Genomic DNA, 271,711 nt, shown 5'->3' on the forward strand with positions numbered 1-271,711 from the left:
AAAGAGCGATAGCTCCAACAGCAAGCTCCAGGATCAGCACGAGAGGACACTGCATGGCCTCAGTATCCTATACCCAAGTAGTAATTTTAGTCAAGAGCTCATAATTGTATCTAGAAATAAGGACTATTTTTATCATGTGTCTTGCCTTGCATTTATCCAGTTCTCTATTTCACGTCTGCAGATTCTGGCTTTGCAGATATTTATCTATATTTAGATGCATGCAAATACAGCTTTAGCAGTAGAACCATAAAATACAGCCATCCATAAACTAACTGGGATATATGACTCTCCCTACTTATTGGCACTGCACTTTTGGGTATGTACATTAAATATGTGTCTATTTTACTACCTGGAGAACACAAAATGAGTGAAATCCAGCTATTTGCCTATTACTCTTTGACTGAAAAATCGTGTATGTTTATAGTTGAGATAGATACACGGTTCCTGCTGGGCTGTGGTGGAGTCAAGGTGTAATTGATGACTGTGGGATGAGGGCAATGCTCATAAGGAGGGGGGCCCTGCGTGACTTATGGGGCTCAGCCCAGACTAATGCCAATAAATCGTTCGTGTCATGCCACATCTCGGTGTATTTTGGGTGTGCTGCATATTTTACAGGCAAACTATTTCAGAAAGATGTTAGAGACTTCAATAAATGATTTGTACCATTTTTCATAGACTTCTCCATGTGAAGGCAGACTGGCAGTTACCAGTACCAAGTTGTACAAATAAGATTTCAGAAACCTTTACTTATAGAAAGTATGATCTTTATATATATAATAATGGGAAGATTTTAAGATCAAACATATCTCCGACTTCCTAGGTGTAAAGCACTTTCCTCATTTGATAAAATATCAACAACTTTATTCTGTTCTTAGTGAGCTGCAATAGTATTGGTGGCCAATATCTTGTCACCAGTGCCTGGATGCTGTTGTGTGCCTCACCTCAAACTGGGCTTTGCAGATGAAATTTCAGCAGAAGTTAGGGATGTTTGAAGGGAAAGGGATGGAGGAGGGTGAGGGTGCAAAGAGTGCTGTGTCCACACACGAGCACCTGCACCCAGCCCCTCTGATGGCAGCCCAGGGCACTCAGGACTTGATACGAGGCATGGAAAGCATCCTGATACATGTCAGCTAGCAGGAGTTGATGAGAGGAAAGCCTGCATTTCTGAGGCACTGACGTTCCTTTTTGGCTGCTTGTAGCCACGCTGGTGGCCTCGTGCTGTGGGTCCTTCTCAGCTCCCCCAGAGCCAGCCTGGCGTGGCACGGGACAGGGAGCTGATTCAGCTGGCATTTAGAAATGAAGGCATTCCCAACAAATCAGGTGGTGCTGTGAGACAGGAATGCCAGTACAGGCCCAGGAGCCTCATTGCAGTGCTTGCTGAGGGCTTGGAGGGGGCTGAGGCACCAGGGCAGATTGCTGGGAGCCCTGTGCTGCCCCAGGCCGGGTTAATCCCTGCTGGGCCCCATGGCCATGGGATCAGCTCCAGAGCCTGCAGAGGGACTCTGGCCCCTCGGAGTGCCCGTGTCCAGCCCAGCTGGGACATCAGCAGCCCAGCATTTGCGGCATAATAATAATTCTGCAGATCAAAGCAGCTCTTCTTCAGACAATTACAGTAAAATTGAAGCTCTCCTCCAAGAGGAATGTGTGCCCTTGTTGTGGTTTCCCTTTTTTGCCCTCCTTTTCTTTCTTTCTGTCCCCCCCCCTTCCCTTTTTTTTTTTTTTTTTATCCTTTATGAGCAAATTGCTTTTTCAGGGCTATAGAAAGAACCGATTGGAAGCTGAAATCCTCCCTCTCTGCCCAGGGGTGGGATTCCCAGGGTTAGACATGTAACATCTGAAGGGTGATTTTTTTTTTAAATTGATATCTGAGAATAAAAGAGAGAATAGTAGGAGAAGCTGATCAGGAATGAATAAAGTCTCCTTTTAAGCTGAAATAACCTTCCCCCCCCCCTCCCCAATTTTTCCTCCAGAAAAGCCAGACTGTAATTGCTTGCAATCACTCGGCACAAATTGTCTGTGCGTATTTGCTTTTTAATTTTGTATAATCTGGTCCATTTCGCTCTCTCTGCCTTTGAGCTTAACCTCTCTCTTTCTCTCCCTCCTTTTCTCCCTTGCATGCCTTCCCTTTCTCTCTTGCTTTAATTCTTCGATGCTGCTAAAAAAAATTTTTACTAATTCACAGTGATCTTTGATGGCTTTTACTAAGGAAAAGGCACTCAGGAAAAAAAAAAAGAAACTGAGTGGACATGTGCTGCAACTGGTGAGATTTCCGTGTTATCTTTGAAGTGTTTGTTAATTTGTGTATTTATTTCATTTCTGTTTCCTTAAGACTCAGCAAGCTGCTTTAATCCCTCCGTGGGACGCCGTCCCCGCTCTCCGGGCAGGCCGGGGTGCAGCCCGGCTGTGGCACTGCTGCTCCTCTGGCAGGGAGCCCCAGGCCCTGCCAGCATCAGTGTCTGCCCCAGCTCAGCCTGGGCCCTCGTAAATAATGCTTCTGAGACGTCAGTTGTGACTTCCGAGGTGCTTAGAATTTAAGGTTCTCGTTCAGATTTTGCACTAAAATATTCTTCAAGCAGATGCCTGGGAGCCGCTCTCTCAAGGTTTGGCCCAGTGTTGGAGGAGAAGCCTAGTTGAAGTTCCAAAATGAATTTTGTGTACTGGAAGATGATACCAGAGGTCCTGGTAATGAGAAAATGCAGAGATACCATCTGTCAGAGTAGCTTCTCATCATTAATGCTTTAAACATTTAAAGATGAGTCCACATAGCTTGGTGGTCTGTCAGCACCAGGGAGAGGATCGAAAGGCTGAAGACTTTGACCTCATTGCAGTTTTTTTATTTTATTGTTTAAGCAACCCCTGGCTTTAGCAGCTCCCTGTCCAGCCCTGGGGCAGCTGGGCTGTCCTGCTGTGCCCTGGGAGCCCTCAGCCATCGGCTCCTCTTCCTCTTCCTCTTCCTCCCCGGCTGTGGCTCCCCAAAGCACAGCGCCCTGTCCTGGCTCCGTGCTCGTGGTCCTGCTGCCTGGCAGTGCCTGAGAACTCCTGCAGTCTCTCTGACATTTCTGTGGATGATCTGCTGCAATATCGTATTATGTCTTTTATTTGGAAAGCGTTGGTTCAGTATTCGGCCGCTGCATTTTGGGGCTTTTCCCTGCCCTGTTGTTCAGGATTTATTTGGTTTGGCTTTTTTCACATTCTGACAGTAAAAAATGTTTTAAAAACAAAAACCCAATGAAAATTAATGTAGTAATACGTATTTTCTTGTAACTTGGGATTTTTCCTTGCCATTTCCAGAAGCAGCGCTTTCATCCCTCTCAGATTCTGCTGGTAGTTTGTTTGTTACAAATGCTCTGAATTGTTTACTTCAAAGGAAGCATTAAGGCTTTATTTTCTTTTTAAAGAACTTCTAATGAGTAGTTCTAATCATGAGCAGAGGTATGTGTATGAACAGACCCCAGATCTCCCAGAACAATTTTGGAAAGAACCCGACATGCTTCCCCCATGTCACAGGAGGGTGGGGGCTCCAGACCTTTCTGAAATCCTGTTGCTGTTCCACTGGGTCCTGCTTTCTGCAGCTGAGAATTTAACTTCCTGTTTGGAGTCATTTTGGAGTCATTCTGTGCTGGGATGCTGCTCAGTATCTGGTTTCTCTTGAGATTTCTCCCACAGGTAATTTTTTTTTTTTTTTTTTTAACTCATAATACCTTGAAAGAGAAAAGAGAGCAAACCCATGGCTGTATAGAGAAAGCTGAAAGGGTCTGGATTCCATTCTTCAAGCTCTGGAGGGATCAAGGGGCTACCTGGCACTGGCCTTCAATCTAAACAAAAAAAGAAAATTAAAAAGAAAGAAAAATAAGAAAAGGCAGCTTTACCCTCAAAACAAATAGTTGCTAATTCCCAGCAAACAAACCTGTAGGAAAAACCTGAGCAGTTTCAGAAGGAAAATTCCATGTATATTTCTCTTGATGCGTTTTAGGTTTGTTTGTAACAGATTTATAATCCTGTATTATTCAGCTTTTCATTTGAAATTCCAATGAGCTGTTTGAATGGTCTGGTGCAGGCTAGGAAGTAAAGAGCATAAAATAGTCCCATTGACTTATGATTTTCTGCTGACTTTTTCATTGTCATCCCATATCTTCATTCTCTGTCATCAGAGCGTTCCGGGAATGTCCTCTGCTGCCTGTCTGATAGCGCTTTGGAATATAGGAAATGGGATGAATTGCAGATGACTCAATAATTTATTCAGATGTGGTCTGTCATCTCTGGGCAGGCTTCAAGCGCACGTGGAGAGTGGGTGGGAGATTTTAGACAAGTTTCCTTCCGACTTCCTTCCCATTTTTCCTGTGACTTGTGGTGTCTTCCTTAACAGCAGAGCCTCGTCCTGGAGGTTTCGGAAGGGGCTGAAAAGATGGGAATGGCTGATAAAGCAGCACCTTGTCTGTGTTACATCTCAGCAGCGAATGCCACAGCTCCTGGTGCAACATAGGAAGCAGTTTCTGCCCGTTGAATTATTTTTCTGGATTGACCTTATGCTTTTCAATAAGATCTTGGTGGGAAGAGCAGGACCTCTGTGCTGGACCACAGGGTTGGAGAGTGGAGAGCCCCCGTTTTGGCTGGCTGAGGGTGAAGGTGGTGTGTTCAGCTGGAGCTGACTCCCACCCAGCCCCCGTGTGAGATTTCTGATAACTGTGTGTTTGGACCTTTTTGTTCCCCTGAGCTGTCTCTTCACAAAAGATATTTCAGGGTCTTTCAACCAGTTAGGAAAGTTCATTATATTTTTAATACAATGTGGAAAAAAAATTAAAATAATGATTCGATATACAGGCATTGATGAAAGATGTATTTTTAAAGTAGTAAATTAAAATCTCATTAATATTTCAGTGAGAATATTTTGTGCTTATCTGTTTCATCTCTATTTTTGACCTATGGCTTGGAGTTCACAGCATGAAGGAGATGGTGAAATCTGTTCACCATAAAATGTTAATTATAAGTAAATTACAGCACAAACGTTCAATCAGCCACATTAATTCTACATAAAGTGAATTATTGTAGCAGAAAATTTTAAAATGTGACTGAATTTTATAATCTGCATCCTCCATTTTCTACCTTTGCTCTTAGTGCTGTGCTGTTCCTCCCCAGCATGGCTGAACTCTGTGTGCTGATAAGAAGTGCTTTCTCCTTAGACGATGTTAAAAAATGGAAGAGCACAATTTGATCGAGTTGTTTGCAGCTGCTAAGTGCCTCTTAGATACAGCAAATTCTCTTTGCCCAGTGAGGAGGTGCAATAGCAGCTGCAGGGTTGGGAAGGCAGGAGCTGTGGGCTGGCTGTGGCAGCCCGAGCACTCTGATCTGAGCTGGGTTATCTCAGCCCCACGAGTGTTTGCAGGACCCTGCGCTTGGGTTTAATCCTGTATTTGTTTTGACAACCAAAAGGCACGTGAATCCCCATGTAGTTTTGAAAATGTAGCTGGAGGTCTTGCTGGCTCCCTGACCCTGAGGGGAAAGTCTTCCTTTGAATCCCAGGCTGGGCTGTAAGTGTCACTGCCTTTGTCAATCCAAATGTAGTTGTGGCATTATGAAAGAATTTCTGCTGAGATTCAGGAACTCCCTTGGAGGGAAGGGAGCAGAGGACATTCCCCATTTGCTCATGGGAGGTGTGTGGATGCAGCAGCTGGGATCCTGCAGCCCAGTGAGGTGAGACGGGTTACAGCTCTGATCCCGTGGGCTGGAGAGCAGGGGACCAGGGCAGGCTGAATCCACAGCCATGGCAAGCTGGGGATCACAGAGTTGGTACCTGGTGCTGTCATGTGTCCTGTCAGTTCCTGAGTTCTTGCAGATGCCATTCAGTGTCTCTGAGCTGTTGGGCCTCCACACCTGAATAATTTCCTGCTGGTGTGAGATGTGGGCTTCAGAAGATGTGTGAGTCACTGAGAGCTGAGCTGTGAAGTGCTCAGAGGTCCTGGAGACAATCTCACCATTTATTGGGAAATGGAGGTCTCTTTTGTGGCAAGTGTGACAGGAAAGTGAAATGAAACTCAAACACCTAAACAAAGTAATTTGTGAAAAGATAATTATTAGGAAATGGATTATTTGCATGTATGTACAGAATGTGTAAAACATTCACTGTGGTATGTGTGTGTCAGAGCCATGGGACCGAGGGCTGTGACAGCCGGGGACCAGCCCCTGCCAGGCACAGGCTGTGCCCAGCCAGCTCTGCTGGGACCTTCTGCATCCTCTGCCCTGAGCTTCCAACATCCTGGGTGCCCTGATGCACTCCCACACCCATTGCCACAGGCTGCCTGGATGAGAAACCCTCCGCCTGCTCCAGCCTCAGTGTGATCTGATCCCACAGCTCTTGGGGAGAGGTCAGCATCCCTGTGGGCTCTGCTTTGCTGTGCTGGGTGAGCAGCACCTCAGCACAGCCCTGGTGGTGCACAGCTCTCCCCAAAGGAGCAGAGCTCCAGCTGGAATGGGTACGTGTGAGGGGATGGTGCTCGAGGGACACAAAGTGGAACTGTTGGAACAGGAGTGGCTGAAGACAGGGTGGGAAAATATGAATTATCACAGGGACCTGAGGGGTCACCAGTGCACTGGAACTGGACCAGGCAGATGTTTCTGAAGTACCTGAGATGTTCTCAATGTTCAGGCATCAAGAGGCACAGTGTTATGAGCAGACCAAGTTCACACACAAAGGCTTCTCCTGGCTGCATTCCCCTTTCACGGTTCCTACCAGGCCACCACATAGTGAAATGATTTTAATTTCATTATTTTCATTTGAAATTAAGGGTTTTGTTAGGTTTCAATCAAATGCCTTCATCAGCTAATAGTAAACACTTATTTGTCTCTTCTTTTCTACTCTCCCATCCCACACAGTGAGTTGCTGCTGGGTTAATTGTGCCCCATGTATAGAGGAGGATCTCAGTACAGCCCAAAGGTACCTGGGCAAGGTGTGATCTTAAGGGTGTTGAAAGAACGAGCTGTGATGGGTTGAGGCCCTCGAAAGGCACAAGCACAGAGGGGAAGTGGGGCAGGCTGGGAGCTCCAAGCCCTCGTTTTCCAGTAAGCAGCGTGATTGGCAGCAGGAATAAACACGAGCGGGAAGCTTGTGTATCAATCTAATTGTATAATTGCGGGTTGCTTTCTGCCTGGTTTGATGTGCAGATTGTAGTAATATGGAGTGTCTCTTTGGAAATTTGCTATTAAATGCAACACTAGGAAGTAGTTCAGTGGTTTCCTGGAAGGATACCTGGTGTTTGTGATCTTTACCTGCTGGAGCAGCGCCCGTGCCTGCCTTTTCCTTTTTCTCTTGTTTTTGATTATATAGTGGCCAAAGTTTTTTCAGAAAGTTGCCAAGGTGAGTTAGACATAAAGGTCAAAATGTGATAACTCATTACCCAGTGTTGTAAAAGTCACTGCCAAGAGCTGAGAGCAATGTTTAATTATTCCCTCTGAACTTGTACAAAGTATTATTTTATATATGTTGTAATCAGTACACTGGGAACTCTGCCAGCCCAAACCTCGGTGCTGGCTCTGCTCAGAGCTCCCAGTCAGTCACTGGGCAGGAGGGGAAGGTGGTGTTCAGTCATACCCATGCAGGAAAAAATCCTTAGCAAGGGAAAAATGTCAAATAGTGTCTTCGATGATGAATGTAGAACAAAGCCACAAAGGGAGCAAGCTGCTCCTTGCTGGGAGAACAGGAGAAGGCTCCAGCCCTGCCAGGTCCCATGTCCATCTGGCCCATTCCCCTTACCTTGATTACAATGAATCAGCTGCTTTTCCAGTGCAAATGCCCCTTTCCTATTCCTCAGAGATGAATTGATTTCTGGCTGATTCCACACCAGAAGTTCATAGCTTTATCTCAGAGCACTGAGAGCTGTTACAGAGTGACAAAGATATACCTGTCTGAATTCTTGAAGGATCTTCCAACTGTTCTGCTTCTTACCCACCACTGGATTTTTGTATGCTGGTGGTTACATCCTTTTCTGGCTTTGTCATGGTTGGAAAACTGCTTAATAATAATAATAATAATAATAATAATAATAATAATAATAATAAGTAGAGCTAAAGCCATTGTGGCTTGCAGAGACACGGTTTTTAATAGATTCTACTAAAGACATTTTCAGTTGAAAGGTAATTCCAAGTGGATACTGCCAGGTCAGGAGGTTTTCCAGTCAGGTGAGTGTCCCTCTGTGCATTATTTATGCCCCATGTCCTGATGACAGGATTGTTTTCTGGTATGTTGTGTTGCAGATTCATAGTGTACCAACAGGTAACCAGAATGCTGATTAAAAATCTACAGTATTTCCCTGAATAAAGAGAGTTGGCATCCATTGACCTTTGGCCTTGCTGGAGTTGTCAGAGGCTTTGTGAGGCACTGGTGAGACATCCTGCTCTTGGTGTGACATCTGGGAGCTGGTGGGCAGATAAATAACAGACACCTGTAGGAGTCGAGGTTTCTTCTCTCCCAGCAGTGTTTTGCCATGACCTTGGTGCAGCTCCATCCTGCCTGGCTCAGACACTGCTTGCATCCCCAAAAGTTAACCTCTGAACTCCCCGGGGCTATGCTCGAGCCAAAGATCACCGAGCTTTTAGAGATCAAGAGGATGTCAGTGAGGAGGGACGGTGCGATGAACCTCAGACACTCATTAGTCCTCGCTGAACGCCTGAAAATAACGAATTTCAGCTTAGTCAACAGCAGTGAAAGACACTTATTGTGTTCAGATTGCCTTGGGATGGCTTCTGCTTGTTGGGGCTGGCAAATGGCATTATCCGAAGGGAAAAGCCCTCTGTGTGGTGTTCCCACGAGGGCGGCTGTGTCCTCACTCCTGCAAATACAAAGCGTTCTTGGCAAGCAGGGTTTAATTAGGAGCCTCCCTGAGACCAGCCAGGCCGGGCCTGAGTAGCCGAGAGGGGCCCTGGCACCTGTGGTAGGGAACATGCTGGGGAAAAGGCTGGATCTCTGGCAAATGTCATCGCCGCTGCCTCACTTTGTGCGTCCTCACGCGCGTTTTTAATATGGCTGCGCTTTGTCTACCTGGAATATGCAAATAGTATTCAAATTAGAGCTCAGCTTTGTGGCTGTCAGCACATACCCCCCAGCTTCCCTCCAGCAAGTGACTAATGGGAACATGTGTTCTTTCTATTTTTGTAAAGCAGGGGGAAGGAGGGCCAGGGCTGAGCACCGCCTGCTTGTCCCCAGAGGGAGCAGAGCCTGCAGCACAGGGTGGGGACAGTGGGATGGGGCCTGGGGCTGCTCTGCAGACCCCTGCCCGGGGCAGTGGTGGTGCAGGGCTGTGAGAGGCCCCCAGCCCACTCCCCACACTGCGCCTGCCCAGGTCTCTGCAGCTCCCAGCACTCAGATGAGCAGCACAGAGTCCAAACTTTGTCCTTGCATAGGCCATTTTCTTCCTTACCCCATCCCTTTTATTCACAATTATACCCATCCCTGTATTTGTTAGTGTTCCTATGGCAACAGCTCTAACTGCTTGCACAGAATTGTAATGTCAGGAAACTCTTTAATGTTTCTGTGGATGACTTAATATGATTTAGGAGAAATCCACCTCATCCAGTGCTGGGCACTGGCTCTGGGCCCTGGGGGCTTCCCACCACTTAAGGTCTCTGAACCTGCCTCCCATGTGGAACAGGACTTTTGCCTTCTGTTGATTCTGAAAGTTGGTCAGCAACAAAAACTAAAATACCAGCACACACTCAGCACACGTTTGCTGTTCCCAGAGGATGGTAAACCAAAGGCCAAAGGGTCAGACACTGCTGAAGCTCCTGGTGGCTTCAGGCTTTTCCAGTCACATATAACGAGTACTTGAGGTAGGGACATGTCATGTCTTGCAGCAACTGTGGCTCACTGTGAAGTAGGAGCCATGGTGGGTGTCACAGTCTGCTCTCCAGATCTGCTGGAGCCATGGCCATGCTGCTGCTGGAGTCAACATGATGGGACACCAGCAGGACACCCCGGGCTGTCTGTGCAGCCAGCAGGTCTAGGGGAGGGTCACTCCAGGAGATAGGAAGTCTCTGAATGCAGCTGCAGTAAGGATCTGATACTGAGAGACTCAGAATTGGTACTTTGCAAATACTGGTGGCTCCATAAAGCTGTCCTCCCAGGCTGCTCAGGATCTGTGTTCTGGTGGAGAGGCACATCCCCACTCTGCCAACAGGGCTGTGTTGTAGTATGCTCGTTCTGCCTGTCCTGCTTTCAGGTAGGAGATGTTTCCAAAGCAGGATGCTGTCCCCACCTCTCCCTGAGGGACAGATCTCCCAGTCCCAGGGCATGTGTCATTTCTCTCTCTCTCCCCTCCTGCCCCGTGCAGCCTCACTGTCCCCACAGAAGGACAGAGCTGGTTGGTCCCGTTTGCCAGCTCCAAGTGTGACTGAGGTGTTGCCTTCTGTTTTTAGCAAGACTGTCAGCACTGCTTTCTGCTCTGGATGAGGAGAGGAGGGTGATTTAAGCAGCCAGGATAGGAAAGTCACTCTTCTTAATTAGCACTAATGCAGTGAAGGTTGTTTTCTGGCCCTGGCAGGGGAAATGGTAATTAATATGGCAGGGAGACAGCAGAGAGATAGACAGAGAGTTCAAGGCCGGCATGTGAGCCTCCGACCCCAGGGCAGTGCTGGCAGGGGCAGTGGGACACAAAGCCTGTCCCTGTGCGATGCATGGAGCACTGGCCATGTCCCCTGGACCCCTGCCCAGCTCTGCAGCACCACACATGGGGTCCTTCGCCTGCTGTAGCCTGAGCAGCCTTTCCCACCCGCAGTTTAACTGCTTTTGTGTTCTAATGAACAACTTCCTTTGCAGGAAGTGCAGCCTTGGGGTTGACTCTTGCTGCTGTCAGTCTGGGTTACCTGCACCCTTGGGCACATCAGCAGAGCCAAGACCAGAGGAGAGCAGGGCTCCCATGTTCCCACCAGCAAGATCAGTGTCTCTGCAGGGCACCGTGCAGAAATGACAGGGGGACCAAGGGCAAGGAAACCCAAAACATCTGTGTGGTCACAGTGACCTCTGCCATGGATCCGTGTGTGGTTGTAGGTTTTTGGACACTATGTTCAGCTGTAGGTCAATGTTCAGGCAGAATTAAGGGTATCTGAGGTAAGGGAGAACCTATTATTGTGGGTGGAGTTGTGGTGGACTGGAAGTGAGTACCCAAGGGTCTCTGGTAGTTGCATTTGAGTCCCCCTTGGTGCTGCTCCAATTGCCTTGTGCATCACAGTTGAGGAGTTTGTCTGCTCAGGATTGTGGTGCTGAGCTGGAAGGTGCTGTGCTAATTTCTGTCCTGGTGAATTAACGTGTTTTCTTCAGAATATGTATTCCTCAACAGGTTTTTTGGCATGCTATGTACCCACAAGCTTCTAGCATGTTTGTTTGGCACCTAACATTATGCCCAGGAACAATGGAGCAGGTTTCCTTAATTTGATGTTCCCAGTTCTGTTGGGAAGTGAAACCAGGATGCTGCCTGGTGAAAGGGTCCCAGAGTTAGTAGTGCAGTTTGTAAAGTCATTGAGACTTGTAATTTTAGTTGGGAGAGAAGTCAACCAAATCTCTGAGATTTTCCTGAGCCCCTGGAAGCTTGAAAAACCAGAAAAACACATGTGCTTACAGGATGTACCCCTTAAATGTCCTAATAGAAATTGTTTAGCTGAGGACTTGACTTCATTAAGGGGCCTTGGGATCACCTTTTGAAAAGGCAGGCAATGTTCAAGTAGTGAAGAAAAAGCAGTGAGTGGGATGGCCAAGGTGTTCATGTAGCTGTAAAGAAGCTTGGGAAACTCCTGCAGGGCAGCATGAGCTGATCAGTGCAGTCTATGTCCAATGGCTGCAGGAGACTCTCACAACAAAACCAGTGCCCAGGGCTGGAGGGGGTTTTCTACCTCAGAAGTGTCACCAAGGAGGCCACACTGCTCATGTTCCTCTGCTGAGGCTCAGAGCTGCTCTCTCTGCTTCTCCTCTTCCTTGTGGTGATAACACAGACTGAAAAAAGCAAATAATTGCATTTTGGATGAGAGTAACCTGTGTGATGTTCACCATGGCTGGGAGCACTGAAGCAAGCAGCAAATGCTTCTTTCCCACAGGAAAACATCAGCCTTAGCTCTTATGTGACCCCTCCTGCTCAGGCATTTGGTGGCTGTTTTTTTGGGGGGAAATTCAGTTTTTCTTCATTGTGGATTTAGGGGTTTCTCCTTCTGTATTCCAGGGGATTTGTTGGCATATTTTCTGTGCCTGTTTTGGGAGCCAAAGTCTTTCAGCCTAGGAGAGAGAATGAAGGCAGGTGTTTGCTGTGGGGGGCTGGGGCTGGCAGGAGGCAGCTGCCCCCTGCCCGGGCAGCCCCTGCCTGCAGCCCTGCAGAAAGGCCCCGGTGTCCTGTGTGCCACGCTCCACCAAGGACTGCGGGGACACCGGGAGACTCGTGTCACCTCAGACTGAAGCTGAAGGGAGGTCACAAAGGTGAAACAGCAGTATTTTATCCAATAAGAAACCCAAGGATTTGGATTTATGCCAGAGCAGCAAGTGCTAAATCATCATATCCCAACCAGGGGATTTATGGCAGTTACAAAGATGATAATTTATTTAAGCACTTGTGCTAAGAATTTTTTTTCCCCTGTTGATTCTTATTAGCATGGAATGTTTTACACTTTTTAAAGGGTATCATAGTGAAAGAGGGAACATTTGCAGGGAAATGTTATCCAGAATACATACATTGTTTAAATGAGCTGCTCTCCAGCTTCCAGACACGCAAACGTTTAAAGCGAGAGGCAGCACCTGATGTTTTATTAATCGTACACGCATCTGCAAACTTTCAATATCTCATGTTTGTAAATACAAGTGGCAGTTTAGAATCTCTTTTAAGATAAAGCATAGAAAAATATGGATTTTCTCTACAAAGCTGATTTCAGGAGCAGATTGTGGTGTGCCAGAGGGATGCTTCCCACAGGGACGTTTCCCAGTGCCAACCATACTCTGCCCCTGCATGCTGGGTGGGATCTGCTCCATGCCCCATTCTGTCTTGCACTGGTACCACAGGTACATTTTGTATCGAAAAATGTTTGCATTGCTGTTTCTTCAGCTCAGTTAGTGGGGGGAGGCGTGCTGGCTGGCTCTCAAGGCTTTGCTGTGCAGTGTGTGTTGGGATGATGCTCACAGGCAGATGGGCAACGAGGAAGGATGGTGGAGCTGTGCAAAAGGCTGCACTCAGATGAGCAATGACAGAATCCCAGAGAGGTTTGTGTTGGGAGGCACCTTAAAGCTCACCTAATTCCAACCCTCAGCCACAGAACACCTTGCACCAGACACCTCTGTGAGTTATACTCTGGCCTCGGTCCATTCAAACAGATGTCGATGTGGAGGTTGTGTGCTGACCTGAGACAATGGCTTATGTTTGTGAAATGCAGAAGCCAAAACTTAAAATGTACATATCCTGGAGTTTAGCAAATTCCTTCAGCTGAGGCAGGCTGCAGTGAGATGCCAACTGCTTCAGGTAGGAGATAGATCCTTGGAGATGGCAGCCAGGGCTGTTGTTGAGGATTGCCAGCAGCACTTCCTGGTGCTTCCAAGGAGTGATGATCCAGCACAATAATGGCAGTGGAGGAGATTTCCCATTTAGACTGAGTCTACCCAATAGATTGATGTGTTGAGTATGAACTTGTACCAGTGAAGCTTCAGGGTTTGTGTACAGATTTAATCCAGTGGCTAAACATTCCTCCTGGCAGCAAACAACTCATCAGTTGTTACCAAGAGCCAGTGCTGTGGGTTTAGTTGTTTCAAGCTGAATCAGCATGTAGGTAGTACTTCAGTCCTACTGTGCAAGCATCTGATTTTGAGTAAATTATTACAGATTTAATCTTTATTCAGGTCTTTGTATGTGAGTCAGTGACATATTAAGATTGAAAGGTGGCAGGAAAATGGTGGTTGATTCCTCATCAGTTTGTATGTCTTTCTCTGCCTATTACAGATTCTTCATTGTCTGCCATCAAAAATCACAGGAGTAAGAGCATCAGCAGTCTAAAGTGGGCAGTCCTGAAATCAATCTTAATTTCATTTACAGCAGCTAGATTTTGTTTGATTGTAAAAGAACTTCACCTGAAACTGGTCTGGTGCTTGTGACTCTGCCCTGGGGTCTCTGGGCTGGGGTCCCTGGCCCCTTCTCTGGGAGTGGCTGTGTTGTCATTGTTGGGACCGTGGGTCCTCCCTGGCCTTCAGGGTCCTGCTATGAACCCTGAGAACCTCAGGTTTCCATGGCTGAAGCCATTGCTTGTTCAGGGTCCTCTCCCTGCGAGATTGTTGTTCAGGATCATTTTCTCTCTGCCTGTGTTTTTGATGGTATCTCCAACAATAGACTCGCGTTCCTCCTCTGTCGGTTCCAGCCTGACACAGTTCAGTGCTGCGGCGCCTACGGGGGCTTGAAAAGAGCAGCTCCCCCCTTTCTCCCCCCTTCTTTATTTTTTGGCTGAGGCCAAATTCCTTCACCCAGGCAGAAAGATGGGCCGCTCTTACCGGCTTTTACTTTTCGAGAGCATTTTCCACCCGGCCGTGGCTTCCCTGCGGAGCGCGGCTCCCGCTCCATTCGGGGGAGAAGGGTGCACTTTGCGCATCTGCCTTTTGTTTGGCCAGAGCCTCTGGGACTTGGAGAGGGGGAGGAATTGATAAAAGCAAAGCATTTTGCCATAAAAAGAACCGAAGAGGGCAATGGAAGGCCATTTGTGTAATTCCCCAGGCTGTGTCTCTCTGAAAGCGAAGGTCTGGCGCAGTCTGCATAACCCGCTGACTTTGGATCTGCCTTTATCCTTTGCCACGTCCAATCCCTTCTTGTACCGGAATTAGAGATTAAAGGCAACTTAACCTGTGCTTTTCTTTTTGTTTTTCTGCAGTTTTCTTTGGCAGTGAAATGGTGGAGCTGCATTTCAGATCAGACAAGGGGGTGGGTGTGAGCAGGGAAAACCCCCGGCAGTTCCCACCTGGCAGCCCAGAGCTGCTGTTTGACTGTGTGTCCTGGGGAAAGGCCTTGCAGGGCTAAGGGAATTACTGGGGTGTGCTCAGGGCTCCCTCTCTGATGGCCCCAACACTGCTTTGTGGTGCTCAGGGGTTTGCATGTGGGGCGTGGGTGTCCTGCAGGGCTGGGCAGCTCTGGCTCCATCACAGGACAGCTCAGGGACTCTTTGCACCTGAATACATCAAACTGTCAGGTCTCGCATTAAAAAATCACTGTTTTGGAGGGGCTGCCCATATTCTGCCACTTCCACTGCTGAGAAATGAAAGCAGAGACACCTTCTTGGGGTGTGGTGAGAAATACCTCATGTGTACCGTGGTGACAAAGCAACCAAGTCGGTGTGTTTGGAGAAAATTGCTCCCAGTGCAAGAAGGTGTTCTGGAAGCTTCTCTGCTGGTGGGGGTCCCTGTGCAAGGAGAATCTGTTGGGGCACCGAGGCTGAGAGCTATTGGCAAGGCACGAGGAGATTAGAGAAGAGCAACAAAAAGGATTAAGGGGCTGAGGGACTGATCTCCGAGGGAAGATTAAAGGAGCTGACTATGTGTAGCCTGGCAGAGAGAGAAGTACAAGGCAGCTGGATAACGGTGTACAGATGTTTGAAGATCTAAATGTGAAGGGGTTGATCCTATACACCTCACTTCCATAATGCCCCTGCAGAATCAGTGGGCATTGGGTGTTCTTTTTGCCTGAACCCCAGTACCAACCCAAACTTGGTTATGAAAATAAACCTACTTATGTAGGGATGCTGGTGAAGCAGTGTGAATAGCAACAAGAAATTTGCAGGACCGATATGCTGAAATTTTAGATTTCTCCCAAAATGGAAGGTGCCAAATCCTTCAGCCTGGACATTCAATCTGCAGAGGTCACTTGGCAGTGAGGGAAGAGTGATCCTGGCAGTGGAGGGTCTGCGTGGGCTCCTCCACTGGGTTCTGCTTTCTTTACTGCTCCGAGTCTGCACACAGGAGCTCAGGGTCTGCAGGGAGCAGAACTGTGCTGCCAGGCTTCCCCTGATGGTGTCTGTGGGGAGTGAGGGGGGCAAGGGATGCTTTGGTTTTGGGTTTGTTTATTTTTAATACATGGCAAGAGTGGCTTTATGGTGGTAATGAAACACTGGATGAAACCCCAAGTTTCTGCCAGGGATTATTTGATGTTGGTACTTGGAGATGTGACTTCTGTTTGCAGGAGCAGAAAATGAATGTGACACCTCTCAATCAGGTAGTAAAATGTCATGTTTCTCCTATTCTTTTTTTCCCCCAAGATTGTATTTACCTGGCAAAATTCCCAACCGTCACTCTAAAATTAATATTCCCAACTGGGGAAGCTTCCAAGCTACTGCTCACCCTCCTCTGAGCTGGCAGAAAGAATTATATCCCTTCCATGTGCTCAACAAGTCCAGCTATTTCCCTTCATTTCCAAAAGACTCCAACTAAACATAAATCTGTCTGTAGTCCTGACAGCCCCCAGTCATCTGTTTACCAAAATAAACTTTAAGCATATATTGAAAAATAATTTCTATTGAAATATGCATCCCTATGGCATTCAAGCTCAGTATTTAATGCCTTTTTTATGGTTAATAATGCATCAAAAGCATTTTGAGTCTCAAGCTGTCATTACATCACATACATGATGTGCCGGATGCGTTTAATTGACTAAAAAACTTGGAGTCAGTTTTTATTTTAAAAAATACCAATATATGATTACCAAGTCCTGCTTCTCCTGATCTGTGTGTTGCAGTGCATTGTCAGCTGGTGATGGTGCTCAGGGAGCTCAGAGACGGAGGCAGGTCACAGGAACAGGCAAAGCTGTTTGCTCTGAGCCTTTTCCTGCAGCACGGTTTGCTGGGATTGCATTTCTGCCATGGAAAAGCAAGTTAATGCAGTACAATAATATTAGACCTGGCACACGCTTTAATTGGAGGACTCTTGTCTGGGAGCAGAGTAGATGCTCTGCCCGAGGGAGTGTTTGTCTCCCAGTGCCCAGGTGTTTGTGGCCAGGCCTGCGGTGTTTGCAGCCACACCTGAGCACTGGGGTCATTGTCACCTGTCCTAGCTCCAGGCTGGGCAGCCTCAGGCCTTTCCTCTATGGCCTTGTGGACAAATCTAATGCATGGGAAGGTTTTCTTTGTTTTTTGGGGGGTTTCATCACTCAAAGAACACGTGGAAGACCCTGCTGCAGTCCAAATCCCCCCATATGACTGTGATGTTGTTAGCAAACAGATAAGTGCTCTTGGAGAAGGAGACATTTCCTTCATGCCATGTTTGGACTTTATTTTAGTTCATTTTTTAATGTGGTTGATTCTATTCTGCTTTATAACAAGAAAGGCATTGTCTCCTTTCTCTCTTAGGTGAGTTGTTTTGGCTTATTTTTGCTTTTTCTTTTAAAGTTTCTGTTAAGCCTTTTAAAATAATTTTTGATTGATTGGTAGGGCTTAAAATCCTGTGATTATATTCCAGTGGAGGCACAGGAAGGAGCAGAGAAGACTCCTGTGTTAGGTCTGAGGTGGCCACATTTGTGAGAGTGGCATGAACATGATTTTGGAGCGGTGACTTGGTCATAAGTGGGAATTATTCTGTTAGTGCAGGTTAAACTGAGGGCTCTGGGGACATCTTTGTCCTCTTCTCAAGTGTGATGTGACAGGGGTTTGTGGCAGGTCTGTTGGATCCCCTGATGCTCAGCTCCCACTCTCACTTGTCCCAGTGGCCAGTGCAAGTGCTGGTCTCTGCTGCTTGGGCCCTCGGTGCAGACTGGAACAGGTTTCTTTGGGATTGCTCTGTTAGATGGGTGATGTGAAACCTTTCAGCTCTATTTCTAAACTCCATATTCCATGTTTTTTAAATCCTCAAATTGTAAATGACAAATGCGATAATTCCCTAAGCTTTCTTTTGGTTTTCCTATTCCTCCACTAGCTGCCCATCTTGATCCCTGCAGCTGCCTCGTTTCCTGGTAGGTGTTTGTCATCCCTGAAAGCAGGTGCTGTTCTGTCCTCCCTGCTGTGCACTGCCCTCCCTGGTGCCGTGTCGCAGTTCCACAGCGCTCTCTGGGTGCCAGGACGGCTCCCCCAGCAGCAGCAGGGTCGGGTTTGCCAGCCCAGAGCTGGGTGCAGTGCCCAGGCACAGTGTGTGTGCTGTGCACTGCCCTCCCCTGCCCTGTGCTCTGAGTCTGGCCTCATGTTAATGTTTCCAGGTCAGCTCTGGCAGGGCACTGTGAAGGGCCAGTCACTTAATGAACCCCTCGGGGACCTCCCTCAGTTGCTCATGATTCCTCTCCCCCTCGGCAGGCAGGGAAGCACAGCCCATGCTGTTTCACTCCATCACTTTTTTCTGCTGCCTTTTCCGCCTGCTTGCTCCACACAAACAAACCAATTATCAATGAAGACACAAACTGGGGCCTTTTCCCTTGAAAGCTCCTCCAGCTTTGCCCTTACCCACATTTCACAGGTACACATCAACTTGCGTTTCTTTCTGCCCCTTCTCCCTCTGTGTCTGCCTTGCAGGTGCTGAATTGCCTGTTCCCAGCTGCCCATGGTTTGTACCTCAGATCCAGACCTGCTATTGATCTGTGCAAAGCCAGTCGGTGTCCACATGCATGTGCTCGTGTGCATGGGCTCTCACATGAGCCCAGGAAAGAGACCTGGGGTCATTCATTCACTGGAGAATTTCATTGTTTCCTTTGGATGGAAGTGACCTTACCTGCGTGTATTTGAGACAAAAATACCCCCAAAATCATCTGTTCATCCCCAGTTTACATCAGTGAGGCTTTCATGTACCATAAAATGGGCATAATACCACTGGACATAGCTGGTTTGTGTGTGCTGCACGCAGGCAAGTTTTGTTTTCTGAGGCTGCAGATGTGTCTCTGTCTTCTTGTAACACTAAATATTTCACATGGAGTGTGAGGTGACAGCTGGGACCATCTGGAGTCTTTGTCCAATTCTGGAGCCATGCCCTGGTGTTGGATCTATACTTTGTGGGTGGAAATATGACATGATGCATATTTAATATAAGGAAGTAAAATTGATCAAATCTTCCCAAAGTGTAGCTGAGCTTCCCTTTACCTCACACTGGCCACCTCTGGCATTGCAGCTCCTCTGCACACCTCAGCTGATCGACCCCTGGCACCCTTGTGAGGCTGTGCAATCACCTTGGACAGCTTTAGGTGGCGGAGGTGGGAGGTGACCTGCAGGGAACCAGTGACGTCCTTGGAACAAAAAGCCAAAAGAAAGGGCTCTGAGCTGTGTACGGCTCTGTCAAGGAATCACATGTTTGAGGGAAATGGGCTCCAAGTGCTTCTGTGCCACCAGCGTGTCTCACGCCCTCGTGCCCTGTGTGAAACAATTTATTCCTGCACTCGGGCAAACCGTGTTCCCCAGGCCAGGGCCTCTCCTTTGAGGGAGGGCTCCTTGGGCTGCCCTGCTGCCCCATCCCTCGCTCCCAGGCTGACCTGGGCTGTCTCTGACCCTGAGCTGTCTCTGCAAGGGCTTTCCTGGCCCACCCACAGCTCCCTGGTGGGGAAGGCTGAGCTGGTGCTGCTGAAGGGGCTCTTGGCGGGGAGTTGGTCCCTGTTGCAGTGAGCCCAGCCCGTGCCTGCTGCTGGCTCCTCGCCTCGGTGCAGATGTGGGCACTGTGCAGGGCTGGCGGGCACCAGCCCCATCTCCAGGAGCCACAGGCTCCAGAAACCTCCTTCAGAACGGGCTGCTTAGATAAGAGTCATTCTATCAGTAGTGAAATTCCTATTTTAATGTAATTTTACAGACCCTGATTCACTGTCCCTTAACTGCAGCTTGTTATTTCTGGCATTAGAGGGTAAAAAAAAAATAGCTTCTGGGCATGTGACACTATTCACAGGCCTTTAATGTCAGAAATAATGATCATGTTAAATTGGAGCTCATTACGACGAAATGAGACCTCATTGAGCCCTCTTTTTGGGGGGTTGTTTAATGATTTTCCTTTTTCTCTCCTTTTTTTCCTTCTAAGTAGTCCTGAATTGGTACACTGGGGGAGAAGCTGGGAGGTTTGGTGGTAAATTTAAATCGCAAGAACTGTATACCTTTAAAATCTATTAAAAAAAAAAAAAAAGAATCCTGATTTTTCTACTGTTCTCCCCAAGTACTCTGGTCCTTTGTTATATTTTTAGTTATAGAAATTTCTCGCACCTCTTAAGGCCACTAATAATGGTGATATCTAAGGCAACTACAAAACATATTTGGGACTTTATTTCAAGCACTACTTTTCTCATAATGAACATGAGGATCCCATTTTGCCGTCTGTTCTCTGATCGCATTCAGAGGGCGGAAGCTCCTCCTGTGAGAGCTGCGCTGCAGCAGCTCAGCAGTGAGGATGGAGCTGTGTGAGGCCAGGCAGGTGCCACAGCCCACCCTTGCCAGGCCCCCTGGGCACCAGCAGTGCCAGCTCTGGAGCCGTTCTGGGCATTGGCACAGCTCTGTGTCCTGCCCGCCCCGTGTCCTGCTGGTGCCTCTCCAGCCCTTGTGGATTTGCTGCTTCTCAGCCCAGATGTGCTGCAGGAGAAAGAGGCTGTGGTTCAGAGGGCAAGTAGTTTCAATGCATTTGTTGGGATAAAACCAATCTCTGCCTAAGGGGTTTTCTTGTAAACCTAAGGGTTTTTCTTGTCTGAGATGAGTGACAAGTGTTACTGAAATCAAGAGGTGACACAAAAACTGTGGGGATATGGGGTGGTGTGATCAGCACTGGGCTCCAGACAGACTTGGCCTAACTGCAGCCAGCACAGAAAATGAGAGCTTTAGTAAACAATTCAAAAATAGTGGGTTTGTTTTATGGGTCTTAGAGAAGGCCCAGTTAAAAGAGCAGCACAGGAGAGAGCATGAATTGTGATGGAGGCTGATGGAAAGAAAAGTACAAGGATGGAATTAGGTGCTGGATACTGAAGAAGTGGTAAAGAATGGATCATAAGGGACCATAAAGGAGGTAGATAATATATGCACTGAAAAGGAAGCACCTGTAGATGGTTGCAATGCCACTGTGCTAAACTTGGAAGATTTTTTTTGCCCTGGCTTGTGGAGGAATAAGAAGCTGTAAGAGTGGAGAAAGGATGTTTGCATTCTTTGTGTGACAAGCAGTGGGTGTCCAGGCAAGTATTTAAGCAATAAAGATGTTAAGTAGAAGATTTTTAGGGGTGTTAGGGAGAAAGAAAGTCAACAGGAGACAAAAATCTGAGAATGATGGCAGAGAAAAGCTGAAATGAAAGCTGATGGCTGAGATACCTTAACATTGAAGCTGGGAGTGAAAAAGGCTCTGCAGGGCAGATTAGGACCTCTGCTCCTGCTGAATGGGATGCTTGATGTGATGGACAAGATTTTGAATTATACCTTCAGATAAAGGGATAGACCTCTGAAACCTCACCGAAAGGCAGCTGCATCTGTGCTTGTGTTGAGAACATCCCTCCCCTCCTGTTCCATAACACACGCATGTGGGTGTATATGCACAGCTATATGGGATGTGCTCTGGGTTTGCATGCAAGGAATTTTAGGTCATATAGGACAGAAAACTGACTGCTGTTATGTTTGGTCACTGGGAGAGGGGAGGAGAAGCTGAACTCCTGAGAGGTGCCAAGGCTCTGGGGAGCCAAGGGGCAGCTCCTTGTGGGACCTGGGCAGAGAATCCCTTGTGTTTGGGGATCCTGCACACTGACAGCCTGAAGCTGTAAGGAACCTTCTGTCTCTGTGCACATGTGCTGAAGTGACCCAGAAATGGGCATGGTTAGTAAAATAACTCCCTGCTCCTGCTCCACTTTGCCTCGGCATTGCTGGTGACACCATGACTGTTATTTACCTCAGAGAAAACAACTTGAATTGTGTTTAGCACCTTCCAGTGTAAAGAAAAATCCTGAAGATAATTATTTGTATCCAAATTATTTTCCATTCTTTAGCAGATGTTTTCAGACTTCAAATATGTTGTTTTCTGCAAGTGCTGCATAATAAATTAATTGTTTAATTAGTAATAGATGTGTCACTCCTGGGAGCAAATCCCTTACTTTGAACAAGTAAACCAGACACCCCTTTCATGTTTAATATGTTGGGTTTAAGACTTTTACCTCTTTTAAAATACATGCACTTCCATAGATCAGATAATACCTTAAACTATTGTCAGTGATTATGTGAGATCTCATACCACAGAATGGAGCAAAGTACAGACATTTCTTCACTTTAATCAGCAATAAAAGCAGGAAAAAATTAGAATTTGCTTCCCATCAGTGAATCTCCTGCACATGTGCCACCTACTCTAAGGGGTCCTCATTATCATAGATGTGAAAATCTCAGCTCTGAAAATCTTTGTAACATAATCCAGCATGAAAACATCACCTTGTTGTGGAAGGAAATTGAGGCACAGAGAGTCTCATAGAACTGGAAAACTTTTGACCCAAGACTGGCCTTCTTGCTGGGGAAACACTGACCCAAGGTATTGGCTTTCCTGGTAGGAAACTTTCTTCTTGAGCCCAGAAACAGAAGGAGCCATGATCACCACTTCAGCTCCATTGTATAGGAGCTTTTTTATGAGGAAGGTTTTGTTTCAAAACTATTTTTATATTTATATGTTTTGTGATTTAACTCTTTATAACTACAAAATCCTGAGTATGTGTATCTAGTGATTCTAGAGAACCAATTCAGACAGTATTGACCTTACTGTGAATGGATGCCTTGCTTCCACCTTGCCAACAGGAATTGCTGCTTTCATCAGAACAGTTTTCCTCATCCATGGGGTGTGGTCCTGGAGAGAAGAGGCCTTCAGAAGAGCTAGGTTAGTTTGAGGGATTGCCTCCTCCTGGACAGGAGGTCCAGCAGCATTGCAGCAATACCCAAGCGTGCTCTGGTCTGGTGACTGGGTGTGGGTGGGGCACAGGTTGGACTCTGCTCTGGGAGGGCTTCTCCAGCCACAGTGACTCTGGGATTCTGGTACAGGTGTAGAGGAACACGAGAGACAATCTGGGGCTGCTGTTGCATGTGTCTGCCTGTGCTGGGGAATGTGTGGCTGTGTCCATAGCACCACTCAGGCATATTTGAGACTTGAAACGTGCTTCAGCTTTGGGCAGCAGTGGCCTCAAGGGAAGGCTGTGGTGAGAGTGTGCAGGTGGTAGCTCACAGCATAAAGGTTGAGCCTGGCAATGTCCTGGTTGAAGGACAGTGTTTTTGACACGGCAAGTTTTAATAGTTAAATGTGGTAGTAAAAAGAGGAGGAGAGAGAATCAGGAAAATTTTGACATTTTAAGGAGCGATTCAGAATTTAGTAAGTGTGAAGGAATCCAGAGAATCCTGAGTCCCTCCTGTGCTGTCAGCTTTGCACTGCTGTCCCTAGTTCTCAGTGACCCAGCCTAGGACAACCTTGCCTCTTTGCCCAGCTCCACAGGGACAGCTGGCTGTGCTGGGGCTTGCAGGCTGTGCAGGCTTGCTACCTGCTGCAAGGAGGTAGGAGATGTAAAAGTGATTGAACCAAAGCTGAGTTCTCATGAAACATCCTCTTGATTGGTGTTATCCTGGGCTGGGTGTTTGTAGGTGACTGGGGTGTGGCAGGCCTTTATCCAGCGCTCTCCCCTGGCTCACCCCTCTCCCTGAGCTTTGTTATCTATCCAAATTGTTAGCAGGAAAGATAGATGTATGCAAAGCGCTTTCACTGAGTCCAGGCTGGAACAGCTGTCAGAGATGCAATCCCGCTTAGTTGGTCTTCATAAAATGCGTGCGGCATTTTTAAGAGTCTGGATAAAGGGTAAAGGCAAACTGCGCCCATTTAGCAGGAGGCAGCATGTGACAGCTGACAAAGTGACAGTGGGCCCCTGAACAGCCCATGTCACTCTTCAGCAGGAGGCCCTGAAATGCCCATTTTAATTTAAATGTTATTTTCAAATAAAATTGCCACTTTGGGATAATTGCTTCATACTGTGTAACTTTGAGAACACCGTACCGAGCAAAGTGGGTGCAGCTTTCCTTATTGTTGTTCTTATTTGTTATTGTATGGCACCATATGGGGCTGCAGCCCCGTGCTCTAGGTGGTCCCCAGCTCTGCCTGCTGCACAAATCAGCCTTTTGTTCTGGGAGCCATTGTTTTAAAAAACAGAACAACACACAGCCCCCCACGCAAGGTAAGGGCCGGGAATTGGGGTGACCTCAGCCACGAGCATTGTTTGGGGGTTGCTGGCGCAGTTTGCTGGTGACCACATCCGCATCGACAAGCACGACACAAACGCTTGTTTTCCTTTGTGCAGAGTGACTTGGGAGTCTTTTCATCTGAAAGCTCCACTAACTATTCACTTTCCCTTTTCTTTCTGGCCTCTAGAGCCTCCTGGTATGGCACAAAAAAGCAAAGCGTTCTGCAAATGAAATCAGTGTGTTTACAAATTCTGGTTATTGAAATCTTCCCCTCATTTGGAGAGGCAAGCGTCACCGATGGTTGCAATGGACGTGTAGGGTTCTTTTCCTTGTGTTTTGGTTTTTGATATCCCAGGGCTCGGGATGTCCTGGTAATGGAGTGGAGAGGTCAGGAGAGCGGCTCTGAGAGCCTCCATCTAATTCACACCTTGGCACCAGCACGCTGGGGCTGACACGTCCAATTTGCGGTGGCACTGTGTGACAGGTGTGACAGGCACACAGGAGCGTGCGGCAGCGGAGTGGGGAGAGAGGGATGATTGAACATTCTGCAAATGAGACACCCAGGGAAAGGAAAACACCGGCGCACCCGCACACCCGCACACCACAATTCCGCAGGAAATCTGCGCTAATTAACGCCTGCTGTTGCCTGATGCGTGGCACGGCCCCTCAAGGACTCCTTGCCATTCGAGACTTGAAAACATGTCAGGAGGCTCTTCTTTTCTCTTGCATGAAGAATATGATGACATTTTGGTGCTAAAAAAAGTTATGATAACTTTCTAAGTTTTCAGAGCAACTTGTGAAACTTCTTAAAGTTCAGCATTACCAGCTGCATTCTTTCCCTTCCCATCTTGTGTCTTAACCAGGTCACCTGGCCAGACACACCTGAAATCTGACCTTCTCCTGGATCCATGCCTGCGTCCTGTGCTTCCCTGTTGGCCTGCAGAACAGGGTCTTTGCCTTCCAATGGCACAAATGGTCCTTTCAAATTTGCAGTTGGTACCATTGGCTGTGGAAGCATCACTGACTTTTGGGACTGGCTTCCCCAGATGACCAGGAGCCAAATGCCATAGGTGTTACCCTCTCCAGCCAGGGAGACAAAGGCTGCAGAAATGTGGGGCACTGTCTGTGCCTGGTGCTGGATTCAACCCTCGTTGGTGCATCTGGGAATGTGTGCTGGGAGCAGCACCATTTGCAGCTGAGAAGAATTTGCTGGAGAAGAGCAGGGATGTTTCCATGGTTCTCCTAAAATTCTGGTGGTGGTGGGGAAGAAGCAATTCCCAGATATGTGTTGATAGAGCTCAGCCCTGGCCTGGCTGCCCAGGGCTCTGGAGAGGCTTGGGTTGCATCTGGTGTGGCTGTGGCTGTGAGGGGCACAGCCCGTGCCAGCCACCCCTAATGAACTTTGCATTAGTGTCAGAGAGGAAGATTCCCAGACCTTAAAATTTCCTGGAACGTGAGAAATGCAGCTTGATCCTAACCCTCCATCCTATGACTTTCCCATCACAGCATCTGTCGTGGTGCAGCTCTGTGGCTTTGTGCTTCCCCTGGGACTGAATTCTAGAATGGGTTAGCAGTGGGGGACTGTGATACTTGAAATTTGTCTGAAGTGGGAGGATCCCATCATTTGGGGAAACAGCTCTGTACAATGCTGCAAATCAACGGGACACAGGCTTGTCCTGCTGAGAAAGTCAGTAGAGCCAAAACTGAATTTAAAGGAAGCCTTTATTATTGTTATTATTATTATTATTATTATTATTCATGTCGGGCCTCCGTTGGGAAAATCTTTATCTGCATTAAAACGTACATAAGAAGAGGAAAGAAGAAAAGGCCAAGAAGAGGGTGTACTACAAAGCATCCCTTTGAGCTCAGCTCCACGCCTCCGTAAAGTTCATTGCCAGACTCCTTGCAGGGAGAGATTTTGGGTTCAAGGTTGAGCTGGAGACATTTCCTGGCAGAATGTATATCCCCTGATCACACCTTTAGGAGATTATCCCATCATTAAATATTTGTAGGATAACAGGAGAAGCCTAATTTAGTTTTTGTTTCTTTTTCTCTGTGGTTTAATCACAGATGAAAGAGACTAATAGCACTACAGAGCTTTCTGGTGATCAAAGGCCAATCAATCCTCTTTGTGGAGTAATTAACTATTTGCTAAACTTGCAGAATTGATTTCCATTTAGGGCTAAGAGAGAGGGTTTTAAATGAAGACCGATTTACCAGGCATGAGGAGGGAATCTCAGCACTGATGCCAGGAGATACTCAGAGTGATGAATTGGAGCCTGCTAATTGGAGGATGAAAAATACAGCTGGAATCTGGCCCCGTTTGCTCCTACTTTGGTGGAAGACAGGAAAAGGGAAATCAGGCTGAGAACCTGACAGATGGCTTTGTGCAGCAGCAGCAGGAGAGCGCAGTGTGCCTGGAGCAGCGTCCGACTGGCTGAGGAGCGTGGATGGAGCCAGCACAGGACTGGCTTGCAGTGAATCCATCATCCAGGTAGATGTTCTTTCAAGGAGTGGTTCTGGCTGCTCAGGCACAGCTTTGGCCTGGTTGTAACTGCTCTACTTTCATCAATACAAAATGAGTCAGGCAGCTTTGCATGGCTGCAGCTTCAGTTTGCCTGGAAATTTTTAGCATCATGGATTGAATCTGGCTTTTTGAAAAGCTGAGGGATAGAACATCCTTTGGTACTCCAGAGTGTAGATACAGGGACTGCTCTGTGTTCAGAAGTGCTGGAGCCTCAGAAGGATGATCAGGATGCTGGGCCTTAGCTGGGAGTGTCCAGGTGGGCACCTCACTTATCAAGCAGTCAGACTGTTCATGGATATGAGGCATCTCCTACCAGCAGAGGAGCTAAAAAGTTTGGAATTCATAATCCGTGATAGTAAATGGGATGAAGAAATGCAGTAGCAGCTTGTAAACTGTGAGTGGCACAGGAAACATGGTTGAGGAACAATTAGAAGAAGTGAGGTATTCACCAAACAGAAAAAGTTAAACCAAAGACAAATTGGTCCCTTTTCTTAGAGCACAGAATTAACTCATGGAATTTATTGCACATGATATTGTGGAGGACAGAGGAATAAATGAGTTCAAGATAGATGGAATTTTTGGGGAGGAGGTTCATTGGTGGGTACTGAACACAGGAGCTGGATGAAACACCAGCTGGGGAGTCCCTGAGCATGTGCCCATGTGCCCAAGGTCTCTGGCCGTGGCTGGAGACAGGACCTGGCTTTCAGCTGGACCCAGCCTGGTTGTTCTCAGTCCCCAGCCTGGGGTGTTTGGAGCCCTGCATTGCCAGGGCACGGGACAGCAGCCCTGGGAAGTCCCAGGCAGGTACCTTCTGGGCTTTGGGGCTTTTTGTACAGCTCTGAGAACCCCAACCCTTCCAGGGTCACCTCCTGGATCTCAGAGTAAGTCCAAAGGTTCCCTGAGAAAAAAACAAATTAGAGGAAACACTGTAAATCTGATCCTCGCTCCATCCAGTTGGTGCACAGATCTGATGTTACTGTAGCAAGGAGAAATTTGGCTCTCCTGTGTCAGAAGATCTGTAGGAACCATGTGCAGCAGCAGCTGGGCGGGCATTGTTGCAGTGCTGGTGTTGAGATGATTGTATTTGCTTGTCATAAATTGAATTCTCCTATTAGAGAGCTAAGACTTGATTTTTTTCATTAATACACAAAGCTGGAAGGGAAAGTTTCTTCTGAGGTCCCTCCAGACCTCTTTAAGCAGGGGTATAATTATTCTCTGTTGAGAAAGAGCAAAAGGAATTCCAGAGCTGTTTAAACAATTAGGAGAGAGCTGTGCCTCGTGGCACTGCCCGGCCGGGCGGCCTCGCTGCAGGGTAATTGCGTTAGGGACCCTGCTCTGCCTGCAAATCAATTCAGTTGGGCCAGCAGCGTGTTTGTTGGGAATGCACTCAGGCAATGCAGGAGTCCATTAGGCTGCGGGCCCCGTGCCTGACCTCGCCAGGATTGGGGTTGACACTTGAACGAAGGCGTTTGTCCAGTAAAGGACAGTGCTACCAGCAGACTCTTATCTGCCCTAAATTGGATTACTCAGATCTGCTTGTTCTCTTTAAAGATAGCGCTTCAGGTTTTTTACCCCTCTCTTCCCATCTGTCTGAGGCAGTGACTGCTGTTAGCATCCCCTCCCCACTGCTGCCAGGCTGTTACTGTGCCATGGTGCCCTTGGGCTGGCCTGCATCAGGGACTCTGTTCTTCCAGCCCTTCTCCAGCAGCAGCCTTGTCACAGAATCCCACTCTGCCCTGCCTTTGAAGGGACCTGGAAGCTCACCCATGGGCAGGGACACCTCACACCATCCCTGGGTGCTCCGAGCCCTGTCCAGCCTGGCCTTGGGCACTGCCAGGGATCCAGGGCCCTGTGCCAGGGCCTCAGCACTCTGTGAGTAAACAAAATAATGGGTGATAACACAAGACTTACCTTGAAGTACTCAGCCCATAATGTATACAGAAAATCCCAGCAATCTTGAACAGTTTTGAATGGGTAAACTTCCACTTTGTGTTTTTAACTCCAGGAACAGCTGTTAGTGGACTCTTACAGTGATTAAACTGAAACATCTCTGGCTGAGCAGGTTATCATCTTATTCTGTCTTCTAGTGCAGAAAAGATACTGTATGAGGACATGAAACAGAAATGTTTTCTTGCTTTTCTCCAAAAGTATGGAGGGAGAAATGGAAAATGAGGCTGAGGAAGAAATAACTAGTTTGAATGAGAATTTTTGTGTGCATTTTTTAAGTTATGTCTGAGAAAAGAAAGGAATGAGGAGAGGGGCAGGAAAGGGGTTGGGGTGAGTGGTGTGTTATACATTTTGTCAGTAAGTAAAGATCCTTAAGAGTGGTCTTCCATGGGCAGGAACCAGCAGGATGGGTGTATGGACACTGCATAACTGGAGAGAACACCATAAACAATGGGAAAACCTGTTTGAACAAGCATGTGGAGGAGTTGAGATGAGAATGCACTGGACATCATGATCATGAACTTTTTTGGTGCTTCCAAATCAGTTTGATGATATCTCTGTTTGGGAAAGATACACGGAGATAGGAAAAAAAATATCCAAGTCCTCTCTGTGTATGCAGAATCTCTGTTGCAGCTCCCATGGGAGCCAAAGTTCTTGCTTAGCATACAAAGGCTTAGGAGTTTATAGCGTTCAGACTCTTAATCTACAGAGCGTAATTTAATCCTCTTTTATCTGGCTGCACCACAAAGCCCCAGTTGTAAATAAATCCTATGGTGATGCGGATGCAGCTGCTGCTTCCTCACCTGCACCCGGTAAATATTTCTGCAGAACAGATGAAATTAGGTGGCAAACCTGAAGCACAACGAGTGAGGTGTGCAGAGGGGAAGGCTGGAGGCAGCAGAGCTTAAACACAAGTGATGGCTCTGAGTGGCTGCTCAGCTGCCTGCCGATAGCAATGATTTTCTGCTTTCCTGAGACCTGCTGCTTTGCCCTCCGCTCCTCAGGGCTCTGCAAGATTGGGAAGGCACAGGAGTCCTCCAGACTGGCTGTACAAATGTTACCAGCTGGGAGATGGGGTCAAATGGGAGGTGAATTAATTTGTGCTGTGTAAAGCACGGCCCTTGTGTAGCGCCCGTCCCACCGTGTCCATGTTGGATGCCAGACCCCTGAGTTGTCACCTCCAGGTCCCACAGTGGTGCTGACCTCTGTGGGAAAGCTTTATTTGCATATTGAAATGATCAACCTGCTTGACTAGGGAATACTTTTTTCATCCTTTTTTTGGCACTATTGTCATGGCAGTGGCAGTTTTCCATAGTGCTGAGATACATGCAATTAGGATAACTCCATGGTTCCTAAAAGAACTCTTCCCAGCTATAGAAAAGAAACTTCCATTCAACAGGTAGTAAATTGGCTTTCTTGGATGAGGGTCATGGCTGAAGTGGACTGGAAATCAGAGTCCAGACTGGAGCCAGCATTTAGGAGTGAACTGGACGTGCTGGCCTGGAGCTGCATTATGTAAGTGGAAGTTTTCATGCCAGGAAACTGCTCCCAGATCTCTGCTACTGTACCTGGGCAGGTTTCTACTGAGCTTAGTAGAGCCCTGGAAACTGCTGAGGTGGTATATATTGCCTGGTGGGCTGGAGCTGGGCTTTGGGAGAGACTAGGTCTGATTATGTGTGAGATCACACACGTCATCTTTGTTCCCTCCAAGTGCAAAGCCAGCTCACGTAACTTTGGATTCACATCTCATCAAAGCTTCAGAAGGCAAATGTTAAAGAAAAAATAAGACAGAAAAATGGCATTTTCTGTCAAAAGTGTTCCAAAGAGGTTGTATCCATCACTGGGGAAGAAAGGGAACTTGGGGCAGGCAGAGGGAGAGTCAAACAGCAGTGCTGATGCATGAATATTTTGATGAGCACTTGATCTGCAGAAGCTTCTGTTGTGGGTGCATTAGATCATGTCTTTGTCTGCTGTCCCTGGTTTACCTCGGTGTCCTTGCCTGGTTCTCCAGGCGTGGCCCACGGTGACCCTGGCGGGGAGGAGCTGCTCCTCCCCAGACAGCGATCCCCTCTGCCCGCGTGCCCTGCAGCCCCTCTAATGACACCTTCAGCACCAGCCAAAGCTGAATAATAAAAACTGCTGCCATTGGTCCCAGAAGGGCCTTGCGAGGAGGTTTGTTTCAGAATAATGAGTATGGAAATTCTGCATCCATAATGAACTGCAAGCAGTCTTCCAACTCACTCGTGCCGAAAATTCACACTTGCCTTTCCCATAACTTGTCACTTTTCTTTTATTATTATTGTTCAATATGTAAACAAGGCCAAGAAACTCTTTGTTCCTTTGTGCCTCCTTACATTTGTCCATTAATCCCAGTCTCCCTCCCCTCCCCCCAACACAGGCAGGATTACACAAAGCAAAAGTCATTAATTTTTATCTCTGACTATCTGTGGGCTTTTTAATGTGGCCTGGCTTGCTTATGCACCAGCAATTACATGTCATAAGTGCTTGTAGATGCTGAAGCAGTATCGCGGGCTGATGAATCACTGCCTTCCCCTCTGATTAGTATGCGAGGGGCTGTGCTCTTCTTTGAGCAGCTGGCATGCCAATGAGGATCTGGCTCTGCTGGTCAAGGCATCTGGACATGAATTCAATATGGATTGCTTTAATTAAATGGCTAAGCACACAAGGAGCTGAGGAACAACTCCATCATTGAGTGAAACTTGAAAATAAAGTCGACGTGAGAGAGTAGGTAGTAGGAATTGTTTAAACACCTGTTGGCTCTCTGGTGAACCTGTGGGCTCCTGTTTCCTTAATGAAGTTCCTGCAAGTGGCTGAAAATTCTTCCTGATTTGGTCCTCAGATAAATCTCATTTCTAAAATTAGGTTTATCCTCAAAAGTTTAGGAGAGGTGAACTTGGTTCCATTTCTCTGCTCTTTATAGGAATTGTTATTCCTTTTTTAAAAGTAAGATTATTGCAATTTGTAGAGCAGCTGTTTTAAGGAGGGATTGGGCAGCTGTGTGTGGTGCCAATGGGATGTGGAAAGCAGCAAAACATTTCTGAATATGCCAGGGTGGAGCAGTAAGAGATGAGAGAGAAAAGCACTGCAAAAGACTTCCTGTGCCCACTTGGAAAGTCTGAATTAGAGCAACTGAAATAAATGCTGAGGGTATATTTCCTCCAGCTCGGTATCAGTCTTTACAAAATGGAACTGTGAAGCCTGTTTGTTGCTTTTAGATTTTTCTGGTCAGTTGTAGCCTTGATTTCTGCTCTACAACTTCCTGTACTGGACATTGAAGCATTGAGTCACACTGAAAGATTCCAAGTTCATTTAAACTGTTGAGTTTATCGACTAAAGTCTTATCAATAAAAATGAGGCCTTCCAATATATGAAGTTAGATTCCCAGACTGCTTCCAGACCAGCCCTTACCTATGTGCTTCTGCCAGCACTGTCATATTGACTTATGCAAAATATAATATTTACCTTAGATCACCAGAATCCCTTTGTTGTTTGAAAAGCTCCTACAAACCGAACGTGGAGCTGTGGCTGTGCAGATGTACAGCTGCACCCCAAAGGCCTTTTGTGCCCACATGTCCTTGCCAGCTGCTGCCATCCTCTCTCCTGATAGGGAGCCTCTGGGTGGGAAGGGTGTAGCATTCTCTGGGCTTCTCAAGCACAGACAGACTTTACAGGTACAGGTGTGTGCAGAGAAAAAGGAAACAGCAAGTGAATGATGAGGGATTGGTCTTTGATGCCTTGTGGTTGGGAAATTGTGAGGTTTGGCCCAAGCCACCTCTGGCATTTTCATCTGCCTAATGATTTCAGGCACTTTGTAGCTGTTTTGGTTCTCAGGAGGGAAGGTGAATGTGGCTGTTGTGGTGGTTTGATGGACAGCAGAAGGTTGCTTTTCTTCCCTTCCATATGCAGTTTACCATCCTTAAGATGTCATTATTGCTCACTGTGTTTTGGGGAGTGGGACAATGCTGTTGTTTCATCACTGACAGAGATTAAATGAATCCTCCTCTGCTCCCACATCTGCTAAAATCTGGGGCCTCACATGGGTGACTCCAAAGCCACCTCCTCACCCATGGTGAGCCTCACTGCATCCTCATTCTGCAAATTAAATTAAAACAGAATCTGGATTAGGGTATTTCCCCCCATGTTTTATATTTTAAGAGACTTTCTCGTGTGTGTTGTATGATGCACATGCTTCATAAACCAAAGAGATTCATCCTGTCCTTCATGTAAACGAGGGACAAGTGGATGATGAGCTCCCCAGCGGTATCACAATTTTCTGTGCTATCAGGAAGAGGTGTAAATCTGTTAAAATTAAAAGAAAAACACACCAATAACATGGCAACAGGGATATCTTCTTGATAATCTTGGGTATTCATTGTGACTAAATAGATGTTGCACAATTTCCCACTTGCTAGTTGTTGGGGATTTTAATGTAAATTACAAACTACATGATTGCAGTTCACTGCTGCAGCAGCTATTTCTTAAGCTTTATCTTTACCACAATTGGTTTTGTGTTGATGGGGTCTCCAGTGATTCCCTTCTTTTCCCAATTCCTTTTTTTGCCATGGCTCCTTGAGGTCACATCCTACAGAAGTTCAGTGCCCTCTGGATGATGCCACTCACGTACAGAAAACATCCTTTGGCTTCTAAAGGCAGGTTTTGTGCCCAAGCAAAATGTAGTTTATCATCTCAGTAGCAGTTGCTCATCTCTGATACACATGTGGAAGTGAGTTTGTCCCCCTCGTTTCCGCCTGCCCCAGAAGTGCCCTCTCCACCTTTGTTGTGGGTCCCTCCTCCCGCGCTGGCGCCCGTCGCGGCTCGCGCCGAGGCTGCTCCAGCGCTCAGGATGCTGCGCCTCGTGCAGCCCAGTTTGCTCTCATCATTTTAATAGTGGACCGAAGGTATGTTGCCATGTGAACAAGTCATCATGTCACCATGGCAACCGGCTGGATTGCAGCACCGCTCGCAGGACTGCACTTTTTTTCCCTTCCCCCCCCCCCCTTTTTTTTTTTTCCTACTCGGTGCTTTTCCTATTGTTAAGTCTGCTGAAGGGCTCACAATGGGAGGATTCAGGCTGCTTTGGGAAGCAGCTTTTCATTTAAACCTGGAAGTTGTTGTATAAACAGCAAGGCCAGCGTGCCACGGGATTCGCTTTCAAGGCAGACTTGAGGAGGGCTTTGAAGCAGGACCCCGGTGTGTTCTGCAGCTTGATCAGGACTGAGACAATTACACGTCTTGGCACCTTTCAGACTCCTCTCCACACTCCCCTCTGCTGCCCACAGTGGGGTCCCAGACGCTCAGCTGTGGATTGGGTGACCCCCGGACAGCCCTTTGCTGCTGCTGTGAGCCTTTTTTGCTTTTGGAGATAGCAGTAGGCCAGAATTAGACACACTGAGAGGTTTCATTTTATTTAGGGGTTTTTTCCACCTTCTCCATCCCACGTCACATAGGCAGCTTCCAACACCAAGCAGTGGGGGCAGAGGAGCAACATGAAAAGATAAATGATTCAGGCACTCAGACATGAGAGCAGCGAGAGCCTGGCGTGCGCATCCCTACGCGCAGGATGCTGACGGAATACAGTGCAGGACTCTGCAGAAGGCCGAGGGAAAAACATGCAAATAAAATACAGCTATTCAGCCTATTGTTTTATACATTAAATTCCAGTAATTCAACTTTTTTTTCTCCCCTGGAACTACATGAGAACTTAGAGACTGGGATGGTGGGGATCATTCCCAGCCCCTTCCCAGGTATGGATTGTTCTATCCACAGTCCTGGTGTGGCATAAAGAGCTCTTAGGAAAAGGGCGTCTCCTGTAGAATTTCCGGAGCTCAAGTAGCAGCGTGTGGGATGGCAGCAGGTTCTGATCCTCTGCAAGTACAACTGGGTAACCTCAAGGGACCCCTCAGCCTGCCTGGATCCAGTTCTAGCACGGCCCTCCTGTGTGATTCTCTCCTGTGGCAGCAGATTAGTAAGATCAGGAATGAAGCAGGAGAAAGAACAACCCCCAATAGGTTGAAGAGTCCTTGGGCCAGGAACTGCTGCTGGTGGCTGGTCTTCACCAAATCATAAAGGTTGGAAGGGAAAAATATTTTGTTACTGTCCAATCTGTCTTGATGCACTGATGCAAACTGGAGATCAGATCTGAACACACAGGGCAGTTTTGCTCATGGTGAAGAACAGGAACAGGCAGGTGGAGGTGCTGTTTGGATGGTGCTTGGGATAGTGGATAAATGCAGTAATGTGCAGCTTTGGGCACGGGACAGGTGTGCTCATCCCTAGTGCTGGCCTGGAGCACATCAGCACCAGCAGCAGGAGGATCATGGTGCCATCCTACTGTGTCTGTGTGTCATCAAATCCCAGAGTGGTGGGCTGGGAAGGGACCTTAGACTTCATCCTATTCCACCCCGTGCCGTGGGCAGGGACACCTTCCACAATGCCAGGGTGCTCCAAGCCTTGTCCAGCCTGGCCTTGGGCACTGCCAGGGATCCAGGAGCAGCCTCTGGGCACCTGTGCCAGGGCATCACCGTTCTCACAGGGAGGAATGTCCTCCCATTACCCCGTCCTGCCCGTGGGGCTCCAGCGCTGGTGGCGCTGGCGGCCAGGCCAGCCGTTTGCACACAGAGCCCGCCGCGCTGGCGCGGGCAGCAGCCCCTGCCCCTCAGCACTCACACTCATTTAGGCAGGCAGTCGGTGAGGTGAATCGCCCTCCGTCGGCAGCAGGGATCATCTCTTCTTTGTGCATAAAATTACAGCAAACAAGCCTCAAATAACACAGGACACTTTCATAATTGATTTATGCGAGGACTCTGAAAGTTCTATTACCTTTTGTTTAGCTCAGGGGGCCTGACTCTGTGCAATCCATTGCTGAAACTAATTACAAGATATAATTAAACTGTGACACGAAGATATTATACCGTTAGTTTACTAATGACACCGCGAAGCTGTACCACCAGCACAGGACAGTGATTATGCTTCATTCATTATTTATCCCTTTGCTAAATGAGACGCTGACATTTTCAAAAATTACTTTGAGGTTTCTTAATTGTCAGCAGCAGGATGGACTAGAAGGAGCTCTCCTTCCTCTTAGTTACTTATCTGAACCTCAGATGTATTATTAGCAAAAAAAAAAAAATAAAGCAATAGTTCCCCTCCCCCTCTGGGACTCTGTGGGCATTGCTGGGCTGATCTGGGGCCGTGGCTGCTGGCAGGTGAGGGACTGGGTCTGCAGGGGAAGGGTCTCCTCTGGCACTTCCTGCACAGCCTGGCTAACCTGGGCTGCTTTTTAGGGTAATGGTGAGTCTTAAGTGGTTCTGTGCCAGCTGGAGGAGTCTGTCCCTCTGCTTCCTCTGAGCATCTTCTTGCACTGTTGTTGCTGTAATAACTTTTTGGACTTTATCGATCAGTAAAGGCATTTTCCATTAGTACTACTAAAATAGAATTATTTACCTTAAAAAAACCTTGTTAGAAGTGCTGTAATTGGCATAAAGCAGAACAGGCACTGCCATATTCTCAGAAAAAGAGATGCATTTACTGACTTCCTCATGAAAAGTTCTGGTTTTTGTCCATAAAGGTTTCTCTCCTTCTCCCTCTGTGCCTCCCCACCCTCTGTATTTCTTGAGTCTGGAGGACCTAAAAGTACATCTGGCACTAACCTCTGGGTCACCTTCCCACCACGCAGCCTGTTTTCCTCAGGGCACCACTGGACAGCTTAAGATGGGGTTTCATTTCTTCTGAGTGTAATGGCATCCAGCATCTATAATTACACTGTTTTCTGTGCTGTGCTGATTAAATACGGTTTACCTAGAGAACCAAATGATGAATACTTGAGCAGAGTGTGTAGAACCAATAGCTGGTTAAATAGTCATAATAAATAAATTTGAAAGAGGAGAAGGAAGAGGGGCTCATGAGTTATGGGACAGTAGCAGGTGTGAGAAAAAAGAAAGTGAAATTAACACTAAAGGCAGAAGACTCTTTCTAGTGCTTCACCTAAAGAGAAGGACAAAAGGCCCAGCTTTAATGGCTGCCCACTGCCAGAGGGCAGGGCTGGGTGGGATCTTGGGAATCAGGAATTGTTCCCTGGCAGGGTGGGCAGGCCCTGGCACAGGGTGCCCTGATCCCTGGCAGTGCCCAAGGCTGGGCTGGACACTGGGGCTGGAGCAGCCTGGGACAGTGGGAGGTGTCCCTGCCATGGCAGGGGTGGGATGTGGTGAACTTTAAGGTTCCTTCTGATCCAAACCAGTCTGGGACTCTGTGAAGTCACAGGTTTGGCTTTCTTTCACTGTCTTCCAGAAAAGAAGGAATATTTTCCTTCTTTTTGCTCCCTCTGAATTCGATTAGGAGCTGCTCTGATTTGTTCAGGTCTGAGGGTGATTAACTCCCATTTGTTGCACGTTTTAACCTCAGAAAGTGCAACAGGCCATGAGAGGTGAGGGCTGTGTGTTCTCCAGACATCCACCCAGGCTGGGCTCCCAGCTCTCCTCAAACCAGGAGTGGCTGTGGCTCTGCACCCCCTGGCACTGGCAGGAAGGAAGGGTGTGCAGTGTCGGCAGCATTCTGTAGTGTTTGTAGATTCTACACCTGTCCTTGGTCTCTGTTAGTAGAAAGTGTAGGAGTGAGGTGCTGGTGGGGTCACAGTTCAGCTCTTGGCTTTTTCCAACCTGGAATCAAACAGCAACTCAGAAATGGGTGAGTTGGAAGGAAACGGTTTCTGGAGGCTTATTTATCCAGTAAGTACTAAATGTTTAATGACCTCAAAGTGTGCTCCAGAGAAACCAAGTGATTGCATTTGCTTAGACACTGGTAGTAAAGGGATTTAGAAGACATTAGATAGTACCTGGTGCTTGGTGAGCTCCAGAAACCCCAGAAGGTGTCAAGCTGATCTTTTCCTAAAGTGGCATTTCAAGCAGAATGTTTCCATCCTGGGTCCAGGGGAGCAGTAAGTGCCAGCTTGCTCTAGGAACACTCAGACAGAGCTGTAGGAACTGCTGGCAGCCTGCTCCTCCTGTTAGTGACCTCGTCAGGTGGGATTTAGGCTGTTCTGGTGGGCACCAAGGGCTGGGACAGGGACACCAGGACTGCCAGCTGCAGTTGGGGAGCCCTTGGCACCATCTGGGCTTTGTCCCTCTGCAGAAGTTACTCCCAGGAGTAACCAAGAGGGGCTGAGAGAGTTTGTTTAAATCCAGAGTGTGGAGCCCCTCACAGAGCCAGAACCTTCCCTAGGAGGTCATTTCCATTCAGTGCCTCTGAATTTCTCCTGGGTGTTGTGCCATTGTAGGAATAAGGTGCTTTAGCATTTTTCCTTGCTCTCTCCTCCCCCTCTATCCCCCCAGTGGACTGCAAGGCTCTAAATATAGGTCACCCCAGGCAATTAGGGAAGAGCTGCTGGTTTTGAAAGACTGAACAGGCAGGAAGCCCCGTTTCCAAATGAGTTATCAGGTGAGATGATGTTTGGCCTCAGCCAGAGTGATTGACAGGGGGTCTGCATGTTCACAGATACATTATTTAAACATGGGAGATATAAGAGATCTTCTGCACTAATTACTTCAAAGGCTGTATTAATCACAAGACACTTTAATACTCAATCAATACTTGCATTTGTCAATGACCTTGTAAATCTCCTCACTTCTCTGCTGTATGGCAAAAGTGTCATTTGACATCTTCAGGGGCCTCGTTTTGTGCAGCTCTTGCTCAGTAAAATATATGTTTGCAAAGTCTTAGTTCCAGTGTTTAAAGTTCAGTTTCAGAAGTGGAAATAGGAAGAGGATAGATGTTAAAGCAGCTGTGTAGCTGTGTTTCAACAACTGGGCCATCATTTTTGATGTGAACTGGGCTCACACCTGAGGGGGACATTTCATGGGACATGCATGGATTCTAGCTTCACCTGAAGACTGGGCCATGGTGACTTGGTGGCAGAACAATGAGATCTTTGCCATACTATGTATTGTAACTGGAGGTGTGTATTAATGGGGAGGGTACTGGAGTGTTGACCCAATATCTTTTAGATGTCAGGGACATGAAATTTGGTAATTTCATCAGAGTAAAGGAAGGAAGTAAAATAATGTTTTCAAATTCAGACAAGATTGCATTGCAGCCCAGATATTCAAAGTGGAAAAGAGCCATGATGTTGGTTTCCTACAAGGCATTGAACTGGAAGAGGGAAACTGAGAGCAAAAAAGCCCTGTGCACTATTAACTCCTGGCTAGTTGGAGCTGTTTACCTTTTCTGGAGTTTTTCCAGCTGTTATCCTGTTGTTTGAGCAGATATCTCTCATAGTCCCAAAGGAATTGTACAACTAATAATATTCTACCTGCCTGCGTTTGGGATTTTTTAAGCAAGTCCTGTGGGTGGTGTGCTCAGTTGGTTAAATGTGGCAGCCAGAAAGCAGAGCCTGGTCCTGGGCTCGTGAGGCTGGAAGGCGCCTCTGGCTGCTGCCCTGTCCAGCCTGAACGCCCGTGTCTGTCAGAGCTGGGCCAGTCCCCATGCCCCTGGCAGCATTCTCCTGCCTGTTCCATGCATTTTTTTCCTGGTATTCTTGTTGGTAATTGTTACAGCATTCCTGCTTTGCACTCTGGCCTTGGTATCAGATCTCTAGATCAAGGTTTGCAAATATTTAGAGCATTTTGTTAGTCATTGCATGTGACCCTTTTCTTTATAATGAAAAAGGTTTTATCTTTAAAAATCCCTTTGTTGGGTCAGTACTTCATTTCCCCATCCCTGGCACGGCAGTTTGGGCCAGCACACAAACCCATTTTCCCGTGTTCTCCACTGTTGCATACATTATATTCTTCAGAGAAATTTCATCTCTGCGCTCCTTTCTGTGGAATCCTCCTGCAGAAACCTCATTGGCAGCATGCAAAAATTGCCTTTTCCCATTCCAACTGCCCCTGCCTTAGTCACTGCTGTCAGATCTGAAGCTGCTCAGCTGCAGAGGGAGGGGAGTTTAGTGCTTTCCCTCTGCTCTCAGGCCATTTTTCCTATGCTTCTTTTTTATTCTTTTATTTTATTTGTGGTCCCTGTCATTCTGTCGGGGCAAAGGGGTAAAGAGATTTGACACTAAGTGCGGGGAAATGCTGTATCTGGAATCTATCTTCCAGACGGCAAAAGAATAAAAATTCATGGCAGGACAGCGGCTGCTGCCACATTCCCTAAGACATATTGCAGGTAGCGTTATTTATTGTGGCACGGAGTTCATGGAAGTGCTACCTCAAAGCACCCGCAGAGATCCTAAAAAGCCCATCTCCCATCAGGTGCAGCAGATTTACGGCGCTGAGCGCGGCGGGGTCAGAGCGCGGTGCGGGAGCCGGGGCTGCTCCGGCCGGGGAGAGCGGTGCCCGAGCCCTGCGGGGACACTAAGGGGACACTGCCCGGGGACACTGTGCGGGGACATGGTCCGAGCCCTGCGGGGACACTGCCCGGGGACACTGTGCGGGGACATGGTCCGAGCCCTGCGGGGACACTGCCCGGGGACACTGTGCGGGGACACTGCCCAGGAGCCGGAGCTGCGAGATGGCGTGGCAGGGCTCAGGGGGCACATCGGGCTCGGGGGCACTGCTGGGCAGCCCCAGACAGCGCAGCTTCCACCACAGATTCTGGGGAAATGAGAGGGTTCCTGGATTCTGGAGCAGTGAGAAGGTTCCTGGATTCTGGGGAAATGAGAAGGTTCCTGGATTCTGGAGCAATGAGAAGGTTCCTGGCCGTGTAGGCTCCAGGAGGGAGGTGCTGAGCCTTTATTCACTGGGGGTTCTCAGAAACCTGCAGGGCGGTAAACCAGAAATGTTGGAAACCTCAGAGGTCATTAAAGACCTCTCAAACTATACAAATATAGTAGCAAAACCTCATTAATTCTTGCAGGCCTTCTGGACATTGGTTCCCCCTTCCTCTCCTCTGGAGTCCCTGTTTTCTCACAACTTTTGACAGTTAGAGAAAAACTCACATCTTTCAGCTTTCGGAATTCCAACACAGTGACCACAGTAAATGTGAGAGCAGTTGGGAGCAACACATATTCAGTTCATAGACCCACATAAAATTAGATGATGTCAGCTAAGCTAATAGCAACTCTGTTCTCTGAGTGGTTGTCCTAACCCTGCCTCTGCTTCTTGCAGAACTCCCAAAGATTCAGATTTCTGAAGACAGAGGAACTTGTTAGCAGTGACACAGGATCCTCTATCTTGTTATTAGAGGCTTGTGGGGCCTCCTTTGGTGATGGTACAAGCCAAGCAGTTTTCCATGTTTTTTCAGCAGTTTCCCAGGATTCATCTCATTGCCTTCACCTGTGCCACTGCCTTGCCTGCCATTTGCCGCTGTTGGGTTGGGATCATGGACTCATGCAATGGTTTGGGTTGGAAGGGACCTTAGAGCTCATTCCGTTCCACCCCTGCCCTTCCCCTATCCCAGGTTGTTCCAGGCCCTGCCCAACCTGGCCTTGCACCCTTCCAGGAAGGGGGAGGCCACAGCCTTTCTGGGTTGTTCCCTTTCAAGCTCCAGAGCCAAAATTCATCACCCAGCTGCAGTGGAGGTGTGGGAAGCACCTCTGGGGCCACTGCTGCCCTGCCCGCTGCCAAGGGCAGCTGCTCCTGCTGCTGCTGCTGGAGCAGGGATGTCGAGGGTGCTCGTTCCCACAGCTGGCTTTGCTGCTGCTGCTGCTGGAGCAGGGATGTCGAGGTGCTCATTCCCACAGCTGGCTTTGCTGCTGCTGGAGCAGGGATATCGAGGTGCTCGTTCCCATAGCTGGCTTTGCTGCTGCTGCACCAGGGATATTGAGGTGCTTATTTCCACAGCTGGCTTTTCCTCTGGCCAGCTGGAGGTTATCAGGCCAGAGCTGCTCCCCAGCCTCATAAACCTCGTGCACTATTCGGAGTCATGACTCTCCCCCTGAGCCGCCGGCGCTGTTCCCTGGGACAGCTAATCCCTCAGCGTGCCTGCTGGAAGCTGCCCTATTGATTTCTGCCTCTCTCTAAACCTCAGTTGTGTTCAGTGCTTGTTAGATATCTGAAGGAATATCCAGTGGGCTCCAGGGGCAGCCAGGGAGTGGGGCACAGGCAGCGGGGCCAGGGATGTTTGCTTCAGGTTGGAGATGTGCCAGCAGGAAGGTGGCAGTGGGACCCCTGAGCCCCAGTAAAGCTCTTGGACAAGATTTAAACTAGCTCGACACTGCTGGCTCACTCTGTAATCATTGATAAGTAGCTTTTCATGTGTTGGGCTCAGGGGATTTGATGGTCCTCGGAGGCAGGTTTAGGGCAATGGATGCCCTTTGCAAGCTGTGCCCAGATGCACATACAAGGGAGCCACTGCTGGGGACTTTTCTTCATTTACTCCCTGTAAGTCACAAGAAACCTCTGAATTTCAGGCCCCCGTCGGCAGGACGTGCAGGCTCCCTGGATGCACATTTGGGCTGGATCTGTTGGATTTCCAGTCTTTGGGATGTGTCATGGTGCCCAGTGTCACCCTCTGCCTCATACCCTGTTCCCAGACTGACACAGCTGCAAAGAGCTCCTTTATGTGGAGGGAGCAGTGGATGATTAGGGAGGCTATATGGACACTGGAATTGAAGCTTAGAGCCAGGATGAGAGGGCTGAAAGAGGCAAAAGGAAGGATTTAGCATATTTTTAATTAAAATAACAAGCTGGGACCTGTCACTACATAGATTCCTTTGTATCCAGAGTTCCTTTCCCTCTTTTCATCTTTGACTTTTCAGATTAGGCACTCTCAGAGCAGGGATCACACTTTCCTCTGATCTGGAAAATGCCTGGCATGCTTTGAGGGCTGGCATTGTCTATGCAATAATGAAATAACCACAGTTTTGGTCTCATTGCTGTCTAACTCCTATCTGCCATCGTCATGAGATAGGGCTTGAAATAATTGCACCTACACTTACATTATACTTTTGGTTGTTCACAAATTAATTCTCGTACCACTCTGAGATCAGAACTGGTACAGCTACTCTGTGAACTTGGGATGAACACACAGAGATGGAGCTTTTTCTCCCCAAAAGTGGTGGTGCCTGCTGTGTCGTGGTGAGCTGCATAAACACAAAACTCATCCCTGTCTGAGCATTTTATAGTAAGTGGGGCATTAGGAAAAGTGACTGATCTGTCATGTTCTTTATTTATGTTAAATTAAAAATTACTAGATTAAGCCAGATTTTGCTCTATTAAACACAGATAGGCTGGTTCAAAGCGACCCTATCAATCAAAAAGGTGATTGTGTCACATGATTTAAAATTTGTTCCAACAGTGGCACAACCCGGAAAAGATCACAACCCAGATCTAAACAAAGCTTGACCCTCCATCCATGTAATTTAGCATAAAACCCTGAAAAGAAGCTAAGCAAACTGAAGTAATTGCAAAATACAAATTTTAATAGACCTAATCCCCGGGAGGATCTCTGCCAGGGGAGTTGAATTTGGATTTGTTTGTACAGATGAGTCTGAATGGCACCAGAGTGCTGGTATAGAGCTGCTCCCAGGCTGTGCTGGGAGAGGTGGTCCTGGTGCAAACCAGGAACAGGAGCTGTGCTGGAATAACCTTCTGCTCCCTGCTTTCCCCTCTCTCACAGTCCCCACTCGCACGCTGTGTGTGCTGCTGGCTTTGCTCAGTGGTCACTCACTGCTTTGGCCACAGCTGCTGTCCTTGACCTCCTCCTGCTCCTGCGGCTTCCAGCCTCAGCAGGCCATGGGAGGGAGGAAACCGGTCCGTCACTCAGACCTCTGACATTAGTTTAGATTTTCCACTGTTTGTTACATATCTACATGAGGTAAATCCTGAGTTGTCCTGGATATTGCATTCTCTGTTGGAGGAGGCACTTTCCTGCCTTGCTTCCATCTTTCTGGAGCACCACCCTGGGGCCCCATCAGGCCTCATGTTTCCTCCTTGTGTTTTCAATTTGCCAAATCCAGCTTTGTGTGTTGGTGCCACTCTACAAAATGTGCTTTGTCTGTTTATAGCCTCATCTTGGCCTTAGGATTTTACCTTTTCACAAATTCACCAAGGTGGGAATCCAAACACCTTCCCTGTCTCTGGCTGGTGGATGATCAGCTAAGCAAGATTCAGCAAACATAACTTTGGTTTTCATATCATATTTCTTTCCTTAAACTACTTGCAACTGCTTACAAATTTATTAATCAATTTTCACGTTCTCTGGGCACAATTCACAGGGACGTTGCCGCCCAGGTGTGCACCCTGTATCTGTGTGAGACCACCAATATTTGATTCTGATCACACCTCTCTTCTGCATCATGTTCCATTGCAGACTACTTGGTCAGACTGTCCTGCCTTTTCTTTTCTGAAGCTTTCAGACATGACTAGTTTTGCCACTTAAGTATTTTCATCCCTCTGATTGGAGGTTTTGTTCTGTTTTAATATTTGTCAAGCACTAATGGTCACTGGGTGTTGCTTTTAATTGTAACATCTGCTCCAGCTGTAGAGGAGTAGAAATAGTCTCAACCATGTGCATAGGTCAAAGACTTGGCCACTTTTTCTCTAAACTGAGTCCAGGCAACTTATTTCTCCAAAGCTGCTGGTGTAAGCCAGCACTTTTATTGCAGAGATGAAAGGTGAGTGCCAGGCTGTGGGGCTGCCGAGCCTCTCCATCTCCTTTCCCCATTAGCAACTGGGAGCGGAGCGGGCAGGTGGAGCAGGCTGAGCGTGCCTTTGCAACACCACCTAAAATCACGTTTGATTTGCTCCTTTGATGGCATGTTCACAGTTATCTTGCCACGACTCTGATCTTCTCCAGCTGCATGGCCCTTTAAATCCCCCATTTCAAATAGGAAGGAGAAAGCGATTTGGTGGAGCCCTTGCCATCCTTCGGATCCGCGCTCTTATTAAGGCTCATATCTATTACTTTCTTCCTTTCTGAAGGAGTCAGCTTGATTCAGTACTTTTGGGACTTGGTGACATTAATGTATCTGTTTTATGTAACACGGAGTCATTATTAACAGAATCCTAGATCATACAAAAAGGGCTAACGAGAGACAAGGAGGGTTTTTCCCCTTGAAGCTCGTAGCAGCGGTGCCACGGAGAGGCCGGGGTCAGGGAGCCGCCGCCTGATTGGGCGCACGGCCGCCGCAGTGGCATTTCTGCAGTTTCATCAGAAAGCCTAAATAATCCATGTGAAAGCCCAGGGTTATTTACAGGAGACAGAGCCGTGCTGCCAGAGCAGTGAGGCAGCGGAGCATCGCCTTGGCCCTGGTGCTTGTGCGGGACACAGCTCCTGCTGGGCCTCGCTGCTGGGCAGGAGCTGCAGCCACGCACACACGAGTCACAGAGTTAAAAACAGACCAAGAAATGACTCGAGGAGGGGAAAGGGCCAGGGACCCATGGGCTGCTTAGTGCTGCTCCGGGAAGGAGTGAGGGTGGGAGCTTACCACTGATGTGGGCAGGGCAGGGCTGCTGCTCCCCTCTGGCACCCCAACGCTCTCCCAACATGGAGCTGTTCCCTGACAAGAACTCGTAATTTTCTGTGTGTGAGCACAGGCTGCCCCTAAGCCAGCAGAAGCAATTGGAGCTGAGCTTGTGGGTCTCAGAGGGCTCTGAGCATGCCATGACCCAGACTTAGAGTCAAACTGGTGAAATCCTGAGGTACCCCATCTTGGAAGTCTGCAGACTCTGAGAGCCACTCAGGTGAGGTGCTGAGCTGGTTTCTAGGTTAGGAACTCCAAACTGAGGTCCATCCTGCTCTCTTGATTTGGAATGAATTTTATTATTAATTTTAAATATTAAGTAAAACAGACCTCTCAGATACTTCTTACGTTACATGTCAGTTCCACTGAAGGCTTGACAGATAAACTCTTGACTATTGTTCTCTTCTGCACATGTAAGAATTCCCTTTTATATCTGTTTTCTTCATTCTGTTCCTGAAAGGAGAACAGTCATGAGCACGAGCTCCCCCCTCATCTGGGGAAACTGGAATCAGGACACATGTTGTCAGGAAAGCACCTCTCTTGCTGGTTCATGACATTTTGCATCTGGCTGAGATCTTAGAGCAGTGCCTGGGCTTCCTCTCTTCCCTCTCAGCAGTTCTCCTTGCGAGGGCTGGTGTAAGGAATTAATCTGCTGTAATTCTGCTCTTTGCAGAAACCAGATTTATGACAAAGGAAGGACAAGCCTGCAGCTGAGCTTGCCACGGTGTTGGGTTCGGTGTTTGGGTTTGGAGCTCCGTGGCCAGGCTGGGATGTGAGCCCAGGGCCCTGAGGTGCCACCATGAGAGCTGGGTGTGGGTCCATGCAGGGTTAGAGGGGATGGGAAATAAAACCCCTGTCACGGCTATGAGCTGGGCTCCCAAAAGTGCAGGTTTGACACAAATATGTATAGCGTATTGAAACTGATGTAGTTCTTATCTTCCTTGGAATTCTGATTTCTGAAACTTGGTGTTTTCCACCACAACCACAAACATTGGGAAGGATTTTTAACAGAAGGCTGGGCTGTGAACAGGAGCTTCAAGTTGGATTAATAAAACCTTCCCAACAAAATCTTGGGTCAGCAGCTCTAGACAGGGGAAAACCCTGTCTGGAGCCCAAACCCAGCGCTTGGCTGAGCTTGCAAATGGCTGCATTGCTTCTCTGGGCAAAGCACATCCAGAGCTGCTGGATGTGTTCAGTGTGAGCCCTTCGTTCAATTTGCTTTGGGATTAGACTTGGCCACAAGGTCACAGCCTAGGGGGAAATTTTGGAACAATTTTCAAAGCAGTTAATTTGGACATTTTTCAAGTATTTAAATGCAAATACAAATGAATAAATAATTTATGCTTGCTTTAACTGAAAAATATTTTATTTTAAGAATACACAAATTGTCCCACATTTAGTATGGGCTGTCTGTGGAGCAGCTGGAAGCTGGGAAAAGCAAGTTCTAAACCTGGGAAAGGGGCCATGCAGTGCTCAGTACCTTCCCAGTTGTGTTTACCTTTGTATCTGTTGCTTTGACTGGGCTGTTAGGGAGTGAAGGAAACCGTGGCAGTACAATAATGTGCACTTGAAAAAAAATTATAGAACCTATTACAACGTTGTTTAAAAATCATTATTATATTGTAATGGAGTTAAATGCTGTGTTTATGTAAGGCTTTAATTCCTGAGGAATTCCAGACTGTGGGGCCAGGCTAATGTGACAAAATACTGAACTCAGAGACATGTGTGTGTTCATTGCAGAGCAAAGGCTCCTGCGGGGACCCAGACATAGAGGGAAATAATTTATTTTCAAAAAAACAGTTTTTAAAAGTTTGCAAATCTATGCTAAATGGAAGATATTGAATAAAAGTGAAGATATTTTAGCAAAATTAGAAGAAAACAAAATCACTGCATTTTGTTAGCAAGGTTTCCTTTTGAAATGGAACTTTTTTAAAAACCCCACAGTCCAAATGAAAAGTTTTGCCTGTCTCAAGCTAAATATTCTTATAAAATTAAAGGACAGGCGTGACAGGACAAGGGAAAACGGCTTCCCACTATCAAAGAGCAGGGACAGATGGGATATTAAGAAGGAATCCTTCCCAGGGAGGGTGGTGAGGCCCTGGCACAGGGTCCACCTGGGAAGCATCCAAGGCCAGGCTGGACAGGGCTTGGAGGGCCCTGGGACGGTGGAAGGTGTCTCGGCCGTGACAGGGGGTGGCATGACATGGGCTGTAAGGTCCCTTCCCACCCAAAAAGCTGTGTGTTTTCATGGTTGGTTGCACATGTCAGGAAACCCCAGTGATTTTGGTGACACGGTGTGAGTTTGGGAGCACATTTCCTTATGCTGGTCCTGAGGAGCCAAGCAGAGGGACACCAGAGCTGTGTGAGGAGACTGGCTCCTCCTGCCACAGCCTTCCCATAACTGGGGGGAGAATCAGTCTCCCTCCTGGCTCCTGCCCCTCCGTGTAAGCCAGGGTGTCAGGTGCCAGAGGTGCCATCCCTTGTGTGCTGAGTGTGGCAGGGCAAAGGCTCTGCTGCCCATCAGCTCAGACTGGAACACAGGTGCCATCCCTTGTGTCCCGTGTGTGGCAGGGCAGGGGCTCTGCTGCCCATCAGCTCAGGCTGGAACACAGCACTGGCTCCTCAGCAGGGTCCTGGGGAACCCAGCGACTCTCAGGCTTGGCATGAAAAACAAAGACTGACATTTAAAATAGCAGTGCCAGAATCCTAACAAGATCGTTTAACTTTTCAGCGGGGGGGGGGGGGGGGGGCGGGAAGAACATTTTTTCATGCATTTTTATTGATTTACAGTATGGTACAGAAGCCAGCCATGTGCAGCAGTAACACAGGCAAAGATACAATCATTGAAAAGCAATTACAGCTCCAGCAGCCAGCTCTGCGCTGTGGCTGCTCACCCAGCCCCTCGTCCTGCTCAGGCCCCTCAGGTGCACACTCAGGGTAAAAACCTTACAACCAGGATTTCAAATGTACCAGTTCCACGTCCGGCTGCACTGCTCTCGGGGGGATTTCCTCCTGGAGACCCTGGGGATGTCGCTCTCCCCTCCAGCCTCAGTGGCTGTTGGTCCATCCTCTCCCAAGCCAGGAGCCCAAGCAGGACCTGACCCAGAGAGGGCCCCAGTCAGCCCCAGCAACCAGAGCAGCTGCTTGTTGTGCAATCCCACAATGGTTTGGGCTGGAAGGGACCTCAGAGCTGATCCTGTCCCACCCCCTGCCATGGGCAGGGACCTTCCACTGTCCCAGGGTGCTCCAAGTCCTGTCCAGCCTGGCGTTGCGGAGTTGCAGGGCTGGGGCAATACCTGCCCAAATCCCAGTGTGCCTCAGCCTCTCCATCTCTCCATGGAGGATCTGTGTCCCCTCCTCAGTCCCCCACAGAGCAGCCCCAGTGCTCAATAAATGGCTTCATTTGCTGCGTGGAGCAGGGCTGTGCTCTGCAGTCAATGGTGGGTCTGTGCTGGGGGGACATGGGGACACAGGCCCAGCCACGTGTGTGCCAGCCCTCGTGAGCAATGGAGTGTAAAAACCAAATAACCCAAAACCTCTCTAGCATTGTGAAAGTTTTATGGTCATTTTTCCAATTACATAATAGAGTTCATAATCTGTTATGAATTAGCATAAATCAGAATCAGCCCACAATTAAGAAAATAAGTTAAATTGCATTTTGTGAAGCATTGTTCTGTCTGAACAGTTTGCTCTCATGCTGCTAACCTGACAAATTCGGTAATTCACAGCATCCTCCTTGAAATCAGTTGGAATTACCAAGGTTTTACAACAGCGTGTACATACAGGTTACAACAGCCTTGGGTGCTGCAGATGGGCTGGTTTCAGAAAAGCAGAGTGTCCTTCAAAAGCCAAACTGCTGGGTCTGTGTAAGGTTGGGTACTGGGAGAAATTCCTTCCTGGAAAGGGCTGTCCAGCCCTGGCACAGTCCCCATCTCTGGGGGGATTTAAAGACCGTGTGGATGGGGTACCTGGGCACATGGGGCAGTGCTGGCTGTGGCACTGCGGGGAATGGCTGGACTCGATGAGCTATGGGACTTTTCCAGCCCGAAGGATTCTGTGATGCTTCTGAAGGGAATCACCACCCAGAGATGTCAGGAACATCACCAGCTTAGCAAGCAGGATTTATGGATGTTTTGGCCATCATCATGGTACCCCCAGATGCTGTCAGGAGTGATGTTCAAATGACAACAGGAGACAAGAAGCAGCAAAGAACACGTCTTCATCACCCTGGGGCTGGGGCTGGCCCTGGTTGCTGGAGAGCTGTCCCTGCTGGCTCTGGGAGCTGCCCAGGTCTGGCTGTGGCTGCTGGACAGCGGAGGGGCTGGCACAGGGCATCAGGGCATCAGGGGCTGGCACAGGGCATCAGGGAATCAGGGCATCAGGACTAGCACAGGGCATCAGGGCTGGAACAGGGCAGCAGGGCTGGCACAGGGCATCAGGGGCTGGCACAGAGCATTGGGGCTGGCACAGGGCATCAGGGCATCGGGGCTGGCACAGGGCATCAGGGAATCAGGGCATCAGGGCTGTCCCCACTCTCATCTCAGCCATCCCCAATGTGGTTCCTGTGCCCAGGGAGGACGCAGCTGTGTCCTTGCTGCTGGCTCTGGGCAGTGGCTGCGAGGGAGGGATGTGCTCTGTGCTGCGTTCCACAGCTCCACAGCAGCGATGCAGCCTTGGGCTGTCAGCCCCTGGACCCAGCGGGTTTCTGTACATTTGTGGGTTCCTGTGATGGAGCAGGGAGTGTGGCAGAGCCCCTCGCCCGGCTCATTCACTCACACTCGGCATCCTCGGGGCCAGCCCTGCGGCTCCTGCCTCCTCCAGCGCCTCCACGGGTATTTCTGACAAAGGAAGAGTCCCCAAGCCCTTGCTCCTGAAACAAAGGCCTAATGAAAGGGTCGGGCTGCCCCGGCTGGCAGTGGCTGTAATTCTTGGCAGGGTGTGACATGCCCATCCTCTCGAATTAGCGCGGGGCACGAGGAATTTGGCACGGTGCTAATTGCAATCAGACGGGAACAAGTGGCCTCAGTATGTGGGCACGTGGTGGGACAAAGGGACCCCTGGCCCGCCAGGGGCAGGTGCTGCTGGCCGGGGCAGGCCTGGAACCCCCCCTTGTCTCCGTGCTGCCGAGCAGGACTCGGCTTTGATTTAGTGTGGGCTTTGTTGGATGCTCGTTCTGTGCCGTACAGGAACTCAGCTGGGGCACAGTCAAGGCAGCTGCTGCCGGGGAAGCTCCTGCCATGGAGGGAAAGTTCCCTGCCATGCTTGGAAAGTTCCCTGCCATGCTGGGAATGCTCCTGCCATACAGGGAAAGCTCCTGCCATGCTGGGGAAGCTCCTGCCATGCCAGGAAAGCTCCTGCCATGCTGGGGAAGCTCCTGCCATGGAGGGAAAGCTCCCTGCTAACTTCAGCCAGACAGGAGGGATTCCCATGTCATTCTGGAGTCCAGGAGAGGAGCTGGCAGGGCCAGGCAGAGCTTCCTTCCAGCACAGTACCCTTTCCAGAAAGCAGTCCTTTTGTGACAGCTTCAGAGCCATTTCTCTCCATCCGCCCCACGCAGGGGACATGGCCTGTGCCCCAAGGTGGCACTGGGACAGGGCAGTGAGCCATCTGCAGGCACATTCCTGGGCATTCAAGAGCAGCTTCAGCAGCCCTTGCCCACTGCACCCATCCCACAACAATGAAAGGGATTTCATCCCGCTTGCAGTTGGATTTGGAGGATGATCCTCTGAGGTGGGAGGTGTTTGCAGGGAGATTTCTCACAGCCATGGCAAAGCTTTCCTTCCCTCATCAGTCAGTCAGGGGATGGAGTCAGGTATTCACCAGGAACCAGCCTGGTAGTAGCCAGAGGATGGCTGTCCAATCTGCAGTGCCACCTCAGAGGCTGGGGGAATCCAGCTCACAACACCTCCCAAAGTCCAAGTCATGGATCCCATTAAATGCCCCATCCCACAGATGGGCACTGGCACCGGGGCTCCAGTCTGAGCTCTGGGGGTTTGGCAGGAACTCTTCTCTCTTAAACTTGACTTTCCTGAAAAACTCTGCATGTGACCCTCATTACCTGTGTGTCACTTTGCTTTCTCCTCTTGCAAGTTATTAATGACTAAGCTGAAGTAGTGCAGAATTTCTGCTCCATCCCTTGCTAATGTTGTATTTGTGCCCTTTTTTCCTGTGTTTTTATCAGGAATTCACGGGAAGATTAATCCCTCTTACTCCATGACAGTTTAGTTTCTTTAAGAACCTTTAGTGAGGGATGTTCTAGAAAAGCTTTTAGAAAATCAGATTGCACTGTATCAGCCCAAATCTCCTGTATTAGCAGGGCTGGTTCCTCATCAGATGGCTCGGATCTGTACATATAAACTCTGCTCTTGTCTTTCAGGCTCTGCCCCAGACGTGTTTATTCATTGCTGCTAATTCTGATCAGTCCTACAGTTTTCTACTCTTTTGCCTGTTCTGGAAATCAGACTTTGTGCCCTGTCATTCCCAGGGTCACTCCCAAAGCCTTTTGTAAAAATTTGTCACCTTCCAATCCTCAGATGCAAAGGAAGAAAGTTCAGCAATTTCATATTTGGGCTCCTTGAGGAAGCACTGTGGGCCTCTGGTGATTTGTTGCTCTGGCATATGAACCCTGCTGACCCCTGCATAGTGAACGGCAGTGCAAGGAATTAATTTAATTTTGCTGCTGTGCCCTTATCTTTCTTAATTCCCCCCTTTACTCCTTGCCCATCTATCAGCAGCTCTGGGTGACAGACAGGCTTCCTGCTTTTGTGTTGGAGAAGCTTTTATTAGCTCTACGAACTCTGATGATTGTTCTCCAGACCCTGTTTTGCCTTGCCTTATTGTGGGTTTGCACTTAAGTGTGCTGGGTTTTTATCCTTTTCTGTTTTTATTGTTTGGAAACAACTTCCATTTTCCTGAAAGTACCTTTTTTTATTTCAGATAACTTCCTTTTTCCGTTGGTTTAAACCAAGCTTTGCATGTGTGGTGGTTTGGCCTTTCCCCTGGTGTGTCTCACACATGCTTGTGTCCCACGGTGTTCATGGAATCCAGAAGCCACCTCCAGGCAGCTGATAGAGTGGTTCCCTATGGAGCCAGGAGGCTGGGAGGTGCAGCTTTGCACTAGCAGGCAGAGTATCCGTGTCACAAAGGTGCTGCAGGTCAGCCCTCAGGGACAGAGGAGATGGAAGGGCTGGGAATGTTGGTTGAGTTTGGACTGAACACAAAAAATATCAATGGCTCCATGCTGTACCCAAACTTCTGCTTCTTTTGGTGCATTATTCCAAATCCTTCTAAATATTTTCTGTTCTTCCCATTCTTTTGTTGGCAGGCTCTGACCTGGAGAGTTTGTGCTGACTTTTTCTGGTCTGAATAGGAAGCATTCCCCTGCTCCACTCATCAGCACCAGATCCTGCGACATCTCCACGTTCCCACAGTGAGGTAGGAAGACCTAATTTTCATAAGCCTTGTAGAAGTGATTTTTGTGTTGGTCGCCCTCCTGGGATGTGTAATGTAAATCACCTGGATTAGGAGAGATGTGATTACATGTAACAGAGCTGTTCTCAGGCAGAGTTGAGGGTTCTTTGTGCTCCCTGAGCTGCAGAGTTTGCTCTCTCCTGCTCCTCATGGTGTTTAATGCCACCTGCCTGAGGTGTTTCTGGGCACCTCACTCGCTGGCCAGTAGCGTTGGCTCCTCTTACTTTCAATGAAAATGTTTTTTTGAGCAAGACCATCCATAGACTGTATTTTTCCTACATGTCTACAAAGCCTTGCCAGGCTGCAGCTCTGTCTGGGCTGATGAAGAACCATCAGGGCTCTATTATTTAATTATTTATGTTGTCCTTAACTGTTAGTTTGTGTCATTAAAGAACAGGCCAAGTGATTAGTGCCCTTGGCTTAATCTTCTTAGCAGGAAAACTGTCCCTTGAAGGTCTGTCCTAATCAAACAGCCATAAGGGGGGATGAGGAAAGGGCGAGACTCCTGATCTGGTTCATTTTCTATGTGAATTGGTGAAAGTAAATCATAGTTGGATGGTCTGTTGCAATTAGTAAACATGAGTTTCCCAAAATGATGGTAAATGTTGTGCTGGCAGAAAACACACCTTCCTGAACATGGGACAAATATCCCTTTCTTTCCTCCCACTATCCCCACCGCGAGATTTGCCACTGGAAAAATACCTGTGGTCCAAGAGTAGTAATTTCATTATTAAAAATTATTTTATATGTAAATGGACTTCAGTGAGTCACTGTGAAATACCTGCTTTTAATATATTTGTATTTACTTAGTCATTATAAGGTCATTCATAATCTCTGGAATACTTGGTATTACCAAACTAACCTTGCGTGATACTGGTAGCAATGGAAAGATTAATGGCAGGTTTCAAAAAATACTCATCAGAGTTCTCTATCTTTATGGAAAACAGAGAAATGCAAAATTTGGAGTTGGATTTTTTCCATGTATTTAGTTTTTGGAGGGGTTTTATCCTTTAAAGAAGGTTTCTTTCCTCTTTTCTTCCTACATTTTTATTTGAAGTATTTTGTTTACAACACGAGTGCACACTTCAAGGTCTTGAGAATCATCAGACTTATAAATTTAATGGAAACCTTGGGAAATCGTGTGATAGGCAAACTCTCATTTGCTTTGTGCTCTCAACATCTCAGAGGATCCTGTGGAAAGCTTCTCCTTTTTCAATTTAGTTAGGAAATGTTCCAGGACTTGGTGTTCTTTGAGGGGATGAATAGTGTTCTTTGGGTGTCATAAACTGAATCCAGAGATTCTGTGGAGGAATGGCAATGCTGAAATCCCACCTTCCCTGGGGTCAGTGCTCTTGATTTTGATATGAGAATGCGAGGGGGTAGCAATGGATGGAGCACAGAAAGGACAGAAAAGCACTGAGGGAAAAGCACGGTGGGACAGGAGCGAGTGGAAGGGGATTGCATGGGGACACTTGGAGAGACAGCACTTGTGGCCAGTTGTGACTTTCTCACACTATTATGTCCTCACTGATTTTGTTGTATTGGAGATTGCAAGTTTTCTTTAAAAATGTGCAGCACCTGTAAAAAAACTCCATTTGGGACCAATCTGAGTGCTGTTTCCATTAATGACAGTGGGATTATGCTGTGGGATTCCAGCCCACCCTCAGAGCTTCATCAGACTGAGTGGGACAATGGGGCTGGGAGGTGACACAAACTCCATAAAAACCTGGTACTGGGGTGACAGAGAAGAGATGGGTGGTGAATGCCTCGGGGAGCTCTGGGGTGATTGGTTTGAGCATCTCAGTAAATTAAAACTGCAGGATGAATTGTGTTGAAGGGACATGTACAGGTGATGAAAAGCAAGTGTGAGGTGTGTATGGAAGGATACCTCACACAAGTGGAAAGAAGACAAGGAGAAAGGGTCCAGAGGAGAATTACTCTTCTAATGTCCATGGGAAAATTGGCTTTTGCTTAGCAGAATTGTAACTTTTAAATCTGCACAGCTGGTACAAGTAGGTACAATTCTATTTTGCCAAAGGGCAGGATATGGTGAGGATCATGTGCTTTCAGAAGAGACTCCAGGCCTTAACCAGCTGAGGGAGAAAAATCAGCAATTTTGGTTCTGTGTCAGTAGAACACACTCTGTTCGCTTCCCCTGTAAAATCAACCTTCTTCTCTGTGCTGGTCAGAATGGTTCTTTTGGACCTAGAATAGGCTTGGTCATTAAATGAAGGCTTTGATTTCAACCTGGTGAGGAAAAGGCTCATACTCTGTGATAGTTTCATAGATGTAATTATGGGGTATTATTTTAATTACCTGTTTAGTGGCTAATTGCTCTTCCATAAGTGCAGAGGAAGGGGAGAACATGGGACCAAGGCTGTATTTCAGGGTGCAAGAATGTAACATGTTTTTAGTAACTTTCCTCTATTTTATTTCAATACCAAGAAAAATGCCTGGGAATGTGTCTGCAGCCCATCACCTGGGTAATATGCTGGCATATGAGAGACAGTTCTCATGTGATTTTCCAAAATACTTTTTAACTAGCACAAGGCTCTTTCAGAAGCTGCTGTGAAAATGTGGTTTTATTTCTGTGGCTCGAAAACCCATTGGCACCACATCAACAGTGCAGCCATGGTCAGCAGGAACCTGAGCCCACAGCAAACATTTGGCACAGGTGCCCAGAGCAGCTGGGGCTGCCCCTGGATCCCAGGCTGGACCCTGGGGCTTGGAGCACCCTGGGACAGTGGGAGGTGCCCCTGCCCACAGGACATGGCGTGGCACTGGGTGAGCTTTGAGGTCCCTTCCAACCCAACCATTCTATAATTCTGTGATTTCACCATTATTTGCTGTGTTTACAATTAGAACTTTAATGATAAGGACTGGTGGTAGTTTAGGATAAATTTTGAAAGTTCTGAGGGGATTTAGTTTGTGGAAATAGATTAAAGTCCATTAGAGTAAGATTATCCAGCATGTCTTTACCAGGTACAAATTAGAGAGGTTTCCTCAGACAAGAGTTTGTTGTCATTGTTTTCCTCACTGAAAAATGTGGATGTGTGGCAGGTGTTGAGAGATTTTCTTCAATTCCTGCAACAGATAAAATCGTTGTGTTGTCTGTCTTCGATTCTTAGCTGATGAAATCAGCTGGAATTAGTGGGATACCTCACTGGACACAGACAGAGCCCTGGAGCCTTTGCCCATGGACCCAGCTGGGTACAGAGTGACAAAGGGGCTGAAGCCTATTTCCCTTTTCCCTGCTAACATTTTTGCTTCCCAGAGGTACAAGTTACAGACTCTTGGAGCTCAGAGAACTGTGCCAGTGACACATTTTTGGGGATGCCATGGCAGGGGCAGGGAAGGGTGTCCCCAGCTGCACATCTGACCCCACAGATGGGCACACTCAGCCTGGGCACGGAGCTCTGGGGAAGAGGACATTGAGATTTGCCTAAAAGTCCTTTTGACAAATGCATAAGTTGTGCCTCTGTGATATTTAAAGCCCCCCCCCCCCCCACCATTTACAAATAGAAATCATACAACATAGATTATTTCAGTTTTTCTCTTTTTGATCAATTCCGATAGAAAGGCCATGCTTGGATAAAATCTTTTTATTCTCACAACCATGTGATACTTTAGGGGACAGTAACATTGGTGAAATAATCTGTATAAGAAATGACACAGGAGAGGAAGGCACCTGGAGAGCCTGGTGGCAGGTACAGCACCCTGGGCCAGGTCGGGGACAGTGGCAGTGCCCAGTCCATGCCATCCCCTGTGGCCACCACACCTTCCCATCAGGGCTGCTGGCTGCAGGACACTGCTGGGCCACAGCACAGCACCCGGCAGAACGAACTCGGGTGACTGTAAAAGTCAAGTGATTTTAAATCGTTACGGGCATTGCGAGTTGCTTCTAATTAAAGCCCATCGAGTACCAGAGAGGAATTCCGGCACTACCGGCAGCCGGAGCAGGGACAATGAGCACCGACCTCTCCTTCTGACCAGCCGCTGGTATTTGTTGGAGGCTCTGTAAAGACAATGCTACAACATCTTTACACACAGCACCGGCTTTGTAGGAACTGTCTCCTTGGAGCCTTGGCACGGGGAAGGACACGCATGTCCAGGCATTTTCCAGGTGGCAGGATTTCCTTCTCCTCTGCTCCCGGCGCCACGAACCCCCTCCTTTCAGCCCCAGCGCCGTTTAAATAGATCATTTGTTTTCATTATAGGTTTTTGCATCCCCGTCTTTCATTGCTGTTAATGAATTTCTAGGGTCTGATTGGGAAACAAAAGGCAAAGAGCAACATGAAAAGGGCTGTGACAAAGGAGCCGGGTGAGCTGTGACAGGCTGTGCCCCGCATGGCCGCGGCTGCGGGGCTGCCACCGCCGGGGCAGCGCTGGTTAATATGCTAATCTGCTGCTGGCCGCTTAACATTCCGCTCAGCTCTGAGCGGGCTCGGCAGCCGGCAGGGAAGGGGAAGGAAGGGAAGGAAGGAAGGGTGTCTGCTGGCACATGCCGGCCGCTCCGCGCCCCGGCCCCTCCGCCCCGCTGCCCTCCTGGGCACACCGTGCCGTACCTGCCATCCGCACCGTCCGGAGCGCTTCCCGCACAGCTGCCGAACGCGGAATGTGCAGCAGCCGCGTATGATTGGCTCGTTCCTCTGCCTCCGCGTCCCCAAAGATTCCCACTTAAATAGACCATGTGTTTCTGCTGCTAGAGAAGCCCAGAGTGTAACGTGCCAAAATCCAGCAACAATGAAGTCAGACGGAGTTTAGCATCCAAAACAAAGGGACGGCATTTCTGTAGCTCACTGACAACACAGCAGTCACAGGATGGTTTAAATTTCCCTTTATTCTCTCTCCCCACCCAACCTCAGCCCAAGAGAAAGCCAACATTTATTAAAATCCACGCGTTCAGGACAGCAGCCAGATGCCCAGGTTGGAAGGAAAGCTTGCTCCTGGTATTCCCAATGACCACCACCTTTCCTGTGTGCTTGTGAGCTGCAATCCCCAGCTGGAGCAAGGGGTTTCTGATTTCCAGAATTAAGGAAGGAATCCATTCCAGAGACAGTTTCCATGGTCATGTCCATCAGGTCCTGCAGCCACAGGAGAACTTAATTCCTCTAGCTCCCTTTCCTTTGTTTTCATAACGTCACAGTAGTTCTGGAGAATCCTCAGCTCCGGCTTCAGCCAGGGGATTTCAGAAGTTGCGTTTTCAGGGCAGGTCAGATGTGGACAAAATCAAGTCTCCACCTGACACATAAGCAGACAAAGCTGTTTACCCTCTGAATTATAGCAGAGCTCCATAGTTCTCTCTTCTGTGGTCTCATGCTCCAAGCAAACTGCTCCTTGCAGTTCTCTCTCCTGGTGCCAAGCACGTATTCCAGCTGCAGCTCGGCAGCATGGGGAAATTCCTTCCAAGTCCCTGGCAGAACAGTCGGCGCTTTCTCCGGAGCTGCAGGCTTGATTGTCCTTGATTATTTTATTTCTCTGGCTCTGATCCAAGATGTTCCCTGTCATCATTTCAGTGTCTTTTCTCATAATCCCTTTTCTAAACATCATCAACAATTAACTGATTCTCTCATATCTACAAACACATGCACACACACGCAGGCGCGCGCGCACACTCCACCGAGCCTCATCAGGGTCTTTTTTGCCTTTAAGTATAAGAAATTACAGCATCTCATTAGCTGAAGAGCATGTTTTGAAAGGCTTTGTGTTTACTCACTTTGCAAGTGATGCTGGCGCTTTTAATTATTCTCCTTTTGCATATCATAAGCGAGCAGCGAGCTGCTCCAGCCAGCCCGGGCGACGCGTATTCCCAGGAAGGCAGGAGGAAGGGATCGCGTTTTACCTCAATGCTGCTGCTTTCTTCCCTTTCTGTCAGCCAGCCAAGGAATCCCCCCAAAGCTCTTACGTAGCAGATACCAAAACCGTGAGTCACTTTTCACTCCCAAAGCAATAAGTCCATCGCATCCCTGTGCAGAAGGGTGAGCACAAGGTTGGAATCTCTCCAGGCTGCCGGTGTGCCCCGGCACCAGTTCTCCAGCGGTGACTTTGTTTTTCCTGCTCTCGCTTTTTCTCCACGGCTCTCTGTCTCTTCATTCCTTTTCATGCCATTCCCATTTTCTTCCTTCCTTCCTCTCCATCTGTCTCCATTGCTGGCAGCAGCAAACCCAGCCAGATCTGGGTCTCTCTCGCCTTCTGTGGGGCTTTTTTCTCCTTTTTTTCCCCCTCTGTATCTGCTGCAGCCTTTGGCTGCTCACTCTGCCAGGTTGGATCACCAAAGACACACGACTCGCTCACAATGAATAATCAATACAGATATTGATCTGCGGAAAATGTTTGTAAATTCCTGAAAGGGGAATCGGGAACAGCGGGACAGGGAGGCTTGTGGGGGACGACAGGGTGCTCCAGGCTGCAGGCAGCGCCTGGCCAGAGCCCCATCCTGCCGCCTCCGAGGTGACGGGTGCTGGAATGCGCACGGGCGGCGGCGGGTGTGTGCGGGGGCTTCTGTATTTTCATTTCTCTACAGCTGCTTCCCCCGAAGAATCGGGAGGCGAGCAGCTGAGAGGCCCCGTCGGTGCCATGCCTTGGCTGCGCTCCAGCACTGTTTTGTTTCCATCATCACACGCCACTTTGAAATTTGCATAAATACAAGGGTTATTTTCCCTCGTGCCTCCAAAAAGGTTTAAGAAGGTGGGAAAGTGTTTCCATAAGGAGAGATGGCTGGGTTTAGTCATCATTTTCAGGATTTACTTTCTAATCCATGTGTTTGTAAGAAAGGGAGCCAGAGATGAAAATAAAGGGCAAGAAGAAGGACATGGAGAAGACAGAAAAGCTATTTGAATGTAGAAGAGCCTTGGATTGCAAAAAAACCCCCCATTGTCCAGTGGGGACCTGCGTGTGTTTGGTTTATGTGGGTGGAGAGCCATATCAAACCTCTCCATCCAGGACTCTTCCCATCTCCCTGTGGACAGGTCTGCCCTGGTCAGGAACTAGGGATGATCATGGTGCTTTAAGACTCTGTGAAGGTTGGAGTCAGACCATCTTAAGAGCATCCTGAGCCTGCCCATCCTTCATCTGATGGCCTGTGTGGTGTGTGGAGCACATGTGTAGCCAGTGAGATTCGCCCAGTTTGCTCTTGGCATGGTCAACCTCACTTGTTGTGGCTGTCCTTCCACCTCATCTCTCTGGTTTTCTGTCTTTCTGGGGAAAGGCACGTACTGAAGGTGTCAATAGACACGGTATTGGGATCATTGAGTATTCAGCTCCTTTCTAATACTTGAGGTCCGCAACGGAGACCCCAAGGACTGCTGAGGGGGGCCATGGGGTGTCTGCAACACCAGCCAGACCAGGCGGCCATGCAATGCCATGGTCGCACCCCGGCCCTGGGCTGCCCGAGGTGCTGCTGGCCAGAGCAGCCAGCGCGGGGTCCGTGGACAGCTCCTGGCCACGTGCAGCCCCTGTGCCCCTGGCGCCACCCACACAGCCCCACGGGTGTGGGCACAGCCCCGTACCCAGCCCCGTGGGTGTGAGCACAGCCCCGTACCCAGCCCCGTGGGTGTGAGCACAGCCCCATACACAGCCCCGTGGGCAGCCACCCTCCCTGCTGTGCTGCACGGCCACCCCACACCAGTGGCCCTGGGCACCCCGATAGCCGTCTTGGGCCAGGATGCAATTCCCACAGATGCAATTCCCGTGGCTGCCAGCTTTATCAGCCCATGCCAGCAGCGAGGAGGCTGAGCGCCTTCATTCTCTCTCCAGCTCCTGATTAGCTCCTGCAATCCAATTAGCAGAGGCATTTATATCACAAGGGGCTGAGGTGCCCCTGCTCATCACGGCAGCTCAGAGCCAGTCATAAATTCTTCCGACACTACATCTTTCCTGTGACATGGATTAATTACAGCTCTGGGCCTCCAAGAGCAGGTTTGCAAATGAAGGTGCCCATGCAATAGGAGTTAGGGAAGACAAAGCAGGAGTTTCCTGTCCGTGAGGGCCGAAGGGGCATGCACAGGGTGGCCCAGGGCGGGGGCACCTGTGGGCGAGGGGCTGGGGGCAGGTGGGCTGAGCAGGAGCTTTGTTAACTGAGGCTGGCTGGGAGATGTTATGACTCTGCGCCTGTGGCCATAATGAGAAATTCCTCATAACCTCCCTTTGTATGCTCTGCTGCAGTGCAGATGCTGAGAGTGAAGCTCCAGGAGCCTTAATAAAATTACATTTTCCCACTTGAGATGTTGCAGGCGCTGGCTAGTGGCGCAGCTTGGAGAGGCAAGTGCGGGCTGGGCCCTTGGGAGAATTTGGCATTGCGGGGATTGGTGCTGCTCCCAGGGGCACGGCCACCTTCTCTCTCCTCTGCATACAATCTGCCTTTCTCTGATTCTTCTGCTCCCGAAATAGCCATTTCCTGGCTCCCCTGTGTCAGCCCTGCTGCCCCCAGGCCCTCTGGCTGTGGTGTCAGCCCCGCAGAGGTGGGATTTGCTGCAGCAGTGGGAGCACGTTGGAAACAGGCTGTGGGAGAACACCCAGGAGGGTGACTGGGCTGGGGACAGTTGTGTCCTCACAGCTGTGTGCCAGTGCCTGGCTCTGCAGCTCTGTTTCTCCTCCACGCTGGTGCCCATCCAGCAGCTGACTCTGCCTTTGGGTACCCAGTGGGCACTTGCCCCTTGCCATGTCTGCGTGGCTGTCCTGTGTCTGTCACAGCCTGCTGAGCTGGGCCTGCATGAGCCTTGCATCTGTTTACCCAATCATGTGCCAATTTAACAATTCATCTAAGTTCTCCATCCATCAATCAGGTTTTAATTTATGTAGCAGTCAGTGGTTTTGTTAAGTTTCCAGGCGTTTCTCTCTTGCTTGTTATTGAAATATAATTACTTAAGAAATCCACAGACTTACCTTTGAAATGTGTGGGGAGATGGGAATTTTAAAGACACGAGGATGTGTATTAAATTTAGTAGCATGTCAGCTCCATTTGATCTATTTACTCTGGGCTGCTGACAGATCTTCTGTGTAAGCAAATGTGGTTCCTGCTGATAAAAGGGGTTGGGTTGGGGTTTGTTTGTTTGTTTTTAACAGTGTCCAAAATACAGCCCTGACTGTGGAACGGTCATTCTCCCATCGAAGGGAAATATTGGCTGATCTTTCAAAACAAGAAATCTTTTTGCTTCTGTATAATAACAAATCCTGCGTTTCCTGACCACCACAATCATTGTATGTGGTCACACAAAAGAACTCATTCCCCAGCTGATCTCTGCCACAATCTGCAGCTGGACAACTCCAGACTTGAGGTGGGTTGGCGTGGGAAGAGACAGCTCATGAGCCACTCACCTATCTCACAGATCCCTGCTCAGCTGAGTTTGTATATTAGTATTTATCATACAATCCCACAATGGTTTGGGATATATATATATGTATTTTAAAAGCCGTAACAACAGCTTCATGTCTGAATTTGGGGATGGGATCACCAGGCTGTGAGATCCCAGTGCTCTCTCTGATCAGTCAAGTCAGTGGATCTCAGACAGAGCTGAGGTTTTGATCCTGTCTGAGATTTCCTTTGCTTTGCTCATTTTTGCATCCCACACCTGATGTGTCATTGCTTTGGTGAGACTTGTTGTTGCTACATGTTTGTTTTCCTGAGTACAGCCGGGAGTTTTCATTTACTACTCTGTAGTTTGACTTCTACAAAGACTTTCTTCCACATTCTAGTGGGCCATAAAATGCCACTGAAATTGTTTGCTTTTAACAAAAGTCTGACATGGGCTTCTCTCCTGGTCTGAGTGAAATGACAAAACAGTCTTCTTGCAACATTATATTTTTGTAGTTATTTTCTTGATTAAAACTGCTTGAAAATGTTTTGTCAAATTTCCCTTCTGACCCTCACAAAAATGTCATTTAAACAAAACTGATAAAACACTTCCCTACAAACATTCTTGGCATTTTTTCCCAGAGCTACTCAGAGCTAGTCAAGGTGTTTTGTTTCTTTATGTTGTCTGGTTTAAGATTTTTCTTTCAAGTTTACTTTTTTTCCCAAGTTTTCATAAGATTTGTCACATTGCCCTGTGTGTTACCTGATGGAGCTGTTTAACTTCTGATGATGAGATCAGTGAAGCACTTTCTAACAAAAAAGCACTTTGATGCTTTTTTAATGGAAAGAGAATTTTGAAAACAGTATCCAAGTGATGTCAAAGAAGAATTTGTGGAAATTCTGCTTTAAAGAAGTAAATTAAGTTTGGTTTAGCGGGTTTGGGATCAGAGGAAGTCATGGGGGGGTGTGCAGTCACCTCTGGGATCCTGCAGCACCTTCACTGGAGTCCCATTTCAGTGCTTCCCTTGGGAAACCTCGTCCTCATCCTCAGCAGGTGAAACCGGGCTCATTCCTGCCCCCTCCAAGGTCCCTCCTGCAGGGCTCCCCTGCCTCTGTGGGTGCAGTGGAGCTGCCAGCCCTGGCTGTGTGCAGGGGGACTCCACGGGAAGGTGTGCTGCACCTGCAGCTCCATTCACCCTCTTAGCCAGTACAAGTGTTCTCTTCCTGATGGGTGACTCTATTCTTTAATAAAATTGTCCTGCTCCAATTCTTCCTGAAAAATACAGTTTAGAGGGAGTATTGTCAAAAATTCTGTCTCTCTCTCTACTTTATTATCCCCTCATTTTTTTTGTCATTTAACTCCAATTATGGGATGCTAAGTGCTTTTGGAAATTTCATTGTTAATATCTTCTTACAGTGCTATTAACGTAAATCAACGTTAATAGTGTCCCAGCAAGTATAAAAGCAATCAAAAATTCAGTACTCACGAATCATTCTGTAATTTCAGCATAAAATGTTAATAGAAATAAAATCCAATACCATAAAATATCAGCAAATTCAACTTTAAATACATGTGATGAATGACTTTACCATTCTACAGCATCTCGTGGACTTTGCAGGGGAAGCCTCTTCTCAGCAAAGGTCTTGCCCCATCCCTCCCTCCTCCATTGCCTTCCCAGCACAAGGTGTGCCCAGGATTTTACGTTTCCAGAAATTAAAAATCCATCCTCACTTAGGATGTGGCATCTGTATGCAGGTGTTTGGTGGTAATAGCAAGGATTACCTGGAATCTGTTAACTTACTCGAGCTAATAGAAACTCCCTGCTCTTTTATTGCCATCAGCCTGGCTCGGAGAGCTCCGGCTGCACTTACCTTTTATTGAGATTGGGATTTTCTTACTGACAAATCTTTTAAATTGGAATTTAGTTGGTGAAGATCCATCAGTTATTTCAAGGAAACTGCTAGGAGAATGGTATAGATTTCTCAAGAAATACAACTGTTGGCCTAAAAATTCAGCTTAAAATTACCATGAAAAGGAAAACTGAATTCCCCAAGCGATACCTGAACAAGTGTTGGGTATTTAACCTCTGATTCCTCACCCTGCCAGGCTAGAATCTTTTGATGTTATTTTTTTTTAATTCCTTTGTTTTAATGGACTTGGGCTATTTGTGCTGGAGCCTTTAAAAACAGGTTGGAGACCCTTTTGCTGGCAAAGGTGGGTACAACACCTGCAGGCAGTGCAGGGGTGGGTCTCGTTTCTCTCCCTCACCAGACAAGAAGCACCAAACAAGTCTGGGATTTCTGTGATCACAGAAGATGAAAGTGACAGTGTGATGCCTATAAAGAGAGTTTATTTGAGCAAGGATCATCTGGTCATTACATGGATTCCTTTTCAGTTCTTATTCCCTTTTCCCCCATTATCTTGGTGTAATGTCTGTGTTTCTACCCTCTGGATTGGGCCTTTTCTACTCTCTCGGTGCTCTTTCTCCTTTCTCCCTCAATTCACGTGGGATTCCTCACCTGTAGATCTCTGTAGAGCTTTACAGATCCTTTGAAGACAGAGAGGAATTTTTGTGACATTTAGAAAATATTTACAAGATATTAGGAGAGTTTCTGGAATCTCTCAATATCTCATAAAGGGTATCAGCAGCTAAAGTGTTCTATCATCACTGCCTCTGTGTTTGTCCCAAGAAGCAGACAAACCAGAGACACTGTTAGCTTTTGGTTGATCCATTTTGGGTACGTGTTGCCCTGGAAAGTTAATGTAAATGATTAAGAACTCATTTGGATCTTTATATGTTACTAATTCATCTAGAACTTCTAAAAGAAATTTACATTATAATAAAGCAAACCTACCCATTTTTCTGGTGACACACAGAATTACCAAAATCCTTCTTTAGATGGAGTTGTATGGTCACTGTAAACAAGTGGCCAGTGGCAGCCAGCTCAGGACCCTGACAAGCCTGTCCGACCAGCTGGCCAGGCTGTGCAGCTGGACCTCGGGGCAGTCACTCACCCCACCTCAGGACAGCTATTTCCAGCACCTGAACCAATGTGTCATCCAGTCTCTAAACATTATTGTTATTTATTGCTGGTTTAATATGGAATATTTTTCTTTGCTAAATCAGTCTGAAATCAAAGGCTTTGTCCTCTGGCAGCACCATTTCTCTTGAATTCAACCAAAGTTGAGTCAGCCCGAAAGCAGGGATGCTTGAAACCTGCAGCAGCACTATTGTTAGGGTTTCAGCTGAAAATCTTCCTGATTAAGGTTTTTAAGATACTGTTCAAAATCTTACAACATTTCCTTTAATTCCTCTTCCCCTATTTCCTGTCTTCTGCTGAAATGGGAACTTTGCAGGTTCTGGTCTCTAGCTCACCTGTTGAAGATCATGATATCATAAGGATAGTAAGAGAAAAACTACATTTCTCAACTACCTTTTTCAGAATTAGTGTGACTTCAGCAAAGATCCAGTGGGGAGGGATCAATGGCTCTTTGCCATTAATTTACAGGAGCTTCACTCCAGAGCAGAGGAAGCTGAGGGACTGCAGGGCGCTGGCATCCAGGATGCTAAATCCTGCTCTCTCCTACTCAGGAATCTCAAGTGCTGCCTTTCTCTTGAGTATAACTGAGAGCAGAGCCTTGCCAGCATTGCACATTTGGCTTCATAAGAGGAGTGTTTGAGGGAATCCTGCCATAATCGTATTCACAATGTTGGTTGGAAGAAAAATTCCCCATATTCAATGAAGTAATGTTAATTAAACATCAGGACAAGAAAATACAGTTGAAGAATATGGGTTTGATGGTATTTCAGCCATAAGGCACTCTGTCTGAGACCCCTCAAATCCCAGTTTGCGTGGGCCTTTTGCAGATGGTGCTTCAGAAGCCCCAGACCCAATGAGGGGACCTGCATCAGGAGTCGTTGCTTTGGGGCCTCATCCTCCTCTGCCAGAGCTGCCGTGACGGCTCTGAGGAGCCCTGGGAGCTTCAAATCACTGCTAATTGTTCAGATTTCTTGTACTTAATGGGTGTTTGTGAGGAACTGAGCTCTTGCAGTCAAAACACAGATCTATGAACTTTTTTGAGTAGGATGTAGGGAAAAATGGTATTTTTCCAGATGTTTCAATCCTTTCAATCTGCCCTCTGGCCCTGTTGATAACTGAAGACTTTCAGTGTTGTTTAAGTTTTACTTTAAAAGTTTGTTGATTCCTCTTCCGCATGGGAGAGCGCTGAGGTGCCTGTGGCAAGAGTGGCTGACTGGAGAGGGTGAATGGATGCGTGGGTGCCGAGGTGCCAGGACAGGCAGGGCAGCGGCGCTGGAGCCTCCGGGGCTGCGGCCTCCTCCCCGCGGGACAGGGCGCGCTCGGAGCTCTAAGTGCAATAGATCTCCATATTAGAAGGAAGCAAAAGAAACAATCTCTAATCCTTTCAAAGCCCAATAATATTATGTATATTGACTGAAGCCCTATGGAGTGGGCCTGGCAGGGTTTTTCATTACTGTGCACGCTGTAGCCTAGCTACCTTTGAAAAGTAACCAATATCGAGAGCCACTTGACATTTGCAAAGGATTATGGGTGTCCTCTCCATCTCTTCTCAAGTTCCCAAATTTACAATGGTCTTAATTTAAAAGTTAAGCCGGGGGATCAGTTGCTTAGTCTGCTGCTGGGCTGCCCTTTAAGAAAGAGAAGAGAAAGGAGAGTGCGTGTGCGTGCCTGCACAGAGGGGGAGACGGCAGCGGCCCTGGTGCGTCACCCGCCCTCAGTGCTGGGCCCGGCCCGCACACCCGTGGGACAGGCCCTGCAGCAGGACGGGGCTGGGAGAGCGGGATTCATTCCTGCAGGTGCTGCTGAAGTGCAGGGAGCAGCAGCAGCTGGTAATGAGTTGGTGAAAATGAAAAAGGGACATAAGTAGCTTCTTTAGCAAATCCCCTGGAAATGACATGGAGCCTCTGGGATCGATAGGATCGATCCCTCCAAAGGCTGCGGGCTCCTCTCATCCGACTGCCAGCGCAGGGAAAGCCGTAATGTTATTATCAGCAAAACTCAGGGAAAAGCTGCTGGGAAAGCAGTGCTGTGGGTGCCCTGCTCCCATTGCCACAGGGAAGGAGCCGGGAGCGGCCCCGGCCCTGGGCCCTGTGTGCCCTTCCCTGGGCTCAGGGCTGGGCTGCGCTGCAGCTCTGGGCTTGCTGCGAGGTGGGAGCAGGATCCATCCTGCAGAGCCAGCACAGGGAACGGGGCTGAGGGAGGTGGGGCTGCTCTGACAGAGGTTCTGACAGTGTTCATCTTCCTCCATCACATTCGTGCTGTCATCGGCCGGTGTTGCTGATTTGCTCTCTAGCCCTTTCTGAGGTTCCTGTCCATAATTTCATATCTGTCTGCAGCATGGTCTGAGCTTTCTGAGCCCATGCTCCTGGGCAGCCCCCAAGCTTCCTACTGGCGTGGGGGATGCTGGCAGGGGACCCCAGTCCTGCAGCTGTAGGTGTCTCAAAGAGCAACAGTCTTCAAACCCAAACTGCTGTACTTCCTCCAGAACTCAGCAGAAATAGGATAAGGAAAGTTGTACTCTGAGCCTTACTTTGAGAAGAGTGGTCTTAAATCTCCCAGTCACATCCGTGAGTTCAAGGGGCCTTTCCTTGAAGAACTCAACATTTCTTTGTTTATGTTTCTACAATCCTGTTGGGGGAAAGCGGCAATAAATTAGTTTTATTGCATCTGTTCTGAGAAGTGTACAGGCCAAGCTCAGAAATCCCATAGCAGGTGTGTCCAGTGCTCTGCGGGATCATGTAAGGGCTTGGCCTGGGATGGGGGAGGCTAGGGGCACTCCAGGGACCCTGTGCTTGCAGATGGGCTTGTTTGGGTGCTTGTAGGTGCAGCAGGGGTCACCCCAGCTCCTTTAACCCTCCTGCCGGAATCTTCAGACTTTGGTGCAGCTGCACCCAAGAAAGGGAACGGCTGGGACGTGTTACTGGCGTTTGTTTGGGCTTGTGCTCCACAAACTGTGATCCTTTGGCTCTTTCGGACACACTATTTAATCTAAAGTGCATCATTAGAGAGGTGTGTTGATATAGCTGCATGCTGTGCATATACGCTCTATCACATGGATATGAGGATATTTATTTTACCCACTGAAAGTCTGCCAGTTTGTGGAAAGCCCTAATTCTCAGGAGTTACAGGCATCGCTGCTTCCACAGAATCAATTAAACCAACATCAGATTAGTGTTTCGGAATCACAGATCTTAGAGGACTTAGACGTGGCCATATGTGACCTTAGGTGCAAGACTGTAAATTTTGAAATATGATCGTTCAGGAGTATGAAATAAAACTGTGAAATGAGCTGAAGCTAGAACAGTGTTAAGGAAATATGTGGAACAGTTGTTGTCTGAACGGTTTATGATAGTAAAAATAGGGAGAGATCAGCCACTTCAAATTCATAAACTATTAAAATAAACACACAGTACTTCTAAAAATTTTACTGTCTGAAATATTTCATCAGTTTTGGATGCATTTGTCTTTCCCTTCATAATGAACTAAACTGATGGGCTCTCTCAATATCAGTACCTGAGATGTGAGTTGTCCATACAGGGTGTTAGGGGTGGGAACTGCTGAGACACTGCAGGAATGTGCAAGGGTGCAGAAGTGTCTGTCAAAAAACTGCTGGCGCTCCTCACAAGATGGGTTTAAACCAACACATCCCCATGAAACATTTCATGGCTGACAAATCTCATGAGAAAATGCAGCGCTGGAAAATCTCTGGGGGACTGCACGGCCATGCTCAGCCCAGCTTGGGCCCGTGCACATCGCGCTGCCGAGAGGGAAAGGCAAGAGAAGGCCAAGATCACTTCATGGCAATAGAAGTGAGGACAGCACATGAGCATTATAAACTTTCTGAATGCATGAAAATTCCATTTTGTACTTTCTAAACCACTTGATTTCTAAGTCCCAACCAGGCAGGAGCACCAAGCTGTGCTCTGACTGCTGCCCTTGTTGAGTAGCCCAATTAATCCAGGTCTGCAGTGGGAAATAACATGGAATATGCTATGGAAGAGCTAACAGAGCTTCACTGATAATTCGTTCCTCTAATTTTACTGACCATCTTGTTTCTGGTTGTCCTGTGGTCAGTTCACTGGCCACAAAAACTTGGCCTTGTGGGAGCACCTGTCTTTTGTCTTACTTTTGGAAGAAAAGACCCTCTCAAGATAATTTCTTGATTTGGAAAACAGTGACAGCAGAAGTATTTTCTTTTAAATCTGAACACATGCAGAGGATACAGCCTAAAAGTCTGTGTTGTTTCAGTCTCTGCTCAGGTTTGCCTGTTTGGGGCTGGTCTCCCACCAGTCTGCTGCTGGCCGTCCCCAGGGAAGCTCAAGGGAGAGAGTGCCCCTTTACTGAGGGGTAAAGGGATTTCACCACACAAGTAGAGGTGTAGCAGAAATCTGTAACCATAGGATAGCCAGATTCTCATAGCAAGTGATCTAAATTTGTATTTTGACTCTGCAAACAGTATTTTGAGAAACTCAAAGCAGGATTAGAGCTCATTTCACTGGGCACTGGCCCTTTTCTGCAGAAGCATCCCTGTGTGGGAGCTCCAGGGAGCTGGACAAACCTTAGGATGTGACATCGTGTCAGGGACATCAGGCTGCTCTGGTCAGGGTGAACACAGAGCTGCCACCTGCGACTGCTCTGAGCTGCTCAGAATGGCAGAGCTGTGGAGGAGGCCTTGAGGAAGCTGCATTTACTCACCTCAGTGCAAGAGGAGCTCTTTGTAGTTCCCTGTCCTTGCTCACCATGAGGCTGCCTTCTCTTACCACCTGCCAGCCTGCAGACCAGTGGTTATCTCCAGTTACAACCAAAATAGCATTAGTTCAGCTGCCCTTTGTGGCACATGCATTATTAATTTCTTGGGGTTTGGCCATACACTTCACAATCCCTTATTAGCTGTATGTGAGACTAATTTTGGGGGTACAAATTTGCTCTAATTCAATTTGGCTAAGAAAAACATCTTGATATGGTACGCCTGCAGCTGCTCAAATTTCCTCCTTGACTATCAAGTTTGTCGATTTGTCATCTTTTCTGACGAACTTGTTGCCTATCTTTGGTATCTCAAGTGAGCTCCATGATCTCACCCTGAGGTGTTAGGAATCGCTGAGGGCTATCAGAACTTGTGTAAATTACAGCGATGCAGACAGCACGTTGAAAAATCAATAAGTAATGAAATAGTACTGCAGTGAAGTAGCCAAGAGAGCAGTGGGTGAAAAAATCCCAAGGACTCAGTTTCATTTTGTCAAAGTATAAAAGATAATGTTCTGCTGTGATGCTATAAAATCATCCCCACTGGCCAGAGAAAATTGAAATACAAAAGAGCAGTGCGGAGGTGCGGGTGCTTCCTCCCGATCCCGCGTCCCCTCCCCGTGCTGCAGGGATCTGGGCAGGCACTCGCTCCTCCAGGGAAGCTGCACGTGGCTCCTCTGCCTCCGTGGCCTAGGCACTCATGTCAGCTCGTGCCAAGTGTTCTTTAAGCCTCTTTCTAATTCCCAGTAATCCTCACATCTACCCATCCAGTTATCTTGTATGGGCAAGCTGGGAAACACCAGCAGAGCGTTTTCCCTGGAAAACCAGCACTCTGTGGTGCCTCCCCAGGGTGCTCAAGGGGACTCAGCACGGGTTTATGTCAGCCTGGAATTTTATTTAGGGAAGTCCTTCTTAGCTGGAGACAGCACATTTCTGATATACAATTTCCTACAGTAATATGAATTGCTCTGTAGGCAAGTGAATCCACAAGGTTTGGTTTTCCCTGAGGGCCATGCCCTCCATTCCATGGCAATATCCCCCAGCTCCTTCCATCCCTCTGGAATGTTGGGACCTGTGTTGGGGCTGGTGCAGCCAAGAGCTGTGCTGGGCAAGGGGCTGTGGCACGGCTGGGCTCTCCCCAAGCAGCCGGCATTCCTCAATGGGGTCACTGCGCCCACTCTGCTTCCTCCACGCAACAACGTCCACAGGCACACAGAACATCTCTAAGGCTTGTCCTCTTCTTTCATTTTGGCTGGAATTAGCCAAGTTGGGCATGAGGTAGGAATTGCCACGCAGGCAATCTTGCTTCCTGGCTAAGTCCTTAGATAATCAGGTTCAAAAAGAGTAGTTGGCCCCAAAAGGAGAAGAAAAATATTGAACTGAAATAATTTTCCCAGGCTGGATGTTGCCACGAGAGTCTTTTGCTGGAATCCATAAACTATGAACTTTTCTCAAATGAATTCTTAAAGTTGATGAGTTTTTTTCCCACTTGGGTCTGTAAGGTAGTTAAAATGTATTTAAACAAAATGAATGACTGAAATACCACTAAATTAAATATATCTTCTAAAAGATAAACCAGCATTTTGTGTGAAGGGAAAGTCCCCCCCACTTCAGCCTTTCTGGCTAATCCGCCTGTTATCCTCTCTGTAGATCTGTGAAAGGAATCAGGTTTAAGAGACACCAAGCTGCTCTTTGATCCCAGGGGACCAGAAGCCAGGTTGGATAATGGTCCTGCACAGATTTTCTCTGGATATTTTTGTCTATGTTTTCTGCCTGCTTCCTGGAAAAGTGGGTTCTGGAGGAGCCTCTGCCAGAGGCAGCCAGAGAAATACAGTCCTTGGGAAAGGAGGAGAGAAAATGGTTCCCTTAATGTGCACAAATGATCTCCCTGATAAGGATTAATGCTCGCCAGGTAAGCAGGCACGGGGTTGAAAAATCCTGCAGGGAGTCCGGGCGTGCCGCCGGCTGCGCTGGGCAGTGTGGATGGCTGGGAGGGTGCTGGTTCCAAGTCATTGGTTCCAATCACCTCCACAGACCATCTGTGCCTTTCTTTAACCTTCCATGATTCTGTTTCATTAGGGGGTAGTGGGAAATGAACAGTGGCTCTCGCTGCAGCCAGAGCTGTCTGAGTGAGATGGCAGCAGCTCCCGGTTCAGATATTCAGCAGGCCCAGGTTGGGTTGGAGTGAAAAGAGCCCATTAACTCCAGTGACTTTGGAGAGGGCCCTTTGTTCTTTTCAAAGTTGTTACGGGTTACAGAACTCAAAAGCCTCTTTTCTTGTCCATTATTAACACAGTGCAATGAATCTCTGTGTTTAGCATGGACACTTGGGAGCATTCCAGATACTGCAGAACTGTTTACAAGGAGGGAGCATGTAAATACTAAGAAGATATCAAGGAATTTAATAGAGCAGAATAGGTAGATCTTGGAAGCAGAAGCATTTCTTTACACATGAGCGTCCTACTGGTGTAAATCTAGAATGTTCCACAGTGCATTCACCACAAAAACTCAGAGGAAAGGTTTATATGCCAGGGAGGGGTGCAGCTCTTCAGCCTTCCCGTGCTGTCAGACACATCCCCATGTTTCCAGGACACTCCCTGAGGAACCTCTCCTGCCCTGGGGCTGGGGATTTCAGCTGGGATACAGAGCTTACCTGCCTTTCCCCATCATCCTTACAAGCCATCTGCTGCCACTGTGAACTCCAGTGAAGTCTGAGCAGTGTTCCTGTCCTGGCAACAGAACCTGAGACCTTCAGGGCCGGCATTCCACAGCACCAACACCTGGCAATTACACTTCCCATTCTGAAATGCTGCTTACCTTTGTCTGGCATAAACCACTTCAACTTGAAATTCTCCATGTCTGCTGAAAGTGCCTTTATGATGGTCTGTGTCTTTTTTTTTTTTCCCACCAATCAAATTTTTGATTCCTTTAAAGAAAAAAAAAAAAAAAAAAGAAAGAAAAAGCAAGAGAGTTAGAGATACAATCGTTTGTTTACATTAAGGAATTCTACCAAATTTTTTCCCAGAAATCTCCAGATTTCAAATGTGATCTTTGGCAGAGGATGGATTTTGCATTAGGGATTAATCTTTGGTTTACCCACAGTGTAACTTTTAAAGAATGATCCAAATCCCTCATTTCTCAGGTGTGCAGGAGGGTGGGATTAGATCAAACAGCTGTCCAGGAGACTCCATTCACGGTGGGCACACTTCAGCCAGATGTTGAGGCTGTCCCTGGGTTTCAGGTCAGAGCTGGTGCCTGCTGTACCTCACTGAGGTGCTTGTGGAAGGGTGTGCAGTGCTCCTGTGGGTTAGGTGGTTCCTGTGGGTTAGGTGGTTCCTGTTTGGTATCTTTGCTCCATAATGGAAGCTACAGAGCAGCACTGGCTTTGGCACTTCTCTGTGGGGAGGAAGAGCCTCCAGTGTCCACATAACCCGGGCTCCGTGGCAGCGCTGGGGTCTATTCTGGTCTGGCACTTTGCTGGGGAGGGCACGAGGTGAGATCAGCCGTGTCTGACTGCGCATGCAAAGAGCTGGACCGTGTGGTAGCAGTGCCTGTCCCCAGGATCAGGGCTGGCGGGAGCAGAAGGAGCCCCACCGGACCATCTGCCTCCAGGGCAGGAGCAGCAGGAGGAGGAGGAGGAGGATGAGGCTGGTGCTGCCCCAGCCAGGCTCCGTGCTGGCCAGGCACGTGCTGGGCACCACGGTGACGGGGCACCTGCAGGGACAGGCGCAACAGCCGGTGCTGGTGGCACTGCTGGTGGCACTCCATGGCGCTGCCAGCGCGGTCCCCCGGATGCCACCCTCGCCACGGTGGTGCTGGGCAGTCCGTGGTTCCTGGGCTCTGAGTGACCCCTGCTGGGGCCAGCACGAGGGAGGAGGAGGAGGAAGGACCAGGGCTGGAGGTGCAGGACGTTGCTGGCTGCAGGACCCTTCTTTTGTCTGCTTCGCAATTTGGAAGTAGCAAATCAGCCTAAGAAAAGGAGAAGAAAGGATTATTTAATGGTTAAGATGATTGAATGCTGCCTTGGAAAACTGATTGTTTTCCCTTCCTTTGCCACCTTTTCTCCTTTGTGACGCTGGTTAATTCACTTCAACCTAACTTTTCACAGACTGTTACTAATTGGGTATTCTTCAGTTTCTTCATGGTTCATTTGAGATGCAGGGCTCTGAATTTGTACTCAACTGCTGCTGAAGACCATTTTGGACACATAAGGAGTGATCTGAGAAAACAGTTTGTAGACCTCTCTTAATTAGACATCCACAGTTAGAAGATACATTTCCTTTAATCACTATAGATCTCAGCTCTGCAGTCAGTGCAATAGAGGTAATAATAGCACCTTGGATCACAAGGGATTTGAGGAAAAGCTTACAAGGAATTTAATAACTTGGACATCAGAGCAGCATTTGAATTGTATAAAGTAAATAAAGGGAGCCATGCATTGAGCAATTGGGGGAAAATGTGTGTCTGCTTTATATAATGCAACTGTGAAAATGTGGGGGAAAAAATAATGTGGCCCCCAATTTATAACCTATATCATGAGGAAGAGGGTGTCTACATTTCTAATCCAGTTCTTTTTGTATGTCTTTCTCTGATCTGGCATTAACAGCCCATTTGAGGTGTCTCAGTCTCCTCACACTTCTCCAGCTAGAGTCCTTTTTCCAAGAAACTCTTAAAACTTAATTCCTTCATGCACATTTTAAAAGGAATAAACCAAAAGGATAAAAAACATTCTTTGCTAAGGTGATTCACAAGGAAATATTCACCACCTTTTTGCATTACAGTGTAACTGCTCATGTCTTCCTGAGCTTCCCTTTCCATGAGCACCTCTGTTCTATTTATACACATCTACCATTACTAATATTCTTACCCACACACAAATATAAAATTCAGACTGGGCGGTCTTCTATAACAATTTAGAGACTTGTTTTCTGTGAGTGTTTCTTCTAGTAAAATCTAGTAATAATAATAAAACTTGGTGGAAAGTTAAATGCAGAGAATTGTACCTTGCAAAGCACTTTTGCTGCTCAATTTGAGAGCATCCCCAAAATTTCATATTCACGAGTCTGTTAGAGCAATAGATCAGCTAGACAAAAATAGAGGGAGCATTTCTATTTTCAAACCAAATGATATGACAAAATTATCAGCTTAGGGAGCATGCTGCTGCTCCTGCTCCAGGCAGATGGTTTGTGGGTGCTGAAGCCAACGGCGGCTCCAGAGGTGCTGCTTCCAGTGCTGAGTGTCCAGTGGTGCTGGCTGGGCACGGTGGGCTGGTTCTGGGGAGGCTGAGGGCTGCAGGAGCAGCTCTGGGCACGGGGAGAACCATTCCCTGGAGATGGCCCTGGGTCTCCCCGAGCCCTGCCACCCACCTCTCGGGTGAGCTGGAGGGGCCTGCTGAGACATGAGAACTACATTTTCATCAGAAACAGGCCCTTTATGGTTTTGAGGACAGAAAATAAAGAAACCAAAGGAAAATGGCATTTAAAAGCTTTCTATAGTGCTTTCTGCTTGAAGCCCTAAAATCGTGACGTGATGCCGTCAGAGCTCCTCTGAATGACTTGATGAAGGTTTTTTTTTGTTTAGGTTGCTGCACTCTTGGGACTCATTGGAGTGGCAGGATTAAAATTAATTAGAGGCTGTTTGGAGGGGGCTTTGGAAGATGGCCTGGGGCTATACTTCAGTCTGGTTGTTAGAAGCAATATCATCACCGCCTCCTCTTCCAGTGAACAGACCTGCGCTGGGGCGGCTGCGGGGAGCCACAGAACATCCAACGCAGACATCAGAGCAAAGACTTCCTCCCAAAGAGATTACTTACCACAAAACCAGTGGATCTACCTGCTGACAACCCTAGAAATATGTCTTGTTTCATTTTATGGTTCCTTAAAGAGGCTGCTTTATGAAGCTCTCCAGAATCTTGATGAAATATCCATGCGAGGATGCTCATTTTCCTTCCTTCTTACCATGAATTATGTTGATTAGTGTGGCTGGGAAGAGATGAGAGGGAAAGCTCTGTTCCAGCAGCTGGAGTTTGGTTTCATTTGCTCTGTTTTGCAAAGCCACCAGTGACAAAAGTGGACAAATAATCATTTCAAACCACTTGTGAGCTTAACTTTGAGTTTTCCTCATTGTGGAGGGTCAGTTGCAGAACAGATAAAATGCTGTATCTCAAAATTTGTGTCAAGTTTTCTGATGGTTTGTGCATTTGTAGACTCATAGATAATTATAGTCAATCCCTCTGTACAGGAAGTTGATGCTTACCTGATCTGGATTCCTACACAGGCAGAGTTAGTAGAAGCAAGAATTTAAAGTTTTATGATTAATTTTAACTTGTAGTCAAGTCCTGTTGACTTTGTAAGAGCTGCCATGTCATACCCAGTTGCAGACTCTGTGTGAACGTGGCTCAGAATAAGGTGAGATGATGCCTGGCTTCCTGTGGTGCAAATTAGTAGAAGTAGCTAAAAGTTGTCTCTATTGATACTTAATAGTGGTCATAATTTTTAAAAACCAGTGAAGTAATCCTTCTAGAAGTACAGCCAAAAGTAATTTGGTTTCTCCAACTTTCTCTTTTATTTTTTATTTCCTTTTCCTTTCCAGTAGTGCCTACTCATCAAAAGGGCTTAAATATGCAGGAAGAGCTAGTGCCTTTAGTGTGATTTTTTCCTACTCAATAGCCTGTGTGCTTTGGAAGAAAGTAGACAAATTCACACAAGGTGACATCATTTGGTGCCACTATTGGCTCTTCTTAATGAGACATTCCACAACAGGCATTATTTTTCTCAAGAAGAGCTGTATCTTCACAGCATTCTCAGAATTTAAACACTGATTTAGAAATATTATTTTTTTCATACTTCACAAGCAGTAATTGTGTTGTTTTCTCTCAGCATCTTATATAACTCCAGTACAGGTGAATAGTTAGTGTTAAAATACAAAGTAACGAACAAGATAAGCTTCCAGAAGCAGGCTCATTATCCTCAGGTTGTGATTAATGAGTCCTTCATCGAAAGCTTAGTAAAAATATCAATGTACAGTATAAGGACAAGAAGCAAATGCTATTTAAAAATTACAAGCCTTGTGACTTCCATTAGGATTTACAGGTTTTCTGTCTCAACCTGCTAAAGCTGTGGATGGCAGTGTTCAAAGTCGAGTGTTCCTGATATCACAATGGCAAAATTTAATCCATTCCCACTTTAGACTCTAACAGAGTTTGGTGTGAGTGATACTGGGGCAGCAGCATCTGTGGAGATAAACCACTCTTGGAATTATAAGTATTGTCTCCTGAAATTTCCCAAACCAACAAGTAATTGTTCAAAAGTGTGAACCACATCATTCTGAGCTGCAGCACCTTAGACTTGATGCTAGAAACAGAGAAGACTTTGGAGTCTTGGCTGATGAGTGATTCCCATCTTCCCTGGTTGTGCCCATGAGCATTAAAGGCACAAGGGGAAACCAGTGGTTATTTGTGTGGTTGTTTTCCTTAGCCAGGTGTCAGGCATGAGGAGATTTGAGCTGGCCTGGAGCCCCAGCAGAGCCCTTCCAGCCAGAGCCCTTCCTCCTCCCTATCTGCCCTGTTCCTCTTGCACACTCCGAGCAAACAGAATTCATTATCTCATCTCAGCATTGCAGCTTTCTAAGTTCAATGTCAATAGTGAGTTAGGAAAGGGCAGGCAGGTCAGGGATTAGGACTCGGAACTGTCCTTGACGTTTCTCTGTAGGATGATCTGCTGTTTGCATCAGCCAACTGAAAAAAATTCTGTCTCCTCTATCCTGGGAATGATCAGGATGGGAAAATGTCACTTTAGGGGCTGACAGAGCTCTGATAAGAACGAGATAGAAATGCAGGGAGTGAAGAAACAGAGAGGGGCAGAGGTACAAATACTGTCATTCTAAGTTTAAAATTTCATTTTTAAGTATATTTGTGAGTACACATTCTGTTTTCTTCCAGCATTTCAGCCCATGGGCTTCTTTTTTGAGCAGTTTCATTTTAAGGAAGTCTGAATCTATTTTTATTTGATTGGATTTTACAAGTTCTGGAAAGGTCATCCTGCCTGGCCTGGAAGCTGCAAATACATTCGCTCCCACAGAATTACTTATATGCACGAAAATAGTTTCCACTTTCAAAAGTATCCATACGTTCTTGGAGCTACCAGCCTGGTCCCAATTCTCAGGCTCAGAACAGGGGGAACAAAGCATTTAGATGAAAATGTTTTTGAAGTGTGATGACCTCTGAACGGAAATAAAAAATCACTGTGCTAGGAATGATATGGGTTTATTCACGTTTCCATGCCCTTATTATAAACTTGATAAATTTGAAGAAAAAACCCTATCATATTATTCACAGTGGGTTCAGTGTGTGGTCCAAGAAACGCCATCCAAGAGGGCAGTGAGAGTGTGCAGCCCCAGCTCTGCAGGGACTCACATCCCCTGAGCACGAGCCATTTCAGACTGGTCTGAGCTGCTGAGGGAGCATGTGCTGTGCAGGCAGAAAATAAAACCCAGGGAATCATAGAATAATTTAGGCTAGAAGAGCCCTCCGGGGATCGTCTGGGCCAGGCCCCTGCTCAAGGCAATTACAAATAGATCGAGTTGCTCAAGGACTTGTCCAGTTGAGTTTCTGCTCGGTGCAAACAGATTTAACACAAACCCCCTCCTGTCTTTCTCTGCTTCTCTGCTGTCTGAGATGGACAATAGTAAGAAACTTTTTCTGCTGATGGCAAGCACCAAGTAAAACATCTTTACTGTCACCTCGAGTCTGCCTCAGGGAAGCTAATTAAACAGAGAAAAATACTCATAAGATACATTAAATATTACCAACCCCCCACCCCCCCCCCCCCCATTAATTACAGAAATAACTGCATGTGACTGTAAAATGAACCTTAAAACTGCAAGTGAAAAGAAATTATCTTTTTTGGATGGTCCCAGCTCTGTGGAGAAGTCCAAAGAAACCTAGAAGTCCTTGTGCATCCATCTACACTTCCTGAGGTGGCTGGAATTCTGTGTAACCCCTTCTCAAAGCAGAGTAAAACCAGAAATTAACTGTAATTAAAGCCACACACTTTCTCTTGGTATCCTTAGTCCACATTCCTGGTTCTGCTCAGATGTGTTCTACCTGGAGTCTATCATTTTAATCAAGCTGTATCTTTTTTGAGGTATTGTCTTGCACTGACATCATGGTAATCCGGGCACTTGAAAGCAGTCAGGAGTTCTCTGGTTTGTGCCTCCTTCCCTGGCTGGTTCCTGGCTGGTTTTCCCAGCCAGGGTCACCCTCTGGCTCTTGGTGGCCCTTTGGGCAAGCGGGGTGACAGGTCAGTGACAGGTCCCTCCCAAGGGCAAGGGACTGCATCTCTACAGCTGAGGGACAAAAGACATTTGCACTGACCTCCCACCCAGGAGCCAGTAGCCAGCAGCTCAGGAACAGCTGGATCTCTGAGGAAGCTTTTCCAGATCACAGGGGCCATCAAGTCATGTCTGGATGCCCACAGTTGTACGAGGACACATCTTCCCAATGATCTTGGGTATCACAACTATAGTGTGTATTGCCTTTAGGCCCCTAGAACATTGCATGTAATTATAAATGAGTGATTTCTTCTGGGCCACGATGACTGGGAGTGACCAGGGTCTGTGCTGGTGAAGGTGGTTGGGCACTGTGAATTGAAGCACCCTGGGTTATCAATTTTGGTTTAAACCTTGCGTTTCATCTTGGATCATCTTGTGTTACAAGTCAAGACCATGTAAAAAGCAGAGGTGTTTGAAAGGTGACAGCCAGCATGGCTTCCTCTCATTTGTTATAAAAAAATAATAAATTTACCAGCAAATCTTTTTAATGGCGTATTAAAAATTAAAGATATCAAATGTACAGAGTATGTTAATATGGAAAATTCTTCAGCATTCTGCTGCAGGCGTGTTTCAGAGCAGAGATGGGCAGGAAGGACTCTGTAAGGATTGTTGCTGTTGTTGCTGCTCCAGAAACAGGCAGGGAGGAATATTATTTCCAAGCATTTTAACTTAGTGCCTGAGAGAAAACAGGTGTCAGTGGCTGTATGCTACAGTGCCAGCCCTTCCTCAAAGTTGGGGAGATGAAGTGCTTGGAAATGACAGGTCTGTCACAGCCCAGACTGGAGCAAGAGTTAGTGCCATCCCCAGCCTGGGCCTGTCCTCAGCACTGCTCACCCATCTTGGTCTCTGCCTGCACCGAGTCCCTGCACAACCTTTGCTTCATCTCCCTTTTCCTTTCAGATTTCATCTTGGACCTCACCTGCTTCCCTCAGTGACTGTGCCAGGACTGCCTGGCTCCCAGAGCAGGATTTAGTGCATGGAAAGCAATTAAAGACACTAGAATTAAATTATTTCTTGCAAACTTTTAGGCATAAAAGATGCCATTGTGCAGTGGAGACTCAACCCCATCGTGTCCACCCATGATCCTGCATCTCCTGTCAGGGCAAGGGTCATCCATGAGGAATGGCATTTGGCTTTTGGTGGATGAATTTCTCCTTGCATCCTTGCCTTCCTTTCCACTCTGTACACAGTTCCAAGCCCCAAAGCAAATGAACCTCCTGTACATTTCCATCCCAAGGCCCCCTAAGGTTTTACAAGGTGCTCAGCCCAGCATGGTGCTGCTAGGGCAGAGGGGCCCGTCGGGGCCAGTCTGCTGGAACAGGAGTCAAACAGAAGTCTCTTGGGATAGTCTGTAAGATTCCTATTAGGATCTTCTCTATCTGGGAATATTTCAGCCTACAGAGGGAAGCAGCAATGCTCCTTGAGACACCCTCTGGTGTAAGCTCCGTCAAAGGGAAAATAGACATAATGATGCTGGGACAGGGAACGGGAACTTCAAACTCTTCCTTAAATGTCAGTGAGGAACATATCATCTGGGTGTAGCCTGTGTGGAAAAATGAAATAATCTGCAAACAGCCTGGATAAAGGGAAAAAAAGTTAAAAATACACTTTAGATAAAATAAAATAAGAGTGGGTGCTGCAAGCCATGGCATGCTTTGGCTTTCAGGAAGCACAGCCCTGAAGAAGTACAAAAGGCCTTTAGTTTTTGGTAATGATGTGCATCTAATTATATTTAAGAAAGAACATCAAGAACTGCTTAAGAATACACTGCCCACCCTTTTCTTTTCACCAAGGCTAGGCAGAATCCCAATCCTAAGACACCGTTATTTTATAGACGGTGAGGATTTCAGAGAACATCACAGAAAACAAGGTTATTTTCCCATAACTGTGGGAAAAAAAGTGGCACAGTATTTCTTGTCTGTTCTCTTCTTCCTCTCAATAACTCCCATTAGGGAAGGGAAAGAAAAAAACACAACAAAAAACAAGCAGGCCAAAATAAGCCTGGCCGTCATGAGAAATGAAGGCTGTCAGAGTGACATCTGACACCGGCGGGCCACAGCTGAAGAACAAGGGAAAAGTTTTCGGACGACTGTCACTGACCCATAGTCCCTCGCTCCTAACCTTGCTCTCCAACATATGTTTCTCATTTCCTTGCTTATAGCTGGCCCAAGCTAATGATATGTGTTTTGGCAGTCCTCCCGTGCTTGGCATAGTGCCTGCCTTGTTCTCATTGTCTCCGCTACTTACAGAAACCCCTTTCTCCATCTTTCTCTCTCTCTCAGAAAATCAGCTTTGTACAACTCCAAGTATGCAAAGCAGTTCTTGCTGCCCGAGCTACCATCTCCCAGCTCCTCCTGGCCCCGCACCACTGGCCAGACACGCCGGTAGAAACACAGGGAGGTTGCCACGGACAGGACTGGAGCTGGGTGGAAACAGTGGAAAATCAAACATATTGGCCCATTTGAGCCTTGCTAAAAATAAGGGAGCAGAGCTATTCTGAGGGACGATGGCATGGGAAAGCTCTGCCTGGAATCCTGGGTCCCTCCGAGCAGACAGGGCTGTCAGGCAGACGTGGGAAGGGGAACTCAGTGCAGCCCAGGGGCAGAGGGCACCGCGCTTGGCAGGAGCCGGGCCGGCACTGAGCGGGCTGGGCGCTGCCAGGACGGCTGTGTGCTGTCTGCAATCAATAACGGTGCAGGACGCGCACAGAACACACCTTCGCAGGGCCCGGGGCAGCCCCTGGCCTCTGTGCCATGGGGAGCACACGTGGCAGCGAGTTTGGGTCGTGCCTGGGTCCCGTGCCTGGATCCCGTGCCTCGGAGCGCTGCTGGTCCGGCAGCGAGGGACGGGCTGGGGGTCAGGGCTGCCCTCGCTTCACAGCGCTCAGGCTCTGCTGCATCCCAGCTCTTGGGTATTTGATTGGTGTTGGCATGAGGGACTCTGTCCTCTGCATCCAAACAAAAGTCCACTACTTCTTCATGAGGTGCAAACCACCGAGAATGCCACAGCAAACAGAACAAGTGGCAGCAGTGAGCAGCAGCTCCAGGCTACCGAGCAGCTCTGCCTCAAAGGCGTTTGATGAATTTCACTAATTTCTTCTCATAAGCTTCCCCATATTAGAAAATACAATTTATATATTAGTCCGGGCAGTGTTTTGGCCACCCTGACTAAAAGCACAGGTTTTTAGAAACTGCAGTTTCTTCAACATGCCCTTTTTTTTGACATAGGAATATATGATTGTATTATATACATATACTTACCAAAGGCTCCATCACCTGTTTGTCCTCTGTATATGTATCTTCTACATGTAAATATTCTCGGTCAGTGTGCAAACTAACTTTATTTTGTGCTAGCAGAGGCAGGGTAGTGGTGGTGATGTAAAAGCCAGTGTGTCACGTTCAGTTACATCAGTGTACAGCAGGCATTCTGTAGGATTTTGCATGCAATGTGATGATTTTTAGGCTATTACCACTGTTTTTATATCCAGGGCAGGGTGAAGGACCCACACTGATAAATCATCAAGAATTAATCTCTGGCAAGAAGAAGGCCATGCCATCATTTTAAGGACACCAAGTCAGTTCATTCCAGCCACTCCTCTGAGTTTGGTGCAAAATATTTATGTTCATTTTTGAAAGAGGGAACGGCAGAATTTCAGCAGTGAACTCATCCTCAGCATGATGAAAGTGAAACTTAAATTTTCCTTCTTTCCTCCTCTCTTTTCTGACACTGTCGTCCACTTTAGTGCCTGCTCTTTTAGAGCCTGGTGCTGTGTCACCAAAGTTAATGGGAGATTTTCCATGCGCATTGTCTGGGAGCAGGAGCAGCCCATTACCAGGGCTCGTCACCCCCGCACCACATTCAGCTGTTTCCTCTTTGTTCCTGCTCCTTGTAGCAAGGTCACTGCTGAACACTTTTCATTCTTCCCCTGCTCTCTCCACAGACACCGCTCCTCACACGGGAACTTTACTCGCGCTCTGTGATCTCGGGCGCTGACTGCAGTGACCCCCTCTTTCTGTCCTTCCTGCTTATTGGGGTGTAATTTGAGTGAGAGGGGACCTTTGCAGGTCACCTTGTCCAAACCCCGCTGAAAGCAAGGCCAGCAGAAATCAAGCTGCTGAGGACCCTCTCCAGCTGGGCATTAAAACCTCAGCAGCCTCTCTGGGCCCCTGTGGCACTTTTTGACTGATTTCATTCAAGATTTGTTTGTGTGTCACCCCTGAGTGCACACCCCAGCAGGACCTGCCTCCGTGCCCTTGTGCCACTGCTGCCCAGCGTGTTTCCCAGGCAGTCTGTGATGCCCTGTGCTCCTGAAGTGTGCTCTGAGTCTCTGTGGGCTCCATCTCCCAGCGCCCTGGGCCGTGGAGTCAGCTGGAGCCAGCAGACACCTTGTCCTGTGCCCCACGGGTCCCCCTGAGCAGCATTCCCGAGGCTTAGAGTGTCACACAGCCCAAGGGCCAGGAGTTCTCTGGCTCTGTCTCAGAGTGCTCCCTGGCCACCTTTCCTGATTCCCCTGTGGGACCTGCAGCACCTCTGCATTCTGTCCTTTTTATTCTGTCCTTATCTCCCCAGTAAATCTCTGAATGAGCATAAATCCAGAACCACTAGCCAGGTTTTAGGGCTGCTTCCTTAGAGGTCCTGGAGGATACAGAGAGAGAAAATTTGCATATTGGAGACCTGTGAATTCTACAAAGTGGCATGAAAATGAGAAAGAAGCACCCAGATCTTTTTAATGCACATAATGAGAGAAAAGGGCAGGAAGACGGGCGGGAAAATTGTCAGTCAGAGCAACACATGGGTTATTAGGGGCTGGTGAGTTTGCTGGGCAAGGCTGGGCCAGTTGTGTGTGCAGGGCCCTTCTCGGCTGTGGGGCAGCTGGGCAGGTGCCACAGGGGCACCAGGAGCTCCGGGGCAGGGCAGGAGAGCTGGTGTTTAAATGGTTAAACTATCACCACATTTGGCTGTCTTGGGTTTCTCATAAACATTCAGCAAAGCACTTTCATTCAATCACACATATTAACTACTTAAGTTCCCCTCTCCAAGGATGTGGATTGTTATTTTATGCCAAATGTGCTGTAATTAAGTTTGACATAAGCACATGGATTAAATATGTGGTTTGGTGGGCAAATGGGAGATGGCTTTTCCTTCTGGCCATATGGAGGGTGCAGCCACGTGATGTGAGGCAGAGGGAAAGGATTCTTTACTCTTTATTTCATTTGGTGGTGTTTCTTTTATTAAAATTGCTCCGATTAATCAGCCGGTACCAAGAACATCAGCGTTGGTTTAACCTCTTTGGAAGAAGGGAACACCAAGCATTGCCCTGACTTTCTCCATGCGCTCCCTGTGAAACGCAAGGATATGTACATGTCTGCATACAGAGATGTGTTAGGGATATACTGGATTATAATAATAGATTGCTTGTGATTGTCAGTGATGTTTTTCCTGGGACTGACCACACGATTGGTTTTAATTGTCCAACCTCAGGATGAACACTGTGCTTTGCAGTGGTGTAACATTGGTGTGCACTTGCAAGTTATGGTTTGCAATGACAGAGACCTCACTTCAGGGCCTCAACATCAGCATCATTATTATTATTATGATTACTACTACTACATCCTACTTTAATGTCAATAGCATCTACACCAGCACATGGTTGTCATGGTGCTTGCCACTAGGCTCATGAGAAAATTTGACATTTATTCCATAAATAAAACTGTCTAGTTTAAGGCCAAATAAAACTGATGATAGAAAAACCCAGACATAAGGAGATGGACGAAGAGGAAGATCACATTCTCATGATCAGTGTGCACAGCAAAGGATCATTTCAAATAATACTGCATTGCAATGCCATAGGAAAACAAACTTCCCATGTTCCTTTACATGTCCCTCCTCTCCTATGAAAGGTGGCTGTACAGTCGGTTGTTATTTGCATATGAATTTATTGAATACTTTTCTCTTTTCCCAATTCTCTGTATGTCAGCAGCTTTGCTGTCATTTCAGTTCCTGAATTCTGCCATCTGATAAAGCATCTTGTACTTCTTTGTTTAGAAACTGATCTTTTGGTCAGCAGACCAAAGCGATTCACAATTTTGTGTGTCCAGCATTGAATGCTGCGAAGGGACCTGATTTTCAGGCAGTTGGTGTTACTTGGTGGCTCAAAGTGCTGTGCCTCAGACCCAGGTGGACACTGGCACCTGCAGGGGAGCTCTGCGGTCCTTCATTTGTGAGAGACAACGAGGCTCTTGGCCGTGCACCAAAGGGCATCACCGAGTGGGCGAGCCCCTTGCAAGGCTCCTGGCAGGGCTGCAGCCCTCAGTGGTCAGATCCGAGTGTCACTCTGCTTTGCCTGGACATTTTCTGCCAGACCTCCACTTGCCTCACATATCGCAGGCAAAGACCATCCCATGAAGTTCTGAATGGAGGGCTGGAAGCTTTTCTCATAGCTTTCCTTCGGGAAATTGGGGCTTGTCACACGGTTACGACATTGCCATAAGTGATCTTTGGGGATCTGAGAGCCCACAATGAGAGCTGCTGAGAAAATGAAAACCAGCAGTTACTCCCAGTGCAGCACCATCCCGTGAAGCGTGTCTCCATCCTTCATCTCTTTGCTGGCACGTGGCCAGCGTGACCTTCCATTGTGCACGCAGGTTAGTCCTGAGTACTAAAAGACTTCTAAAAGACCTGCAACCAAAGTTCCTCCCAAGCTTTGCAGAGACTTTCCCATTTCTCAAAGACATATTTAGGATTAGCCAGAAGCTTTTGAAGAGTTTCCAAACGATTCTTTTAAAATTATTAGATACAAGTGTTCAGAGTTGGTGATTTAAAAATCTTTATATTTAACAGATGCTACTTAACCTACACCTTTACTGTTACATGACCTTAATTATATATTTACATCAACCACTTTGATTACAAATGTGCGCCAGGAATGTTCTACTCCACAGTTATTGACATTTTTCCCTTCTGTGTTTAGTAATGGTTAATTATTGCACACAATAATCAATTATTTGAATTTATCGTATCAAAGGTGAACTTCAGAACTCTCAGGTTTATTGTTTGTGAGGGTTCTGTGGGTAGTGCTTGACACAGCTGGCTCTTCTTATAAGTTGTTCACACCCATCAGCTTTGGCTCATACTGATCGTCACAGATGTTTCCTTGTTTAATTTGTTGTACTTTGATTCCTGGTTTTTATAGCTGCTTTCATATCCTCTTTTAGAAGAGATGTATAAACTTCCTTGTGAAGAGAAATTTGCAGCTTTTGGGGCACCAAATGAATCGTCCTTAGATCTTGGCTGGTTTTCACAGGGAGTTTTCAGGTTATTTGCTCTGTTCCACACAGGTGTCTTTAGGGTTGGGAGATTTACTCCCTTCAAGCACATGGGAATAGCACTATGTGGGTTTTTTAAGGAATATAACCAGTTGTGTCTCTTTGTGCATTTAATCCACTCAGGGTTTGCTCGGTAGGATGAGGGGCCAAAGCTGCATGGCCCCATTATGGCAGTGGACACAGCACAAGTCACATCATTCCTCACTGACCTTCCACCCTGTCCCTTTGGGACTATTTTTGCCTTTTTCTTCTACTGGAAATGGCTGAAAGCAAACCCCAAACATTTAAACATGACAGTTTAAGGCCAGCTGCTGTGCTCTATGAATACCCAGTGGTTTCTGGACATTGACATGGGAATCCTGGTCAAACCTCCAGAAACATTTCCCTGCAGCTGGCAGAGGTGGGCTGGGGAAGCGTTCCTGAGCCTCTGGGGAGGATTTGCTGGTGGCAGCTGGACCCGAGGCTGGTGGCCAGGCTGGACAGGGCAGGGGGTGGCACGTGCCTGGCTCAGAGCAGCAGGGCCAGGGCCCAGGTCCCACTGCTCTGGCAGGTGTTTTGTTGGAGCTGGGCAAGGAGGGAGTTGGTTTGGTGCTCCAGCACAGCCCCGTGCCTGTGGCTGTTGGCTGAAGTGCTGATGCCAGCCCAAAGAAGGGATTTTGGCTGCACAGATGGGTGGTGCAGGGTGGAACTGGAGGTCTCAGCATTACACCTGGTACCATGTGCCCCCACTGATGGGCAGCCTGAGCCCTGTGAGCCCAGCCCAGGGCTTGTCCTACCATGGGGCCGTGGTGCTGCAGCTGCTGGACTGCATCCTTTGGGTTTGGTCCACCTGAACCAACCTGAAGGTCCCCTGGAGCTTGTGGGTGGCTCGTGGCTGTTCCTGGGAGAGCAGAACCCATGGGTGGCACCGTGCTCTGATTTCCTGTGTGATGTCAGTGTCATCTCTGTGAGAGCTGGAGCAATCTGACGTATCTCAGGACTTCTTACACTTGTGCACCTCATCTTTATCTCCTCAGACCTGTGCTGAAGTTCCCTTAATGAAAAGGCGGACTTGGGGTTTATTTTCTATTTTTGAAGTTTCCAATGGCACTGAGAGGAATGTGCTGACTCCTGCAGGGACCTGCCAGGGGTATCACCAGGATCTTTTCAGGTCTCTCACAGGACACAGCCCTACAGGGCTGTTCTTGTACAGACCAGAGACACAGACTCACTCTTACAGGAGGTGTTGTTTCAGAACCCCAACCACTAACATCAGCTCCAGCACTACTGACTGCTGACACTTAGCTTTGTGTGATATAAAACAGGGTCATTTCCAGCTCTTAAATATTGAAAAATTATTGAAAACCTCCTCTGTTTGCTTAGTGGTCAATGTTTAATCATAGGTAAATATTCCACATAAAAACAACAGGTTATCATTAAAGTCTAGCAAACTAGCTGCTTTAGGCAAAGAGCTGGGACTGTGTTCAGATTTGTGACATACATGTACGGGCAAAGGGACCCAAGATGGCAGAAGAGGCACGTGTGCTGTGGGACTGGAGTTGTGTTGGATTTATTGCCGTTGGCACAGGTGCTGGTGACGAGCTGTGGCACAGGGCAGCTCATCTGAGCCCCAGAGCTGCTGGGAGCACTGGGGAAGTGCTGAAAGAGGAACAGGAAACAGATGGGAGATGAGATTTCTTAGAATGCTGCAGATTTCTGAGAGTTTCCAGCCCAGTCCCACACCTGGGAGAGGCAGGGCAGCCCTGAGCTGCTGTCCTTACGCGGGGCTGCAGAACAGAGCAGACAGTAGATTCTGGGTAACAAAGTGAACACAACAAGCATTTTTCTACTCTTCTGGGGTTTTCAAAACAAATGTAAATATTTTAATCCTCTTCTTTTGTATCAGAGAGTGAGGGGTTCATCAGCCTTGGCTCCGTGTGGCGTGGGGAGGAGGAGAGGGTGGGACGAGACGGTCTGAGATGGCAGGGCAAAGCCTGGGACACGGCTGGGACATGGATGGGACACGGCTGGGACACGGCTGGGACATGGGTGGGGATATGGATGGGACATGGCTGGGACACGGCTGGGACACACTGGGACATGGATGGGGACATGGCTGGGACATGGCTGGGACATGGACGGGACACGGCTGGGACATGGATGGGACATAGCTGGGACATGGACAGGACACGGCTGGGACATGGCTGGGACATGGCTGGGACATGGCTGGACACGGCTGGGACATGGCTGGGACACCCTGGCCTCAGGGAAGCTGCTCCCCAGCCCCGACGCGCTGCCACACGTTTCTCTCGGGCGATTGTGTTGGCAGTTTTATTTATATTTTCCTTCAGAGTGGAGCTGAGCTCTTTAACCACGAAGGGAAATTTAATCTTTTTTCTGATAAGACGCTAAAATACTGCAATCCGGCTGACCTCCTGAAACCAGATCCAAAGAGCCGGGCTGTCCAAAACTCCGAGACACCCCTCCCCCTGGTGTCCCGCACTCATTTATTTATTTCTGCCCCGTGACCCCGGCAGGCCCCTGCGAGCCCCCGCTCTGATCGCCCGGCTCGGGCCGGGGCTGCCGCTCCTCCGGCTCCGCCAGCTCCGAGGCAAAGCTCCTGCCTCCCCCGCCGGCCCCCTTTCATTTTCCTACAGCGTATTAAACCTCAAGACGTAGTTAACACTAATCCTGATTTATTTAGGATTTATCTGCATTATTAATTCCAGTCATGTTGTGAAAAAGTACTGAGGGTTCCAGTTTGTATGTAAACTTGCGCCGTTTTGCAGAGAGGTTTATTTCAATCTTCTCCTTGAAGTGATATTTTAGCCGAAATTTCAGACTTCCCCCTTTTTAAAACACTTCAGATGGAAGCTAGCCATAATAATTTGGTTTATTGTTATTTTTTCCCCCCAGTAAATACCCTCTTGGACTATTTTATGCAGTAATCTGGATTTGATGTGGATTTAAACATTTACAATGCAAAATAATTTGGGTTAAAAATAATCCCCCTTGATAAAGCTAAAAACCCCCCCCAACTGTCACCATCTCTGACAGCCAGACATGGGCAATCTTTGAACATGCAAATGAAGGTGAGGAGAGGCCCGAGAGCCGGAGCACTGTGGCTGCTTTGAAGGTCCGGTCAGCCAAACATCCCGACCCAGGAAGGTTCTGGAAGGTTCTGGAGCCCCCGCGGCTCCAAGGCCGGCTCAGGCCCTGCTGCAGATCCCCCTGCCCAGGCTGTGTCTGCCCTGCCCCAGGCTGGGACTCTGCAGGAGGAGAATATTCCCGCGGGATGTGTGCTGTGTGCTGGGCAGCACCCACCCTCATCTCTCATCTCTAATTCGGGCCTTTCACCAGCAGCAGTGCCAGAATTCATTTTGCCCGTTCTCCTCTCTGGGGCTGTGCTGCTGCTGCTCCTCACTTGCCTCTTCAGATATTGCCAACCAGACTGCCAGACCTAGAGGGAACAATATTCCAGGACATTTATTTGTTTCCTGAGTGGACACTTGGGACACTGGCATCTCTTGATGGTCTCGGTGTGCAGGGGCAACTGAACAGCTTCCTGGGAGAAAAATCCACTGAGGACTGCTGAAAAGTGGGACATCCTTGTGGTTCAGAAAGTCCTTTAATCTGAAGTTGTTGGTGATAGCAGCACTGTGTGCTCACTAATTCCGTACTCCTGCCTGCAGGACTGTTACTGGTCCCTGTTGATGAGAGGACATTGGCTAGATGGACCTATAATTTAATTCTTCTTCTTATAATCGCTTAACTAATGTGGGAATGGGATGTATATGGTTTGGTTACAACCCTTCTCCAATTCAGCAGCAATCCATAAGGAATATGCTCTCATTACACTTTGTATATGGTATATGTATATGGTTTGGTTACAACCTTTCTCCAGTTCAGCAGAAATCCATGAGGAATTTCCTCTCATTACACTTGGCAGTCCCCACCGCGGTACCTGTGGGGGCAGCTCCCCGATGGCCAGGCTGGATGCTGCTGTGGAAGCGAGGAGCCAGCTGCAGGGTGGGAAGGGGAGGCGCTGAGCAGGGCTCAGCACACTCTGGAATGCCCCCCTGGAAATCCTGGGTGCAGGATTTTGGGAGGGTCACAGCGCACCCCAGGTCCAGGCTCAGACATGCTGAGCAGCGCTGCAGACGCTGCAGGGACGGTGGCCTGTCCCTTTCCTGTGGGACAAAGGTGTCTGTGCTGTGTCCACAGCAGCCAGCCTGGACTCTCCCTGCTGTGGGAACACCCCTGTTCCACGGTGGGCTTCACTCGGGGCAGGTGCAGAGCCCCTGCCACAGGACACCCCAGGAATGACCCCCCCAGAAGTTAAAAAGCCAATCAGCTGGAAAAGGTGACCCTGTTATACCCGAGTTCCACCCAAACCGGGCTGTCTGACTTGAACTTCCAGTCACTTATCAGAGCTTTTCCCTGCTGAAGACTTAAAGGCCTCCCAGTCAATAAACACATTAGCTCGCTAAAGATGCGGATGCCTTTTCTTCTCTGGATTAACCCTTTGGGAGCTGGGGCTTCCATTGGATTTGTTAGGATATTGATCACAGATCATGTTTGCCTTTCAAACTCTGTTTCTGCTTTGGACTTGACAGATAGTTCCAGTGCTGAAGCCAAGCAGCAAATTCAGAGCAGCCACACAGAGCAGGAGCTCTGGGAACCACCCACGTAGGGCAGAGACCCCTTCTGAAGCCCCCAGGGAACATTCACCTCACCAAGAGTGACTTGTTCTCATAGGGAACTGCTAATTAAGCAAATACTCAAATGTTAAACAATGTCACATATATGTCTATTTTCAGTATTAGCTAAATTTGTATTAAAATACACGTTAGCCTATTTTAGCTCTTCCTTCCCGACTGAACATCACAGGCCCTTGCAATAAATGTCTGTAACTGTGCATGGAATGGAAAAGGAGCCCAGCTGAGCCAGCCCCACTGCTCTGGCTAAGAACACATTAAAGGAGCTCTTATAGAATGATTTAGAAGAAACTTTGCAAAATGGAAAGGTCATCTTTTACGACCCTGCTGACCCAAATGGATGCAAAAATATCAGAATTAGTGACCTAGAAGAAAGCAGATCTGGCTTTACAACACGTGTGGTAACCTTATCCTCTCATTCCCAGTTGCCTGAGAATCTGGAGTAAAATGTCGCTGATTTTGGTTAAGGCTCTTCCCTGTCGCACCTCTCATGTGTGTCAGAGTCCTCTTTAACACACTCTCTTAAAAATGCAGCTGCACCTGCCTGGCTCAGGACTGGGCAAAGCAGATGTCGAGTTCTCTTTAATCTGGACTATATTCTCAGGTTTTTGAGCTCCTGGTAAATCCTCCTCTTGTATAACTGCTGTTCCTGTGCAGATACTGCCTTCTCCTGCCACTCTAATAAGTTCTATCAAGTCTACATGCTTTGGTTTTAGGGCTGTCTGTTAGACTTGCTAAGATCTTCTCTTTTTTCCATCTAGTTGAGGATTTCATAGTTTTTCCTCTTTTTGTAGTTTTTTTGAAGAAGGATTTTTCAAAATTCTGCTGTGGAACTGCATGTGAGCCGTGCCTTTCCCAGTCTGCCATACAAAGATAATCCTCTCACTCTACAACATCTAACTTCATCCTCTTTCTAGGCATTAAATTTAATAACAAAACCCCAAGAAGGTGGTATAAAAACTCATGCAAACCTTGCCTCCAGGCTTGGTTGCCCTTATAGTTCCTTTAGCCCCTCTTTCCTCACAGTTGCTCCCTTTCCATCCATGGGCTGCTGGCTTTAGCAGCACCTCCCTGCACATCAGCTTGACTTATCCTGAGGAGGAACATCATCGTCTGATAAGGTGGAATTTTTCAGTCAAGGAAGGCTGAAATACTATAAATGCTTCTAGAAAAATCATGACGTGTCACCCTGTAGTGCACAACTTGGAGCTCATATGGCCCAAAAGGCAATTGTTACAAAACTCTCATTTAAGTGAAATATCTGTATTTTGCAAGCTTAACATACTGCCTCCTCTGTCCTGCCATGTTGTACAGGGAATTGTCCTAGGTGGGGTTTGGTTCTCAAGGTTATTCCTATGGTTCTTGTTAGCCTCTGTGTTTACCTTTTGATTTATTCTCATTTAGGCAGCTGAGATTTTCTCTTTGTCTTCAGAATTCATGTAATGGGTTTGCATCATTTTCTGCATTGTGCACTGGGGAAATTATCAATTCGGCACACAGCCACACTGAAACAGCCATGCTGAAACTTTCTTTTAAAAGCTCAGTCCCATGTGGAGCACGATGTTATTTACCACCCAACCCACCTGACAGCATCCTCTGGAAATCCCTCAGCGCACTGTCAGGGCTGTGACTGAAAACTGCGGTGTAATCCGAGAGGGAAAGGGTCGCTCTGTTTTAGTACTCATGTCAGAGAAGAAGCTGGTAAGAGTTGCAATTTAAAGAAGTTTTCCTAAGGCTGTGAATAATTAACCTCCAGTGCAGCCCGCTTTGCGGTGTCCCAGGCGGGAAGCGGCGTCACTTGCCCGCTGTGGCAGCGGTGACAGCTCGCGCTGCTCTGGGGCACACGGAGAGGACCAGCCCAGCTTCTGCCTCAGCCTGGCTGCCCTGCTCTGCCCTGCTCTGCCCTGCGGCCCTGCTCTGCCCTGCCCTGCTCTGCCCTGCTCTGCCCTGCTCTGCCCTGCCCTGCTCTGCCCTGCCCTGCCCTGCCCTGCCCTGCCCTGCTCTGCCCTGCCCTGCCCTGCCCTGCTCTGCCCTGCTCTGCCCTGCCCTGCCCTGCCCTGCCCTGCCCTGCCCTGCCCTGCTCTGCCCTGCTCTGCCCTGCCCTGCTCTGCCCTGCTCTGCCCTGCGGCCCTGCCCTGCCCTGCCCTGCCCTGCCCTGCTCTGCCCTGCTCTGCCCTGCCCTGCCCTGCCCTGCCCTGCCCTGCCCTGCCCTGCTCTGCCCTGCTCTGCCCTGCCCTGCCCTGCCCTGCCCTGCTCTGCCCTGCTCTGCCCTGCCCTGCTCTGCCCTGCTCTGCCCTGCGGCCCTGCCCTGCCCTGCCCTGCCCTGCCCTGCTCTGCCCTGCTCTGCCCTGCTCTGCTCTGCCCTGCCCTGCCCTGCTCTGCCCTGCCCTGCCCTGCCCTGCTCTGCCCTGCCCTGCCCTGCCCTGCTCTGCCCTGCTCTGCCCTGCTCTGCCCTGCCCTGCCCTGCCCTGCTCTGCCCTGCTCTGCCCTGCTCTGCCCTGCCCTGCTCTGCCCTGCTCTGCCCTGCCCTGCTCTGCCCTGCTCTGCCCTGCCCTGCCCTGCCCTGCTCTGCCCTGCTCTGCCCTGCCCTGCCCTGCCCTGCTCTGCCCTGCCCTGCCCTGCCCTGCTCTGCCCTGCTCTGCCCTGCTCTGCCCTGCCCTGCTCTGCCCTGCCCTGCTCTGCCCTGCCCTGCTCTGCCCTGCCCTGCTCTGCCCTGCTCTGCCCTGCCCTGCTCTGCTCTGCCCTGCCCTGCCCTGCTCTGCCCTGCTCTGCCCTGCCCTGCCCTGCCCTGCTCTGCCCTGCTCTGCCCTGCCCTGCTCTGCCCTGCCCTGCTCTGCCCTGCTCTGCCCTGCCCTGCTCTGCTCTGCCCTGCCCTGCCCTGCTCTGCCCTGCTCTGCCCTGCCCTGCCCTGCTCTGCCCTGCTCTGCCCTGCCCTGCCCTGCCCTGCCTGTGCCACCTGCCCTGCCCTGCCCTGCCCTCCCTGTGGTCATCTTCCTTCCCTGTGCCACCTGCCCTGCCCTGCCCTCCCCATGCCCACAGCCTGTGCCCCTTCATCGGGAAGCAGAGTCTTACTCCTGCACGGAGTATTTGTTTAAGAGGATTTCCTTTCTCATGCGGGGCCTGCAGTGGCCCTGCCAATAAGCGTGGGAGCGATTATGAGAGATTGAGTGCTGGAATATAATCCCAGTGTGCTGCTGGTCAATCTGGGGAAGGCTGTGTTTCAAAGGCAGCGGCTCATCCCGCGCCAGGAGCGGCGCTCCCCCGCAAATGGGGCTCTAATGAGATCCGACAGCCCTGATTTCTCTGGTGATACAGTAAAACAACACGACCGGTGCTGATGGTTTGGGGTCCTGACCTTTAACAAGGACTCACAACACAGGGCAAACTGCCCAAGAGAGATGGAGGGGCAGGAGGCCAGGGGACAAGGTCGGCACATAATGAAGTGGTCAGCATTGGATTTCTGTCACTCACGGTGGTTAAGTACAACAGTGAGGGACTTGAGCAAGAGGAACTGTGAAAGAGCACATGCAGGAGTCACGGAGAGCGGGGGGTCTGGGGAGGGTCAGTTACCTTCTGCGGCGAGCTCCAGCAGTCCCAGTGCCTCTGGTAATGAAGAGGGTGAGGGCAGGAGTCATGCAAAGACGGCGAGAGAGCAGGGAGGGAGCACAAAAGATTAAAGCAGAGAGAGAAGGAAATCCAAGGGGACCGGCAGTGAGTGCGCTGTGATGTGGTGCCGAGACCCAGAGAGAGGAACGAAGCCCCCGCAGCAGCAGCGGCAGCAGCATGGACCAGACCAGAGGGGGCTGATGATGGGACCCTTGGTTTGTCCAGGCAGCATTGCAGCTTCCCTGTGGTGGCAGCATGGGCACTCCTGAGCACAGCCCTGGCCCAGGACCTGCTGACACCACAGCCATGGGTACCACAGCCCTGGGCACCACAGCCCTGGGCACCATCAGTCATGGACACCACAGCCATGGGTACCACAGCCATGGGCATCACAGCCCTGGGTACCACAGCCCTGGGCACCATCAGCCATGGACACCATCAGTCATGGACACCACAGCCATGGGCACCACAGCCCTGGGTACCACAGCCCTGGGTACCACAGCCATGGGCACCACAGCCATGGGTACCACAGCCCTGGGCACCATCAGCCATGGGTACCACAGCCATGGGCACCACAGCCATGGGCACCACAGCCATGGGTACCATCAGCCATGGGCACCACAGCCATGGGTACCACAGCCATGGGTACCACAGCCCTGGGTACCACAGCCATGGGCACCACAGCCATGGGTACCACAGCCATGGGTACCACAGCCCTGGGTACCACAGCCATGGGTACCACAGCCATGGGCACCACAGCCATGGGCACCACAGCCATGGGTACCACAGCCCTGGGCACCATCAGCCATGGGTACCACAGCCATGGGCACCACAGCCATGGGTACCACAGCCCTGGGCACCACAGCCATGGGCACCACAGCCCTGGAGGAGCAGTGCCCAAACACACATCCCCCATCCCAGGTGCTTCCAGCCTCTGCCTCTTCTGGCTCTGGGAACTTCTCTGGGGCTCCAGGCGTGGCTCGTCTCCTCCTAGTTCCTTTCTGCTGCTAGATCTAAATTTAGTGGGACTCTTAGCTAAGAAAACTAAAATACCAAAACCATTTGGTATCAGACTGCCTGGGGTGAAGAGCACACAGTGAAATACAGAGGCAGCCAAGACCTCTTACAAAGGAGGCACTGGCAGCTGATGGGGTCTGAATTTAACATCTGGTTCCTTTTCAAGTGTTCTCCTTCAGACCTGAGTTTAATAGAAACATTTCATTGCAATTTTGCTAATATGTCCATTGAGGCTTCAAGTGACAGAAATTAAATGCATTCAACCCAAATACAGAAGAATTCTGTTACTAAGCAGTAACCTCAAAATTCAGGTGACCAGAAACCAAAGTGAGAATGGAAAATCTGAACATGTTATTCATCTCCAGCATGGATGGGATGCTGTGTAGGATGCTAAAAGGAACTCAAATGGTATGTGATGGGTAGGAAAATAACATTTTAAAGCCACTTCAGACACAGTAGCCAAGCTAGGTGTATTTACATGAAGAAAAATATAATATATTGTTTAACTCTGCTGATCCCATGGGAGGTATTTGGACTGCAGGACCCACAAAGGACAGAACCAGTAAATCTGATGTGTACAGGAGCCTCTTATACAGAGGAAAATAACCTTTAGTCTCAGCTGTAGGGCTGTGAGAACGATTGCAGAGAGCAACCTCTGCTTGCATTGGCTATGGTCAGTGCCAGGTTTGTTCTTTTGCCAGTTTTTCTTTATTTGGGTGTTTTATTGTTGTTTTTTTCTATTGTAAATGCAACCGCTGAAGCCAGGCAGCCTGTGAGAGAGGTGAATTGCTTGATTCCACAGCATTGTTTTAATTTGTCTTTGGATGAATTCTCATATGCTTTCATGAGAAAATTGCCCATTAGAAGCATTCATTTAATTTAAGAACAGTTGGGAGAGGAAGGGTTGGGATGACAGATGGAGACTGTGGGTGTCTTATAAGAGAGCAGAGCTTTTTGTGTTTATCTTTTTGTGGCACATAGTTGTTGTTCACTGCTGCCTCAATTTTTTTAATCTGCCCTTTTTTTGTGCAGTATTTCTTCAAAATCTCTTCTCTTTTGTACTGGAAGTCTAATAGATTTTTTTCCTGTGCCATGTCAGCTTTAAAACATTCCAGCATAACAGAATGCAGGAAGGTAGCCTGGTAGGAAAGCAGAGTGAAACAGGCTGGATTTCAGTCTAGCTTGGAATTGCACAGAATTTAGCAGAAAATATATTGGAATATTGAACTGATTTCTTCCTTTAACCCACTGGCTGTCCAGCGGTGGGACACGTGGGCTGAGGGAGATTTCTAGCTGTGCCAATGCCTTGGCTGTGTAGTTGAAGGTTCACTGTCAGAAAGTGGCTTCAATCTCACAGTTAACCTTTATTTCAATTAGTCTAGAAGCAGATACACGGTTTCAAAGCATTCTCTTTAAAAGCCTGTAGATAACAGCTGTGGGATTTGTGGGTGTCCGTGTGTCTGTCCGTGTCGATGCCCTGGGTGGTCCAGCCTGCAGACACCTACCTGGCAACAAACCTGGGTGTCAGTGTCAGGCAGGCCCTGACAGCACCGAGGACCTTGTTCTACAAACCCTGAACATCAGCCCATGCAAACACAAGTAACTGAGTGCCCAGTCCAGCTGCTGACAGTATTTTATCATCCGCTCCCTGGCCTGTGACTTGTACCTCTTTTCGCAGTCCCAGAGTTGTGGTGACAAATAACCCAAGTTGTGGTGCCTCTGCCTTGGGACTGCCAGGCCCCTGCATGAAACTAATTAAAATTTAAAAATAAAATTAACTCCTGTTAAAGGAAGATGGAAAACAGTGCAATGTTTGTTCAATATACAGCTTGCTTTGCTCTGCAATATAAGCAGCAGCCTATAAATACAGGGCAGAAATTTCAGGCATTAGTCTCACTTGTTGTCACCATGTTACACATGAATTTATTTGCATCTCTATGTGCTGTCCTGAGGTTTGCACTGAACAAAACAAACATGGTGATATGAGAAGCAAAGTACATTTATTAGATTTTTGTTACTTTTCCATTAAGTTTTCTTACTGTGACCCAGTTTTTCCCTTACCGTTCACAATTTCTGAATGATTGGATCATTCTCCACTCTCCATTCTAATGACAAAACCTCTTTTACAAGGCTCTGTCATTGCCTCCTTTGATTGCCACAGCCACTTCTTTTTGCTGCTACACACACATTTGAGTCCATAAAAAGTACACCTTAGGAGTTTTCTTCGTATTTGATTTGTCTTTTTTATCCCTTCAGATCCCTTGTTCTTCCTCCATCCCTCCTACCTAACAAGTCAAGTTTGCTCACCAGCTCCGGCCCTTCCTCTGTGTGTTTTAGGTTCATGTTCCCACAATCTCCATCAGCTCCATCAGAGATGAACCTCTACATGTACTTCTCTTATTCTTTTGATCTCACAAAAACATCTCCCTTCTTTCTTTCCGCTCTATGATCTATATTGCTGTCCACCAAGTGAGCTGCAAAGCCTCTGCTTTCTCCTCTCTGCAGCCTGCGCTGGCCCTGCAGGGCTCAGCCTTCCTTTCCCTCAGCTGCAGCCCTGGAGCTGTGTCCATCCCTGCACCAGCAGGCCCAGTAAGGACCAGTGTGGTCAGCTTGATTTGGTCACTGCTGGTGCTGCAGGGCAGGAAGGGGCTATTTTGCTCCATGAGAAAGGGCTGCAGGGCTGCAGGGCTGCAGGGCTGCATCCCACTGTGCCCAGGGCCGGTTGGTGCTGTGGCACCGCTGCCTTTCCTCTTGCAGTCAGCAAGGGCACATCTCATCCCAGTGAGCCCCCTGGGAGCCCCTGGGAGCTCCTTCCTTGGTCAGGACATGTTGACTGGCTTCCAGCTGCCTCTTCCTTCCTCAGAGCCCTGCTGGCTCTGTTACAGGCTCCTCTGCAGGAGATTTTCTATCAGCTGCCTCAGCCTGTGAGCCGTTATCCCGTGACCCATTGTCTGCACCAGCAGACGGGAGACAGGGACATTCCTGCATCTGTCTTTTCCTGCTGCCCTGATTTATTACGCTGTAAAATAATAAAACGTTAAAAAGGTTGAACCTGAACTGAAGCTATGACTATGACACTATTAATCAAACTGCTGGAGAATTACTTTATATTCGGTGCCTTAAGCACTGATCCAGTCCACTAAAAGTTGGCCTGAAACATTGTCCACAATGCTAGTATTGGACCTGGGGAAAGCAGTTCTGGATGCCTGTGTCCCCCTGCGGTGCGTGGCTGTGCAGGGCAGGCGGGGCTGGCTCCTCAGGTTCTCCTGCTCCTCCGGCCCTCACAGCGTCTCTTATCTCAGCCGTCGATGCCACGCGCACTTGATGTCTCAGTTCTGGAGCAGAGACATTCCAGCTGCATCTGGGAAGGCTCTGGCCCCAAAAATATTTAGTTAGCAGCCATTCAGTTAAGTGGAATTGACTTTTTATCGGCTTTCTTGTGTGCGTCTGCCACCAGCGAAGGCTGTTTCCTCCTCGCCTCTCCTCGGCCTGTCAGGCGCTCGGCGTTGCTATCGGCACGTTAGCTCTGATCAATAGAGCCACTGTGGAGCAGCTCATGCATGGCTGCCTGGGCCCATCGATCCACCCTTCCAACAGGTACTGCCTGTCTGAGGAGCAGCTGCAGCTGAGCACCTGCTTTTACTGCAGGCCCATTCATTCTGGGGGGAGTCAAGGAGACCCCTTGCCCTTCTCTGAGACTCGCCAAGAGCACACTTGCAGCAACTTCCCTCCTGCCTGGGACAATCCATGACCACACTGTGCTCCCATCCCATCCCATCCCATCCCACCCTTCCCACCCCATCCCACCCCATCCCATCCCATCCCATCACATCCCATCGCATCGCATCCCATCCCATCCCATCCCATCCCATCCCATCCCATCCCATCCCATCCCATCCCACCCCATCCCATCCCATCCCACCCCATCCCATCCCATCCCATCCCATCCCATCCCATCCCATCCCACCCCATCCCATCCCACCCCATCCCATCCCATCCCATCCCATCCCATCCCATCCCATCCCATCCCATCCCATCCCTTTGGACATCTAGCCTGTAAAAATGATGCCATACAAGCACTTCCAAAGCACCTAGTCTGGGAATGACACCTTGGACTGCTCAAGTTAGGAGAACTCAGAGGTTTTGCAATTAGGAACATGTGCACTGATGAGACACAGAGCATCTGCAACTGTCCCACCACTGCTCCTCACAGGAGGAGCCTCTTCTGTCCCAGCTGGGATCTGGGGGCTGTGTCCCCATGTGCCCCGTGTGTTCCGCAGGATGCAGCATCCCTGGCCTGGCTGGCACTGGGCATCAGCCCAGAGATTCCATGGGGCTGGTCAGGCCAGGGGTGCCTGTGGGAGGAGGGAGGCTTATTGTGCCAGCTCATACAGCAAACGTGGCCTCCAGCAGCACCCTCACACAGCAGAGGCTCTTCCTGAAGCAGAGAGCTCCTGGGTTTCAGGATGGCACCTTGAGGATCCCTGTTCTGGTCAGATGCCATAACAGAGCAGGAGACAATGGACTGTGAACACTGACTGGCCACCAGCAGTGTGCTGGCAGTCCTACTTCTCCTTACGTGCTGCTGGCCCCAAATGTAGCAGCATTTAGGGAACCAGTCACTGTTCTGAAGGAGCCCCAACAGCTGTCCCTGCACAGATGTGCTCCCCACCAGCTCCTGCCCAGACAGCACCCACAGCACTGCTCTGAGGGCTGGGAGAGGGCACAGGGGCAGCCCCAGCTCCAGTCTGGCAGGTAAAATCCATGGCTCAGACCTGTCCAGCCTGGAAAGCCTCTGAAGAAGTTAGAGAGGCCTTTCCTGGCTGGGTTGTACGTGTGCCATTACAGAAGGGCTGCAGGGCTACCACGGCAGCTACAAACTTCCAGTCAAATGAGTGTTTATTATTATAGGTTTGATGCAGTTCCCAAAAGACCTTAATCAACAAGTAATAAGGCCTCGAGAGAGCAATTAGACATCTGAACTTTAACTCTCTTATAACCACAGAGTAGGAAGTGACTTCTGCTCCAGTTTGGGGTTTGCCACCTGGCATGTGAACGAGGGGGAAATACCAAAAACCTGAAATACCAAAAACCTGAAATACAGAATAACTGCAGACAAGTATTTGAACAATGAGGTACAAAGTCCATTTCTACAGAAAGTAAATGTGTGTGTGGCAAAAAGCATAATGGTTCTGGGGGATTCATGCCCAAATTTGCAGCCCCTCTATCCCATTTAGGTCTTTTAATGCTTCCTCTCAGCTTTAGACAAGGACCAAGGATGTTCAGTGCCTGTACATGTGCAGCATCTGCCCCCTTTAAAGAAAAAAAATTACCTCAGTTTTCCCACTTGTGAAATAACAACAATATTTGCCTAAAGGCAACAGCAGCCCTCGAGATGCGGGTTTGCTCAGAACTTGTTTTGAATACTTTGGATAGGCCACTTCAGACAGGAACTGCACATTGAGTAATTCTTGCCATAGAGAATCACGTGGCTGCTGGAAAGCAGAGAATTGCACAAGAGCCCATCTGCGCAGCACGGCTGGGTCGGGAGCTTGGCCAGGAGGGCCCGTGCTCCACCAGGGCTGGGGGGCCCTTGGCTTGCCAAGGAGCTGTGCCAGCAGCAGCATGCACCCACAGCTGGGATACCCCCGCTCCTTCAGCCTTGGAGGGTGTTCCTCAAAAGCCTTTCTCTGATCTTTCTTGCTGAGCTGCCAGATGTTGGAAGGCCAGGCTCCGGTTCCCTGGGTTCCCTCGGCACAGCAGGCAGCAGCAGGCACAGGGCAGGGACAGCAGCCACCTGCAGCCACACAGGGCTCTTCACCCAGCAGGTAATAATACAGCCCCGTGAGCTGAAAGAGGCCCTGCCTTCGTTCAGGGGGGCATCCAGTGTGGAATGGACACACTCCCCACCCAGGCTGACCACGGGGAGTGCCGGCAGTGCTGGTCCTGTCCCAAGCCCAGGGTGCTGTGCCTGGGAGGAGCAAGGGCTGCATCCCTGCCAGCTGCCTGTAAGGACAGCAGAGCCTGGAGATCCCGGTGAATTTTAGATGTCCCAGCCTTAAAGAAATTTCAGGTCTCAAAACCTTAGTTTGATGTATAGCTGGAACCAGCAGAGGGAGTGAAATGCAGGGACACTGTAGCGTCCATGGCAAAAGGAGCTGCCAGGCTTTGATCCAGGTGCATCTGGTTCCATGACACGTCTCAGAACCCAAAGGGAGGGTACAGGTACACCTGGGCACAGGTGACACAGATACAGGTTAAGAGAGGCAGGTGATCACTTGTAGGAGTGAGGGGTTCTCTCCTGCATCATTATCAATAGAAAAAAGAGATGTTCTTGGGTCTAACATTGTATGTTTCCAGTATGAGAAGGTACCCAGAGCAACCTCAACCTCTCAAATAATTCCTGTTCCAAGGGGCTCTCTCTGAGTATTGTCCCCATGAACAGGTTCAAATGCTTTATCTTCTGGCGGTGCTCATACAGTCCTGAGAGTGACCATATGAAGTTCTGAGGAGAAGCCTGAAATCAGCAATGCTGATATTGCTCCTTGTTCTCTTATGCCTCCAAAATGTCCTGGGCTCGGCATTATCCTAGGCACAAAGTGTGACAGACGTTCACAAACAGCTTCTTGGTGATTCCTTAGTTAATTTCTTTCTTCAAAATCTTCAAAAATAGCAATTTTGCAAATGGATTAGTTCTTCAGCATCCACTTAGGATTTTTTTTAGAGTCATCTTTAATGTGCCTTCAAAGACAGAGATAGTTTGCCCTTTTGACTGAGCATTGGCCATTTTCGTTCACCATTTGATTGGAAGAGATAGGACATGATCTTTACTAAACTCTTTAGTAACCTGTGAGCTTCCTTCCAGCTGCCTCTGAAGGAGAATTTTGAAAAGTTTTTAATCTGTGTGTTTATGCACCAGTTTCCAAAGAAACACTTCTTTGAGCAAAGTGCTAAATTGTAACAAGTTGGTAGCTTTAAATATTGCATTGAATACTGTGGAATTAGTTTAAAAAAAGTTTTTCCTCCTTGAAATGAGATTATGTTTGTGCCTGGATCAAGCAACTCTGCACCAGTCTTGAACTTGTTAAAAGATGGAAATCGGAATAACCACTGCAATATTGAAATGGTAAAACGAGAACAGAATGGCAATTGGCCAGTGTTTATGAATCAGAAAATATGATCATGAAATCATAAGAATAACCACCAAAAGGTAAATAAATTACCCAGTCTACTACTTATTTTCGTGTGCAGCTTGACACAAAAGCTGAAGCCATGAATGATTTATACCTGTTTTAACAATAATACTCATTTTCCTGAAAGATGGTCAGCACTCACGCTGCTGTGGGCACTGTGCCAGTCATTGAAAGGTTAATGTCTCAGCAGCAATACATTAAATTATGAATTATACCAGTCCAAAAATGGAAGGTTATTAGCTCGGTATGTTTAATTAGCCCGGCTCGAACTTTGCCATCTGCCAGCAGCGCCCATCACTAATGCACGACCACGTGGGATAGGAGGGGAGGGAATCAGATGCCAGAGGCAGCAAACATTGCCCTGGGCCAGCCCGGCTCACCTGGAGCTCCGCCGGGCCGGGCCGGGCCGGGCCGGGCTGCCCCAGCACCCCCGGACCTGCCCCGGCACCGGTACCTGCCCCTGCCGGTGTCCGCCCTGCCCCGCGAGCGGGCTCTGCTCGCACCTCCCGTGGGAGGACCGGGCAGGCGGGGTGGGCCCGACACGGCCCGGAGCCGCAGATGGGCCAGAGCAGAACCGCGCCGCTTTCCCGGGGAGCGTGCGGGGCCCGGTGCGGGGCCCGGTGCGGGGTGTGCGGGGCCCGGTGCGGGGCGTGCGGGGTGTGCGGGGCCCGGTGCGGGGTGTGCGGGGCCCGGTGCGGGGTGTGCGGGGCCTGGTGCGGGGTGTGCGGGGCCCGGTGCGGGGCGTGCGGGGTGTGCGGGGCCTGGTGCGGGGTGTGCGGGGCCCGGTGCGGGGCCTGGTGCGGGGTGTGCGGGGCCCGGTGCGGGGTGTGCGGGGTGTGCGGGGCCCGGTGCGGGGTGTGCGGAGCCCGGTGCGGGGCGTACGCAGTGTGCGGGGCCTGGTGCGGGGTGTGCGGGGCCCGGTGCGGGGTGTGCGGGGCGTGCGGGGTGTGCGGGGCCCGGTGCGGGGTGTGCGGAGCCCGGTGCGGGGCGTACGCAGTGTGCGGGGCCTGGTGCGGGGCGTGCGGGGCCCGGTGCGGGGTGTGCGGAGCGTGCGGGGCCCGGTGCGGGGTGTGCGGAGGGCGTGCGGAGCCCGGGGCGGGGTGTGCGGAGGGCGTGCGGAGCCCGGGGCGGGGTGTGCGGGGCCTGGTGCGGGGTGTGCGGGGTGTGCGGAGCCCGCGGAGCCCGGGGCGGGGTGTGCGGGGCCCGGTGCGGGGCGTACGCAGTGTGCGGGACCCGGTGCGGGGCGTGCGGGGCCCGGGGCGGGCCGCGGTGTGCGGGGTGTGCGGGGCGAGCGGGGCGAGCGCGGTGTGCGGGGCCCGGTGCGCGGTGTGCGGGGCCCGGTGCGCGGTGTGCGGGGTGTGCGGGGCCCGGTGCGCGGTGTGCGGGGTGTGCGGGGCCCGGTGCGCGGTGTGCGGGGTGTGCGGGGCGAGCGGGGCCCGGGGTGTGGCGTGCGGGGTGTGCGGGCCCCGGGCCAGCGCCCAGGGATGTGGGAGGCAGCAGCCTGCCGGCACTCTGTTTGCACAGCATCTCCTGCCAATAACTGCACAAGGCTACAATATTTAGCTTTTCAATAAATATTTAAATTTTGCTTCTTTGCTTATTTATTTTTTTTTTTAAAGAACAAACAGTAAATTCTGTTGAGTTTTTTATTAGTTAAGATTATGTGATGCTTTGGAAACATTAATGCACTTAGTATTGCAATAACTTGATGACTTCCTGTGACTTTGCGGGTGCTCTTGGGGAGCCCATGTGCTAAAACTTGGGTTGGAACTATGTCCTGGAAAATGTGGGGCAGGATCTGAACTTGTAAGAAGCCAAACAAAACCTGAATTTTAATTCTTATTTTTGTAGGTAGGATAACCTTGCCAAAGAGGAAAGGAATTTGGACAGACTTAACATCCAGCCTGTGCAGCTTCCATGAGCTGGACGCTAAAATGAAGAGAGAGTTTATTCATTCCCATCGCAGCACAGCCCACCAGAATTAAAGGACATTTTAACCTACAAGGGAGATTGGGTCAAAGACTTCCCAACCTGCCTACATAGAGAAGGCTGTTCAATTCCTCTGGCTACCAAGTCTCCACATTTCTGAGTTGGATGTGAAGAGTAAAGGGAGTCTGGCAGGAATCGGGAGGCGTCCAAGTCAGCGTAAGAGACAGCACCAGGTAGAGGCTTGATTCCTTTTTCTTAATATTCTTGCAGTATGCAGTATAGACATTCTTTCTTCTCCTCCCCTTGAACTTTTGTTGATTTCCTCTTCTCCACATCCGTGGAGCCTCTGTAGTTGTACTTGTGGAGCAGGTGGCATGGTTGGAATATCGGAGCGGTGTGTATTAGAGTGAAACCTACAGACAGAAATAGAAAGTAAATGGGAGATGAATTGATCAGAGGAAAGGCAGAGGATGGAGGGGATAAAGTAAAGGCAAGGAGAGAGACAAGTAATACCTTGCCTGTGTGCTATGGTAATTTATTATTTTTATATGGTGCCCGGGGTGTGCAGTATCTGTTTTACTGAACAAATAGAAGAGTTCTCAGCCCCAAACAGCCAACGTATTAATTTATTGTGTGACAGCCTGACAAAATGAGCAGCCAGGCCAGTGTGACGAGGAATAATTTAGTGCTTGTGGAGCATCAGTAACTTTACTACTGGTACCCTCACTTGTGTATGGCATCTGATGGAGGTCTCGTTTGTTTGTAAGGACTTACTGTACAAGAAAAATTTCCCTTTCAGGGGAAATCTGACATGGGGGGTGTCTTAGCGCATGGGACAGGGCTCTGTGTGGAGGAGCAAAGAGGCCGCCAGGTCAGAACCCTGGGAGGGGAGGGCTGAGGACCTGAGCCCAGGCTGGCACAGGGCGAGCAGCACAAACCCCAGAGCGGGGTGTGCAGGGACACACACAGGGCAGCCAGACGTGGGCAGAAGTGCAGGAAGGGACTGGGCAGGGAAAGCTGGAGTGTTTGCTGGGAGCAGTCTCCATCTGCAGTTTCTGGGACAGCAAGGAGATGACCTGAACCAACAGGCTGCGCTGGGGAGGCTCCAGTGCAAACCTGCCGTGACTGCGGCACCGGGGGAGCCAGAGCTGAGTTGTTTTCCAACAGTTATTGCCACTTAAATTGCAGTTTTATTCCAAAAGCAAATTCCAAAGTTTTATGTCCATAAAGGTTTAGACATAAACAAGAAAGAAGTCAGGAAAGTGGTATGTACTGTGTAAACAGTCTCGCTTTATAATTAATGCTGGAGATCAGGGAGCAGGAATGGCTGTGCATGTGTGGTCATTCAGATTTACTGTTGCTCTGATTAAAACCTAGTTGGGCAATAATTTTATGCCCAGGTAGGGGCAGGAGGAGAGCAGGATGCCCCCAAGCAACCCATAAATAGTGTGGTGAAGACAAAGCGTTTATTACTTAGCTTCACAAAGGCTCCCTAAGTGCTCTCCCAGGGTATATATACTCATACCCCAGATGCCAATTCTGCAAATTAGCATTATTTCTCAAAATCCCGTGTAAATAGAAGTCATTTAAATACTTGATTTCATGAGACAGAATCACCCATGGAAATGTCGGTCTCTTTTCCTCCCTTTAGTGGGGTGAGCAGAGATTTTCACTGCCTGGGTTTTCATTTCTCTTGGAATACTTTCACTGATGGCAGAACCTGGCAGGGTCTGGGATCCATACAGGACTCGGTCTCAGGATTCTGTCCCATCTCAGTGCCTCATGCTGGTGTAAAAGCAACTCCGGGGCAAAAACTTTACTATTTATCACTGAAATGTACTATTTTGAATCTTCTATCTAGCAGTTTAAATTACTGTGCCAAAAGTGGTTTCATTGCTAAGACACACAGGGAATTAAAGGGATTTGAGATTCTGTCAAAGTACCATTGGGATGTCCCTTTTTTGTAATTAGAGAAGCCACCAGTGAGTTTAGCTTAGGCTTTGCTGATGGGCTGTTGTTTTGTCATTGGGCATCCTGCCACAATAACTTGTTCAGATTTTAGAAACTTTCACAATTATTTTAATCCATTTTTGTATGAGATTCCATGCAAAAACAGGTACCTTAGTTAACAGAGTAATAGTAAAACAGGTTGAGAAAGACCCATAAAATCATTTTTACATAATGAAACAATTTTCCTAGATATAACATAACATATTAAAAGGTAAATATTTCATGATTTTCCAGGGGTAAAAACAAGTGTTGCATTTTAAGGATGCCTGTCTCTCCTGTTAAGGGCAGTAAAGAGACAGACTTAATGCTGAATTTTGCAGGGCACTGGACTTGAGCACCCTTTCAGTAGACAAACTGCCACTGACCAGGAGGACAGTGCAAGGAAGTGTGCTTGCTGGGAGGGAAAAAGCACTTTTCTAGCAGGTAGTTTATTTTTTAATCACAATTGTTTGTACTTGCTGGTGTTCTGAATTTTAAGAGTTGATTCCAGAGAAATAGAGAAGGGAGAAGGAAAAGGGCAGGTGAGCTTGATCATTGAGGCACCATGAGAGGACATGGTTTCATGGTGCTCTGGAAACAAACCAGGAGGAATTACACCAACATCCCCTGTCATGTGCTCTGCTCCATCAGAGTCACTTTTGTACCCATTGCACAAAATGGGAAATCGGGCAAAAGGTGGGGGGAGTGAGCTCTGAAGTGCATTTCTGGGCACTTGCAGCATATCCCGTGTCCCATCTGAGCTGGTCCTTCATTGCAGACAGTGAGTCTGTGGCAGAGCTAGGAATAGAATCCAAGCCCTTATTCCAACTCCCAGATCCTCAAGAGTATTTTTAGGAACTTAATACCATTAATTTTATACTCTTTTTGGCCAAGGATCTTAGAAACAAGATCATGCTTCCTCCTGAAATAATTTTTAAAATCCTACTTGTATGGTCTTGGACAGCTTTTTTTCAGGGATCGTGTACAGTTTAGCGCTATTTAGGAACAAATGGGCTTAAAAATTGGTCTTGGGAAGAGTTGTGCATGGGCTGTGCTTTTGTGCAGCCTTGAAGTGCCAGTAAGGACGGGAAGGAGATGGTGCACAGTCTTTGTGTTCTGCAGGGCAAACAGTACCTGTGTGTGACGGGCTTTGGCAGAGGGCACTGGGGCTCAGGCGTCTCATGTTGGCATGTTCAAACTACTGAAAAGGTGGAGAAAAAGTTCTACGCCTCCAGATTTCTACACACAGTCATATTTTTCATTGTGCTAACTCAGCAAACCCCTTTAAGCCCTGCTCCTGCATCCTATCTATTATTAATTAATTGATTTCCTATAAGCTCATTATTTAGTTTGCCTGAGTTCCTCACAGGGTGCTCAGCTGCGGACAGCAGAACAGCTCCTGTCACAAAACACCAACACATCGAAAAGGCCAGGCCAGGCAAAGGGGAGGTTGAGACTGGACTAGACATTCAGGAAGGGCTGGAAAAGCTCTCAGGCATGTAGTGGGATTCTTGGGTCTGTCCTGTCCTGTAATTGCACTCAATGTTCCTTGTAGGTTCCTTCTAGCTCAGGATATCTGTGCTTTAGCAGTCAGGAAAGATTTCTTCTCTGAAAGTGCTGTGTGGTCCTTGCACAGGGTGCCCAGGTCAGCGGCGGAGTCATCAGCCCTGGAGGGGATTTACAGGCTCTGTGGTGCAGCACCGGGGCACACGGGTTACTGGTGTCCTTGGCAGTGCTGGGGAACGTTTCCAACCCAAATGACTGCTCCTACAACAGGGTGGGAGAGCAGCTTCCCATGGTGCAGCAGATGAGCAGGCTGTGTGTCTGTGGCTGCCCCGTCGCTACTGCAGGGCTGCTTTAGGGGCTGCTCATGGGGCAGCGACCGTGGGGACAGGGAGGAGGCCTGTGTGGGAGAGTTCAGCTGCCCAGGGCAGGCGTGGCAAGAAGGGCTCTCTGTGGCGCTGCTGCGGCGGGTGCTGCCCCAGGTGTGAGAGGCTCCTGTCCTTTGCTCCATCCTCTCCTCGTTCGGTCCAGCTCGGGTGGTAAACGTGCTTATTGCAGCGCTAATGTCCTGCAAGTGGGATCCCACCTCCAGGTATATTAGAGTAATGAGTTCACACCTAACTAATGGAGACTTAATAGAGTTACTAATAGGCTGCCTTTTCCCCCCACGGTTTATGACCCCGCGGCAGGGGCTGTCAGGGGAGGGAGAGGTGAGAGGCAGCTTCAGCCCCGGCTGGGCCTCGGCCCGCGCCTGGCCCGGCAGCCTTTCCAGGGACATCGTCTCTCCACCTTTCTGCAAGGAAAAATAAACAGTTTGAGGCTCCTGTGTCTTTATTAAACATTTCCTTTAAGCTGCATACTTTGGCTCCCTGCCCAATTGCACCAAGAAAGCATCCACAGAGCAGCTCGGCCGCGGGCTGGCGGAGCAGCCCCCGCAGGGGCGAGCACCTGCGCCGCCGGCCTTGGTGTCCCGGGCCCCCGGGCCTGCCGGCGAGGCGCAGCCCCGGGCACAGGGCGCCGGCGGCGAGCAGCGGCAGCATGGTGGCCCCGGGCCAGCACGCGGCTGCGACGTGGCAGCCAGGTGGGTGGGCAGCGCCGGGCCCCGCGTGTGCCCGGGCCGGGCTGGGCCGGGCTAGGCCGGGGGCACGGGGAAGGGGGGGCGGCCCTGCGGGGTGACCGCGCCGTTCGGGCTCGCCGAGCGCTGCCCCGGCGGCGGCGGCCCCGCGGCGGGCGGGACGGACGGAGGGAGGGAGGGACGGACGGACGGACGGACGGACGGACGGACGGACGGACGGACGGACGGACGGACGGACGGACGGACGGACGGAGGGGGCGCGGCGGTGATGTCAGCGCGGCCTCCGGCCGGCGCTGCCAGGTAAACAGCCGGGAACAGCCGGCAACAGCCGGGAACCGCCGGGGCAGGCGGCGGGGCGGGCCGGGCCGGACGAGCCGCCCGTAACCCCTTCGAGCCCGGCAGCAGCGCGGGGCTCGCCCGTGTCTCCGGGGGCTCCCGGCCTGGGCAGCGCCCGGGGCGATCCCGGCCCTGGGATCCCCAGTGCCCAGGCAGGGCCAGGGGCCAGAGCCGCATGCAGCATCCCCGGCAGCCCAGCCCCACGGCTCAGGTACAGGCAGCTGCGCAGCGGCTCACAAGATCCTTAGTTTGCTGTTGCCTCATTCACCAAAAATGCGCCTTCTCTGTGACGCCTTCGGAGCAGCCCAGCAGTTAAATTAGTAACTACGATAAAAGCTGCCAGTGCTGTTTGGAGACAGGGTTTCTAAATCCCGGACAACACGTGGATGGAGCCGTCCTGGAGTTTGAGCCTTCGGTCCCCTCCGCCAGCATCCATCTCGGCAGAAAGGGTGCACAGCTCCACGCAGGCTCTGCCTGGAGTGGGACTCGGTCTGGATCTTCCTCAGGCAGGACTGGGTATTTTTTCCAGACATTGTCCAGTATACTGTGCATCATCTGTATGTCTGTCCTGTCCAGAGTGGCAGAGAGGAACTGCAAGATAGAGAGCTGAGGAAAACCCCCGAGAGCCTCTGCTGACGGCCAGGTGCCTGCTTCTCCCTGCTCGGCACTCTGCTTTCCCCCCAGAAAACAAAGCTGCCGTCATACGAGTGCCCATAAAACACGAGGCATCCTGAGTGCAGAGATTAGTGGTAATTTTACAAGGACTCAAATAACGTCGGTCTGCAGGGTGCAGCACTGCCTTGAAAGGGAACAGCAGGCATTTCCCCTGGAAGCAAGTTTCCTCTTTCGAGCAGTTTACTGCCGAGGTGCAGTGTCACATTGTGGCACGAATACACTGTCAGCCTTTGGTTTGGAAGATGAACATTTGATACCTCTTTCTGCTGCCAAAATGCACTGCCCAGACCCAACTCCCAGCATGGTTATTTTTTGAAGCATTATGTAATTGGATTGCATGGTCAGTAGTGCTTCCTTAACAAGCCTTTCAGCAAACCCTCTGCCTGCTGCAGCCAATCCTCAGCCCTTACATACACACTTACTCACGCAGGCTCAGTCTGGAGTAAACTCGCTGCTAAATACAGTTAGGAAGCAGACGAAACCAGGCTGGGAATAGATCATCTGCTTCCCCGTGCTACGTGAGCCGTGGTGTGGCCAAGCCCTGGGTGCCGCCGGTGTGAAAACGGGGTCACGCTGACTATCCCAGCTGAGGGGTCACTGCTGCCTCCTCCGCCGTGCCTCTCCCTAATGGGGGAACAAATCTGCCTTTTGGAGCACAGAGAGGCAACGGGACCCAGTGTCCTTGTCTGCTCTCACCCTGCCATGACTGCCCTGAGCCCTGGGGACCAGCCCAGGGAAACCTCTGCGAAGGTGCCCAGGGCAGCAGGGCCTTTGTACTGGGTTCTGGTGTCGGCTGAAGGGCTGGTTTGGGGCCTTTGTGCCGGGTTCTGGTGTCGGCTGAAGAGCTGGTGTGGAGCCTTTTATCCCAGGTTCTGGTGTCAGCTGAAGGGGCCTTTATCCCAGGTTCTGGTGTCAGCTGAAGGGCTGATTTGGGGACCTTTATCCCAGGTTCTGGTGTTGGCTGAAGGGCTTATTTGGGGCCTTTGTCCCAGGTTCTGGTGTCGGCTGAAGGGGCCTTTGTGCCGGGTTCTGGTGTCAGCTGAAGGGCTGATGTGTGGCCTTTATCCCAGGTTCTGGTGTCAGCTGAAGGGCCGGTTTGGCAGCCAGGGTTGGTGCAGCTCCTGGGGCTGGCTGGCTCCCGGCCGGCTCAGCCCTTGCCGTGTTTTCCAGGAGCGTCCCTCTCCTCCGGCCGCTGGCAGCCCACGGGTTATGGCTCTGCTGACTCACGGCTTCCTGTTTGTGATTGCTGACTGGTGGCAGCAATTGCAGAAGCAATAAGAGATATTAAAAAGCGTGAACTTCCACTGGGACCAGGAGATACAATTAGGGCTGTGCCAAGAAATACACTGCAGCGAGCTGCGGAGCCCTGCAGCCCCCCGTTCCCTTGCTGCAGGAAGTAGGAAAATGAACATCGCTGGCCTTTTATCATCTCTGAACCCAAATAAAAATTGCGTTTGACTTCTGAAGCTCACTCTGGCTCTTTTCCATGCTCCTCCTCAAAGGCTTTGATCCAGCCTTCTGTCTGGGTCTCCTCTACCTGCTGCTGCTGCTGAGATGTAGGGATCCGTGTTCTGTGCTTTCACCTGACTGATTCTCTACGAAAAGCCTGCATGAGGCTGTGTAGAGGCTGCTTTAGAAGGCATGCACAATGTAATATTATTTCTATTCTTTTTTTATGGGAAATATCTCTGGGGAGAAGCATGAAAGTATATGGAGAAGGTGCTCTTTGATCAGTAAGGTCTAAATGTAGCATCCAAACTGCATGTCTGTTTCTTCATACTATGCTGAAATTCATCTTAAAGTGCGACTCCTGGGTGGGCATTTTCCTGTTTCTTCTTCCTTAGCTTGAGCATTTGGAAGCATTGCCATCAGTTTCGTCTCTGGCCCTGGTGGGGATTGTCCCCAAACTGATTTTGCCACCCTATTGTTACTGTATATTAGTTTTTCAATGTGTGTTTTAATTCCAGTTTTAGCCTGATTGTCAGATCTTCATTCTGGTTATTCAGCTGAGGACAGGAGGTGGAGGATGGTGTTCTGTGAACTGTGTGTCACTGGAGGACAGAACATGTGCTGAGGCTGGTCTTTGATGGATTGAAGCTACAGTAGTTTGCAGCTAAGAAAAAAACACTTCACTTTTGTACAGGTATTAAACTGACTTCTAAATTTTTTTTAACTCTGTGACAGACATAGGGCGGAGAACTGGTACAGAGAACAGACATTAGGGGAGGAAACAAATCCACCCCAAAACCTCAGTTATTTCAAAACATACCAAAAGTGGATTGACAGTGGATGAAGAGGAGGAGGAGGCAGTAGTGAACACAACACAGTTCAAGCTGGCAAGGAGCCCTTTCTTGAAGAATGTAAGTTTAACCTTTAGCATTCAAGTGTCTGGGCTTAAGTGTCATTATGAGCAATACTTTCCTCCAGCACAGCCTCTCCTGCTTGGAGGAGGGTTCTGTGCAACCTCATCCATTTTCCCCTTTCCCGTGTATAAAAAATGTGTTTCTGGTTGCATATGCTCTGCCAAGGCCCTTTGGGTGGCAGAGGCTCTGGGCACCATGCGGGTGGCCCTGGATGGGTCCAGGCAAGGGCCTGCCCAGCCAAGGGGACTGCAGAGACTGCCACAGCTCTGGACTGATGGAGGGAGTGCTTTGGGGTTTGCTGGTTGAATTTAGGCTAAAGGTTCTGTGCCCTGAACTCACAAGTGGAGCTGGCCGGGGCAGGAGTCCCCCCAGGGCACTGCCTGCAGCCAGCCTGTGCCCAGGCCTCGGGCTGCCCAGCCCGGGCACAGCACACCAGGTACCTGGGCTTGTTGTGGCCACAGGAGGAAAAGGGATCTGCTGGAAAATCCGAGGCTCTGCTTGCTTTGGGGAGAACCAAGCTAAAACAAGGAGCGGGAAGGGATGGACCTGGTGTTGCCGTTGTCGTCATCACCCCCTCCAGTGCCACCTTTACCTTTTGATGGAGACATGGAGAAAAAAATTAGAGAGACAGCGGCAGATGAACATCAGACCTGGCTGTGGACAGGCTGCATGTGTCCCCTCCCCACCCCCTCAAAATCGTCTCCAGCTGTAAAACACTTCAGGGCTGACAGAAACCACAGGCAGCCCAGCCATAACCCAATCTGCAAAGCTGCATTCCAACAAAAGCGCAGCGTGGACCTAAAAGAAACACTGTCCAGGATTGCCGTGGCAGGATGGGCGCTGGGCTGGGAGGGCTCCCCCGAGGCCGGGCGCTGGGGAGGGGGCACAGCGAGGCCCCCAGCCCCGCTGGCTCAGCAGGGCCCTCCCGGGGCACAAATGGAAGCATTGTTGGCCGGGGATGGCTGCGGGGGACGCGGCGCTGCGGTCACAGCCCGGGCCCCAATTTCAATATGCGCCGCTCACGTGCCGCAAATGTCAGATGTGCTTATGTTAAATACAGGTAATATCGTGGCGTGCGGCTGGGAGCGTGATTCCTGCAGATATCTTGTCTGATGAATTTTGCATGTCATGTTTGTGATTTTTCTGAGCAAAGAAGTACAGGTTTTAGAGGAATAAGAGCAGATATTTACAAAGAGATAACGATGAACTGTTTGATTAAGTGCGGCAAAGATGCTATGTCAGATCCGATTTCTCACTGCTTACAACACAGGGGTGGAGGACGTGGTTACTATATAGTAAGTGCAGCTGGTGCTGGTGCTTAACTTGGTGAATAATTCAATGCAGACTTTCCTGCAAATCTCCAGCTTAATTCTGAAATAAGTCGGAGGGAAAGGAGGCTGACGGACTATTTGCGAGGAGCATTGGGTACCTGGCTGGCACAGAGATGAGAGGGTTGCATTGCTGCCACTGCTCCTGGCCCCAGCGGGGGGGGTGAGCACAGGAACTGCCAGCCCTGGGCCGGGGTCCCTGTGCAGCCACTGCACCTGACAGACCCAGACCAGCCCCCAGACAAGCCAAGGTGTCTTGGTCTCCCTGCTGACAGACTCTGAATTCCGTGGAAACCACCCTGTAGTCCAGAATTCTTCTCAATGCTGAAAACATGGGGTTTTTTCCCTAATTCTGGGAAAACTTTAATTTTATTCTGTAACTTATTTTCCTCTTTTATCCCTTTAAGATGGTTCCCAAACATTTATTGTGGGATTTTTCATTTAAAATAGTTTTCTAGGGAAATTACTGTGACAGTGATTTAATTGTTTAATTAAAATCTGACATTGATGACAACATAAATACAATAGGCACGAGGTGATACAGGCATTAAATAAGTGCAATTGTGGAATACATCCATAGAGTACTCTGAGCGCATGGAGCCGCTCACAAAGAAATGATGTTCAATATTTATCAGGTTAGTGACTTCTAATTAAATGCCAAGACTTTTTTCTTCATTTCTCTCAAAAAGCCAAGAAACATATAGATGTATTCCAAGTGTTTATTTCCATGGCAAACACATCCACTCGTGTTACGGCCTGCAAAACAAGCAAATGCACGTTACAAACCTGCTGTCTGACTGAGGGGTATTTACTCAGCCTGCCTGCAGCAGCCTTGGCAGGTTTGGGGACAGCTGGAATAGCCCACAGAGGTCCTGTCACTCCCACTGCCTAGAGCACGATGTGTTTTAATAATCAGGTGAAGCCCCAGAAATAGATTGGAGACAAAAGAATAAATGTTCCTTTGAACATCCCCCTCAGCCCAAACCTCCCCAAATCCTACAGCATTTTTTCTAGAGGAATAGTCTCTCCCCTCCAGCACCCCATGTCTCAGGAATAAGGGCAGCAGCCCCCCCGCCAGTAACTGAGGCAAACATGACTCCAGAAGAAATCCCTGCTATCTGGCTGAAATTGCTCAGCAGTGTGGCTCTCCAGCCGTGCTGCATTTTTGCATCTCAACAATGACTGTGCTGCTGCTGGAATATCCCTTTCCATGCTTCTTGCTGGGCGTCTCTAAATGGTATCAGCTCGCCTCTGCAGCTCAGCAAGCCCCGTGCAATCCATCGCTGCCGACTGCCCGCCCTTTCCCCTTCCAAACCCAGAACAAACACATCTGCCCCAGCTCGATTCCCCTCAACCTTCCCCCCTTCTCCTGCTCAACTCCTCACAAGCAAACTTTCCAAAGGAAAAGCTAGCTTACCTGGCCAGTGCTTTGGGCATAGAGTCATACAAACTGATCAAGGCAGACATCCTAACTCCAGCACAGGGATTTGATTGCAAATTTCCATTGCAAAGGAGCAGAGGGAACTGGAAATCTGACAAATGCCTTCAAATTGACCTGTGTTTCCACAATGCACGCAGTGTTTAAAATGAATGGCAGACTTTATCATTTGGAGCTCCTTCAAGGACTCTGGCCTTCCATGCTTTGTTCTGATTCTTCAGACACATTTCCAAGAAGCACACAGCTATGGAAGTGGATGATATTATGGAGACTTTTTCTAAGCTGAATCTCCCCCCTCCCAACAATAATTTTTAAAGCTTGAATTTTAAAAGATAGCCTGGAACTTTTTTTTAGCTCTCCGCATACATCAGCCCCTTGTGCCCCGTGAGCCTCCAGCACCGCAGAGCCTTGGCCCAGTCCCCCCGTGCTGGGTGGCGAGCAGTGGGATATGCTCAGGGATCCCTACAAATTCAGCTGAGTCCCGAGTTTCACCACAGACCTATGCAAATCTGGCCCACCCCTGCCTCCTGAGCCCCTGGCAGCCAGGTCATGTCTCCAGGGGAAGACCTGATCTCGCTGCAGAGTCCAGGGAACCAGAGCTGCTCGCCCCCATTTTACATGTTAAAGATAACAGCTATTCTTGCTGAGAGTCCTGTCCAAAAAGCCATATTCACTGCCTTGGAAAAACATTTTGCTTCAAAGTTGTTCCTCTCAATTTGTATACATTTCTGCAAATAATAACTTCCCTTGAAAGCGCCGCTATTCGTTCCGTCTGTTCAAAATAACATAGAAATGAAATGATACAAATCTTTGCGCAAATACATCAGATATGCCATGAGACAAAAAAACGGGTTAATCTAATAATTCAGCTGTGTCTTTAGCAAGTTTCCTATGGGAAAAATCAGTCTTATTTTCCCTGCAGATCTGATACTAAGAGCTTCTTTCCGCTAAGCACATTAAAAGCTATTTGAACCCAAAATCCCATCTATGCGTATGCAGAGATACACATATAGAAACAAGAGGCACCCACACAATTGCAGATGAGGCTGTATCAAAATTTCTAATTAAAGTAAGGGAAGCCCCTTTTTATATTTTAGCAACCAGGATTGTCTTTTTGTCTAGAACAAAGAAATCTTATGGAAAGTAAATTTTTTAGAGGAGACACACGTGCACATACATGTAATCATACCTAACGATTTCTGTACGAATTATCCCTTAATTCCTTGGCTGTGTTTCGGTGTTTGCGTAGTGGTTTATCCGCTGGTCCTGCAGCCGTCATTTGTTCCTTCCCTTCTTTTCACACACAGCCTCCCCTCATCACCTCTTTTTGCAACCTGGAAAACTGGGAACTCTCTGTTTCCCCAGCCTCCAGACGTCCGCGTCCAGGACGAGGGGCAAACCTCTGCCCTCCGCTCATCTGCTGTTTCCCTTCCCAGCCTGAGCTGCCGCCTTGCCAGGAGGGGAGGGAAGGATGTCCTAGGACTTGACCCCGGGGCAGAGCCTGCTCGGGCTGGAGCAGCTCCCAGGAGGGTGGGGGGCCGCGGGGCGCACGCCCCTCTCCCCGCTTAACCCCTGCGCTCCTCCGGCCCGGCACCCGCTGCCCCGCTCGCTGCCGGGCGCTCGGGCTGCTCCGGGAGCGCGGCGGAGAAGAAAGACGGAGGGGCTGGGGCAGGAGCGCTGCGCGCAGCGCGGCCGGAGCAGCAGCGGGATCTCGAGCGGGGGATGTTTGGTTTGTGTTAACTACCCAGACAGATGCACTTCGGCATGTTTGCCTTTATGGGATCCATATGTTGTCATGGGAAATTAGAGGACAGCGGCACACAGCTCGAATTCCCGATGCGAGCGCAGAGACAACATCCGTGGCTCCAGCCCGCGCTCGCACACGTCCCTGTGGAGGTGCCTATTTCTGGAGCATCCACAGGCACTCCTTTGCTCCCCAACTTCCCCGCACATTTCCTCTTGCTTTGCTCTGCAAAAAGTGTGGCCACAGGCAACACCCGCAGCCTGGGCCACCAGATCCACCGCCTCAGGGGAAAAGAGGCACTTTTCTAAGTTATCCCAAGTGCTAAAGACAAGGGTTACTTTACTCTCACCTCAACTTCTTCCTCAACCCACGTTTGGTTCACGTTCAGCAAGAACAGCTACAAATTACATGCACTTTCCCAGGCAGCGTACCAAGCAGCCCCAAAAAATTCTGATTCAACCAGGGCTCCGTGCTTTGGGGCTTGGTTGGTTTTTGTTTGGGTTTTTTTCTTTTCTTTTTCTTTCTTTTTTTTTTTTTTCTTGGGGTTGTGTGGGTTTTTTTTGTTTTTTTTTTTTGGGGGGGGTTTCTTGGGGGGGGGTTGGTTTTGTTTTGGTGGGGTTTTTTGGGGAGATGTTTTATTTTTTTGTTTGGTTTATTTTTTTCGAAAGATAAAACTATTAACAATTATTCTTTCATAAAACCAGACGTATCAAGCAGGGAGTGACAGATTTTTAAGGGCAGCTTTTAAACGCAAACTGGTCCCCCTCTGGAGTCAATCGGAGCACCAAGACACACACAGCACGCCTGGGTCACTGGGCACACCAGGGCTGCAGGTACAACACCCCCAGAACCGTGGCACCTACCGAACCCTGAGTCCCAAAACCTGCGACTTTCTCCCAAGCGCCAGACACCTCCAGCAATGCATCAACAGCACAGGCAAATTCCTGATCACCCGTCCTCTTCCTTCACCCCCATCCCACTTAAAGGGACTTGTCAAAATTCCAAATGGCAACCCCCACGTTAAGAAACAGGGAAAGCTCAAGACATTTGATTATAATAGGTACTAACAAACATGCAGTTTATTACCTTGCAGTATAAAATACATCTACATTAAGGTTCTCCCAAATGGAAAAACTGACCGCAACTGCATTCCTCGTTCAGAGCTATGAAACAAACCGTGAAGATAATTATTTGAGTTATTATGAAATTAAAAAAAAAAAAAGAAAAAAAAGGTTAAAAAAAAAGCAAGAAAGAAAAGCAAGAAAGAACAAAGAGCTTCTTTAGATTTTCAGGACATTATTTAATTTAGATGCATTTCTGCTAATAATAGAAATAGCCTCTTACAGAAACATGAAAAAAACCATATTCCTGATGCCTGGATAGAGGTTCTTTACTGGTTCACCTCTTTCTAAAATTCAAATCCCACATTCCCAGCGATCATCTACATTTCTCGCTAGGGCTGGAATGGGGAGGGACAAGCTCCTGGAAATAAAAATTTTAAATAATAATCAGACATGGACCCGAGCAGAAAGTGAAAAACGTTACCGTTAGGCTAGAGAAATATTTATTTAATCAAAGCAGAGGTTCTGGTGGGACTGGAGGAATGTTGTATCCTCTCCTAAAAAAAAAAAAAAAAAAAAAAAAAAAAAAGAAAAAGAAAAAAGGGGGAAAAAAGAGGAGGGGGGTGGGGGGAAGAAAAGAGAAAGCAAGAAAGAAAAAAGGCAGAGGCACAGCCGCCTCCTGGAGTTCCCCATTGTCCGGGGCCATAGAGAGCCCCAGAATGGCATTAAACTCACAAAAGGCACATTGTGCGGGGGACAAAAAAAGCCCCTTCTTCTACAATAACTTTTAGCTTCTTATTTTTAGAAAATGACAAAGCTGTTGCCAGCGATGGCTGGTGAAACCTGTAGCCCGGCTCCCAGCGCGGCTGGCCGCGGCCGCATTGATGCGCCGGCCCGCTCGGAGCGGCGGCCGCCAAGTTTGAACGGGGCCGGGATGCTGCGGGGATGCTGCGGGCGGCGGCGGCGGGGCCGGCGCGCAAAGTTGGGATCGCTGCCGGACGCAACTTTCCCGGCGGCTCCCGGGGAAACTTCGGCGGCGGCGGGGGTCGGCCCGCCCCGGCTGTGCCCTGCGCGGGGCGGCGCGGCCCCGCCCGGGGCGCGGGGGCAGGTGGGCCCGCGGAGGTCCCGGCAGCCGGAGCGGAGCGGCGCGGAGCCGCCGGCCGGCCCCGCGCCCCCTGCCCCGGGCGGCACGGCACGGCACGGCACGGCGCGGGCAGGGCGCTGCGCGGGGCAGCGCGGCGGGGCGCGGAGCGGGGCCGGGCCGGGCCCCCCCGCCGCGGGCTGGGGGCCGGCCGCTTGCCCCAAGTTTCGGTGCGGCGCCGCCGCCGCCGCGCTCCCCCCGCCCGCTCCTGCGCGCTCGCTCCCTCCCCCGCCGCCTGGGCTGAATCTTATTGATCCAGAAGGTGGCTAATTAGCCCTTCCCGTCGTGCCTGGGTAATGAGGCACATGCGCACTGCACTAATCAGCCATTTTTTGCAGGAAACTAATTAGCAGAATAAAGATCCAAAGAGTTTTTTTTCTTCCCAATCATCAGATCTGAGTCCGGGCGCTTCCTGCTCCGGCGACCGCCAGCCCCGCCGCCCGCTCCGCGCCCGCCGCCCGCTCCGCTCCGCGCCCGCCGCTCCGCCCCGACCCGCCGCCGCCGCTGCTGCTGCCGCCGCCCGCGGCCCCCTCTCTCCGGGGGGCTGCAAACTCCCCGACAACGATGCTGCTGCTGGGCAGCGGCGGCGGCGGCGGCGGCTCCCGCTCGGCTCCGGCTGCTGCCCCCGGCTCCCGCTGCTGCTGCCCCGGGCCCCTCCGCGGAGCCCCGCGCTCCTGCCGCCGCAGCCGCCGCAGCCTGCATGGGATCTGTAGCCCCCGCGCCGCCGCCCGGGATTAAAAGCGCCGCCGCCGCCGGAGCAGCGACCGCGTAAGTGGCAACTTTTCTGCCCTGTCCCCCGCTCGGGCTCCTCCTGCTCGGGGCGCCCGGGCTGCTTTGCATGGGGCTGGTCCGGCCCCCCCTCCCGTCCGCTCCCACCCACCGCCCCGGATCCCCCAGCAAACTTTGTGCCGCTCGCCGTCCCGGAGCCCCGCCGCCGCCGCCGGGGACGCGCAGGTGCCGGCGCCGCGGGGGCCGCTACGCGCCCGCGGACCCCCCCGCCCCGCCCGCCGGCCATGGCCGCGGGGCGCGCAGCGAGCGCGGCGCCCGCCCGGCCGCTTTGTGCGCCGCGGGGCCGGCGGCGGGGGCCCGGCCTCGCGCGGAGCCCGCGCCCCCCGGGACCCCGCCGGGCCGCGACCGCTCCGCGCCGGGGACGCGCCGGAAAACAAAGGGGCGAAGAAAGTGCCGAAAACTGCCCCGGCGGCGGCGGGCCCGGCCCCGGGGAGCCCCGCGCCCCGCGGCCCGCACGGCCTGGCCGCGCACAGCCGCGGCGATTCTTGTTCCCGGCGGGCGGCTCGGTGCGGGAGCGCGGCGGGGGCGGGCGGCACCGCAGGCCGAGCCCGCTCGGGGCCGGGGTTAATGACTCGGGGCTGCATCGCCCGGCGCTTGTCGCGCTACGTGAAACGCGGGTCGCTGTCGGTCCCCGCCGGGACCCGCCGCGCTCGGGTTCCCGCTGCCGCTCGCACCCTCCGAGGGGAGCGTGTGTGTGTGTATGTATTGCCCTGGCTGTGCAAGGCGTGCGTGGGTGCCACGCACACGCGGGATTCGGACTGTGAATTATTTATAATTTGTGTTGCGTTTGTGTCTTTGTCCTCTTTTTTTTTTTTTTAATTATTCAGTTCCTCTCGCCCTTCCCCCCCCCCCCCCCCCCCACCCCCGCCCCCTCTTTTTAAAACAAACAAACAAAAATTGATTCCGAGCAAGGTCTGTTTCTTTCTCCCGCTGTGCTTGGGGCTGCTCTCGGTATGTCCTGGACTCTAACGCAACCGTGTCCCCTCTGCGCCGGCTGTCTTTCTCCTCTTCTTGCTCCTGTTTAACATGGAGCAATTTTCTGGAGACTCGGTGACTCCCTCCTTAGGGTCACATTGAGTTCGAATACAACTGAAGGTGCAGGAATCCTCCGACGGAGGAAATAGGAGAATAGAGAAAATGGGGTCAAGTTGGCTGCTTAGAGGCCAAAACTCCCATAGCTGCCTTTAAAAATATATGTATAATATTTGGCTTTCCTCGCTGTATTACGGATTGTAGCTTCCCCTTTCAGGTATTTTCCTTACAGCTTAAAGCCCTTGCTTCCTTTTGCCTCCCCCCCTTGCACCCTCCCCCTGTTAAGGGAGGGGGGGGGAGGAGGGAAAATAAAAGGAAAAGAAATGGGGGGGGAGAGAGGGGAAAAAATAAAACCCATTGAGTTTAGGCAAATAAGGTTTGGTCTCCGTATCCTATTACAAAGCACTTTGAATATGCAAGACATCACACAAGACCAGTTATTCCAGTTACGACAAACTTAAAAAGAGAAAAAAGCGAGGCATGTTTAGATTGTAATTTGTTAGAGCAAGATCCGTATTTAAAATTACATCTTTTAAATTTTTTTTTTTCTACCCTTGCTTTATATCCAGCCTTTTCTAATGTCTGGGTTGGGTTTTTGTTTTTGGGGTTTGTTTTTTTGGGGTTTTTTGCATTATTATTAAAATCTTTCCATCGAGTTTAGGAAGACCGCTGCGAGCAACACATTTTCTGTATTTTTGTTCCTGTATCTCGGAGGAGAGTTGGCAGGGATTCTGTGGTTTGCAGTTACACAATATGTTATCATGTTTTTAATCACTAAATCATTGCAGTGGTTATAGATTTACAGTCTTAGGGTATTACTGAGCGGCGCGGCGCAGCCCGTGTGTGCGGGGACATACGAGAGCATGCCGTTAACATGCTCGTGAACTTTGCTTTTAAATCATTTCCCGGCCGAGCCGCGGCAGAGTGCGGAGCCAGCGTTTTGGCATCACCCCTCCACGCACTTGAGGAAAGTTTGTGCAACCCCGGCGGCAGGGCAGGAGCTCCGATGGGCGTCGAGCGCGCCCCGTCCTGCGGCGCTGGCGGTAAGCGGCGGGTCAGGGGGTGCGAGGGGTGCCCGCTGGGCCGGGGCCACCACCTGCATGGCCGGGGGGATCGCGCCACCCCACCGGCCGCCCTCTGCTCCCGGTTCCCCCTTTATTATGTAACAGAGCCCTCGGCAGCATTAAAAATTCAGCATTACAAGCTGATTGTAATGCTCCCTCATTAGGGAGCACTGTCTGGTCCGGCACTGAGCAAAGACGGAGCGTGGCTTTTCGGCTGCCGTAGCAGCGGAGGCCGGGGAGCAGCCGGGAGGGGGGACAGGGGGTGTCCCAGGGCCCCGACAGAGGGTCACGCTGGGCTCCCCACCACCATGGAGCGCCGGCCCTGCGGCCAGGCCCAGGCCTCACCAGGCTTCTTTCCCCTGTGCGGCTGCCTGAGCTGCCTCCTGCCCGGTCCCGCTCCGCAGGCTGTCTTCCACTGGAACAAAAGCAAAGAAAAGGCACGTTAGAGGGGAGCGAAACTCTGCATCTGGCCCCAGAAGTTGCTTTGCTGTATTTGTATTTTTTTTCTCCTTGTCTTTTTTTTTTTAACGCGGTCATTTTGTGAACAGAGGGCAGAAGGAAGTTGTCTCCAGCCCCTCTCCCGCGCCGCGGTGCCGGCCGCAGCAGCTCTGGTCCTCAGCTGCAGAGCCTCCGGACCCTCCCTCCCTCCCACCCTGCTGCTGCCTTTTGTTCCCGCAGGACACAGCCAAGGTGCCGCTTGGCAGGCCAGGGCGGTGCGGGCGGCCCCGTGTGCCTGGCACCGTCGCCCGGCCCTGTCGCGGTCGCTGTCACACCGGGCCCAGCGGTGGCCGCTCTGACAAAAGCAGAGGCGTGTGTCCCTCTTTCACGTCTCTGCATTGACCCCCGCCCCGGGTGCTGTCGGTGTCGTGCCAGAGGCCAGGAGCGGCAGATTTGCTTTGGGCCTGGCCGGTGGTTGAAAGGCTTCAGCAGGAATCGCTGAATCCCAAGCTGATGGACGCACAGCTGGCTGCGTCACCCTCCCTGTTAACACCTCCTTCCGCTTTCCAAAATAACAGTAATAGCAGTAATAATAAGAAAAAATATGTTACATGGAGAAGCAGAAAAAGGACTGGTGGGCCTTTACGTCAACTTTATTCACGTGCCGTGTTTTGTTCTGCGGGGTCTCGATCCCTTGTGGGAGCATTTCCCTGCCAGCGTTGCTTTCTCATCTGCGGTGGGAGAATTTTCGGCAACCATCTTCTGTGGGTGCTGGTGCCGGCCCTGCCGGGGCTGGAGGTGTGTTTGCGCTGCAGAGATCAATTCTGGAGGGACAGGCTTGGGAGAGGCTGAGCATTTCAGAGCTCCTGCATCCCTTCATCAGAGCGTGGCCAAGGTTTGGCCTTTGTGTGGCTTTGCTTTGGGGGCCGTGCAGCCGTGGGTGCGTCCGGCTGGCAGGAGAAGTGGGCTGTGAACAAAGCTGGGTCACCACGGGTCCCTCTGGCCCAGCACGTGCCGGACCCCTGTGCTGCTTGCAGGCTCCTGCGACTGACGGCTGTGGGGGCTTCAGCCTGGGAGAGGCCCCCGGGGCCACGGCAGGTGCCTGTGGGGGCTGTCCCCGCTGTGCTGCTCCTGTTCCTTAAGGGTGGGTCATTCCCCATAGCCGACTGGGAGCCCTGGAGGAGGCTGTCCGCCCCTGGGGAGGTGCAGGGGGAGACTAGAGAGAGGAGCTCCTCTCTGGGGAGCAGGGCTGCCCTTCTCTCCTCCCTCCCTGCTCGACAGCCAAAATTCAGGGTGGGTGTCCAGCGCATGGCGGCAGTGATGGGGCTGTCGAGGGCTGTCGTGGCAGGAGAGTGGGAATCAAAACATCTGTGCACAGGCCTGGGCGCTGCAGCCTCTAATGGTTTTGACGGAGCTGTTGTGGTCTGTTGTCTGGAAAATCTGCATTCTGCGCCGTGCCCGAGGGGGCCGCGGCACCGCAGACCGTGGCGGTACCTAAATATAACCGCCTCGCGCCGAGGGGTGAGGTGAGGGCAGCGGGAGCAGGCCGCCCGCTCGCCTTCTGCTTTGTCTCTGATCTACGATTCAGGCATTCTTTTTTGCTCCCGAGCTTGGGTTTGTGTGTAGGCAGGGATTGGAGAAATAGATAAATTCCAGCTAGTTTAAAAAAAAAAAAAAAAACAAGAAAACCAAAACAGGGTGGATGAGTGGGGCTTCCCTCGCTGCCAGCAGTGGTCCTGCTGCTGGGCTGGAGATCCCACCAGCCCTGGCCACCCCTGCCGTCCTCGTTCCCCTTGGAGATGCTACCTACGGGTCTTGCTGAGGTCTCGCTGTGCCGGCAAGAAGCCAGAGCTTCCAGCGCTTCCTTGTTGGCTGTGCCGGACAGACGTGTCCATCTGTCGGTGTGGGAGGTGGGTGCTCGTCGCCGCAGCAACGCTGGCTGTGTGCGGGGCTGTGAGTGCCAGGTGTGGATCGTGCGTGTGCCAGAGGTGGCTGTGAGCACAGTCCTACTTCGATCCCACACAAAATTACTTTTTGGTTGGGGATGTCAGGAAGGGAGCTCAACGCAGGCCGCAGCTGGTGGTGGCTGCCACCGTGTTCCAGGCACTGCTGAGGTGCAGGGACAGTGGGAGGATAGCGGGTGCTGCTGGCAGGCTGCGGCCCCCCGGCTTTGCCCTCGAGTTTGCTGCTGGGAGAGACGCTTGGCTGTTGATTGTAATTTCATTATGTCACAAGTGCCAAACATGCATCTCGCTATGCAAAGGCAAAGAGGACCAGCAGTATTTTTCTTTTTTCCCCCCTGGAAAACAAACATTTCACAGTGTTCTGAATTTACTGTTGAACATGAGGATGCTGGCCTTGTGGTAGCCAGGCTTTCAGGTGTTAAATCTGGTGAGGGCCGAGCTGTGCAGGTTCCTTGGCTTGGCAGTAATGCTAGAGCAGACAATGTGCTTGGCAGCTCTGGTAAAAGGTTTTCTCCTGTCCTCCACCCGCCATGGTGTCTAGGAAAGTGGAGACTGCAGGGCCTGTAACATGTTAGCTCTTAGAGTTTATTTACGTGGCCCAACTGTGCCTGCTGAAGCATTGGGTCCCTGCCCAGGAAAGATGGGAGCTATTCCCAAACCCTCAGGTCCCTGTGTTCTGCCTTGGGCTCACCCTGGGCTTCCAGCTGCGCTTTCCTGGCTGGTGGCAGCCTGGCTCTGAAATGGCTGGTTGGGTTGGTTGGGTGGCAGGGGGTTTAGCCCTCCTTCCGCGCTGCCTTGTGCAAACAGAGCGGCGCTCGATGCGGGCTCGGCGCACAAACAACATGGCTGATGGTGACATGGCGATGGCGTGCTTGATCCTGCTGGGCTTCCTGAGTGACTGTGACGTCTGGGCTCAGAGGGTTTGGGTCTTCTTGTTATGGTGGAGTTGAGTGAGGAAGGGGGAGGTGAAGAGGCACAGCTGGCTGACTGCCATCAGGTGCAGGTCGTTTGGGCTCACGAGCGTGGTCAGGTGCATGCTGTTTGAGATGATGCAGAATCTGGGGCTTCCTGCCCAAGGTGTGTTTGCTGAGGTACCATGTGGTGAAAAAACATGTCGGCAGGCCTGAAGGTTGGTTCAGGAGACAGAGCAAGGGAAGTGCTCGGAGATACTCGGTATATGAGAGCTGCAGTCTGCAAACCAGCCCTGCTCCTGCAGTGTGAAGGTATTCTGGATTCAGGCTGTGCACAGCAGCTTGTGCATTTCCGCTGTACCTCTGGTGTTGCAGAGGCTGGCGCCCAGCCCCTTGGACACCTGGAAAGCAGAGCAGGGACTCTGCCGTGCTGGGGTGCAGGAGGCTCCCGCACGATGGCTGCGGAGGCGATGCTGCCAGGCTGTGGTTCCCGGGCTGTGCCGTGTTGGACAGGGCTGGGTGTCAGTGCCGGCGCAGGAGCTGCTCTCGGGTGAGCTGTGGCAGTGTGCTCCTGGCTGCTGGAGTGGTGCTGCTGGGCGGTCTTGGCTCCTGGTGCGTGTCCCCGGATGGGGCTGAGGCTGCTTTGTGCCGTGCCGTGTGGGTGAGCTGAGGCTGGGGAGCGCAGGGCAGCCGGCCACCACGTCCCCGTGTCCTTGCACGGTTCCCACCGCAGCCCCTGACTGTGCCAGACAGAACTGTAGATGTCAGGCTTTGCACAGAAAGGAGAGCGGGGAGGGAGGGCGAGGAGGAGGCACAGGCGCGCAGCAGCAGGGCTGTGAGGTTCAAATTAACCTTGTGCTTTGTTGGTGTCGGAGTGAGGCACCCCGGCCGCCAGCACGGTGCGGGCCCATGTCACTCACGCCGGGCTGCGTGCAGCGGCAGGGCCGGTGGCAGGGTCAATAGCAGGGCCAGCAGCAGCGCCAGCAGCAGGGCGTCCCTCCTGGTGCTGCTGGGCTGGGGCACTGCAGGTGCCCAGGGCAGTGTTGGGCCCAGGCACTGGAGATGAAGGCGCCCAGTGGGACCCAGGGGCTGGCAGGGCTCACCGTGTCCCTAGGGTGCTGCAGTCAGTGCCTTTGCATCTGATTTTGAGAGTGGGTGCTCTGGCCGTTCTTCTGGAAGCTGGGTCTGCAGCACCCAGACATGTGCTCCTACACAGCTGCTTCAGATGTCAAAGCCTAAATTTCTCCTCTTTAATTTTCTCCTGTTAATTTTGTCTCTTTTAGTCTTACATACTTCCTTCCCCAGTTCCTTTCTTCTTGGTGTTTTTCATCTTCCATAGAGACAGTTAAAAGCAGCTTAACACCGTGAGCTTGTTTGGAAGTCAAAAGATCTGTTTCAGCTGTGACACTGACTTTGGGCAAGACACCAAGTGTTTGCCTCAGCTGGAGGATGAAATGGGATGATGCATAGTTCACATGCAGGGACTGTAAGTGGAGGTTAATTGTGAAAAATCACAACATGTTTTAAATCCCCAGAGCATTGTTGCATCCTTAAATTTTAAATGGGAGTACCTGCTGTTCTGGGGGTAGCTGTGGAGCAGAGGGATTGTCCAGAGCACCTCAGCACCCGCCAGCAGGGCGTCGTGCTGGAGACCTGTGCTGTGGTACTGGAGAAATGGAGCTGGTTGGTCCTTGTTTTGAAACACCTTCTCATCCCTCCTGGTGTTGCTGCTTTTTGGGGCACAGAGCACTGGGCTGGAGGGCTGGTCGTGTTGGCTAGGGTTTGTAATTCTAGAGAGTCCAAGTAGAGGCAGCTGTGAAGGTGCAGGCAGGTGTACGTTCTGAGCTCCTGTGGGCACGGTGCTGGGCCCGCAGCACAGCTGGAGGAGGCAGCACTGGGTTGGTGTGTTACTGGTCAAGCAGTGGGGATGGTGGGCAAGAGGCACACGGTGCCCCACAGCAGTGCTGCAGGAGGGCCGGCAGGGTGGGTTTGTGGCAGTCCCTCATGGCTGGCAGAGGGCAGAGCAGGTGGTGAGCTGGGCATTGCTGCCGGCCTGTGCCCTTTGCTGCCCACGGAGCCTGTCCTGAGCTGTGTGCTGCGGTGGGATGCCAGCCCTGGGGAGGGTGGTCAGCGCCACGTGCCCCTCTGCTATTTCACAGAGCAGTTACTTGGTGAATAGCAGTGCCTGTCTGAAGGAGCTGCCACAGATTTTTTTATTTCCTTGCTTGCTTTATTTTAACCAGCCTCTCCATTGTTTCCTCTTTATTTTGGGTGACGTGGAAGTCCCGGAGGTTTGCATGAGATGCTGGAAATCACCCAGGTGGTGGGTCTGGTGCCAGCGCAGCCCTGCGTGAAAAGCTGCCCTCATGGCAGGCTTGCAGCAGTTTCACCTGGAACTACAGATGTGTGAACAACGGAGCCAAGCTCTGGGAGTGCCTGGGGGATTGCTTGGAGCCCATGCAGGAGCAGGAGGAGGGTTGAGCTCTGTCCTGCACAGCAGCAGCTGGGGTCAGCCTCACAGGAGGAGCAGTATGACTGATTGCTCTTCTCTTGAAACCTCCCAGCTGTGCCTGTGCCTGCAGACCTACTTGCCAGAAGCCCCCTCCATGGTCCTCCTTAGCAGTGTAACTGGAAGTGTCCAACCAGCCACCTCTCTAGCTGTGTTCCTCCTCTAAGCATCCTTTTGTGTCTCTGGGATGATGGGATGCTCTCTTGGGACTGGAGGTTTCCTTCCTTGAGTCCAAGTAGCCACTGGCTGTGTGGATGTCTGCTTACTTTAGGCAGGAACTGGATGTCAGGATTCTGGTTTTTATACCCCCAGCAATCTTTTTCTCAGGCCCTTCTTGCTTCTGGGTATGAAGCCCGTGAAGTAGCAATGGTCAGTGAGATGTGTTTGGTGAGATTCCTCGAGAAGCACTGGCTGTCCTCTGGAGAGCTGAAGTTCTATACAGCTGGAGAAATTACTGGGGAGGTGTCGGGCACAGACATGGGTATTTTACTGCTGGTGGTGCTCAGTGAGTCTTCTGCATTTTAAAATGAAAAAAAAACGTGGAGAAACCAAAAAAGCTCTAGCTGCCATTGAAGCATAGCCTGCCAGGAGGTGGAGGGGAGGAGTATTTTGGTCACAGTTTTCCCCTGTGCACATTTTTGGGATATTAAAAGCTGTGTCTATGTCTTGTTGCTGGACTGTGGAGTAGGACTGGGTGATTTCTCAGCTGCTGCTTGAATTTACTTGTGTTAAGACTCAGCTATCTCCATTAATGGCATTACCTGGTTGTTGAACAGTCCCAAGTGATGCCCTTGGCTGCCCGTGGCCAGCACAGAGGGGAGGGGGAGCTGAAGTCAACCCCATGGTGCAGGTCACTATGAGGAGGCCAGGGCAGTTCTGAGCCCCAGAGATGGCTCCTGACTCTCTGGTGACTGGAAATAAAAGGTCTGAGAGTCTTAGTGTGCAGATATTTTACAAAAGGGGAAGAAAATGGTAAAATAAAGCTTCTTTCAGTAGAAATAGCTACAGTGAGTACTGTGGGAGAAAGGACAGAGGAGTTGTTCTTTAATGTTCTCATGGTGTCTTGAGTGTGAAAGTTTTTTGTTTGGTTGGTTTTATGTTTTAAAGTTCCTTCTTCCTTGTATGAGCCTCTTGCACAGCAGAGGAAGAGAAACACGTAACAAAAATAGAGCCTGTGTTTGCCTAAAATGAGGTTGCTGTGGCATGTTTAGGACTCGAGACTGTGACTTTGAAGCTGACTGCATTTCACGCTGCTGATACCCTTTTAACTGTCTTAAGTAAACAGTGCAGTTGGGCTCTGAGAAGTGCCTGGTGAAAACTGTGCTTGGCTCCTCATTCTCACTGTTTCAGAGGTTTTCAGAACAAATACCTTCTGCTTACCAGCACTCTTCCTGCTTAGAAAAGTTTGCATTGATTTATTATTATTTTTTCAAGGGATTTACTTGCGCATTAGAATGCCCCGTGGACATTATTTTCAGTTCAAGGAGGGTTTATTTTAGTTTGGCTTAATTGAATTGGAAACAGTTATGAGCTGTACCAAAGCAACTTGGATTTCAAACCAAAACAGGAATGTCCAGTTCACACGAGCAGGTTCACACTATGTTTGCAGCCTGCACTGAATTCCCCTTGTTTACCTGTATGTAGGGACTCTTGGCAAGTAAATCACAGCGAGGGCTCAGTGGTGCTGAGGCAGGACCTGGAGAGGCTGCAGGGGCTGGTGTCCCATCTGTGTGTGACACTGATGCTGCTGCCAAGCCAGCCTTGCCCTGGATGCTTTTTCCTTTTGCTGACACAGAGCTTTGGGGCAGTGGCACAGGGAAGTATTTTAGGGAAGGGACCTGGGTTAGAAAAACTGCTAAAGGATGGAGGGGAAAAAAGCTTCCTCAAAATATTTTTATTTTTGGTTGTTTTTTGGTCAGCTTCCCTTTAATTTGAAATAATTGTGTGATACAGGTTGAAGTGGCTTTGCTGGAGCAGAGGGGAACAGGCAGGCAGGACTGAAGACTGTTCCCAGAGGAGGGCTCACTCTGCTGCTGCCCCAGCCGAAAGCTTGGTCCCTGTGTGGGGCTGGGACCTAAGTGTGCATTTGGTGTAGGGTCCTTGGGAGGAAGGCACTGCTTTTAGTCATCTTTTCTGTATTACTATTTTACCCTTTCAGGAGTGCAGCCTGGTTAAACTTAGAGGATCCCTGTGCAGCCCTTTGACCTAAGGAAACTGAGTTGTGGCTGAGGCTTAGGCTTAGCTGAAGGATGAGCTCCTTCTGCCATGGCAGGACGAGCTGGTCCCCAACAGGCCCTGGCTCTTTCTGAGCATCCTTCTCATTTTGGGAGCTCTGGCATGGGGAACTGGGTGGAAATTGCTGTGGGTGAGCAGCTGGCCGTGCTGTCAGCCAGGCCCTGGTGCTGGGCCCTGCCCGGGGCCTGGTGCTGGGCCCTGTCCTGGCCCTGCTGCAGCCAGGGCCTGGTGCCTGGCTCTGCCCTGGCTCTGCCCTGGCCCTGCTGCAGCCGGGGCCTGGTGCCTGGCTCTGCCCTGGCTCTGCCCTGGCTCTGCCCTGGCCCTGCTGCAGCCGGGGCCTGGTGCCTGGCTCTGCCCTGGCTCTGCCCTGGCCCTGCTGCAGCCGGGGCCTGGTGCCTGGCTCTGCCCTGGCTCTGCCCTGGCCCTGCTGCAGCCGGGGCCTGGTGCCTGGCTCTGCCCTGGCTCTGCCCTGGCCGTGCTGTCAGCCAGTCCCTGGTGCCTGGCTCTGCCCTGGCTCTGCCCTGGCCCTGCTGCAGCCAGGGCCTTGTGCCGGGCTCTGCCCTGCCTCTGCTTGGCCCTGCTGCAGCCGGGGCCTGGTGCTGGGCTCTGCCCTGGCCCTGCTCCAGCCGCGGGCTCCGCGCCCCGCTGCGTTCCTGTGTCCTGCACAGCCAGCACCTGGAGCTGGCAGCCTGCACGGCTTCTGTTTGGAGTTTCACCTGCTTCAATAAACAAACAATCTGCTCCCCCCCACCTGGTGCCTCTGCAGCAGCACTGCCCAGTGTTTGTCTGAAGGGTCTGGAGCCTGTTCTCTGAGGGTCCATACCTGCCCCAGGTAGCTCCTTTCCTCCCAGGGTAGCTCCCTCCTCCACTGTCCAGTGCTCTTTGTTGCTCCAAACCAAATATTGGCTGCAATTTTTGAAACAGATTTTGGTTTTATTTAAGCAATGCCCCATCTCATGTCCCAGGAGTCTCTTTTGTGTCTTTCCTGCTTTGCAGAGTTCTGGGATGTAGCTGGTGGCAGGGGCTGCACTGGCAGAGGGGAGGGGTGGCTGGGCACACGCTGTGCCCTGCCCTGGTGTGGGCTGTGCTGGTCTGGATGTGCTCCTGGGTCTCAGCTGGGTATGTGTAGTGTTCTCTACGATCTTGTACATCAGGTGTGTTTAGACTCTACACTGAGGTCTGTGTGCCCATCAACATTCCAGCACCAGCACGGTGGTGCCCCTTTTCCTGTTATTACAGAGTGATTCCTGTGCAACACCTCCAGATTCTGATTGTTTCCATAGACTGATAATTTCTTAATTATTCTCTGTAAAGTCATTAGTAAAGCAAAATATCATACCCCAGAGTGAAAATGTGATCTTAACTGGTTCCCAGGTGAGGACAAGCAGAAGTGATTTCTCCTGCAAACACACTCAAAAGCCAGAAGGATGGTTTCTAAATTGGATGCTGCAGGACCTGAGCATGGGAATAGCTGTTAGAGGTGCTGTGATTTCTTCAATAATGTCCGTTCTGAAACTTTGCATTTAGGAGTAAAAAGATCCAGTGTAGAATACTTGTACTGCAATGCTCCTTCATTTCAGTTCAGGTTCAGCTGTGTGTTGTGGTGGGTCCTGCCTGCCAGTGGGGCCTGGCTCCTGTTGGATGTGTCACACTGGGGGTGCACCGAGTCCTGGCTGTGTTTGCTGGCTGCAGGAACGGAGCTGCTGCTGCCAGTGCTGCTGGGAGCCGTGCCCCCCACGGGCTCCCTGTGCCCCCCACGGGCTCCCCGTGCCCCCCACGGGCTCCCCGTGCCCCATGGCAGCCCCAGGCTGTGCTGCTTTGCTCTCTGCCTGGGCCCACGGTCTGTGCACGGAGCTGCAGTCATGACAAACCTGCCGTTGATAAAAGTCACCGTGGAAGGGTTCTTGGGATCTTGCCAGTGAGAGTTTCCTATTTAAAATTAGAAATCAGATTTCTTTTTGTTGCATCTTGATGTGAACTGGTAGTTGCTGGAGTTTTAAAAAATCCTGAGATCCCAGCTGAGGGGACTGGGAGGGAGGAACACATAATTAAACAAAACCCCAAACAGTGGAATTGCAGGTTTTGTCTTTATGGGAGAGGAAAAATAGTGAATTTTGTGTAATACTGAGTCCTCAGCAGTAATAAGTGACTCGTTAGGCAAATGCAGAGTGTGCAAACGAAGGGAGCTCTGAGTCCCTCAGTGCCCAGGGAGGGCCCGAGCTGGGAGGCTCGCTGCCAAGCACACCTGCAGCCTCTGCCGGGCCAGGAGGAGAAATCTCCAGAGCAAGGAGGCGCGATCAGGTGAAACGTGTGATGAAGCCTACTGCTCTAGTGGCTTCTGGAAGGCTAAACTGCTCAGGTCACTTGTTGTAGGCTTTTGGGCACGTTCTTTTGCTCCATTAGGTGTGATTTGTTCTTTGTGATGTGGGTCTGTCTGTCCCTGCACAGCTGCCCTGGTGCGAAGCCTGCTCTGCCCTCATCTGGGGTGAGGAGCAGCACAGCTGTCCCAGTGAGGAGCTTCCATTTCGGCTTTTCTCCAGCAGCTCTTCCTTTTCTCGACTGCGATTGAAGAATTCATCCCAGTCCTTTGTTTTATGTGGGAGGAAACCTTACCCCTGTGGCTTCTGTTGCTGCTGGTTGTAGGAGTGTTGCTGGAGATGAGGGCTCCCTGAGCCCCCAGAGCAGCTGCTGACCCACAGGAGCTGGGCTGGATCCCTGTGTACTAACGGGCCTGCCTTGTCCTGCCTTGTTTGTCCTGATTTGTGGCTTCATTTGTATGCAAATACTAACAACTCGCTGCTGAGTTAATTAGTGTTTTTTCTCTTTGCTTCCTGGAGCTTAAGCAAAAGGTCTTTATTCTCCCCATTTCGGTGGTCTCAGCTGTGCCGGCTGTCCTTGGGGGAGTTCAGGCCCCGTTTCATGAATTGGCTGCAGACCCTGGTGCGCATCAGGACAAAGGTGTCTGAGGGTTGAGGTGGCTGCTGTAGCTGGATGCTCTGGGTGTCCAGATGGATGTTTGTTCCCTGGGGCTGGTAGTTGCTCTGTGGATGAGCAGAACCAAGCCAGCTCCATTTGTCCTGGACATGCCAAGTGTTTGCTGTCTAATGTTGGGATTGAGCACCTTAAATGCCATGGGATGGATGATTCCTACCAGGCCAGAGGCTCCAAGGGTGGCTCTGGTGATCTGAACGTGGCAGTGATGGAGTGGCAATTGCTGGCCTTCAACACCAGCTGGATGTTGGTTTTTTGTTTTGATAGAGGGGAAGGCAGGCATTTCTTCCCCTCCCAAGAACCGTATCTTTGTGTCCTTGTTTGGGCTCAAGGATTTTACTCATTTTTATCTTTCATTCCATCTGATTTCCTGTGGTCCCCACAGGTGTTTGGTTCTGCCAGGGCTGCCCAACCAAGGCTGGAGGGATTGCCTGCGGTGCCCTGGGGCAGGTGGCGTGGGCAGCAAGGACACCCTGGGCACCCCTGCTGGTCCAGGGGGCTGTGCTGGTGCCCGGGCTGTGGCTTCTGGCCTTCCCCTCGGCCATGCCAGGGGCCTAGGCAGTTGTGCTTGTCCCACCCTGCCTCTTTCTGCCCTCCAGCCAAGGCTTTTCACAGTTATTGCATCAGAACTTCTGTTTAGTTTTAAACCTTTGTTTTCCCCCTGGAAGGCAGGGCTGTGGCTTCTCAGTAGCAGGGGTGACAGCCTCCAGCCTGAGGCCAGGGACCTGCAAGTTCCACCTGGAAACCAAAGGCTCTTTGCCCCTGGGTTGATACTTGTGTCACTTAGTCATTTTTGGAGCCTTGGTGCTCGGTGGCAGGAGGTGGAGTTGAGGTGGAGGGGTAGCCTGTGCAGCACTGCATCCAGCTGGAGGAGAGGACGTGTCCATTAGCTCCCCATCCTACCAAGGGAAGGTCCCAGGAGCGGCAGCTCACTGGTCAAGAGGCATTTCCTGCTCCCAGAGCCCAGATTGCTGTGTGTTTTCCAGTCATCTGAGGACTAATGGAAGAGAGAGGGTTTGGAGTATTTTATTTTGGTTTCCTGTTCCAACGCCCCTCTGAGGTGAAGAAAGGCTTCTCATACCTGGCAGTGTTTGTCATCGTTGGATTTTTAGACCCGGGAGATGTTTTTTTTCCTTACTGTTGTTTTTCCATTTCACACCCTGCGAGGCAAAGGGATGTGGCCCTGCAGACCTTTTCTGCTGCCATGCTGAATTTTTCTGAGGAAATACAGAAATGGAGATTTTTCTGCTATCCTTCTGAACAGATTTCCTGATGCTGTAGCAGGTTTTTTTAATTCCATAAAGCTGAGACTTTATAGGAAACCCAGGTGAGCCTGGGTAGGGTCCAGGCAGGAGGGGGTTGAATTTAGGATCTTGCAGAGTGAAATAGGAATTTTTGTAGTTCCATTTTGGGCTGGTGGGACGTGTCTGTTACAGTGACTGTCTCAGTGCAAAGGTCTGAGGTGAGAAGCAGCTTAAAAAGGCTGTGTGGCATGTGAGGAAGCAAGTTAGCTCTTAATCATATCATATTGGCCTCCTTTGCGGCTGATACATCTGCTGTAAAACGCTTAGTGCTGAGTGCCTGATTGGGCAGCCCATGCTAAGTGTTCAAACTCCTGCTGCCTTTTTTCTTCAAACAATATCTTCTGGCTTCCAGATTTCTGATAAATTGATAAGAGGAATTGCGTGAGTCAATAGAGTTGTAGACACTTTGCCAATATAACCCTAGCGCTATTGATCTGCCAGTAAATTAAAGTCTTACTTAGAGGCTGCCGATATTTCTAATCTCCTGCCTCACCAATTACACCCTCCCAGCTACCTGGGAAAGCCAGGCTCGGGAGATGAGCCTGCCGAGGCTTTTCCCAGCGAGTGGGGCCGCGGGGCAGGCAGGGCCTGCATGGGGCAGGGGCTGTGCCCTGGGGGTGGCACCGAGGTGGGTACCCTTGGGGATGCTGCAGAGGCATTGCTCAGGTCAGGCTCCTGGGCACAGCCCTGGCTCTGGAGCATGGAGGCAGCCCATAGGGGCAGTGGGCCTGGGTCCCTGGGCTGTGTCTCCCAGGCGAGGGGTGCTCGATGCCATGGGGGCTGTGCTCCTGCAGAAGGGACTCTGAGGAAGGGATGCTTGCTGGAAATGTGGGTGCAGGGACCCCGCTGCCTGCCCTGGGCTCTGCCCCTTGGCTGCCGGCTTGAGGCCGGGACCCAGAGAGGCCATGGATCAGAGAGCCCCCGCCAGGCTCACGTGGCCCCCCCATTTCCCCCCCACACCCCCTCCCCTGTGAAGTTTCAGTGGATTCTTGCCAGATAAGCCCCTTTCAAGTCTCATTTACGTTTGAAAGTCCATAGCTAGCTTTGGGAAGAAATCTCCAGATAAATGCTGTGTTCTTTCTAATACCCCAGAGCGAAAATCAATGGGAGGGATAATTCCTTCCCTTGTCCTACATGGACTTTCATGTGTTTCTACCTCCAGCAGCACCTTTTAAATAAAGAGAAGCAGCAGCCACCCTCCCTTTCTCCTCTGCCCCTTGGGTCCCAGCCCAGGCCTCCTGAGCATGGTGAGATGCAAGGTTGGGGGTCCCTGTGTGGACAGAGGTGCTCCGCTGGGGGGGTTTCTGTTGGCCCCTTGGGTCCAGGCTTTTACTGGCAGAAAACTGTGCGCCTGTCTGGATTTACAGGGCTGGCAGTAGGGATGTTTTGGGAATTCCCATCCAGAGTGGTCTGTAGCTAGAGCCGAGGACCCAGGTCTTGGAGGTGATGACAGCAATGCTGTGGTGAAGGGATTTAAAAACCCATTAATTTCATTAAATCCTGTGAAGTGAAGGTTCTTGTCATATAAAACTGCTACTAGGTAGAAGATGGGTCTATAGTGTTATCATTTTTCTATCCTAAGCTTGTGCAGAGCACTCTGATGTCTGTTCTGCCCAGCATCCAGCAGTGCCTGCTATGAGGCAGATCCACCTTCTAGAAATACCTGGTAGGAATCTGTATCTGGGACTGGTCTGAGACAGCTCTTCCAGACTGCCCTGGAACATGCTTATATCTAAAGGCTGCGTCCTCCAGCAACGAAGTTCTTTCTCTGGCCACTTCTTGCTGGCTGCACTGAGCTTCATTTTCCCTGATGTTGTGAAGTTATCGTATAGACTGTACATTAAAAATTGTAACTATTCCAAGTCTGCTGTTTTGGCAGGGAATTGCTGAGTCTCGTGATCTGTAATGGAGTGGAGATGCTGAGCTGCAGCAGGATATATTTACACTGAAAGCTTTTTCATGGAGGAAATGTCTGAGCAGCTGAGCAGCCCGAATGATGTCTTTAGATTTCTGGTAGCTCCCGGTGCACCCCTGGCAGCTAAAGGGGAGCAGCTGTGCAGGTTGCCTGCCTGGCTGGGAGAGCTGAGGGAAATCCTGTGGACCAGATTCTCAGAATGATGCTGTTAACAAGTGACTCAGTCCTTGCTCTAGTTCACGCCTGCTGATGCCCGAGGCAAGGGCAGGTTGGAACAAGACTTTTCTGCTGGCTACCAGATATTTTCTGCTGTTTCCAGATTAGTTTTCAGGGTTTCCTTGGGGCCTTTTGTGCCCTCCCGGCCGCAGCTCGGAGTCCCACAGTCCAAGGCTGGATAAAGGGTTTGTGAAACTTTGGATGGCAGATAATTCCTCACTCCTTTTAGCTGCAGAATGCGATGGGTCAGGGGTTCAGCTTGTTTTTGCACCCATTTCTGCTGGCCAGGGCTGGAGCTGCTGCCCACAGCTCTCTGGAGCAGGGTGTCTGCCCGGGTGAGTTCTGTGATAAATACTGCCCTGCACTCAGCAGGGAACGGCAGCACCAGGGTGAAACCCATCCATCTGCAGCACCTCTATGCCTGCCCAGGTCTGCCTTTTGCATTGGGACCAGCCAGAGCTCTTTCTGGTGGCTCAGTGATGATTTCTCTCAGCTGTCAGAGACAGAGCTGACTCGGCCACTGGCCCGTGCGTTTTTCCTTTGCATCCTGAAATATTTAGTGTTCTGTGTGTGAACTTAACAAATGAGCAGGAATATTAATGGCTTACAGTCTAAAACCTCTAATTCAAATGTCTCTCAGCTTGCAGGAAATCTAAGTTTGGGATTTTTCTGCTCTCTACCAAGGCTGGCATTCAGACAGTGTTCCCTGATTTATTTTCACAAATTGGGGAAGGCTGTGATTTACTATTTTGACAAGCACATGTTTCAATAGACCTTTAATTAAAAAAAGAAAGTTTGGTGCATGTCTGAAATGGTAAGAATCACTAGACTGGATCAGAACAGTAACGTGTAGTAATTTGACCTTTGCAAAGTGGACAAATTCTTGTTAATTTTCTCCTCTGACCTGTATGCAGAGCAGTGTATTTACAGCTACAGGAGCACAGACTCAAAGGGGGCTCTCACTGTACCAAGGGGGACATTACTGAGACCATGGTGGTTCTCCTTGGGATCTTGCTTTGGGGATTAGGGACCCTGTGCCCGTGCTTCATCACCTGTAGCTAACAGAGGGGAAAAATTTAACTCCTACCCTAAAACTTGGCCTGCAGTGATACAGAAATGTGGTTTTTTGGGTGAATAGTGAGTAAAATAGGTCACAGCTATTTTATATATGTTGGAAAACGTACTACTCTGTCTTTTCCAAAGCTTTACAAGACAAATTCTCACATAACCTTCAAAGCATTGAACGCTGAGGTGTTGCACTCCACCTCTCCAGTACCTCCAGTCTGGCCGAGCCTGTGAGCTCCTGGTTTCAGAGGTGAGTGAGAGCTGCCTTGCAGTGTGAGCACAGAGTATTGCTGTGGTTGTGGTGGTGTAAGGCAGGCTCACAGGCAGCTCCTTTGTGTGTTATCTAGCAGAAAACCAGCACATGAAGCTCCTCTCCAGTCATCTCTGCATGTGACTGATGTAATTGTTTACAGTACAGATTTTGCTGCCTGGCTGTTGAGTGTTTTCAGGTGTCACTGGTGTATGGGAAACAAGCCCCACTGGATTTGGGCCATTCAGTTTATAGCACTTGGCTGCCATGTCAGAGCCTGTGGCTCATTGATAGTTCCTGTATTAGTCACCTAACTTCATGTTTCACCTCAAATATTAGCAAGGAAGTTGAGGCTAAAAGTGAAGTGTTGTTTCTATAAAATAGTAAAAGTTGTGTTAAGATAGACAGTCCCGCAGGAGTAACTCCAGAGGGGACGTGCTCACCTGGGGCACAGAGGTGTTCGTGCACCAGGCTGTCACACTGTGTTGGGCCATGGGCTGCTGCTGGCCCCTCTTCTTCCCACATGTTCCAGTGCAGGTGTGTGATACCCTCTGGAACACGGGGGGCTGGCAGGGGTGCAGCAGGGGTGTGATACCCTCTGGAACACGGGTTTTTCCTGGGGCTGGCAGGGGTGCACCCCTGCCTTTGCCCCTGGAGCTGGCTGGGCCATACCTGACAGACACAGCCTGTCGGACGCTGTCCCTGCTGGGCCAGCAGGTGTGGTGGGAGCTGCAGTGAGTGCCAGGTGCCCAGCAGTGTATTAAACACTAGTTGAGTACAGGAGGGCATATCACAGGAGAGAGATAAGAAAAGTTCTCTGATTGTGGATCAATAAAGGTTAGTGACATCATATCTCAAAGTGAGAGAACCTGCTTTCTGCAGACCATTTATCAGATTGCAGGCAGGAGCAGTGTTAACCTCTTCCTAACTAGGGGTCTGCTCCTCATCTGCCTCCAGACCAAATCATCTTCCCTGTCTCCCCAGAAGCTCCTGACCCTGCCTGTGAAGTTCCAGCAGTGGCACACTGGCGTGGCCATGCCGCAGGGTTTCTCTTTCAAACGTTTGTGCTCTGCTCTCTGCAGCATGCCTGTCCAGTGGGAGAGCACAGCCCTGGGGCCCCTGGGCACGGGGCAGCAGGCACTGCTGCTGGAAGTGCTGCCCATCTCGTTTACCTGCTTTTCTCCAGTGACCCGATGCTGTTTCGGCCCTGGTGAGGGGAGATTGCTCCGTGTCAGTGCGGGACGTGGTAGAGCTGTGTTGGTTAAAGAGCTGGCACTGTGCCAGGCGTGTTGGGCTGTGCTTGTAAAAGGTATCCTTAGTTTCCTGGTTTTCCTTAGATTAACCATGTTTCATGGCAGCAGTGGCAGTGAAGTTACTGTGGATGGTCTTGAGGAGGTTGTGTGGGGCAGGAGAAGGCCTTGGGCAGGGTGTGTGCTGCCCTCCTGGAGGTGTCTGTGCTCCTGGGTCTGCTGGGAGTGTTACCAGAGTAGGTTAAAGCTGGAAGAGTGGATCAGCCCGTTGGTGTGCTGGGGGCAGTGGGGCAGCAGCTCTCCAGATGAGTGCAGCTGGTGCACATGGGCAGCGTGGAGCCGCGTGCTGGGATGGGGATGGGGCTGACCCAGCCAGGCCACCCCTCAGGGACAGCCTGGGGAGTCACCAGGTGCTCAGTCCAGCCCGAGGGACCCACCAGGCCCCTTCAGCTTTTAACATTTTTCGCTTTCTGATGTTGCCTTCAAGTGGTGGTAACACGAGGTACCTGCAAATGAGCAAAGCTCTCTTCTCCAAGTGCCAGAGGAGTATTAAGGATCCTCCAGAGCATCCATGGCCTGCAGAAGAAGAAGTAGAACTTAGGTCTCTACTGCCCTGGCGTAGGAAGTACAGTGCTGTTTTTCATGCTGTGCAGGTGCAGGTCTCTTGTTTTCCATGAATGAAAGGATAAACTGCTGCCTGGAGAAAGGTGTGGGCCAGGTTTAGAGATACAATAGTGAGGACGGATGGCAGGCAGAGGGTCAGGGGCAAGAACAGAGTTAATTCCCTGAATGAACTTCTGTTGTCTAGCAAGGAAATAGCAATTCTTTCCAGAATCTACAGAGACTTGAGCCATAAAGACTTTCTGATTAGCTTTCATCCTTTTTCCATTGGTGATTTCTCATGGCAAAGAGCCCTTTTCTGTGGTGCCCTAGGCTGTGCCCCAGGAAGTGTCGGGAGGCCGTGCTGCTTCGTGTCCTGGTGGGCTGGGGGGACGCTGCTGATGGAGCCTGTGCTAATGGGCTGTTGCCCAAGTAGAAAGTGTATTTTCAATGAGGAGGTGCTGAGATGTTAGTGGGGCCTGGATTACCCTGTGATTGTGCTGTCAATACTGCTGTATTGAGTCAGAGAGAGCCTGCACGACACAGGGAAACACTTAGCTCGCTGCTGCTGCTTATTGAGAAGCCAATAGCAATTTACGTGCTGACACTTGACACCGAATGCAGTCCCAGAGGTGCGGCTCCTGCTCGGGCACTGCCGGGCTCCCCTCACACCTGCGCCCTGCCTGGCCTGGAGCTGCAGGTGTGGCCGTGCTGAGGCTCTCCAGAGGCACCTCAGGGGCTGCAGCTGCCCCTGCAGCTCGGATGGGACAGGCAGGTGGGCACCCTGTGCTCCAGAGAGCTGGTCTCACGTGGGATGAGCTTTATTCAGGTATGCAGTGAAGAACTGGAAATGTGGGTGCCCAGAGTGCCTGGGACCTGTGGGCTGCAGCAGCTGGATTCCTTCTGTCCCATTTGTCTGTTTTCCTGGGACAAGCATAGCTAAGCCTGATGGCCTTTCTGGCATACACACACACCTTTTAAGAAAAACTTGAGATCGTCTGCTGCCAAATACTTTCAAGAGGAGTAACATCCAGGATATTTCTTTGAGGCTGAACCCCCTAAAACGGGAACTAAGCCATGAAGGACTGAGGACAGGATGGGAACAGAGCTGGAGTACTGTAATGGGATGGCTGAAGGTGGGAAGCAGAACTTGGGGAACCTGTGTGCTGGTGATGTGCCCAGCAAGGAGCATCAGGTGCTGGTGCTGGAGGGCTGCAGGAGGCCTGAGGAGCTGTAGGCTCGAGTGGAGGGTCTTGTCAGCCCCAGGGTGCTGGGGCAGTAAAACTCCTCCTGGTTTTTAAGTGCAGCTCTTCCTGCTTTGCTTCATTGCCTGGCAAACAATTTTACACATTCTCTGTTAGCTGTGGTGCTGCTTTTTGGTCACCGTTCCCTTCACAGTTCCCTTATGTGCCTGAACCACCTGGGAGGGGTAGAAAACCTGTGTCCTAAATCTAAAAGGAAAGCAAGCAGCTGTGCTGCGTGAGGGAGGTGCTTGGAGTGCCTCTTGGGTTTACAGCAGAATTTAGGTCATGTTTCAGGTCGTGTTTCCCATACCTGTGTTGCTGGCAGGTTGCTGTGGCCAGTGTGTAGTGTCAGGGCTCTGCAGGGCGTGGAGAGAGGAGGGAGCCAGCCTAAAGCAGTGGTTGCTGGGCTGTGCTGCAGCTCTCTGAGGAGAGTGTCACAGTGTCTGCAGGCTCCTGGCAGAGCAGGCTCTGCCACACAGTGGCCCTTGGTGGCACAGGTGGCCCTTGGCAGGGCAGGTGGCCTTGGTGGCAGCTGCAGGTGCCAGCCTGCCAGGCTGGGAATGGCCCTTGTGGGGCAGGCCGGGCTGCTCTGGGCACCGTGGGCCTGTCCCCCTGCCTGGCCAGGCTCTTGTCCCAGTGCAGGTGTTCCCCTTTGTCCCCAGAGCCAGAGCAAGCGGCGGGTGCCTGTCCCAGAGCTCGCTGCTCTGTAACCAGAGCTGGCACTTGGCGTGGCTGGGAGCCCACCCAGGGGCTCTGGGGACCCAACCACTCCATGTTTGGGCAATGCTGGTCTTCTTCAGACACTTCAAAAATGGTGGCAAAAAGCAATACAGAGGTAGATTTGGTGAGCCGGGCAGCCGAGGGAGCAGGACGTGTGTGCATGCAGTGCCTGCTGAGCCCCAGGGAGGGTGGAGCAGCAGCATTGCTGTTGGGATGCTGCGATGGCAGGTGCGACACCTCGGCACGTGCTTTTGGAAAGGTCCCTGTTGCTTATTCTGTTTTGTTCTAGTCTGTTGCTAATCTTGTTCAGCAGTTGCTCCTCTTAATTACTGGAGTACTTTTACAGAGATGTAGCAGATTAATCCTTTTAGTTCTGCTTGCTGCCAGAAGAGATTGCCACCATTATTGCTGTGCTATGGAAGGAGAGGTGGGAGCAGGAAGGAGCAGGGCTAAATTTAGAAGGCTTGTGCTCGCACATGCTGCTCTGTAGATGCACAGGAGCATGTGGTGGCAGGCATCAGTGTGAGCAGCTGTGCAGGGAGGTGAGGCTGGGGCAGCCCAGCAGAGTTTTGTAGTGTCACAGCTGGGTCAGGACCTGCTCCAAGGACCCCAGCAGCTCCTCACTGCATTCCCAGCAAGGGAGAGCAGCTCCAAGGTATCACTTACTGGATCCTTACCTTGCTGGAATAAAATATTAACTGACAAACACTTGCATAGTACATGGCACAGTCACTGTGGCCTGCTCTTATTTGCCTCCATAAGAAGTAAACAGAGAAAAGTAGGAAAGTTGGCTTACAAAGCAATAAGCCTCTCCTGCAGTGGCATTAGTGAGGCCTGGGGCTCGTGCGAGGGCGGCAGAGTTTGTGTCCCACGGCGGAGCTGGGAGGAAAGGAGAATGCTGCCTGTTGCCCATGCGGGACAGGTGAGCCTGTGGGCACTGTGGGGTGGCACGTGCCAGCTCCTGACGCACAGGGCTGGGGCTTGAGGCCTGGCTTTGGCTGGGGAGCCTCTGCCCCACGTGTGCTCCACCTGCAGCTGCCCTCTGCTCCCAGCTCAGGTGCTCACAGCCATGCGTATCATTCCAGCTGAGACCCTGCCGTGCCATTATGTGCCCTTTATTACTTCCTGGTCTCCATAAACAATCTGAGCAACATCCTGGAGACTGTGTTTGCCACTTGTCCAGCTGCATCCTTTGGTTCATCCTGACCAGTGTATTAGTCTGTCTCCTCCTGTGTAATTCCCACTTGGTAAACCCTGAATTTACTGCAGAAACTCAGTTTTCCTGTCATAACCTTGGATTTAGTTGCTTTCTTGTTATTCTAGTCTTCAAATCCTAGGTTTTTTTTTCTGTGTGACAGTCTGGTCTTCCAGTGTGTTGGATGTGCTTCTCAATTTAATTTCATCGAGGATGGGTGGTCTCTGCTGATTGGCAGCAAGGCCAACAGACATGTTAGTGCAAAGGCTCCCAAGGCTTTTCAAGAGGGGAACCCTTTATCCAGGGCAGTATTTTCTTTCCATCATTTTGGTGTCAGCTGCTCTTGGCCTAGTTTTCTGCCTTTTTTAGATCACAGCTCTTGCCCGTCCTCTCCAGCACAGCTCCCCAGTGCAGTGTGGGAGAAGGGGCAGTTCTTTCAGTAAAGGGAGACACAGGGTTAGTTTTCAGTGTGTGTTTGATAAATGCACTTTATGTTAGATCTGGTCTTCATTTATTGCTCTCTCTTTTATTATTCTTGCCTTCAGAGTACTTGCAGCTCTCTCTGTTAGGACAGAAATAAACCCCACAGCAGTGTCTCCCTCCCCAGCCCTGCTTGAGCTCAGGTATTGGCCGTCTGTACCCAGCACAGTTCCTGAGCCGAGGGATGGTTACAAACATCCGCTGCTGAACCTGGTGAAAATGTACTTGGGTAATTGTTTTAGATTGTGTGGATTTAGATTAGATACAAGGCCCTGGCACAGGCTGCCCAGAGAATCTGTGTGTGCCCATCCCTGGATGTGTCCAAGGCTGGGCTGGACAGGGCTTGGAGCAAACGGATCTGGTGGAAGGTGTCCCTGCCCGTGGCAGAGGGTGGAGAGTGAGCTGAGCTTTAAGGACCCTTCCAGCCCAGTCTGTGATTCCATGACAGCTGCTATTTTTAGCTCAAATCATGAAACATTGAAAGCAAATGCAGAGGCAGGGAAGGTATCTTGGAGGCTGAGGTGAATGGTCCCGTGGGGCTGGAGCAGTCGTGTGTGTGCTGGGGGGTTCTGATCTCCCTGGCCCTGGGTGCTGCTGCTTTTGGGGTGGCTCCTCCATCCCTCTCTGCTTTGGAGCAGCAGCCGGTCTGTCCTTGTGCTGCACTCCCAGTTTCCATTCAGTCTCCCTCAAGAGACCTGGGGGCATTCTGGACCTGGCTGGTTCAGGTTTGGGAAGGCTCATTCTTGGCTGACAGATCTGAGAGAGCAGTTGAACCTGAAGTCATCTGTGGTGCTTCACAGTGCTCACAGGTGCCACTGGAATGACAGCCAGGTGTGAAGTGGGAAGAGGACAGTGCCACGCTGCTGTGCCCTGGGGTTCAGAGGGACAGTAACGATTGGCCTTTTCTCTATACTTGAATTTGAGTCTTTAAACAAGAAATAAATTCCTATAAAGAATAGTGGAAGCTGAAATGAAATAGATGATCATTACTGAAACCTTTGAAGAGTGCAGATCATCCCACAGCAGGCATTCTCTGCAGGGCTGTCCCAGCCCTGTGCTGGGGGTGGCTGGAGGCAGCAGTAGGTCGGGACCAAAGAGAGCCCACCTTACACCCCAGCTCTGGTTTGGCATGTTCAGTGCCAGCTGTGCTGTGCAGGGCATGAGCACTAGGGGTGGCTGGGGAGCTCCTTGGCACTGCTGGCTCTGCCCTGGCAGTTTGTCCTGCTCTTTTCTTGTTTCATTTTACTACTGCTGGACTAGAACTTGGTGGAATTTGCCGTCTGTGATTTCCAGTGCACGGGGTCAGGGATGTTTGTCCCACTGTGTGTTCTGCTGCCTTCTGCCATGCACGCTTCTGAGGGGGTTCTTGTGCAGCTTCTGTGCCTGTGGAAGCTGCTCTGCCCCTGTGTGCCAGCTCTGCCTGCTGCAGCAGCTCCAGCTGCTTGATCTGCAGGCTGAGCCGTGGCTCTGACGGGTCATTCTGGCAACTGCAGCTTATGATTAAAAAGAAAATCAGTCACTGTCATCTTGGAGGCCAGCACCGGTGATCTGACAATCCACGATGCATCAGCTTCTTCCTCATCAGAGGATCTTAGACTCAGGACTGCCCCAAGGGTTGTCCTCTGACTCAGGCTGATACCAGAAAGCTCATCTCATTTCATGACTAGCACAGCCAGCTGCACCATTTCACTGCCTGCAGATGCAGCTGGGAGACCCAGGGGATCTTCTCATTCCAGATTTTTGTTGGATTTTCAGGGCCTCCTCCATGTGTGGCTTCAGCAGAGCCGAGGTTGGACTCCAACTGCTGCTGTGTACTCACACCCTGGAAATTCCCCTCTGTCCTCATGAAGCTGGGGTGTTCACGTTGGCTTTCAGGCAGGGTCGGAGTGCCTGCCGTGGCCTTCGGCCTCGCAGTTCTCGTGCCAGACAGTGGCTGCTGCTGAGCTCATCCTCCCCCTTCAGTAAAGGGAGCTGGTTTGGAGCTGGGCCGTGGGAGCTGTGTCCCAGCGGGCACTGCCCGGGGCAGCGTGCCCTGGCTGCAGAGCTCTGCCCCTGGGGCTCCTGGCTTCCCACTCTGCCCAGCCATGCACCCTCCTGCAGCCCTGCTGTCCCTGAGAGAGCGGCTGATGTTCCCCATCAGGTGTCCGTGTGTCTCACAGACAGTGCCCATCTCTGTGCAAGGCACAAGCTCATGTGTTTCCCACACCTGTGTCCCTTGGGAAAAAAGTAGTCATGGAGGGTTAGTTTTCTCCTCCATCTTGTTCCCGCTGGTGGTGATGTGTTAAAATTTCAAATTTTTAAAAATCATTTTATTATTTTAATTGAGTGGCTTGTTCACAGCTGTATCTTTAATGCTGGCATTTACCATGGCACCAAGAGATGTTTTAAGTAGGACGGAGAGTCATTCATAGGATCATCTATGTCAGTGGGTGGTTCACATCAGAAAATGGGTTAGGCAACAGAGTCAGGGAAATGTTATTTTATAAAATGTCTTCAGCTTATCACATCCCTTGAAGAGCTGGGGGCAAGGAGCAGATCAGGCTGAGCTCTGAGGAGATGGTGTGTGGATGCATTCAGAAGGGCAGATTTTAGGGAGCCCAGAAAAGGGATCTGGCATCATTTATGGCTGTGTAGTCCACCAAACACTGTTATGGGCTGGGCAGGTTTTCAAGGTCTGATGGCTGATTTTATGTCCCCATGGAGCCTAGAGCTCACATGACAGCTGGCTGGGCTCCAAATCCTCCTGTCCAGTTTGACTCACTGTGTCACTGAGAAGGAAGGGCCTGAATTCAGCTCTGGATGAGGGGAAGGACCTCAAGGAGGATCCCGAAGCTCAGAAAGCTCAGGGACATGCCTGTAAAACCTATGACTTAAAATTCATGTGCTTACTACTTTTATTGATAAACAGGGCATTCAGGGCTACTTGTCAGCCTCCCTTCCAGACTGATGCTCTTGTATCAGCTGGTGGAGAGTCAGTCACTCAGCTTTTGATGCTCCAGAGGCTGGGCTGGATGAGCAATGATTGCTGTAGGCCTGGAGATCTCTCCTGATCTTCCTTCACGCAGGTAATTAGAGCCTTGTCAGTGCATGCTGCACGGGCTGCTGCTGCTGGCCCGGGGCAGGGATGGGGGGAAGGAGTTGGGCTGTCAGACACTTGTTGTGTGAATGAGTTCATTCTTTTTGCGGGGCACAGGGGAGCAGGGGACAGAAGGAGCCTCAGACATGCACTGTTGTGGGTGGTGGGGTGCAGTGTCAGCCCCACAGCCCTGCACGGGCACAGGCTGCAGGTGGGTTGTCACCATGCAGAGCTGTGTCTTTCTGCAGCTTAAACTCTCTTTTCCCCCGTCTTTTCATGTGTCCTATGCCACAAACCTTTGAAGAAGGCCTTCATAATTAAGTTTTTCCCAACTGGAAAGAAAAATCACTTTGCATTTGGGGGTTTGAATTTGAAAGAAAAATAAGGAACAACTTTCCCATTTTATTTCTGTTCTATTTCTTTTTAAGTCACTTAGTATTTACCATATTGAATTTTCTCTTAAACGTCTGTTCCTGTTGCCCTGTATATTGCCCCTTTTAAAATTTTTAAAAATAAAGCGAAGCATGCACACTCTGATACAGCACTAATTCTGCTCTCAGCTTAAGCAGGACATGGTTAAATTGGACCAGTGAGTCCTCAGTTTTCCTGAGGAAACTGTTAGAGAGTAAATGCATCTTCATTGGCCTGCAGTAATGAAGTTGCAAGTTTTGGAAAAGCTTCACGTTGTTCCAGTCTATTTTATGACTGAGAAATTTTTATTTTTGCCCATTTGGTAAAGGTGACCTGTCTGACTTGTGCCACTGTCAGGAGTGCTGGTCACTGTACATACACAGTCACATCGTGCTGTCCCTGGAGCACCAGGCACGGCCAGCAGCTGAGTGTGGTTGAGGCAAGAGTGTTGCTCACCTTTGCTGTTTGGAACTTGGATGAGGAGGCAGAAAGCTGCCTTTGGGAATGAAGGCTGGATTTCAAGCCTCCTTTTCAGATGGCTGTGCTGTAGAAGTGGCAGTTTCTCGTGTTGTTCTCTTCTTGGCCTTCCGTTGCCAACTCCGGGGTGCACATCAGTTGAGCTGGGGAATCAGTTGTTGAATCCTTTCCTACCTCCATGCAGACCTGGTCACAGAAGATGGATTTATCAGATGTGGCTCAGCCCTGTTCTCTCTCTAAGCGGTTTGGCATGGCAAAGTGTGACTCAGTCTTGCTGTAGAGGCTTTCCCCATTGCCTGTGCCCAGGAGGCTGCCGGAGCCCTCACCTGTTGGAGAGCAGCCCTGTGTTTGTGGGCTTGGGAGCCAGCGCTGCTGCCCCTGGGGCTCTTGGAGCACATCCCAGCCTCTGTCTGTTCCAGTCTCCTCTCGCTCTGTTGTGCACCTTCCCTCGCCCAGAGCTAAAGCAAGGAGCCAAGAATTAATTGTTTTGTGTCGTTTTCCCCCTGTGTTGTGTTGCGGTCTGATCAGTATCTGGGCCCATTGGGCACTGGAGGCATTTGCTTCCCCTTGTGCGGAGACAGCTGCTGGAGAGCTGAGCAGAGCTCCCAGTCCTTGCTGCCTCGCAGGTGCTGGGCAGAGGAGATGCTGCTGGCAGGTGTGGGTGCCCAGGGTGCGGGTGGCAGGGCAGGGCTGGCCCCGGGAGGCTCTGGGTGTGCCCAGGACAGCACTGTGCGTGTGCCCAGGGCACGGGGCTGGTGGCCCTAGCAGCACTGTGCGTGTGCCCAGGGCACGGGGCTGGTGGCCCTGGCAGCACTGTGCGTGTGCCCAGGGCACGGGGCTGGTGGCCCTGGCAGCACTGTGCGTGTGCCCAGGGCACGGGGCTGGTGGCCCTGGCAGCACTGTGCGTGTGCCCAGGGCACGGGGCTGGTGGCCCTGGCTGCCCTGGCTGGGCTCTCTGGGCTCCAGGGCCAACCACAGGATCCTCTGCTGCCGTTCCTGTCCGTCACCACAGGCTGCACACTGCAAACCATGTCCCACCTGAGTAGCTTAAGTAAACTTCCCATGGCAGGAGGTGTAATCAGAGGGTAAATAATTAAGTAACCTTTATTTGACATTTATATGAAATTCACTCCCATGGAATTTAACTCAGTGCTGGTGAGGAGGAAGGAAAATGTGATGGGGTGTAGGGGAGCCTGGGTGACTTAAAGGATTCCAAATTGGAGTGGAATTTATAATATGGTGTTACTGTAAGCCATGCCATTCATCCAACTTTAGGATTTCTAGAATTGTTCTGGAATGCTCGTTGAACACAAGGCTCATATTCCAAGTCCAGACTTGGGGCGTGGCTGCACTGGGAGTCTGTGGGATGGGAGGATTTGGGGATGCTGAGGGGGAGGCGCCTTGGTCACCTTTCCGTGTTTGCCCTGCTGGGGCAGAGGGGTGTGCTGGGGCTGGGGGCTCCCCAAGGCAGCAGAGTCTCCTGGTGTCGGGAGCAGAGGCAGCACTGAGGGAACAGCCAGGGGTACAAGAGATGAGGTTTTGACTGAAGGGTTTTGGAGCGTCGTGGCTCATTCTTAATTAAAGGCTGGAGTCTGCGGGTGCTGTACTGGCAGGGCTGCTGAGATGGCAGTGGTGGCCCTGGGACAGCCCTTTGATCCTGACACTTCACCCCTCTGTCCTTCTGCTTTCTTTGCAATGGCTGAGGCTGTCTCTGGGGGCTTTCATGCGGATGTTTTTCATTGCTGGGTTTCAGAGGAGCCCTTGATCAGGAGTCCATGTTTCTAGTAATTATGCTTCATAGGGACCTATTTCCTTATGCATTTAATAGGGCTCTGTCTTTCAGCTTGGCCTGAACTCTTGAGCAAGGGCCTTGCACGAGTGAGATGGGCATTAAAGTCTTTGATTTTTCTGCAGGGCAATTACTGTGGCTGGGTGAGGAAGAGGAGGCTGTTCAGTGAGCACTGAGGCTACAGGTGTTAAGACCCTGAGACTAGTAATCAGTTCAGTGTTTCAGGTTCCTGAGTTCAGTGGCCGTTCATGCCGTAGGGATCCCCAGGTGACCTGCAGGCTTTGAGCCGTGCCTGAAGAGACCTCTTCAAGGGAGCTCCTTTAACCAGATGGTTTGTCTTTGAGCTCTGCTGAAAAACTGGGTTCTGAAGATGAGAAAAAAATTCCCTTAGTGCACCTTCTAATTGTTCATTTAGGAGCAGAGCTCTCCTCCAGCTGGGAGGGCTCAGGGCTGCTGTAAAGTGCTAATTAAAAGTAATAGTGATAATGAAAACAGATGTTTTCAAGAAAAGTAAGTGCTGCTGGGGCCCCAGTCTGCTGTCCCTGCCTTCTCTGCAGGAGGAGAGCGAGTTGTGTGTTCAGAGCTGCAGGTCCAGGGGCTGTGGAAGGGCCCAGATGCCAGGCGGGCCCTGCTGCAGTGCCAGCCAGGGATGGCTCGGGATGGGCACGGAGCTGCTCCCAGCCCCAGCCCAGAGCACTGCTCCCTCCCGCTGCACAGGGCAGGAGAGGGGCAGGACTGGCATGGAGGAGCAGAACAGAATTGTCTAAGACACTCAATTGTTTTCTAGAGTGTTGTTCTCGTACAGTAGGGGGCAACCCTGATGGAAGATGGCTCATTAGAAGGGTGACAGGGACGGAGATCTTCTCCCTTGTCTAGATTTTAGTAAGAAGGGATTGTTTTAATCTTGTTTATAACTGATGAGCATGTGAAAGAACAGCCCCAGCTCTCCAAGACCTCTGGGATAAATGTCACAGGGCTCTGCAGCCCATCACCCATGTTTGGGTCAGAGTGGACAAAGTGTAGAGGCTCATGTCCAAATCTCCAGCCTGTAAGGCAGCGGCTGTGTGCCATGGTGTGCTGGCTCCTTGGGGTGCTGGGTGCAGTTGTGCTGTCAATTCCAGCAGTGCCCTTCTCATTGCTCTGCAAGTGAGCTGGAGAGCTGTGGCACCATCCTCACCATGTCCTGCAGGTACAGATGTGCAGGGGAAAGAGCAGCTGAGAAGGAAGGGGTTGGTTCAGCATTGAATGGTGAAACACTTGTGGAGGCATAAGGTTCTGTCGTTCACCCTGAAAAACTTGGCTTGAGAGTCTTTGGCTGACTGTGCTTGTGGGAGAAGTGGCATCTTTTAGAGGGGTGGGAGGCACCAAGGAACAGGGGATGAGCGGGAGACAACAGGGTGTGTTATTCTGGTCCTGACGAGGGAAGGCATTAGGGGGAGGAGGAAGGGACAGAGCATTGACCAGAGGCACTCCCTGTGCTCTTGTCCGGGTTGAGGCCAGTCCACACACAGTAAGGCTGCTGGTGTAAAGTTGATTTTGCAGATGTCACCAGTGATTAGTTAGAGAAGGCCATTCAGCTGCCCAGGAGCAGCCAGGCAAGGCAGCGGAGGTGGCACTGGGTGCTGCCTGCAGCCCATAGCAAATGGTCCTTGGGGTTAACACGGAGATGGAGCTGTCAGAGCCTTGTCTGTACTGGGAGGTAATGGGACCCATACTCCTTAATTACTGCCCATGGAGCTGCTGACAGAACCCTGGAGCTTCAGCCCTTGTTAAAGTCATTTTCAGCTGTCACTTGACTGTGGTGGCAGTGGAGCCCAATGTGTTAGAGCCACTGTTCCCGCGGGTGGAGGAGCAGTAGATGCTTTTGCCAGAGCATACCCCACCAGGCACTTTGGCATCACTTCTGGAGGCTGAGGCATCCGTGTTACTGAGTTTAATCCAAGAGAAACTATTTTGATATTTGAAACGACTTCAGAATCCAAGGGCTGCCGTGCTGTGTGCTGGCAGCTCGGCTGCTGGCCCTGCAGACACACAGTGGCAGGTGACAGGCTGCAGTGTGTCACCTGTCCTGAGGTAATGCCTGCATGCATGTGCACCTGCGGGATCTTCCACACCGAGTGTATTCACCACAGTTCAGTCTCCTCAAAAAGGATTCCTAATGCATTGCACAAGAATTTGGGTCCTGAACGGATAAATTCTGTTAAATCTTGTTAAAAGGATGTAGGAAACTGTGTACCAAGTCCAGAGTAGAGGTAAAAGTAATTGAAATACTGAAGGAAGTGCTTTAGAGTGGGAAACAGAGATTAATTTTCAGCTGATCAGGAGCAGCATCCAGAGCTGAAGTTACAGGTTTTGGTGTTTGAGCTCTGTTTTCTCTGGAATTGGATGCTCCAGAAGGTGTACAGGGGCTGTAGGAGTACCCTGCTATGGGTGTGCGTAAGATAAACAGTTCAGGGACTGTGTCTGGTGATGGTAGCTGGGTAGCTGGGCTGTGGAGGTGCCCTGGGGTCAGTGTGTGGGCACAGTGGCGTGTGAAGGGTCTCACTGGGGCAGGGGGCTGCAGACAGGTGATGCTTTGGCAATTCTTATTATGGTAAAAAGCTCAAGACAGCCCTAGGAGCACCTTGTAGGCACCCCACAATTATCATAATAAACAGTTTTATCATCTGCTTGGCAGTCAATAATGTGGCTTATGCTGCTTTAGTATCTGGCTGGTATTGATCACCCTTAGAGCCGTGCCACGCTCAGCTCCCGTTAACCCCTGTGCTCTCGGTGGCTCGGCCCTCCTGCGGGGCCTGGGCTCACCTGCCGCCAGGTGTGTGCAGCAAGGGACAGCAGCATGGGGCAGGCTTTCAATCGGGGCCGGACGGTGGGATTTGATGCAGGAGCGAGGGATTGAGTGCATATCCTGTGTATGGGGGGGTAAAAATAGAGGGCTTGACCTGGTTCCCAGTTTGGGCTCAGAGGAGTTTGGGCTTGCAAGAGAGTTGTGTGGGGTGTGGTGCTCTGTCACATGGGGGTCCCAGAGACGCCAGAGTGCTGTGTGCCCCGAGACAGCGGCCCTTGGAGGAGGAGGGCTGTTCTCTGCAGTGACACTGTCGTGCTTTCCTGCGCCTTGGGCTCTGAGCGGGAGCTGGGCATCCCCTGGCGTGGCCCGGCTCTGCTGGCACTGGCTGGGGCCCTGGCACCGGCACCACTCACACCTGCCTGGCTGTGGGAGCAAAGCCGGTGGCACGGGCACCTGCTGGGACACAGCCTGGCCCTGCGGCAGCCGCTGGGCTGAGCAGGGCAGCAGGGCTGCTGGCTCTGCCCAAGGCACTGTGTGGGCTAAGCGAGCCCTTGGGGGTGCTCTGACAGCATTGCCTCCGCTTCTGGCAGCGCAGGCGGCAATTAGCAATATCAGGTTAGTCGCTGGCTCCATTTTGGGAGGAAGAATGATGATTTGCTGTCTGCATCCCAATGGGGCTTTGAGGAACGATGGGACTTTCTGGGATTTGGTTGTACCTGGGTAGTTGGGTCTTGTGGCCCAGTATTTCTCCTAATGGAATTTCCCATCATTTACTGCCCTGCTGATTCCTGATCAATGAAAATAAAATTGCATTGCCTCCTGAGAGGCTCCATGTATGGCTGCAGCCTCCAGCTGTGTCAGTTCCGGTAAGATAATCTCATCAGGCGTGCAAGAGGGTAATAGGAAATAAAAATAAAACCCACAATTAGCAAGAGGCCAGGCAGCTGAGTAACACTTTCAGTCCTGGAGGTCTGGAGACGTGTGCTTAGCAACTTCCTCATCCCCTGCGTGCCTCGCGGTGTGCTCTGTGTGGTGCTCACTGGCCTTGGCATGCCTGCAGATGCATCGGGCACATCTTTGGCATCCCCATTTACCTGGGTCAGCTCTCCCCAGCTGAGGTGGTTAAATGTTTCACAGGTGATGGCTCCGAGGTGCACCAGGGATGTAGCAGCAGGTGATGGAGGGACTGCATGCTGTGCACGTGGAGAGCATGAACTTGAGACTTTGAGCTGTCAAGTGGTCCAGAGGTGTTGACTCCTGATGGTTGCTGCAATCAGGAGAATTTATTTTGGCCAGATAAGGAACATGCTTAGGCTGTGTATGAAGTCTGGAGCAGGGTGTAGTTTTAGGAGGAACAAATGTGAGTGTTGTTAACAGGAGTATGGGACCACTTGGATCTGCTAAAAGTTGGCCTAAAGGTTGGTCTAAATGTGGTGGTTTCCCAGCTATACCAGCAAGTTTCTTACCTGTTTTAGGGGTTTTTTGGATTATCTTCCAGCGATATGGCTGTAAGTGGTGTTTGTACTGAAACATGAATGGCTGGTATGAGCAGACATCCCAGTGACCTTTGTGATGGGACTGTGCAAGCCCAGCGTGTGGTTCAGAGCTGACGTATGAGCCGTGGTGTTTGTGTGAGCAGCCAGTGGAATGGTTACAGAATGACCTCATGCCTCTAAGCCTGCTCTCCCGCTCCAAAGCATCGGCTTTCCCAAAGGGTGGGAAAGAGCAACCGAGCCCAGAGTGTCGCAGTGAGTCTGCTTCCTAACAAGGACTGGATCCGAGCCCTGGCAGAGGAGATGTGCATGACTTATGAGTCTGCCTCTTAGCCTTGGCTTGGCCCTTGACACCAGTCTGGAGCGCACATGTTGTTTGGGTGAGCCTGCAGAGGCAGGAGCCCTGGCAGGGCGTGCTGGTGATCCCTGTGAGCACGGCCTGGCAGGGCTGCAGACTGATCCCTGTGAGCACGGCCTGGCAGGGCTGCAGACTGATCCCTGTGAGCACGGCCTGGCAGGGCTGCAGACTGATCCCTGTGAGCACGGCCTGGCAGGGCTGCAGACTGATCCCTGTGAGCACGGCCTGGCAGGGCTGCAGACTGATCCCTGTGAGCACAGCCTGGCAGGGCGTGCTGGTGATCCCTGTGAGCACGGCCTGGCAGGGCTGCAGACTGATCCCTGTGAGCACGGCCTGGCAGGGCTGCAGACTGATCCCTGTGAGCACGGCCTGGCAGGGCTGCAGACTGATCCCTGTGAGCACGGCCTGGCAGGGCTGCAGACTGATCCCTGTGAGCACAGCCTGGCAGGGCGTGCTGGTGATCCCTGTGAGCACGGCCTGGCAGGGCGTGCTGGTGATCCCTGTGAGCACAGCCTGGCAGGGTGCGCTGGTGATCCCTGTGAGCACAGCCTAGCAGGGCGTGCTGGTGATCCCTGTGAGCACAGCCTGGCAGGGCGTGCTGGTGATCCCTGTGAGCACAGCCTGGCAGGGCGTGCTGGTGATCCCTGTGAGCACGGCCTGGCAGGGCGTGCTGGTGAGTCCCCGTGCTCGCTGTGAGCACAGCCTGGCCGCACAGCAGCTGCCCTTGGGCTGTGTCTGATCCCAGAGCCACGTGCCAGGGCTGCAGACTGAGCCCTTCAGGGCTGCTGCGTTCACAGGCACACCTGGGGCTCGGTGCGGGCAGCGCTTGCCCAGCGCAGGGTCTGTGCGGGACACGGGGCCCACACACAGCTGCGGCAGCTGGGACTGGTGCGAGCCACGGGCACTGGGCACACAGGACAAGCTGCAGCCCGGCAAAATGGGGGCATGAGCACAGCTCACTTCCTAGGGCACTGGGGCTTGGGACAACCTGCGGGACTCTGGGGTGTCTGTGACAGAGCAAAGCAATTTGTCCTCAGCAGCTCTTTGATTAGTTTTGGAGTTGGATCAACAACAGTGCACTGAAAATGCAAACCAGATGCAAATGTAGTTATTTATGCAGCAGCATAGGCTGAGAACACCATTTAACAAGAAAGATTGGGGGTTTGGAGCAAAGGGGTGAGTTGCACGACGGCAGAATCGTGAGATGTGTGACGTTTTGAAACAAAACCTGGGACTTCTGTGGTGTCCTACTCGAGAGGATCCTGCAGAACCTGAGAGCAAGCTCTGTGCCCTGGGAGCATGTGAATGCCCTGTCATGTATGAGCTAAGCAAGTGCTTCAGTTTGCTGTGTAGAGAGAAACGTGACTGAAGCCAGTTTACCTCTGCTGCAAAATATTCTTAGTGCTAAGAATCTCCTGAAGGAATAAGCGCTCTTGTCCCCAGCTGCTCTCAGAAAGCCTTCTGGCCCTCCATGGGATCACTCCACTCTCAATGGCAGTGGGCTGAAGATTAGATAAGTATTTTTGTGTGTAGTGCAGTAGCTGGCTCAAAGGGATCAGTAAACTTGGAATAATAGTTCATAACAAAGTGCCTTCTGAAAAGCTGCCTGACTCGTGTTACTCCCATTGGCTCAGCTTTAGCTGGTGTGAAGGGCAGAGGGAAAACGTGGAGAATGTGCAAGGTTCACCTTTTCAAGGAGCCCCTTTCTGTCACTTTCATGCCAAGTGCTTGAGCCCTGCAGCTTCCAGCCCTGTTTTGTTCAGCGTTCCCCTTGCTTCCTTCTGGTTGAAAAGCTGTTTGTGCTGATGATGCCGGGAGGATCTGAGGGGCCGGCTGTGCCGTGCATGGAGCCGCCTATGGAGCCGTGTCACCTCGTGCCGTTGCCGTGGATGGAGCCCATGTCACCTCGTGCTGTGGGTGGAGCCCATGGATGGAGCCCATGTCACCCCGTGCCATGGATGGAGCCCGTGCCACCTCGTGGTGTCACCCCATGCCATGGATGGAGCCCGTGTCTCCTCATCCATGTCACCTCGTGCTGTGGATGGAGCCTGTGTCACCCCACGCCAAGGATGGAGCCCATGTCACCTCGTGGTGTCACCTCGCCCGTGTCACCTGGCGGTGTCACCCCATGCCGTGTCACCGCGCACAGCGCCGGCACTCTCAGCTGGAGCAGCCCCTCCACACGGCTGGCGCCCTGCTGGACCAGCACTGTCCTCTCCTTTGAGGTGCCCCATGGCTCTTCCCTCATCATCCCCTTCTGGGACCTGGGGCCCTTCAGGGTCCATGGCTGGAATCGCTCTGAGGGGAGGGCTCGCAGTGTTCACAGGGACTGCCACAGAGGCAAAATGTTTTCACTGAGAAGGTGCTCAGGCACTAGCACAAGCTGCTAGGGCAGTAGTATAGTCACCATCCCAGGGAGGGATTTAAAGGCCTGTAGTGTGGTATTTGGGGACATAGGTTAGTGGTGGCCTTGGCAGTGCTGGGTTAATAGTTAGATGATGATCTGAAGAGTCTTTTCCAACCCAAATGATTCTTCAGTTCTATGAATTCTTGGCTTTGTTGGGATAACCACCCAGTTTGTGAGGACTTGCAGCCCCAACTCTTCGGAACCTGTGGGTCAATGTTGTTTGGATGTTTCTTCCACCAGCAGGCAGGGTGGCTTGTTCATTCTGCTCCCACTGCAGAGGTGTTGGATGTGGCTGTGTGTCCAGGTGGAAACAGCCTGGTGCAGAGCAGAATGCTGGAGGAAGTCAGCACTGAGCTTGGGCTTTTGGTTGGTGGAGCCTCACTACAAAAGAGGAAGAGAGATGTAAGGTGTTCAGGATTTGGCAAGACTGGTATCTTGCTCATCAGACCATGTTTGCCAGTGAAACAACTCCACTGTGATCAGGGTGTGTGCTAAAACACTGCTTGGTCTCATTTGGGGAGGAGCAAAATATGACTTGCTATGTGAAAAGGAAAAATTAATTTGTAATTGCTTCATTAAAATGTTGAACTTGGCAAATAGATATCAGTATTTTCAGGTTGGTTTTTTTTGGTTAGGAATTGCATAAGAGAAATCCCAAGGCACTATGTTGTAAAATGCTGGTGGGAAAACCCCAGCTAGAAATCATTCTTCACACTGTGCATCCATGTTCCCTGTTCCGCTCAGGTTTTGGCACGTAAGTACCATTTTATCCTAAAATCTCAAGCCTTGTTGCAGAGTTTTCAGCACTTGCCTTAGGCTGGCAGGTATCTTGCTGCTTTCTGGCACCTTAATAAATGTGAGAGAGCTGGGATCCCTGTCTTCTGTTTAACTTAAAAGGTAGAAGCATTTTATGGAACTGGGAATTGAAACTCTTGGTATTGCCACTCGAATCTCCAGCCAGTGTTGCTGAGGAAATTTGAAAAGATCTTTCTATTCTAGGAACATATTTGTGTGATAGCAGCTGCTGTAGAAATCACATAAAGTGGCAACATGCTCCTGCCACCTTGTTTTACCCTCTTCTGTGACTGTCCTGCTTGCCAAGCAAGGCAGCGTGTGCTCACCTAATTGCAGGCAGTATCATAATTCATATGCATAAAGGAACAAAATTAAAGTTGCTTTGGCAACATACGTTCTGTTCTTCCTTAATTTTTGAATTCTTGATCCTAGGCAATTATTTTTATCATGTCTTCCCATTTGCAATTTCCTAAGTGTTACCCGAGTGCTGCGCAGCGCGCCAGGTGCCAGGAGGCAGCACAGAAAGCTTTGCTGCTGCAGATTCCTTGTGTGGGCACTTGAGAGGGTCCCGGGGGCTCCTCACAGCCTGCCTGGGCTCCTGCTCTGGGGAGTTTTGAGCATTCCTGTTCCCAGGGACCTCCGAGGGCCCTGCCCAAGCTGTTCTGTGTTTCTGTGACCATCAAGTTGAGTTGGCTGCTCACCCGTGCTGTGTCCATCCCAAGGGTCATCAAGTGCCATTGCTGAGACAGGAGCTTCTTGGCCAGCCTGGACAGCATCACCAGTGCCAGGTGTTGTCCTTCTGAGGACGCTGCAGAAGGCCAGGCTGAGTGCACCCTTAGTCCTGTGCTGTCCTTGTGCTCCCCCACCTGTGTCCTTTTTGGCTTTCCTGAGCCACGGGCGCCCTGGAGCTGACTGAGGGCTGGAGTGCTTCCCTGCAGCTGGGCAGGGGAGGGCAGCCTGCAGGACTGCCAGCCAGGCCATGGCTGTGGCTGTAATGCATCTGCCTGTACCTTCTCCCTGTCCTCGGCGCCCTCTTTTCCATGGTGCCATGTGGGTCATTAGCTGAGGGAACAGTTTCTCTCTGTCGCTTTCTCCTTTTGTTTTCCTCCTTCCTCATTGCTTCTAGTCTTGGTTTACTGCCAAACAGCCTCTTGTGAAAGGGCCGCCTAATTAACCCTGTGCTAATTAACAATTTAAAATTACACAGCACGGCTGTTGATATTTAATTCTCGGGAAGCCCGGGCAGCAGCAGGAGCCCCCTCCTCCCTGCCTGCCGTGTCCCCAGGGAGGGGACAGCAGCCTGGTGCCGCGGGCTGGGGGTGCCCGGGAGGGGCCTGCCAGGAGCCCGGCGTGTCGCTTTGGGACCAGCCCTCCCTGGTGGAAGCACTGCTGTCCCTTGGAGGAGCTGGCAGGGTGGCACAGGGAGTCACTCCACGCGTGTTGTGCATGGCATGGCTGACAGCTGCCCGGCCTGGTGGGGGGGAACGTGGCAGAGTGTGGGGCACACAGCGTTGTGCTGTCACCTGCAGCTGCCATACAAGCTCCGCTCTGGGCCACATAGTGCCACGGGTGCTCCAAGGGACTGTGAGGGACAGGGGCCAGGGACAGGGTGGGCATGGCAGTGGTGGGATGGGAGGCTGCAGAAGGGAGCAGGAGAGCCCTTCTTTGCCACTGGGGCAATGTGAGAGCACAGAGTCTCTGGCACTCAGGCTGTTCTCCCTGTAACTGGAGTTCATTGATTTTACGGGAAACCATGTTTACAGACAGAGTGCTGATCGACCTGACGAGTTGACTTCTGCCTCCTTAAGTAAGAACTACCTTTTCTTATTGACTGGCTGATAAACAGAGCAGAGAGGGCGACAGGGGGAGCGAATGGGAGGTGTGGCGCTCACCACTGTCAGTCCATCTGAGCTCTCACACTGTGTCTGTCCCCACACAGGTGGCCTAGGGGCACTCTGGGGTGGTGGAAGACACGGGGCCCAATAGTGGACTAATAACTGCATCGAGCTCCTGCTTAGAACCTGGTTTGCTGTAGTAAGGAAATTGCTGTTTTCATTTTGAACAGATGATTCCTGCACCTTCTGCATGAATATAAACAAATATTTTAATGCTTTAGGAGCAGCTCTGATGATGACTGAACCATCAGAAGACCTTGGTCTTGTGCAGGGGCTCAGCCTGTGTCCAGGGCTTGGGCTGGCCATTTTGGTTCTGGGTTTTTCCACATGCCCTGTAAGGGCTCCTCTGTGTTGAGGAAAGGGAGAGGAAAGAAGATTCCTTTGGCATAGCACATCTTGAGCTGGTTAACTTGGAGTGAGTGGGGGAGAGCTGTTAAAGCAAGCCAAGGCAGAAAAGCCCACCAATTAATTGGAGCGTGCGGGCCTGCCGGGCCGGGCCGGGCCGGCAGAGAGATTGGCTTTCCTGTCAATAAACAAGTCCCCAGTGCAGCATCAAAGCTGCAGTCCTTTATCAATCGCAGCCTCCTCTTCCCGCATGTTCCTGTAACTTACCAAGCATTTATTACATTGATTTTCCAATCAGGCTGTTAACCCTCCCGCCCCTCCAGCCCTGCTAACCCTTCTGGCCCGGCTGTCAGTCAGGCACCTCCTGCCAGTCAGGAGCTCCTGGTGGCAGAGCCGCTGTGGCCCCAGGTGTGGCTGTGCCTCACCTGGCTGTGCCTCACCAGGCTGTGTGTCCCAGCAGCAGGCTGTGCTGGCCCACAAAATGATCCAGGTCTGAAAGAATTGGGAGGGTGTGCTCACTCCACGTTGTGCCTTGAAGTTTGCATAGATATTCCTAAAACTTCACTTGGCAAGGGTACAAGGCTTATAGAGTTTCTTTTTCCTCATTTCCCCTGAATAAATCTGTTTTGGTTTAATTTGTATTGCGGTTGCCAGTGCAGAAGTAGCAGTGAAAAGGGAGAGGGTAGGCGTGTTGTGGGAAGGTGAATGTGCAGCCTCAACACAGAACGACCTGGGATCAGTGATCTAGAGAGGGAGTGGTGCAGTAGGAGCTGTTACATGGCTGGAGCATATTTTAGGCTAGGAGAACAAACTGGCTGACTAAACCCAGAGCCTTTTGGCAGCAGGATACTGTTTTTCCTTCTTGTTCTGCTCAGTGCACCAGGTTACTGCTGCTGCAGAGCAAATCCCTGATTATTCCCAGTGCAACTCTACAGACAGCTGTGTATGGCAGAGAATCCAGGGAAGGTGAGACTGGAGGTGCTGTGGAGTAATGTTGTGTGTGATCACATTGTGATCTCCGCCCAATGCCACCCGCGTGTCCTTCTGCAGGCATCCTTGTATATGGGCTTTGAGAGCATGACTTTGCCATCAGTGGTAGTTGTAAATGCTTTTTCTTGGAGCTTCACTGGAAGTCAGATGTAGAGAGAAAGTACTGACACGTTAGAGGAGTCAGGGGAAGTGTGGATGGCTTTGTGTAGTAAAGGAAAATAAACTGGGAGATAGTGAAACCAAAAAAAGAAAGCTGATTGTCACTCTGTTTTCTTTTGCTTGAACTAATTCAGGTAGGGCTGCTGTGGCACATCACTGGCTTTGCAGGTGGCCAAACCTCTGGCAGGTTTCCAGTTCTTCACACTTTGTGTGAGCTGAAGAGGGCTCCATTAGGATTGCAGTACTGGAGTTGTTGGCCAGGTGCAGCAGAAAGGGTCATGATGACAGGGGTCCCTGGGTGTTGGCCGTGCTCAGTAGCCCAGGTGCACTGACTGCCTGGCAGCTGGTGGGAATGCTCCAGTCACGCTGGTTTGGTGGGATGGAGGTGGTGGGAAGGGTGTCCTCCTCCTGCAGGACCTGCACGCGCCGTTTGTCTGCAGGGTGAGAGGAAGCAATGTGTGCCCAGAGGCTGTGCCCTGCAGGAGCTCTGGGAGGCTCCTGGAGCACGGCGGGCTGACCGCTCTGCAGTCCCCAGGATGCTCCCTTGTCAGGTCTGGAATTTCCTGTTTGGTTTCTCTCCCAACATCTCTCTGTTTAAGCTCTGTCCAGACCACAGCAGTTATGTGTCCTGTGCTCACTGAGCTCTGTTACTCCAAAATCGCTGTGAGTTGTTCTGGCTCACAGGTCTCCCATTGAGGTGCGTGTGTGCTAGCAATGGCTCTGCGTTTCCCAAGCCATTAGCAGAAGGGTGACACCCAGAAAAACAGCATCTGCCTTAGGGGGAGCCAGGGAATACCAGAGCTGCACAGCCACAGAACTGTTCTGTTGTCATATCTTGTTCCTGTCACAAGCTTTCCCATGATGTTTTGTTTTCTGAAGACCCAAGGCCTTGGGGGGTCACAGTGCAGCTCCTACAATCTTCCTGCTGGCTCCCTTTAGGAGAGGCGTTCAGCAGGTTTATTGCCGCTTTCCAGGCCCCTTCAGTTTTCCTCTGGCGTTGCTGCTGCCAGCGTGTTTCCACTGCTCCTCTTGCCAGCAGTGCCCAAGGCCGGGCTGCCTGTCCCCACTCTGGTGCTGAGCAGCGGGGTCAGCAGTCCTTGTGATGGTGGTGGTGGGGTCCTTTGGGAGCAGCCAGACTCACCTGCCTCTCTCCTCTGTCCCATCCGCAGGTCGGAGCCGTAGCGGGTGCAATGAGCGCTCCGTGCCGGCCCTGCCATGGAAGGCTGTGACTCGCCCGTCATCCCCGGGAAGGACAATGGGTGCGGCATTCCTCAGCACCAGCAATGGACTGATCTCAGCAGCGCGCACCTCCCCGAGCCGGCCGGCAGCATGGAGCAGCCCGTGGCGGAGAGCTGCGGCCCCCTGGACAGCCTGAGGGTGCCGTTCCCCGAGCGCGGCGCCGAGAGCAGCGCGGCGGGCCCCGGCGCCGAGCCCGCGGCCAAGGAGGTGAGCTGCGGGCAGTGCGCGGCCTCCTTCGCCGGCCTGCAGAGCTACATGGAGCACCGCTGTGCCGGCGCCCGCCCGGCCCCGGCGCTGCGCCCCGACAGCGCCAGCGACACCAGCGAGGACGGCGAGGAGGAGAGCGACGTGGAGAACTTGGCCGGCGAGATCGTCTACCAGCCCGACGGCTCGGCCTACATCGTGGAGAGCCTCAGCCAGCTGGTGCAGAGCGGGGCTGCCAGCGGCAGCGGGACTCTCCCCTCGCTGCTCCCGAACTCTCTGCCCAAGCAGGGAGATCCCTCTGCCGCCGCTCCCGTCTACCCGCAGATCATCAACACTTTCCACATAGCCTCATCCTTCGGGAAGTGGTTTGAGGGCTCAGACCAGACCTTCCCGAATACCTCAGCCCTGGCGGGCATCAGCCCCGTCCTGCACAGCTTCCGCGTCTTCGATGTGCGACACAAAAGCAACAAGGATTACCTGAACAGCGACGGTTCTGCCAAAAGCTCCTGCGTATCCAAAGATGTTCCCAACAATGTGGACCTGTCCAAATTCGATGGCTTTGTGCTCTATGGGAAGAGGAAGCCCATCCTGATGTGTTTCTTGTGCAAGCTCTCCTTTGGGTATGTCCGCTCGTTCGTGACCCATGCCGTGCACGACCACCGAATGACTCTGAGTGAGGAGGAGCGGAAAATTCTTAGCAATAAGAACATCTCCGCTATCATCCAAGGGATAGGCAAAGACAAGGAACCCCTTGTCAGCTTTCTGGAACCAAAAAACAAAACCTTTCAGCACCCTCTCGTTTCCGCAGCTAACCTCATAGGCCCTGGACACAGTTTTTATGGTAAATTCAGTGGCATTTGCATGGAAGGTGAGCAGGCCCTCCAGGCCGGGGCGGCCGGTGGGGCTGAGCCGCCGCCGGCAGCGGGTGTCCTGACCCCCAGTGCACTCCTCAACCTGGGTGGGCTGACCAGCTCGGCTCTGAAGACTCCCATTACCTCAGTCCCCCTGGGCCCGCTGGCTTCCAGTCCCACCAAATCCTCAGAGGGGAAGGACCCTGGGGTGGCAGGGGGGGAGAAACAAGAGGGGGACGACCAGGACAGCCTCTCGGAAAAGGTGGAGCCGGCCGAGGAGGTGGAAGAGGAGGAGGAGGAGGATGTGGAAGAGGAGGAGGAGGAAGAGGAAGAGGAGGAAGAGGAAGAAGATGAGGATGATGAGGGTTGCAAAGGACTATTTCCAAACGAGTTGGAGGATGAACTGGAGGACCGGCCCCAGGAGGATGTTGGGGCTGTGGCAGGCAGTGGCAGCAGCAAAAAGGACCTTGCTCTCTCAAACCAAAGCATTTCTAACTCTCCCTTAATGCCTAACGTGCTCCAGACCTTGTCACGGGGCACAGCTTCTACTAGTTCTAATTCTGCTTCTTCCTTTGTCTTTGATGGTGCAAACAGGAGGAATCACTTAAGCTTTAACAATGAGGGCGGCGGAGCCAGTGTGGCCGAGGGCAGCAGGAGGCTGGACTTCATTGATGAAAGTGCCAATAAAGACAATGCCACAGCACCAGAACCAAATGAGAGTGCGGAGGGCGAGGACGGGAGCTACATCTCCCATCACCAGCACGCTGGCCCCCTCTGTGAACTCGGGGGTGGGGAGTGCCCCTCGGGGAGCGGCGTGGAGTGCCCAAAGTGCGACACGGTCCTGGGCTCCTCGCGGTCGCTGGGTGGCCACATGACCATGATGCATTCTCGCAACTCGTGTAAGACACTCAAGTGTCCCAAGTGCAATTGGCACTACAAGTACCAGCAGACGCTTGAGGCGCACATGAAGGAGAAACATCCCGAGCCGGGTGGCTCCTGCGTCTACTGCAAGAGCGGGCAGCCGCACCCGCGGCTGGCGCGGGGCGAGAGCTACACCTGTGGTTACAAGCCCTTCCGCTGTGAGGTCTGTAACTACTCCACAACTACCAAAGGCAACCTCAGTATTCATATGCAGTCCGACAAGCATCTCAACAACATGCAGAACCTGCAGAATGGAGGGGGAGAGCAAGTGTTCAGCCACACGGCGGGGGCAGCGGCGGCTGCAGCTGCTGCCGCGGCCGCCGCCGCCGCCAACATCGGTAGCACCTGTGGGGCTCCCTCCCCCACCAAACCAAAAACCAAACCCACGTGGCGATGCGAGGTGTGCGACTACGAGACCAACGTAGCTAGAAACCTTCGGATCCACATGACCAGTGAGAAGCACATGCACAATATGATGCTGCTTCAGCAGAACATGTCCCAGATCCAGCATAACCGGCACCTGGGCCTCGGCAGCCTGCCGTCCCCCGCCGAGGCCGAGCTCTACCAGTACTACCTGGCACAGAACATGAACCTGCCCAACCTGAAGATGGACAGCACTTCCTCAGATGCACAGTTCATGATGGGGGGCTTCCAGCTTGATCCCACCAACCCCATGGCAACGATGGCTCCATCTCTAGGTGAGGCTGAAGGGGTTTCCACCACGTTCATGTGAGAGACCCAGCAAAGGCAGCCCATGAGCTCCCTTTGTGTGGTGGTCAAGCATGGAGGCCACACAGTGCAGATTTCTCATCTGTGTTCACCCAGAGCAGTATTTCCTCATCTTGTGGCATTTCTAGTTCATTTTCTCCAAGAGTTTTTCTAGGGAGTTAATGGAACAGCAGACACGGGTTACGGATGCCGTGGTGCTGAATGTCCTTCCTCGTTGTGGAAAGCATCCTAACTACAGTGTTTCCTGAGAACTTCTCCTGGGTTGGGTGGGGAGTGGGAGCAGTTTGGTGGATAGCCTTGAGAGAAGGTGCAGTCACCTGCTGGCACTCCCAAAGGCAGGTGTTTTTGTTAGGGGTTGGTTTGTTCCACGCTGTGTTGCCTTGAGAAGACAAGGTGAGCAGGTTTGAGAGGGGTGGAAGGGGTCGTGTTCCTCTGCTGCCGGTGACAGATGGGATTGGAGGCTTTTGAAGCTCAGAGCCCCTCACTGCTGAAGCACAGGGCAGTTGTAGTAAGTTGTGGGTGTTTTAACTGAAGCTCCTCAAGTAAATGACAGGACCTTGGATGTCCATGAGCTGTCTGGAGAGCAGTTTGTGAGCTGTGCACTTGATGGTTGCAAGTCTCGCACCGAGGGTTGCAGAGGGAGGCCCTGCCTGTGTTTTATTAACACTTGACACCAGGTTGGCCCTTTTGGCTCAGATACACATGCTATGAGCTTTGTGAGAAGTGAGGCAGATCTTTCCCATCCTTACACTTTGGTCCAGAACTGAGCAGAGCATTAATAATTCAGAAGAGTCTGCTTTTGGGTTCTTCCTGCATGGTGAGTTCAGGAGAGAGTGTCTTTAGGAGCGCTTGCTTCTCAGCAAATAAGTTGCAACATAGGAAATGAAAAGTTAAGTTAAAATAATACGTTTTGATTAACTGAGGAATTGTTGACCTGGTTCCTTTCATAGGAAGGTGAGCTGTGACATCAAATCAAGGTAAAATACCAAAAAGCTGTAGAAAGAGCATAAATGTCTTAAACGCGGAAAAGGAGAGCAAAGTGGCACAGGAGTCCTGGTTTGTCTCTGTGCTCATTCAGGGTTTCTCTGCATCTCTCAGGTGCTCTGGTGTGAGCAAGAGCCTGTTGTGCTCAGTAGCTGTGAGTGAGCAGAGCTGAGCTCTGCTTTGAGGAGTCAGCCTGACAAAGGTGGGGTCCTCCTGGCTCTCCGTGACATGCTCTCATACCCTCTTTATTGGTTGTTGTCTTTTCCTTGTCAAAACTGTGTTTAGAAGATTCCTCACCATTTTGGCCTCTTGGACAAGAGATGAGCTATAACAGTGCAGGAGTGGCACTTCTCAGGTTGTTTCTGTCCATGCCATGTCCTACACTGTTGCCAGCTTGTGACAGCAGTGCGGTGACCTCCCTGTGACATGGCCATCCCTGGGCTTGCGACTGCTGGCCTTTGTTTTGTGTGGTAGGACTGTGCTTAGCTACTGCTTGAGGTAGGATTTGCTTCTCCAGGGAGGCAACAAAAAGCAGAATAAGAAAAAAACAGAATGCAGTTCTTGAAATAGCCACAGAAAATTTCAGTGTGGTGCTGTGGAATTCTTCATCCTCTCAAAGTCTGTAGGGTTTTTCTTGTCATCTTTGATGGGCTGAGGGCTGGATGATCCTTGAGCAAGAGGGTAGCAAGGGTGGCAGTAGTTGGTTCCCAGCCTTCTGTGCTGGCTGCAGTAACTTTTTTCTTCAGCTCTGGTGCAGACCAGCAAACAGAGGAGTGGGCGAAGGGAGACACACAGCTGCGTGTGGTCTCACTGTGCTTGTGGGGACACAGGTGGCACTTGGGAGCAGCTTGTGTTCTGCTCTGTGTTTATCTTCTGGAATTCAGCCTTTCTGACCTCTCCTTCCCCTTCTTTCTTGGTGCAGTGGGTGGCGAGATCCCGCTGGACATGCGGTTGGGTGGAGGACAGCTGGTGTCTGAGGAGCTCATGAACTTGGGTGAGAGCTTCACGCAGACCAATGACCCGTCACTGAAGCTCTTCCAGTGCGCTGTGTGCAACAAGTTCAGCACAGATAACCTGGACATGCTGGGCCTGCACATGAACGTGGAGCGAAGCCTCCCCGAGGACGAGTGGAAGGCGGTGATGGGGGACTCGTACCAGTGCAAGCTGTGCCGCTACAACACGCAGCTCAAGGCCAACTTCCAGCTGCACTGCAAGACCGACAAGCACGTGCAGAAGTACCAGCTGGTGGCACACATCAAGGAGGGGGGCAAAGCCAACGAGTGGAGGCTCAAGTGCGTGGCCATTGGGAACCCAGTCCATCTGAAATGCAATGCCTGCGACTACTACACCAACAGCCTGGAGAAGCTGCGCCTGCACACCGTGAACTCGAGGCACGAGGCCAGCCTGAAGCTCTATAAGGTAAGGCTTGGCTTTGCTTCATCTTCTTTCATTTCCCAAGGAAAATCTAAGTTGAACCGCAGTGCACTGTGACCCTTTGTAGATGAGCTGCTGAGAGCTCTCCATTGGCCCCCAGTCAGCCTGTGCTCTCTTGGTGGCTGTGGTTGTCCAGGCTTCAGGGCACTAGATGTTCACGGTGCTTTAGAGGGGGCTTGTGTGTCTTGTGGCACTGCGACGGTGATACCGTGCACAGAAATGGAACAATCCCTGTTAGAAAGGTTGTGCAGGGTGATGTTTGCCTGTGTTTTGTTGGCCCTTTCCCCTGGAGTTTGTCCCTTTGTGTCACGGGAAGGCTCCCAGAGCGGTCAGTGTGCTGCTCCTGGCCGCGGGCGGGCAGCAGGGCTGTGGCTGCAGTGCTGCTGTGCTCTGTGCAGTCAGTGCTGGCTCTGTGACCAAAGTGCTGCTGGAGAGGAGCCGTGAGCGTGGCCCTGCACCCTGCAGGCATTGCCTGTTCCATCCACGGCGCTGTTTGGGCTGTCACTCCCATCTTGTTGCCTGTTCCTCCCACCCCCTGGTTCTGTGTTGTCCTTGTACCCGTCATAACCATCTTCTCTTCCTGTCTCACCGGCCTGGTCCCCAGCCCCCTCCCTCGCTGGCCAGCCCTGTGGGCTGTAACCCAAGAGGAGCTCCGGATATGGTAAATAGTCCTTTCACTCGTGCAGCAGAATTGCTCCAGACGTTTCTATTGATTTTCACTGGACTTAAAGCTTCACCTTTTTCTCTAATCATCCCATAATAGCTTTAGTATGAACAATCAGGTACGAATTGCCATAAATCTCAGCAGCCGCATCCCCTCCATTCACACGTGCTCTCCCCTCATTGTCTGCTCATTCCTCACAGAATTTTTGTATTGTCTCATCCTTTTCTTCCTGCTTTCCCCCAGATGTGCTGAGGTTTCTTTATATACACACAGAGTGTACCTTGCACTTTTTAATTGCTTCTTTAAAAACTTTTCTTTATGTAATGGGAATTTAAGAGCTGACACTGAGCTCTATCATACCCACCCACTTCACAGTGTAGACACATTTTCAAAACTCCTGGATTTTTCCTAGGCATTAACAGTTCCAGCCCATTCAGGGAGGAAGGTTATAACCAGGAGCATCATATAAGGTTTACCTTGAGCTGTGGTTGTTGGGCCTACCTGGCATTGGTGGGCAGCTGCTCAGAGCAGGGCTGTGTTTCTCTGAGCTCATTGCTGAGGCCAGGATGGCTGTGACAGCGATTGTGCCATCCTGAGCTGGGATCCAGCCTCACCCATCAGAGTGTGGCTCTGGAAATGATCAGGTGTGCACATGCACCTCTGCTCCCTGGCGTGCAGGAGGCTGGGAGAGTTACACACCTTGGAAACTGGGGGCAGCACAGTCCCCGTGAGACTGCAGGAACCCAGCTGAGGGAACTGAATCTCCTCTGTGGAGGTCAGTTTGGGGTACAAGAGAGTTGTTTGAAAGCTGTATTATGATTTTTTTTACACATAATGTTGTTCTTTTAAACATACATTGCAAAGGTTAAAGTTTTCTTTATCCAGGCCCTTCATCTACAGTGGGTTCCAGTGGGGAAAAACAATTGAGGTGCTAGAATTCTCTCACTGAGGGGAAGGAAAAGGGGAAAAAAGAAAAATTGGAAACAAAATCCCACCAGCATTGGAGAACAGGCATAGGTTCTTGTAATGAAGATTGCTAGGATGTTTTCCTTGGGCAGGCACAGAGGAGCTGTCAGCTTTCAGGTCTGAGAGAGGCCTGGGCAGTCTCAGTGCTGCTGCAGCCCGTGTTGCCTCTGACACAAAGCAGTGAAACAGCAGCTGAGGGATAACGCGGTTCAGAGTCGTGGATTCCTTTGGAATGCTCCATGTGTTGGCCTTCAGGTGTGGCTGGATAAAGCTGGGAGCAGAGGTTGGTGCATGGCTGGATTCACCAGTCTTGCTTCAGCAAGGCTGGAATCAGGGATTGATTTGATGGAGCAGCCTCTGTGCGTGAGGCATGGATCAGACATCTGCAGCAGGGCTCTCGGGCCTTGGAGCAGCTGTAATGCCATGTCTGCTGATAACTGAAGGGATGCAGCAGCACTGGGGGGAGTTCACAGAATGGCTTCTCTTCTCTCAGGCCTTGGTGTGGTCTGCAGTAAATTGAGATTGATTGGATGTTATTTTTCCTCTTGCTAATGTAATCCATTAGCCTGGCACATGCATAATCAGTTTAGAGCACAGTTAACTGGATGTAATCGAGTTCTTCCCTGCCTGCTGGAGAAAATCCTCTCCAGATGCTGCTGGGTGAGAGCACACACTGGGCTTATCACACACAATCCTCCTTATTCTGCTGCTTTTGCCATTTTTTTCCTAAATCACATGTTATTGGCTGCTTGCATTGCCCAAGTGCCGCTTCTGTCAGTGTTGCTTGCTGCCAGAAAATGTGATCTGGAGACACTGTCAGTCCCTAGTCGGGTGAACCTTTCAGGCTTCTCCTGCAGCACTGCCAGTGCCAGGGGAGAAGGTCTGGTCTTCTGCTGCCATCTTCATCCTGCACACTGCAACAGCTTCTGCCAGGCCTCCTCCCTGGCAGGGCAAGGGAGGGGAATGCCAAAAAAACCTGGAAGGGTCTGGTAACCTTCCCTTTGTTGTTGTGTACTCCCAGTCATTGCTGTCCCCCTAAAATTCTGTGACTAAGGGGGAAATCCTTGTTTATCTGGAATTGCTGGGGGAAGGTGGTGCCTGTCCTTTGCTGTGTCTGCTGAGCACCCTGGGTGGCTGAGGGGTTTCTGTCCTGAGCAGCTCCCTGCAAGGCAAGGGCATCATTGTCAGTGCCTGGCATGGCATTTTGGGATGGGTGTTCTGGCTGAAGGGTTTATATCCTCAGCAGCTCCCTGCAAGGCCAAGGCACCATTGCCAGTGCCTGGCATTACATTTTGGCATGGGTGCTCTGGCTGAGGGGTTTCTGTCCTGGCAAGGGCACCATTGTCAGTGCCTGGCATGGCATTTTGGGATGGGCGCTCTGGCTGAGGCAGGTGATGGCTTTGGGCGCCCTGCCTCCCGCCCGGGCCGTGCTGTGGCCTGGCTCACCCGGGGCTGTGAGCAGAGGCAAGGGCAGCTCCCTGGGCAGAACCAAGGCTGGGCCTGGAGCACAGCAGAGCCTTCCTCACATCTGGAAGAGGTTGGGCACAAGCTCCCAGCATCTCCTGCACAGGTGGAGTTTGCAGAAGGAATTAATCTGCTTGAGAGAGAGCCAGGTTTGGACATTTCCTACAACTTCCTGACAACCTCTAGTTGAGAATGTGCGGCTCAGAAGAAGTTTAAACAAAGAACTACTGAAGAAACATGCTGCTGGCCAGACTGCCAGCAAGTGCCTTCAATGAGTTCATTCAGTGTCTTCCTTTTCAGTGTTTCCAAGTGCTGAGTTCACTTTTTTAGGGAATAGGGAGTCTGGAGCAGAGGGTTTGGGTTACGTGGTGCCATGCATAGAGGCTCTTTGTTAGCTGGAGATGCAGAGTGTGCAGGAAAATGACTCTTTAATATCTGTGGTGGTAGTGGTGATGAAACTGTGGATGTGTGCTGACTCTGACAGAGGCAGAGCTGACCTGTGGGAAGGGAAGGAGGGCGTGCAGCTGTACACCCAGCACAAGGCCTCAGTTCCACCATGGAGCAGCATTGTCCCATTGTGCCTCTCCCACAGGGGCTTCTGTCTCCTTTGCTGGCCACAGGATTCTCAAAGAAACTTGTTGGAAAATCCCCAAAAAGTATTAAACCCAGAGGATGCGTGGAATATTGTATGAGGTGTAGCTACAGAATGATGATGATGATGATGTATTCAAATTCAATGTCCTTCCATAACAGAACAAGGCAAAGAGTACCTTCTGTAATAGTAGCTAACTTTGAAGTTAGAATTGTGTGAAAATGGGTGAGCTGCTGTTGGATGCAGTGAAGGGTGTGATGTGTGTGGAGTTACCAAAAAGCACCTCAGGTGCTTGTGTTAAACGTAACAACCCCTGAGAAAACAGAGCAGGGAGAGCCTGGCCAAAGTCCATAGAAAGCCCAATGTGATCAAACAGGAAAGCGTTTCATGTGGAGGCTGGGCAAGGGAAGAAGGCCCATGGTACAGGGAGGGCAAGGAGGAGAGCATTCTTCTCATGTGTTTGAAGGCAGAATTGAAAGGTACCTCTGCATGGAGGATAAATCCTGAAGGGTGGTCTCACCTGGAGGAGAAGGAAAAAGTCTCATGAAGGGAAAGTCACTGGCTGAGCAGGACTCTGCTGCTCTGGGGTCCTGGAGGAGCCCCCAGGAGGGGCAGAGGCCCCTGGCAATAGTGGGGCCAGAAACTGCCAAGACTTAAGTCAGCAAATTGATAGAAACTGTAAGAGAAAAGGACCCTTAGATCCAGACCTTGGGTCCTGTTGGGATTGACAGGTATTTGATACAAAACTCTCTCCGTATCAGTTTAACCCTTTGAGACCCGTCCTCCATGGGGCTGCATGTTCCTCTGAGTGACAGATTTCTCCCTGGCACTAAAAGATGTCTTTACCTTCCTTTAGGTATTGAATACCAGAGTCTGTTAGTACAGGATCACAGAACTTTTCCTTTCTCTGCACTGCTTTGTCAAGGGATTGGAATCAGAACTGCTGAGAGCACACAGCATTGCTTGCTCTATGTTTTATTTATGGGCCTCTGTCACTTAGGTTTTTCTTTCAAGTTTTCCAGTAAGTGCTGAGCCATGTGCAGCCAGCAGCTTAGTAAAGAAACCACCCTGTAAAAGCAACGTAAATAACAAAGGAGTGAGAGTGAACTGGAGCAGGAGCCCTGGTCAACAGCAGGAACCAGGAGCTCGCCAGAACATGGAGCTAAAAACCCTTGGTCAAAATGGGTTTAGAAGTAAAAATATTTGTAAGAATGGGCTACAAAACCCAACTAAACAAACCAAACACAAGAAAAAAAAAAAAAACACAGAAAAACACCTTGTCAAGCTTTATCCTAATCTATATAAGCTCAGTTTTTCTGGCTTCTGTAGCAGGCTGTGGGCAGAGCAGCAGGAGTGGGTCTTGGCTCTCCCTATTCATGCAGGGCTGTGGATTGGCAGGGAGGGTCTCACAAAGCTGTTCTCAGCCTCAGGTGTCATCTCAAAACAAGGTGTCATCATGTTGGATGGAGCATCAGTGTGCATCTGATCCTTTCCTGTGCATGATGCCAATTCTGTCTGTGTTTATGGTTCATTCTTTTATCCTGGTAACTTTGGAACATGGGGATGAATATTTAAATTTCCAAGCAGGAATTTTACCATGTGAGGTGATGGTTCTTGTTGTGATGCTCAGGGAGAGGCTAGAGTGGTTCTGGGCACAGCTGTGGTGCAGGGTGGCTGTGGCAGACCCTGCCGTGGTGGCACCAGCTGCCAGTGAGGCCCTGTCCCTCCCATGCTGCTGTGGGAGGGCACAGTGGGGACAGAGGGAGGGATGCTCCAGGGTCCAGATCAGGAGCCTGGCACTGCCCTCTGGGTGCTCAGCCACTGTCAGCAGTGGTAGGCATCCCCTTGCTGTCCCGCTGCAGCTTCAGCTCTGCCATGGGGAGCTCCAGGCAGGAGACCTGAGCAGGTGCTTGTCCAGGACAGTGATGGGCCTGTTTGTTGTGGCACTATCCAACTGGTCTGTGGTATTGCCCCAGTATGGTTTGTCAGGATCCTCTTCACAGCATGTCTGTCAGGGTCTTTCCCCCGCCCTGCAGACACCCAGCACGGGTTGGGAGTGCTGGAGCAAGGAGGGGAGCTGGGAGCAGCTTGGTGTGAGGCTGCAGCAGGCGGGTGGTACTGGAGGCAGGGCACGGAGCTGTGCCAAGGAGCCGTGCTCCTGCAGATCCCTGGGGATCCCACGCTCCCTCTGGCCATCGTGTTTCTCCTTGCAGAGGTTGTTCAGCAATCTCCCCAGTCAGACCATGCCCCAGACTGCTGAGCGGTCACTCCCGAGGCCAGAGACTTTCAGTGCTGGGACCGCAGCCCGTCCAGTGTGGCTCCAGTGACCCGATGGCTCCTGTGTGGCTCCCACACCCCCTCACCCAGTCACACCAGGTTTCCCGTGGCGCAGCCTCAGATGTCTCGTTCCATAAAGCCATTTATTCCTGGTGTAGCAACAGAGAAACAGGCCTGGTGTCTCTGAGGAGGGACCCCCAACAAAAGAGCACCTGGACTTTTATATCCTCACACTCTGCCCATGCACAGCTCTCCAGGTCTCAGTTCCTGCCCCTCTCTTCCTGCCCATCCACTTTGCTGTGTTCCTGGACTCCCATCTCCTTTGTTATCCAAGAGCCTGGCAATTCGCAGTTCCTGCTGTGTCTCCCAGTGTCCGTTCACCTGGCTGGCGTCACCCGTGTCTGTGCCCTTCGTTATGCCAAAGGCTGGCAGCTCACAGCCTCCTGTCCTGGGCTGGAACCCAGAGCTCAGCTGGCATTTCAGTCTGTCTTGGGTCCGGCTGCCTGCTCTGCATGGATTCCTCAGCACAGGTGATACACCTCGAGGGCCTCAGAATGCTCTGCTTCCTCTTCTGCTTGGGCAGGGTCAGGTGTTCAGGCCTTGGGTACCAGCCCTGGCCAAGCACCAGTTCTGAGCTGCAGGCTCGCTGGCGACGACCTCATTAAATTATGGATGGGCATTCATTAGCATCCATCTCTGGCAGGGGCTGGTTTGAGGGAAGGGGCCCACAAGGTGCTTTCCCCAACCTGTTGTGTGTGACCTGGCGTGGGCTGCTGGTTTCTGTTTGGCTGTGTCTGTGCACGGGGCTGCAGGACGCTGTGCTGTCCTTCTCTGGCTTTAACTGAACTGTTCCTAAAGAAACTGTTGCAGCAAAGTCCCCGTATTGCTATGGAAGCAGCATGGGAGGTTCTGTGTTTGCCATCTCATAGGGAATTCATTAAATTGCAATAAATAATGTATGCATGGTACATAACTTAATACCATAATGGGCTTTTTCCCCTTCTTGCCAGTCGTAAAAATCCTGCTCCTGCACTGTGACGTGGGCAGCCAAGTTCTGCAAGTCAAATTAGGCAATAAAGTTGCACTTGTGCAACAGGTTCTCTGGAAGCTGAGCCTTGGGTTATGGCTGGGCAGCTCTGGTGAGGCTGGCTCAGCTGCTGGGGGATCCTGGGGTGCAGGTGGCTTCGGCAGAGAGGCACGGCTGGGCGCTGCAGCCCAGGGTGCAGGGCAGAGCCCAGGGTGCTGCAGCGCTCGGTGCTGCGGTGCTGGGTGCTGCAGTGCTGAGTGCTCCAGTGCTGGGTGCAGGGCAGAGCCCAGGGTGCTGCAGTGCTGGGCGCTGCAGCCCAGGGTGCAGGGCAGAGCCCAGGGTGCTGCGGTGCTGGGTGCTGCAGTGCTGAGTGCTCCAGTGCTGGGTGCAGGGCAGAGCCCAGCACAGCTGCCCCCAGCATCCCTCCTGTTCTGCTTTGGAGCAGGGGGATCCCTGCAGCTGGCCGTGGAGCCATCAGTGCTCTGCAGCTGTCCCACAGTCCCGGCTTTCCTCTCTGTCCTGGAGATCACCTGGGGGTTTTTCTGCTCTGCTGAGCTCTCCATGGCTGGGGTGCAGTGGCTGCTGTGTCCCCCAGCTGTCTGAGCTGCTGTGGCCCCCGTGTCAGCTCTGGGCTCACAGCGAGGTGAGGAGCTGGTTGCAGCAGACAAGGATGTTCTGATTTAGCTGAGGAGGATACAAATGCCTGGCTTGTATCCCTGCCTGTCATCTCTGAACAGACCTGCAGAATGTGCTCAGGCTGATGGACATTCCCCTTTGGGTTCCAGCACACAGATGCTGCAGTTGGGGCTCTCTGACCCAGCTGTGGCCTCTGTTCTGCCTGTTGCCCCTCATTTGGGCAGTACAGCCCCATCTCACCCACTCTGCTCCTCCCTGTGCTCAGGGAAGGATGGATACAAAGAGAATCACCTGGGGAAGTTTCAGGCAGCAGTAACAAAGCCTGTCTCCACAGAGGGGAGGCTAATTACACAGCTAATTAATCCAACAGATGTCACTTTAAATGCCTGTTTCTTTGTGATTCTGTTGCACACATCATGCTGGTTAAACAGACTTCATGGACCCCGTTCAAAATGCCTGTGCAGGCTGCTGGGAGCTGCCAGGGAGACCCCAGGGTGTCCTGTTCCCCAGGGAGCAGCGATCCCAGGCAGCCTGCTCTGGCTGCGCTGTGCACAGACTGCACGTGGGGGAAATGCCGTGTAATGGCCCTGCTGAGTTAAAAACTCTGCCACAGCAGCTGTGAGGATCGAAGGCATTGTTTACATTCTTGCTGCGAGTACAGGGCTGAGGCAGAGGGGACCCCGTCCTGCCCCATCAGCTCTGCTTGGCATGAGGAGCTCTGGTGAGGTCAGCACTTCACACCCCAGGCGGTGGAGGGCACAGAGTGCTGTCTTGTCTGTCTGTCTGTCTGAGGTGAATGTGGTCTGTCAGGTTCCTGCAGCACTGGGAGGGCTCCCTGCTCTGCCTCCTCAGGAGAGAGGCAAAATGAACATTTCTTCCACGTTTGAAGTGAGGCTTTGCTCGTGAGGGCAGAGCGTGGCACGGTAGCCCTGCAGAAGAGGGGAGCAGCCCCATATCCTGGTGTGAGCTGGGCTGTGTGCTGTGAGTCACTGTGGGACAGCTCCTGCCAGCCTCCCTGAGGCTGCCCCGTCACACCTGGCTGCCAGCCGGGGCAGTGGGCACAGCCGTGGCACACGGTGCTGTCAGTGCAGGGATGTTGTGGTGCTTCCCCCGTGGTGTGGCTCTGCAGGCTGGTTCCGTTTGGGCAGGGTGTGAACGTGTGTCCCTCAGCCCAGGCCAGCCCTGCTGTGGCCAGCTGCTGTCACGCTGCCTGGGCATGTCCCCATGGAGAACTGGGCTTGGGACATGTCCTGTGTTCTGTGTGTGCTGCCTTGGCCTTTTGTTCTGCTTGGATGCCAGGGGAGTCAGACGGTTCCCTGCATCTCGCTGAGCGGATTCCTTCTGGACACAGCGGGCTCGTGGCTGCAGCCTGGGACCAGGGCCCCCAGCCGTGTGCTGCGGGGGAGCTGCTGGAATGGAAATGCAGCCCCAGCACTCCGAAATGCCCCGTGAGAGAGTGCTGGAGGCAGTGGTTGAGCTGCCTGGTACAGCTGAGGGGGAAGAGCATCTTCCTGGGGTCTCAGCATCCGCGATGAGTCGCAGTTGGCGGCTTGATTCAGCGTAATGGATGTGTGCTCATTTCCCACAGCTGATGAGGATTATATCAGCTTGGTTTAACAGTCTCATTTGCTGCTCCCAGTGCACACTTGTTTTAATGCGTTTCAGTTAATGAGGTAGAAGAGAGAATGAGGTGTTACTGTTTATGTACAGACAGCGAGGCTGTGCTGAGGGCTCTGGAGCCCGGCAGTCCCTGCCCAGTGCTCTCCGAGGGACAGCATTAGTTGGCATTTATAGAAAATTTATTGGCTGCGGTTTATCCAGGTAAAATTTCTCCCAGTGGTGCACATTTCTCTCTCCTGCCTACCTTATGCTTTGTTGCAAGCTGCAAGACGTGTTGCCAGCAGCCTGTCCACAGGCAGGGATGTCAGCGGGCTGAGGGGCTGGTGTTGAGTATCACAAAACACCCCAACACGTTTGATGTGGGCAAAGCTGCTGCCATCTCCCTGGGGTAAAAGGTTCTCCTGTGCCCCGAGGGGGTTTATTTATGGCTGGGCGCTCAGTGCTTTCATTGTTGCGCTGCTGTGGTGTTGTCAGGGCCCTGCAGAGCCAGGCACTGGGTGAGTCGGTTCCTTGAGCGGTGCCCTCGGAGCACCTGCCTGCTGTGTCCCCTCCAGAGCAGGTGTGGAAATGGACACCATTGACCAGGGTGACTCTGCCTTCCTGAGGAACTGGTTATCCTTGTGCTGGTGGTGAATACGTGCCATGGGGTGGCTGGAGCTGCACTCCTCGGAGTGGCATCCCGCGTGCCCAGCCCTGGTGCCAGCGGATGGCTGAGGCCGCTGCCTGTGTGCTGGCTGAGGTCCAGGCTGGCACCAGGGCTGGCAGCAGCCAGGGGCCGTGCACGCGGCGCTGCTTTGAAGGTGAAGCTGCTGTTGGTTTAAGCGGGAATTAAACAATTACCGCGTCTTAGTTCTCCCCACCTCCGGTGGATTGGCTCTATAAATTGTCAGCCTGTTGACATTTTAATGTGAATTATGTCATATGGTATCCCCTTTGATTTCAGCATGCCTTAGTTTGTAAATACACGAGCCTCTCAAAGGGCTGTGGTTAGCGCGCACGCGGAGGCCTCGGGGGTTTTGGTGGGGAAGGAGAGCAGCGCTCACTCTGGTGCCTGGCACGGCTCACACATCCATGGCTGTTGGAGTGCCTTGGGCTCACGGGGCTGAGGAACCCACAGCCTGGCACCCCGTGGGGTCCCACTGCATCCCCCGGGTCCCTCTGTGCATGGTGTGGTGCTCCCCTGCCCTGTGTGGGGTGAGCGCTGCCCGTGTCGAGTGGGGCTTTTCCTGTGCCCATTGCTGGCCAGCTCCTCCAGCCAGCTGCGTCTGTCCCCTGGTCTGGTTCCTGCTGTCACATCCCTGTCCCCATCCAGCCCCCAGTGTGTGCTGCACAGAAACTCCTAATTCAGCACGTCCTGGGCACTTGGGTCAGCCTTCTGTTACGTTCTTTGAAAACTGGCCCTGGGAGTCATCGTGGTGTTGACATGGAGGGGCTTTAGGCAGGGCCAGCAGAAGAGCAGGCAGCTCTCCTGGGGTGGCCCCTTCTGCCCTCAGGTGAGACTCACCTCCTTCCTCTCCAGCACAAAGCCAGAGGGTGTGAGTTTGAGAATTGATTCCCTTCACGTCGCCCCTGTGTAGCTCTGGAGTTGGTGCAGGTGTGCCGTGTTGGGGCCACATTTGTACTCTCAGGTGTGTGCAGGGTGCACGTGCTGTGGCACCTGCTGCTGAGCCCAGGAGTGCCCCTGGGAGGGGCACAGAGCAAGGACAGTGCCTGGCTTTGGCTGTTCACCCCTGCCAGCAGTGCTGGAGAGGGACCAGGGGCTGGCAGTCCCTCCAACAAGGGACTTGCTGTCCCAGAGCAGGTTTCCAAGCATGCTGTGACCATGGGTGGGAGAGGTTCAAAGGCTTTGGAGACCTGCAGATAATGTTTTCCTGTCATGGGGTCTGTGTTACAGACCCCTCTGGCTGCCCGTCAGTGTTTTTCGTGGTCCCACAAAGCAGCACCTTTGCTTTTATCATTTTCACACTCCTTGGCTCTGACTTACCTGGATTTTCCAGTGTATGCCCACCTAGGCCTGTCAAAGTGTCTGTCTCTGGGCTGTGCAGGGGGGTTATCCAGACATGAAACCTGCAGACTGACCTCCTGCTAGCATATGGTAACCATGAGCAGATATTTTTGCAGACAAGTTAATCCCATGTGGTCACAGAAATGAGAATTTTGGGGCAGCTGGAGTAACTGGAGTTACACCTGCCATTTCATAAACAGAGTTTAGAAAGCTATTATCTCCTCACACCTTTCTGTGAGCGATGCTGCTCCCAAAAAAAGGTTTTGTTGCTTCTGTTTTATTTTTGAATTGCAGTGGTGAGTCCACCCTCCTAATGCTGAGTGTTTGTCATTTAGCCCGTGTGTGTCTCTGCAGACTGCCCACTGGGATTGCAGAGCCACAACAGCTAAAACCAGTGGTAGTGGGCCTCGTTTTTCCCAGGGGTTTCTGTGCCTGTGAAGGCAAATGCCAGTGGATGCAGATACACAAAGGAAGGAACAAAGAGAGCACCAAAGAGCAGAGACATTTATCATCTCAGGTTTGCTCTGTTTGCCTCAGTGTGCTTCTGCACTCTCCGTGTTTTCCATTGCTGTAGTCTGTCTTGGAGGGAATAGCTGTAACTAATGCTCAGAGCCCTTCTGTTCTCTCGTAGATCCCTCTGCAGAATTATACTACAGCTGAATGGGATTTCATCTATACACAGGAAATAGCAGCAAACCCAGCTGTTCACAGGCTGCGAGCTGCTTGGTGGCAGTGTGGAATCCGTGAGGCAGGCAGTTGTGTGCTGTGGGTTGCTGTGGGTCACTGATGGAGCCCAGGTGGGCTGGGGGCTGTTCCATGCCCCAGGACTGGAGGGATCTCCCAGCTGAATTTGGAGCAGGCTGTGTTTGAGGGCTTCTCCTCCCCGAGAGCTTGGTGGCTTTCCTTACAGAGCACTGCTCAGGGGTGTGGGGCAAGGAGCAATTGCATGAATTTCTGTAGACAGCTCTTAGGACACATTAGTGTCCATTGAGTCATGGAGCCTTCACAACCTTGTAGAACATAGCAAGTAGCAGGTTGCCTTAATTCAGCCCTTTGTGTGCAGATATTATTTTGGTTCTTAATTATAAGTAGTTCCATACATATTTTTCCAGCAGGATTCTTGCCTCATTCTGTGAGTAATTATTCCATTTCTTTTTATCTTCCTCTTTCATTACATTGCCCCAGGCTTTGTCTAATACAATCCAAAGCTTTCACTGAATGAAGAATTATTTATTTTCTCATGGGCATTTCCGTGGTGCTTGTGTTCTGTTTGTGTTTCACAGACACTCAAAGAACTTACCTTGGCAGCGTGGTCTGAAATCAGCTTCAGATCTTGTTCAGGGTAGGCTGATGCCAACACGTGTCTCAGCTGGTGCTCTGCTGCCCAGCCTGGTGCCCAGCCCTGCAGCCTGTGCCCCTGGAGAAGGGAGTATTATATATTTCCTCTTTCTGCTTCCATTCTGTCATATTAGTCCATCATGGCATCCTTTAGTTTTCCTTCCTCCCTTATCACCTGATCTTGAAAAATCCTTGTTGTGGACTGTGGGCAAAGGGTGGGCTGAGTCTTTTGTTTTTCAAAGGATCTCTGTTGGCTTCTACACAGGGAGATCTTGTCCTCCATGTCTTTGATACTGATGCTCTGTGATTTATGGAGAGGATTGAGCAATTGTCTTGTGTTGCTGTTACTGGTTTTGGTTATCTGCTGGGAGTTGAGGGGTACAGTGCTGTAAGGAGTTAGAAGGAAGCAGTGTGAAACCCGGGAAAGCTTCAGCCCATCACAGCTTCCCTGGAGATGGATGAAGCAATAAATCCCAGACGAGGGGAGCTGATCTGTGTCCATAGTGTTTTATTAAACAGTGTGAGCTCAGGCTGGGTTTCATGGCTGGTGCAGGGTCCCACACGGTTCCATGGTGCATTATTACAGCAGTCCCTGGCTGCCCCTGCACTTCAGCATGCCGGGGTGTCACACAGTCCTCAGGCTTTTCCTTCTGAGACCAGTGGTTCCTCTCCAAAAGACTTAATGTGGGGGGAAAGAGCATTTTAATTTAAATGCTTACAGCAGGCTCCACACGTAGAGAGGGGTTTGGGTGGCAAAGTGAGCTGCATTTTCTGAGCTGTGTTATCAGCACAGGAGCCTGGAGTGTGCTGCATCAGGGCCCCTCGGAGAGCCCTCCTGTGTCACACAGGGATCCTTGCCCTGGCTGCCAGAGGAATCCCAACATCCCTGGCAGGGAGAGTCCCAGCCTGGCTCTGTGTTACAGAAAGCCCTCTTCAATCTCTCAGCAGCTACACAGCTACAATATGGACAACAGATTTCAATCCTGCCGTCTTTCCAGGTTCCCCCCAGACTTTTGATTACATAATTTACTTTTTATGCAGTGTTTTTCCATATTCCCAGGCTGCTCTAGTTCACCTGAGTGTTCACAGCTTAGCAACTCACACTGAACTGATTATTTTCGAGTATATGTACAAAATGTGTTATAAATGTCTGGGCAGTGGCATTGTGGGGCCTGCTTATGGTTACTGTCTTCAGTTGTTTTTTACCCATTTGTTTTCCTGACCCTGGAAAAGACAGGGCTCCCTGAATTCCTCAGCTCCTGCCTGTCCCACTACTGAGATAGGAGTGGGCTGGAAGCCCTGAGCCTCTTCCTTGGTGATGTTGCTGCGTTCTGGCACAAATATTCTTTTATTTTTTCATCACTCCATCCTATTGTTGTCCATAGAGTGCTTTTCTGGCAAAAGTGCAGCTTTGCCGCCGTGTTTCTCCAGGGATGGCAGCATCCATGGAAGTATGAAGTGACAAAACTGTATGCTTTCCTGAGGATCAGAATGTCCCAGATCCAGGCTTTGGTTCAGTTGCGAGAGTTCAGCCATTCCCAAGTCTGTGCTGCCCACAGGAGCTGCTGGGTGAGGCTGGCTCTGCGTGACACCCTGGCTGTCACGGGAGGGAAGAGGTCACTTTGTGTGGAGTTTGTTGGCTCCTGTTGGCCAGAGGTGCTCTTGCAGGGCTGTGCTGGGCCCTGTGCTGGAGCCACAGCCGGGCAGGGCCGTGCAGGGTGCAGGGCAGCACTTTACAGGCCAGCAGAGAGGAAATGTGCTCTCATGGTGCTGTGGCTTCAGCACTATAATTAGCAGGATCGATACTCACGCTCTGTGTGCATCTCCATGTGCAGCAGCACTTGTTCTCCCAGCGGACATTTCGGGGAGCTGGAAGATTCTCTGCAGTTAAGTTGTAGTTGCCCAAGGGTGGATTTCCTGTGTTGGCAGAAGAGGGAGTTGGATGCTGTTAGCAGAGTGCCCAGGTGCAGTCAGAGCTGTTCCTTCCCCCCTCTCTGGGCTGCTGCACGGTGACCCAGGTGTGCAAGGCATGCCTGTGCTGCTGGAGTCGGGTTCTGCAGCTGGACACAGCATCTCTGGCTGCTCCCTCGCCTCCCTTGGCATCTCCTCCCTCCTCGGGAGCTTTCAGCCAGCATCCCACTCTGTTTCCCCTGCACTGGGAGGCTTGGCCAGCACAGCTGGGCCAGTGCTGGCTCCCCGTGCACCTTGTCCTTCCTCGAGACGTGGGAAGGAAGTCTGCCACGGGAGGAGTCTTGGTGAAGCTCTTGGCTGTCAGCTGTCCCCACACAGGTTTGCACCTTCGGGCGTCTCTTCCAAGGAATGATTAATTAGTGCTTGCAGGTCTGTTGCACAATTAAAAAGGTGTGAGGGCTGTGATTACAAGTTCAGCCTTTCTTGGCACTTGCCTTCTGTTAAGCTCTGTTGTTCTCTGTGCATAGAGCCATGGGACTGTGGGTGTGCAGGGATGCTGCTCATCACGGGCAGCATAAACAATGTCCTTGTTAGGAGCTGCTCCAAGACCCTGGGAAGAAGTTGGCTGCTGAAGCCGAGCAGTAGCTGGGACTGTGCCTCCCCCTGGGCTTTAGCCCCTCCTCATTAAGCAGGTCCGGGCTATTGATTGGGAGCTTGTGTTTGGAAGAGTCTTACTTACTCTATGCATTATCTTGACAGATTGATCAGACCTGATTGAGAACCTCTTAAAGGAACGAACAGCTGTAATGGGAAAGTTGGACTCTGTCATCCGTTAGGATGATTCTGGGAGCGAGAAGAACGAGGCTGACATCTTGGAGCAATTGTATTTACAATTAACATGGCTGAAAACGATTGCCTCTATTGATCCCCCCTTCCTGCAATTACAGCCCCATTGTTTACATTCCAGCACTTCAGTTATAAAAAGGAAATTCAATAATTATTGCATTATTTAAAGTTAAAGTGCCACAGAGTTTGCTGGCTATGCTTGCTGGTTGATTTAACGTTCAGTAAAATCCATGCTGAGCTCTCCATCCTTGGGCTGAGCAATATTTGGCTTTTAATGAGGCTTCAAGGGCTGGTGGAGCAAGCCCCATTTGCTGGGTCGCTTTTGGGTTTGTGGGGGATCCCAAAACCTTGCAGCACAGCTACATGGCTAACGAGGAGAGCGAGTGGTGTTCAGTTATTGCAGGCAGGGCTGAGGGCTCAGGAAATACAGATGTGCTGGGGTGTAGGGATGGGCTGTTAATGGGGACAGTTGTGTCTGTTCTTGGGAACTTGGCCTGGTACCTCAGGCTCTGTGGCACAAGGGAGTGCCACATTTCCAGCCTCTAGGTAAGAAAGATAAGGATAAGATAAGCAGTTGCCACAAGCTCAGGGACAAACGAGCCGAGCCGCAGCACTGGCGCTGCAGCTCGGAGGCAGGAGCAGGGAAGGGTTTGTAACACTGCTCCTCTGGAAACAGTAAACAATTGAGCGTGTTGGTCGGATATGAAAGAGCAGAAGTTGAGCTTTTGAAGGTGCTGCTGGATGCAGGGTAGATTTCCCCCTTGCAGGACGGGAGGCTGCTGGCACTGCAGCCCTGCCCAGCGCGGGTCCCGCTGCTGCCCCCGGCTCAGGAAATTCCAGCTGGGGCTGCAGGTGTGAAAGGAGAGCAAGATGGATTGGCCAGCCCTGACTTTTATGGAGTACTTGGAACAGACCAGCATCAGACAGCTGCATCCACATGACTTTCATTAAAAATTCAGATTCTTCTCTTGCAGGGCTGTGTGATTTATCTTGTGCAGCACATCAGAGGCACACGGGGGCCGGGAGATGCTCACGAGGCCCCTGAGGTCTGCAGCGGGGTCGGGTCCCTTTCTGTGGTGACCCGCAGCCCTGCTCCAGCTCCGCTGTAAGGGTCACCTCGTGTCCCTCCCCAGGGCCACGCAGTCCTCACGGCACTGAGGGGTTTCCTACCAAGCCTGTGACTGATTACCCCTGTCTGACCTCACTCCGAGCAAGAGTCAGTCTCTGGGTTTTCTCCTGTGCTGCGGATCTGCTGGCAGGGCTGAAGTGGTTCCAGCAGCTCCTGAGCTTGGGTCAGCCTCTCCGAGCGAACGCTGAGGCTCTGCCTGCTTCGTGTGCTGGTTCTGGTCGCTGGGGCTGCCCAGGCATCAGTGCTTGTAGGAGGAAGCCAGCACAGTGCACCTCTGTGGTGCTGCTTCTTTCCGTGGCTTTTGTGACCTTCCAGCAGATTTTTGGCTCCTTCTTCCCCAGCTGCATCTGTCAATTCTTTGAAATCACTGCTTTACCCATCCTAACAGAGCTGAGTGCTGAGTTCAGAGGTACGAAAAGTGTTACATGTGGAGAAAATCTCTGCCAATGTTGAAGTCTGACAACGTCTTTTTCAAGAAGCTCCGGTTAGTGGAGTGGGCTTTGTGTTCATGGCAGGGTATGCTGTGAAGTGGCAGTGCTGGCAAGTGCTGTGGAGGAGCTTTCTGCAGACTGTCAGTGACCCTGTGAGTTGTACCCTGAGAGCATTTTTTGCTTAGCAGAAAAAAGCAGTTCTGAGGCAGACACTGGACAGCAATGGCTGGACAGTCGGTGTGGCAGGACCGGCCGGCCTGGCACCGGGGCAGGGCCAGTGGAGCAGTGCCAGTGGAGCAGTGCCAGTGGAGCAGTGCCACCAGGGCAGTGCCAGTGGGGCAGTGGCACCAGGGCAGTGCCAGTGGGGCAGTGGCACCAGAGCAGTGCCACCAGGGCAGTGCCAGTGGAGCAATGCCACCGGGGCAGTGGCACCAGAGCAGTGCCAGTGGAGCAGTGCCACCAGGGCAGTGCCACCAGGGCAGTGCCACCAGAGCAGTGCCACCAGGGCAGTGCCAGTGGAGCAATGCCACCGGGGCAGTGGCACCGGGGCAGTGGCACCAGAGCAGTGCCAGTGGAGCAGTGCCACCAGGGCAGTGCCACCAGGGCAGTGCCACCAGGGCAGTGCCAGTGGAGCAATGCCACCGGGGCAGTGGCACCGGGGCAGTGGCACCAGAGCAGTGCCAGTGGAGCAGTGCCACCAGGGCAGTGGCACCCGGGCCACCCCGCGGGGCCAGGGCAGGGCAGGGGCACACCGAGGGCGGCTGGCACCGAGCTGGGGCAGAGCAGGGAGATGAGGCCCCTGGGCCGGCCCGGGCTGTGCTGAGCCTGTGAGCACGGGCTGGTTTGGGGGGAGTGTGTGTGTGGGGACAGGTGCTGGGGGCCATCCTTGGTGCAGGACAGGAACACCCCTGTCCCCCGGGAGCTGCACTCCTGAGCCGTATGGTTTCCATCAGAGCGTTCCTCTCTCTGTTTCTGATTTAAAGTGTAGCTTTGACTCACCCTGATCAATATTTTGCATGCCATGCGTGAAGAACCAGATGTTGGAAGTTTCCTATTGTGGAGAGGGAGGGGGGAACACCCCCTCAGACTCACAGAAATCAATGTTTTCTGACAGAAGTTGGTTGGTTTTCCTTGGAACAATATATTCTTTTGATTTTCGAGTTGATTTGTCTTCTAACAAGGTTCTGGTTTAGTATTTTGAATTTGTTTCCTGTGATACGGATAAATTCTCACAAGGGGGAAGTTTAACAGTGTGATGGGCAATAACTACACGTACTTGGACAGCATTTCATGGCCTCAGCAGCTCGCGGCTCGGACTGGCTCGGCCCTCGTGTCTGCTTTCTCTGGGCTGCTCCTTTCCTCCCCTGCAGGGTGGGTTGAGCCAGGTGCATGTGCCCAGGCTGGGCTTGGGGCACCCTCAGCCTGTGGCTCCTCCTGCACCGTGGGCAGGTGAGGCTGACCCAGCACAAGAGGTCCTTGAGAGGAAGCAAGACAGGAGCATGAAACAAGACACACTTACTAAACTGTTTAAAACAAATGTTTTCCTAAAACCCCCGTTTAAATGAGAGCAGTGCAGACTGTGCCTCTGGTTCCACAGAGACCATGTCCTTAATATTTCCTTGAACCCGTGACCGGATTTTTCTCTAATTGCTCACTGGGGGTTTTCTCTGGCTCGGCGCAGGAGCTGCTGCTGAGCCCGTGGGCACTTCCCGAGCTCAGCACGGGGTGTGTGGGATGGGAGGACGGGGCTGGGGTGGCTCCTGGAGCCAGAGCCAGGCTGGCAGCAGGATGGGACCCGGAGGCTGTGGCAGGGGTAGGCTGTGGTGGGCTGAGGCACAGCCAGGCTGGCAGCAGGACCAGGAGGCTGTGGCAGTGGCCGCAGCAGAGCCAGGCTGGCGAGGCTGCGCTGCCTGCAGTGGGCACGCCGGTCGCGTGGTGGGCTCGCTGACCTTTCGTGCCTTAAGCCGTTCGTCTTTTTCTGGCTCAGGAAGAGGGTAACGCATGCAAACAATAGAAATGAGATGAGGAAGAAGTTCTTATAAGGGAAAACAGCAAAACATCTTTTGAGGGCACCAGTGGGATTAGTGCCCTCGTGGATTCTTCAAATATTACAGTGAATTTAATTAAATACATCGTGATCCCAAAAGAGGCTCGTCTAATTAGCCAGATCTAGAATACATTTATTCTCTTTCCTTGCTCTTCCAATGAGAAGCCTCAGCATCAGCTCATATCCTATTTTTAATCATTCCTAGACTCAGAGGGCTCTCCTTCCTCCGTGTGAGCACGGCACACAGCGCTGGGTAATATGTGTCTTTAATCTTATCTCAGCTGTAACTGAGATAATAAGCATCAGAATTTTTTACCAGAAGGTCCTGGCTGCACGTAGGCAATATTTCTGATTGACAAACCTCAAGATCCTGTCCAAATCGCTGTACTTGTGCCTCGGGCCAAGAGTGTGCTGAGGAAAGAGCTCCATGAGATGACACAAAGACTCAGGGAGGTCTCGGGGTTGGATGGAAGGAGCTGGCAGCCAGTATTGCACAGCTGAACTGTTAGGTGTGCAATAACATACCTAACAGTTCAGCTGTGGAAACACCAAAGGCCTTCATGGAGGAATCTCCTGTTGTTTCACCTTGGTATTCATTTTTTCTCAGCCAGTGACATTCCCTTACTGCTGCCCAGGGGGAAGGGACACAGCTGTGCTGTGGCAGCCAGTGTGGCTATGCAGGGTGAATTCTACCCTCTGCTTCCAAGAAAGAACGGTCCATGTCTGTGGGATCCATGACGGGAAATGGCTGCTTGCTTCCCCAGAGGCATGGACCTCTGTACCCCAGAGGTACAGAGGGTACCATCATGATGGGTGTTGCCAGATAATTGTGGTATGATAATCCAGCATGGGCTGTGCTGGCTGTGACCGCACAGCCAGGGAGGGGACAGGGTTTTTCCAGGTGGTACCTGGCTGTGGGCTCACTATTGGCTTTTCAGCCAAGATCACAGCCATTTTACAGGACAAGCTGCTGCTTCTTTCCTCATCCGAGGGAGTAAATCCTGGATGCCAGAGAGCAGAGAGTTGGATGATGGACAGAATGGCTCTGCACCCTGCTTCCATACACTGTGTCCAGGACCTCTTTATCTAGTGGATTTGTTGTGTTCTGGTGTTGCTTTGTTTTTACTCTTCCTAGTTTTCCATGAGAATTTACCAAATTTAATGTTGAGTTTGTTATGCATTTGGATCCCCTCCCAGGACACGGTGTGAGTGTGAAGGAATGAGCCCTGAGTGGGTTGTGAGCAGGTGGTACTGCTGGGTCCGGTGCTTTCCCTCGCTGAGGGAGATGGTGTTGGCTGTGTCCATCTGTGCTTTGTGCCCATTTCCGTGCATTTTGGTTTTCATGCTCTTCAGCAGGAGATGGTGTAATACATTGAAACAAACAGTCGTTGTCTCAGTGGATCTGTGTCAAAATGTGGTTCCTTAACTAATTCCCAGGTGGCTTTTAGCGATTTACAGTGGGCTAACCCAGGAGGCTGGGGGTGATGAAGGTCACTGACATCCCTCTCTCTGCTCTCCACAGCATCTGCAGCACCATGAGAGCGGGGTGGAAGGGGAAAGCTGCTACTACCACTGTGTGCTGTGTAACTACTCCACCAAGGCCAAGCTGAACCTGATCCAGCACGTGCGCTCCATGAAGCACCAGCGCAGCGAAAGCCTGCGGAAGCTGCAGCGCCTCCAGAAGGGCCTTCCTGAGGAGGAGGAGGACCTGGGGCAGATCTTCACCATCCGCAAGTGCCCGGCTGCCGAGGCTGGTGAGTGCTGCTGCTGCTGCTGCTGCTGGGCGTGAGCGGGGCCGGGCGAGGGGCTCTGACCTTCTGTGCTGCTCGGGGACAAACTGGGCCATGGTCCTGCCTCTGCTCCCTGCTGTGGGCTGACAGCTTATCAGTAATTATCATAATAGTCATTATCAGTAACACATTCCAGGAATCCCACCTGCCTGGGTGGGGTTTGCGAGCTTGAAGTGTGTGTGTTGGTTCAGGTCAGTGTCTTAAACCCTGGAATACTGTATGAGTATCTAAAGATACTGTCATATCTGGACAACTCCACAAACAGTGCACCAGTAGATGTTTTGCAATGAGTCAAGTGATGCCCTGAGCACCAGCATAAGCTGTGCCAGCTTGGCACTGATTTCTGGTACTGCGGCCACTCTGGACTGGGAGGAGGAGCTGGGCAAAAGGGATGGGCAGGACATGTGAGTTTGCCACGTCCCCTCTACAGTGAAGGGCTTGTGTGAAACATTTGCTCACACAGATCATAGGGCTGGGATTGCAGCTGCAAATCCAGCAGGAGTTAGTGTGCCCAAAAAGAGCAGCTAGTCTGGATGGAGTAAAGATTGTACTTTGTTTAGTCATGTAATGGATTGAGACGTTTTTAATGTTCTGAAAAACCCAGGTCTCCTGAAGCCCTCTTGGAGGGAGGAGGAGAATCATCCTGGGTCAGCTGGTTTGTGTGCTGTCAAGGCACAATGGTGCTGGAGCTGGGTGTGGCAGCAAAACCCTTCACAACCCTTATAGCTTCAAGCAGGACGTTGCTCTATGGCTGCTGTGAAAATGGGTAAATCCTACAAACAGCCACTCTGGGGAACTGGCATTCTGCAGTGAATGCTCATGGAGACAAGGAAGGTGATCTTGGCTGAGAGGCTTGAGAAGGGACAGCATGTGGGGTTTCAGAAATGTCCCTTGAATTCCCATCTGGGTCTCATTGCTGTTATGTCTGTGAGTAATGAGGATCTGAAATAAACCCAGAACACCCCAAGAGTGTGACAGGAGATGTTTCATCAAGAGTTAAATTCGGTCTTGTGGAAGCAGGTGCCCAGTCTGTGGCCCTGGTGGCCCAGCAGAGTGCAGAGCAGGGAGCACGCTCCCCAAAGGTCACGGTGACAGCAGGAGCGTGGCACTGCCACCAGCCCGGGGGGACAGCGGGGACAGCCGCCCGTGCCCAGGAAAGCATCCCCAGCTCCAAGGGGCTCCTCTTTGGGCAGGGCTCTGCGTTCTGAGCCGCTTAGATGCAAAATGAGCAGAGAGGGGAAACCATCCATGCCCTTTGTGATAGATAGAACAACCTTGAAAACCTTGTTTACTCTAGAAATTTCTGTTTGCCTTCTCTTTTACTGTACAAACCTTATCTTTGCTGTCCGGCCACCCAGATTAGGACATGGCAGGTACTGGGAGGGCAGGAGCTGCCTGGCTGGGACAGAAAACCTTTGGTGACCATTTTAAAAAATGTATTATTTTTGAAGTAAAAGTCCTGACAAGTAACTGAAAGGAAAGCTCGATTTACAAATATTTTGATTTCCTTTAAGCTTGTTGGTTCTTCAACAAAAACTGACAGCAAACAAGACACAATTTCTTGATTATATTGTATTTCAAAGGTTATGAATACAAGCAAGAATAAGGCTGCAGATGGCAAAGGGGGTATCTTGGGTCGGTTTTGCAAGTCACTTTAAGCTGAGATACTTAATTTCAAGCACTCCTGGGGCCCATGGTTCAGCTGGTCAAAGTGGAGCACCTCAGTGGTGTGCTGGGCCAGGCATCCCTGCAGGGATGGGGGTCAGGTGCGGATGAGAAGCTGCTGTAACCCCGAGGGAAAGAAGGGGTGCTCCCATCTGCACTCATTGTGATCCCATTGCATCCCCCAGGTGTGGGGATGCTCGGCTGGGGGACACAGGGACAGTGTCAGTCTGTGCCCTGCCTCCTCCTGCTCTCTGGCAGGGTCTCTCCTGTGTCCCCATCAGTCCCCACCAAGGTGTTCATTGCTGTTTCCCGACCCCTGCCTTTTGGCAAGGCGTCTCTGTGGTGTTGGATACGAGGCTCAGACACCTCGACAGGCACTTGTCCATGGTGCTTTGCTGGTCTGTGACAGTCTGGGGCACAAAGGGACAGTGGCTGTTGTTGCTGTGCTGCAGTCCAGGTGCAGAGGTGTGTTCTGTCCCGTGGCCTCGTGTGCCGCAGTGGAGTCACCTCCTTGCCCATTGCCCTCCTGCTCCATCCCGTTGCTGTGCTGAGTGCTGCTGCTGGGGCTGGACGCTGTGTGTGCCTGCTCTGCGTGTGCCTGCTCTGTCTGTACTACTCTGTGTGCGCCTACTCTGTGTGTACCTACTCGCTGCTGCCTGCAGCATGTAGGAGAGAGCAGTGCTGTCTGGAGATAGAGAGTAGATATTTGCTTGTGTAGATGCATCTCAATCTGTTGGAAGAGCTCTGATCACACCTTAATTAGTCCTCTAACAATCTGCAAAGGTCAGTGCCAATTGCCTGTTCATTTACATTTGTAATTGTGATGGTTCTTGATTGCACATTAGTTGCAGCTCGCTCCCTCCCACCCTGCAGCAGCCAGGCAGCCTGAGCAGCGCTCCAGGGACACGGGGACTTTGTCCCTGCCTGTGCCACCCCTCGGCCCTCTCCAAAAACCGGGTGGCTTTGGGGAAGAGCACTGGGATCTGCCCTCCGCTGCCAGTAAAGGGATGATGAAATTGTTGGCAGGGAAATTATACGGACATCAGGCAGGAAACCCAGTCCTCCCTGAACTGGGTAATTAAAGACAATTAAACTTTTCTTTGTGCTTTGAGAGGTGTGCTCATTACGCAGGAGATGGGGGAGCGCTGGAAGTTCAGCTGGTTTGTTGATCAGAGAGAACACAGCTTCAGGGAAGGGGGTTTTGTCCTCTCCGGGCATTTTTGAACATCTCTGGCTGTGGTATCTGAGCTGCTGCCACTGCAGATGTCAGCCCCTTGCTGCAGCAGCATCTGTGTAATGTTACCCATAAGCTAATTGATTTTTAATGATGGGGGTTTAGAGAAGAAAAAAGTAAAGAAAGAGTGGCCATAATAAAAACCAAAATGTTCTCAAGATGTTGGATGAATGCACTTACAGCTCATTAGATAATGACAGAAACAAATGTGAAACAACCTGCATCGAATTTTCATTCTGACTTGGGAAGTGTTTCCTTCATCCCAGAAGGCATGGAGCAGCACACCCCTCTCTGCAGCTCGGGCAGCGTGCACAGGGTGTGCCCAGGGCTCTCTGCTCCAGATGGGGTTACGGTTATTTTGGGGAACACCTTCACTGCAAAGCTCTGCTCTGAGCACCCCGGAAAGCTGCTGGCTCCTGGGGAGGGGGCACGCTCAGAGCCCTGCTCCCCTGCCTCTGCCCCACAGGCAGAGCTGCCCTGTGTGCCCACAGTGTGCCGGTGTTTGACCTTTCACAGGGCTGGGAGCTGCAGGCTGCAATCGGGATGTGAATCTTTAATGAAACCAAGTGTGTAAACAGAGCCACAGTATAGCCAAAGCAGTATTCAGATGAGAAAACCCCACGTGGTTTAAAACCGGTGGTTCCCAACCTCGGCATCACAGCAGCCTGACCCTGCCTGTGTCACCTGCAGACAGCTGCACCTCTGTGCACTGAGTCACGCGATTCCTTCATCATCGTCAAGCATGGAGCAATTACTCATGGAGTTTGTTACAGCAGGGGTGTGAGATGTGCCTTTGGGGTGGATTTTTCATGATAGCAGACTCTCTACTTCCAGTAGAACTTGTGAAGTGAAAGTTGGTAGTGATAAATCACATTTCTCCCTGCTTAAAATAAATTTAGTGGGATCTGATGTCCTCCACTTGGTCCCCATTAGAGACAGTGTGGTCATTCTTAATGACACCTGTCGGTCTCCAACTTCTGATGAAGGTAATGGAGGGTTTTGGAAAGAAATCACCAGTTTGCTTTGTAATCTCTCTCCAGTTTTTCATGGGACTTGATTTCACAGAGCAATTAAAAACTTACCAAGCAGATAACCTGTATGGTGCCTGCAGGAGAAGAGCACACGGAGCCCATGCTGCAGCATCTGCCAGTCAAAACCGCTCTGCAGCTCTGGCCCTGCTCATGAAATCTGTGCAGAGGGCTGGGGAAGTAACTTCCAGGCTTGTCCTTGTTTGAATAATCTGCCAGCCCAGGTTACAACCTGAGCTCTGTGTGCAAGCACCAAGTGCTGCCCAGCTTCATCTGTAGCTCCTGGGCTTTTTGCCTCTCACTCTCCAAACCCTGATGCTGCCTTTTCCCGGGGTGTGCTCTGTAAGCCCCGAGGGCAGGGATCCGTAGCCCCTGCTCAGTGTTATTTCCAGAGTGCTGTGTGTAAATGCAGCCCCTGCTCAGCGTTGTTTCCAGAGTGCTGTGTGTAAATGCAGCCCCTGCTCAGCTCTGTTTCCAGAGTGCTGTATGTAAATGCAGCCCCTGCTCATCTCTGTTTCCAGAGTGCTGTGTGTAATCCGTAGCCCCTGCTCATCTCTGTTTCCAGAGTGCTGTGTGTAAATGCAGCCCCTGCTCAGCGTTGTTTCCAGAGTGCTGTGTGTAAATGCAGCAGCCGTGGTGTGTGCAGGGCCGGAGCTGGGGAGCAGCCGCGGTTCGGGGGTGCTGGGGCCCGTGGTGTGCCCCAGCTGGGGCTGGGCAGCAGCTTGTCCCGGGGGAAGCCCCTTGCCGTCACCCCTGAGGCTCGGGGGGCCAGAGGAGGGCTTGTCCTGCTTTGGGACAGGTTCACCGTGGGCAGGAGCACGTGTGGCCCAGCAAACAGCCCCGGGCCATGAGTGTCTTGGGCTGACTGAACTCGCAGTTCTCTTTCCTCCCTGCCAACCCCACCAGCTGCCCCCACATGCAGGATTATCTCTTGTTTTCCAAGACCTTGTGTCACACGTGTTCACTTAGAGCACAGTTTGTTGCCTTCCCCTTTGTTGTTCTGCTGAACCTTGGATTTTTTTTCATTTTTTAATGGATTGAATGGCTTCAGGACCTTTTACCTTTCCAGCAAGTTCCTAACAGAACAGAGTCACAGTATTTCTGGCAAGATCTCTCCGCTGAGGGCCATCCCAAGTCTGGGCAGATGACAGAGCCTCTCCTCCATGGTCAGGCAGAGAGACAGGGGAAGCTTTTGGTTCTGCTTTAGTTTCAGTTTGCTTTAATGGTCATTGAAATCCAGCAAAAGTGTTTCCAGCAGCCATGGATCAGGTTGGCTCCTTCAGAATGCCTGAGGACATGAGGAGAGTCCAGCAGTTTGAGGAACTTTTAGGGGTCTTTCCTGGTATTGTCCTGTAACATCATTTCTATCTGTTCCCTCCTTGCATCCTTTCTCCCACCTACATTTTGGAGAGCCCCATTCCCATCCCAGCAGTATCTCTCTGTCCTTTTCCAGTTGGGTTGAGGTCTGGGTCCAGAGAATGCAGGGATAAAGTTGGTTCTCTTTAATATCTGGCAGAGGGAGATTTCCTTTGTTTTTTGGGGTTTTTTTTTATTTTTTGGGGTTGGTTTTGAGTTTAAAGTCAAGAGCATTTGTGCCTTAGCTCTGCTCTGACCAAGCAGCAGCAGAGATAATCTCGAAAGGATATGAAAGGTTTAATAATTTTAATTTTGTTTTTATTAAAGTTGGTTGTGCCTTTTTTCCTGTGCCCCTGGTAGAGGAGGGCTGTAGCAGAAGCTGCCCAAGGGCTGCAGCATCTGGGGAATGACAGGGCAGCAGCACCCAGCCGTGGCAGGAATCCCACAGACTCCATCCTGCTCCTCCTCCACTTGTCCTGGGCTGCTCATGGCTTTCATTAAGCAGAAAGAGAGGAAGCTCTGACAGCTGACTTGTTCTAGGATGTTTTTCTTGTTGGACTGCATCTTAAAGCCCTTTCCACTTAGGACAAGTAAAGGAGGAAGCATCACCAGATGCTGCAGTACAACACTGTGAGGCTCCCAGTCCCTCCTCTCTGCTTTTTTCTCTGTGTTGAAGCCCAGCTCTCAAGAGTCTCCCTGAGCTGTTTCCCTTGGGGCTCAAGAGTGGCATCCCAGTCTCTTGGAACTCTGTCCCTGAAGCTCTGCTGCCAGTGCCCAGGGCATGGAGCCCGCTGCACCTTCTGCTTCTCTTCCCTGTTTCTCTTTTCCCCTTTCTCCTGTGCAATTTAGAATAGGGAACTGTTCTCCTGAGGACTTGGAGGTGGCTGTTCCCTGGTGTGGGTTAAGGACTGAAGGTCTGTCCCTCTGAGGGGTGAACCAGTAAAGCTTTGAAGACCTTGCAGGTACTGCAGCATGTCCCCAGGTGTGTTGAAGCAGGTGAATGTCCATGTGAGTGACATGGGACTCACACTGGTGGCAGACTGGCCTCCTGGTGAAGGTCCCATCAGTGTGGCTGTGCTGTTTCTGTCCCAGACTCGCCCCTGCTCAGGGGCTGTGTGTGACCAAACCCCTGCTTTGATCTTCTGCTGGTGCCACGAAGAGAAAGAAACCCTCCAAAACCTTAGACATGTTCTCCAGCAACTGTTCCTCCACTTTTAGCCCTGATTTATGGTGTTTCTCTCTCAGACTCTTGCAGCAGCTCCTATCCAGCACCTTCCCACAGGTCTGACTCTTGTAGCCATTGCTGTGCTTCTGTTTTCTCCCTTGCTGTGGTGCTGGGCTTCAGATTAAATCTGTCTGGAGCAAACATGCCTCCTCCTGTGCTGGCAGGTTAATGAGCTGATAGCGCTGCCTGGCTGCTGTGCTGTTGTTGGTGTATTAGTTTGGAGTCTCTCCTCTTGTCCCACTGCTGACTGCGCTGGGAGGGGCTGGAGGTTCAGCACAGAGCTCTGGTGGTCCCTCAGGGCCTTGTTCCCTGCTGGATGCCCAGTGCCACCCTGGCGGGGACAGGGGCAGACAGGAAAGGTCACTCAGGTTCAGCTGGGCACAGGCTCTGTGTTGAGGGGCAGCAGGGGTGTTTGACTGGTTTGTGAGTGAGCAGTGGAGCAGGGCAGGCCTGGAGCAGCACGCTGGTGTGCCTGTTTGGAAGGTGGGCTGGAAGCCTGCTGCCACCAAACATGCCCATTTGGAGCTACAGGCTTCACTGTCCTGAGTGAAAGATCATTTGTTTATCAAAGCTGATACAAGCCTACAGGGTCATGCTCAGCACTGTAACAGAATGTCCTTGCACCTCTTCTCTCCAGGGAATATCCGTGCAGGGCATCACTCCTTTCCTGGCTGTTCTGCCTTGTCCCTGCCGTGGCTCTCCCATAGTTCATCTGCTGCAGGAGCACATGTCTGATGGTCTTTAACTGGCAGCACTGAAGGAGGAGGCCCCTGCTACCCAAACCTCACCGTGCAAAGCCAACACACTGCCCAAAATGAGAAAGTTGAGACCTCTGTTCAGAGGGGGCATTGTGAGAATAGGGAGTGCTCTCCTCCACCTCTAATCTGTAGGTTGTGGATTTAATTGCAAGAGATATACAGCTTGGGTTCTGAATTGGATTCCTTTTTTTCTGTACGAGCCATAGGCAGAATGAGATTCCATACATTTTCAGTGGGGAGATTGTGAAACAAGGGTTTGCAGCAGCTGGCTCAGGCTGGCAGTGACCCCTGACCCCCTGGCCTGGCCCAGGCCAGCATTGCCACTGCTGTGTGTGCCCCTTGGGCCACTCTGCTGCGTCCCTGCTCTGGTCTTGTGTCTGCCTGTGCTTCTGAAATGCGCTTGCTCCTGTCCCTCCTGCACGGCCTATTGATCCTCTGGTGATGACATTAACGTCCTCAGAGCTGCCTGGGAGGGAGCTACCACATGCATTTATTTTTCCACTAAAACTCTAAGATTGGCTAATAACGTGCCTGTCAGCACCAGTGTCCTCCCTGCTCTGACTGCCTCAGAGGGAAATCTGGGGGCCCATAAACAAATAATAACCTACCCAAATCGAGGTCTCATCCTTGTTCCTACTAAAATTCAGTTCATGCCCTAAAGCAAGAGGGTTTCTCTCTTGTCCCAATACTCAGTTTGCTTTTCTGAGTTGCACATCTCAATGCCTTTGCCATGTATTTTGTTTTGACCTCAGTGATTTCTTGAGGCCACAAGTTCCAAAGGTTAATTGGGAGCTGTATGAGAAATTATTATCCATATTTGCTTCCAATTTGCATTTTTCTCCCTTTTCTGTGTCAGTCCTTCTGAAAGTGGTGAGTGAGAGAAGCAGTGTTGGTCTGACTCTGCTGAACCTTCGCTTGGATGCTCCTGTGAAGGCCACCTTCAGCTCCAAGAGCCTGAGCCCCCTCCTTCTCTGTACTTCCTCCTACCCCTTTTCAGGCTTTTCATTCGTGTGTGGTAGCTTCATTAAATAGATAGCAGTGGTTTTGGTTTTTTGGTTCTGTCCTGCACAGGTGTTGGTCCCCTGTCAGTGTGTCAGGGGCAGGTTTGTGCTGGTCTGCAGGGATGTGCTGCCCTCTCCACACGGTGCACCCCAGACATCCCCACTGTGTGCCCCAGCCTGGGCCCCAAACCCCTGCATCTCAGTGTTGCTCTGGATGGTGTGTGTGGGGCCCTGCGTGCCCCATCCCTCCCCAGGGTTAGGGTTTAGGGTTGGGGCACAGCTGACGTGGCTGCCCATCTCTGCGCTGCTGCACCTTCTCTGGTTACCAATTGAGCTGGAGCATTCTGGCCTTTTCCATCCCCTCTTCATGGTGATGAAGGTTGAATTAGGGCTGAGCGTTTGGTTTTGTTCCTTGGCCTCCACTGCTACTTTGCTGCCTCCTTTGTGGCCAAACAATGGGATTAATTTGGCCTTTGCCAGCCCTGCTCAGCGCCAGCCGTTCCACTCACTTGGGCAGCCACGTCTGCCTTCCCCAGCACCCACTGCTGGCTCCTGTTGTGGGTGTGTGGCGTGGAGGGGCCCTCGTGCAGTGTTTGTGTTGGGTCAGGGCCTGCTGGTCTCCTGCTGCTGCAAGGGACCTGCCAGGAGGTGCCGTGCAGGGCTGCAGCCCCGGCCTGCAGCCCCTTCCCTTCCTGCTGCAGCCCCTTCCCATCCTGCAGCCCCTTCCCATCCTGCAGCAGCCCCTTCCCATCCTGCAGCCCCTTCCCATCCTGCAGCCCCTTCCCATCCTGCAGCCCCTTCCCATCCTGCAGCCCCTTCCCTTCCTGCAGCCCCTTCCCTTCCTGCAGCCCCTTCCCTTCCTGCTGCAGCCCCTTCCCTTCCTGCTGCAGCCCCTTCCCATCCTGCAGCCCCTTCCCATCCTGCAGCAGCCCCTTCCCATCCTGCAGCCCCTTCCCATCCTGCAGCCCCTTCCCATCCTGCAGCCCCTTCCCTTCCTGCAGCCCCTTCCCATCCTGCAGCCCCTTCCCATCCTGCAGCAGCCCCTTCCCATCCTGCAGCCCCTTCCCATCCTGCAGCCCCTTCCCATCCTGCAGCCCCTTCCCATCCTGCTGCAGCCCCTTCCCTTCCTGCAGCCCCTTCCCTTCCTGCAGCCCCTTCCCTTCCTGCTGCAGCCCCTTCCCTTCCTGCTGCAGCCCCTTCCCTTCCTGCAGCCCCTTCCCATCCTGCAGCCCCTTCCCTTCCTGCAGCCCCTTCCCTTCCTGCAGCCCCTTCCCTTCCTGCAGCACCACCTGGCAAGGACGAGCCCTGTCACAGGCAGCTCACGGGCGCCTTTCTGCCAGGGGCAATCATGCAGGCATAAATTCGGAAAGTTGCTAAGCTATGAGCAGTCTTATGAGCATTAAAAGTGTCCTCTTTGCCAGAAAGGTCATTCATAACTTGGCTGCGCCGCTGATGTACAGTCAGTGATATTGATTGATTAATGTATAAAAAGCACCAAATCCATTTGCTTCTGTGAAAGAGAATAAAGTGCAGTCGACTCTCTCTTTATTTTCACCTCATCCTTTTGTTTGAAGGACGTTTTTTTTTCTCTTTTTGTTTTGCCAGCTAGGTTTAAGGGGGTTACAAAAAGCCAGTTTCTGCCAAGTAATGCGTTCACAAAGGGAACATTGATTCACATCAGTGTCGCTTGAATTACCCTTAAAGGTTTGCCAAGGAGTTGTTCTTATATTAACCTTCTGTTCATCAAAGACGAAATAAATAAATAAGTCATAAAATCAGCTTCACTGCCCCTGCTGGAGTTGGATGCAAAACAGGAATTTCTCATGTTTGGAATGTGTGCTCCAGGTGCTGCACCTTGGCCCCTCTCCCAAGGCTCTTGGCCTTCTCCCTCCTGCAAAGCTGTTCCCCCAAGGCCCCCAGTCTGAGCTAGGATGAGTGTTGATGGTTTTAGGGAGGGGGGCTCCTGCAGGGGAGTGTTTTCAGAAGGATGTTGTAGAAAAAGTTCATTTAATCATTGCAAGCATGACTAGGATGATTTCTGTGCAGGACAGTGAGGCCCAAGGCATTCTGCCCTGGCCAGGGTTGGCATTCTTCTTATTCACCCAAGGTCTTGTTTGTTTTTCTGGACTTATTGGGCCACTGGTGATTAATTATGTGGTGTTGTCATTTTCCTCTAGTTAATTCTGAAGTGGGCAGTACCTCGGTGCCCATGGAGCTTTTGCAGCAACATCTCTCTTTTGCCTGTGTCCGGGTGCCCCGGCGCTGTCCACGTCCACCCCAGAGTGCCCTTGTCCCCTGTGTGGGCAGCGAGGGGCTGCAGGTGTCTGTTCCTTGGGTGGGATGGCAGGCCCGTCATCCCAGAGATGGCTGTCCTCTCAGCAGGACCTCTGTTGCTTTTCTACAGTGCTGTTTAATCAAACCTCTGCATTTTCACTCGGCCCCTGTTCCAAAACTGTGCAGTGCTGTTCAGTGACATTTCTTTTCTGGAGCAGGAGTTCCTTTGGCTTCTGCATGTCAGGCAGCTGTGCCCATCACACTTAGCCAGCAAGCACAGAGCTTGGAAATCAACTCCCCTTGGAAACATCTCTGCACAGGGCATCCCCACCTGCCTGTCCTAACCCACCATCCCCAGATCAAGAGCCCTTGGCAGCCCTTGGCATTTCAGATAACCTGAGCCATCCCACCACAAGGACTGCCCTCACTCTTGGTTTCCAGCCTGGCTGCATCTGGTGGGTGCTGCAGCTCCTGAGTGCTGCTGGGACCTGTGGGAGCCCTGTGCTGCCTGTGCCGTGGGCAGCCCGACGTGCCCGTGCTCACGTGCACCAGTGCTGTTGTGGTGATGCTCTGCACCGGTGCATGGGGGTACCTGAGGTCCCACCAACCTCCTCAGTGCTGCCAACATGGCACTTTAATTCCAGCATCTCTTATTGGTGAAGAGTGCTGGTGCTTACCCTGCTGGCTGTGAGGGTGCACGCTGGGGTGAACACAGAAATGGCAGTGTGCAGGATCCCTGCAGGATGTTCCTCCCATGTATGTCTGCCTCCTTTGCCTGCATGGTGCACGTGCTGTGCTGGCCCTGGAGCTCGTGCTGCCCCATCCCCAGGGGCGAACCCCCAAACCCGGGCACAGCTGACAGCAGGGCATGGCACCGCACACCCCAGGAGAATCCTTTTCCCCGTCACTGCTGTACAATCCAAAAGGAGAATCACCCTGTTTTTTAATGTGTTTCTGTGACTGTGGGAGCACTGCAGCCGGCCGAGGCCCCCTCCCCCTCTGGCGAGGCAGTGAGGATTGGATCAGATGATACGGAGTGTGCATGCTGAGAATGAATCCATTTTCTCTCCTCCATCTCCCCAGAATAAATTAGAATTTGCCTGATTTAATAAAATGGCTTCATCTCTCTGCCATCTTTGGTATCTCCCATGTGCTTCATCCCCACCCCCCTGCAGGAGAGCGGCTCTGGCGTTGTGGGGTGCAGTGTGGGGTGCAGTTTGGGGCCGCTGTGTGGGGTGCGGCTTGGGCTGCAGTGTGGGGTTCAGTTTGGGGTGCAGCTTGGGGCTGCTGTGTGGGATGCAGTGTGGGGTGCAGTTTGGGGCTACTGTGGGGTCAGCGGGCACGGCGCAGCATTTGTGCCCATGCCTCCCTTTCTTCATTGTCCAGCACTGGTGCCCGTGCCTCCCTTTCCTCGTTGTCCAGGGCAGGGGCTGTGATTGTTGTTGGGTCGGTGTCGTTTACTGTCGGTGCGTTGCAAAGCTGCCCTCGCGGGGCTGTGGCTGCCATGCAGCGTTTGGGGACAGGCGGGGGTGGCACAGGGACAGCAGGCTCTGCCCCAGCGCCTGCTCTGCTCTGTGTGTGTGTATGTGAGCACATGGAGCGGCCACAGAGCCCGAGGAGGGGGCCACATTTGGGTGGCTTTGCTACAGCCAAACCTTTTTCCTTGCCTGGATCTCGTGCTTTAATTCCTGTTTCCTAGGCTGATTTTTTCCTTTCCGTTCTGACACTAATTGCACCAGGCGCGTTGGGAGTGGCGGCTGCTGAGTGGTACCAGCTAAATGTTAAGAAAGGTTTTAAAAACAGACTGAACTCTTCCTTAATGAGGCTCAATCGTGCTCTCCTCCGGGTGGTTTTGTTTTGCTGATCTGTCAGTTTTTCAAGGATTTAATTGCACTTTTTTCATATTAGTCTTTGAAATGGGGCTAAGCAGCTTTCTCTAAAATGCAACACAAAAAGGAGAGATGCTTCCCTGTTTTCTTGCTTTGCTTTCATCACTCCAGGATCATCATCTGCCACTGGCACCAGGGACCCCGCAGTGATAAAGACTAAAACCTGTGAGAGCACGAGCGAAGGGCAGGCTGTGGTGGCCCCACAACTGGAAACCCTGGCCAGTGGTTCCCTTTGCTTCCCAGCTCCTCTGGCTGTCTCCACTTGGGTCTCTACTCTGGCTAATCCTGGAAGACTTTCCTAAGTTGGGTTTGAAGGGAGAAGCAGGAGGCAAAGGCTGAACTGGCTTGTCCAATGCAGCTCATTTCCAGCAGAAATGACACAAAAATGAGTCAGAACCAAGCAGTGCTACAAACTCTGGGAATGGTCATAGCCTCCTGGAGCAGCTGAGCTTGGCAGAGCCTCTGGAGGCCTCTGGGCCCAGGCCCTGCTCAGAGACAGGCCGGCCAGAGCTGTCTCTGCTGGGTCTGCAGCATCTCCAAGGTGTGGAGACCCCCAGCCTCTCTGGGCGCCACCGTCCAGCTGCTGCAGCGCTGGCAGCGCAGGGCCGGGGATGCCGGACAGGTGATGCTGGGGTGGCAGGGGAGAGCAGGCAGATGTGTGTGTGAGGCTGTTATCTCTATGGTGTGCAGAGAACGTGTTTGGAGCAGTCCGCAAGGAGTCGTTAATGGCCTGGCTTGCTGGGCTCTGCTCGCCTCTCGGGACAGGGTGCTCGCAGCCGGCTGCGCAGGCGCCGCACGCACCGCTCCAGCCAGGGCTTTGTTGTGCACAGCGCACAAAGCTCTGCTGCTGCTGCGCTGCTGCTCTGCTGCTGCTGCTCTGCTGCTGCTGCTCTGCTGCTGCTCTGCTGCTGCTGCGCTGCTGCTGCTGCTGCGCTGCTGCTGCTCTGCTGCTGCTGCGCTGCTGCTGCTGCTGCTGCTCTGCTGCTGCTGCGCTGCTGCTGCTGCTGCTGCTCTGCTGCTGCTGCTCTGCTGCTGCTGCTGCGCTGCTGCTGCTGCTCTGCTGCTGCCGGCTTCCTGAGGATGCTGCTGAGGGCAGAGCATCGAGAGCTCCCAGCCACCGAGCAGTGACTCTCCCTTAGCCTGCAGCTTATTTTGGTGTCTCCTTGCAATTACATTTCTTATTTTTCCGCTTTTTTTTCCTTTCCTCTAGCTTTGTTTCTTTTCCTCCTCCTTCTTTTTTCATGTTTATCCCTTAAATATTTCAGTCTCTTATTTCTAATCTCAGCATAACAAAGCCTGTTTTTTTTTCTTGTTCCGATGTGTGCCTGCCTACCTATGAGCTCCCAGCACACCTCTCATGAGGATGTAAAATCTAAGAACCAGATCTTTGAGATTTCAAAATAAAATAAAAGTAAACTCTGCTTTAAAAACACTTTAGCAGGAAAGCCAGGCTAATTGTAAATCAATGAGTCTTAAAATGCAGCATTGATCTCCAGTTAGAAGTTTGAAGGGGAAAGCAGTAATTACTGTACTGAAGGTAGATTTTTTTTTTTCTCTTAGCAAGTTCTGGGCAGAAGGAAGGCTCATTAGGGCAGCACTTCAGAATCTGAGTAATTAGTTTAAAAAGTACTTTTGTGGTGTTATTCCCATGGCTAGAAATTATTGGAGTCTTCACAGATTCACAGTTCTGTTCTGATAAAGTTTGATTTATTATTGTGTTTGGTGGGGAAGATGCTTCCCTCACGGTGACCTGGGTGAAGATGCGGAGTGGGGATCAGGCCAGGAGGGATTGCTGTGGGTGCGTGGGGCCTCCTGCCAGCAGGATGGGATCGGAGCTCTTTGTGAGCAAACTGGCCAATACCCCAAAAGAAAACAGAGCAGACACCTGGGAATCAGAACAGAGGCTCTTACTCCTTGTGAGCCTCAGTGGCCTCCTGTCCAGTTCCTGCAAGCCCCTTCCTGCTCATGGGGGAATGGCTCGGGTCTCTGGGTCTGTCACACCACGACCGGCTCTGTGCTCTCTGTGCCACCCTGCTCAGCAAGGCAGCGCTGCTCTGCCAAGGCTGCCAGGCTCACAGGAGTCCGTGGCATTTCTCCATGGCTTTTCCAGCTAATTCCTCCCATGAGCAGTGTGATCCTGCTCTCCTTTTCCAGGCTGAGCAGGGGAAGTGGCTGCAAGCACCGCCTGGGATGTGGCTGCAGCCTCATGTGACACGGTCTGCGTTTGCTCTGGGATGTGGGATAGGGCAGAAGGATCCAGGGCTTGTTGTTCCCTAACAAAGTTATGCTAATTTGGGGAACTGACCCTGGAATTAGCATCAGTCCATGTGCAGGAAGGCTTTGCAGCATGGCTGGTGAGCCCATCTGTCCTTGGGGAGCAGGTTTGTGCTCCTGCCAATCTCCCCAGTGTGTTAAATTGGGATAGTTGCACAGTTTGACTTGTCAATCCCATACCTCTGGCTGCAGCTGTTCCTACTCGCCAGACTGGATAAATATTTTCACAGAAATTATTCAGTTTGCAGGGACTGTCATAGATCTGATTCTGCAGAGGAGGAAAGGGGAAGGTCTCTGGAGGCAGAAAACCCTTGTGTGGCAGAAAGCCTGCTGGGAAGTCAGCTCAAGAAGAATTAGAAACCCTTTAAATAAATGCTTACTTGACATGACTCTGTCTCCCCCAGTCTAACAAGCAGGGAAGCGAATGGCAGCCGCTGGCCAGAAATTGATTGCATTAATTGATATGCCAATAAGAGAGCTTGTTACATCCGCCATTGGTTAGGAGGCCGGCTAACAAGTCCCGCTGATCAATGGAACCAATAAAGATTTCATCCATTAATGAGCAACATGGTAATTAATGTTATCCATAAACCAATTAGCCTGGGTAGCTAATGTGCTGGTTAGCACAGTGAGTGGTGGAGCCGTGGGTGGCACAGGCCGGCTGGTGCACAGGGGACATCACCTCCCCTACACAAAGGGGACATCATCACCTCTCTGCTGTGGAGGGGACATCACCATCACCTCCCCTGCACACAGGGGACATCATCACCTCTCTGCTGTGGAGGGGACGTCCCTTCCCAGTGCCAGCACGGGGCTTGGAGCAGCAGCCAGCTCACTTTGGGCCTCCCAGGGCGAGGGAGCTGGGAGGGTGGCTGGTGGGACAGGTCTCAGGGCTGGGAAGGGGCATGCTTCTTTAGATTTTCAAGGCACTTACAGTTATTACTTTCACTTTTTGTAACCTTTGTGCAACACATGGGCACCTTTCATGCTTCTTATATGTTTCTAGAGATGCACAGGTTTCTGTAACTTGTGTTCCATGGTGTAAGGCAGCATTTGGGTTCTTGCTGTGTCCCTGGAAAGCTGCTGGAGCCCCTCGACCCGTCAGTGACCGCAGATGCTGCTGGGCACAGCCCTGCACTGGGCTCTCCCACACCACCAGTACTGTAACCATGCTGACACAGGTAACACAGCGTGTAGGGTGAAGGCTGCTGCCTAAATCCACTTGCCCGGGGCTTGCCCCGAGTGCCAGCACCGCTGTGGCATCAGGGCTGTCCGTAGGTATCAGGACAGGAGGTGCAGGAGCAGCCCCAGGCCCTGGGCAGCATCAGTCCCACAGGCTCCACTGTGGAGTTACCTTGGATTGTTGGATATTGACCCTGGGAGACCCCTTGTGGATTCCCTAATTGAAAATTAATACCAGATCAATGCCGTGGGCAATTTGCATATTGATCATAAACAACTTTGAAGGCACCAAGTGCGTGTTGGATCGATGCTCTCTGGGCAGGCTGCAGGGAGGGTCCCTGTGCCTTCCCGCTGCCCGGCTTCGGGGGCTGCTGGGCAGGGCTGGTGTGTGCCGGGCTGGGGGCTCAGCACGGAGTGCTCAGCCGGCTCCTGGGGCTCCCTATGCGCGGGGGGCGACGGGAGGGGGTGTTTGTTTGCTTATGTAAAGCCAAATGTCCACAGCCCAGAGGCATCCCAGAGAGCAGGAACATCGCCCTGTCCTGGGCACCTGCCACGTGCAGCCTGGCACTTTGAACAGAGGTTTCCAAAAGCAGAGGTGCTGCTTTTCTGAGGACACCCGAAGGGAACTCACCAGTGATTTTTCTCTGGCATTTTCGTTTTATATTTGCTGTGTGAGGGTGGTATTTAGACCCTTCTCTCTCTGCTCAGGGCATTCACTGGTTATTTCAGAACGGTTTTGAGCTGAAGGGAACAAATATTTTATATCAAACTCAAAAAAAACCCCTAAAAACTTAATCTGAGGATCTGTAACTCATCCTTGGGAGCAAGGAGGGATTCCTGTGGGCATGGAGATAAAACATTTGGAGAGGTGCTCCATTGCCTGCCCCTCCACACGCGTGTGCAGCCCAGGGCAGCGCCTCAGAGCAGCAGGGAACCCCCTCTGCCCTGGCCATGGACAGAGCACAGGGGCAGGGAGGGGCAGCACTGGATGGAAAGCCCCATGCCGGAGCTGTCAGTGATTCTGGGAGCAGCCGGCGGCTGCAGGAAGTCGCTGTGCATCTGATTAGCGCGTTAGGGCTTTCATTGACTGCCTCTGCCGCGCTGATGAACTGGGCTGGGGACAGGCGCCCGTAATTGAGGGAAATAAATTCCTATCACAGGCCTCTGCTGGAGCCACCACCTGTGCATGCGCCCTGCTCCAGCTGCCAGGAGTGGATCCGGTCCCCAGAGCGCCTGACGTGCCCTTGTTAGTGGGAAGGTGCCAGCTCGGGCACTGCAGAGCCCAGGCACCATCCCAGGGGCAGCAGAGCCCAGCACATCCCAGGGTGACTCAAAGGTTCTGGCCTCCCTGGCATGGCCTACCTGGTGCTGCCTCCCTGCTTGGCCACAGGCTGGCAGCTTGAGAGCCATCGGTACCATCGTGTCTCACTGGCAGCTGCTCTGTGCTCTTCCCTTTTTCTTGATCCTCTGTTTGACTTGGGAGCTGGAGCCGCCATTCTCCATTGCTAGCTGAGATCTGATGACAGGTGGAAGGTCCTTCCCCAGTGTGTGTCAGGAGACAGGGGCATTACAGGGGAAGGGGTTTTGTGATGCAAAAGAAATAAGAATGAAGGTATAGTTTCCTTGAAAAGAAACCCATCTGTTGGTTTGAAGTAAAAGGAAAAGAAAAGGAGTCCAGGGTCGGCCAGGCTGGGCTGTGCTGTGCTGGGCTGTGCTGTGCTGTGCTGTGCTGTGCTGGGCTGTGCTGGGCTGTGCTGTGCTGGGCTGTGCTGGGCTGTGCTGGGCTGTGCTGTGCCGTGCTGTGCCGTGCTGTGCCGTGCTGTGCCGTGCTGTGCTGTGCTGGGCTGTGCTGGGCTGTGCTGGGCTGTGCTGTGCCGTGCTGTGCCGTGCTGGGCTGTGCTGTGCTGGGCTGTGCTGGGCTGGGCTGTGCTGGGCTGTGCTGGGCTGTGCTGGGCTGTGCTGGGCTGTGCTGGGCTGTGCTGTGCCGTGCTGTGCTGGGCCGGGCTGTGCTGTGCTGTGCCGTGCTGTGCTGTGCTGTGCTGGGCTGTGCTGTGCTGGGCTGTGCTGTGCCGTGCTGTGCTGTGCTGTGCTGTGCTGTGCTGTGCTGTGCTGGGCTGTGCTGTGCCGTGCTGTGCTGTGCTGGGCTGGGCTGTGCTGGGCTGTGCTGTGCCGTGCTGTGCTGTGCTGTGCTGGGCTGTGCTGTGCTGGGCTGTGCTGGGCTGTGCTGGGCTGTGCTGTGCTGTGCTGGGCTGTGCTGGGCTGTGCTGTGCTGTGCTGTGCTGGGCTGGGCTGTGCTGTGCTGTGTTGTGCTGGGCTGTGCTGGGCCAGGCTGTGCTGGGCTGTGCTGTGCTGGGCCGGGCTGTGCTGTGCTGGGCTGTGCTGTGCTGGGCTGGGCTGTGCCGTGCTGTGCTGTGCCGTGCTGTGCTGTGCTGGGCTGTGCTGGGCTGTGCTGGGCTGTGCTGTGCTGTGCTGTGCTGTGCTGGGCTGTGCTGGGCTGGGCTGTGCTGTGCTGGGCCGGGCTGTGCTGTGCTGGGCTGTGCTGTGCCGTGCTGTGCTGGGCTGTGCTGTGCTGTGCTGTGCTGGGCTGGGCTGTGCTGGGCTGTGCTGTGCTGTGCTGTGCTGGGCCGGGCTGTGCTGTGCTGGGCCGGGCTGTGCCGTGCTGTGCTGTGCCGTGCTGTGCCGTGCTGTGCTGGGCTGGGCTGTGCTGGGCTGGGCTGGGCTGTGCTGTGCTGGGCCGGGCTGTGCTGTGCTGGGCTGTGCTGTGCTGGGCTGGGCTGGGCTGTGCTGGGCTGGGCTGGGCTGTGCTGGGCTGGGCTGGGCTGTGCTGGGCTGGGCTGGGCTGTGCTGGGCTGGGCTGGGCTCCCCTCCCAGCCCCTGCAGTTTTGCCGTTCTCAGGCATGGGCAGGCTGCCCCGTGAGTGGGTGGGGGACGAGTGGAAAGGCTTCACTTGCCATCCCTGCCCTCCTGGTACAGCTGAGTGCTGCAGAGCCAGCTCTGGGATATTTCAGTGGTTCAGAAACCTGGACACTGCAATTATGGCTTTCCCAAGTTTTTAGTTGAGCTTAAAAGAGCTCCAGACATGCTGAGATTGGGAAACAGTTGGGGAGGGGGAGAAAGAGGGTCAGCAAGACATTAATTAACTTTTCCTTGGAGCAATACCATGGAGAGGGAGAACAGAGTAGGAGTTGTATATTTCAAAAAAAAAAAACTAAACAGAAAGAGGACATTTTTAGTGTTTCATTTAAATGTGGTTTGTGAGGATGATGGGTTAAGGTTGTTGGGAGCTCTCCTGTGCATATTCAGCCCCTAAGGCTAAGCATGAATTAATTATAGCTCATTTTTGTTATAGTTACAGTGTTCTCAAGATGTACCTTGCTGCGAAGTTGCTAAAGTTGGCTATTAACTTCAGCTTGGCATCAGCACTGGTTTGTTGGTGGATCTCCACAGCTTTTCTGAAGTGAGCCTGTATTCCCAGTGAGCAGAAAGCACCTCTTGCTCTTCTGGCACAGTCTGGTGAGGGCCTGCAGTGCTCTTCTCCCAAGGAACATGTGAAGGATAAGGGGAGATGGCCTCAAGTTGTGCCAGGGGAGGTTTAGGTCGTGTGTTGGGAAAATTCCTTCTTGGAGAGGGCTGTCCAGCCCTGGCACAGTCTGTCCAGGGCAGCCGTGGAGTTGCCATCTCTGGCAGGATTTAAAACCATGTGGATGGGGAGCTGGGGATGTGGGTCAGTGGAAGCCTGACAGTGCTGGAGGAGCAGTGGGACTCAGGGATCTTAGAGGGCTTTTCCAACACAAACGGTTCCATGGTTCTACAAAGGCTGCCCTTGTCTGCTCGCGTAGTTCCCCCAGGTGTGTTTAGCAGAAGGCTGGGTTGCCTTCCGTCACCAAGTGGGGCTGGGCACCCGTCCCCCAGGCTCCGTTCCTGTGCTCCTGCCTTGTCACCTCTGCCATCCAGCTCCTCCATCCTCTTCCTCCCACGGGTCCCATTGTCCTGCAGGCCTCTGTGTGGGGACTGCTCTGTCCTCTCCCTGCAGACCTGGAGCTGGAGATGGCCTCTTTTGTTTTGCTGTTTGATCTGTGTTTGTGTTTTTGCATGCATCTCCTTTCCAGCTGATTCCAGTTTGGAGCTAGGTTAAACTGTGCAAAATACTGTTTAAAAGAAAAAGAGAAAGGAACTTGTCAAGATGCATTTGTTAGATCACATTTAAAATGAAACAGAATTGAAGGTAGTTTTTGTCCAAGAAAGGGGAGGCTGAAAAGCCGTCAAGCCGCAGGAGAAAGCCCCTCCTTTGTTGTCCTCCTGACATTGAAGTGTAATTTTTCATGGTTATTTGGACTGGAAAATGGGGGGAAAGGGAGAGATGGGCTTGCGATTATTTCCCATAAATGACAACACAATCACATCACGCTCCACTACAAACATGCTCAAGGAATTTGCCTTTTTTTTTTTTTTTTTTTTTTTTTTTTTTTTTTTTTTTATGTTTCATGTGTGAAAATAACAGCAAGCTTTCTAGTCCTACTGAAATTAAAGGGGGTAAGTCCCTGTTGGGTTTCACTGGCTTAAAATATAGCCCAGTTTGCAAAAAACATGGACAGCCTTGTTGCCAGGGAACGTGGAATGGGATGTTCTCCCAGGGAAGGGTTCTTGGCTCTGCATGCTCCATCCCTGGGTGTGTTCAAGGCCAGGCTTGATGGGCTTGGAGCACCCTGGTCTAGTGGAAGGTGTCCCTGCTTATGTCAGGGGTTTGGAACAAGATGGTCTGGAAGGTCCCTCCCAAGCCAAAACACTGTCACTCTCTGATGTCCGTGTCAGCTGAGCACGCCACAGTTAGCAGTTTGTGTTTGTCAGTGAGAGCAGCAGAGATGCTCTATCCATGCTCTGGACTGACCTGTCTGGGAAATAAGTTCATTAAACCAAGGTCCATGTAGTATTTTATTGTCTTCCTGCAGCCCTTTGTCAGGTGGGACTCATCCACCAGCTTTGCATCCCGGATGGAGCTCCGTGGCATTCCTCTGGTGACCTTCCTTGGTGCTGCCTTTGCACTGCTGGGAGTCCTGTCTTTCCTCTCAGGAAACAGTAGGAATGAGCAAGCTGGTGCAGAGCAATCCCGTTAGGAGCTGGCACAGATGGAGTTGCAGCCCATGCATGCATCCTGAGTGGGAGCTGAGGTCAGCCCCCATCTGGGCTCCATCTCTGCTCTGTGAGCACAGCAGAGTGTGCTGGGCCCAGGGTGTGCTGTGAGCTGGGACTGCCCTCCCTGTGCTCCTGGTGACCCTCCCTGTGCTCCTGGTGACCCTCCCTGTGCTCCTGGTGACCCTTCCTGACCCTCCCTGTGCTCGTGGTGACCCTCCCTGTGCTCCTGGTGACCCTCCCTGTGCTCGTGGTGACCCTCCCTGAGCCAGCTGCACCAGGCCCTGCACGGTGACGCTGGCACAGCTCGGGGCAGCTGAGCTCATCCTGTGCTTCCAGGATTCAGGAGGGCATCAACCCACTGTGGACCTCCCTCCTCCTCCTTCTCTTCCTCCTCCTCCTCCACATGGACCCGAACCTCTCTACACAGGGCCGGGGAGGCTTGGGTTGACACCAGTGACAGCACTTGGGCTGTGGGTCAGGTTTAGGTTTATACCAGTGACAGCACTTGGGCTGTGGGTCAGGTTATAGCTGTGGGTCAGGTTTAAAGCTGTGGGTCAGGTTATAGCTGTGGGTCAGGTTTAAAGCTGTGGGGCAGGTTTATAGCTGTGGGTCGGGTGGTGCTGAGCCTGGCTCAGCCAGCCCTCACCTCCCTGACAGCCGCAGTGTGCTGCCAGCAGCCAGGGCTCAGGCCTCTGTCTTTCTGTGGGCTTTTTTGGCTACTTATCCTGAAAAGGGGAGCATCACAGATTCTTTTTGTTCCAAAGGAGAGACCCTGTGTACAATTAAAACTTGTTTCTGGTAAACCTCATTCCAGGAAAGATGAGCTTTTAACAAAAGGCTTTTGACAGCTGCAGGGTATTTCATTTTTTTAATGCCGAATGAAAAATCAATACATTTTTCTAGGTTATACATATTCAGAACAGGCTTGATATTTCCATTATAATGGAAAATGGGTGTCTGCACATCTCGCCTGTCAGAGCTGCACCGCCACATTTTCCAAGCCACTGCTAAATATTTCAAACCTGATTTGATTGTGGTTCATGACAGCTAATGTTTCTCAGCTCTCAGCCTGCCGGAGGGTGGAGAGGCAGCGCACGCTCTTTCCCATGCCTGCGCTTTCGCCACCCCAGAAATGCCCTTTATCCCCTCGGATAAGAGATCTGGGTTTGCTAAGGAAAACCTGGCTGGGAGAAGAGGAGGTGAGAGGTCGAGCTGTTCAAGCTGGTCTGGATCCCATCAGCATTTGCCGACTTCCCCAGCTCCCAGACTTGCCGGGTCTGGGAAGGGACAGACCCCAGTGCTGTGATCCTGTGCAGCGTGGGTACATTTGGCTGTGTGACTGAGTCAGAGGTTCCCTGACCTCTGCACAAGTCAGATACTTGTGATTTTCCAGACTCTTCTCCTGCTCTTCCCCCTCCTCCCCCCCCACCCCCCCGCTTAGTGAATGGTTTAATTTAAAATTTAAAGGAAATACTGCTCTCTAAAATGATTTATTCATGAAGGAAGCGAAGACTCTGCCTAGGATTTTGTGTGGGGCAGGTGGATTGAGGTGGAAGAGCAGCTCCTTTGGCTCCAGGGCTGCACTTCTTGCTCTCAGTGTTGACCTGGGCCCTGGCAGTGGGAAAATTCCTTTTAAAAGTTATTAATAAACCACCATGGACTCAGGGAGCTCTGGCATGGGAACAGTGTGTGTTGTTTGGGTTTCCCAGGGACATGATCCCCCATACAAATCCCGCAGCAGCAGCTCTTGCACCTCTGAAGTCCAAGCAGAACGTGCAACTTTGGGGAGGAAGGGTCAGGTGCTGGTGAAAAGGTCGAGGTGGTTTCGAAGTTCCCTGCATCTTGCTGACCACTGCTTGGCCAGGAGCTGCTCTTGGGGTGGTCTGCACTGTGCAGGTGGCTCCTGTGAGCCATGGGGATGGTGGTGGGCTCTGCTCAGTGCACTTTGCAGCAGCAGTGGAAGCTCCTGGGTGAATTGAGGGGAGGAGCAGACCTTTCCCTACCAGACTGCTGCCAGCCTGGTCTCAGAGAGGGCGGCCCCAAGGAGCACAGGGACGGAGGATGCATGGATGGATGGAGCGATGGATGGATGGATGGAGCGATGGAGGGATGGAGGGATGGATGGATGGATGGATGGATGGATGGATGGATGGATGATGGATGGATGGATGGATGGATGGATGGATGGATGGATGGATGGATGGAGGGATGATGGATGGATGGATGGATGGATGGATGGAGGGATGATGGATGGATGGATGGATGGATGGATGGATGGATGGATGGATGGATGATGGATGGATGGATGGATGATGGAGGGATGGATGGATGGATGGATGGATGGATGGAGGGATGGATGATGGATGGATGGATGGATGATGGATGGATGATGGATGGATGGATGGATGGATGGATGGATGGATGGATGGATGGATGATGGATGGATGGATGGATGGAGCGATGGATGGATGGATGGATGATGGAGGGATGGATGGATGGATGGATGGATGGATGGATGGATGGATGGAGGATGGATGGAGGAATGGATGGAGGATGGATGGAGCGATGGATGGATGGATGGATGGATGGATGGATGGATGGATGGATGGAGGGATGATGGATGGATGATGGATGGATGGATGATGGATGGATGGATGGATGGATGGATGGATGGATGGATGGATGATGGAGGGATGGATGGATGGATGATGGATGGATGGATGGATGATGGATGGATGGATGATGGATGGATGGATGGATGGATGGATGGATGGATGGATGGATGGATGGGTGGATGGAGCCTTCACACAGGTGTTGGCCTTCCAGACCTGCTCACACCACGGAGCTGCCCCTGTGGCTCAGCAGCAGGATCAGAGAGTGTGGGCACAGAGCTTTCAGGAGCAGGGCCTTGGCTGCTTTTCCTGTCCCTGCTGAGGTCTGCGGGGTGGAGGCTGGGTCAGGCACAGCTGTGGGTGCTGGAGGCAGGTTCTCACTCAGCACACAGAGCCAGCCGGGCTGGGGTGGCTGTCCCCAGCGTCCCTGGGTGGCTGTGCCAGACTGGGCACGGTGAGCAGAGCAGCCTGAGCCTTCCAGAGGGCTGTGCTGGAAGGGGATCACGAGGAGATGGATCAGTGCCTCCCCCTCCCCAGGTATCTGTGCCAGAGGCCCTGGCAGCGAGGGGCTGAGCAGGGGTGGGACAGGACCTGCCCAGGCTGGTTCAGTCTCCCTGGGTACATGTCTTGGACTCTGCTTTAGAAAAACTGCTTTTCAGAATAAAGCTGAGGGTGGAGCAGGAGGAGGGTGTGCAGCTGGATCTGCCCTCTGCCTGGCCGAGGGTGCTGGGGCAGGAGCAGTTGGTGTCTGCAGAGCTCCGTTCCTGCTGCAGGGCTGCGGGGGCTCGGGCCAGGCTGGTGCTGGATGGACATGAGGAGCTGCAGCCCCAGCCGTGCTGGGGACTTGCTGTTTGTAGCCTTGTTTTTTAATCATTTTCTCCCGTTATTGGTATTCATAGCTCACATTTTTCCGGTTACTGTCAGCCTGGGCTTTCATCCATTTTAAAGAGCTATTTTTTCCCTTGTTGATGATGATGATGGTATAAAGACAGATGGTGTAACTGCTTATGAATGTCCTATTTTATTCCCCTCGAACCAGACAGCACACTGGAAGACACGTATTATTTCCACATGCTCAGGTTAGAGCCCAGACAGCGGCTGAGCGTGGCTCGCCCTTCCTCTTCCTCCCATGCCGATGCTGACACCTCCGGGTCGCAGCTGGGAGTGCTGCTGCGCCGGGAGCCCTTTGTTGTGCAGGCGGCGGGCTCTGGGCTGGGGGCTCTGGGCTGGGGGGCTCGGGGATGGGGGATGGGGGATGGGGGATGTGGGCTCTGGGCTGGGGGCTCTGGGATGGGGAGCTCTGGGATGGGGGATGGGGGATGTGGGCTGGGGCTCTGGGCTGGGGGCTCTGGGCTGGGGGGCTCTGGGATGGGGGATGGGGGATGTGGGCTGGGGCTCTGGGCTGGGGGCTCTGGGCTGGGGGGCTCGGGGATGGGGGATGGGGGATGGGGGATGTGGGATGGGGGCTCTGGGATGGGGGCTCTGGGCTGGGGGGCTCGGGGATGGGGGATGTGGGATGGGGGCTCTGGGATGGGGGCTCTGGGATGGGGGATGTGGGATGGGGGCTCTGGGATGGGGGCTCTGGGCTGGGGGGCTCGGGGATGGGGGATGTGGGATGGGGGATGTGGGATGGGGGCTCTGGGATGGGGGCTCTGGGCTGGGGGCTTGCTCAGGGCACTGGTGATGGGCTGTGGCCCATGGGCGCGCTGTCCAGGGGGCCTTGGAGCACCTGAGCCAGCCAAGAATGGTAAAAATTATTATTTAAATTAAATATAGAAACCCATTACCAAAGGTTTTTAATAAAACCAGCAAAACTCTGCTCCCACAGCAGCTGCCCCAGCTGAAGGGACACCCCTGCCCTGTGTGAAGTGGTTTGAGGGCACCAGGGTGGTGGGGTTGGGGTGGGGATGGTTTGTGGTGTTTTTTCCCTAGAGTGGAAAAGAGATTGGAATTTTAATTTCTGAAATGTGAACCCAACTTTCAGAGCCCTTCTCCCAGCAAACCTGAGCACTCAGCTTACATGGCAGACATCTCACCCCTCCACCAGTGATATGTGTCTTTCTACATGTTGGATGCCTTTGTCAGCACTGCCACCCATCTGCCGTCTCACTCCCAATTTAGGCTGTCATATCCTCAAACAGCACTGCTGAGTATCTGCAAGCTGCTAATATATACTTTTAATCTGAATTTCTAGCCCTGTCTTTGTTAGGAGGAGGAGGGGGGTTGGTGCTTGAATCCATTAGGTGGTGCAGGTGAATCTCAGAATTGCTTGGGTTCATGGGGTTTATCATGGCCAGATAATGTGAGTTAAAGTTCTAAACTGTCCTGCCTGAAAATGGGTGTAATGGCCTAAAAGTGCCTCTTTTAGCCCAGTGGTGGGGTAACCCCTGTCAGTTACAGGGACTGTATGTTAGTACCCATGATGGTAGATGACAATGTGTCTGTTGCACCCTGGTGCAGGGGAGGGGTCTGGCAGCCACAGGGCTCTCCCAGAGCCCACCTGAGCAGGTGCCTTGGAGTGGAGCTGCCCCACACACACTGTGCCCATTGTGGGCAGCACCGTGGTGCTCCATGCTCTGTTCTGAGCTTTCAGCGCTTCACTGGGTGTTTCCTCCACGTTTCTGCTCCTCCATGGTGCTGCCTGGCTTTGCAGGCTCTCCCCGTGCTGGGATGAAGGCAGGGCTGCCAGCATGCTCCTCCCTGCCTCATGTCTGGCAGGGCTGCAGCACACCAGCTGCTCCGAGCTCGCTCTGGCCAGGAGGGATGTCATTTGATGCAGGGGCTCTGGCATCTTGGTGAGCAGGGTCAGTTCTGCACCCTGTCACCGGGGCTGAAGAGCTTGACATGGGCATGAGGAGGAAGGATGAGGCTGAAGGTGCTGCAGGTCAGTCAGTTGCTGGTCAGTCGCTCATGCTTCTGTAATCCCTGATGTGGCTGGGTAGAACCTTATTGTATGGAGAACCATGTCACTGTACATGTCACCTCAGGGGCCCTCAGCAGCTCCAGGTGGTAGAAGCAGGCAAGGTTCTTAGGTGTATCTTCATCTCTCAGTTCCTTACAGTTTCTGTCTTGACCAGTGAGCAGCTGTGCTGGGGGATGCTGATGACCCGCCACCCAACGCTTGTGCACAGCCTTTGCTGTTGCTCTCACTCTTTGGCAGCTCTCTGTTCTGTCCTGCCTTCCATGTCCGTGTCACACTTTGTGCCTTTCTTGTTTCAGAAGAACCCAGTGAAGATGTGGAAGGGCCCAATGAAACAGCTGGTGATGCCGAGGAACCTGCCAAGGAGCAAGACAGTGCCGGGGACAAGGACCAGAGTAAATGGACAGGTATGGTTCTGTGATTTAGCAGAGGTGCTGTTTGGTCCCTCGTTTTCTTCAAATGCAGGAAGGGGAGGTGGAAATACCAGAAAACAGTGGTCCACAAAACCGTTCTTACTGACCACCATGTGGCAGTGGCAGTGTGGCACAAGTGTCACCCTCTGTGAAGGCTCTCCCTAGCTGGAGTTGTGGTGGGTCAGGCTGGGCCCTGGGGACTGCTGAGGTTTGTGCTCTCAGAGTGGGCTGAGGTTGCTCTGTGTGTTCCTTCCCATCACATACTGGTTCTTAACCTGGAAATGCAGTTTGGCTTGGCTGTAGGTGGATTTTAGTCTCAGTTCATTGTGTGGGATTGTGTGACGCTGAGCACAACCATTTTGTGAAGTGTCACAGACAGATGTAAGTTTTGTTTATTGATTAAATCTCTTCAGGGGTCAATAGGGGTCTTTGCCCAAACCTGAAACACTTAAAAAAGGCTGATCTGTGCACAAAGATTGTATCTCAAAATATGTAAGGAAAAATGAGGAGCCTACTTTTTAAACCCTTTTCTGTCCAGAAACTCTGAATCTGGATGGTTTAATTTCTTCACCCTGCCGGTGAAATTCCTCACCCAGTGTTGGTGAGCCAAGGAGCAGATCAGAAATGGGACAGCTCCACAGGGTCTGCAAAGGGAGCAGTGTGGGGAGGACACAGAGCAGGCCCATGGGGCGTGGGACAGCCTTGTGCGAGCCAAGGTGTGTGTGATGGGCTGGTGCTGGGCTCAGGCTGCTTCCAAACATGCAACACCACCCTGAGCTTAAAGGCAGATTGTGTTACAATAGCTGCTGCCCAGCCAGTGTGCAAAGGAGGCACACACCTTGCTCTTGTTCCTGCTCTTGTCCCTCCAGAAACATGAGCGTGTTGACAGTCCTGCTGGACCTCAGACGTGGGAAGGACAGGAGCTGGGTCAGGTTATGCCTGACAGCCCCAGGAGAGAAGGTGCAGGGACACAATACTGGTGCAGTGGAGCCGTGAGCAGGGAGGGGAGCAGGCAGCTCAGGAAGCTCTGCTTGCAGGAGGAGGAGGCTGTGACCACAGTGTCATAAAGCTAAAGAGCAGGAAGCCTTCTTTGCCTTTCCCTGACTGAGCAGAGCAGCACAGCCTGGGGAGAGCCTGTCCCCAGGCACCAGGGCATGGTGCATCCCAGACCTGCCAGCTGCTCTCTCTGGTGCTGTGCAGGGAGGGAGGTGCAGTGAGGGTGCTGGGACACACTGAGTGGCACACGCTGCTGGGTGCAGTGAGGGTGCTGGGTGCTGGGACACGGTGCCCGGAGCGTCCCAAACCTGCCGGCTGCTCTCTCTGGTGCTGTGCTGAGAGGGGAGGTGCAGTGAGCACGGGGCTTGTCCCTGACGGGGGAGTGGCTGGGGAGCTGTACACCTGCCACCTCTGTCCCAGATTTCCCCGGGAATTGACCAAACAACTGTTTGTAAGTGCTGATGGGAAGATAATGAGATGAGGAACAGTCGACACAGATTTGTCAAGAACAAATCATGTCAACACGACCCAATTTCCCTTCATGTGAAGAAGGTCCTGTTTGGAGTCAGTGTCTCCTTGGGAAGGCTTTCAGTGCCACTTGTCAGGACAGGCTGAAGTGAAGCACAGACAGAGCAGGGTAGGTGACAATACTGTACCACTGGTGGCTTTCATTAGTGTTGGGAATCTCTCCATTCCTGAGCTGGGGTGCTGGCGAGGCTGAGCAGCAATTCCAGAAAGCCCAAACACCAGGAAAAACCCAGAACAGTGCAACATCAGTCAGGGGGAGAAAATGGAATGAACAGGCTTATTTGACCCCAGAGAAGACCAAGGAGGAGGACAAGATAAGTCTTGTGCATGAAATGCTTCTGAAAGGAAGGAAATTATTTGTTCTCCATGTTGAGGATACAGACAACAAGACACAAAGGGCTTAATTGAAGGGAGAGAGATTGATGTTAGATAACGAATTTTTACAAGTCCTCCTGTACAGCCTGTGGCTTAAGCACTGGAGTGGGTTTTCTGGGAAGGTTCCTCAGAGGTCTTTCAAGAAGATTATAGAGGAGCTGCCATCAGGAGTAGGGCAGGCTCAGTCTGTCCTGCTTTGGAAGGACTGGCTGAACCTCAGGAGAAGCCTCTGAGCCAGGTGTGGAGATGGAGAAGCAGGAGAGGTGTGGGCTGAAAGCCAGTGATGGGGCATGTGAAAGGGGAGGGGTACAGACTTTTTTGCTGCTCACCATCTGCAATTTGATCATTATGTTCCTTAGCAATTACTCCCCTTTGTGCTTTGGTTTCCTCACTGAGCACAGGGATTTATTTCTTGCACTTCCTTAAAGGTTTGCAGGCTCTGTAAGGAGACCCTGAGTTCCTTTGCCCATGTCCCTGCCCCAGCCCAGGGTGAGTGTCTGCACCACGGCGGGCACAGTCCAGGTGCAGCCTGTGCTGGGCTTAGTGTCAGCACCAAGGGGAAAACCTGTCCTCACTGTAAGCCTGTCAGAGCGTCTCAACTGCAAAATAAATGTAGTGATTCATTCTTTGTATTTAAAATGCAGTAATGTGAAGCAGAAACATTTTTTTAGGTGATACTTTTCAATTGAATATACTTGGGGAAAACTCCATCCCATAGAAGGACTCATTGGATCTTGATTTTTACAGAAATCTCTGTGGTTTCTGGAAGGTTCTGGAAGATGGCAGTGCCTCCACACTGGAGCAGGGAGATGCTGTGTGCCTGATGACTCAGTGTTAGACATTATCTTGTCATGGCTAATGTGAGATTCACCACAAGCAAACCAGCAAGAGGGAAAGGAATTGTGGCAGATGCCAATTCCCTTTCTAAGGCAGGATGTAGATGATGGATGCTCAGCTGAAGCCCTGCTCGGTGCAGCACAAGGCCTCTCAGATGTGAAGTGGTGCTGGTTCCTGTCTCTGATGGAGAGCCCCAGCTCCAGCAGTGACCCAGCTACCAGAGGCTTCCTTAATGCACTGTCCGTTGGGTACACGGAGAATATTGGGGGTTTTTCCACAAAAACAAGAAACAAAGTCTACTTAAAATATAGATTGAGATGAAATCTTTCTGGAGGACTGGCCTGAAGGGCTTTTATTTTTGTTAATGATTTTTTTTCTTTTTTTTTTTTTTTTTTTTGTCTGTGATGCTCACCTAACAGAGCAATTAGTGCAATGGACCGTCCCTGATTCGAATCCGTGGTAGATTGCTATTAAAGGAAGTATTAATGGGCTGCTGAGAGCTGGGAAATTGTTGCAGAAAAGTGTGTTTATGGAGTATGGTGCTGGCAGGCATGATTTCAATTGGATTTGACATGTTTAACATAAATGTATACTGCACAGCTCCTGCAGTTTATGAATAATTCCTACAGGCGGACTGCCTTTCTAATTACTGAAATTGAAAAAAACAGGTCAGGCACATCCTGACGGAAATCTATTCCTGCTCCTCCCCCCGGCTGCTTTTTGCTGTTTTTTTTTAATATCTGGCGTTTGTGGAGCACTTAATGGCCGGGATGTTGTGGGCCTGGGAGGCTGCAGGAGGGGCCCAGGGCACGGCGGAGCCGCTCGGCCCCAGAGCCGGGGAGAGGGCAGGAGACAGCGCTGGGAGCTGCCTGCCCCCGGGTCTTTGCAAGGATGTGTGGAACACAGAGGGCTCCTGGGGGCGGCTCCAGCCCAGAAACACACCTGGGCTGGGCGCTGAGCGCGGGCAGGCCGGGCCCTGCCAGCCTGGCGGTGCTGCAGGGGGGTCTGCCAGGCAAAGCCCCCTCAGGAGCCCCTGGTGCTGCCTGGCATCTCTGCCGGGTGTTCCGTGTCCATGTGGAGCAAGGCAGGGAAGCCTGGTGGCGGCTGGAGCTGCTGGATATGAATATTTAATAGTAATTCAGCTGTGGGTACTCGCTGCAGGTGGGAAGGTGTGACACAGCATTAAAAAACAAATTATTCAGCCATTTTTGGGGCTGTGAAGCAGGAGTGCACCGAGCATGGGGCATTTACCTGTGAGCTGAGGTACTGTCAGATACAGAGCTGAGAAATGCTGCAGGGCAGCAGGTAGTGCACAGGCCTGATGGTGTGGCCACAGCAGCTGATGGAGTGGAGGCTCCTTCAGGGAGTGGGGAATTAAACAGACGAGGTTTGGGGAGGAAGTGTTGGCTGTGTGTTGCTGAGGAGGTGGCAGTGCTGCAGCAGCTCTGGGTGCCCCGTGACCTTCCCTGGCAGAACGTGTGGGCTCTGGCCATTCCTGCATCAAGGCAGTTTCTGGAGAATGGATGAAGCAGATAAAGTAGCCCTGGATTTCAGGGGACACACAGGTACATTGATGGCACAGGGCTGTGTGGCACACTAGCACAGTAGCAGCTCCCACTGCTCTGAGGACTTGTGGAGCTGAGTGATGGCTCCAAGAACACACTGAGGTGATTTGAGGAAGGAGGCACCACCAAATGCAGAATGCTATTTTCCATCAGGCAGTGAACTTGCTGAGAACTTCCCCAGGCCAGCAGCTGGACTTCGTGGCAAGGAGTGTTTTGGACTCCGGTGGTGTTTAAATCAATGGCAGTAGCAGAAACCCTACTGTAAATTTCTAGGGCAAGTGGCAAGCTGGTTTACGGAATGCAGGGAGATGAGAACCTCTGGCTTACGGAAAGCAGCATGAATTAATAATCATTTAATTGGCTTTTCCATTATGTTGCTTGGTTGGAAGATGGAAGTTTAGATTAAGGGGCTGTCAGTGATACTTTAGCTAAAAGAATCTGATGGGTAGGAGGTGGGTGGTGACTTCCTTCCCACCAGGATGGAGACCAGCAGTTCAGGGGATCCGTGCTGGCTTTGCCTCTGGAACCAGCAAAGGAAAGGCCCCCACTGGCAAGGAAGTGCCCACCTCACCTCTGGGGTGTAGCCAGGGAGGATCTCTCCTCCTCCCAAGGAAAGCAGAAGCTGCTGAGAAGAGTCAGAAGAGCAGCAGATCTCCAGAGGTGCTGTGGCAGCCCCACCCCTTCGCACTTGGCTTTAGGGGACATTCGTTGGGAAACACAGGTCTCAGTGAATCTGAACTAAATCCATTTAAAGAGTCAAAGCAATAACACTACTATCTGATACGCAGATGTACATCATACTTAAAAGCAAATTCCTGTGTCTGCCCTGCCAGGCCTGGGCCTGGAAGCAAGATGCTGGCACAGGTGGTGTCCCCGTGTGCTCACGGTCACTGAGCCCTTACAGGCCATGGCCTTCGGCATGTTCTGAGCTCAGGACATTCTGTCCTGGCCTCTCTGCACACACAGAAGGTCCCAGGCTATGCTAAGAGTTCTGCAGGCAGACGCCAAGCCATGTCCTCATTTCTCCTGGTAGCAGAGAGTTCTTAATTCCTCTGATCATCTGTGATGTGGACTGAATGTGTCATTTTGTGCATTTGATTGTTTATCAACAACAAACTTCAATCTCGGTGTTAAAATTTCCAGCTGAGCTGTCAACTCAAAAACTAATACTTAAAATATCCTATGTGCAACAAATCAGTTATTCTTGGGTCTGGACAATCATCAATAATTCCAGTTTTGAAGGATTACGGTTATGGGGTTGGACTAAGTGATTTAATGAAACTGGACACTTAGGAGATGGTACATTTTAATTACCTGTTACTAATTCTAAGCAGGCTGCTTCACAGTAGAAAGGAGAAGAGAAAATACCCTGCTGTGACTCCTGAGGTTGGAGCTGGTGTTCAGCAGCCTGGGGTAGCTGATGGTTGGGCTGAATTGAGTCACTGCATCCAGAAGCACTCCCTGGTGAGCAGCTGGCAGTGCCCAGGGACACAGTGTGACCAACAGGAGCTACAGTCACCCCCAGGTCTAAAGGGACCCAAAGCTGTGGCTGTCACTGCCACCCTGCCCAGTGCAGGTCTAGAGCAGGACTGCCATGGCTGTGCCACCCACCCTGGCAGGCCTGAGCTCCCCAGCTGCTCTTGCCAGCACCCAGCAGCCTGGTGGGGCTGGCTTGTCAGTGTCCGGGCTCACACTGAGGGCTGGACCGTGCAGCAGTGATCAGGCCCCTGACAAAGGCCACTCACATCACACAGGGCTCACGCAGGGCATTTTAAGGCAGGGTGGTCCTTCACCCACCAGTGCTGGCTCCTGGTGGGTCTCTGCCCCCCAAACCCTCCAGGAGGGACTGTGTTTCTCAATGGAGGAGCAGCAGAGTGGTGCCATGCTCCCAATGCTCCAAGCACATTTATTACTGGAAGCAGGGAAGGTCAGCTCTGGCCCTGCAAACATCTTAAAGCCATTTCCAGTTCTGAATCTGGGTTCAAGCAACAGCCCATCATTCTGTGAGGGCAGAGCAGGGTCTGTGATGGTGTCAGCAGTCAGCACTGACACTGCAGGCTCCTTCCACCCCTGGTTTGGCTGGTTTTGTGGAGTTGGCAGCAAGCAGAGTGCTGGGTTTGTAGCCCAGGTGCAGCCAGCACTGTCCATGCACGCGTGGAGGTGCTGCCCAGCCAGGCATGAAGCACCAGGCATGCAGCCAGCAGTGCTGTGGGGAACAAGGGCACTTCCAAGCCCATTCAGTATGGACAGGCCTACCAGGAGAAATTCAGCAGTCCCAGATCAAATCCTCTGATCCCTGCCTCCCTCTGGCAGTACCTCTACCTGTGCTTGTTTTCCCTCTCCCAGAACTTATTTTGCCTCTATTCAGCTGAATGCAGCGATGGGGACTGGCAGGGAAGGTAGTTGGGAATGTTTGGGAATACAGCTCGTGGCAGTGCACAGAAGGCTCTTTGGGAAGGAAGCAGTTTGCTGGGATCTGACTCTTGGCGGTAGCATCTGAAACAAGGAGCAGATACCAGCGGGTTCACAAGTTGAGTGGGAGAAAGGGGGAAGAGTGTGGGGGACTGGCCTGAGAACGCTACAGCGCCTTGTTAATCGGCAGCTGATCCATCATATTAAATATCCAGCTGTCAGATATTACCTTTCAAGTGAAAATGAATAACTCCCATTAAGGGCAAAATGGGTTTGAAGTCGATTCGAGACAGATTAAAGTACCGTTATGAATGTGTGTTCGGGGAGGAGGAGACGGGGGCTGTGTATAATATACTTGTCCTTACAGTTTTTAAATAATAGATGTCCCACAAATTTATGTACTGAAGGCAGCCAGGGTTTTGGGGGAGGAGAAAGGTCAGGGATGTGCTTCTCCCAGTGCCACAATTCGTGGAGTGTTTTGCTGTTGACTTTAGGGCTCATTTGCCTTCATCGGTTTGGCTGAACAAAACAGCCTTTTCTGGGATTATCACAGTGGGAATGTTTGGGTCCCCTTGGCCGGGTCCTGCCAAAATTGGGATTTTGGCAGGACCATGTGCTAGGAAGCACCAGAAATGCTCATTCCTCTGGAGGCATGGACTGAGCCAGCCAGAGCCATCCCAGCAGCACCACTGCTGCCATGGATTGGGCTGGCAGCCACGACCACCAGCCCTCTCCAGGGCAAATGCATTCCAGGGTGTCCCTGTGTAGAATGTCCTGGGTCAGCCAGGGCTGAGAGTTCCACCTTGCCAAGCAAGTCCAGCTGCCCCTGGAGGTGACACATGGGCCTTCACCGTCTGGCCAAGCATCTGTGTGCGCAGTGCAGCCTGCAGGCTGTAAGCATCCCCCAGAGACAGCTGAGATCTTTCTGCTTCTGGCCACCAGTGACACAGTTCCCGTGCTCTGGGAGATCAGCAAGAGGGAGCTGGTTGTGGCCTGGTGTGCACTGAGGACAGTCCTCAGAGTCATCCTCTTCCAAGTCCTTAGCGTGTGTGTGTCAAGCAGTAAATGGAAGCCCAGCCATCATGCAGCCCAGGCTCTCTGGGGTGTGCTGACGGTCCTGGCTTTCTGTTGCAGCACCAGCCAGCCAGCCAGAGAAGGAGCTGACAGAGCCTCCAGCATCCTCCAAGCGGATTTCGTTCCCCAGCAGCTCTGAGTCACCTCTCTCCTTTAAGTGGTCAAAAACTTCAGAGGAGACCAAATCAGAGCAGGTAAGGTGGAAGAACCCATCTCTCTGTGCAGGTAATGTGTTTCCAATGTGCCAAAAGCAAACAGTAAAATGGGAGGAAGAGGATGAAAGGCAGTAACTGGTAGTAAAGGCATCAAATTATTGAAGCCTGTCTGTAAGAGAGGAAAGTAGCACGTGGAAGAGCTGTGTGATTCATTTGTCTGCTCTGCAGATGTACCAGTGTCCGTACTGCAAGTACAGCAACACAGACGTGAACCGGCTGCGGGTGCACGCCATGACCCAGCACTCGGTGCAGCCCATGCTCCGCTGCCCCCTCTGCCAGGACATGCTCAACAACAAGATCCACCTGCAGCTGCACCTCACCCACCTGCACAGCGTGTCACCCGACTGCGTCGAGAAACTCATCATGACGGTAAGTGGCTGTGTGGGCAAGCATGCCCGCTGCCATCCTGGCACGCCCACTGCCATCCCGGCACGCCCACTGCCAGCCCAGCCTGCCCACTGCCATCCCGGCACACCCACTGCTATCCTGGCACGCCCACTGCCAACCCAGCCTGCCCACTGCCATCCTGGCACGCCCACTGCCAACCCAGCCTGCCCACTGCCATCCCGGCACACCCACTGCTATCCTGGCACACCCACTGCCAACCCAGCCTGCCCACTGCCATCCCAGCACACGCACTGCCATCCCGGCACACGCACTGCTATCCTGGCACACCCACTGCCATCCCGGCACGCCCACTGCCATCCCAGCACACGCACTGCCATCCCGGCACACGCACTGCCATCCTGGCACACTCACTGCCATCCTGGCACGCCCACTGCCATCCCAGCACATGCACTGCTATCCTGGCACACCCACTGCCATCCTGGCATGCCCACTGTTATCGTGGCACACCCACTGCCATCCCAGCACGCCCACTGCCATCCCGGCACACCCACTGCCATCCTGGCATGCCCACTGTTATCGTGGCATACCCACTGCCATCCCAGCCTGCCCACGTCCATCCCCACAAGGATGAGGAGCACAGAGTTCTGTGGCAGCAGCCCCTTCACCTGTCAGAGCTCTGCCATCGAGGTTTGCTGCACCCTGGTATGTTGTGTCCCTGCTTGAGCCCTGTGAAGCTCAACTGTTGAGTGATCTCACTGTGAAATCAGGAGAAATACAATTTCCTTAACATTATGAGGTCAGTGCCTCAGATGGCAGCTTGTGCAAAAGCTTCTGGAATATCCAGCAGCTGATGGGATATATTGTCCCTGTTGTTTCTTTGGTATAATACTCAAGGCAAGGCTGTGTCTACATTTAAGAACTTGTCATTAAGTATATAAGTGTTTCTTTTGATTCCTACCAGTTTTTTCTCTTTGTGTTTCTTTTTTTGCACCCTGTTCCTGCCTGTTTTCTCCCTTCCTTGCCAGCTCTTGGCACTGGGGGTGAATAACAGGGTGTTTGTTGTAACGCTGGTGTTCTTCACCAGCTCCCTCCTGTGTCATCTTCTGAGCAAGCAGACACAACATGACCCAGCTGTTCTCTTACAGTTTTCTTGTCTTCTCTTTCTGTCACTCCTCCTCTCTACAACTCCCTGAAAGAAGGTTGGAGCCAGGTAGGCTAGGTCTCTAGGTCTCTTCTCCCACGAAACAAGTGACAGGACAAGAGGACTGGCTGCAAGCTGCACCAGGAGAGGTTTAGATTGGATGCCAGGAAAAAAATTCTTCATGGAAAGGGCTGGAAAGCCCTGGCACAGGCTGCCTCTGGAAGCAGTCACCACTACGGATGGAGTCGCCATCCCTGGCAGTGTTCAAAAATCATGTGGATGTGGCATTTGAGGACACAGTTGAACCATGGTGGTGGTGTTAGGTTGATGGCTGGACTTGGAAGACGAAGGGTCTTTTCCAGCTTTAATGATTCTGTGATTCCTTTTGTGACTCTTTGAAGACAGGAGTGACAGAGTCACGGAATCATGAGTGGTCGTGGGAGGGACCACTGGAGCTGCTCCAGTCCAACCCCCCTGCTCAGGCAGGGTCCCTTGAGCATGTTGCTCAGGATTGTGTCCAGACAGCGTTTGAGCATCTCCAGGAAAGGAGATTCTCTCTGGCAGCCTGTTCCAGTTCCCACTCCATCCGTGCCTTTATGTTCTTACCTTCCTGCTGGGCACTGCTAGCTGCCTGTCTCCTCAGGGCTTCTCAGGATGAGCTCTGCCCTGCCCGTGCCCCTGGCTCACAGAGCTGTCCCATCCACTCACCACGGCCTCTGTGACTTGTGTCCATTTCACTGGGGCTGCTCAAGTGTGGAAATACCTTCTGAGGGTGTGAACGGCCCTTGTTCATCTCTTAGCTACATTGGTGGCAGCTGTTCTGGCTTTCTAAGAGCAGCAAGCAGAAGCCAAGCCCCTTCCCTAGGCCAGCAGGCGTAACCAGCTTGCTCAGGGTAGCTGTCATGCTGGTGTGAGGGGTTTGCTTTGAGCCACGCAGGGTGCCTGGGCAGGGTGTGGGGTCTGGAGCAGGACTGTTGGCCGGTCTGTCCTCAAGCACATCTGTGTCCTCCAGGATATGAGGGAATGGGAGGAGCTCAGGCCGCTGCAGAGCAGGTGGGCACAGTCCCTCAGGTGAGCCCTCTGCCGTGCTAGGGTAGGGCCACAGGGCTCTGCACGGCTGGCAGAGACTGGCCCAGCCACGATGCTCGTCCTCATGCGTGTTCCTGGTTTTCCCACCTTCCCTCCCTTTGGCACCTAGGCACAGCTGTGGGAAGGCTGCCTCTCCTCCTCCGGGTCTCACAGCGCGGGGTGAAGAAGCCGGGTCTGTTTGTATTCTGTGACAATATTGTGAGGCACCGGTGTGGGTTGTGCAGAACAGGCAGCAGGGAGGCCTGGCGGGGCTCGTTCTCCTGAGGATCCGTCTGGCTCTGGCGGGTGTGAGCAGCCCGTGGCGGGGCCGGGTCCCTCTCGAGCGGCGTCTGCTCCGTGCTGGAGGAGGCTGCAGTTAATAACACCTTATCAGACGCCGTGCAGGAACCTGCAGTGCCTAATATGTCTGTTGCCATGGCAACGCTCCTGCCTGCGCTCAGCATCTCCCGCTGCCTGCTCTGCTCCCTCCTTCCCATATCAGCGAGCAGCCGGGCTGGCTGCCCCACGGGACCCCTGGCCTCCCACTGGCCCCACGGCAGGGACAGGGCTGCCTGGGGAACAGAGCACACGCCGTGCCCCGCTGCCCCACGGGGACGGGGGCTCACGCTGTCCTCCCATCTCCTGCAGCTTGCCTTTCGTGGGGCTGGTGGGTGCAGGTAGCCATGGTCTCTCTGTGGCATCGAGGCCTCTCTGGGCAGGGCCGGGTGCCATCGTGCCCATTGCAGCCTCTGCCTGCCTGCTGGACTCAGAGGGGCTGCAAGGAGGGTGAAGTGCAGTTCACCTGTGCAGGTGATTACAGGACTGATGGGCTGGAGCTGGAGGGAGGATGGCTTCCCGAGAGCCTCTGGGAGTGGGAGCTCTCCCTCCTCCCACAGCCAGCCTTAGCCTTCTACACATTTCTGTCTCGTCATCTCTGCTGCCAGCTTTCTCTTCCTCAGTTTAGGGCATCTTCCCAGTGTTCCAGTCATCTTTCCATCTTTTTCTTTTCTCCCTTGCTCCAGGAATCATTCCTGCCCATCCCTACCATCTCACTTCCCCCTCCTGCTATCTTTACATTTTTACCCTCTTCCCCATTGTCTTTTCTTATTGCTCTCTCCCTTCTGCTGTCACTCAATTTTTCTCTCTCCCTCCTTTTCGCCCCCTCCCTCTCCCCCCTTTCCCTCTCACTCTGTGTCTCATTCTCCATCTCGGATGAAGGTAATGAAAATAATCGGGCTTCATTAATTCTGAGCCCTGTGAGATGATAGCCATTTGGAGCCATGTTTGCCAATTAGATGGTCTAAATTAGAAGTGACCTTGGTATACTGCCATCACTTTGCCTCTCAGAGTCTAATGAAGCTTTTCACTCCAGCACCCTCTCTCTCTCTCTTTGCAATGGAAATTACCTCCTTTGTCTGGTGGGGAACCTTCCCTCCCGTCTGTAATTCCCCTGGTTTCATAGACATGGGGACAGTGATATATCTCCTCAGACCTCTTCTAGAGGTTTTCTTTTCCGGAGCCACATGATTTCAGCATTTTGGGGTATATTCAGGGGAACCATGGCCTCGTTTGGTGTCCATGGACAGTCAGCACAGGCAGTGTGGTGTGAGAGGAGCTGGCTGCTCACACCAGCCAGGAGGAATTGTGTGGACATGTCAGCAGTGTGCAGGTGTTACACTGATGGCTGTTGGGCTCTGAGCCTCCAGCCCTGCACGCCAGCAGCTCTGCAGTTGTTTGTTAAAACCCAGTAGATCCAGTGGTGGTTGGAGCCGTGTGTGTCACTGCTGGCGGCTGTCACAGTGGGCAGTGGGCCCTTTGGTTGTTCTGCAGAGGGGTGACAGGCTTGTAGGTGTCAGGGTGTGAGCATGCTGGTGGGGCAGGGAGGCAGGAGACCTGACCCATCAGCGCTCAGGTGCTCTGTACAGTCATTGCCAGGCCACCGTGTCCATGGAAATGGCCACCAAAGTGGGGTCCACCTGCCTCTCCACGCATGTCCTCATCATAAAGACATTTTGTCTGCTGAAGGGGTCCGAATTTCGCCCAAAACGTGGGGTTCTTGGAAGCAGAGAGGCTTGTCCAGCAACTTCGCATCTTTTAAGGACTTTCTGGGTGGTAACAAGAGGAGAACTTAGAGGGACCTTAGCTGTCAGAGCTGCAGGGGATGGTGCTCAGGCTGGGCACAGGGGTGGATCTGGGGTGACTGAGACAGAGGTGCCGTGCTGTAGTGAGCTTTGCTGGTGACTTGTGGGCCAGGAGATGGTAGCTGCAGCCACAGTGGGGATGGGTTTGGTGTTGGACAGAAAAGAACAGGCATGAACAGGAGAAGGGAAGGGAGGAGACAAACCGCATTTGTTGAACTCACAGCTGAGGGCTGTGTTTCAGTAATGGCTCACACTGACTGATGTGTTGCCGTTGTGAAACAGTGTTGGAGCCATTGAAACTGAGGAGGAGGAGGGGGTGCCAGGCTGAGGAGGGATGCCAGGATGACACACCTGCAGGTAGCTGCAGGTGAGAGGGAGGAGGAGAGCGTTTGACAGCCGCACGCACTGACACGGGCTGTGCTGCAGTGAACACGCTCACAGAACAGTTGCTGCCATGAGATACATCTGCAGTACAAGGTGCTGTGTCGCTGAGCACTGCTCCTGTCACACCTGCCACGAGCCGTGGGCCTCTGCACCTTCCTGCCCCATCGTGCTCCCATGCTGGGTTTGTACAAAAAGCAGCCCTCAGAATGCGAGGTGAATTCTGCAGGTCCAAAGAAATGAGATGCCCTCAGATGCCTTTGCAGTCTGAAAGGACAAACCCCTCGAAAAAGGCAGTCTGGAATTCTGTGCCAGTGCAGAGTGATTTGGGATGTGCAGATCATTTGCACTCATATCTTTGCCATCTGCTCAGGGCTGGTCCATGGGGATGAAAGGACGCAGGGTCCTGCCCTGGATCATGGTGTAGGAGAGGGACAGGAGTCTGTCCCTGTCTGTCCTCTGGCTGGATGGAGCCAGAGGACTAGAGTGAGTCCAGCTGCTGAGCAGTGCCTTCTTTCCAGTGGTTTGATCCCCAAGGACAGCCCACAGCTGTACTGCTGCAGTTCCCGCATCCATACCCAGAATTTCTAGTTCTCTGCACTTTTTTCCAAGCTTTTTTTCCATTTGTCTTTGGGAATTTTGTGCCTGTAGCAATTTAATGTACCACAGCCTTTTTTTTTTTCCTTTATTTTTTTTTTTCTTTTTTCCTTTTTTTTTTCCTCCCCGTGGTGGAGGGAGGATGGAAAGAAGGGAAGGAATGGTGGCTGTGGAGATGCAGGTAGATAAAGGTAATTACTTAAACACATATAGGGCAGGACTTACAGGTTTGGAGCCCCAGATTAAGATGCAGAGGAGCATGTGAGGTTGATGATTATATTTCGGGGAGAGTTAATTGACGGAAGGTGAAGGCAGACAAAGAACCGCTGCTTACTGCCTTCTTGAATCCCAATCAGGAATTATGATTAAAGACGCGGCGAGACAACAGAGGCCTGATGAATTGGTGTCTTTTTTTTTTCTTTTTTGCCGTCATTCACACTTGATTGACTTCAACCTTTCAAGTGCAAAAGTCTCTCTTTTCCATTATTATTCATAGCCATCTGAGTTTTTCTAATTAAAGTGTATGAAAACAATTACTGATCCGTCGTACTGAGCGTGGTGGTGGGGACGGCTGCCGTACTGTAACGCCTATGAAAAGCCACAGCTCTATAATGATGTGCAGCTGAGGTGTTAGATAATTTTATTCTTTTTCTACTCTGTTGGGGTTTTTTTTAATTTCTCATTATTTATTTTTCATAATTCCTAAAGATCCTAGGAAAGCAGGCTCTTCCTGCTGCTAGAGCTGAGAGGGACGGTTTCTTCTTGCCTGCCCTTCTCGGCGTCCACGCTCATACCCCTCCTCCAAGCCCAGCTACTGGAAATTACTCAGTGACCTTTAACGTCTACCAACCAACCACCCACAGCCATCAGAAGCTTCCGTGTAGAGCAGAAGGTGGAATGAGTTTGGTGCATTCAGCTCCCCTCCTGGGATATGTCAGCGGCCTCCTCTGCTGCTCCCTGGGACCTGGCACTCACTGGCATGCAGTGGCTGGCCCAGGAAAGGGAGGGAGCTCTGTGTCCCTCACAGCTCAGGTCATGGCTCTGCAGCCACTTCTGTGCCACCATTTCATCCTGAGATTTTCTGTGAGTCCAGCTTCACCACAGGTGTGTTCCTCTGTCCTGCAGCTCACTCAGAGCCTTGTGGTCCTTGGCTGTGCAGGGTACATGGCAGGCAGCGGCCACACACATTCTCTCCTGAAATCCAGGGTTCAGATGTCCTCTCCATATCCAGCAGAAGGATGGAGAGGCTTGTTTTGCCTTACCCCTGAATGGGAGTGTTTAGTTATGCCTCACCTTCCCAACAGTGGGAGGCTGGGAGCAGGAGCACCTGGTGCAGGGGGAGCGCCCCTGGGTGTCAGCAAGGTGGGTAGCTGCTCAGGCCTGTGCAGGAGTCTTTGCTGGCCACAGGCACTGACCAGCACTGGAGGCCCTGTGCTGGAAAACACAGGGATGGTGACAGTGAGGCAGGTCTGTCTGTCCCTGTGCTGTGAGACAGCGTTCCAGCAGTGTGAGACATTGTCTCCAGACATTCAAAAGGACATTCATTGTCCTGCATCTGATGCCAGCCACATGCAGGCTGCTGGTGAGATGGTTTGTGACCCGGTATATCCAAAGAAACAGTTTTCAGAATAGGATGAGTGTGCACATTTGGCTTTTCCAAAGAGCCTCTCCAACTGAGCCATGCAGATTCTCCGGCTCTGTAGAAGCAGTGGTGTCCCAGCACTGCACTGGTTTTGATGGTGCAGGATCTAGCACCAAATAATTGAAGAGGAGCAAAGGGAATGCATCAGTCAGAGCAAGGAAAGGGTTACCATGAGCTTTTTATTCCACAATTTGCTTTCTCTTTAGTCCTTTCTTATTCATCCTTTCCTTTGTCACCTCTCTCCTTATTTGTACTTTTCTTTCTCATGCCCCTCCTTTCCCTGCATCGATACACTTTGAAAACAGTGCTGCAATGCTCCCTGGTTCAAGATTACAGTGTACTTTACTAGGTATGATTTAATTAGGGGCCTTATTATGTTTTCAGCAGCTTAAGGTGGGCCTTTCAACTTATCTACCTAATTGGTTGCACAAGAAGTTTCACAGCCCATGACAAAACATTGTCAGTGATCAAAGTCTGAATTCCACATAAAGGAAAAATATTAATAATAAGATTATTCTTCAAGTGTGCACTGCTAATTATGTCCAGAATGTAACTGTAGAAACACTTTTGACTGATTTGAGCTTTATCTAATAAATACGAAGTCTTCGGTGAGCTGGGAAAAATGACGCCTCTGACTTCACAGTACTGATGTCTAGTTTTGCGACTGGAGATGTTTAAAATATTTTCTTATGTTTTTCTTCTCCCTGTGTCCTTTCCCCGTGTCTCTAGGTGACAACCCCTGAGGTGATGATGCCCAGCAGCATGTTCCTTCCAGCAGCTGCTCCAGAGAAGGACGGGAACTCGGGCGCCGAGGAGCGGGAGGGGAAGCAGTCCGGTGAGTGCAGGGCAGTGAGATCCACTGTCCCACCGCTCCCCCAGCTCCATCACCTGCTCGGGGACCGGTTCCATTCCTGTTAATCCTCTCTTTGATAGGACCTAGACTCAAATACTATGTTCAGTTTGATGAGCCTTCTTTTTCAAAAATAGGCAGGACATCAAAAAGGAGCAGTGAAGACAGAGGTGGCTGAATGGCTTTTGCTTGAAAAGGAGAATTGAAGGTGATAAATGTACTAAGGGATGTGTGTGTGAATAATTTCCAGATATTCAAAGTGAGCAAGGAAGTAAATTGTCTAGGTTTATGCAGTGGGCCATGATGAGGTTAATGGGCTGGTATTGAAACAAATGAATGAAGACAGAGGAGAAATGTTAGAAATACTTGTCGTGTTGGAGATCAAAAATCACAGAGTATTCAGGACTGAAAGGGGGTGTTGATCTACTGTGGTGTGCTGGTGTAATTTTTGGGTTTTCTCTAATTCTGTTTTCACAGAGATCTCTGAGGATGTGGGAAAGACCCTTTTGTCATCAGACAGTGCAGAGCACACCGGAGACCCCAAGCCCGCTCCAGCTGATGCGAGCGCCGCCCGGGAGGACTCTGGCTTCCTGTGCTGGAAGAAGGGCTGCAGCCAGGTGTTCAAGAGCTCAGCAGCCCTGCAGACACATTTCAACGACGTCCACGCCAAGCGGCCTCAGCTGCCGGTCTCTGACCGCCACGTCTACAAGTACCGCTGCAACCAGTGCAGCCTGGCCTTCAAAACCATCGAGAAGCTGCAGCTGCACTCCCAGTACCACGTCATCCGGGCAGCCACCATGTGCTGCCTCTGCCAGCGCAGCTTCCGCACCTTCCAGGCCCTGAAGAAGCACCTGGAAACCAGCCACCTGGAGCTGAGCGAGGCTGACATTCAGCAGCTGTACGGTGGTCTCTTGGTCAACGGGGACCTCCTCGCTATGGGTGACCCCTCACTTGCCGAGGACCACACAATAATAGTCGAGGAGGATAAGGAAGAGGAGAGCGACCTGGAAGATAAGCAGAGCCCAACAGGCAGCGATTCGGGGTCTGTGCAAGAGGACTCTGGCTCAGAACCAAAAAGGGCCTTACCCTTCAGGAAGGGCCCTAACTTCACTATGGAGAAATTTCTAGATCCATCTCGCCCATACAAGTGCACAGTCTGCAAGGAGTCCTTCACGCAGAAGAACATTCTCCTGGTACATTACAATTCTGTTTCTCATCTGCATAAACTGAAACGAGCCCTCCAAGAGTCTGCTACTGGGCAGCCCGAGCCTACCAGCAGCCCAGACAACAAACCTTTCAAGTGTAACACCTGCAACGTGGCCTACAGCCAGAGCTCAACGCTGGAGATCCACATGAGGTCTGTCCTGCACCAGACCAAGGCTCGCGCGGCCAAGCTGGAGGCGGCCAGCGGCAGCAGCAACGGAGCTGGCAACAGCAGCAGCAGCAGCAGCCTCTCCCTGGGCTCGTCCACACCAAGCCCTGTGAGTGCCAGCAACAGCAATGCCTTTGCAGCCACCAGCACGAGCACTTCAGGCACCGCTCCCATCCCTAGCCTACTCAACCAGGTCTCCAGTGACAGTGTGGGAATTCCTCCCTTGGGTAACGCCGTAAGCACTAACATCTCCTCCCCTGCCGAGCCCAAGGAGGTGAACCGCAAGAAGCTGGCAGACATGATTGCATCTAGGCAGCAGCAGCAACAGCAGCAGCAGCAGCAGCAGCAACAAGCTCAAACCTTGGCACAGGCACAGGTCCAGGCCCACCTGCAGCAGGAGCTGCAGCAGCAAGCTGCTCTCCTGCAGTCCCAGCTCTTCAACCCAGCACTTTTGCCGCACTTTCCAATGACCACTGAGACCCTTCTGCAGCTGCAGCAGCAGCAGCATCTTCTGTTTCCATTCTACATCCCCAGTGCTGAGTTCCAGCTCAATCCAGAAGTCAGCTTGCCTGTCACCAGTGGTGCACTGACATTGACTGGGACAGGTCCAAGTTTGCTGGAGGACCTGAAGGCACAAGTTCAGCTCCCTCAGCAGAGCCATCCACAGCTCTTGCAGCAGCAGCAAGGTCAACTGTCCTTGTCACAACCCCACTCCGTCCTACTACAGCAGAGCCAGCACCCAGAGAAGAAGAATAAATCTGTAGTGAAGGAGAAAGATAAAGAAACCCCACGGGAAAGGGAAAGCACAGAGAGGGGAGACAATAATGTAACACTGAAGGAGTCTCTTCCTGATAACTTAAAGCCCAAAGAGAAGAAAGACTTCGTGCCAGGCAGCAGTTCAGAGCCCTCCATACTGCCTCCGCGGATTGCTTCCGACGCCAGGGGCAACGCCACCAAAGCCTTGCTGGAAAACTTTGGCTTTGAGCTCGTCATTCAGTACAACGAGAACAAGCAAAAAGGGCAGAAGAAAAACGGGAAGACAGAGCAAGGTGAGAACTTGGAAAAGCTGGAGTGCGATACATGTGGCAAATTCTTCTCAAACATCCTCATCCTGAAGAGCCACCAAGAGCACGTTCACCAGCATTACTTTCCCTTTAAGCAGTTGGAGAGGTTTGCCAAGCAGTACAGAGAACACTACGACAAGCTGTACCCGCTGCGGCCGCAGACCCCGGAGCCGCCCCCACCGCCGCCGCCGCCCCCTCCGCTGCCCCCCGCCCCGCCTCAGCCCGCTGCTGCCCCTGCCATCCCCACCTCGGCGCCGCCCATCACCTCTCCCACCATCGCCCCGGCCCAGCCCTCCGTGCCGCTCACCCAGCTCTCCATGCCCATGGAGCTCCCCATCTTCTCACCGCTCATGATGCAAACCATGCCCCTGCAGACGCTGCCAGCACAGCTGCCGCCTCAGCTGGGCCCCGTGGACCCCCTGCCCGCCGACCTGGCCCAGCTGTACCAGCATCAGCTCAACCCCAGCCTTCTCCAGCAGCAGCAGAACAAGAGGCCACGCACACGGATCACCGATGACCAGCTCAGAGTCCTTCGGCAGTATTTTGACATTAACAATTCCCCAAGTGAGGAGCAGATCAAAGAGATGGCAGACAAATCTGGATTGCCCCAGAAGGTGATCAAGCACTGGTTCAGAAACACCCTGTTCAAGGAGCGCCAGCGCAACAAGGACTCCCCGTACAACTTCAGCAACCCTCCCATTACCAGTCTGGAAGAGCTGAAGATCGACTCACGGCCTCCTTCTCCAGAGCCCCAAAAGCAGGAGTACTGGGGAAGCAAGCGGTCCTCTCGGACACGTTTTACTGACTACCAGCTCAGAGTCCTGCAAGACTTCTTTGATGCCAATGCTTACCCAAAGGATGATGAATTTGAGCAGCTTTCTAACTTGCTGAACCTCCCAACACGTGTTATAGTGGTGTGGTTTCAGAATGCCCGTCAGAAAGCTAGGAAAAACTATGAGAATCAGGGAGAAGGCAAAGACGGGGAGCGACGGGAGCTCACAAATGACAGGTACATTAGAACAAGCAACTTGAACTACCAGTGCAAAAAGTGCAGTCTGGTCTTTCAGCGCATTTTTGATCTCATTAAACACCAGAAAAAGCTTTGTTACAAAGATGAGGATGAGGATGGACAGGACGATAGCCAGAACGAAGACTCTATGGATGCAATAGAGCTCTTGACTCCAACCAGTTCCTCCTGCAGCACCCCGATGCCCTCACAAGCGTACAGCACACCTACATCTTCAGCCAATGCGACCTCCTCAGCTCTTCTGCAGCTCACGGCAGAGGCAGACGATTCCTCCACCTTTAGTTCTAAAGCAGAAGCTACAGATGAGAAACCAAAGCAGTCTGAACCTCCAAGTACACAGCAAAACCAAACCCAAGAGAAGCAAGTGCAACCAAAGCAAGAGCCTCAGCAGCAACAGGACCAAGTAGAACAAAAGACAAGTTCAGCACACCAAAAGATTTCACAGTTGTCCTCCCCCTCTTCACTGCAACAGCCACCTCCTCCTCAGCCCCCTCAGTGCTCCTTGTCACAGTCAAGTCCAAGTCCATCTCAGCTCTCACACCTCTCCCTCAAACCCATTCACACATCCACCCCTCAGCAGCTGGCAAACCTACCTCCTCAGCTAATCCCATACCAGTGTGATCAGTGTAAACTGGCATTTCCTTCCTTTGAGCATTGGCAAGAGCATCAGCAGCTGCATTTCCTGAGTGCACAGAACCAGTTTATCCACCCCCCCTTCCTGGACAGAACACTGGATATGCCATTCATGCTTTTTGATCCCAGTAACCCACTACTGGCAAGCCAGCTGCTGTCCGGAACATTACCACAGATTCCAACAAGCTCAGCCACCTCACCATCGACTCCAACATCCACCATGAACACGCTGAAGAGAAAGCTGGAGGAAAAGGCCAGTGCAAGCCCTGGAGAGAATGACAGTGGGACTGGGGGAGAAGAGCCCCAAAGGGATAAGCGTCTAAGGACAACCATTACCCCTGAGCAGCTGGAAATCCTGTACCAGAAGTACTTGCTGGACTCCAACCCCACACGGAAGATGCTGGATCACATTGCACACGAAGTGGGCTTGAAGAAGCGCGTGGTACAGGTTTGGTTCCAGAACACCCGTGCACGGGAGAGGAAGGGGCAGTTCAGAGCTGTGGGGCCTGCCCAGGCCCATCGACGGTGTCCCTTCTGCCGAGCCCTCTTCAAAGCAAAGACAGCTCTGGAAGCTCACATCCGCTCCCGCCACTGGCACGAGGCCAAGCGAGCCGGGTACAACCTGACGCTGTCTGCCATGCTCCTGGACTGCGACGGGGGGCTCCAGATGAAGGGAGACATCTTTGATGGGGCCAGCTTCTCCCACATGCCACCAACCAGCAGCGACGGACAGAGCGTTCCCCTCTCCCCGGTGAACAAGAGTATGGAACTGTCACCCAGAACCCTGCTGAGTCCATCTTCCATTAAGGTGGAAGGGGTTGAAGACTTTGAGAGTCCCTCCATGTCCTCAGTCAATCTGAACTTTGACCAGACAAAGCTGGACAACGATGACTGCTCTTCCGTCAACACTGCAATCACAGACACGACCACAGGAGACGAAGGGAACGCAGACAACGACAGCGCAACAGGGATTGCAACCGAAACCAAATCCACATCGGGGCCCGGCGAAGGTCTGACTAAAGCAGCCATGATCGCAATGTCCGAATATGAAGATCGTCTGTCTTCTGGCCTGGTCAGCCCAGCTCCCAGCTTCTACAGCAAAGAGTACGACAACGAAGGTACCGTGGACTACAGTGAAACCTCCAGCCTTGCAGACCCCTGCTCGCCCAGCCCCGGCGCCAGCGGCTCCGCCAGCAAGTCTGGCGAAAGCGGGGACCGGCCCGGGCAGAAACGCTTTCGCACTCAGATGACCAATCTCCAGCTCAAGGTTCTTAAGTCATGCTTTAATGACTACAGGACACCGACCATGCTGGAGTGTGAGGTCCTGGGCAATGACATTGGACTGCCAAAGAGAGTTGTTCAGGTCTGGTTCCAGAATGCGAGGGCGAAAGAGAAGAAGTCAAAGCTCAGCATGGCCAAGCATTTTGGTATAAACCAAACAAGTTACGAGGGACCCAAAACAGAGTGCACTTTGTGTGGCATCAAGTACAGCGCTCGGCTGTCTGTACGTGACCATATCTTCTCTCAACAGCATATCTCCAAAGTTAAAGAAACCATTGGAAGTCAGTTGGATAAGGAAAAGGAGTATTTTGACCCGGCCACTGTACGTCAGTTGATGGCTCAGCAGGAGCTGGACCGAATCAAAAAGGCCAACGAGGTTCTTGGTCTGGCAGCTCAACAGCAAGGCATGTTTGACAACACGCCCCTGCAAGCTCTGAACCTTCCTGCTGCGTACCCTGCGCTACAGGGCATCCCTCCAGTCCTGCTCCCAGGCCTCAACAGCCCGTCCTTACCTGGCTTCACTCCATCCAACACAGGTGGGTACGGGTGCTGCCCTGCCTAGGCACACCTGCACTTGGCACATACCTAGCACAAGGAGTTGTTCCCTCAGGAATGACTGATAACAGGATTCCTGGCCTGCTAGTTCAGCATGTTGACTTCACAGCAAAAAAGCAGTAGGTATTTTATCTAATTCCTGAACTGAGGGATAGCAAAGTCTGAACTAGAGCAACATCTAGACACGATGCATATCCCTGTGTAGAAATCCTGTAGCTCCTTTAAGGAAGTGGAATATAGAAGATTTATCCAATGTAACAGAATGACTAATGTGCTGAATACACTATTCATTATTCCTTTTGACATTCAGTTTATGTGGTGCCATCCCAAGCATTCAAAAATCCAAACTGTTTCTAGGGAAAGGTGTGGTGTGTGTGGTAGTACTGGTGACAGATGCCCAGAGCATCTTTATGTGTCCCTGAGGTGAACTCTGGGACAGATCCCAATGCAGCTGAGGATCAGTTTTGAGTAATGGCTGGGTATGACCTGAAAGCACGTCCTCAACAAAAGATGGTGTAGTTGTGGGACAAATCTAGTTTGTATTTTAATAAGATTTGTCTTAACAATGCTACATAAAAATTAAATTTGTCATAATTATTTGGGTGGTCTAATCTCATTCTCTTTTGAGAATGCTTCTTTCCTTTGTACCTCGTGTATAGGTGGAAATTCTAAGCAAACACTGGCAGTGGAAAATGCAGCTCAATGACCAGCAGTGACCTAAAAATGTGATCCAAAGGCCTTGTTTCATTACGTGTCTGAAGGGCCCCTGCACATGCGAGTGGTTTTCCATGTCACCCTTCTTACCACAGATCTTGTTTCAGAGCACTCGGCCAGAAGCATCTCTTTGGCAAATCATATCATCACCCTGTCACAGGTTGCTCTGCTGCACTGTTTGCTTAGTGCCCCAAGTTTGTAACAAAAACTAAAATTACTTTTTTTGCTCTTCAGTCCATATTGTTGCTTTTATTTTTCTCCAAAGCCCAGGATGTGTCCTGGGGAGACGGGGCTGCATCTGATGAATCTTAAATGCTGTCGGTGACTGCCTAGACAGGACTGAACTGTTTAGAAAGTCAAACAGTCTGTTTGTGGCCTTTAGATAAAGCTCCAAAGGTCAGGCCACGGCAGCTCCGGGCCTGTCAGAGCAGATAAGGCCATGCATCCAGGAACACTGAATTACCTCCTGCTCCTTCACTTGAACCTCTCAGGGATGTTCAGCTGGGAAACATCCGTTTCAGTGATGTCCACAGGTAGCATGCCCTTATCCGAGCTCTCCAGGGCCACTGCATGGAGCCTCATTCCGTCCCTGTCCTGTCGTCACACATCATTCCTGTCCCAGCACCCCATCAGGAGCAGACTCAGGTTCCAGAAGGGATTGGGTCAGCCATGGCTGAACCCTGCCAGCTGCAGCCACCCTCCTTGCAGCCCTCCTGCTGCTCCTTGGCAGCACAACCTGAAATAAAAGCCACCATGCCTCCACGGCTGGTCCCAGGCGCCGCCACTGCTGCTGCCCAGGCTGGTCTCTGAGCAGCCCCTGCTGCGGTGCTGGGACTCAGGTTTGTTACAGACTGCTCGGGTTTTGCTCGTGGATTTTACAGCAGGATCTGCTCAGTAGCTGGGGAATGTACAGGGCTGTGCCAGCAGGGTATTGGAGCTTTATTTTGAGTTTTTTTCCCACATGGCATCCCGGGAGTTGCCAAGCAAAACGTTCCTCTTCAGGAGCATATTTGCCAGCTGCAGCAGCCATGACTGATGGAGGTGACTCCAGAGCCACACTCCTCTCGCTCCCAGCCTCTGTGAGAGCAGAAATTGGCATCAGGGACAGGGTTGTTAGTGGCTATTCCTCCTGTCAGGAAGAAGGACAAGCTTCACATTCCACCATTAATCTATCTCCTTAATGAGGAAGCATCACTACACTTTTAATTCCACTCAAAACACAATGCTTATGCCCAGGGGAGATGTCTGAACACCACATAAACTCTGGAATTGCTCATAAGCTGAGCATCCAGGTCCCCAGGCATTAGAGGGAAGGATGGATGGACAGGAGGAAGGAAGGGAAGGAAGGGAAGGAAGGGAAGGAAGGGAAGGAAGGGAGGGAGGGAGGGAGGGAGGGAGGGAGGGAGGGAGGGAGGGAGGGAGGGAGGGAGGGAGGGAGGGAGGGAGGGAGGGAGGGAGGGAGGGAAGGAAGGGAAGGAAGGGAAGGAAGGGAAGGAAGGGAAGGAAGGGAAGGAAGGGAAGGAAGGGAAGGAAGGGAAGGAAGGGAGGAAGGGAGGAAGGGAGGAAGGAAGGAAGGAAGGAAGGAAGGAAGGAAGGAAGGAAGGAAGGAAGGAAGGAAGGAAGGAAGGAAGGAAGGAAGGAAGGAAGGAAGGAAGGAAGGAAGGAAGGAAGGAAGGAAGGAAGGAAGGAAGGAAGGAAGGAAGGAAGGAAGGAAGGAAGGAAGGAAGGAAGGAAGGAAGGAAGGAAGGAAGGAAGGAAGGAAGGAGTTGCTTCAAAGGATTCATGAACATCAGCTTAATAAGGACAAAATCAATTAAGTTTAGGCAGTTCAGTCTCCAGTTGCCATGACTGGAGCTTCCCAATCTGTAAGATTTCTACAAGATGAGCAGTGTTGAGCATTCTCCCCCTTTGGTGTAGCACCCTCCTGCTGCTGGAGTCCTTTGGCCCAAGGACCCGTTAGAGCAGATGCTAACACGAATGTTAATCATTTGGGAATTTCAGAGGAGTCAGGAAAACAGCTGTGCTGGGCACCCTGGGTGCTGGTGGGTGTCCCCATCACACAGTCAGTGCCCCCGGGCAGTGCGGCCAAGGCAGTGGGGGCTGAGGGGGCATGTCCCCTCCCTGCAGGGCCTGTGGGGTGGGACAGGGGCCGTGGGCTCTCTGACCTGTGCTGCTGCAGCAACGCATCAGCTCAGGCTGGTGGCTGCCCTCATACAGAGGAGGCGGAGGCTCCAGTTTGTGGGGTGGACTGGGGTCACCCTCCTCAGGTTTTTTGCCTGCCCAGCACCAAGTGACTTTTCACCTCTCTCTTTCTTCCTCTCGCAGCTTTAACTTCTCCCAAACCCAACCTGATGGGCCTGCCCAGCACAAGCGTCCCTTCACCTGGCCTCCCCACCTCTGCATTACCAAATAAGCAGCCCCCGGCCGCGCTGAGCTCGCCCACCCCAGCGCAGGGCACGGCGGCCGTGGCGCCGCAGCAGCCGCCAGCCGCGACCCCGCAGCCGCCGCCGCAGCAGCCGGCCCCCGCGCAGCGCAAGGACAAGGAGAGCGAGAAGGCAAAAGAGAAGGAGAAGGCACCCAAGGGGAAGGGGGACACCCTGCCGGGGCCCAAGAAGGAGAAGGGGGAGGCGCCGGCAGGCACCCTGGCGGCCCCGCTGCCCACCATGGAGTACGCGGTGGAGCCCGCCCAGCTCCAGGCGCTGCAGGCCGCCCTCAATTCGGACCCCACCACCTTGCTGACCAGCCAGTTCCTTCCTTACTTCGTCCCCGGCTTTTCCCCCTACTACGCCCCACAGATCCCTGGCGCCCTGCAGAGCGGGTACCTGCAGCCCATGTATGGGATGGAGGGTCTGTTCCCCTACAGCCCTGCACTGTCACAGGCGCTGCTGGGGCTGTCTCCTGGCTCACTGCTGCAGCAGTACCAGCAATACCAGCAGAGTCTGCAGGAGGCATTGCAGCAGCAGCAGCGACAGCAGCAGCAGCAGCAACAGCAGCAGCAACAGCAGCAGCAGCAGCAGCAGAAACCGCAGCAGCCCAAAGGAAGCCAAACCCCCGTCCCCACGGGGGCTGCCACCCCGGACAAAGACCCTGCCAAAGAACCCCCCAAGCAAGAAGAGCAGAAGAACGCACCCCGCGAGGTGTCCCCCCTCCTGCCCAAACCCCAAGAAGAGCCCGAAGCGGAAGGCAAGGGCGCAGACTCGCTCTGCGACCCTTTCATTGTCCCAAAGGTGCAGTACAAGCTGGTCTGCCGCAAGTGCCAGGCGTGCTTCGGCGACCAGGAGGCGGCCAGCGACCACCTGAAGTCCCTCTGCTTCTTCGGCCAGTCTGTGGCGAACCTGCATGAGATGGTGCTTCACGTGCCCACGGGCAGCGGCCAGGGCAGCGGCTCGTACCAGTGCGTGGCGTGCGAGAGCACGGTGTGTGGGGACGAAGCCCTCAGTCAGCATCTCGAGTCAGCCCCGCACAAACATCGAACAATCACAAGAGCAGCAAGAAACGCCAAAGAGCACCCCAGTCTATTACCTCACTCTGCCTGCCCCCCCGACCCCAGCACCGCATCTACCTCGCAGTCGGCCGCTCACTCAAACGACAGCCCCCCGCCCCCCCGGCCCCCCCCGGCTTCCCCCCACGCCTCCAGAAAGCCCTGGCCCCCGGCCGCCCCCCGCGCCCCGCCAGGGCCGCCAACAACGCCGCCCTTCCCTCCTCTCTCCTCATCTTCAACGGTTACCTCAAGTTCATGCAGCACCTCAGGGGTTCAGCCCTCGATGCCAACAGACGACTATTCGGAGGAGTCTGACACGGATCTTAGCCAAAAGTCAGATGGACCGGCGAGCCCGGCGGAGGGGCCCCAGGACCCCGGCTGCCCTAAGGACAGTGGTCTAGCTAGCATAGGAATGGACACCTTCAGATTGTAAGCTTTGAAGATGAACAATGAAAATGAATTTAAATAAAAAAAGTTAATAACAAACCAATTTCAAAAACAGACTAACTGCAATTCCAAAGCTTCTAACCAAAAAAAAAAAAAAGAAAAAAGAAAAAAAGAAAAAGCGTGGGTTGTTTTCCCATATAACGATGCCGGTGGGTTTTACATTTCTTTTTTCCTTTCCTTTTAATAAAATAAAACTTTAAAAAAGAAAAAAAAATCTGTTACATTTGTCCTCTGGAAGGTACTGTTGGTCTGGGAGACGAAGGCCGTGCTGCCTCCTGGCGCCTGCGGAGCTCGCACCCCTGTACATTGCCCCGTCTGATCCCCCGTTGATAGCACAGCAGAGCCCGGCAGCGCTGTATGGGAAAGCAGCCCACCTGGAGACAGTTTTAAATTTCTTGCTATCTTAGCATTCAGATACCAATGGCTTGCTAAAAGAAAAAAGAAATGTAATGTCTTTTTATTCTCAGGTCAATCGCTCACACTTTGTTCTGTTTTCAGAATCATTGTTTTATATATATATATATATATATATACATATATATATAATTTCTTTCGTTTGTTTTGGGGGTTTTGGTTTGGTTTGGTTTTGTTCCAGAAAAGGATTTTTTTGTTGTTGTTGTTTTTTGGGTTGTTTTTTTTTTTTGGGGGGGGGGGGTTTGTTAATTTAAAATGGGCAGAAAGTATTCAAGAGAAAAACAATGTGAACTGCTTTAGCTTTTCGGGGATTCTAAGGGTAGCTTTTTCTGCTGAAGCCAATTCCAAGGGGAAAAGTTAAGCACTCCCACTTTTCAGAAAAAAAAAAAAAAAACACACAAAGAGTGTTGAGGACTTGGAGCTTAAAAAAATAAGTTTTAAAACAACTGACTTTCTGTATTTATGATAGATATGACCATTTTTGGTGTTGAGTAGATTGTTGCATTGGAAATGAACTGAAGCAGTATGGTAGATTTAAAAGAAAAAACCCTTTTGTGTACATTTAGCTTTTGTATGGTCCAGCTGACGGCTTCTCATTTGATGTTGTCTTGTTCATTCCTAGACAGATAGATTGCGATCCATCGACTCGCCTGAGCTTTTCTCCCCTTTGTACCTTTATCCCCGTCTCCATCCTGTAATCTTCCACTTATGGTCGCTACCTTCATTTCTTAGAGGGTGGTTGCATAATTATTTTATAAAAACTAAAGAAAGAAGTTCAAAGGGTTTTGGGGGTCAGTAGGATCCCTTGCAGAATATTTTTTGTTGGGGGTTTGAAACTTTTTAAGGCATATACATGCGATTTACCTATGTCTGTTACCCTTGTGCACTTATTTTATTCTTATTTTCCGTTTCTCTTTTTTTCTTCTCTTTTTCTTCCCCTATTCCTTTACTCATTTTGTAAATGCTTCAAAGACTCTGTTCCTGACCTCTGAGCATCGGTTCTGTTTGTGTAATTAGGCTGCACTCTGTTCCTTCTTTTGAAAAAAAAAAAAAAAAAGGTTTTGTTACATTTTTTTTCTCTAAAGAAAATTCATGCTTTAAATAAAATCCAAAGACATACCCTTCACCACTGGTGCAGAATGAGCAAAAAGGATTCTTTTTACTTGAGAATTTGTTTCTGATTTAAACAAACAAGTCTAAGTTTAAATAAAGAATAAAAAAACGTACCGAGGTTGTTATCTGTGCTTCTTCTGCAAGCAGAGAGACAACTCTTAGTGAGCACCCAGTGCACCCCAGGCAGGTTTCTCTTTCCAAGATCTCTCAGTGGCAGCACCGGGTGCCAGGCTCAGGGAGGCCCAGAGCCCCCCGGCCCCCCCAGCCCGCACGCACCTCAAGTGGCCCAGACTTCGAAAGGAAAACTTTATGCTGCTAAAATGTAGATTTTTGGAGACGTAGATACTTTGCTGTTCCCTTCCATAACCAAATGCCAACAGAAACAACCTCTTTCTGCCATGTTTCCTCTGCCCGAAAGCACGAGAGCCTTCTGCCCACCATCATCATCCTCCTCCTGCTTCAAAAGGGAACTTGGAAGACTGTGAACGCAGGTTCCTTGCGCCGCCTCGGCTGCTCCTCCCCGGGCCGAAGCCGCTCGCCGCCCTGACAGACTGGAGCGTCTGAGCGCGGCTTCGGTTTCTAGCGGGACACTTATATTTTTATGGAGTTTTGGTTTTAGTTTGACGAAAGACTAGATCCTGAACTGTTGTACATATTTCTGACTAGGCTAATGCACAGTGCAAATTCCTTTTTTAATTGTTTTTTAAGTAGTTGATACTAAAGCGCGAACCACCGGATGTTCCTCCCGGGACCCAGCTGTAGCATAAGGTGTCAAAAACAGAACCACGTACCCATGGAGCGTTTGCTGTTTTAACAAACTGTTTTCTTTAACAGAAGTTCTTGTATTTCTCCCTGTGTTTGAGATGAACATTTTTTAAATTCTAAAGTTGTACAGTTTTTTTTTCCATTATTTTATCTTGTTTGTAATTCTATGAAATATATATATATATATTTTTTGCCATTTAACTGTTGTATGTTACTCTGTCTGTATCATATAGAAATTTTTTTGTTTGGTTTTGTTTTGGATTCTCTCTGTGATGCCAGTTCCCAGTTTAACACAAGCTTTATCTGTCCAATTCTGCAAGGTCTCTTTTGGAAATCCTTTTCTTATGTCTTGTTTTGTTTCGGTTTTTTAATTATATTGCTTGGTCATAGTGCAATTTCTCTCTCCTCCTTCCCCCTCCTCCTTCCCACCCACCAAAAGGTTTTATAAATTCATTTCCTTGTATTTTTTCTAAATGTTTCTAGAGACTCTTTCCGTGCGAGGTTGCCACCGCCGCCTCCTCCTGCAGCGCGGGGAGCGCACGCCAGCCTCGCGCCACCCCGCCCACGCGCGGCCTTTGCAGCGAGCGCCAGGCCGGGCCGGGCTGGGCACGAGGAAAACACTTCAGACTTAGCATTAAGCGGGTTTCTGTTTTATTTTTAATAAAAAGCTTTTTTAAGTGGTGAAGATGGCCAAAGTTTCATACAATTGAGAATAAAGAGAAGCATCAGGGGTGTGTGGGGCCACCTGGGGCCGGTGGGGGACAAGGTGGGTGGACACAGCCAGCACACTCACCAAAATATATTTTGCTTTAAAAAAAAAAAATAAAAGCTTTTAAATAGAAGGAGAAGTTGGGTTGGTCGGTCGGTTGGTTGGTCGGTCGGTCGGTCGGTTGTTGGTTGGTCGGTTGGTTGGCGCTGATACTGCCCACTGTGAAACAAAACTTTGACTATTTTTTTGTTTTTATTTGGGGGGGGCGAGTTTCGGTAGAACAGAAAGCATAAATGAGGTGAAGAGGGTTATGAACAGCCTTTGCAATGTACAAAAACTAGAGCAAGTGAAACCAAAAATGATGTTCTTGGTGTTTTTCTATACTGTAGTCTTGTTAGCTTTTTTGTTACTGTAACAATGCTGATCTCGAACTGTACCAAAATACATGAGACTGACAGAAACAAACCACATGGAACTTTCAAAACTTTAAAAAACTTGTCACAAAAGACTTTGTTGTCATAGTTGAGTTGACTGTAGATGGTAATTGAATATACTCCTTTGGAACTATTTCATCACGTATGTTTCCTGCTCATTGTGATACATTAAAAAAAAATGAGCAAAAGCTCTAGTGTCACTGTCCCGCGTGTGCGGTGCGGGGTCCGTGTTGGGTGGGTGTGTGCCACGTGGCACGGCGTGGCGGGGCTCAGCAGGGCACACCTGTCGCAGGTGGGCGCTGCCACAGAGCCCGTGCCCGCACACGTGTCCTCGTGCCCCGCTGGCCCTGTCCCTCCCACCAGGGCCACATGCCTGGGCTGCTGCTCTGAGTTCCCCTGCCAGTGGAAGCAACGAGCCAAGCAGCGCCGTCCGTACTGCAGCTTTGGGATGCTCTGTGTGTGAAAAGGACATTAAAAGTGCATTTAATTTTATTAAATGACTGCAAAAGGATTCTGGGCATGGTTCTGTAGTGAACGGTTCAAGGGAAAGTGCAATGTCTTGATGGTCCATCCTGAGACCTCCGAACTAAAAAATTCACATCTGTTTCTGCTGATAAATCGAAAGAAGACGCAGGTAAGTAGGTAAGTGGCAACTCATTGCAGCACGGAGGGAGCCCAGAGAAACTGCTGAGTGTTCAGTATACAATTCTCTTGCCAAAAACTGCCCCTTGCAGCAGAAAAGGCTTGAAATCCACTAACAGGGACCACATCCAAAAGGAGTCACAGGGGCCACAGCTTATCTCTAATTTATAACCACAGTGATAAATAATTTACCCCCACCACTGCAGGTGGGACAAGCATCTGCCAGTATGGGTGTCCTTGGTGCAGTTGCCAGGACAGCGAGGGGCTTCCTCCCCCTCCGCGGCAGAGGGGCTGAGCTCCGTGCTCTGCAGCAGAGCAGAGGGCACAGGGAGGAAATCTGACAGCTCCCAGGGGTGTGGAGCATTCCTTGGCTAACATTCACACTGGCTGACCTGGCCTCCACAGGCCCTGAATTACAAAGTGTGTCAAAACCACCGAGGTCCCCATGATGCTGTGGTGTAGCTGGGCCAGCCCTGCCCAGGAGCAGCCCCCAAAGGCGACCCCTGCCCCGTGGGCACCCAGTGCACCTGGACTGGCTGCAGCTCAGGACTCTGCAAACTCTTCTGGCCAGGCTGCCCGGTCCTGTCCCTGGCTTGGGCACTGTTCCTCTGGCATGAGCCTAAGCAGATGAGGATCTGGATTGTCTCTCAGCTGGCTGGGGTTTTCTTAACAGGAAAACTCCATCCTGCCTTTTTAACAGGCAGACAGGACTGCGGCAGTGACAGGGTTACCACTGTGACCCTCCTGCTACTGGTGTTTGTGCTGCGCTGCATTAACATCTCTCCTGTTCCTAGACCAGCTGCTTTGTAAGTTTATTATATAACATTGCTATTTATTCTTGGGTTGAATTCCACTGTGAAACAGCCACGCTTGAGGAAGTGCCTCGTTATGTTCAGGAAGGTGTAAATGGCCTCGAGTAGCTGCACAAGCTGCAAACTAAAAACCTCTGCGCAGCATCCTGCACAGAGCAGCCCATCCATGGGAATTGTGCAAACCTCTGACAGGAATAAAAAGGTTTTTCCATGCTGTGATTCTGGTAAGAGAAGGCTGGGAGTGATTTTTAATGACCTTTCATTGCCATCATCTCAAAGAGATTCAGCTCTCACTAGTACACTCTTACAGGCCAAAAAATGCATATTTATACACCCATGGCAGGACGTGCCTGGCCGATGGTTTGGAGCTGCATTTCCAGCTGGAGGGACCTGGCAGAGCCCCAGGAGCTCATCCCAGGCACAGTGCAGAGGCTGCAGTGACACCACCCTGCAGGGTCCCGTGCCCTCCCTGGGCTGAAGGACACTGCGAGGCTGCTGAGACATCCCCAGCACGGCGGGATGGGCTGGAACTGCCACCAGGCTGGGCTGTGCCAGCAGCGGGGAAGGGTTAACTCATGAGTGCTTCAACTCCAGTGTAGAGCTGGTTCTCTGTTCCAAGCTCGTTAACAAGGTACACCTGATGATCTAAAGCACTAGAGAGTCATTTTAATTAACGCTCTGCCAGAGGGGATGTGGTGAAGACACTGATTTCACTCCAATGACTTTCTATTTTGGTGTTTTGCGGAACCAGTGTGTTGGTCCCCGGGCTGATGTGAGCTAATCCAGCCACTGCTGCATGGGCACAGCCACTGCTGGGCTCCCCGGGCAGGTCAGTGCTCAGCTGCTGGCACCTTCCACGAGTCCAAGTCACAACCCCTCGGCCGGGCTGTGTGGGGCTGGCCCTGGTGGCTTGTCCCCAGCAGGACTCAGCTGTCACCCCAAGCCACCAGCAGGGCACAGGCGGCAGCGGGGTGGCAGCACCACAGCCATGCAGTCACGGGGCCCCTTCCACACAGGGCCACAGGGCAGGGGGCACCTGGCCGTGCCACTGTCCCGCCCCGAGGGACAGCGCCGCCTGAGCTGGGAAGGAGCCACGGCCAAGGGATCTCCAGGTCTCCCCCAGCCTCTGTGGTGATAGAGGAGAGACTTCACACTGCCCCAGAGAGCAGACAGCAGTACCTATCAATGGTATTGTGCTCTTGGTTAGATGGGAGCATGATGTTACTTAATTAATGTTTTAATACCCTAGGCATCTTCTGTGCCGTATAATTCATATCGATTCGGCTGTGAGCATGTTCTGTTAAAAAGACTCTCTTTCCTAAGCAAACTTTCAATTATATTGAATTGTCACAGCAAAAAAGGGTCTTTTCTCAGCATGGGGGAGGGGGTTCTCAGCCAAAGCACTGCTGGGTACACACCTGCACACACAGAGGCGTGCATATGCACACATCCGCACACGCATGCACACACGTGCATGCGCACGGTGCCCACACCCTCCTGTCCCAGTGCTCCCACCCTCCCGAGCCACTGGTGCCACCCCAGCACAGCTTGTGGCTGCAGCAGTGGGTCACTGGGGTGACCCTACCACAGCCGAGGCACAGAGCTGGGCACACTGAGAGAGCGAGGAAAGTCAGTGCCAAATCACAACTGTCACAAGATTCTCATCGGGGCAGAGAGAAGGCAAAGCCTCTTTCCACCCCCAGGCAGGCTGATGTGTGTGGGCAATGCTCAGTGTTTTGGCAGGGCAGTGACAGCTCCTTTTCAAGCGGCAGTTCGGTGTTCATTGTGCGGCCGTGTCCCTCCTGCTCCAGCAGCACCACGATCAGCGCACTCAGCCGGGGAGGGGGACGCGGCCGTGACCGGCCCTGCCATGTGTCCCTGCGCCCCGCCATGCCCAGCGAGCTGGAGGGGGCTCCCTGTGTGCCCGGGGCCAGGGAGCGCCCGGGGCACAAACACACGATTGAGCCCGTGGATTGACTGCCTTGTGCCATCCCTGCTGGGCTCTGCGAGGCTGGGACTGGGCTCTGGGCAGGCACACAGCTTCGGGGAGCACACCTGCAAAGGCGCTCTGCGCCAGGGCAGGTTCACTGCGGCACAGAAAGGTCGCTGGCACACACCAGCAGGTTCCCCTGACCACTTCAGGGCTTCCTGCTGGGACAGCACAAGGCAAACAGCTCTCCATGCTCTGCTCGCAGGGAGTTGCTCCCAGCAGCTCCCCATCTCAAGAGGTGGAGGCAAGATGGAAACCCGTGTGCCCACTCCAAAGCCAGGCTCCGGCTCTGTCCCTGGCAGTCGCCCTGTCCCGCCGTGGGGCTCTGGGGAGGCTGTGGAGGGAGGGAAGGGGAGCTCTGGCGCCTCTCCCAGCGCTGCCCCAGCCCCTCCAGGCCGGGCTCAGCGCTGCCCCAGCGCCAGGGACCGGCGCCCAGGGCCCCGGGAGCGGCGCAGGGAGGCGATGGCAAAGCGTGTAAAGAGACTGGTTTGCTCTCAGCCACAGCAGAGCACCTGCGCATTCGGGAAGGACGAGAGGAGCAGGGCCATGGTGCGTCAGCTCAGCCCTGTGTGTCATGGCAGCATGGAGCTGCCAGCTCTGTCACCAGTCCCTGCCACCAGGCTGAGGGCCATCCCTCAACCCCAGCCCCGGCGAGCGCGTCATCCCCACAATGTGGGGAAAAGAAGGCTGCTCCCCTACTGTCCTCTACCAGGGAGGCCTTATCAAGGATTTCTGTCCTTTTTTTTTTTTTTTAATAATGAGGCAAAGATAAAAATTCTGTATTTTCATTACTACCCATTTTCACAGCCCGCTGAACAAAAACACAAAGCGCTTCTCCTGCTGCCCCTTGCTCCCCAGTCCTGCCTCTTTCTCCCATGGAGTTCAATTAAAGAAAGGCGAAAATTGAAGCTGTTTTACGCAAGGCGATTGCAACATGCATATTTGATTTTTATGATGGATCTAAATTGCTGAATAAGGCCGTGGAACAAAGGGAGACTGCGGCTTCCTGCCCATCACAGCCAGGCAGCCACTGCAGAACAAAAGCGCCAGCCATTAGGAGCTCAGCGGGGAGATACATTATATAAATGACTTTGTTTCTCTGCCCCTTCCCCCCCATGGGGGCTCGGACGGGGCTGGGGGCTGCTGATTCCACATCCCGGGGAGAGCGGGCTGCGGGCGTGGGGCCTCGCTGGAGGCACAGGAGGGTGCGGAGAGCGGAGCACGCACCGGGGCTGGGGCACAGCCCGACCCTGGCACCATCAGCCCCTGGAGCGGCAGCAGTGCCCCTCAGGCATTTGGTGACACCCTGTAGCGGCAGCAGCTTTGCAGCGCGGGCTGCAGGGCCAGCGGCGGGCGGCGCTCAGGAGCTGGGGCAGCAGCGCCCCGAGGGAGAGCAGCCGGGCCGGGCCGGGCCGGAGCGCCCCACGGCCCCGCTGGGTCCCTGCAGCACGGAGCAGCCCCCGCTGGGTCCCTGCAGCACGGAGCAGCCCCCGCTGCCCACCGAGCCGGCGTGCTGGGCACCAGGGCCTGCATCCATCGGGAGCGGGGGCTCTGCCTCTGCTCACAGGACCCACTCTTTGTCTGCAGGGAAAGCTGCTTGCTAGGGATGCTTCAGGCACATCTGCAATTCCTCAGTCTAAAGCAGGTGTTTGACAAGGGCAGGATCTGGTTAGGATCAGACTGTGCTGGCCAGGGTTTCTCCCGGCTCTGTGAAGCTGCTGCAGGGCAGAGCTGGCTGTGCTGCACAGACAGTGTTTGTGGACAGACAGGTGGACACTGCGGCCTAGCCTGGCATGCTCCGGCGGGCAGGAACAGCCCCTGGCGTGGCTGAGTGATGAGTATTGCCAAGATGTGCCCTGGCACAGCCCCAGCTGCCCACAGTGCAGTGCCACGGCAGCACGGCGGGCTCCTGGCTGCCCCTCTGCCTGTCCCTCCCAGTGACCCGGGGTGCCCTGGCAGGAGCCCAGCCTGGATCACGGCCAGGAACACACACAGAGCCACGGACACGAGGGATGGGAACATGCACCCAGCCTGGATCACAAGGGATGGGAACACGCACCCAGCCACAGACAGGAAGACGCACCCAGCCACAGACACGAGGGACGGGAATGCACACCCAGCCACGGACACGAGGGACGGGAATGCACACCCAGCCACGGACACGAGGGACGGGAACGCACACCCAGCCACGGACACGAGGGATGGGAACACGCACCCAGCCACGGACACAACGACACGGCAGATGGCCCCCTGGGTGCTGTGAGCACCGTGAGCCCGTCGTGCTGCTGCCCAGGAGGGCTCTGGGACAGCACTGTCCCCCTGCAGGGCACGGGCCCGGCCTCGGCTGCTGCCGGCCCTCACCCAGCTGTGCGAGCTGCTCTCGCCGTGCTGGGGAGTGCCGCGGCTGCTGCAGATGTGAAAAACGGCTGGAGAAAAACAACCAGCCAGGCTGAACACCGCTTTCCTTCCCTAATGCATCCCCCAGGTCCTCTGCCCAGCATCTCCCCCTCTGCGCTGCACCGTGGAATTGCATCCTTCAGAAGCAGCGTCCTAATGGATCTCCCCCGCACCTTCCCCGTGCTTTGGAGAGCAGGAAGGAATGCGACATGTGCCACCATGCCCCTGGCGATGGCCGAGCCAGACAGCCTGTGCTCTGGGGGCAGGAGGCATTGAGAGACCACCACAGCCCCGTACCTGCCCACACAGCCCCCAGAGGCCACCGCAGACCCATGTCCAGCCACCACGGTACCCTCACCAACAGCTGCTGCCAGTGAAAAGTTGGAGGGGCCTGTGCCAAGATTTTGCTCGAGAGCCTTGGCAAGACCCACAGCAAGGGAACGGGGGAAGGGAGCCTGGGGAAGATGTCCCAGGTGGAATCCTGGACTGGCTTGGGACGAGCTGGGAACCAGACAGGTGCAGCTGCAGGAAAAGACTGGGGAAAGGTGGGAGCGGCCCAAGAGCTGACAAGGATGTGTTCAGCTCTTTAAAGTTTGATTTCCGTGACCTTTTTGCTGCTGGTTACCGCTCCCCTGGTGCCACTCCCAGCACTGACTGGGGCAGGTTGTGTTTTCCCTGCTAGGGAGCTAAACTGAGATGCTGTGTGTAAGAAATGGGAAGTGACAAGATATGACCGAAGCATTGGAAATCAATCCAAACTAAATGTGCTTCTTAACTATAAGTGAACAGTTGAAAACAATCCTCTATTATAGCCATGGAGATAAATACTCTGTTTTTATTAGGAAAAAATTGCTTTGGACTGAATAAAGTAGTTTGATTAACAAGTCAAAGCAGATGGTTTATTGATGTTTCAAAAAGGAGTTTACAAGGTCTAGTGAAAAAAGAGCTCCAGCTCTGAATTAACAAATTACCCGGGTATGTGGGACATTGACAGTTCACTGCTAATAGATTTATGGGCTGCTGCTGGGTGTTTTGTCCCCATTTGGTTTATTATGATAAAATATTGGGGCAGGGGTAACCTATAGCCTCCCTGCAATATACTGTATCGACCCCTGACCCTGGGAGCCTGACAGCAAACCTATATATTAGATTCTTAATTTGTCTTAATCTAACAGGATCGGTCTCTGTGCAGTAATTATTTTCCAAAGGCAGTGGTGTGGGTGTGTGTGAGTACTGCAGGTGAAGGTGGATCACTCTGTCAATTGCACTGGACATACAGTTCAACTGCTGAGGACTGGAGAGATCACAGCAGGAATGAGGTAGGAGCATTAGTGTCCCATGACCAGGACATGACCTTGAGAAATAACAAAATTCCCAGGTGCTGTAAAATTACCCGCATAAACCAAATAACAGGGAGGTCCTGGCAGCACGTGGAAATATGCAATGATCATGGCTGGCAATGTGGGGAATTGAAGAAATGGGGCCACAGAGCTGAGCCTTTTTATATAAACTTATGGAACTTCCAGCAATGGCCCAAAGCCCTGCCCACGGACAGAGCGTCCCCCCAGAGTGCCATGTCCTGCAGGTGGGCAGAGGGACTGTGGCTAATGCAGGCAGCTGTGGGTCCACAGCAGCTGAGATTGTGTCTGACATGTCAGGATTCAAACGCAGTAACTGCCCGCTCCCATGTCAGAGCAGCAGCACCAGCCAGCAGCCAGGGCAGGGGCACTGTCACTGTCGCTGTCCCTGTCCCACTCGGGGCTGGCTGTGCAGCCGGGCAGGCCGAGGAGCTGGCACTGCTCCTGCTCCCAGGGAACAGCCTGGCTCATCTCAGGCCATCCCTAAGGGCACGTGTAGGGTCCCAGCACCCCCAGCTCTGAGTGACACAGCGCTGATGGCACGCCAGGTCCCTCACAGTGCCAGCAGAGATGTGACACTGTCACACCGCCAGGGCCAGGCACAGCAGTGATGAATGGGGACAAATGTGTCTTCTATTGCTTCCAAGCACACAGGCGTTTCCTCTCCCTTTTATAGGGGCTGTTGGACCACTGGAAATGGGAACTCTATGATTTGTTCTGCAGTCATTTCCCTTTCTCTTCTGTTATAGGATCTGCAGGAATCATTTAAATAGCTGAAGGCAATTTAGTGTCTTCTTTACCCTTCTCCCCACACTTCCTACGAGTTCACCAGGAACCCTCCTGATGAACTAATCCTACTGTAAAATATTATTTACAGGCATTATTTCTCTAATTAATTGTCTGCAGCCTTATTTACCAGGTTCTGGATTAACTCTGAGACCAGTGACTATCCAGAGCTGCTGTTTGCTCCTGCGCTTTCTTTTGCTCTGTTTATCTTTTCTTTGTAGAAGAGTGGCTCCATTATATACAAACTGTCCTGAGGCTTAGCAGATATTCCAGGGAATCACAGGACTGTATCTCATCTTTTCCAGTAATTAGTTACTCTCTCACATCTCAGAGGAATCACAGCAAACCTTCTTCCACATGCCATTGCTCCCCATGAAGCAGAAGGAAATTGAAAGGATCACATTAATATTTTAATAGTTGACATTACAATTTTAATCTCGCCCCAAATGCAGGAGCACTGGAGGGGGAACCATCTCACTCTCTACAACTACCTGATAGGAGGTTGGAGCCAGGCGAGGTCAGTCTCTTCTCCCAGGTAACAAGTGATAGGATGAGAGAAAATGGCCTCAAGTTTAGCCAGGGGAGGTTTGGTTGGATATTAGGGGAAAATTTTCATGGAAAGTGCTGGCACGGGTACTGCCAGGGAAGCTGTAAAATCACCTTACTTGGAAGTTTTCAAAAAATGTGGATGTGGCACCTGGGGACATGATTTAGGGGTGAACACAGTGGTGGCGCTTTGCTGAAGGTTGGACTTTGTGACCTTTCGGGTATTTTCCAACCTTAACAATTGTTGTTCCAACGTTAACAATTGTGATTCTAAGCTGCCACTGATTCAGAGCTGTCAGCTGCGAGCACAGGTGCTACAAGCAGCCTCCACCTGTGAGCTCTTAAGGGGCTGCTCAGCCCCTGCCCATGTGGGGCAGTGGGTGTCCCTGGAGTGCCCACACGGGAGAAGCCTGGCTCCAGTGTTTGAGCTCTCCAGGATTCCCGGCAGCTGGTGTCCCCTGTGCCGGCTGTGTGTGCTGTGCTGTGCTGGGTTCAGCCGTGCTGCAGGGGAAGGGCTCTGCCAGCCCAGGAGCAGGAGCAGCTCTGCTCTGGAAGGGATCGGGCGTACCAAGGGCTCCCGGGCCGTGCTGGGGTCCAGCCCGGGGCTGTGCCTCCCACCTGGGCAGGGCTGGTGTGCCTCTGGGGGTCACAGCAGCCGCTCCCCACACCGCGGTGCCTGCTCAGGGGACACGGCGGCAGCGAGCCACGCTCCTCCTGGCCCAGGGCCAGCTCTGGTGTCGCGGGTTTGTGCTGCTGGCGGCTCACTGTGCCACCGCAGGGCTCTCCCACAGGAGTCCCTGCTCACAACTTGTTGGATGACTCTCTCCAGGAGAGACAGTTTTTATGCGTTGTTCTGGCATCCTGCCACCTCTCCCTGGTTGGGGTATATTTTATAACACTGCCAAGACAGAGGGTCCGGGAGGACGGGACAGGAATGCTTCCCTCAGTTCACTAACTGGAGCAAATCACTTACGAGGAAGCAATTTCAGTTTCACGGCCTGGCTCGATTCCAAACTAGGATGGGTCTTTCAGTCTATTAGTCACAATAAACTAAACCCAGAGTTGGCCTCTAAAAGATCCCTGACAGCCCTGGAGGACACCATGTTCGACACCAGGCCTGTGGAACAGGGCACCCCGTGTGCCTTCCTGCAGACAGAAAAGGATCTTCCCCAATGGAGGCATCAGCTACACCTACCAGCAGCCAACTGTGAGATCAGTAACAAAATCCCCATTTCATACACCCATGAGCGGCAAATCAAAGCCAAATTACATAAAAGCACAAATTGGTGTGGATTGCTGCTGCTACTCATTTCAAATTTTTGACCTGTATGCATTTCAGCTGAAGGAATACTAAGAGAGAAACATTTTAAATGTGTTTTAAAATAGGAAAATTTCTGGTTTGAAAATTATTACAAAGTTATGAATTTCAGAGAAAGAGTTGTAGTGAAAATTTGGAGGAAATATGGTTGTAATGTGCCTAGCAGTGATGTTCACCAGGGTCTGACCCCCACAAAATTCTCGCTTTCTTTATTGTTTCCCTGGATTTCACAAATTTAAATGGTATCTTGTTTTGGAAAAAGAATCTGGACTGGACCTTGACTTCCATTCCCAACACCATCCCACAGTTACCCCATTCATGCCATCTGGTATTTGATCAATCTACATGGCTGCAGGAGTATTTTACATTTAAGCTCTGTTACATTTTTCATGTGATGGTCCATTGCACCTGGGGCTTGGCCTTATGCTGAGCTAGACAAAAACAAATTAGAAGTTTCTTCTGTAGAATGCACTGCCTTGTTATTTCTGTAGCATCTCATATGCCTGAGGCGAGCAGGATTAGTGGAGGATTACTGTGCATGCGCGCATAGCTTAGAAAGCTGCTTTGATTACAAAGCCCAAAAAAAGGATATTAAATTTTTATTACAAAAATATTTGGTTTACTTCATTCCTCTTCTAACAGCAGCCAAAATTCCAAGCATTCTCTCGCTCTGTGGTCACACTCCAGTTGCAAGCAGGGGGAGGAAGTGAATTTCTGGTGTTGTTTTCCTCCCAGAGATGACAGCCTGGAACTTTGCCTCACGCTGTTTCCCAGGTCAGCTGCTGAGAGCAGGGCCTGGGTGAGCCGAGCTCCAGAGCAGGGCCTGGGCAAGCTGAGCTCAGCCATCCTGCCAACGAGGCACGAGGAGCAGGGCCTGGAGGAGCAGGGCCTGGACAATCCGAGCTCAGCCATCCTGCCAAACAGGAAACGTAACTCCCTTGTTGTTATTTACATCTCCAGGGTTTCACTGAGCTCCATTCCCTTCCTGCTTTTCCACCAAGCATTGAACAGCCAGGCAGTTCCTTGCTCCTATGATTTACCATTTGTCTGTGCATTTTTTTCTTTTGTTGCCTATAGCAACTTGGTTTCTATATGGTCTCAAGAACAAATGTCTGAGCCATGTAAAGCTTGGCTTATACACCACCTGTGCTAATGGCAGCTTTTTTAACCACACATCCATTTCCCGAACTGGCTGCTTCCCTCACAGGGGACAGCAAACCAGCTCCAGCATCTCCTGGGTTTGGAGACTTTCCCTATCCCGAATCAGATCTGTGTGTGCCTCACAGGCAGAAGCAACTCCTTCGTCGACTTATAACACATAAATCAGGGTCTAGTCCCGGAGGCCGGCCGGGGCAGCGCCGCCAGAGCGCAGCGGGACAGCCGCGGGGCCTGCGGGGTTTGCGGGGCCTCCGGGCCCGCCCGTCCCCATGGCAACGCCCCTCCCCGGCGCCGCCGAGCGCCCCACCCCTTCTCCGCTGTCCAATCGCCGCCATTGGGGGCGGGAACCCAGGCTTCTATTGGGCAGTTTTTACGTTAATCAACGCCTGCGGAACCCGCGGGATCGTGAGGCCTTCCGCGTGCGCAGGGGGCACCGCCCCCGCCCTTGCCGAGCGTTGATTGGTCGCTGTGGGGGCGGGGCTTACCCTCACCCGCCTCGGGGTTGGACGAGAGCCCCGTCAGTCGGGGGCGGGGCTGGGGGCGGGGCTGGCGGGCCGTTCGAACGGCGCTGCCGCTGCTGGTGGCGCTCGGACGGGGCTGCGGGCGCTGTGCCCCCGGGCTGCCCAACACAACACAGCCCGGCCCGGCCCGGCCCGGCCTCCCTCCTCTCCAGAGTGCCCGGGGGGCAGGCAAGCCTCCCTCCCCGGCGGGACAGGCCGCGCTGCTGCCGCCGGCTCCTCCGCCGCCGCTCCGCGACAGACAATGGACGAGCAGGGTCCTGGGGAAACGTGGCCCCGCCACACTACGGAGCAGGTTAGTGCCTGGGAGGGTCCTGCCGGCCTGAGCGCCCTGAAGGGACACGGGGCGGACTGAGGGACAGAGCCCCCCTGCGGACGGGCACGGCGGTCACTCCTTTGACCCCTGGGTGCCAAACTTTCCACTGGCAGGTTCCCAGAGGTGGCTGCAGAGTCATCAGGGAACATCGTCGGGTCTGATTCCTTGCTGAAAAGCGTACTCAAATGCATCTCTGTCGTTTCTGACAAACTACACCAAACCTGTTGTTCAAAGCCTTCAGGGATGGAGATTTACAGTGAAACACTGAGCGGCAGGAGCTGAAGTGCTCAGTGAGCCGGGTTCCTGCTTGTGTTGGTCCTGTTTGACCTCCTTAATTTAAAACCTTAGTTGATCTCCACATCACTGGTGAGATAAAGAAACAGAAAGTTGCTTTTATTGAATCAAGATGTATGGAGGGGGAAAAGAGAGGAACAGCTCTTCTATGCTGCCACAGTGTTTATTGCACAGAATGTAGTCTAGGTGAACAAGAAATTAGTTGCTGTTGCAAAATGCAGGGGGCTTAGCTGATATACTTTGGGTAACCTAAAAAATCACCTGTTCGTTTAAAAAATCCCAAATGTATGCTTGAATGTTTATTTGCTCTCTTGACTGCAATAACCAAGAAGGAACAACTCTGAGCTCTCCTGGTATGTGATAGTGAGCAATTATTCCCTGATAACTATGAAGTTCTGCCTCTGACCAGGTTTTGGTCTGGGTTATTAGTTGGATCATGCGGCACAGTCCTGGTGTTTGGAGGGTGACCTCTCTGTGTCTGACCATAAGTTTAACAATGAATGCTGGGGAGATGTAAGCACCATTGGCTTTGTGGTGTTGTGACTGAGACCCTGACATCTTCTGGAGCATAAATTGTCCTGTTTGAGTTGAATTTGTGTATACTTATAATAATTGTCTTAAAGAAAAAAATTAACTTTGATTTTTAAATTTTAGATGAGACTGAGAAAACTTACAGCAACATCTCATAACTGGAAGTCAGAGGCACAGAGCTGCTTCTGAGCATGTAAGAGATGAGCAGCCCTTCAAACTTTTCTTATCTGAAGTTAATTTCACTCCAGATTTTGATTTTAGAACCTCAGGGTTTTTTTCTGTCTGCTTTTTCTAGTCAGTTTTCCTGTCTTTGATTTATAGTTTTACCTTGTGTTTTATTGGGAGTTGTTTTTTTCATTTTTTGTACTGAGGGCTTCACACTTCCAGAAGCAGCTGAGATCTTGCTACTATCCAGAAGTATTTTGAAGAGTGAAATACAGCTCTTTTGCTGCTGCCGTTGCTCAGTTAACAGTGATGATTAAATATTCTCTTGCCCTTGACAGGAAAAGCCTTGAATGTGGGTTGATGGAAATAATTCCCTTTCCTGTTGATATTTGTACCTAAAATCAGGCTGTAAAGTGCTGAATGCATACAGAAAGCCCATGCTGGTCTTCCATTCAAGCAGAGCAAATGCAATCACCAGTGCTCTTGCCCTTTGAAGGGCTGGAGCACTTAAGAGGAACAAGATGATTTGTAGATGGATTCTGCCCCAGACTCCAGTGTTAGGAAAGGGCAGGTGGCACTTCATCCCATTTCTGAAAATGAAACCCATTTTGTTCAATATAACCCCCTCCAGTTCCTTCGTCAGCACTGTCATAGTGTGTGATCACTGATGAAGAAAAGAAAGAACCAGAATATTTGTTGTGTTTATGAGAGGCATTTTTTGAGAAAACATGTGGGGAAAAAGCTCTGGTGAAAGTGGTGAGAAGTTTGACTTAATTTTTTGAGGTCACTTGACTTGTGGGTATTTGGGTGCAGCAGAGAATGGAAGAAACTCTGCCTTAGGAAAGGCATAAAACCCAGTGGCTATCTTTTGGCCAGTGGTGCTGATTTTCCAGTAAGCTCTGTGCTGCACGGAGGTGTAGGACCCTAATGGTTTGTTGTATGCCATTAAAAGGTATTGTACACTCATAAAAGAATGACATTTTGATCAATGCTGTTAAAAGAATTACTGTCTTGACACAGAAAAGCTTTCCTGCTGCAAGTTTAAAAATATGCCTTTAAAAGCTTTTTATTGAATACCTTTGCATCCCTCAGAAATGTGCTATTTTGGCACAGGGCTGCTCTGAAGTGACTCCACATTGTAACCTGAATGCAAGACCTCGTGTTTACCATCAGCGGGGTGCGAGGTGAGGCAGGTGTGTTCACTTACCTACTGTCATGGGGACAAAGGAAAAGCACCTGGAGCTGCTTGTATGCAGCTAAAAATACAACCCCTCCTTTTTAGAGTCCCAAATCACTTGAAAGCTATTTGTTTGTTTTGACATTGATTCCTCTCTGTCCCTCCAGCTTTCTTTTGCATGTGCCTTTGGAGTTTGAAGCTATGCATTGATGTTGGAAGGTGGCAGGTAGGGGAACCACAAATCTCTGCCCTGCAGCTGGGCCCTGGCTCATGGGCAGGGGGGCTCAGCTGGGAGAAACTGGGCTTGGAGGTGTCTGAGGTGGTCCTGTGGTGTAACACTTGTTGTGGCAGAAATCTCCCCTTAGTGTGCTTCAAAGATCTTGTGCCAGAGCTCTTGATTAATCCCAGCTGCTGGAGGAGTGTTGTACCTGGCTTGATGGTGGCCAGAATCACAGCTGCACTGTTCAGCATAGGTGACAGGTGCTGCCAGGTGGGGACTTGGGAACCCCAGGCAGGGAACTGGGAGCTAGGGCTGGAATTCCTCAGCTCTGACACGCTCCTGTGTGCTCCTGCACTTCCTATTATGTTTCTTGAGCTTTTGTGTTTCAGGCTTTCAGTTGTTCAGCTGCATGTGATGTTCCAAATTCAATTTTACATGAAGGTGGAGGGATAAATTGAAAGAGCCAAGAATGATGACGTGAGTTTTGATGTAAAGACATCCAGGATAAATTGTCCTCTAGGCTTTTTCTTCCTCCTTTCTATATACTCGTGACCAGACCAAAGCAGCAGATGTTCTGGGTGCAGTTGGCATGGCCATGCCCTGCCCTGGGACTGTCACCTGCTGGGGCATTGCAGAATGCTTGCCAAGAGGTTTTGTAACAGGGGAGTGAGGTCACAGCATTACCTGGCACTTCCGTACCTCAGCTGAAAAAAGATGTGACGTGCAGCAGTGGGATTTAATTGCTGAAGAAAGCAAGATGTTTCATTTCACTGTGTGTGAGTAGCTCCCTTTAAGGCCATAAATATTAATGCTCTGCATATTCTGCAAAGACAAGGTATGAAAGGAAGAAGCAGGAGAGCTTGAATGCTTGTATTTGGCTCAGAGAACTGTGAGTAGGATTGGCATCTGTCTCTCTTGCTTCCTCTCTCTTAGATACCTGAGTTTTGTCCGTTTTGACCTTCAAGGAAGGCATGAGATGCTCAAATACTTCTTTACTTCTGTTTCAATCAAACTTTTGGCATCTTTCTAGGGGAGTGGTTGGTTTGGGGTTTTTTATTTGTGAGTTTCTGTCACCAGCTGCTATCAACTGTTATCTGAAGCCTCACTTGTGTAGTTTTGGCTTTGGAGGAAATATGAAAGCAAAATTATCTCCATGGTCCTATTTACCTACAGCATCTCCCTTGAAGCTCCCTACAAATGTTTTTCTACAGTGACCTTTCAGAGTACCTGCTTTCAAGAGAGGCTGCCAGCCTGGAAGTGGGGCTTAGGCATGTTTTCTTACATTTAGCTATATTAAAAATGGGGATCTTTGTTCCAGTCTTCTTTGTCTGGCAAACAAAATTGCTTTCTACCACTGATCCTTGTTTTCATTGCTCTAATCTGTAAATTTGTTCAGTAATCATCTTGTGCCTTTTTTTTTCAGAGCATAGACAAAACTGCTGCGTAACATAGGGTCAAGCTCTTGAGGGTGGGATAAAAGAAACTGTTCTCTTTTGTGTTGATATTTAATTGCTATAAGCTGGAAACATTTATTTAGTATTTGGCCTTATCTGCAATTACATTCAGAGGCCTATCAGTCTCTAGCCCACTTGATGTGTCATGTTGATTTTGATTTTCTTAATCAAATGTCATTTTGCATCAAGTGAACTGTCACACAAAACCTGCTATATCTGTGCTATTAATTAGCAATAAGCATTTAATTAAAAACCACACTAGTGTAAGGATATATTTTCGGAAAATTCATGTCATTAATGCTATATTACCCTCTTTTTTTTTTTTTTTTTTTTCTAGCCAGAGTCTTGTATTGGCCATTCTGTTGCTTTGCCATCAGTGTCACAGAGACAAGACTGTAGCTACTCATGTCACCAAATCTGAAAAAAACCCAAACAAACCCACACAACACTGCCCCAACAAAACCACCTCCCCGGTTATTGTTTCTCTCTGTCCTCTCAAATAGCCTGTTTTCCAAAGAATACTCAAAATTAGCATTAATGGTTCAAACAGCTTCTCAGACAAGCTCTTTCTTCTAATCACCATGGAAATTGAAACCTAGATCTTAACTCTTCCCCATTTGACTTACATCTTGAGTGAGTGGCTTGAAGTAACTGTCCTAGCAGAGTCTTCTGTCTTCCTGTGGGACTTGCAGGAATCCTTTCTGGAGGTTCTGGAGGTCCCCTGCCCAAGCAGCCACAACAGCAGCACTAGAGGTGATGTGCCTTGTCGCTGGTTTGGGCAGCTGGGCTCACTTGGATGTCAGACAGAAGCTGATGGACTAAATCTCTTCCTGTTATTATTTCAGGTGAATTACATGGCTTTGGTTTGCAATCGATTAAAATTTGATGTTAATCTTTGCAGCTGTGAAGTAGAGAAATTCAACAATCTCTTAGAACTAACCCAAATCATAGCACTTGATTCTAGTGCTGCAGTATGGTCACCAAGCCATCCAGGTGCCAGGTGTGTGATTGATCAGAGCTCCTGCATGTTGGATGGACTGAGCTGCTCTAAGAACCTGTGGCTGCAGATCTTTGGGCAGCAGAGACAGGGAGTCCATTTTTTATATAATGACCTTCAAAATCAAACCTCTGTGCTGTCTCAGTTTTTGACTGACGTCCTGTGGGCATGTGGACAAATCAGGTCAGTTTGCTCACTTAATGTGCATAGACAAATATGAGGATTATGAAATGAGAGCAATAACAGAAAGGGGTGTGTATTACAGTGAGAGGAATAAAGGGTAGCTTAGAGGAAAGTGGTGCCCTTTTGTGGAAATATTTATGAAAAAATTGATAACTGGAAAATAAGATGGGTGATACCTGTGGAATGTCTTGGGAATAAACAGATCAATAAAATCAGTAAGATGAGATGAGGAAGGTGTGTTTTGTTACTTACTGGAGTCATGAGAAACACTTTTGTACTTGTGCAAAGGGCATGGTATATTCTGGAAGGTATATTGTACTGAAGTTTTGGGGAGTAAATCAGCTGGTAGCTCAAAGTGAGGTTTGTTTAAGTCTAGAACTTGGGTTGTAGTTTATTTTCTTGTTCTGGCCTTGCTGGAGGAACAGCGTGCGCGGAGCTGGGGGAGTAACTCACGTACTGAAAAGAGCTGTGGCTCGTTCTGCTCTCCTTGTGTTTTAGCAGGGCAGTTTGCAGGATATTTTCTTTGTTTTCTTTGTAGCTCTAGTGTTTGGGCTACAGGGATTTAAAATATTTCAGAGAAAAAATAGCTTCAAATTCAGCTCTGAGTCTGATATTTGTTTTATTAGTGGAAATCTTTGTCTCATGTGTTTTCCCAGTTCTAGATAACCTTTTCTTGTCATCTAAGAAATTAATTTCTTTGTTGGACTCATTGCAAGTAAACTTGATAGCAGGATTGCTGTTATTGAGGCAGCTTACACAGTGATTTGCTAAGTACAGCCTCTTCATATAATGTGAAGCAGAAGTCGATTTATTGACCACCACTGGGATTTCAGGAACTGTTGAACTACCTGGGTTTTATCCTTCTCTCATAAAATTTGCTATTAAATGTCTTTTTTTCTGTTACCCTCTTGAAAAGGGTTCTCTTTGAAATGCAGTGGTACAAGAGCAGCAATCCTACTCGTTTCTATGCTGTAGAGTTTGGTTTTTTAATGAAGCGTCTACAGGGTCATGTAAAGTGTCCTGACATCAGATTCTTGAAGGTTTTTGTAAAATACTCTGCTATGCCAGGAGGACACTGGTGCTTCTCAGCTGTGACAACTGGCTCTGTGGCTGTAGTGCCAGCCCTTGGCATAGAGCACATCCCAGGGAGAGCAGAACACTGCAGAAAGACCCGCTCTGCTCTTAGCACTGTGCTTGCTGCAGTACATGTCCTCTGTCAGATATCATCTGCTGCTTCTCTGGAAGGCTAAGGAACTAATAAATATATAATTTGATTCATTTGTGCTATTTGCTGTATATTCATAGTAGTTTTTTATTACTTTCTGCAAGCTCTTCTCCAAGGTATACGTTAGGAAGGAAAACTGTTGTCTCTGGTAATCTGCAAAAACAGCTTTAAAAATAGAATCCAACTGTACCAAGTGGATATTGATTCTTGGGGATGTGGAGAGAATGCTTTCTGTGAACTCTTCCTCATTGCTCCAGAGTCCATACCAGTGTCTGGAGGCTTTGGGGGTGATGGTTTTTGATTAACAGACAGAGAAATCATCTCTAGCTAGTCTGGATTTCTGACAACTCTTCCCAGGCACTGCTGCAGATGGGATGTCAGAGCTGGGGTACTTGGGGCTGCAGGACTTGGACATTCACAGGCTGTGGTACGTGCTGGGAAAGGTCTCAGATCTTGGTGTGTTTCTGCTCCGTGGGATGGTGCCATGCTGTGTTATGTGTGACCAGAGCACGGCACTGCTCGGGACTGTCAGTCCCACAGACTGCCACAGGCACTAAAAGGGAGCAGGGAAATGGGGGCACAAGAGAGCAGCTTAGAGCCTTAGATCATTGCAATCAGCTAAAGGGGTGACACATTTGAGCCCTGATGCTGTACACATAGCTGCAACATCTGCCAGCCCAACGCGTGGGGGAGGCAAGCCCACCCAGTTATATACTGTGGTTAAGGGTTTATTTGTGTTTTTACTTGTGCAGAAGTTAAATGAAAGGAGTAAAACTAGTATTTTCCAAATTCCCTTTTTGCTTAAATCTTGTTTTTACTATGGAGCAGCATCTTAGTAGTTCTGATTAACCTGACCACTAGACAGTGAGAGATCCTTTTTATCTGACTGGTCCCAAAATGGTTTTATTTTGCTGTCACCTGCAGATTAACAAGCTTCAAGGGGAAATAGCTTCTGCCAGGTGCATGGTTATCGTGCATGTGCCAGCTTGGTTTTATTGCCAAGACCGAGTGTCCATTTATAATCCAGAGGAAGCCCTGATCTCTGGAGGTGGAAGTAGGAGTATAAATCACCTCCAGGCTCTCAAAGGCCCCCATAAACGGGTATTTTTTGCTTCCTGTTCATCAGGTGCTACAGGTGCCTGTGTTGGTGCTTGGTACGTGTACAAATGGGAGAGGTGGTACTGTCTGATACATCTGTGGCACTCATGGCTGCATCTTCCAAGGCTTGGGACCTGCAACTGGTAACACTGCTATTGTACTTTTTCTTCTATCTTTTATTTAATTTTTTGCATATCTGCTTTCCATTTTGTTCCAATTTACACAACTCGCTTTATTCCCTTTGCCTTGTCTCCTGCCTTAGGGATATCAGCTAGCCTGAACTAACCTTTTACATTGGAACTGAAGTTGTGAGAGAGCAAGATCAAACACAGAAATTTTCTGCTCCATCCAGCGAGTGACAAGGCTGTGGACAGACATATTTAAAGAGAATCAAGAGGCACATTGCTAAGAGACTTCTAGGTACTTGGAGAGGAACATCAGATGTGAAATGCTAACAGAATTAACTCCTTAGAAATTACAAGTCTCACTTCTACTGCAGAAAATCTTTATCTTACTCCCTTGATCTTTCTCTTTGGTTTTTACATGTCCATTATTAAACAAGTGATGAGGCGCCCCTGCTCTGGTTCGGTGATGTAATGAAACCCCAGAGACTGGCTCGGTGTTTGGGGCTGACCTAGTGAGAAGGAAGACTGCAAGGTCACATTGTCAGTTTGGAGGAAGAATTCTCCCCTAGCTGATGGCTCCTGGCAGGTATCACATGCAGAACAAGTCTGCATTCATTTTTATACCACTTCTAGGACTGAAAAATAAGTTATTTTCCTGATTTGGCAGCAGAAGTGCCCAAGGGCTGCTGGGGGCTCTCACCTGTGAGAAGCCCTCCTTGTGAGGGGTCCCAGTGCTGCTGTCAGGGGCTCTTTGGCAGCTGTGAGCAGGCACAGGCTTAGCACATGCAGGTGTTTTTCAGCCCCAGCATCAAAGCTGCAGGGCCAGCGTGGCTCTGAGTGGCCTCTGCTGCACATTTGTGTTAGGGCTCTTTGTGCCACGCTGTTACTTGTGATCTGTGTTAATCTCAGGTATCTGGTCTCACCTTTTGCATCTCCTATCTGAGAAAATATGTTTGTTTTTTGTCCTCCCTCTCCTTCCTTTTCAATCATATTTTGCCTGACCAGCAGTTGCCCAGAGAGGAACTTGAGCCCAAAACTGGTGAGCAAGCAAGGATCTGCTGTACATCCGTGGTTCAGGCACCACCATGCAGCTTCTCCTCTCTGTCTTTAATTAAACTTGGGTTTTCTGTTGTTGTAGCTGGAAGCAGCGTGCTGACACAACTCATTCTTGTATCAGATTAAAATGTCAATGTTTTAATGTTCTCATCTGTGGGAAAAAGAAAGTAGTTGGGTGTTTTATTTATAACTTAAAAAGATGCTGTGGGAAAGGTTTACTTGTGCAAGATGGAAAATGACAACTAAAGGTACAGAGTTTCATTTAATATTAAGAGTCTTTAAAAGACTGAAAATAGTGAAAGGATTAAATCTCTTAAGGAAATAGGCTATACTGGGGCATGGCAGTTTTAAACAATTATAAATTTACTGTATTTTTAATTATTCACTCTGGTTTTTCTTGCATTCGTGGCATGGTGTGCACACATCCTGATGAGGTCATCTACCAAACCAGTGCTTTGAGCGAGAAGGAAAAGAATTAAGGTGTCTGAAAAAGAGTGGTCAGAAGTCAGTGTTGTCCTCCATGCCAAGTGACTTCCTTCTGGGAGAAGGGAACAGGATTTTCTAGGGAGAAATGTAATATTATTTTTGTGACCGATTCCATTCATGGTCTGCTCCCTGGGCAGTTTGAGGACTGGCAATGGCACTGGCTGGGAGCTGTTGGTTGCAAGTGCCCTGTGCAGGCACCTGGGCTAGCAGGGTGGCCAGGTGAATGCAGGAGGCTGCTGGGCAGGGTCCAGCCAACAGCTGGGATTGTCTGCTTGGGGTTAATGCAGCTCTTCTTCAGAAAGTGTCTCCCACACCTTATTTAGAGATTTGCCTGATTTAGGCTGTCCTCTGGGTTACTATCTGTGGAATCTGTTTCTGGGCAGCCGTGTCTCCCCTGCGTGTACATTGCACATGCTCACCAATGCCCTTTTGGGTTATGCTTTTCCTGGACTGGGGGAAGAAATAATCCATTGTAAAGAAGGGAAAAGGAAAGAGCTCCCACTGAACACCGATGCTGGAAGAAGAGTGCTGAGTGTCTTTTCATTTCACTTTCTTGCTCTCTCACACTTACTTATGTCACCCCATCTCATACAGCCCGGCTGCTGGGGGATCAATTTGTTGGCAGGGCTTATTCAAACATCAGCAGAGTGCATGTTCTTAGTGTTCTGCTTGGAACTGGGTGCTGGAGCCAACACAAACAGCTCTGGTGTGGGAACCAACACTGGGTGTTTGAGTCAGGCTGTTCTTGGTGGTCTGTCCTTCCTGCAGTAAAAATGTCAGCAGTTTCTTTTCCCATAGTGTTCATTTATGTTCCTGTTGTTTAGTGTTTATACAATCACTGTTCCTGTGGACAGTTCAAATAAAATTTTTGAATAAATCCTGTGGTTTTCTTCACTTTCAGCTCTTGTTTTATGTAGGTTTTGGGGATTTTTCACTCTATGGCTTCATATTTTTTTTGTCATCTTTCCCATTGTGCAGAGTGCAGATGGTGCTGCACTCAGCTTTTTCCTCCCTTCAAGGACATCAGACACCACTGAAGCTTTGGTGGTGTGCTTTGTAACACCCTTCCAAGTTCTCAGGAACCACCAGTGTTCCTTACTGGCTGTGCAATTGTTGCTCCAGTGAAAGTCCAGGGTGCGGGATGCTTGTGGGAGCTGGATGGTTTGAAGATTTCTGTAATTCTTCCTGTTACCCTTAGGGCATGCTGAAAAATTACCACTTTGTAGAGTCTTTGGGAGATGATGCAGTCCCAGATCAGACACTTCTCTATTAAATAAAAAGTATGATAAGCCTAAAAGCATTGAATTCACTATTTTGAATCTCTAAAGGCCAATCCCAGTGTGTATCTATTTGGACTAATTTACTGAACTATTTAGTTTCTCCTCCTGCATAACAACCATTCCATCCCCAGCCATTACCAAGTCAGCTCTGCCTCTGTGGCTGCCAGGAATAACTTTACTTTGCATGGATAATTAACTGGATTGAGTAACAGCAAAAAAACATTATTTCCACACAGTGGTAATAATAAATCTGTTACTACTTTTGGCTCTCCATGTTATTGCCATATTTGGGTATGTCTTAATGAGGAAGTGGCTTCCTTTGGCTGGGTTCAAATACCAGCACAGAGCCTGCCTCCAGCACTGGGCTGGGCTGCTGAGAGGAGGGCAGAGGGGCTGTTCAACCAGGCAGCATTCCTGCCACAAATAACTCTCTCTTTCTTTTTTTTCTTTTTTTTTTTTTGTTTTGTTTTGTTTTGTTTTGTTTTGTTTGGGGTTTTTTTTGGTTTTTTTGCTTTTTTCAAACCAAAATCAACCTTTCCTGTGAGGACATTTGGAGCATCCCACTCTTTTTCAAAATGCATAAAATGTGGGGATGGGACCTACTGAGCTCCCCACAGGAATTCTCTTGAGGGACAGATATAAAGTTACAAGTAGCTCCTGAGCACAATAACTTTCACATCTCATAACAGCCTATCTGATACTCTCACAACCTTTTCTAGAATCATCCTGCTCCTTTTGCTGTTCATTTTCAGCACCTGTTTGGTGTCATGATCGGCAGCCTTGTTGTGCAGCAGCCCGGGGAGGAATGAACCTGCTTCCTGCAGAGATGCCCTGAGCTGCTGGGGCACTGTGAGTGTTGTCCCAAACATCTGACAGCTCGAGTCAGTGACTGCGGCTCCTGTGTGCCTTGTGCTGTCGTGTGGTGACAACACACCTGACCACAATTCCTGCTCCATGTCACCATCGTGGGAGCTGCAGGCCTTGAGAAGGGTCAATGACCCAAAGATCAGTTCAAGGATGTCACAACAGGCAGCACAATGGAAAGCTGAAGGCTTCTGGGAAGGAGACGGCAAACTGAATTGGTGGTAGAGAAAATAAAGGGAGGTGTTTGTTGGCTTGTGCCCATTTACATTTCCTTCTGTCAGTCTCACCTCTGTCCCACTACTTAATTCACTCTATATCTAATCCATATCTGCTGTTCCTTCTCCATCATCCTCTCCCCATGTCAACCTCCTGCCTCTAACCACTGCCCTGTGCAGGCAGCTCCTGCAAAAAACAAAATGCAAAAATTAATATAGTTATTGATAATAACTAAGTGGAGTTTGTTAAAGAGGGGAGGAATATATAACCTTAGAGTTAAAGCTGCAGAAGTTTGATGGTTGTAAAACCAATCACTGAATTTAGAAAAGACAAAAAGAAACAGCTCAAGAAAAGCATTTAAGCAGTTCTTGGTGAAAAGCACTCTCTGCCGAAAATAACTTCACTTTATTAAATTGCTCATGTGGTGGGAGGAAAAAAAAAGTCAAAAAAATAAGAACTTAGAGGAATTTTTTTCCTGTGTTTTCAGCATTGATCTGGCTATATGACTTCAAAACCTATAAAACTGCAAAAATGCTGAACCTAAACAAAACCCAGCAGTAGAGAGTCCTTTTCCTTTCTGAGCCTATCTATCCATTTACTTGATTTCCAGGTGGACCCAGCGTGGTGTCACTGATGTTCAATATCCTAAATGTGGGAATTGGTGTGCCAGATTTCAGTGTTTACCTGCCCATCTTTGGAGTTCAGATCTGAGTCCTTAGGAGTAGGCAGAGCCACTACACCCCCGGGGATGAGTCTCATCACTGGGAGGTTTCAAGATGCTTCTGCACAGTCAGAGCAATAGCCAGCGTGTTCAGAGGCTGGTAGGAAAGCTCTGGAAGCAGGCTCGTGGGAAGTGGGAGAGGTAAAGGACAGCATTTTCTCATGGCTGGAATCTGTTTGTTCTCTCTTCCCCATTGCAGAGGAAGTTGGCTCTGGGCTCTTGAAACCAAAGGAGTGATGGTTTTGACCAGGGCTGCTGGTGACCTGGGGGCTGAGCACAGCTGCTGGCACTCAGGCTCCCATTGCCACTGCACTACTGATGGCTTCTGAGGCAGTTTTTCTTATTAAATGAGTTGACTATTTTCAAATGCTGTTCCAGCTGTAGTCTTGAGTTAATGAATTTGGGAGCATGGATACTGCATGTTAAGGTGTGTGAGCTTATGTTCCTTATTGCTTGGTGCAGCTGAGGATGCATCATGCCATTAAAACTACTTGTTTAGATGACTTCTCTATATTAATTCTGAGGCCTCCAATAGACCTGGTGTAAATGTAAGTGGCCATGTGGCTTCCTCATCCTGTCTGCTTTGCCAAAGTATAAGCATGAACGCAGCACTGATCTGTTTTCTGGTACCAAATTTAGGATAAAGTAGAACTGGGAGATCAATCATTTGGTTTTGCCTTCATTGAATCAAGATGTACCTCTGAGTTAGCTGGCCCTAAAACTGCCCTGAGTGGCAGTGAGTCCATGCTAATGCTGCTGCTCTGCAGACTGGGCTCCAGACAACTTTAGGGCTGGTGTTCCTTCTCTAAATCTTTTTCTTAATTGCTTTTCTCTGCAGAGGAATTCCAGCTGAGCACATGCTGTCATGTCACTGGCAGAGAATTAGTGGGGGCCTGACTGCTGCCCTACAAATATATGATATGCTCAAGCCCACCAGTGAGATGCCTGTGAGACACCTCTGTGGCCAGCACCCTCCAGACCTCTGCTCTTCAAAAATCAGCTAACTCAAAACAAATCACTTGACTGATTTGTATCAGTCACTTCTGTTCAGACACTTCTGAAACAAAGACCAGCTTTTTGGAACAATGGTTGGTTAGGCTGCTTGGAAAATATCTCTTCAATATCCCTGGAATATAGTGTACCTTGTTCTCAGCAGGGAGAGTCACAAACTGAAGTTGTTTGCAGAAATACCAGTTTTCTTTGAGTCTAGGAGACAGATGTGCACATGGGAGAGAAGCCATGGTGCTGTGAGCAGGTGTGGACTTCAGCTCAGCTCAGCTCAGCTGGCGTTGGCGTGCCAGGTGTCAGGAAGCAGAGAGAGCCAGGCAGCTCAGGCTGTGGGGACCTGCCCTGACTTCAGAAACACCCCAGGTGCCTCAGGACACCATCCACGTGTTGGTGGCACTAAATCCCAGCACTGGAACCTTCCAGTGCTCAGCAGAGGAGGAGGAACAGTAATCCAGTGCTGGCAATATCAAAGGCCAACAATTCCCATAACTTTTTTATCCTGATGAGATGCAGGCTGTGGAGCCCAGCGATGCTGGCTGTGTGTCTGTCTGTCCAGGGCTGCGTGGCCCTGCTGGCATCGGTGTGACACCATGACCTCCTGCTGGCAGCCCTGTGGCACCGTGACCTCCTGCTGGCATCGGTGTGACACCATGACCTCCTGCTGGCATCGGTGTGGCACCGTGACCTCCTGCTGGCAGCCCTGTGGCACCGTGACCTCCTGCTGGCATCGGTGTGGCACTGTGACCTCCTGCTGGCATCGGTGTGGCACCGTGACCTCCTGCTGGCAGCCCTGTGGCACCGTGACCTCCTGCTGGCATCGGTGTGGCACCGTGACCTCCTGCTGGCATAGGTGTGGCACCATGACCTCCTGCCGGCAGCCCTGTGGCACCGTGACCTCCTGCTGGCATAGGTGTGACACCATGACCTCCTGCTGGCAGCTCTGTGGCACCGTGACCTCCTGCTGGCAGCTCTGTGGCACTGTGACCTCCTGCTGGCAGCTCTGTGGCACCGTGACCTCCTGCTGGCATCGGTGTGGCACCGTGACCTCCTGCTGGCAGCTCTGTGGCACTGTGACCTCCTGCTGGCATCAGTGTGGCACCGTGACCTCCTGCTCTCACTGGGACAGCGGTGGGCACGGTCCCTCACCCTGACCCTGGCCAGCTACCCGCTGCTCCCTGGTGCCCCTGGCACCTGGCCAGCTACCTGGTGTTCCCTGGTGTCCTCTTGCCGGGCTTTAGTATGCAGGTGTGGCACAAATTTGTCTGTGTAGGTTTTGGGCTGTTCTCCCTGGCTGTAACAGAGCTCAAGAAAGAAGATGAAGTGTTGATCACAGTTCTCTCCTTGGCTGCAATCCTCTCAAATGGCTGCAGTGGTGCATCGTTGCTGACTTTAATTATGTAGTTTGAATGAAAATGAGAAGGAAGCCGTTTGCCTTGGGCCCACGCATACCTGGCATGCTTCATCACAGCCTGACAAATATCCCTTAACCCAGGCACTAGCTTGTATTTTATTGCTTATTTTTTAAAATCCAGCCCAGGGAATTGTGGTGTTTTTAAGGGGAGGGGTGTGACCTGCAAATATTTGATTGATTCTGTTCTTGTCCCACAGTTCCATGTAAAATTTATTTACTGGTTTTCCTTTTAAACCATTAGCTGACCTTCCATACGGATCCCAGCTGTGCATTAGCATTGCTTGGGGATGTGTTTGTATCTTTTGTCTAAAAATACCCAGCCGGTAGGATCCATGATCCATGAAAGCTAATTGAAACAATTTCTCTTCAAGTTTTGGCAAGTGAACCATGCATTATAAGCATTAATATCTATAAATTGAATTGTTAATGAATCTAGACACTAATAATGAATGCAATTTTGTAGGCTTAACTAGAAACACTAAAATTATCAGGATCTGGAACAGAATTTTCAATCATTTTTGCTTATTAAATAGCAAAACTATGCTTTTAATAAGCTAATCATTTTTATTTGACCCCATAGGAGTAGCTCAGCTGATTAGAAACAGGTTTCAAAGTGCAAAGCAATGTTGTTTTTCTCTCTGTGTTTTAACTACCACAGTGCTGATC

The 271,711-nt window shown here is 51.1% G+C and overlaps 2 protein-coding genes and 1 long non-coding RNA gene across 3 annotated transcripts; 1 reads left to right on the forward strand and 2 right to left on the reverse strand.

Moving 5' to 3' along the window:
• Positions 1-101,716: 101,716 nt before the first annotated feature.
• Positions 101,717-109,717, reverse strand: LOC131563356 (proteoglycan 4-like). Its single transcript, XM_058813361.1, has 6 exons — positions 109,435-109,717; positions 108,990-109,261; positions 108,799-108,922; positions 104,906-105,050; positions 103,089-104,220; positions 101,717-101,746 (listed from the first exon to the last, which is right to left on the reverse strand). The coding sequence occupies exons 1-6, from the start codon at positions 109,715-109,717 to the stop codon at positions 101,717-101,719; spliced, it is 1,986 nt and encodes a 661-aa protein (XP_058669344.1).
• A 4,703-nt stretch (positions 109,718-114,420) lies between these two features.
• LOC131563698 (uncharacterized) lies at positions 114,421-116,773 on the reverse strand. Its single transcript, XR_009275315.1, has 3 exons — positions 116,534-116,773; positions 115,324-115,588; positions 114,421-114,662 (listed from the first exon to the last, which is right to left on the reverse strand). It is a non-coding gene; the product is annotated as an uncharacterized LOC131563698 (long non-coding RNA).
• Positions 116,774-119,975: 3,202 nt separating this feature from the next.
• ZFHX3 (zinc finger homeobox 3) lies at positions 119,976-241,868 on the forward strand. Its single transcript, XM_058813754.1, has 10 exons — positions 119,976-120,058; positions 161,615-164,358; positions 166,296-166,792; positions 187,283-187,514; positions 214,401-214,508; positions 222,362-222,495; positions 222,685-222,885; positions 230,564-230,669; positions 231,162-236,597; positions 239,656-241,868. Exons 2-10 carry the CDS (start codon positions 161,661-161,663, stop codon positions 241,242-241,244), a joined length of 11,001 nt encoding a protein of 3,666 aa, XP_058669737.1. The 5' UTR covers positions 119,976-120,058; positions 161,615-161,660; the 3' UTR covers positions 241,245-241,868.
• Positions 241,869-271,711: the final 29,843 nt, after the last annotated feature.

Source organism: Ammospiza caudacuta, chromosome 13 (genome assembly GCF_027887145.1).
Source record: "Ammospiza caudacuta isolate bAmmCau1 chromosome 13, bAmmCau1.pri, whole genome shotgun sequence".
NCBI classification, from domain to species: Eukaryota; Metazoa; Chordata; class Aves; order Passeriformes; family Passerellidae; genus Ammospiza; species Ammospiza caudacuta.

Excerpts from the sequence above, each read along its gene's own strand:
- LOC131563356 (XM_058813361.1), bottom strand. The coding sequence starts at position 109,717 with ATGCGGCTCTGGCCCCTGGCCCTGCCTGGGCACTGGGGATCCCAGGGC. Across the intron at positions 109,262-109,434 it reads GTCCGTCCGTCCGTCCGTCC|CCCGGCCCAGCCCGGCCCGG; the intron begins GTCCGTCCGTCC and ends CCCCCGGCCTAG. Across the intron at positions 101,747-103,088 it reads CCGGCCCGGCGGAGCTCCAG|GTGTACCTGTACCCTCCCTT; the intron begins GTGAGCCGGGCT and ends ACCTGTGCCCAG.
- ZFHX3 (XM_058813754.1), top strand. The coding sequence starts at position 161,661 with ATGGAAGGCTGTGACTCGCCCGTCATCCCCGGGAAGGACAATGGGTGC. Across the intron at positions 164,359-166,295 it reads AACGATGGCTCCATCTCTAG|TGGGTGGCGAGATCCCGCTG; the intron begins GTGAGGCTGAAG and ends TTCTTGGTGCAG. Across the intron at positions 214,509-222,361 it reads GGACCAGAGTAAATGGACAG|CACCAGCCAGCCAGCCAGAG; the intron begins GTATGGTTCTGT and ends TTTCTGTTGCAG.